Here is a 253165-nt window from a genome sequence, read left to right on the forward strand (position 1 = left end):
GCTGAGGACTCATGTTTGCCTCCAATGAAAGTCCTTTCCCCTCAGTGGCAGAGCAAAGCGGTGTGGGCAGACCCAGCTCTTCCTCAAGGCCCACGCGGGCCTAACAGCAGGTCCTGCCGGGAAGAGGGAGCTGGTGCCCTGGCCTGGGCTCAGCCGTGCAGTTTGCCTTCATTTGATGATGTGACTCGTACCCATATCCCGGTGTTTCTGCGGGAAGCATGTTGGAGGGCGGTGGAAAACATTCCACAGCTCCCAAATAGTGGTGGAAGCTACTGAACTGGGCATTGTGTTCCTTAGAACAAACAAAGCGATTATGTAGGGTGCAAACCAAACCAAACAGAAGACGTGAGCGGTGTGACAATGTGGCGCCAGTGGCTCCCAAACCGCGCCTGTGTGAATTGGCCTCTTTGACTTCAGAGCAACTGATCATAAGTACCTCCTCCTGGAACTCTGCAGCGTCCTGACTGCCCTGATCATCCCTCACATCTTGTTTACGTCTACAGGCTTTCAGAATCTGGGTACCAAACGGCAGGAGGAGTTGCCATGGCACTTTATAAGGCACATAGATCGATTTAAGAAAAGCAAATTACCTGGGGGTAGTGAGCAATAAGACAATAATAAGGTTACCCTTGTAATAGGGCATTTTACCAGTGGATGCTAGTAAATCAAAAGTCTTTCCTTAACTATGCCCTTCTGCTGCCATACCCCCATCTATGTCCATTCACATCCACAGACACTTGTTTTTAAACTAGAAGAGGGGAAAGGAGTTTGATCAGAGAAAGAGGCCAGAGAAAGGAAGTGGATGGAGGGAATAGAAGTCCCCTGTTCAAGGTCAGGGGTCAGTTGAGGGGGTGTTAGAGCTGTGGGATGACATTGCCTGAGACTCTAGACTCAAGCATGTTTTCTCTAAGTCCTCAGGTCAAAGTCTTCCCAGAATTGGGAAGATCCCAGAATCCTGGGTTTTGGTGACTTTAGAAACATTCAAAGACAGTATGCTTGGCATGGACATTTTCATGGTGGGTTGGCATGGGGGAAAACTCTTCAAGCATCTCTGTAGACATCAGATGTGGACAGGTGGGCACTGAGAAGGGAGACAGAGGACAGCAGATCTGCCTGGTGGCTGCAGCTGATGGTCTGGTGGGTGAGTCTCACTGGGGACTTTCAGAGAAAAATGGCAAGTGAATGAAGTCCTGCATATCAGGATGGGGATCGTGAGCCAACACTCAGTACTCTAGCCAGACTGAATCTTGACTGGTTTCATCATCTCTGTACAAGGAAACTGAGGCCCAAGATCAGGTAAGAAGATTGAAGTTCATCCCTGTGGGGCCAGGTAGAGTTGCTTAATAAGAGTTTGGGGTTTGGTTTGTGTAGGGTCCCAGTCACCTGAATCTTGCTTGTAGGACCTGAATCTACCAGAGTGCCTCCCTCCTCCAATGGGGAGGAGTTACAAAGACCTGATGTTTATAAAATGTGCTGTGCATACCTCTTGGGCTGTCCTTTCTGGATTGATCGAGATCACTGATTCTGACCTCAGCAGCTGTGTTCCTACCCAGTGATTCTGACCCCCTCCTAGCAATAGCTGGCAGGTCCAGGGGTGGATGCTTGACCCAAGCTAGCCCATTTGGCTTCTTCCTCTGGGAGCGGGGCATTTTGTATGGACAGGAGTCAAAGGTTACACCATAGCACAGGTAGTGCTAGAAAGCAGCACTTCTCACACCTGCACACTGGTCAGCTGGAGTCTAGTTAAAATGCAGGTTCTGGTTCAGTGGGTCTGGAATGAGGCCTGAGGCCCTGCATTCCAATTCCCCCGGTGCTGCCTCTGCTGTTTGTTCTTAGACCACATTTTGAATGGCAAGGATTTAGTGCATACTCCTTTTCCTAATAGAAATTTTTCACTCATATACCCCAAAAGTGTACATGTATTTATGTCTAAATTCCAAAAATATAATACTTACTATTATGCATATAATAAACCATACCAAAATAGGAAAAAAGATTAGATAAAACTGAGGAGAAACAGAAATTTGAGTATTGTCTTCCTGTATCTCAGTGAATGGTCTTATCCCGCCCAAGGGTGTGTGTATACCACTTTAGGGTCCACCACTCTGGCAGGAAGGTGCACAAACCCTCTGCTGGGAGCCCTGAAATTTTTCTGGCTTCTGTCATTGCTGAGGCCTGGGTATCTGAAACCTGTTGATTCCTGAGGTCCCAGAAGCTTTCCAGCGGTTTGTCTAGTGTGTTTCTGTCACTCGCAGCCAAGGAAACTGCAACAAGCTGAATGCTTATGTCCTTTCCAAATTCATATGTTGAAACTCTAATCCCCATGTAATGGTATTTGGAGGTCAGGGTCAGGTCTAAGAGGAGAGGTGAGGCTCCCGCCACCTGAGAAATTGAGTCAGGGAGCAAAATGGACTCAGGAGTATGGTTTAGTGCTAGAGCCCTGGACGATGCCGGACGTCGGAGGCCTCTTTTCATGCTTCATGCTGCTTACAGTGGGCAGCAACAGCAGCTGACAAGGGAATCGGCCTCCGTTCTGCAGGGAACTGGTCAGAGAGAACCTCAGAGCCAGCTCACCCCTCCTTAGCCCTCCTAGTCACAGGGGAGGTATGGGAAGACTCACGCTCTAACAGAATCCTCTGAAACGATGCCTGGCAGGAAGGTGAATCCATTTGGTACTAATTCACAGGAGGTGGTATAAAAGAAAATTTGCGATCTGAAAAGTGAACAAGCACATGAAGAGATTCTCAAATCCACTTAATAATAAGAGAAATGCAAATAACAACAATAATAAGGTGCCACTTTACACCTGTAGACTGGCAGAATTATAAAGTTAGATTTGCCAAGTTTGGGTGGAGAAGGTTGGTTCTAGGAGGCTGACGTCCTGGGGAAGGAAATGCAGACTCCGCCAGCTGTTCTGCAGAGCACCCTGGCCTTACCATCAGATCGGGTCATCGTGTCCTCTAAACCAGCAAGCCTGCACCCAAAGGAGGGGATGAACATGAGAATGTCTCCTACAGCATTAGCTGTGGCAGTCCTGGTGTCCATCACTGGGAGGGTGGAGAGGCAAAGGCTGGAGCGACATGGTGGATCCTGGAAACACACAGGGCTGCGCTGTCCATGTGTGGGAAAGCGGGTGGGGCTAATGGGGTGGGAGGTGGGGGGGTCCAGGAGAACAAGGGAGTGCCCTGCACTGATCAGTGGTGATAGCATAGGCTGCAAAGGAAAAAAAAAAAGACAAGGAAGAATTCTTCTAGCTAGCGAGGGACTCTTTCTTGTTTCTTCCATGATGGTGGGATTCAACAACTTGCCTGTTGGTTCAAGGTAGAGCCAGGGAGTGACATGGTGGCTGAGGGCTTTCCCTGTCCCTACCCTACCTGCACAATACACACACCTACACACACATATTCACACATATACATATATACATACACACATACACATGCATTTGTACACATACTCATACATGTGGCATTCCCCCCTCTACTTCTGGAATTATGCTGCTTCCTTGCCTCCCATCTCTTTGTCTTCATATGCGATATGGACTTGTCTTCCTGGGAGAGAATTCTAACTTGGGACAAATAATCAGTGGTGCCCCTGGAGATTGTAACTTGTTCTATTAGTCCCAGGGCCCTCGCCAGACCTGTCTCAACAGCATCTTTCCGTGTGGAAGGCTGTGAATCTGCATTTTGATCAGTCTAGACAGTAAAACTGGCATCTTAGCATCCCGGGTCATTCTGATCAATGGATAGGTTTGGAAACCAAGGAAGTAGCCAGGAGTTCTCAACGTGGGTCACCAGGAGAACTAAAAACAACCACCCAACCAAACAAACAATAACAATAAACCCCGGTGCCCAGGCCTCCTCCCAGACCAATAAACTAGAGTCTTTCTGGGTGGGGGTCAGGGGGTTTTGAAGTTTCACAGGGGATTCTGCTGTGCAGCCAGCATTAAACATCATCCCCCAGCAGCCCTTCCCTTAGGTCCCTGCTGATGTGACTCACCCTGGGTGCTTGCCCGGCACAGAGCTCTCTGGGCCCCTCCCCAGAGACTCTAATGCCCATGGCTCCGGGTTAAAACCCAGGAATTTGTGTACATGGCCTGAGCTTGCCTACAGTAGTGGGGTAAAAAGAATCCTTCTTGTTCTCAGTGTGGAAAGGGCTTCCCATCACTGTTGCTGTCCCCTTCGACCCATTTTCAACTCTGGGTAGCCCTCCTCCCTTGGAGGAAAGAGGCTTCTGTTTGGACACGTTTTGTCATCTTCTTACCAGTGTTCATCCCTGAGTTCTAAAACACCTTAGTCTTCAGAGATGTGCCTCTTTCTGCAGCTGTAGCTTTGGCCAGTGTCCCTAGGGCTGCCCCCTACATTTGTCTCCCACACTTGGGCTGCACTGCCTGGAGCTGCTGGGGCAGATGCTCCTCATCTGTACACCTCCCAGGTGTGGAGGTTAGGGAGGCAGTGTGACCCGCAGGTACTACTGCTGCATGCTAGAATGAGCCCAAAGGGCTCTTTGTCTCACCCGCCTGGTTTGCATGCTGCTCACCAGCTCTTCCTAAAGACCATCAGGTGAGGGCTCCTGATGGTCTTTAGGACAATCTCAGCAACCAAAGAACCGCATCTGAGAGATCTCTGTAATCTCTTTGGACCAGAAACTCTATCTGAGGTTCCTTTTGCCACCATTTGCAGTAATTCTTGACCTCATCTCCATGCAGATTTTCAATATATGTGATACATACAGGGCACCTCCCCTCTCCCAAATGGGCAAAAGACTCGAATAGTCAAATTATAGGAGACAAAACACAAGTGTCCAATAAACAATTAATAATTATAACAATAAATGCAAATAAAATTACAATAAAATAACAAATTTTTATGTGGTTTGACAAAGATGAAAGATTGGTAATAGTATGTATTACTGGCGAGGTCACTGTGAAACAGACATTCCCATGGGTGGGGACTGTGAATCGGTCCAACAAATTTGGAAGAAAATATGGCAGTAGCTATATATTCAAAATTTAAAATCTGCATATCTTTGAGAAAGCAATTTCAGTTCCAGTAATTTATAGAGCAATTCACAAAAGTATGCAAAGATATCTGTATACATTTCTATTTCTAGCTATAGATCTACCTATATGTATGTAGATATGGATATTTATTGCAGTACTTACTACAGTAGTGAAACATTGGGAAACAACCTAAACATCCGCCAGCAGGGGAGCAGTTGAATCATCTACGTTCCTCCAGATATCCTGTTGTTAATGAGAAGGAGGTGGATCTGTATGTCCTGATGCAGAAAGATCACTATATCATTATCTAAAGAAAGCAACGCTTATATTAAATAATGAGGAATACCCAGCTTGCTTATAACTTTTCTCAACCTTCATTCTGAAGTAATAAGAAATAAAGAGGTAAAAGCAAAGACTTGACTCTCATCCCCATCACTTATGAGCTGTACAATTTTGGCCAAGTTCCATAACTTCTTTGATCCTCATTTTCTTTCTATTTAAAATAGGACTCATTATTACCACTTCATAGAATTCTTATGTTTAAAAGAGACAGTATATTAAAATGTGGTGAATGTTAGTTCCCATTTCCTGAAAGGTAAAAATTACAGGGATATCAATGAAGGTCTCTATATAAAGTAAAACTAGATTAATTCCCTGTCGATCATAGTTCTATCTTCTGTAAACTGTAACTTTTCTAGAATTGGCCTAAACTTTTTTCTTGTGGTCTGTGTTTCAGGGAGGCTATAGTTTGGGGGTGGGAGAAAGAAAAGATGTGGGATATAGATGTACTCATTCTTAAACCCACCTAGCCCACCTTGGCTTAATTCAGTCCTATTTCATTTATTTTCTCTCTCATTCTGAACTTTCATTTAATGCCATTAAGACAGAGATTTACCTAATGCTATATTTCAAAGCCAACAAATGCTTTCTTCAGTTTGGAAAGTAATAAAAATGAGTGAAGTAGGCAGGGGATTCAATATCAAAATGTAGGAATAGTCTTCCTTTCTATAAAGATATTTGCTCATGCCCTACCCCCTACCTATCCTGGTCTAGCTTTTATTTTCCCACTTTTTTCTAGACATAGGAACAGAAAAGATTTCATTTGCCTCTGAATTCTAAGAAAAACAAGGCAAATACAATAAAAATGGCAGCTGGTGTGCAATCTCAATATCAAAGAGACAATAGGGAATGGTGGAGACTGTGACAGATGGGAAACTATGTTCTGCTCTGTTTTATGTTCAGTGGGCAGCTAACACATGGCTCTAGACCTTAATGCCATGCAGAACCATAGGCTTAGTGTTACCAGAAATCTAACTTTTCAAGAGAAGCTGGAAATTTTGTTTTTTATGTGAAATACCTTGATTTTTTAGTGATGGCAACTGTTCTTCCAAGTATAAAAAAGCATACAAGGTTCCAACAGAGTACAGGCCTGTGAAGACAGATCTGTGAGGCATATGTGGCCCTGAAAAACTGACTTTGCAACCTTGATTTTAGTCTCTTCACACCGAGAAATTGAGAGAAAAGTGAGGAAAAGGAGAGTATCAGGTTCCACTCAGAAAACAGGTGGTACATTCAAAGTAGCACAATTTGAGGTGGAAACTTACAATTAAGAAGGTAACTGATTGCAAAGTGTGGGTAGGATGATGGAATACTTCAGGGCCTGGGACTGGCAGCAGTGATGTTGTCACCAACCACTTCCTGAAGAGATGAGAGAAGGGACAGTGTAGACAGCAAGCCTCTCTGAGAGGTACCCTCTGCTGAGGGACACAGCCAACCCAAGCTTGACCTCCTGTTCTGGGTACCTCCCATTGGCCAAACCCATCTGGAAGCAGAGGACATGGAAGCTCATGGATGTAATGCATACCGCTCAGTCTCTGGGCCAGAGAGCAGGGTGTGGGGGGAGTGCAGAGGAGATTTGGAGTGACAAATAGAGACATCTGGCATAGGGAATGGAGCAACAGATGATTGAAGATTTCTAATACTTCCTTTAGGTCAGGGCCAAATTCTCAGAGTCGCTTTCCACCCAGTCAGGTCACTAGCCCTACCTGCATCTGAACTAAGGATGAAGAGAGCCTGGGGAGGAGGTATCCTGAGGGCGGCCCGAGGAGGCTGCAAGAGCACTGGGCGGGGTGAGCAGTTCAGGCCCCTAGGGAGGATCCATCTCTGTTCCAGCAACAGAGACCTGGGGGTGCAGGAGGCCTGTTGGCAGCTCCACACAGACAGGGATCTGAGTCTGCTTTGTTCCTTCATGTGTCCCAAGCAACTTGAGCCGTGCCTGGCAGACAGTGGGTGCTCATTAAATACCACTGAGTGAATGAGATGTTTGGGTAGAGTATCGCAGTCTGATTACATTCTCAGCGTAGAACCAACCCGTCACGTTCCTCAGCACCTAAACCTTCAGAACTATTAAAGTGCTCTGATCTTTCTAAGAACTGCCCTTGAAGGAGCCCCAACACCAGAAGGGCCTGAATGGGGAAACCACATCCCAGTAGCACTCTGGGATTTCACAGAACAAAACCTAAAGCCACTTCCCAGCTGCTTCCTTCTCACCAGCAGGAAATGACTCTGGGAACAAGCGGCTTGTGTCTCTACATGTTTCTCACTTGGCAACTCAACAAGCACTTGGACTAGAGGATTAGGCACTAAATGAATGGCTAGTGGCTTCTGTGAGATGCACAGAGAACACAAGGCAGGTGGCGGGGAACATGCTGACCTTCAAGAGTGTACTGAGGCAGGCCTCAGGCTTGCTCCTGGAGAAGCCCAGAGAAGAGGAAGGAGAGCTGCTCCTCTTCTTCCTTAAGGTCCAACTTGGATGATCCTGGAACCCCATAAGTCCTGTGGATGGGGAAATCAAAACAAAGGCCCAGAGGTTTGTTATTCAGTAAACCAGTATCTACTGAACATTGACCATGTGCCAGGCCTGTGACAGACACTGAAGACAGGGTAATGAATGACACTGGTACCCTCCCCAGAGCTTCCAGTTGAGAGTGTATATCAGAAGCATGTGGCATTGGTTATAACGCAGTTTCTGGGGCCACATGTCTAGATATTCAGACATAATAGGTCTGGAGTGGGGAGCCAGGAATCTGAATCTTTGAAAACAAGCATCCTGGGTGGTTCTACAGCAGCTGGTCCCAGCCATGTCTGGAGAACCAGCTGGTCTACCAACAATCTTACGCATTGAGATAAAGAGTTCCTGGGTCAGGCAGTTAACATCCCACTTCCCCAAGATGGAATTCCACCTCATCTTAAGGACTTTAGGTTCTAAAGGAGGCAGACAAGCAGAAAAATCTCACGTCAAAACTGCTATTGAAATAGTTTAGGAAGGCGCCATGTTGGAGGTTGTTATATGACCTTTTCAAAAGAACAGCCCAGCCAGTTTTCCTCCACTGTTGGGAGAAATCTCTGTTTCTTCAGTGGGCATCAAATGAATGGCTGGCTTGGGGGTCCTTCTGTTTAAAAAGTACCAATCTTTAAATATTTCATGTAGTGTGATATTCTCTTCATAAAATGCACACAGGAACAGCAGATTCAAGGCCCATTTCAGACTTGCTCTGGGGTATGTACTTACTGAAAGAAGTGGCAGGAAGAACTGCCTATACTATTTAATTTATTATTTCTTTATCTTAATGTTTTTTTCAAATCCAAGGAGTTAGATTTGCAGAGATTACAGGTACACGTGATATAACTCCACCATTCTAGACAGACATTTAAAGGTGCCTGCTACTTGCATTTCCCCATTTTGAGAAAGCTCAGATGCCCACCACTCCATTTGAAGGAATTCTTTATGATTAAGTCCCTAGACATTACACCACAGGACTTACAGGTTATTGCCCTTAGGTCATGTACTGCACAACCTTTCGGGTGTTAGTCACACAGACTGCAATGTGAATGGCTACCTGGAGTTGTGCAGTACACAACCTGCACAACCTGGTGTGATGGGCCTAATTGTGCCCAGAGGCAGTTAGGCAACTTGAAGAACCTGCTCTAGGCCTTTGATTGGATGGGTGGGGAGTAGACTTATTTTACTGCTTTCAAATAATACAGTAGTGAAAACCTGGACAAATGAAACACCCAAAAGAATCTGAGTATCTGTATTTCCAATTACACTGAACAGGCATTCTTCACCTGCGTGAGTGCCAAATTGTATTATTCTGAGTTCCACTGAAATTGGCCCAAGCCCTAGGGGCACTTCTTGCCTAGTTTCACTTGTTACCCTGGGATAATTGGTTTAAAACTGATTACTGGGTCACTAATTATGGGGCCTATTGACATTGTATTTCAGCTTAGGGAAGCAATTAAAAAGTTCACCCTAATTAATCAGGGGTAATTAACAGGTCTTAAATTTTGTCAAGAGATTAATTATCAAGAAATCAATGTGCATTCCAGGAGAGAAAGAAATGACTCCGTCATTGGAAATGGAGATTGTTGGCCATTCATTCATTCATTCAACAAATGTTTACTGAGCACCTACATGGTGCCAAGCACCCAGCCCAGGGACTCCAATGGCTTTGCTGATGTAGCTGCCCTCTGGACAGGCATGTGACCAGGCTCTTTTTCAGATGGTTGCAGAGAGCATTTCTGAAGGCATAATCATAGTAATACTCTTAGCTAATTGTTTTGGGTACTTATTATATGCTACATGCCATACCCATAAGATAAATATTACTGGTTATTTAACAAATAAGGAAACTGAGGCCCAGATAGGTTAAGAAACTACTCTGAGAAAGGAGCAAATTAGTCTTCTCCTGAGGGTAGCTACTAGGAAGGCAGAATAATGTAGTGAAGTCCAGGAACTCTGGAACCAGACTGCCTGGGTCAAATCCTGGTATGACTGACTAATCTTATGAGCTCGGGCAAGTTCAGCCTGTCTCTCTCAAACTCCACTTTTCTCTTCTGTGAAATGGGCATGTAGTAGTATCAATCTCACTACACAAAGATGATGCATGTTAAATATTTTAAATAGTTCTTGGCACATGGTGAGTGCTCAGTAAGTGTTAGCTGTTGATACTATTTATTGTTGCCATCTTACAGAGCCAGGAGTTTATTGCCTTAGTGCTTATTCTACCAGCTTGCATTATTCTGCCATAGGGTTTTAGGAATGAGTTTCTATTTATTCAGGGTGTGTGCTGTGGATGGACTTGTGTCCCTCCCTCTGAGTTCATATGTGGAAGTCCTAACCCCCAGTGTGGTGGTTTTCTGGAGGTGGGGCCTTTAGGAGGCCCTAGGTTAGATGAGGTCAGGAGGTTGGGAGCCTCACGATGGGATTTAGTGCCCTTATAAGAAGAGAAAGAAGACAGAGCTTTCATTTTCTCTCTCTCTCTGCCCCTCCATGCCATGTGAGAAAACACCACAGGACAGCGGCCATCTGCAAGCCAGGAAAAGAGTTCTCACCAGAATCCAATGATCAGCTCACCCTGATCTCACAGAAAATAAATGCCTACTGCTTAGGCCACCCAGTCAGTGGCATTTGTTATGGCAGCTGAGCTAATTAATACAGTGTGTTTACTATTTTTCTGGAATTGATTGCTTGGGGCCACTTGGGGGTTAGGTGCTATATAGTAAGTGTCAAAACCCATTTCTCTGATATAAAAGTGCTCCACTGCCTACAAGACAGCTATGATAACAGCAAGGATGGCACTCCAGAGAGTGCGGGTCCCATAATAAATTTTAGAGTTGCATCTTTTCTGGGACTGAAAAATCATAGATCAGAAACTTAAGAGAGGGAGGCATCAGGCTGGGCCTGATGCAATGGTGATGTCCAGGGTCTACCACAGGTGAGAAGTCCTGGTGCCAGGAGATTTGTGGTGAGGAAACGTGGGCTACAAATAGAACCCAGATGTCACCCTGCATCTCACCTCAGCCACCAGCCTAAAACTACAAAAGTAAGAATGCATTTCCTTTTATGTCCAGCTAATAGCCACAGGAAGCCATGTGAAGTATAGGGGTTAGGAGTGTGGAAGCTGGAGTCGGAGGGCCTGTGCTCAAATCCTGTCCCTGGCATGAACCAGCTGGCTGATTTGGGGTAGACTGCTTAATATCCCTGATGTAGCTTCCTCCTTTTTTAAAAGGGATAACAGTATGTTGTTGTGAGGATTCAATGGCAGTGAGTATACAAAGTATATAACTCAGTGCCTGGCATAGAGTGAGCGCTCCCAAATGACCTCTATTGTTACATGACAACTCCACGCACCTGCCAGGATGAGGAGAAAGTTCAGTGTGTTCCTGGCATTTTCCCAAAACATTCCCAAAGACCCTTCCTGCTGTTCTTATCAGGGAACAGTCAGAAAAATACTTGTGGAAAGAAGAGGTCAAGACCCATGGACTACTGTAACTTCTGTCTCTGAGCCTTTGCTTTGCTGTGGTAAGGGACAGCGCCCCAGCTTCTCCTTACTCTCTGGGAAGGTGTTGTCTATCAATATGGGTACTATGTTAAATTAAGGCATTATTATAGCGCTGAGTTTGGGTGGGAGACAAAACTCCCCCCTTTCTATAGGAGCAGGGGGTCCAGTTGTAGGGTTTTCCTGGTGCTACACACTCAGGAAAGAGGTGTGTCCTGCAGACCAGAAGGAGCTGGGGGGGAGCTGGCAGGGCCACTCAGGGTTGGGCTCAGGCTCTCTTGTTACTCACAGTGAGAATGTTTATCAGGAAGCTCCTTAGTAGGACCAACTGAACGGACAGTCCAAGTTGCACCAACTTTGGGGGCTGGAGCATTGTGTCAAGATAGAATGAGAAATAAGATAAGACTGAGAGCTCTGAATGCAAGCCAACTGTGGCAGGATGATGAACTTTGCTTGGTTAGCTGGAATGTTTTTTGAATTTGTTGTTTCCTCTCATGCTTTCTCCTCATTGTTGTTTCTTAGCAGTTAGTAATTTGAAATCCCAGCTCTGCTACAGGGTGGAATGGAAATATTCATGTTGGAACAAAGGTGTACAAGGAGGCATATTTCTTTTGATTAGTGGTGAAATTCGTCCATCCATCCATCCATCCATCCATCCATTAAACTATTCATCTTTGCATTAATCTATCCATTTATCCATCCTTTTACCTATCCATCCATCCATCCAACAAATACTTATTTAGCATCTGCTATGTGCCAGGCACTGTTCTAGGCACTGGAGATACAGCATGAACGAGGCAGAGAATAGCCCTCACAGAGCTTGCTTCCTAGTGGCAAAAGATAATTGATAAATAAGCAAAATATATAGCATATCAGTGCTAATAAGAGCTTTTGATACTATAAATCAGAGAAGGGGCAAAGGGGATGCTGAGGAGTGAGCAATCTGAAAGGGAATTTGGGAAGACAAAACCAGGGCCATGGGTACCAGCAGGCTTCCCTATCAAGAAAATGGGACAGCACCCTAGAAACCTCCCAAGGCTTCTTGCATTGCAGCAACTGAGGCAACTCAATCATAGGCAACTGCCCACTTGTGGAGTCATTTGGGGTGTGCATATACACTTGAAGAGGGCACCTGTTGTTTGTGTCTGGGTAGCGTCAATCTCTTTATTCTTGTAACTGCATCCTTTGTTTCCCTTGGGGGGCCCACCCTTCTCCCCTTCTCATAGCCCTTGGTTTAGATGGGGCTGATCTCCCTCAAGGTCCACGTGAACATGTGATCAGTATATTCATTTTTCCTGGTCACACTGATTGATTCAGACATAGACACCTGACTACGTAGATCTAATGAGAGCCATACCCTGGCCTTTGCCTGGTGCCATGGGGGAGGAGACACCCTCTATCTTGATGGCCCATAAGGATACAATGTGATGTGATATGATTTCAAAGTCTACAACTACCAGTGATCACCTTTGCCATCTAGGGAAGTCAACACGGAGGAGACCTGGGAGATGGAGCAAGATTAAGTACTAATGACATGGCTGAGCCTGATCCACCAAGCCCCAGATCACCAGCTTTGCGAGCTAATCATTTTTCAAAACCCTTAAGTCATTTTGATTTGGGATTCTGTCACATGTAACCCAAGAATTCTGATTAACATGTGCTCAGTGAGTATTTGCAGAATGGATAAAAACATCAGAACTTTGCTGGAAGGAACTTTAATAAATCTGAATCTTGTTCACTGTTTCTTGATTTTCAAATCAAGAAGTTTAACGTGACATCCAGTGCGATGTTTATTAGCTCTTCATACTTACCCTTGCAGCTGCAAAAATGAATTTTATGTATGTTCAGAGTCATGAAGCAGAGGAAGACGTGCCTTCCAAGTTGTTTAGATATTGATTTTAGTATGTTTAGTCAAGTGAACACATGTTCACTTTAGAGAATACAGAAAAGTACAAAGAAGAAAATAAAAATTACTGAACTACCCACAAACAAATAACTTGGGATGCCAGTTTTTTCTTTGCATCCATGTTTTTGAAATAAAATTGGGATTATAATCAAACGCTCTTGTGACCTATGTCTATTTTCATTAATATATTTGATGATTTCTCCATGCCAACAATTATTCACCTAAACAACGCATTTGGCTACCATCTGGAAAGAATTTAAAGTTACAGAAAAGTATAAAGAACAACATAATAGACACCTACACTCCAACCATATACAATTAAGAACTGCTAATATTTTGTTACATTGGCTCTCAGTCATTTTTTTTTAAAGGAAAAGCATTACATACGTAGCCAAATTCTCCCTAGAGTGAGTCCTTACTTATTTTTCACCATTGTGAAAAGCATTATGAAGAATATCACTATTGAACTATAACTTTGTATACATCCATTATTCTCTCAGGGTAAAGTCTTAGAAATAGCACAACTGCTGGATCAATGGGTCAATTTATATTCCTGCCTGCAGTAAATGATAATGTCCCATCCCTATATCCTAGCCAACACTGAATTGTAATTCTCATTATTTCTAACAATTACATTGAAGAAAGGTGACATGTTGTTACTGTCTTAATTTGTGTTTCTTTGATTCCTACTGATGTGAAATATGCTTTTTATATGTACCGGTCAGTTTGTAATTTTTCTAGTGTGAATTATATTTTCAGGTCCTGTATCCTTTACTCTGTTGGGGTATTGATCATTTCTTTTTGAGTTGAAGGACCTGTTCCCATATGAAGGATATTTTTTAAATTACAGTATCATTGATGAGGATATTTTCATACATAGCAAATATATTCTATTCTGCTGTGCACCAGTTGCCCTTCAATTTTATTCATGTTAGGTTTTGACATAGCTAAGTGTTTACCTTTTATTTGGTATTAAAATTCAGCCTTTTCCTTTGTTTTCTGCCTTTATGTCATGCTTAAAAAATCCTCCCCATCCCAAATTCTACAGTTATTCACCCAAAATGTTTTCAAGTGCCTTTATGGTTTTATGTTTACATAAAACATTTAAAACTACCTGTAATTAATTTTGGTGTAAGGCATGAGGTAGGGATATTATGAATTCTTTTCTAAATGACTATCATGTGTCTTCCCATCATTTATTAAATAATCCCTTGGATGGAAAAATGCCAATTTTACCACACATTTCATTGCTTTCTATATATTTATATCATTTTCTGGAGATCTTATTCTGTTGCTTTAATTTATATTTCTTAGCTCTATTACTACTGCTCCATTAATATTTTAATTATTGTGTTTTATCTATAATTTCCTACATATTCCAATGGGTGTCCCCTCTTCTTAAACATTTTGATTATTCTGTGTTTTGATGAGTGCTAACCAGGGATGAGCATGAGAACAAACCGTGGAGGTTTTTTTATTTTAACCCTGCCAGGGATCTCATCCTAGGAAATCTGATTCAGTGGGCCTGGAGCAGGATCTGGGCATCTTTAAAAACAGATAAATCACACCTACACATACACTTGTAATATATGCATTTATATAAAGGGCTTCTTAGTTGATGGTGAGCCCCACACCCTCATCCCCAGATTAAGAACCACTGCTCCAGCTCTTAAGGATTAAAAAATATTTTTGAAGACATATTGTAAATTTTTACAAAATGAGTTTTACAGTTTCATAACACTATGTTATGTGAGTTCCTCCTGTCTCAGTTCTAGCCTGTTTCCAAGTGCAAAATGCTCTCTTGAGACCACCCGGGGTTGCTGTCATGTCACTGGTCTAGGGGATTTAACTCAGGCTTTGGGATTTTTAAAGCTCCTCCAGGTCATTTTAATGTGCAGAGTTGGTAGCCATGGTTTAGAAACTCCTTTTTAGTCTTGACCACTAAATCCCCACTCTGCTGCTCACACAGAATTCTGTAAGTTGGTGGGGCTATCGATCTTGGCTAGGTATCAAACTGAGCTGAATCTGTGTTAAATATTGGCAATTGGCATGGAAAAATAAATACAATTTCACTGGTGATTCTGGTACCCAGCCAGGGCCAAATACCCATTCCCCATTAATTCTCCTTTTTTCATGGCCAATCTTACTTTTCAGGTGAGAGCCCACCTGTTTAAACACATGATCCTAGTGCACCTATGCACCTGATGGTCTGCATTTTAGCATCTCAACAGGTTCCTTCCTCAAGTGATGCTGCTCTTGCTGGTCCGGGGACCACACTTCGAGAACCACTGATCTGAAGTATTCATACAAGCATTAGACTTGTTCCACGATGGAGGGGTTACTCCGCTGCAATAAGCCTAAGCATGGTCCGCAAGTTGTGAGCTACGGAATCCTGAGGAGTGATGGCAAGGGGTACACAACAGCCTTTGTGCACCTATCATCACTGAGAAGCCCTACAAAAGCATTTTATTAAATCCCAAGACTATAATATTCAGTCTAACTTCTTACATATCCTCTCACTTCCAGTCCTGGGCGTGGATCATTGTGGGTGTGAAACTCTTGGTGCATGACAGACTGCCTTGCTTGTAGTGTTGTATTCAGACACCATTACACTGCAATGACAAGGTGTTCCCTGAAGGGTAAGACCTAGTGACAATTATTTAGGGAAGGACGCACCTCAGAGTGGAGTGGGGCACATGGTAGGACACTTAGATGGCTAGGAGACCACAACTCATCATCCAACCCATTGGAAACATCATCTTCCAACCCATTATCTGTGATGGAGCCAATTGATCTTCCTGAAATGCAATTCTGATCATGTCACTGCCTGTGGAAACACTTCAGTGGCTCCCATGGCCCTTAGGATGAAATCCAAAATTCTTAACACAGTGTTGCAGGTTAAGTTCCCCAGAAAGCAACTTCTAAGGTGGAGTTTAGCATGAACCCCTTTTATTAAGGGATCAACACCTGTTGAAGGGGGCTGGAAACATGAGTGGGCAGAAAGAGGTGAGCCATGATATGGGCCAAATGACAGCCTCAAGCTGACCCACAGGGAGCCTTGGAGTTAGATCAGTCCACGAGGTTGTCCTGAGTTGGCCCAAGATCACTTTTCATACCCTCATTGGAGGCTGCCTCATGAAGGGTGTGACATGGGCAAGGCAGCTCTCTGCAGCAGGTGCAGTCCCTGAAGAGCCTAACAGCAGGACAGTGGCCATCAACAGCATGCCCAGCACCTGGTGCAACCAGTTCTTCCTTGAGAGGAGGCCTGAGGGGTGCAGCAGTGTTCACCACACATGGATGCTTTGCAACTGGGCTGTTGCCTACCTCTCTAAGTTTCATTTTTTATTTTCTCCCATATGGTCTATTTTTCTGGTACACTGTTTCCGCTTTCAGGCTCTTACATTCACCATGCTCCTTTCTGCCTCAGGACCTTTGCATGTGCTCTCTCCTCTGCCTGGAATGTTCTCTTTGCATTCCTGACCTCTCCTCTCATCCCTCGTCCAGACATTCCAACTCATTCTTCAGGTCTCTCTGCCCAATTGTTGCTTTCTCTGGGAACTTTCCTGACCCTTCACCTAGGACAGGATGTCAAAGCTTAAGTAGTCACCTGACTCAGAGCTAGGAAGTGAGGGACTCACCTCTGCCCCATCTTTGGGGCTCCTTGTGGAAGGAGATGGGCCTGGAAGCCTTGGTGAGCTGGCTAGATGCAGTAGTCAGATTTTTTATGTGGTGTGCTCATTTCTCTTAAAATTTACCCAGACTTTTTGAAATTTCTGCCATTGTCTTTCAGCTCTGTTGGGGCTGGAATTTAAAAGCAGAAGCAAGAGACAGAATCAGAGTAAGGGCCTCAAGTGGAAAGTGAAGTTTAGGAGGACTCACCCAAATTCATCCAATTTAGGAGGAGTCATTAGAGAAATGTCATGAGACACCCCTCTTAACCAGAGGATCTTCCTTCTTGTATTAAATCACAGAAATTCAGAGTTTCATACTACTGAATGATAATATAATGATAGCAGTAACTCCACCCTTTATTGAACATTTACTGTGTCACACTATGCAATATTATTTACTTGCCTTAACTCACTAATCCTCCGATCAGCTCTGGGAGGAGGAATAATCATTTCTCTCCATTGGAGACCGAGGCACACAGAGATTAAGCAATTTGCCAGATCATACTTGCAATTAGTGATGGCGCTGGGCTTTGAAGCAGGGCCGTCTGATGACAGGACTACCAGGCCAAAGCCATCTGCATCCAGCTTTTTTGATGTTGGAAGCTCCCCAAACCTCTCTGAGGGGCTGGAGTCTCTGGCCTAAGCCCCTGGTTCTCAGCGGCTCTCAGAGACCCAGCCTCTGCTGCCCCCTCTGTGTCCCCACCGCCCATGGTGGTGACCCTTCCCACCAGCCCTGGCTGCTCAGGTCCCAGCATGCCTCAGGCTGCAGCTGGCCTGAGTTATGACATAACTCCCCTGAAAATTCTCCTGTAAAAGGAAAGGGCCAATCAAATGTGAGTTATTCTTATTGTAAGCTCCCCAAAGCCAGGGACCTTGTATGATTTATCTTGGTATAACCCACAGCACTGGGAACAGGGCCTGGCACGTAGCACACAATAAATGTTTGTGGAATTGCCTAGTGTTTTCAGAGATGTGGGGGACCAAACACCCCGCCCACCCCTCACACAAGGACACTGATACATTACACCTGTACATCCTCCACATACACATAGCCACCCTCTCTACCCACCCAGACATTCTCTGCACGTGCGCGCACACACACACACAAGCACTCTACACACATGTGCATGTACACATACTGATTTTTTTCTGTGGGGGTAAGTTTGCATCTGTGATCTTTGTCTCCCTGTGACATGTATGTGGATAGCACCATCACTCATTTTAATTACGTTACCATCTGCTCTCTGTGGCCTTTGGCTATTTTGGAAACCAAATTAGAAAATTTAAAAACAGCCATCTTTCTTCCCCAGGAAACTTATTGCCGTGGCGTGGGGAATGGGGACATGGGTGGGGGTGGTGGGCTGACTTTGCATGGGAATCCCTTTTGTTCTGTTTGGATGTGTTTTGTTATGTTTTGTTTTGTTTTTTTAAACCATGTGCATTATATTTTCAAAGCATAAAATAGAGCCATTTAGAAAAGAAAAGAAAATAGCCACCTTGCTTCAATAACAACCACTGACTTGCATAAAAGCTTTTATAACTAGGTTAGTTAGAGATTAAAGTTGAGTCCTGTTCTGGATGGGTTCACAGGCGCCCGGGGACGTGGGGACACATTGCCACCACCCGAAGGGGGAAGGCAGGTAGCGCTGACATGGCTGACAGCTCCCTGGGGCCTGGGCTCAGGCTGTCCTCCTGGCTGAGTCCCCGGGGTATTTCCTCCTGCGCTGCCCTCCCAGGGGCCTCTCTGTGCAGACCCCACATTTTCATTTACTTACTCTCTTTGCTAGGTCAGTGGCAGATCTGCAAGGATTAGGTGAGGTAAGCTCTGAAATCTACTCAGTAAGATGAAAATCTATCCCTTCATTCTCAAGCTCAAGTGGAAATGACATCTGAAGAGTCAGGCTCGGGGTAGGGGGGCGCAGGGGGGTGCGGGGGGTGGGCTATCATCTTTGAGTTCTAAGTTCTGCTGCATCCTTTCCTCTGATCTGAGGATCACTGGCGTCTGGGCCCCAGACGCTATGGCAGCTGTTGGGAGTCAAACCCAGGGAGGACTGGGGCCTCCAAGGTGGACTGAGTACTTACAGCCAGCTAATGAGAGAGCTGGGGCTTTCTTCTGAGGCCAGGATATTCCTGGAGGGATTAATTTTTATCAAATGACTTCTTAATGAGAGTCTGCTTACTTCCAAATTTGGAGACTTTAAAGCTCCTGAAATTTAAAACTAATCAGCAAGCTGGTCTGCTTTAAATGTGAGGAGTTCATACAACCAGAAGCTCAAAAGAGGACAGAGCCAGTTGGTAACAACCAGGAATTAGCAGAGTGGAAAATATTAGCTTGAAATTCAGCAAATGGCCTTCCTCTGTATCGCTGCAAGAGGCACAGAGGTGCCTGGCCAGGGTCTGAAACTGGGGCCCTGGAGGCTGGCTCTGACTTGCAGATGTGTTTTGTTGAGACCACAAACAAGTTTAAATTTGGGGAAATTTCATATACAAATGTGGCTTGGGGGCTTCTTTGTAAAATAAGAATCTCTGGCAAGAGCAGGCCTGTGTTCCTGTACAGGTGATGATCTCCTTAAGCTGCCTGGCAGCTATCCATTTGCAGTGGGCTATGTATGTTCATTTGCCACAGTCCCCTGCATTCCCTATTATACCTTCAGCTGTTTTTATTATGTTACCTGCATGGCACTTGTGGATATTTGAGTTTGAGTTTCCTGCCCCAGATAAACCACAGTCATGCTTAGAAAGAGCCATGGGCTGGAGCATTTTGCAAATTTGGGAACCATGTGGCAGGCAGATGAGGCCAAGACTGTCCTAGTGGGCTCAGTTTGGGGATTCCATTATTCTAACCCACATGCTGTTCTGATCTGGCTGCCTGCATGACTCAACTTCAGTGATCCAATGTTTCTCCTCTTGCCTACTACGGAGGTCCCAAATTATCCCCACATTCACACCACTGTGTAATCTTCTCCCCTTGACTGTGGACAGGGTCTGCGACTTACTTCTAATCAAGAGAATACAGAAAAGGTAACAGGCTGTCACTCCTGTGATTGCATTACATAAAACTATAGTGTCTGTCTTGCTAGTTGCCTGTCTTCCTTTGCTGGCATTGATGAATCAAGTGGCCATATTGGGGAGGTCCACGTACAAGGATCTGAGAGCAGCTGCTAGCCAAGAAACTGCTAGGAATAGAGGGTGACTTCTGGCCAACAGCCAGCGAGAAACTGAGGCCTTCGATCCGATAGCACATAAGGACCTGAATGCTGCCAACAACCACATGAGGTTGAAAGCTGATGCTACCCCAGTTGAACCTCCACATGAAATCACAAACCTGGTTGACACCTTATTAGTTGTAGCCTTGTGAGACCTTGAAGCAGAAGATCCAGCTCCACCAGACCCAAACTCCTAAGCCAGAGAAACTGTGAGATATTAAACGGGAGTTGTTTTAAGCTGCTAAATTAGTGGTAATATTGTTTGTTACGCAGCAATAGAAAATGAATACACACTCCCTTTGGGTTTGGAGTTTCAATAACCACATTCCTTCTCAGTTTGATCCCATCTCTATTTCTAGTAATTTTACCAATGGTATAGAACTGTGACATGCTGCTATTGATGCTCTCAAATCTGGATCGCTTGCCAGAGCATATTTCTTTGAGGGGGACAGCAAAGAGTATAGCCACACTCAATTCACAGATCTTTTGTGTCATTCACCAAACGTATTCCATAATGAAATGTGTGTTCCTTGATGGGAGGGCCTCTGTTTTGTTCATTTTGACATCAGTGGTGCTAAATATAATATATGCTCAGTAAGCAGATATTGAATGAATGGACATAACTGAGCATCTGAATCCATTGCAGGCACTTTTCCCCTCCAGTTTCATTCTGAATGACTAGATCACCCTCTGTTGTTTGAAGGTACCATAACTTAGAGGATTAACTTCTTCTTGGCATTCATCTTGTTTCCAGGTTTTTTGATAATATAACAATGCTTCATTTAAGCATTCTAATAGCCAAATGTTTATGCCAAGTCTAATTTGTGATTATATGCACAATAATATAGGTTTTAACACTTACTGGAAAGCTATCTTTCCTAAATATATAGTATATGGGAATGTTAACTTTCCTGCACACTTGCCAATACTAGGTAGTATTTTTCAGGCTAATCTTTGCCAGTTTAATAGCCAGGCATGCTATCTTGTTTTTGTTTGTATTTATTTATTATGAATGAGGTAGGATATTTTTACTAGCTCTTTCTATTTCTTTTATAAATTTGTATTTCATATCCATTTACTATTTTTTTCCCATTGGAACAGTGATCTTTATCTTACTGGTTAATCAGAGCTCTTTATAAATTATGTGTAAATGATTCACACCAGTTTTTAAATATTTGTCTTTTTAAAAATACGTTTTAGAACCTATTAATATGTTTTTATTTGCTGAAATTTATCAGTCTTTTATTTTGTAGCTTCCGTCATTGTTATCACACTTAGAAAGTCCTTTTCCACTTTGAACAGTATATATTCATTCTCCAACCTTTTTTCTAGGGAAGTGGTTGATCTTCATAGGATTTTTAATTCAATCTGCCATCTGATATGTGAACTTTCTCTGTATTAGTAATGTTTTGGTGAAACATAATTGAAATCAAATCATTTAGAATCAGACTTGATCCTTGAGCAGTATCAGGCTTGGTCCCCATGCAGATTCACACTGATAGACTTTTGAACTAAAACCTGCATTTTCTCCATCCAAGACTCAAGGGACATTCTTCCTTTTCCAACGGTGGAAGCCACTTCATATCTTGAGCTAAACCCTGGGAGTAAATGGGTTTCCTGAAAGACAGACTCAGCCAAGGGTCTTAAGAGGCAAACTGGGCCAGTGACAACATTAGATATCATTAGACAACAGGTGAATGACTGGACAAGTAATTGATATTGAGGGTCCTGTAGAAAATGGGAGTGTCCTTACAGGTGATCAGAACATAAAAGATGGGATCTAGCATTGGCTGAGTACTGACTCATGCCTGGCACTGTTAGAGTCTCAGCATCCACTATGTAACTTATCCTCTTAAGAACTCCATGGTATAGATATTATTACCCACATTTTGAAAACGAGGGAACTAAGGTTTGGGTTCTTGATTCAGGTTTGTCTGACTTTGAAGCTCTTTCCAGACTGTTGCCTCATGTTTCTCCACATGAGTATAGTAATATTCAAGGATGCAGGATGGCTGCAGCATCAGGTGTAGAATGGCCAAGCTGTGGGGCTGGGTTTCTGGTGAGATGCTGGGTGTGCATTAACTGGCTATCAAAGTAGACCTATAAAAAGGAGGAATTTATGTGAATCTCACAAACCAGCCTGTGGCAGAGATGGGCAGTCAGCTCCTCTGAGCTGTAACTACTCATTGAGATTCCTGCTGGAGCTTTCCAACACTGTATTTTCTTATGTAGGGGGGGACCATCCTGTGTTAACCTGCAGACTTTGTGGCAACTTTGTTTATACCTTCCTCCTCTTTTGTCTGTAGCATTTATGTAACTTGTCTCGTCCCTTGAGGATGACCCCTAAATGGACCTAATGTTCTCTGTAGTGTTAGGTGTTAGAAATGCTCTGATATATCTGCCACTTTTCTGGTGCTTACGAGTAGGTATTTCACATCCCAAAAAAGATTGTAGAGGATAAGATAAGTTCACGACATGGAACCACTGAGAACAAATGTCTCTGAAACTATATTTCATTAATTTATTGCACAAATATGTACTGAATACTTATTATATGCCGAGAACCATTGTAGTTCATTAGAATGCATCAAGGGAGTAGATGCTTGTAATACATCAAATGATTTTGCTGAGAAAAAACTTGCTCTCAAGAAGTTTACTTTCTAATGGGGCAGGGGAGAAACAATAAAGAGGAGATGAGGAAGGTAATGAGGTGGGAAGACGTGCAGCACATTGTGAGCCACTGTAAGGATTTTGGCTTTTCCTTTGAATGACACGGAGATAGATTTGTAGGGCTTTGAGTGGAGCAGAAACATGACCTGACATATCTTTTGGTGGGATCTGATGGCTGCTGTATTGGAAATAGATGTAGTTAAGCAAGAGCAGAGGCAGTGAGATCAGCAAGGAATCTAATAGAAAAATCCTGAGATGATGGTGGCTCAGACAAGGGTGATAGGAATAAAATCGGTGAGTAGTTTGATTTAGGGTGTATTTTGAAGGTAAAGCCAATGGGATTTCTTGATATACTGGATGTGAGATGTAGAAGACAGAGCAGTCGAGGTTGGCATGAGCAAGTGAAAGGAGGAGTCACCTTTAACTGAGGTGAGAAAGCCTGTGGGCAAGTGAGGAGGAAAATGAGCTCAGTTTTGGGCATTTGAAGGCTTATTTCTTATGCTTCTCCTAATATCCTTTGATTAATCATGGAATGTTGCTTGAGGTGATGGAGCTGAGACAACTCAAGATGGAACTGGGGAAAGGTGCAAAGAAAGAGATGTGCTTTGCTCATAGAATCCTCTGGAATTACTTATGAGGACATTGCAAAGAATCCCACTGCACAGCTGCCATAACACTGATGGGTTTCGTGAAGTCAACAGGTTTCCTGAGACTCGTAAAGCCACTCTGATCCCCTGGGCAGCACTCTAGGGACCCACTGCTGCTAAGCCATGATGTGGGAAGGCCATCACTGATGGAGCAAGAGAGGATTGAGTGGGATTTGGGACAAATGACCAAGGCGGGGTCTCAGACACAGGGACACCGCCTGAGATCAGGTATAACAATGGGCGTCTCCTCCTGCTGGGGGGACTTCCAGTGCCCACTGTCTTCTCCTGGGCACAAAGGAGGATGATGCAGTCTTACCCCTGTGACGTTGGCCATGGGACTAGGTCTAAACAGTGTGGGGGGTGGGGGAAGGGAAGCGTCACATATCACTTCTGGGCCAAACAATTGTCACGATGACCCTGTCACAGTGGCCAAGTAGGCTTCATACTCCGGACAGTGCATCAAGATGTCAGAGCTTCTAGACGACTAAATGGGTCATAGACCCCAGTGACCTTGCTGCCTAAGCACCACAGAAGGGAATAGAAGCTGTGTTAAGCCACTGAGATTCCAGGGTTAATATGCCACCACAGCAAAGCCTAGACTATTTTGACTGAAACAACCTCTTAAAGACAGAAGCAAATTACATCTCAGTCTATTACCTCTCTCATCTTTTATCCTTTTCAGAAGTATAAAAGCTGCTAACACTCTTCTGATGCTCCTGATTATATATAGTTATATCAAAACTCCCACCCATCCTTAGAGATGCAGCTCAGTATGGAGACTTCCACACCCTCCACCTCTAAACAGGGTTAGTCGATTCCTTTCTGCTCCCATGCGCTCTCATCATATGTCTATTGGAGCACTTACCACATTGCATTGAAATGATCTGTGTACATCTGTTCTCCTGCTAGACTGTAAGTGTCAGCAGTTTCTTCTATTTCCCTCTTAAGAATCAGGAGAAAATATGCTGAAGGAAGGACAAATACAGATAAAAGGTAGTTACACTGAGTCTCTCCTTTACCTTTATCTGGTAGTGTTTTAGTTAAGGCTCTTTTCCTTGCAGGTAACAGAAATCTAATCTTCCTAGTTTAATTGGAAAAGGAAATTTATTAGAAGGATATAGTTCTTGGACTCCAAAGGGAAGATGAACAAGCAACTCACGGAATTTCAGGTGCCAGGACAGCTCTAGGGACCACAGCGACAGGACTTTATCAACTGTCCCACTAAAGCTCTTCATGACCTGACAGAGCTTCCAACTCCCTGACTCTGAGCACATCAGTTAAATTTTTCAGGAGACAGAATCTGATTGGCCTGCTTTGGGTGAAATGTCCACCACTGACCCAATCATCCATAGCCAGGAAAAATATCATGCAGTAGAAATACAGAACTGTGGCTTTGAGCAATCAATATGGGCAACTCTCAGAGATAAGGGGCTGGCAAATCATCTAATAGATGCGGGTGTCAGATGGTATCTCATCCAACCTTTGGAAAAAGTATTTACTTGTCTCACAGTTCTGTAGACTATCTCTCAATTTGACATTCTTGATAAATTCTAACCAAGCCTGCCTTAAATGTCCCAAATCGCCTGAACTTCTGCAGAAATACCTGAACACACAATCTCTTTCTAGAATATGCCCAGAAGTCTGGGCAATCTGACTGGCCCTCAGCTGGCTACTCTGTTGCCCGCAATTGCTTTTTCTCCTTAATGGTTCCCAACATCGGGGGCACTGGGCTCCGTTCAGATGCTTTATCAGCCTAAGATAAGGCTGATCATTCAGCCAGGCTTGACTGTTACGAGGGAACTGACAAAGACTTTCCCACAATAGGCTCATAGAAAGTGTTTGTTGAATTAAACTAAAATGGATTACTAAAAGCTAGACTGAGTCTCCTCTTACCACCCTTTTCTGGAGTGAAAAACCAGAAGCTAACTGGAGTCCTGCAGGGAAAGAGGTTGTACAGCATCAATTTTAGAAACAGATCACCTCTCCCTGCCAAGTCTTGACCATTCATTCACATTTATTCAATCAACAAACACTTCTGGGTACCTATTATGTCAAGCATTTTTTTAGGTCTGGGATATTAAAATGAAAAAAATCTTGTCAGTAACTCAAGCCTAGTGGAGGGATGTATATTTAAACAGATACCTGAGATTCTGAGGAATGAAACAGGCAGTGAAGTCTTATTTTAAAAGTGTGCGCTATAGGGAAACCTGGATATGAATCCTGTCTCCACTTTCTAGCTGCATGACTTTGGACATGTTATTTGACCTTTATGGATCTTAATTAATTGTCTTATGACAAAAGAAGGCAAAAATAATGTCAGCTTTGCAGTGTTGTTGTATTAGACATAATACAAAAAGCATCTAACATATAATAGATTGGCAATAAATGATAACTATTAATATCATTACAAAATCCATGGTTTGTACATACTTAGGCTTTTGTGTAATTTCTGGGCCCTACTACATTGTAGGTATATAGTAAGTCTTTAATAAATATTTTCTGTATACTTCTTGTGCACTTACCTCATATTAGGTATTTGTGTGTATATCTAAGAGTAAAATAATTTTCAATTTTGAGACAGTACAATAGAGAAGTTCAGACCTTCATCTTTGGTGTTACAAATATTTGTTGTTCTAAGCCTTACTATGAATTTGAGTTTTGTCTTAAGTGTGGTTCCTAGAAGTAGACCTTTAAAGGAGCTTTTTGTGGGAAAGGGAGACTGTTCTTGGGAGAAGTTTCCACAAAAGTGGGAGAGGCAGGATAAAGCAGAATAAGAAGCTAGACAAAGATGGGGTGGTCTCAGAGCCCATCTGGCCTCAGTCCAGTGGCTCCTGATGACTTCAAGAATGTGTGTGTGAGGCCCTTGCAGTCAACACTAGGAGCTGGGTGCTGCAGAGGGGACCAGATGGTGACCCAAGAGCATATGTTAGAGGCTTTTAAGTACTCTCGTTAGCAATGACACCCCTGCGATTTATGACATGAGAGGGAACTGAGAGGTCAGGAGTTTAAATAACTCATCTCAGGTTATCTAGCTCTAAGTAAAAAGTGAATCCTAACAGCTACTAAGTGTTCATAAAAATAATGACCAGTTGTTAATTCAATTACCATGTGCAGGGTAGTGAAATAAATGCTTTACGTGCACCATCTCATTGACTGCTCATAACAAACCTACAGGATAACTAATCTTATTATTTATTCACCAATTAAAAAGAGGAAATGCATTTTAGGGCCAGGAGGGGATATGTACCTAGCCCCAAATCGCATCCCTAGCAGGGGCATGGACAGGATTTGAATCAGGTATGTCAGACTCCAAAACCAAAAAGTCTTAACCACAACTCCAGGAAAATATTATGAGGCATTAACATTTTTTTCTCCCCCACAAATTTCCTTTCCCCTTATCCTGTTTCCTTCCTTGTATTCAAGCAAGGAGCAGTCTGTGAGACCCCTTCCTCATGGGACATTTATAGTGGAGTGGAAATCAGAAAAAGAGGGTTTCCTTTTGTGTCCCCCCACAAAGCTTAAGCCTTTAGGAAAAAGGGATCTACGAACACAGACAAAGTGTGTTGGCTTGAGGAAATGGGAAGGTTTATTAATTTAAATATTTATTTACCATTAAAATTAGGGTCTGCTAGACTGGAGGGAGAGGGAAAGAATGAGCAGTCTAAGACAGCGGGAAGAGAAAGGGAGAGAGAGACAAAGAGACACAGAAAGACAGAGACTGCTCTTTGGATCCCTGAGCAGCAGAAGTGAACCTCACCTCCCAGCAGCACCTCTGGGAGAAAGCACAAAGCTCCGAGAAGAAAAGCTGTTTGATGCTTCTGGGGGACCACTGGAAGCCTCACATAAGACTTACTCTCCTAGCATTATGAGGAAGCTCAGAGAGGGAGTGGATGAAAGGAAGCTATATAGTCAGCGACCATGGATGCATCAGTGGCATCCTGTGCAGACGGATGACCAAACACAGCCACTCTTGAGATGCAAAAGACATGGGTGTGACTGACCCTGGGAAGGACTGAAGTCAACTTTTTCTATAGACCAGAGGGATTAGAGAGCATACAGTCAGATGATCAAGTTGAGCTGGATAAAAAGGGCATATTTATTGTTTATCTGAGTTTGAAGTTTGAGACGTGTACCTATGGCCAGTGGAAAATCAATTGGCCATGGGGAATGTGGAGACAGTGATCTGTGTTATGGTGAGTAGACAGAACTTGCCTTACTGAAGTCAGCATTGCTGGTCCTTGAAAGGCAAACACTTACGTATCTGTTTGAGTTGCTCTTCCCACTGTCCCAGCAAGGTGGGAGGTAAGTAAACTAAAGCTAGAGCCCTGATGGGGTTACTGCCTCAGTAAAGGGGGTTTAGAAAAATTGTGCCCATCAGTCCAGGAAGCAAACTGGAGAATTTGTTGTTAACCAAGGCTCTGGGTTGGAAAATCACAAAACCAACTCACCCATGAGAAACTGAGATGCCAAATCTATATATATATGTATCATGGTGATGTTGAAAATCAAATTTACATACTGGTAAATGCTGGGTTTCTAAAGTGATAAACGTGCACAAAAAAAGTTGTTTTAGACTAGTGAAGGCTCCAGGGCTCCTGCAGACACAAATGTAAAACCACTCAGTAATACCGTTATCATAACTCTAGGTTCCATGGGACCCTCATGGTATAAAACAATCTCCCTTGGATTTAGTTCTCATTAAAAAACTACAAACCATTGGAGGACACTTCCAACCATGAGGAAGAGTCAGCAGACATCACAAACAGTAAAACGAGCAACCCCAGGAACTTTAGGCAACAGAACATCAATTTGAAAGACACTATAAGGGAAGTCTGTTTAAAATTTTTAAAGAGATAAAAGAAAAAAATAGAAATCATCCTGAAAGAACAAGCTAATATGAAAATAACAAGCAGATTTAAAAGAAATAAAGATTGTCTGCCAATAAAAAAAGCGGGCATAGAAAATAAAACCTGAACAAATGTGTTGAACAGCAGATTGGATGGTGCTAATAATAGAATCGTTGAAGTATAAGACAGAGCTGAGAATACTATCCAGAATAAAGGTCACAGAGAAGAAGAGATGGAAAAGATGGATTAAAGACACAGAGAGGAGAGTATGAGAAAAGTCCTAGAAGGAAAGAATAGAAAGAATGGGAAATAGGCAATATTCAGTGAGAATCTTCAGAATTTGGGAAGCATGCTGAGTTATGACCAAGGTAAACAAACACATAGCTAGATATAGATACATCAAGTTGAAACTGAAAAATAACAAAGACAAAGAAATATTAAAGACAATGAAATTAACTGCAAAGGAAAAACAGTGAAGCCACAAGAGAAGCCCAGAACAATGGACTAGCCCCTTCAAACTCCTGAAAAATAAAACTTTCAATCTAGAATTCTATACTCAGTTTAAATATCAATAATGAAGGCAATAAAAAGACATCTCTAGACAGAAATGATGGAGTTTAATGATCCCAGGAATGTACAGTTGACCCTTGAACAACGTGGGTTTGAACTTCATGGCTCCACTTCTGTGCAGTTTTTTTTAATATAGGGGAAAAACTTTTTTTGGATTTGTGACAACTTGAAAAAAACATGTTCTTTTCTCTAATTCACTGTATAGTAAGAATACAAGCAAATAGCCCATATAACATACAAAATATGTGTGAATCTACTGTTTATGTAATCAGTAAGGTGATTAGTAGTTACCTTTTTGGAGAATCCAAAGTTATATGTGGGTTTTAATTGTGAGTGGGTTGGTGCTGCTAACCCCCACATAGTTCAAGGGCCAACTGTATTTCAGCAAAAGGATACTGACCACAGAACAGAGTAGGGTGTTAGCAGCATTACTGAGCAAACTGCTGACATCTGTGAGTAACTCTAAGAAAGGATTTCTCTTAAAAAAAGTAACTAATATTTGGAAAAAGGGGAAATTTTTTTTTTTGGAAATAAAATAACCAGATAACAAAAATGAATCAGATGAAAGGAAAGCCATGAGAGTTACAGTTTTCTAAGGTCTTTGCATTGTTCTGGAGCAGCATAGAAAGAGTAAAAAATAATTTAAAAGACACTGCCCAAAGAAACTCTTACATTTGTCCACAAGGAGGTAAAGATAAGAGTGTTCACAGTGGTGGTGTTTGTTAATAATGAAAATTGAAAACAGCCTGAACTGCAGGAAACTGCAGGAAAATTCATATTTGCCTACTTAGTGGAATACTATCTACTTTTTTCAATGTTGAGAAATCTCAAAACCATAATGTTGAAGATATGGAGAGCTTGGCATAATTTCTCCAAATTTTAAAGATGCATCCCCAGGTAGTAAAGATCCTGACACATTCATGGGGAGGATACATACCAGCTTCAGGATGTGCTTCCATCTGAGGAGAAAGGTTGGCAGGACACTTGGCTGGCCTGTGCCTTTGGTGGGGGTGGGAGGGTCTTTTCTTTTCCCTGTGACATTCTATATGTAAACAAATCTGGGGCAAATCTTGGCAAATATGTGAACACCTGTACAACGGGGTGCTGGGTACACAGATGTCTGTTATTTACTGGATGCTTGACATCGTTCATAAATAAAGATTTAAAAGTTAATAGGATCACAAGAAAAATACCTTCAGAATATTGTTCACCCAGCAGAGGCTCCCTAACCACAGGGCCCACTGAATGGCTAGTGTACTTGGCTGTTTGCAAAGGAACTCTTGCTGGCATTTAGCTTGAGAACAGGAAGACAGAATGTAAATTTGTATCACACACTCTGACAAAATCAATAGAGGTAATTTCCTGATTCAAACCCATAGATGTGCACAAACCCACCCCGATCTACAAAGAAGTATGCACACAGAGAGGGAGCTCAGGGGGTAATTTGGGGCCTGAATAATTCAGTGTCTGTCACATGTGCCTGTCACTCTGGGCTTCAGTTGGGGCGTGGTGGAGAAGCATGAGCTAGGCTGCTGGACTGGCCTCAGCTCAGCCGCTCTGACAATAGCAGACCCGTGATGAATGATAATTGTGTTTTCTACATCAGAGTATGGAAATCTGTTTATAGATTTGGATTACAAATTCTGGAAGCTTTATATATTTAATGATTTTTGCTGACCTTAAAGGAGCTCTGTAGTATTTCATCCATGACTCTGCCTAAATTCTGGGCATGGTCGAACTGACTCCGATTTTGCCTTGTGAAATGAGCTTTTATGATTAAGAAACACTTGAAATGCCACTTCTGCCACCCCCAAGTTCCTTGTTTTCTTCAGAAAAAAAAAGTGGGAAAGGTGAAAAGTAGGCATTTGGGAAAAGATTTTAGGAAATGGCTGTTTTTCTCTTCTAGGCTTATAGGAGACCAGTGATCCCAAATTTTGCAATTGAAATCCATAGGGTCTCATTTGTGCCCAAGACTGTAGCAACTGGCCATGAAGTTCAGTTCTAACAGGATTAAAAAATACAGTGGCAGGAGGATGGCTACAAAATCAAAAGATGCTGAGTGGCATACACATTAGAAAAAGAAAATTGAATTAGTAGTGACATTTTTTTTGGCCTGAGGCCTTTTTTGGGGGACTGTGGAAATAAAGACAAACTTTGATCTGTTCTACTCAGAACCTGACAAAGACATCAAGGCCAGAATATTGCTTCTAATCTTATTTGTTATTTCCAGACTGTATCCTCTTGGCACCTCTGCTTCTTAAGGATGGGACGGTGTGTACCTTGAATAGACATTTCATGCTTCTGCTACAACTCCATAAGTGAGGTCATGTCAGGCACTCAAAAGGGGTCCCTGTGATTGCTGGGTAAGGGAACCATTGGTCTGGCCAAGGCTCTTGATTCATGAGATTTATGTGTTCCTCCTCAGTATAGAAGAACCATAACTATTGGAAGTAAAATACAAAAGTGGACAGAGAAATAGCAATGCAGTGAGTATAGCATTATAAAAAATACAACAAGCAAAAACTTTCCTGTTCTTAAATGAAATTTTTCATTATTTTTTCAGGAGAAAAAATTAATAAGAGGAGATGCCACTAGACACAGTCTAAAAATGTCTCTTATGTTTTGAAGATAAAGGAAGCATTCAGCGAGCATCCAAGCAGGAAAATAGTTATCTTCAAAAACAAACACATCTTCAATGAACTAGAGCAAATCATTCTAAAATTCGTATGGAACCACAAAAGACCCCAAACAGCCAAAGCAATTCTGAGAAGGAAGAATAAAGCTGGGCGGATTACGCTCCCCAACTTCAAACTCTACTACAAAGCCACAGTAATCAAGACAACTTGGTACTGGCACAAGAACAGACCCATAGACCAATGGAACAGACTAGAGAGCCCTGATATAAACCCAACCATATATGGTCAATTAATATCTGATAAAGGAGCCATGGACATACAATGGAGAAATGACAGCCTCTTCAACAACTGGTGTTGGCAAAACTGGACAGCTACAAGCAAGAGAATGAAACTGGATTATTGTTTAACCCCATACACAAAAGTAAACTCAAAATGGATCAAAGACCTGAATGTAAGTCATGAAACCATAAAACTCTTAGAAGACAACAGAGGCAAAAATCTCCTGAATATAAACATGAGCAACTTCTTCCTGAATGTATCTCCTCGAGCAAGGGAAAGAAAAGCAAAAATCAACACATGGACTACATCAAACTAAAAAGCTTCTGTACAGCAAATGACACTATCGACTGAACAAAAAGGCATCCTATAGTATGGGAGAATATATTTGAAATGACATATCAGACAAGGGGTTAACATGCAAAATATATAAATAATTCAAACATCTCAACACCCAAAAAGCAAATAACCTGATTAAAAAATGGATGGAGGATATGAAGAGACAATTCTCCAAAGAAGAAATTCAGATGGCTAACAGACACATGAAAAGATGCTCCACATCACTAATTACCAGGGAAATGCAAATTAAAACCACAATGAGATATCACCTCACACCAATAAGGATGGCTAGCATGAAAAAGACTAAGAACAACAAATGCTGGTGAGCATGCAGAGAAAGGGGAACCCTCCTACACTACTGGTGGGAATGTAAGCTAGTTCAACCATTGTGGAAAGCAATATGGAGGTTTCTCTAAAAACTAAAAATAGAAATACCATTTGAACCAGGAATCCCACTCCTTGGAATTTACCCAAATAATACAAGTACTCAGATTCAAAAAGACATATGCACCCCTATGTTTATCACAGCACTATTTACAATAGCCAAGAAATGGAAGCAACCTAAGTGTCCATCAGTAGATGAATGGATAAAGAAGATATGGTACATATACACAATGGAATACTATTCAGCCATAAGAAAGAAGCAAATCCTACCATTTGCAACAACATAGTTGGAACTGGACAATATTATGCTCAGTTAAATAAGCCAGGTGGAGAAAGACAAGTGCCAAATGATTTCCCTCATTTGTGGAGTATAACAATGAAGCAAAACTGAAGGAGCTAAACAGCGGCAGATTCACAGACTCCAAGAAGGGACTACCGATTACCAAAGGTGAGGGGTGGGGGAGGGAGGAAGATGGGGATTGAGGGGTATTTTGATTAGTACACATGGTGTGAGGGGTCATGGGGAAAACAGTAGCACAGAGAAGGCAAATAGTGAATCTATGGCATTTTCCTACACTGATGGACAGTGACTGCAATGGGGTATGAGTTGGGACTTGATAATATGGGTAAATGTAGTAACCACATTGGTTTTTCATGTGAAACCTTCATAAGAGTGTATATCAATGATACCTTGATAAAAAATAAAAAAAACACAAAAGGAAAACAAAATAAATATATATTTTTAAAAGGGTGTGAGTGGCTCAGACCCTTCCAATTCAGAAATAAATGTCATGGTAAACTTGAATGGTGCCCGTACCACTTTACTGTGACTGTAACTCATTATGCACCCAAGTTTGTGTTCAGGTTTAAAGACAGCAGAAAAGCATGTTGGAGATCCTAGCAGAGGGAACAGTGTTGCAAAGATCTCCAAATGAAAAGACCTGGGCACATAAAACTTTGAAACTTGAATAAGGGTCTGGACTTTTTTCTAAGGGTTTTAAACAATGGAGTGATGTGATTCAATGGATGTTTAAAAATATTTTAATCTAGCTCACTGTGTGAAGAACAGGTCAGGGGGCTGAGGGTGTGGGAGGGATGTGAATGAGGATGTTTTTGCATAAACCAGGCAGGAAGTGATGAAGGCCTGGACTGCCACCTAATAGGTGGGGAGTGATGGATGGATTTGAGATCTCTTATTGGAGGCTGACATAATAGGGCTTGTTGACATATTTGCACTGGGGAGCTGGTATAGGAGGAGAGGGTTCAAAGAAGGCCTCCAGATTTCAGAGTTGAGCACTGGGAAGATGGTTGCAATTTGCAAACGTGGGTAGTGGCACAAATTTGGGGCTAAAGATCAATGGACTGGTTTTGAACCTATTAAGTTGGAGAGACTAAGACTTCCAAATGGCATGGCCAAGGGAGCAATTGGGTATGTAAGCCTGGAAGCATGTTCTTAGCCTCAAACTCCTCTACATCTCTGATACCATTCTCTCAGACCTTCTGGAACTCCTATAGTATGATCAATAAATGCTCCTATACCCTCATCCTCTTCTGCCCCCAACCCCACTTGCTCCTCCCTTGGTCCTCCTCCTTCCCATGAACAGCAGGTCTACAGTGAGCTCTCTATCCCCATTCTCACCAACTTGCTTCCTCTACAATCTTTCCCATTTTAATGAATCTCCAAACTTGCCATTGTTGAATTTCAAAGCCTTGAAGTTATCACTGACTCCTCTTTTTCTCTAATACCCCACCATCCAACTCTCCAGGCAGGAAATCCAGTGGCTTTCCATATGAATCTGAACAAAAGCCAAAGATCTTACAAGCCACACGTCCTACATGATCTGGACCTCTGATATCTCTTGCTCTTCTCTCCCTCATTCACTTTGGTCCAACCACGTTTGAACTCCTTGCTGTCGCCCAGCACTCCAAATACACTCTCACCTCAGGGCCTCTGCAGTGGCTCTTCCTTCTGTCTGAAACCCTCTTTCCCCAAAGGGCTCCCTCATTTCCTTCATGCTCTTAAAATATCGCCTCATCAGTGAGGCATGCCCTAATCTGTTACAAAACATCCTTCTCCTTCTTATCACCACCTGGCCTGCTCTCTCTATTTATTTGTTTGCTTCTTTATTGTATTTCCTCTGCTAGCATGCAAGTCCCATGAGACCATTGTCTTTGTTCTGTGCGTTACTTTATCCCCACAGTCAAGGACAGTGCCCAGTCCATGGTAGATGCCCAATCAATACTTCTGTATGTTGTTCCTGGTGACAGGAAATCAAATAACCTGGACTCTAGTGTCAATCATAACCCCATGCATCCTTCCAGAGATTGATATTTCTTAGCTGTGGGGTGGGAACACTAATATCTTCCCTGCCTAGTTCATGGGGCTGCTGTGGAGACTTTACTGTACCCAATGGCTTAACTATTAGAAAGACTTAGACATTTTCATAGGCCATGGTCCCATCGCCCCAAATCATGCAAAAAATATGTGGAACTCAATAAAGGGATGTTTGATAACTTCCTATATAATTCCTATGGGGGGAAAAATAGTGAAAGTCCTAAAAACACCAGTGCATTCTCATAGGGAATTCTCTGGCAAGGTCTGATCTTAAAAAATGATCAGTACATAAAAGATAGAAAGATGGGCACAAACCAAAGATGAGTACAAAAAAATGTTAAGCATGGACAAGAGTGGTTTCAGGGAGGCTGTGGCAAAAAGATTTAAAAAAAAAGAGCTAAGGTTTGCAGAAATGTGAAAGGATGAGAAAAATTGATTTGAGGCCACGTTTGAAGGAAGAAGATAAATGACAAGATTGTGCCAGTGGAGGACAGATCAAAAGCAGAACTCGGATCTTAGTTTGTTTCCAAGAAAGAAAATGGTCTTCAGATTTGAAATAAGAAATCCTTAAAAATGAAATTTAAAGAGCCACGGAGGTACAGAAAGAGGCAGGTAGAATTCTGCTTCATTAAATGAAGGTTGAGGCTCCAGACGCAATCCCTACTTCATTTCATGGGCCTTTTTCTGTTTCCTCCACCAAGCTTGGCAACCAGGTTACTTATCTAGTTTTGGGAGTATTGCCTTTGAGTCACAGTCCAGTCTGATGAAAGAGATTATTAAGAAGTCATATCAGGTGGGTAGAGAATTCTCTCCCCATTCACAACTGGACTAGAAGGGCCACGAACAGGTGGGCACCCACGTGCTTAGTTGTGTATGTGGATGTGCACAAGTGTATTTCTTTACCAGGGAGGTCAAGGGGGTGTCTTCTGGTGACAGTGAACTAGGCTTTATTGTCACCAAACATCTTCTACCCCAGAGGAAGGAGAGTTTTGAAAGCATAAGGGCTATTGTTCTCCTGCTGCTAGTAAGTACAACACAGACTTACTTTTGGATCTTCCAGCTTCCTATTAAACACTTTAAGAACATCTTACAAGACCTTACATTCTTTTCTGGGAGCCCCACAAAACGTTCCTGAGATACAGGAGACCATGAGCAGGTTGTTGGAGAGATGCCCCAAGTAACAATTGCTGGTCTTCTTCAGAGTGATGCCCGCTGCACCACTGTGGCTGGATAGCAATATTCCCCATCTCAGATCATCATTCTGGCCTGACAACATAGCAAGCTTAGCCATTTGCTATACATCCTAATCCTGCACCAAGATCTTCTGATGCCGTCTTCTCCCATTCTTTGTATTGCCACTAGTGGAAAATATTTTTCATTTGTTATGGCTTGAATGTGATTCCCTGGAATTTGGTAATATCTCATTCTCATACTAACCTGCTTTAAATCCACTTACAGATTCTTCTAGAGCCTGCTACCTCCTTCCCCACCAATCTGTTCCTAACATGTTCTCCTTGACCTCTCCTTTTTATAGGCCAAACTCTTAATTTATCCATTGCCTCTCTGACAGACTGATCACTGGGTTTCCAATGGTCATCTGATCATTGGCATCCAACTCTGTCCCCCAGGGTGTACCTCATGTTCCACTTCACAGGAATGGCTCTTATTCTGAAGCCTACTCTTTGTTCTTATCCTTACAAATTCCATTATTCTTACACCTCCCATGGGGATACCATCCTCACTCCAGCTGGGGACTGGGACCTGCTACCCATGAGGAGACTTCTCAGATACTGCCTTTCTGTCTCTGAGCCTGTCTTTGGGGCCCTTGCCCTGCCTCTTGTCATCACTCTTCAGAGAAGCCATCATGCCAGCCAGCCATGAACTTAAACCATGACCGCATGTGGCCACACTCCTTGCAAACCATGCCTTGCTAACTGAACCTGGGAGGTCACTTTTTCCTTTGACCTTTTCCTTGACCATAAGGTCACACTCTTACACCTTTTTCTTTTCAGAAGAGAATCTAGTCTAGGTTTGTCTGGCTTACCTACCCTGTCTTGCTATGAATTCCGTCCTTCCTGACTCACTTTGAAGTATAATAGGTTAAAAATATATAAAGAATGCATTCCCAAACAACTGCTAGTAACCATTTGAACTTTGTAAGGGGCAGAAAGTGAGCCTCATTCATCTTTGTTACCTGGGACAGTGAGCAGCCACAAATACTTTTTTCAGAGTATGAATGTGTATGAACTTTATGATATCTCAGAGTCATATCCTAAGATCATACATAAGTTTAGGTTAGCATTTTTTTGTGTGTGGACTTGTTTTTTTTTTTATTAAGGTATCATTGATATACACTCTTATGAAGGTTTCACATGAAAAACGATGTGGTTACTACATTTACCCTTATTATCAAGCCCCTCCCATGTCCCACTGCAGTCACTGTCCATCAGTGTAGTAAGATGCCACAGTCACCACTTGTCATCTCTGTGCTACACTGTCTTCCCCATGACCCCCCACACCATGTGTACTAATCATAATACCCCTCAATCCCCTTCTCCCTCCCTCCCCACCTGCCCTCTCACACCCCTCCCCTTTGGTAACCACTAGTCCCTCCTTGGAGTCTGTGAGTCTGCTGCTGTTTTGCTCCCTCAGTTTTGCTTCGTTGTTATACTCCACAAATGAGGGAAATCATTTGGTATTTGTCTTTCTCTGCTTGACCTATTTCACTGAGCAGAATACCCTCTAGCTCCATCCATGTTGTTGCAAATGGTAGTAATTGTTTCTTATGGCTGAATAGTATTCCATTGTGTACATGTACCACATCTTTATCTGTTCATCTACTGATGGACACTTAGGTTGCTTCCATATCTTGGCTATTGTAAGTAGTGCGAGCAGCCACAAATTTTATAGGAAGAAAATCCAGAGACTAGAAAAAGATGCTAATCTCTGTTTCCAAAAAAGGCAAATTTCAAGATGTTATATGGCTAAATCCTTACAGTTCTGCTTTGTGAGCACTTGGAAAAGACTGCCATGGTCATCAAGGAAGTCATTTGAACTTGACCTAATTCCCTGATGCTGGAGGGGATTAGTAACAGGATATATATAAAACATAGAAGTTGTGTATCTCAATTCTTTTGTTTATTGTATATCTTCATTTTTAGTATTGTGGTAAGATACATGTAACATAAAATTTACAATTTTAACGATTTTTAGGTATAAATGTCACTGTCATAAAGTACATTACTTTGCTGTGTCACCATCATAACCAGCTATGTCTAGAACTTTTTCTCTTCCCCAACTGAAACTGTACCCATTAAGCACTAACTTGAGGTCCCTTCTTCCTCCACCCCTGGCAATAATCATTCTACTTTCTGTAAATTTGCTCCATGATTCTAATAGCAATCATACAATATTTGTCCTTCCATGTCTGGCTTCTTTCACTTAGCATAATGTCCTCAGGGTTCGTCCATGTTGTTGCATGTGTCAGAATTTCCTTCCCTTTTTAGGTTGAATGATAGTGTATCTCAATTTTAATGGGATCGATTTTCTCCTGTTATACTGTGGGTAAGTGGCAGGAATGCAGACCGAGGGGTGAGATACTGAAGCACAAGGGAGCCCATGTCACCTGGGGGACGCTGTCTCGAGCAGTGCCACAGTACTCTCATCCAGAGGGCCCTGGACAATGTTTCTAACAATGACTCAAATGAGCACCCAGGAGGACTGCCAAGCTAATAACTTGTGAATGACACAAAATTGGGCCTAACGGCACTGCTGTTGAATGATGACTATGGATTCAAAATATTTAGTATACTGGAATGATATACTGAAACCAAGGAGATGAAATTTAACAAAAGTAAATGCAATATACTAAAATTAGGTTAAGGTGCATATGTGCAGACACACACACACACACACACACACACACACACACACACACACACACACACAAAAGCAGCAATACAGGATGGAGTAAAACCGGCCTAAGAGTAGCATGACCAAGAGTTGTGGGTTTTAATTGACCACAAGCTCAGTCTGAGTCAACAGTGGGTTGTGGTGGCCAAAAAAACACAACTAATATGATGCAAAAGTGCATTAATAGAAGCACAATGTTCAGAACAAGGCAGGAAATAGCTCCTCTGCTGGCCTTGCTGGTTAGACCGCACCTGGGATGTTGTGTTCAACTTGGCACCACAGTTTGTGAGGGAGAGCAAAAACCTAGTGGGCATTGAGCGGAGGGCAAATGGCCTGGAAGACATGTCTTGTGAGGCATGGGAAACAAATCAGGGAACTTAGCAGGTGGAAGATAAGACTTTGCAGGGTGACACAGGAGGGGACTTTAAAATTTAGAAGGCTTGCTGATGGAAATATAACTCCTGGATGGAAGTTATGGCAAGGGTAAGTTCTACTTAGAAACATGAACAGCTTCCTTATTGTTGCACCTAGCAAACAACAGAATAAACCGCTTCCGGAGTGACTTCCTCATCACTGGAGGCAGTTAATGAGAGTTGTTTCAGAAAGGTGGTTTTTGGGGGCAATTTTGTCCCCTGAGAGAGAGAGAGACATTGTTGATCATCATCTCTGGGAAGAGGCAGGGTTGCTACTGGCATCTAGTGAGTAGAGGCTAGGATGCTTCTAAATATCCTCGAGGCACAGGACACCCCTTACAAGGAAGAATTATCCAGTCCCAAATGTTCATCATGCTGAGCTTGAGAAACCTGGTTTAGAAGGAATTCCTACTGTAAAGGTTTTTTACAGGGCTTAGATGCCTAAGCCCTTGGCTGGAGCTGGCCTGCAAGTTTTTTCTTCTTGTCTCTGTTGCTACCATTTAAGAATCCTGAGGTTTCACATAAAGATCTGGAATTCCAGCCTTCCTTTAAAAACCAAAAACATAAACCACCCTTCACTTGACAGTGCTGGGCCCACCTTCCTGCATAACAGCGGCTGCCTTGAGCTGAGGAGCTGAGATCCCTTCTGGATGGACCTCAAGCTCTTGAGTCCATCACAGCCCCCGTCTCAGGACCTGTTGGACCGCTGCAGGCATTTGAGTTTGTGCCTGTGTGTGCCTGTAGTCCAGCGGTTCTCAACTTTCTCTTTGCAGTCCAATCACCTGGGGAGCATTAAAAACTAAGGCTGCATCCCAGACCAGTACATCAGACTCCCTGGGAATGGGACCCAGGTGGCAGTGTTCCTTACAGCTCCCCAAAGGGTTCCAAGGTGTGGTCAAGGGCCAGGGCCACAGCTTTCTAATGGAATGATGACCCATGGGAGGAAGTTCTGGGGCAAATAAACTCATACCCAGGAGATAGAACTGGGTCAAAGAGTTTAAACAAGAGAATGGGCTGCTTCTGAAGTAAGCCCTGCATTTCTGGAGGTAATCAATCAAGAGAATTTTCAAGAAGAAATCTCTACTTGGAATACCTGAAAGGGAGAGAGACTGGACCACAGCAGGGGCTCTTTATTCTCAGTGTGGGTGGGCATGGCATCCCGGACGAGCTCCCCCAAGCACACAGGTCAGGTGCCATCCTGGAAGATTATCTAGAAAAGTCAGGCAAGGGCTGGGCAGGTACCAGCTGAAAAAGTGGCCCAGATGATGCCGGCAAGGAAGAATCTAGGGAAGAACGACTGGGCGATAGATGGCCTCCAAAGCCCCAACCTCCATCTTGACAATGACTCGGGTCCTTAAAAAGAAACCTATGTAAACCTCCAAATACACACTGAGATAGAAACATGAATAACATGACTGCCATGGGGTAGAGCCTATTTTAACACACACACAGATGAGGTTAAACTTGAAGCTGCAAGATTCTCTGATTCAGTCTAACACTGAGGCCTAAAGGATTCAAGGAAAGAACTGTTTCCTGGGTTCCGGAACATTTCCTGACATAATGTCATCTGTGATGACTGCTCAAATAAACTTTCAGAAAGCAACCTACCTACTTGTTTGAGAGTTCTTAGCTTCAAGCAACAGATACCAATGCTGCCTGCTTTAAGCTAAAAAGAATTACATTAACTAGATACTGGACCAGCATAAGAAGGCTTTAAAACATGCCTGATGAATTAAGTATGATGCATCAACACAATGGCTTATTGTACAGCCATTAGAAACTATCATACAGATGAAAATGTCTGGGCTTGTAAAGATGTCCACAATATGGGGTGCTGTGAGAAAATTACATTATAGAACAGGATGTAAGATATGATAAAACTTATTTTCACAATAGCTTATATTTATATTAATTCTTATATATATAATCTGGGGGAAAATCTGAACCTAAACCCAAGCCTCACAGATTATACAATAATTAACTAAAGGTGGATCATGAATTTAAATATAAGATATAAACCTATACAACATTTAGTAAAAAACATAAGAGAAAGACTTCAGGATCTCATATTCAAGAGTTCTTAGACTTGAAACGAAAAGCAGTCTGTAAAAGGAAAGACTGTTAAATTTGACCTCATCAAATTAAAAACTTTTGCTCTGTCAAAGTACTGTTAAAAGAATGAAAAGTCAAGCTGCAGACTGGGAGAAAATATTTGCAAACCACATATCCAATTAGGACTAGTATCTAGAATATATAAAACACTCTCAAGACTCAACAGTTTAAAAAAAAATCAAATTAGAAAATGCACAAAAATGTAAAAAGAGAATCTCTTGGACATAAACGTGAGCGACTTCTTCATGAACATATCTCCCCGGGCAAGGGAAACAAAAGCAAAAATGAACAAGCGGGACTATATCAAACTGAAAAGCTTCTGTACAGCAAAGGACACCATCAATAGAACAAAAAGGTATCCTACAGTATGGGAGAATATATTCCTAAATGACAGATCCGATAAAGGCTTGACATCCAAAATATATAAAGAGCTCATGCACCTCAACAAATAAAAAGCAAATAATCCAATTAAAAAATGGGCAGAGGAGCTGGACAGACAGTTCTCTAAAGAAGAAATTCAGATGGCCAACAGACACATGAAAAGATGCTCCACATCGCTAGTCATCAGAGAAATGCAAATTAAAACCACAATGAGATATCACCTCACACCAGTAAGGATCGCGACCACCCAAAAGACAAACAACAACAAATGTTGGTGAGGATGTGGGGAAAGGGGAACCCTCCTACACTGCCGGAGGGAATGTAAATTAGTTCAACCACTGTGGAAAGCAGTATGGAGGTTCCTCAAAAAGCTCAAAATAGACATACCATTTGACCCAGGAATTCCACTTCTAGGAATTTGCCCTAAGAATGCAGCAGCCCAGTTTCAAAAAGACATATGCACCCCTATGTTTATCGCAGCACTATTTACGATAGCCAAGATATGGAAGCAACCTAAGTGTCCATCAGTAGATGAATGGATAAAGAAGATGTGGTATATATACACAATGGAATATTATTCAGCCATAAGAAGAAAAGAAATCCTACCATTTGCAACAACATGGATGGAGCTAGAGGGTATTATGTTCAGTGAAATAAGCCAGGCGGAGAAAGATAAGTATCAAATGATTTCACTCATCTATGGAGTATAAGAACAAAGAAAAACTGAAGGAACAAAACAGCAGCAGAATCACAGAACCCAAGAATAGATTAACAGTTACCAAAGGGAAAGGGACTAGGGACGATGGGTGGGAAGGGAGGGATAAGGGCAGGAAAAAGAAAGGGGGCATTACGATTAGCATGTATAATGTAGGGGTGTGCATGGGGAGGGCTGTGCAACACAGTGAAGACAAGTAGTGATTTTACAGCATCTTACTACACTGAGGGACAGTGACTGTAATGAGGTGTGGGGGGGGGACTTGGTGAAGGGGGGAGCCTAGTAAACATAATGTTCTTCATGTAATTGTAGATTAATGATAACAAAATTAAAAACAAACAAACAAAAAACATGATGATATTGGTTTCAGATGAACAACAAAATGATCCATCAATTGTTTATGGTACCAAAGCCTCACCATGATAAGTGTAGTTATTATGTCACCATAAATATATTGCAATATTATTAGCTCTATTACCTGTGCTATACTTCCATCCCTGTGACTAAATTATTTAATAAAGTGAAGTTTGTAACTCTAAAAAAAAATGTGAAAAGACTTTCCCCCAAAAGGACATGCAGATGGAAAATAAGCACAGGAAAAGGTGTTCATCATTGTTAGCTATCAGAGAAACAAGTTAAAATCACAGTATCACTATATACCTCAGGATGGCTAAAATAAAAAATAGTGACAACATCAAATGCTGGTGAGGATGCAAAGAAACTGGCTCACTCATGTTTCAAAAACTGGTAAAACTACTCTGGAAAACAGTTTGGCAGTTTCTTATAAACATGTGATTACCATTTGATCCAGCATTTCAGCTCTTGGGAATTTATCCCAGAAAAATGGAAACTTATGTCCACATAAAAATCTGTGCATGAATCTTCATAGCAGCTATATTTATAACATGCAAAAATGGGAAATAGCCTAAATGTTCTTCAATGGGCGAATGATTTAAAAAACTGTGCTACATCCATACCATGAAATTCTTCTCAGACTCACTTTAAAAAATATGTAAGTATAGAAGGTGAGATGATATAAGGATATTTTACAGAAGTAATCTTACTGTTGGTATATGGGTAGAGCAGAAATCATGAAGGTGCAATGTAAATGATTCAGGACTCACTGTTCTGGAATATACCCACACCCTGGCTTTTCTCTCTCTTAGGAATCTGACCATGGTAGGAAGGGCCCAGAAAATTAAAGAATCCCCATAAATGTTATCCACATCTTTCCCCCTTCCCTTTTAGTTTTTCATCTATACTTAGAAGGGGGGAATTCTAGACATTAATGCATCACTTCCTTTAGTATGTTAATAAGCTATCTGACATAAGCTATGGTCCTTGCAGTTTACAATATCATCAGACAGGGGTTGGGTGTGAGTGGGCGGTAGAGACAGAGTGGTGAGAGGGATCAGAGAAGACGGCAGTTGCTGATGAAAATAAAGAAGCATTTTCAAGGTCTGCAGCTAAGCCTTGAGCCATCACTGTATGAGCAAGGAAGTGCTAGAAAGTTGTTTATGTGAAATGGAGTGTAAACTGCAAACGTGTTACTGAGGTGGAGAAGAAGGCAGCAGAGACTGAGGGGGTAGAGACGGAATGTGTGGACAGAAGGAGGGACACACTTAGGAAGCATTAGCGCCCACCGCAAGTGGGAGACTCTGTAGGAGTTTGGCTGTCCTTATTTATACAATACCAGATAAGGCTGTGGCTCATACTCCTAGTGTTTGCTGCTGAATCTCCATCAACAGATGGAGGTAATAAAGAGGCTAAAAATGGAAAGCTGAACTGGTGTGTTGCTTTGTTGTGGTAGTTTTTCACAGAATAGTCAAGAATCCCTTGCCAGTAAGTGTGCTTGTCAAGGTCACCTGTGACCTCTTTGGTATTAAATCTAACAGACACTTGGCTGGCTGGGCTGTAGCAAGGCCAGGGAGGCCAGTCTCTTGGGACGTGGGGTTGGCCACTGCCCACTTGCAATCAGCTGTGCTCAACCAATGGTTTGGCTTCCCTGGGGTTTCTGGAGGCTGTTAGTTCCAGCTTTGGTCAATAGCCTATGTAATTAATCAACTTAAAGGGAGTGCTGGTTAGCAATGGTTCTTGAACCTGGCTGCACACTAGAATCACCAAGGGAGCTTTAAAAATAATACCAGTCCTAGACCTCACCCAGGACCAATTGGTGGGGCCTCAGAGATCAGCATTTTTTTAAAGTACCCTGGGTGATTCTAATGTGCAGCCAGAACTGAGAACCACTAGACTAGATCATTAAGGGGCCAAGTTCAGATACACATGTGAGATGCCAATCTTGTTCCTTCTCTAATCTCTGACTTCTACCTCTGAATGACTGGCAATCAATTGATGAAGTTTTAAGATTGCTTCCAATTTTATATAAATAATGCTATAATGAACCAATCACCATATGCACAAAACTTTGTATGTTTCCATAACCTATTTTCTTGGAAAAAACTTCTACCCAAGTAAAAAGATATGAGTACTTTTCTAAAGTTCCTAATACACATTGCCAGATTGTCTTCCAGAATAACTGTCTAATTGACATACTCACATACTTATGAGTGTGTCCATTCTCCATGTGTTTGATGGCCTGGAGTTTTTAATTTAAAAACTATTTGTGAGCTTTCTCTTTTGCCCTGTTAATCAATGTGTCTGTTATTACTACACTGTTTTAATACTGTAACTTTATTATTTATTTTAAGGTCTCACAAAATTACATAATTCTTGTTTTTATTTTTGAAGCATTTTATCTATCAGTTATGATTCTTGGATATTATTTTGGAAAAGTTATGCAAAACTTACAAAACTAATGCATGTTAACACAATATTGTTCATAAATATTGATGGATAGGTCCATGAAACCAAAGAGAGAGCCCAGGGATGAAAAACGTAGTAATTTTTTATCTGTAAGAGAAGAGAAGACTATTCAGTAATTGATTTTGGACAATTGCCTATCCAACTGGAAAATGTTAGAGAACTGACTCAGGTTATATACAAAAATAAATTCCAGGAAAATTGGCAAAGTCTGTGAGCAGGCAATTTACAGAGAAGGAATCCTAAATGGCCAAGTAACATATAGAAAGGCTCTTACCCACAGTGATAATCAGGGAAATGCAAATAAAAAGACTCTTACCCATAGTGATAATCAGGGAAATGCAAATAAAAACAGTAGATACCATTTTTTCTTCCAATTAATGGCAAAATTATTTTTAAAATGTTACTTAATAGAGTTGATTAGGTTTGGGGGAATTGCTGGGAGAGTATGGAGTAGCATAGCCATATTGGAGGGAAATTTGGATCTATTAAAATTTAAAACGTACACATCCTAGGACCCAGTGAATTGCCTCAGAAAAACACTAGCACGTGAATACAGGGGACAAGTATGAGCGGGGCTCTAACAGTTTTTAAAATACCGAAACACTTCTCTTTCAGTTGGTAGATAGACCCCTACCTCACACCCTAACAGTGCCCTTGACCCCCACTGCACCCAGGCCATTTAAACCTTCCAGACCTGGATCTAGGGTCCATTCTAGTTGGCTGGGTATATTTGACTGTGATCCCTGTGTTAAGAGATGTTCATCTAAGCAATGTTGCAAGAACGACAGATTGGAAACACCTTGAAGCATAGACTTCTAACTGGTGCCAAATACCCACTTTCTCTTTCAAAACAACAGAACCTACTAACATTACTGCCCGTCAAAAGAGTCCATCCCAGCTTTCCTCGCAGTCAGGGCTGGCTGTGTGATTAAATTCCAGCCAATGAGTGGTGAGCAGACCATAGTGTGGGACTTCTGGGAAGTCTTAAGGAGGAGGGTGGGCACTTTTCTTCCCTTCCTCCATTCAGTTACCCGGATTGAGGGTGCAACTGTAGGACACATCCAAGGTTACCCACAGCTGGATGTTTGGATGCCTGGTAACTTCATGGAGTCACCATACAGACCCAGACTGCCTCTTTCTAGACTTCCTTGAAATAGAACAGACACACTGACCTCCTATTCAAATTGCTATTGCTCTGGGTTTCTTGGTTATAGTCAGGAAAGCTTTTTCACAGTGGCTACAAAGCTAACTGCCTATTAATAGGGAAATGGCTATTAATGACATGATAAATGACATGATATATACAAAATATAAACTGGAAACAACTTGAAGCATCATACAGATGATGAAATCTTTTGCAAAGACTGAGTTAAATCCATAAGCATTAACATGTTGAGTGAAAAAAAGCAACTTGCAGAATATCATAATCATAATACACACACACACACAGACACACACACACATTTCTCTCAAAACCCCCAGTAAAGTATGGTGGTTTACTATTTTTCAATACATGAAAGCAAAGAAGAAAGACAGAAAGCATATTACCTAAACTGTGATAATGTTAGTAACTTTTAGGGAGGGGACAGAAATTGCTGGGCAGCAGTCAAAGAGGGCCTTATCTTTGGCTGCTCTATTCTTTGCTTTTACAAGTGGAATGATTCATGTACTACTTGTATGGTACAAATTAATTAGGTTTCCCACCTACTCACCAGCTGACCTTCTTAAACTGTTTACTTGCCCACTGCTCACCGCCTGCAGGGCCCACATTTGAGAACTGTCAGAGCTGAAGACTCAGACCTGGAGGAGCAGCCTCTCTGGCATACGGAGCTTAGCTTGAGAGCCACCATCTGAGTGCTTTTTGTTGGAAAAGTTCAAGGTTCTTTCAGAATCCCTCTGGCACACAGATTATATTTCTTACAATACCACTGTGTCTGAAGGAAGGAAATAAAGGTACTAATGTACAAGGACAAAGAAAGGGAGAAGACACAACAGCAAATGAGAAATTACAATAAAAAATTGGAAGCAGTATCTGGCACAGCACAGCTGAGGAAGTTGCACTAAACACCTAAAATAGGCAATACTGCCACGAGAATACTTGGAGGCGTCAGGTGCTGTGGAAAGCAGGAAAGAAGTGCAAGGCAGAGACCCCTCGGTATCCCTGGCCATACACACAACCGGGAAACTGCACTGCCCTCTATCTAGTCACTTATTCTATAGAAAAATTGACTAAGTTAGCTTCAGGCAAGGAGGCCTCAAACAGAGTGGCAAGAAGTGGGAGGAACTGAGGGGAATTTGATTAAAATCACCCTCTTATCAGCTATTTATTCATGGGTCCCAGGCTAGAGCCTTCTGATTATTCCTCATTTTTGAATGAGACCAGTTCTGAGTCTGCTAGTTACTTGAAATAGTGTGGCGGCAGGGTGGAGTGACCCAGGCAGTTGGCAGTTTTATTTTGGACTTTTTTGTCTCAAAACTATTCTTACCAGGTTGACAAGTCTACCCCTGGGGTGGATCTTCCCTCTGAGTGAGATTAGAAGCCACAGAGGGCTTTAAACAGAAGGATCTCTCTCCCTGTTGACAGGACTTTAGGAAGACCTGTTGGGGACTGTATCTCAGGAAAAGAGAAACACTCTAGGTACTTCAAGCAGAAAGAATTTAATACGGGAGATTGGTTCTAAAAGTGCTGGAAAGGTGGGAGGAGTACAAAGGGGAGGATAAAGTTACTTAGAAATTAGTAGCTGCAGGAACCACCCCAGGCAGTAGGAAAAAAAGGGAAAAGGATGTTACTAAGCTGGTGATGACCACATCACTGTGATTCCTGGAGCATCTGCTACTGTTACTGCTGCTTTAGGAACCACAGCCACGTCCACCATGCATGAAATCCTCGTAATAAAATTGTTGTCCTCTAGGCAAAGGGGTCTTTGTGGATATTACCTCTCTATCCAATGAGCATTTGGTGAACACCTGCCATGAACTATGTCCAGAGAGGATATTTGGTTACTTCCATACAAACACTTAAAGTATCAGGGAGATAAGGTGGACCCCGAGCAAGGAGGGGTCTTAGATGATCCCTGAGAACAGAGATTGATTTTGTTTTATTATCAATAAAATTTTGAAGTAGGTTGAAAGGTGTATATCTCATTGAAATGTACATATCTCTATCAATCAAAGTAGCTTACATCAAAAAAGAATTTATTGATGGATGTTTTGAAAAGTTTGTGGCATAATGATGGATTGTTTATTGAGGGCTTATTGTTAGCCAGGCTCTGTTCTAAGTGCCCTGCATTAAAAATCTTGTTTAATCTAAGTAGCAAAGCCAGGATTTAAACCCTGGCAGCCTGCTTTCAGACACTGCATTCCTAACCACGACACTTAATTGTCTCTTGAAGAGACCACTTCAGGCAAAGCACTTCAGGGATTCAAACATTATTACAGGACTCAGTCTTTACTCTCACTCCGCTTACTTCTGCACTGCACCGAATCAATTCACATGTTAGGTTCTCTCCAATCATGGAAGCTGCAGACTTTCACCACCCCTCTATCTAGCATTTCCAGAAGAGTTATTTTCTCTTTCTGAAAGTACTAGACCTACAGAGGTCTGCATTTAATGATATAAAGTAGATTCCATGATATTGTTAAGTAAAAATCATTTTACAGTACAGTGGATATGGGCTGACCCATAAACAAGCAAACAAATACATTTATAATCGGAAGGATTATAAAAAAATTAATGATAGCTATTTCTGAGTGTTATGATCTGGGAGACTTTTTTCTTTTTTCTTTGTGTATTTCAATTTGTTTCTACATTGAGGATATATTACCTGTATAATAAAAATGTTGAAGGGAACAAAAACACAAGTCAACATATTTATCTCCCTATATTGTTCTCAGTAGCCAGGTACTCTCCCATTCCTATACCGTTAAGATCTGTATCTCAGGACATGATAAATTGGGAGCCACCACAAGCAGTGACATTCTTATTTGCTTCTATTTGGTTAAAGACAAGGAGGTGAGAGGGAGCGTCACTAGGTCAGCTTTGCCATATCCTTGCACAAGTGAACAGGCTTTATCTTCCCTGACATTACTAATGCTCTTTGGATAAATTTTGAAATGAAGTATTAGTTCTCTCTTGGAAACCTGATGCGGTGATGTTAAGTGGCTCATCAAGGAGAAAGGAGATAAAGAATCCAAGGGAATCCCAACAGGAATATGCAGCCCATGTTCTGAGTACCTGGCTGATTTGAAACTAGCGGGTTAGTCCCTGTCTCCAAGGAGTTTACAGTTTCATTAGTAAGACCAGATGGTAAGCCAGGGTGAGTAGAAGACAGTGTGGTTTATATAATGCAGAGTGGGAGATGGAGGCACTAAGCAGGAGTGACCCAAGAGAAGGTCATGAGTAAAGCTGATTGCCAGTTCCCCCCACTTGCGTTTTCTCCCACTGTTCCCCCTTCTGCAGCCTGCAGCACCTGTGAGAACATGGAAAATTCAACCTACTTGAGGCTCTTTCCCTGTTTATAAAATAGGGGCAGTAATAATCCCTGTCTTCCTGGTTTATTGAGAGGTTTAAATTAGGTAATGCATCTAAATGCTTAGCCCAGTGCCTGGTGCTGGGTGAATCTCAATACAGGCAGCCTGGTGTTATTATGATTATTATTGCCCAAAACAGAAGTAAACCAACATGGAAATGACAAAAAGGTTGGAATCTTGCAAAGTATTTAAAATCAACCCTCTATTGGCAATATCTAGTCCCTTGAACTTTGGCCCTCTGGTTTTATCCGGAGTGTGGAGCATGTGTAAAATCTTCTCTCGTTCTCACTCTCAACCTCTTTCCTATTCATTTACACCCTCTGGGCTCAGATGTGAACTTTGCACCTCACACAACCTGCATACCACACAATTCCATCTCCCAATCCTTAGCCTCAGAGTATCTACCTTCTTTGGAATATTTTCTCACATTTTACAAAACTCAGCTCGAGGGAGAAAATTGGACACTTATACTGAAATAAAACTGAATAATATGGCTTGATTGGGCCCAAAGACTTAAAGGAAAGAAAATTTCCTTGGTTTATAATTTTAAATTGAAGGTCTGAAATGCAGGGCATAAGAGTGGGAAGGAAGACTCAAGATGATATTGAGTCAAAAGAGAAAACCAAGACTCAGAAAGAAAGGGAAGGAAGAGAAATGTGTTCTGGGGATGCTCTTCTGTTTCGGAGCCCAGTTCCCTGGTCTTAACTCTGTGAGTTGCCTCAAAGCTATTCTGGAATGTGTGAGCTCTGGCAAATTCCACTTTTTGCTGATATTAGCCAAAGTCAGTTTCTGTTGCTTGCAACTCAGTAACCATTTACTGATTCATAAGCAAAGGGGGTAAAGACAGTAAAGAGGGAGATGAAAATAAGTAAGATACAAGGAGGAGTAGAGAAGATGGAGAGAGTAGTTGGATCCTCTGTCTCAGATTTTGGAGCATTCTAGTCTAAGTCTGTGCATAGCCTTGAAAATGAGCCCCCACCCCACCTCCACCATTTTTTATTAAATGGTCCCTGTTCCTTGTAACTGAGGTGGCAATTGTTTTTTCTATGAGTCACAACTCTTCCAGTTCTAAGTATTAACAGAAAGATAATCAGTTGGAGCAAAAAAATCTAGGGACTGTGTTTCTGGCATGGCTAGATTCAGAGGCTTAAAGGACACCATCAGGCATCTGATTCTCCATCTCTGAGTCCTTTCCTCTGTGTTTGCTTCATTCTCCAGAGTTTCCCCTCTTGATGGAAGAGATGACCATTATAAGCTTCAGGCTGATTTTTTACTAGTTCATCATCTCAGGAGAAAGAGAGTTGCTCTTTTCCAACAGTTTGAGTGAAGGTTCTGTGTTTGATGCTCACTGAAAAGATCTGAGTTGCTTTGAAACACTGAAGTATGATTAGAAAATTATGATTGTCTGGGGTTGGCCATACACCTGCCTTTGAACAGCCACACAGCCACCTAGGAAAAGAAAGAGGGAAAATTCTCCAAGGCTGGTAGAGGTTACTAGTTGCTTCCATTAATTTTTTTCTGTTCTTTCTTGGTACCAAAATACCCAAATGTAAGCCAGGCATAGAGCAAGGCAAAGTCAAGACGACATTTCAAAGGATCTCTTGAAGCTAGAAAGCCATGTGATAAGGTTCTGACCAATTGGATGTAAGTGGAAGTGATGCAGGCAACTTTCAGGAAATGTCCTCAGAGGGGTATGGCATGTTCTTCTCTGTCATTTCTTCCTCTCTGATAGCCAGAATGTGGGCATGATGGCTGGAGATGAATAAGTTATCTTGTACTACATGGCGAGGAAACACGTGGTAGAGCCTGAATCCCTAACAATGTCCCTAACACACACCAGCCCTGAATCACCTTCATCTTCTTTCATGTGATAGGAAAATTAACATGCGTCTTGTGTAAGTGAGTGTTATTTAACAAACCACACATCCCAATATAATCCTACGCTATCCCCTCAAAGGAGAATCACTTCTGAAAAGATGGGGTGGGGAGTGGCGCAAAGATGAGCAGGCATGTCCACTGTCTCACTCCTGAAAAATTCTATCCAAATCATGGTCATTACTCTGGTTGGAAATTTGAAGAGACAAATCTTCTTGGCTCTGATATATCTGAATACCCAGGAACTTCAGATATGAATTCAAAGATAAAAATAATTTTTAAATTGAGCCAAGTACAGAATTCTGAGAAATAACCATATTCAATTTTTTCCTAAGAAAAAAAGTGCTTGTCAGAGTGGATTAATCCACATTTAATCTTGTAATTTTAACAGTGAAGTGCAGAAATAGCAAGTTCATAATGTGAAAAACTGTTGAAAGTATGTATTAGAACTCCTTTCAACATATTTGTTTTGACATTATTATTAACAATTTGAGGAATTAACAATTTGAGGTTGTAATCAAACATGGAGATGACACAATGCCAATAGTGGTTCATGCTTTGAATAATGGAATCACAAATGCCACAACATTAGAACCCCAGGTGTTCAAAGTTAATCATAACTCCCCATTTTACAGCTGAGAAACCTGAGGCTCACGGAGGTCAATCCACTTGCCCGAGGTACACCTGGAATCAAGAGTAAAGCTGTTGGATTTAGTCTTTCTACTTCTTTTCGAATAAATCAGAGATATATCATGATTCATGACTCAAGAAGACATTCTAAAAAAACTGGAGCAGTGAGCTGATGAGACAAGAGAAAATTTAATCAGGTCAAATGTGTAAGGAACTACATGTTGGGTTCCAAAAAGCCCACTGTACAAGCACAGTGCGGGGTAGATATGCCTCAATCAGCAGCACTTGTAAGAAACACTTAGAGATGTTACTTGGCTACAAGCTTGAGCTACCAGCAGTGTGATGTAGCTGCAAGAAAAAGATAATGGAGTTGAAGGTGGCATCACTCGAAATAGAATTTACAGATGGGAAGTGAGAGTCTTGTTGAACGTTTCAACTTAGACCTAGAACTCCTCATTCAGTCCCAAGTCAGATTTTAGAAGTGATAGCGACAGATTGGTTCACATCTGGGAGAGGAGCCCAGGATGAAATTCTGTGAAAATGGTGGAAGGGAGTTAGGGAACTCCAAACCACTGTCATTAAGAGCTCGAACCTGGAGTTGGACCACCTGGGTTTAATCTGTCAGTTATTGAGTCCATTAAGCCTTAATTTTACTATCTGTAAATTAGGAATTTTAACAAGTACCTATCTCCAAAGATAATGGAGGCAGTGCGTGCCAAGTGATACGCACATTACTGACACAAAACAAGCGCTCAGTCAATGTTAGCCACTATTAGAATTAAGGAAGTGAGACATTGTGCGGATAATCGTAAAATCTCATAGGTTGTGGTGAATATTAAGTGAACCAACAGGCAGAAGGCTTGAAACAAAGTTGGTAGTTATTATTATCTATGCAGAGGGATTGGCCTAAAGTTTCTAGGGATGGGTCTGATGTGGGGACAAAATATTCCCTGGCTTGGGCTAAGGCCCACGGAGCCTGACCAGGTGATTCCCTGAAGAGCCTGAATAAGTCTGAATGAGGACGTTCAGTTTGTGGGGGTGGGGGTGGTCACTCTGTGGTCATTCTGTGGGGGCATCCACTTGGTGAACACAAGGGCACAGTGATTTGGCATTATTGTGGGGCGAGTATTTAGCTGTGTTCTTGGCCACAGCCATTTAGACCTGTTCTGATGCACGGTTCTGATCCACTGGTGTGGTCACTCAGAGCAGCACTGGGGTTGGTCACTCGTGCCTGTTCTAGGCACGGTCACTAAGAATTGTCCTATGGGCAGTCACTTAGGAATCATTCGAAGTGGAATTCGAATAATTTGTCAATAAGTGCATAAGTCTTTCCCGCCCTGTTTCCTCCTAGTGCCAAACGTGTGGGAGGCCCACAGGGACCGGGTCCGGAGGGACGCGGCGGGAACCCGAAGAGCTCCCCGGGGAGCTGTCCGCCGCTAGAGGGCGGCAGCACAGAGAGGAGCTCGCCCGGCTCGGAGTCCGCTCTTTTGGGGCTCGCTCTCCCGCCAGGCCCAGGGAGAGAGACAGTGCGGTGGGGGCGCCTGCTTCTTGGGTGCCAGACAGAGCTAGCCGCCCGGGTGTGAGTCAGCGCGCGGAGGGCTAACAGCTCCACGAATAGTCACGGAATCTCACTCACGCTCGGCTCCTCCGCCCATCCGCGTCTAGAGCGTGTGTCCCCGTCCCGCGCGCGCGTGTGCGCACAGGGCACGATGTCCGATTCCAGGCCACGTGTGTCTGGTGAGATAGGGGTCGGAGAAGAGGGGAGTGTCCCTGTCGGTGCTTCTCTTCCCAGGTCAGGAGATTTCTCCCTCCCCCACCTCATGTGGGATGGGTCTGTTCCCTGCTCAGGGTACGTGTGCACCTGTATGGCGTGCATGTGCGTGTCAATGTGGTGGCACCGCGTATCAGGGTAGAGTGCTTGTGTCTCCGCCCAGGTCTGGGTCTGGATGTTGGCGAGGTCTGCCCCCGGGTTCCCATCCCTGGGGGTCGGAGGCCAGCGTGGTGGGGGGGTGTTCCAGCCTCCTGGAAGAGTAAATGCCTCGACACCCTCCCCTCCCCACCCCAGCTGGCCAGGTCTTCTTAGGGAGGCGCCTGCGGGGGAAGGCCTGGGGTGCTGTGTCCCTGGGAGCAGTAAGAGAATGGGGGCGCAAGGGGCGAGCCAGGTCCCAGGGCGGGGCACGGGCTCGGGGGACCCGCGCGGCTGACGTCAGGCGACTCCTTAAATAGCGCCGGCAGCGCGCCCGGCCCGGCATTTCGCTAAGAGCCGGAACGGGGCCGGCGCCAGCGCCACCGTCCGGCCTGCCCGGCAGCCCGCATGCAGCGCCGCGCTCGGAGGATAGGGAATGGGGCTTCGGGCGCTGGGCGCGCTCCGAACCCGGCGCACCTAGGAACCGAAGAGCGCCAGGAGCCGCCCCGCTGCCCGGAGCCCCGTCGCCCCGTCGCCCGTCGCCCCGTCGCCCAGGACCAGGACATGCTGGAAGCGCGGCCCCCTGTTCCCCGAGGAGCCTCCGCCCCCGGGATCCCCGGGCATGGTGCGCGCCCCGGCCAGCAGCGCCTGGAGAAGACGGCGCCCCCCACGCCCGACCTGCGCGGCCGGGGCAGTACCGCGCGAGCTCTCTAGGCGGCCGCAGGGCCCCAGCAGCACCGCCGCCGGCGCCCCCTCGGAAACCATGACCCCCGGCGCGGGCCCATGGAGCCATGGCCTATAGGGTCCTGGGCCGCGCGGGGCCACCTCAGCCGCGGAGGGCGCGCAGGCTGCTCTTCGCCTTCACGCTCTCGCTCTCCTGCACTTACCTGTGTTACAGCCTCCTGTGCTGCTGCGACGACCTGGGCCAGAGCCGCCTCCTGGGCGCCCCCCGCTGTCTCCGCGGCCCCAGCGCGGGCGGCCCGAAACTTCTCCAGAAGTCCCGCCCTTGTGAACCCCCGGGGCCCACGCCCAGCCCGCCAGCCGCCGCCGTGCCCGCCCCTCGCCTCTCCGGTTCCAACCACTCGGGCTCCGCGAAGCTGGGGACCAAGCGGCTGCCCCAAGCGCTCATTGTGGGCGTGAAGAAGGGGGGCACCCGGGCCGTGCTGGAGTTTATCCGCGTGCACCCCGACGTACGGGCCTTGGGCACCGAGCCCCACTTCTTCGACCGGAACTACGGCCGCGGGCTGGACTGGTACAGGTAAGGAGGTGGAGGGCCCTCAGGGCGCCAGGTCCCTTTCGGCTCCATCCTTGGAGCCATCGCCTGCGTCTTCTCTTCCCCGGATCGTCGTGTGGGTTCAGGCAGACTCGTGGGGGGACTTTGGCGGAAGGATGTATCTACAACTTCCCAGTGATTGAGTGGACCAGCACACAATTTCTTAAACTGCAAAGCGCAGTTGTCTCCGGAGTCGCCGGAAGGGAAGGGAGGTCTCTAGCCAAACCTCAGAACGAGTTGGGGGGCTGGCTTCAGGTCTCGCCTTTGTGCTGGAGCAGGGAGCCCAGGGAAGGAGAAAGGCCAGGAGACCACCTGCCTGAACACAGCCCTCTCCTGACCCTGGGCAGATCTTGCCTGGCATCTGAAGGCCCCTGAGAGGGGAGCGGGCCCCGTTGCCAGCAGGGCTCTGCGCTGGGCTAGGTCCCAGTGGGCCCAAAGAGAGGGCATCCCCTGAGGGGTCGGGATGAGTGAGGAACGACCCTTCTGCAGTCTCGCTCCCGGCTCCAGGTATTTGCTGCTGCGGCCCCCCTCCCCTCCCCCAGTCACCCTGACCCTGAGTTGCTGGTCTTACAGCAGTGGAAAGCAACCCTGGCTCTGTCACTTGGTTTGAGCAATGCCTAAAACTCTTTGAGTCTTGATTTTTCTCATCCATCACAATAGGTAGGAACAGTTCCTGCCCTGTCTGCCTCCCAAAGCCTTTCTAAAGTATCTTAAAAGTGTAAAAAAGACATCTCCCCATGAGTGATGTTTCTAAACCAGCTCCAGTGAGGAATTAGGGACACTGGTGGGCACCTCTGATGAAGGCTGGCCAGGGTTCTGGGCAGCCAGTTCTACGGACACTGTGGGGGAGGTTGGGGGGAGGGGGCGTGTGTGTGAGAGTCACCCAGGTTGGTGGTGTGTGGAAATAGCCTGAATCTTCTGGAAGGTGGCAGCCTCCACTGTTCAATGACCCCTGCCTCCCTAGCCCTGTGAGCAGCTGAGGTGTAAGACTGGCCCATGTGTGGGCTGAGTCAAGGCACCCCTGGGGTGGGGGTGTTGGTATGGGTCCCCATAACACAGGGCTCACAGAATTCCCATCATTCACCTGATCCCTTAAAGACTGTCTAGAAATGTCTGCATAGTAATGGAACTGGGGAGGGGTTACATGATAGCTGACATAGTTAGTAGCTGAGGCTAATTTTAAAAATGAGGCTAATTTTAATTAGGAGGACCCCACTAGGCTCATAACTGGAGTCCCTGGACTTGCAAGAGGAGGGAGGCAACAGGGCCAGCTTGTCACCTTTGCCAGATAGTCCTGGCCTGCAGTTGTCATGATTGTGGGGCCAAAGTGTGAGATACGGAGCCCAGCAGGGGATAGCTGGCCTGTTGGTGGCCTCAGCGCTGTGATGTTGGCTTAATGGAATAGGGTGGCACAGAATGGCAGGTCTGGTGCTTTCAAGCTGCTACCCGTCTGGGCATATGAGGTGCATGAGGACAGTGTTGGAGCCAGACCCCAAGGTGGTGGGGAGGCAAATGCATGGAATGGCAGAGCTCTGTGTGGGTCAGCCATGTCACACCCTAACTCGAGGCAGGGTTTCCTCGATGGAAAATCCGAAGATCTTTGTGGAACCCTTTCCTAAGGTGAAGTGCCTTTTAAGTGCAAAACAGCAAAATCCTGAGCATCTGGCTTTTAGGTATGTGCCCTCTAAATACCTATTGTCTTCACCCATTATCTGCGCCCCCCCTCCTCCTCGCTCCACCACCAAACACCATACCTCAGGCTTCCTTCCCGGAGCCCATGCCATTCAGGGATGGCTGCTTTTTATTTTTAACCTTGGCATGTGTGATTCTAAGCCAGCTTAGCTGTGAACCTTAGAGATGGGAGCTGAGCCTTTTTTTTTTATAGCACATTTGGATTCTGCTAAAATTCTCAGCCGAGTCTTAGTAGGTTTTATTTAACATCAAGCACACTGACAGCTCCACTTCCCTCTACTCCACCCCACTTCCCAAGGTCTGAGTTACCCTCCCTTTGCCCCTTTATATTTCTAAAAGAGCAATTAGCCCAGAGGTCTGGCACTAATAGCCCCATCCCCACCCCTTCCTCAGGAAGGCTAGAGCCTACGGTGTCGGAAAAGGGCTGTGTGGGGTGTGCGTCCTTCAATCCCAAATCCGCACCCCCAGAATCAAGGGTTTTGGTTGTAGAATGCCATTTCTGCTTAAGGTAATACTGCCCCATTTGCATGCTGCTCTCATAATTTCCAGAACATTTCTCTGTATGTGTTTTAGCCTTTATTATCATTTAAGTAATATGCTCTAGTTGCAGAAATGGTGGGGATTTCTGAGATCCTTTAAAACCCATGTTCTCACTTTATTCCGGAATCCCACGAGTTAGGACAGCAGGTGACATCATCTTCCCCCTGCACCACCCGTGGCCCTTATCATTTTGCAGATGTGAAAACTGCAGCCCCCAAAAAGAGCACATCTGGAATGGGTCACAAAGCACGTTGAAGAAACAGAAGTCACTGGCCTACAGTGTCCGACAAAGACACGTGTGTGGGGGTGCATTTCCTATTACATTCTCTAACCACTGCTTTGCACAACTTGCCACCAAAAAGTCAGTGTCCCCTGGGAGACATAGCGAAAGAGCCCTTGCACACACTTCTGGGCTGTATTTTCCAAAGGTGAAATGGCAGAAAGGCAGAGTTGCAGGCAGTGGACCTCATGATGGTCTGCCCATGGCTAAGTCCCTGTGTCCAGAGACCCCAATTCAGATAGACAATTGAAAAATCAAAAGCTTTACCCTCAACCCAAAGGAGAGACTTCTTTCTGTGATCAACCAGCAGGCAACAAATAGTTCCCGAAGGTCGACTGATACAGTCAGACAGACACCATCCGCTACAGAGAGGGTGAAGCAGAGTCTGCACCTTCCGTGCCCGCAGCCTGAGCCTCCTCTTGGGACCCAGCCTCTCCAATGGGATCCCTCCTTTTAGATAATTTTCTGAGTTTCCATCACTGAAGCTTACCTCACCTATGTATCTGGCCTGGTTCCCCCTCTCAAATTCCTCCCCAGGGCTGCCACTCGGCCTGCAGAGTGGGGTCAGCTCTCTGCTTGGACAAGTAGGCAGAGTGACAACAGGCTGGTGAGTGGACCAGGATAGGGTTTGCTCTCAGAAAGCCAGAGATTGTCTCCTAGATGCTGTGGGATTGGGAGCAGAGTGACCTTCCTGAGGCTCAGCTTCCTCATGGAATGGAGCATAGTGACTGTCTCAGAAGGTTGTATTGAAGAATGAATGAAACACCGTATATAAACGTGCCCTGGAAAATTCTATGATATCTAAAGAGAAGTAAATCACACTAGTAGTATTGCTACTACTATTTCACCACCAATACTTCTTATCACCATCAGTACTATTAGTATTAAAACTCTTGGTTCTGCCCCTGCTGCTGTTACCAGATGGGGCTAAGGAATTAATTGCTGGAAAAGTAATTCCTCGATAGACTAGGAAGGGACCTGGTCTTAAATTCTACTTTCAGCTGTGTTCCAATTTCCATTTTCAATTTTCCTCCCTCCTTTTCTCCCTTTCTTCTGTGCTGATAAAAAGTCCCTTCACATTTCTGGGTGTCAGTTTGCTCAGCTTTAAAATGGTACTGATGTCTGCCTGCTTTACACTGTGAAAATCAAGTAACACAGTGATGTGAAAATTCTTCTCCCAATAAGAGTATATTTGGGATGCTACCATTTACCAAGGGTTGGGTGTGAGAGAGAATATTCAGGGTGTTTGTCTCATGAAAGGAGATATAAACTGTGCATGATCTAGTAGTTTTAAGAGTCTTGGGGGAAGTTTTATCTAAAGTGTTCCCGATTTTGCCATTTTTCAGGGATGGCAGGGGATGGGAGTGTGAAGAGGAAGGGAGTCTTCTCTAAATGTATTGAAATGCCAACAGGAGCAACTTAATATGTGATAATTGACTCTATGCTCTGGTGTCAACATTTTGATAGATGAGTCTGTTCTGTAAATTTTAGACTCCACTTCACAACTTATTTGTTCAGCCTCAGTGGTGTTCTTGGGATGATGTACGGCAAAGACGACAGGGCATTTGCCCCAGAGGCAGCGGTCTACATAAGAAAGAGAATAAACAGCACAGGTCTGTCATCTAATCCAGCTCATTTCAATCAAGAAATCAAATTATAATAGCAAAGCCAAACTCAAGAAAGGCAAACTTTAGGAAGAAATAAAACCAGAGTCATTAAGGCAGAAGGCTGACCACCTTTAACAAATTGATCAACACATGACACAAACTGATCCATGCTTGTCGAGCATGCATAGACGCGCACACACACACACTCGCATGCACAATTGCAGTGTGCAGACACATGTCTTCATAAGGAGTTCACCGGCCTTGGTCCAAGAGGGTCACACATGCTGTTTAAATGAAACCATTGAGTCCATAAATCCCCTATGTGTCTGTGGATGTCTGTCAGCCTTGCAGCATGCGGGAGATATAAAAGTTAGTTCCAGCACATGGGCAGTTCTTGTCGGGCACCAAGGAACATTCAGAATGGGCAAGCAGAACTGTCACTGCTGGAGAAGGCTTTTTGGAGAGATGGCTTCACTTCCCTCTGGAGCTGAGAGGGACCACAGGAGAGCTGGCAGTGACGAGCAGGCTGTGCCCCAGGGGCTTTGGCAGGTGGCTATTTAGAGGTGAAAGACCCTGACAGCCCCTATGTTTTTGACCTGGCACATGCTATTAAGGCTGTTTTGGATGTTAAGATGTGGAAATAGATTTATTATAGATTCTAAGAAACACTTTTTTTTCACATTTAAACATCTCTGAAAATAGGATATATTCTGAAAATTGATGGGGTCTTAGATTCAGTGAGATATGATACTTCTGTATCGAGTGGAAACTCTCTCCCAGAGGTGCCACTGGACCTGCTGAAGAGCTGGTGACTAGGTGGTGAATGCCTGGGACAGCAGGGACTGCCTTCAACCCACCCATCGAAGACCCTGCTTGTCTCTGCAACCAGCAGGGGTCTCTTCTGATTGGTTAAGGAGTTGTACTCATTTGAGGTTTCTGATTGTTACCCATGCTGTCTCCCTGAAGGCGTGTCCTGAGGGAAAGTCGGGTTGCTATCCAGCAGGAGAAAACAAGATGCTATGATGGAGGTGTTCTTCATGGGCTGCTGCATCACCCACATATCTGGGAGCACATTGGAGTTCCTAACAGGATCAGGGCAGTGTCAGGGGCCAGTAGGTGCTGTGCCCTATGTGCTCACCAATGTTCCATGCATCTGGCACCCACGACTGTGGAATAAGTTTCTTCTCTTTGGGTAGACCTCTATGAACCATTCCTGAGCGATTGAGTGACAGAGTGGATGGGGAGCGGGCGGCCGCATGCAGCTCCCTATTGATCAGGGTCTATAGGAGGACTCAGGGGAGGCCATCTCCTGCAGGAGGAGTGGGTAGGTAAGCAGGTGGGCCGCGAGTCAGGCTGGAGGGGTCCTAAAGGTCACACAGCCAACCCCGACCAGTAGACTCACTCTGTCCTCCAGAGCTAACCCCGGGGTGCTTTAATCCATTGCTTTGTCAGACGCCTACCATTTGCCAGGCTCAGTGCCAGGCTGCTGTGGGTGGGCTCTGCTGCCACTTTGTTCTCCTAATGGGCTGCACTGTTAGGCTGAAGTGCTTTGGAGCTCATGGGCAGTTTGACGAGGTGGGTAAAAGCCACCAGTGAGTCGAAATAACTTAGCATTTCAGAGGTAATTGCTGTCTGTCAAGTTAACAGCTGGGCTGTTGGCCCATTGCTGCACTCACAGGGGCTCTCTCAGCAGGATAATGGCATAGGGAAAGGGGCAACGAGTTATTACTGGGCATGTTCTATCAAGAAACCTGGGCCAGAGGCACTGGTTGGGTTGTCTGGGGCTTGAGTATCACATAGATCTGGGCACCAGCCCGTTGGGAGTGTCTTCCCAAGCTTCTGAATCAGAGGCACTCACAGCAGGTCCATTCATTGCCCGTGGCCACCAGCGCCCATGAATGCTCCACAAGTAAGAAAACTAGGGGTGTCTGCTCCAGGTGGAGGCCTGAGGACCCCTTGCTGCCATCTTTTGAGAGGTAGCATCACTCCCACATTCTCTGGGGGCAGCATTTGCCAGGCCTCAGACATTCTTGTACCATTTTCATGATATTTGCCAGAACCTAGCAGAGCCTCTGTAATTTTCTTCATAAAGAATTGAGCTGATTTTTTCCCTTCAATGTGTATATTTTAGAATAGGTAATATGCTCACATAATGCAAACTAAAAAAGTGAAACTTATTCTCTCTCTTCCCATCCCTGTCTCCTGCCACAAAATTCCTCTTCCCCAAAGCAATTCCAGGTGTGGATCTTTGTGTATGTATCCTTCCAGAGATGTGTTGTGCCTCTGCAAACCTAACATGCATTATGCAAATACAGTTAAAATACATAGTCTAAAAAAAAAAACCCTAAGTGGAAAACCAGCATCACTTGCCATAATTAGAAAGTAATCATAAAAATAAATAGATTGAAAACAAAACAGTGCTATTGAATTTTTACTACCTAAGGTGGCTAGAATGTTTCAAGCCTGCAGCCTACTCTTTGTTTAAAAGCAGTATTAGCAGATACTAGTAAGAACAGTTAAAGAAACATGAACATCAGTGTGAGACTTTTCTCCTTGATGCATTCAGAAGGAATGGAAGTCAAATGGAAAAGATGGTACATTTTCTCACTGTGAGAAATAATCAGTGATATTCATTAAGCAACAAATATTCGGTGATACTTAGTAGGTCCATGTGGTACCTAAAATTACCAAGATGGGGGTATACAACTGACATCAGGAGAAACACCATTAGAATTTCAGGAAATCCAGTTTAAGTATTTTGACTTCCAGTATTTACAAGGTAGTCTGGTAAGAAGAGCAGGGTTCCCTGAATAAAGCGTATAGCGGGAATTAGAAGGAAAAGACTCAAACCCCAGAAGGTTACCATTGGTTTCCTCACTGTCCCCACTGGTGGGAAATCAGCACTTTCCCCCATGATTATCAGGTCAACTGAGGTCCTTGCATACCTGCAGGGATCAGTCTTGCAAAAGTCAGACATCAAATTTTTTCCACTAGAGACTCAGCAGTGTCATGGGAAAGGGGCTTGAGCCTTTTTAAAAAATGAAGTTTCAAGGCTCTCATAAGACGGGGGTGCCTTTTTAAAGTCTCAGGTTGCAGAGTTCCTTTTCTTCCACTGTGTGATGCATGATGCAAGAATTAAACATAGTGGTCAGGCAGGGTGTCATTTTTGCTGTCTTGGACCATTTAATCTTAACTGGATAAAGAAGAGAAAATGATGTCATTTCTTTGTATGTACATTTTTAGCTGCATAAGAAGAGCTGCACTGGGGGAAATTGTCCCTGGGATTTCCCTGGTATTGTCAAGAGAAACAATTTAGGAGTGTCTACAGTAGCAGAGCTCCCCACAGTTGCTTTTAGTTGGGTAGATAGTCATCAACACTGATGACTCCGGTCTCAGGACTCACCCCTGGTCTCAGGAGACCCCCCAGTCTCAGGACTCGCCCCTGGGTGAAGGAGTCCCAGTTCCACCCTGAGGTTGGTGGAGAGGTGAGCTGGCCTTGAAGCAGTTCCTCTTGGCGGAGTCAGGGAGAATGACAAGAGAGATCTTACTGGAGGGAGGCAGAGCAGCCCAGAGTCAAAGCACACCAATGAGGTGACCTCAGAATGGAGATAAGGAGACAGAAGCAACTAAGAGAGGCCATCTCTGCAGTGATGAAAAGCTTGGGCTCTTGAATCAGAATGAACAAGTTGGAATCTCAGTTGCACCACCTGCCGTGTGTGTGTGTCCACCAATCAGTGGCTTCTCTGTTCCTGGGTTCCATCCACACACTGGGGGAGAGGGGGTCGTGTTGCTTACCATGTGGGGTGACTGTGAGGATAGAATGAATGATGATGTGCAGAAGTGCTCATAACATTTCTGACATATGACAGGCGTCTGGAACCTGTTACCTGTTATTAGGCATTTATTTATTTGTTTGTTTGTTTGTTTAAGTGTGTCTTCATTGAGCTAAGTGTTTAGGGGACTAGGACAAAAGTCCTGTTATTGGGCTTGTCACACTTTGATGGGGGTAGGAGATGTTCGTGGAAAATGTTTAAGCAAGTCAGATGGTGGTAGATACCATAATAAAGGTACGAGCACAGCTATAGTCACATGGAAAGGACATAGAATGCAATTGGGGGATTTTGGAAGGCTCCTGGAAGGAGGTAGTATGTTATTTGGGCCTCAATGGGCAGATAACATTTTCATGGGGGTGGCCCATGGGAATGCTCTTTCTCAGTACATTGGTTTCCCATTTTCACCTCCAGTTACAGTCAAATCTCAAAAGAAAGTTGTTTCCAATCACTTTCATTCTGTACGCATTTATTGACCACCTACTGTTTGCCAAGCACTGTGCCAAGCCCTGGAAAAATGAAGATGAGGAAGAGGAGTCCTACTTTAAAGAGCTTAAGGGTAAGATTTGCAATAGCAAGACTTGCAGGAAGAGAGAGTGCTCCTGGCACTCGACCAGAGTGGGTCGGAAGCTGGTGAGGGAGCTGATACCTAAGCTTTAGGGGATTTGCCTGATCTGTGTTCTGGGTCTGGCTGCTTCTCATCATGCAGGTTCTGGCTCAGATGTCACTTACTCAGAGCTGTCTTTTCAGATGCTGGATACATCCCAAAGGTAGCTTTGCATGATTTGCTGAGGAAAGGTGCGAGAGAGAAGAGTCGAGGAAGATGGTGGTGATGGCAGTGCGGCTACTGATGAAATGTATTAAGGGCTTGCTATCCTTCAGGCCCTTGCAAGTGACAGCTGGGGTTTGATCCTTGCATGCTTCCCAGTACAGCCCCTGGCTTGACAGGCCCAGTGTCCTTGGACTAGCCAAAGAAGGCAGAGCCATGTTCTACTGTAGCTTTGAGGCTGCAGGGTCTCGCCTCTACATAGGTGAAAGATGGCATAGTCTCTCTTTCTAGGGGTCTTTGGGGCCCTTTGTATAAATGCCGTGTTCCTAAGTAACCTCTTGAGATCCGTTGAAAATGGAATGAACTGTGCTCCAGCCCAGAAAAAGTACATGTCACTCAGTGTGTGTGTCACCTGGTTTCTCACTCTTGTTCTAGCTTCATCACCATGCATGGCAAGGGAGCTACCTTGGTGGCTTTGCTAGATTTAGGGGACTGATGTATGTGGTTTCCTTCAAACAGAATTGAACACCATAATGCCTTCCTGTAGGAAAATCAGGATCTGACTCTCCCTGACTTCCCCCAACCTGCTGGAGCGTGGGGGGATGTTCTCTGCTTTGGCAGCCTCTTTTCAGTGTGTTTCTGCTTTGATGGTTTTAATGAAGATATGAAATCATCTAACAGCTTTCATTTTGCTCAAGTGACATGGCTTAAAGTGGAGGTAGCATTTCCCAGGATCAATCCCCATTTTCAGAAGTGGTTGGTTAAACTCTGCAGTTTATGGCCACTTCTGGCTGGAGACTGTGTGGGATCTGAATTATTAATTCTGTGAAAAATGAGTTAAGTCATTGCAAAGCTCTGTGGTGGTAAAACCCCTACGTTAAGCCCCCTCTCTCATTTTCTCTAGCACAAACATCTCCATTAACCAGACAGCCTCAGGCAACTTGGCCAAACCTCTGTCAGTCATTTTGCCAGGAGGGAAAGAATTTGACTTTATTCCATTGTTCTTTCTTGCCTAGGATGAAGAGGAGGAAATAGGTGTAAATGACTTGAGGAGGTACTTATGTCAAAGCCATTTTTGTAGATACTTGAATTTGGACATCATTCAAATGACATCTGTACAAGCAAGGTCATCTCTCAAACAGAAATCTCTGAGGACCTCTACCCTATCCAGGTGGCTGGTGCCCAGGGAGATGTATTTATGGCACTGTGGGCTAGGGGCAGTGACCCACCTACAGAGAGCTTCTATTCCATGGGGAGCAGTTTGGAGCCACTATAGCATCACCAACTCAACGTCCTACAGGGACTCTGTGGCCACAAACATGAATGGATGAAGTTGGCTGTGGGACAATATAGAGAAGGGGTGACTTGTGTCCCATTTAGAGGGGCACACCACTAGTCAATCCCAACAGATTTTTGCCACCCTTTTTTGCCAGATCTGAGGCTTTTCCTTTTTTAGAAAAAAAGCTTGAATATGGAATCTTTTAACAAAAAGGGTGAGCTCTCCATTTATAATTGTGCCTAACTGATTCACAGCTTTTATAGAACACTTGTGGACCAACCTGGACATGTTTGTGGGCTGGATGTGGCCTGTAAGCTGTCCTTCCATGACTCTGAGGGGGTGGGCCTCAGCAATAGCCTCTGCTGTTTCTAATTCTGCCTCTGCCATTTATTAGCTATGGGCTACGTCCCTTCTCCTTTCTAAGCTTTGCTTTGTCCTGTATAAGATGAGGATATCAAACATTCCTATCTCCTAGGTTGTCATGGTGATTCAGTTTCATCATTACTGTTCCTGGGTTGTGCTTGGAGTGGGTATGACCGTCACTAAGCTGATGATCATGCCTGGAAGACAAGAGGCCAAATTTGGACTAAGGTGAGGAAAGCTGAGGACTTAACATTTGGACCAGTGGGAAAAGAATCCAGAGCCAGGATGACCCACGGTTGGAGAAACCCGTTTGGTTATGGAACTGGTCCCCAGGGAGGGAGCCAGTATCCCCACTGCTCCTTACAGTCATTCGAAATCCCTGTACCCACAGAGTCCCCATAGGATATTGAGTTAGTGATGCTATCATCAACAACTGCTTCTCCACAAGATAGAAGCTCCAGCCCATATGCCGAATTCAGAACAGCACAGAGCTCTCCATCCCCCTGTACACTTGTAGGTTTGGATAGAATAGAGATGCTCTGATGTTTTAAAGATGGCCTTGCTTGCCCAGAGGGTGGCTGTGTCTCAGGTTCAGTGGTTTGGTATAGATAGAAACCCAACCTGGAGAATGATGAGATCTTACCAGCAAGGAGAGGCTAAGGGACAAGCAGGGGCGGACCATAAAGATGCAGAGGTCAACCTGGAAGAATTACTGTTCAGCCTTAATCAGTAGTTGGCACCTGCAAGGTAACAGAGCACTGGGATGGTGGAGCAGAGGAGGCTGGAGGGAGAAGAGTATGATGGAGCAGAGAAGCAGCTACCCCTCAGGAAAAGGAATTGTGTCAGAGATGACACAGTTCCCGTTACAGCGAAGCTAAGCTTTGATGTGAAGGGAAGTCTTTTGGGATTGATTACTTGATCAGTATTGAGAGTCTGCAGTCATGAACCATTGGTGGATGAGCTGGCAGATCATCCAAGCTTTGTCTTGCCTCTGGTGTCGCCTTCTCCATCCTAGGGTCATTAGCCTTCTATCTACAGTCTGACACATTAGTTCCCAACCTTCAATCCATTTGGTACCAACTTCATGACTTATTTTGGGACATTATCTCCAAAGATTTTAATTTACTTTACATGGTATTAAAATCTACTTGTAACTTTTGCTTTAACATAGTTACTTAAACATGAAACTTTATATCACCATCCTAAATGAGAACCATCACTTGCCAGAAATAGAAAGTAGTCATAAAAGCAAATGCAGTAAAAACCAAACAATGTAATGAAAGCCCAGCTGGATACTGTTGCCTGGGCCATGCTTTGCCTGAGGCAGTCCTTTTTTTCTGATAAAGAGAAAGATCAGAAATGGTTACAGAGGTGTTGACAGCATTTTAGCACCTGAGACTTTCTCCATGAATCAAATCAGAAGATTTGAGTGGAATGAAATGAAAAAGGAAAGATAATTATTTTCTAATGATGTGATTAGGTGGAATTTAAAGTCGTGTCCATGTGCCACCTAAATTTTTTTTTTTAACTAGTGGCACTTATTCTAGACTTTGGGAAATGGTGACTGATCCACCTAGATCCCTCTTGCTTTGATGTCACTGTATCATTTCATCATACATGTTTGTCATCATCCATCAACAGCTTGGGAGGGACTGGCTGACATTACAAAGTCTGAGTAGTTTTAAAAGCTGTGATTCTAATTTAAATTGCAAATTGATGAGGCATAATGGGAAAAGCAAATACAGACATGAAGAACTGGAGGAAAAGATCCAGCTATGCAGTATTTTTAGATTTTTTTTTCCCCTGGATCAGTTTTATCTAATTTTATCTGGACTCTGGATGTGGTAAGTTCCAATATCTTCCTTCTAATATATGACCTGTGGGTTAACCTGAAGTTTCTTTGTATTTCCAATTTAAATGACATATGTAAAACCTTTATGTATTGTTCCTTAAAATAACTGTGACTTGGATGAATTTTAAAGGCCTTATGCTGAGTGAAAGGTTATGTACTCTATACGCCTGTTCATATGACACTCTCAAACAGAGAATACTAAAATGATGGGGAACCAATCAGTGAACGAACCAGGGTTCCGGGCAGGGGGAGGAAGTGACCAGAAAGCACAGACAGGGGAGTTTTTTGGAGGTGATGGAACCGTTCTGTATCCTGAGTATGGCAGTGGTCACATGACTCCATAAGTGTATTAAAATTCATACAGCTGAACACCAATACAAGTCTCTTTAACTATATAATACTTTTAAGGATTAAAAAAAACTTTAAAAGTCCATGATTATAGAACTCTGATCCAGATGGGCATCCCATTCTCCTAATTCCTAATTATCAAAGAGACCCAGCTCCCAAATTTTTGGAGTTCACAGGTCTTATTCCTGTGAACTTCCATCCTTATAAGTTAGAATCAAAGATGTGGGTGGTATCCTTTAAACCCTCCTCACCCTATATGCCCACATACCTGAATGATGCTAGGATCTGAAGCAAAAAGGTTGGGGATTTTCCTTGGTGGTCTGGGGCCACGGTGGCCAATGCAGACATCCAGCCAGGCTCTCACCTAACAGTCTGTGGTCAGGACCGTGGGCGGCAGCAGTGAGAAATGCATCTGATCATCATTGGTGGATAAGGAGGTCTGTGTGAGGTTCTGGGGAGAGTTGGTTCTGGGGAAATGCATCTGATCATCATTGGTGATAAGAAGGTCTGTCTGAGGTTCTGGGGAGAGTTGGAAGGGATGTGGCATTGTGGCATGGGGAAAAATCGGTTACGAACTATGGTTGGAAGGGTCATACAAGGATTTTTCCCCCAAACAAAACAATTTACAATTTAGTGACAACGTGCCTGACCACCAGACAGCCTAAAGACTGGGCCCGAAGCATCCCCTCACTCATTGGACCCTCCATGCTGGCACCGAGCTACCTCAGCAGGGATGACAAGCTCCCAAATGCACCCTGCCCAGCCAGAGCACCCCCAGAGCTGGGGAAGAACTCCCTCCTGGGACTGGAGATGGTCGTACTTCCCTCTTCCCAGTACTTGATGTAGAGCCTGTGCTTCCCAGAGTCCCACATGCCACAGGCTCCACTCCCCAGCCACCACTAAAGAGGGCCCACCGATGATGTTCTCCCTTCCCGTGGCATCTGAAGTTGGACACAGAGACCATGCATAGACCAGGGAGTAGCCATGAAAACCTGATGGTACTGCTTGTTCTTCATGCCCATAAGGCACTCCTGCCTCCTTTCAGAAATACCGTCTTTACTGAGGCTCTTTTGAGTGGGTTTATTTTTCTTATGTGACTAAGATATTACTTGGACAATTTTGCTAAAGCCACGTGGACTGGAGGCAAAAATGTGTGTTGCCAACCTGTGGGTGGTAATTGAATTCATGGAAGTGGCTGCAATAACTCAGGAGCCTGTATAGCTGGAGGAGCAGGTCACAAGGTGGGGCGTGACCAGGAAGTAAATCAACACAGGGATGGGGAGGGATTGAGGGCGGCTAGTGCATAAGCAGACAGTATGTGCACCAGGCCTGCGGTTTCCACCCCTCCAACATCTTACTCTGTGCCAGCCTCTGGGGAAAAGATGGTCTATATTTCCTAACTTTCCTATTTTTCCATAATGATTGGTCTGTTTGGACTCTTCCCACAGTCGGCTTTGGTGATTCATATTCACCTATGTCAAAAATGATGATAATTGTACTACATATCAAAACATCTGACATCTGTTTCTGTGAACATTGTCCCCAACTTTCCATACTTGCACCTTTTCTGATCATAATTTATCAATTAGTAAATAAGGAAGCAAACAAGCAAATGAAAGATACATCCTCATAATGGAACTTAGCTTAGCAGATAATGAAAAATATATACTAATAGGGAAAGTTCTCAAGATATATTGTTCAATTAAAAAAATAGCAAGGTTGAAGACATACATTATCTTTTGTGTAAAAGGGGGGAAAGGATATATTCAAATTCCCTTATTTGTGCATAAATAAGTTCTGAAAGGATACACAAGAAGCTAATAATGCCACTTGCCTGATGGTGAAATTGGGAAGGGTAGAGGGAAGGGAGGCTTTTCACTACATACTGACTGTTTTTTTGAGCCATGTGAGTCTATTCTTAGAAAAATTAAAGTAGAAATTGTGTATTGTGGACAAATTAGGAAACTGATAAAATAATTGAAAAGTCACACAAAATTATACTTCTGGTTTTAACCATTATTAGAATTTCGCTTTTATCACACCAAACAAATCATATGTATACTGTATATACTATTTTATATGTATATATACATATATATGTATAAATATGTATGTGTGTATATATATTATATATCATGTTTTACATGTCATTTTATAACTTGCAATTTCATTTAACAATATGATATGGGTATCTTTCCATGACAATATGTGTGGATCTACAGAATCACTTTAAAGGCCTACATAGCTTTTAGTTAATACCATTATCTGTTTAGCAAATCTATTAATGGACATTTAGATGTCCCCCCATTTTATTTTAAAAATATAAGTGTCAACAGCAAGCATTTTGTCTGTTTTCCCCCCTCAGGATAAATGTCATGCAGGAGACTTTTGGGGTTTAAGAATAAGTAGGCTTAACATAAAAAAGAAAGAAAAGTTTCTGATACAAATTGCCAGCTCTCCTTTACCCCTACAACAATATGGCTGGAGCATTTCTACTCCACTGGCAGACCCTTAAAAGGGCTTTTCTCTCACAACTTTGTCAGCACTGACTATTAATGATCTATTTGATCTTTGGCAGTCTAACTATGATTTTAACTTGAAAATTTTTAATTCTCATTTTAATTTGACAAATTTTGATCACTGTTTACAAATGTTTACTACCCATTTGTCTTTATTTTCTGAAGTGTTGGTTGTTTTCCCTTTTAGAGATTTTTCTTTTTAAAAAAGACTGCTTACTGATTAATGATACCTACTCTGGGCTGACTTCAGACTTACCATCATATTATTTCAGATATGTTTCTAGTAGGTGAGTAGAACTTGGCTGGCTTTTATATTTTTATCTAGTCTGATAATCACCTTTCAATAGGAAGAGTGTACATTTTTATTTGTGTTCTGATTATCAACATACATGGTCTTTTTTCTTCTGTTTATTGTGTTCGTATTCATTGTTTCTTTTTCCTCCTCTCCTAGCTCTCCTCTGTTGGATTGGTGGAGCTTTTTTAATCTCCCCATTTCTTCCTTCTACGGGGCTGGAAATTATGCAAGCTAATGTGTGCTTTCAATAGTTAACCTTTCTATCTGACCCTACAGAGCCTTAGCAAAGAATAACCAAGAGGGCCTGGATTCCTGCTGTCCCTACAGTGTCCGTGTTATGGTTGCCCAGTATTTTACTCCACTTGCTTTTGTGATTTTCATGTTTATCAAAATAGTATGTCTACATATTTAAACAGTTAAATAGTATCATGAGGCTTATCACAAAAACAGTGGCGCACTGCTTGACTACCCCCATTCAGATTCCCATATAATGGACGTGGCCAGTTTTTATTCTTTTGCCTTCCTCTGCTTCTGTATTCTTCCATATTACTAAATGGCATGTTTATATTGCTGTGTCTTATAGATCGCAAAGAGCCTAACCTTGGGAATTAAAATTGCAACTCTCGATTTCTCAGGTGTTGAATGAAGAATTTCAGCACCACAATTGTGTTGTATGTAGAAAAAAATAATCTGTACAATATTTACTGAAACTAGTCAGATGTAGCCAAAGCTATACTCTATAGCAACTCAGTTTCTTTATTAGATAAAGAAAACGAATTGCCTAGGGATTCCACCCAAAAAATTAGAAAAATTGTAAAACAAGCATAAGGAAACAGGGAAGAAGTCATTTGGAAAGAGGCAAACAGAAAACAAATTCAGGAAAATAGCCATAGTGATTTTTTAAAAATTCAAAAACTGATTCTTAGAAAACGCAGTAAAACAGAACACAACTGTGATATCTTGTCAAGAAAAAAAAAAGACAGGCAAACAGGAATGAGAAAGAGATAAAACCTAATGTTTTCCTAGTAAGACATTTAGTGCATCTTAGAGATATTTTCTTAGTATGATTTAAAAAATAATTTTTAAGCTAATTTTCAACACGGTATCCTGAGCTGCTTTGGGGGAACCATTTCCCCCAAACTCTATCTGCTGACAAATTAAAGAAGTGCTAGATAAAGCGTAGCTCTAGATAGAAGAGTCTTAATAAAGTGTAACAGCTAAAAACAAACGTCTTAGCTGAGAACCAAAGAAAAGAACATCCCCGGGGCCACAGAAGATGAGAACAGAATGGTAAGTGGCAACTGCTGTTGCTGAGGACTTTATTTCCAAGTCGTTATTATCAAGTCATCTCATATAACGTAGCTTCTATTTCAGATATTACATTTGATGTACTTTAATCTCTGTAACCATGTTAACAACATAAGCCTGTGTTTGCTGGTTCTGATCCTCACCTTCATTTCTCTGTTAATTTATACCTTTCTTTGTTTTTATTTCTCTCTCAACCAGTGAACAAATTTTATGAATGCCTCTTTTTTTCAGTTAGTGTTTTAATTTGGGTCTTTTGCAGATTTCAGAATATCTTTCTGCTTTTCTCACACATGAGCAGTAATTTGGCTGAATTTAAATTTTTAGGATGAAATCTTTAAAAAAAAAAAACCACCTCTGAAAACGTGGTCCTATTGGTTTTGGACACACGTGTGTTGGGGGGTGGGGAGGGCAGAGGAGAAGTCTGATGTCCCCTGGATTCATTTTTTTCCTTTGCGAACAGACTCTATTTTATTTTGGCTTTCTGTCCCCTGCCTGGCTGCTTATATCATTTTTCTCTATTATTTAAATTAAGACATTTAATCAAGATATGTTTAGGTGTGGTTCATAAATTTCCCTCACTACTTGCTAGCACTTTTATCCTGGTCAACAACACCCACCTTGTCTCTTCATCTGAATTTTCCCTTACATTTTTATTAAACTTTACAGATTTGTCCTCTATGGTTCTTATCTCTTCTATCACTTTTTTCTTTGCTTCTGAATGCTATAAGTGTCTCTTGAGTTGTGTTATTCACTGATATGTAGTTTGAAATGTGGAATCTGCGGTTCCATCTCTGTTTTTGGCTTTTATTTTGCCAATCAGTCATTCTTTTCCTTGCAGCCATTATGATTTTAGATTAATCCCTCTCCGGAGATGCATACATATAATGTTTTCTTGTGTCTTGTTGCAAATGCAGCTGGTGATTTTCTAACATTACCCTTCTTTCTTGCAGGAACTCTACTGCTTTGATAACATTTACTCCTATTCCTCACACTGGTTTTTTTAAATGACCTTATCCTTCCATACATCTGGTGATCTTACACTTTGCTCTATAGGAATAAACAGGTGACCCATCTCCTTCTTTCTCATGGCTGAATAACATTCCATTTTGTATAGGTATGCTTTATCTTCTTTATCCATTCATCTGTCAGTGGACACTTAAGTCGTTTTCATATCTTGGCTATTGTGGTTTCATCTTTTCTTACATCATAAAAAAAGAATCCTTGAAATTCCAGACAGATCATGTAAATGCTCTGCACCAACACAGACGTCTATTTCTGTCATTAACAGAAGGGACCCAGGGAAGTGGCGTGGGGGTACTTGAAGGTGCAAGGAGTCCTTTTTACCTGAAACCTGCATTGTAATCATGTTTGACCTCCTGGAACTACTGAATTTCTTTGCTTGTTTCTCACTGGGACCTGGGTTTTAACTCTAGGCCACCTGTTTACTGACAGCTGGCCTCTGTCACATCCTTGCTCCTTCAGCACACTCTCTCTCCGAGGAATAGTGCCCCTGTTGAGCAGGATCAGAGTTGGTCTCTATCCTGAGTTCCTGAGGGTCATAACCTCTCCCCAGCAAGACACACACTGGTGCCTTATCTGTTGCATGAGATACTGGCATTCTTGACCATATATCTGAGTTGTCATTTCTCTAAACACAGAGCTAGAGACAAGCACATGAATGCAAGTAGTTTATTTAAGGGGGTGATTCCTGAGAGCATGAGCAACAGAGTAGGACAGGGATACAGGGACGAGGGAAAGTTGAATACAGATCGTTGGTTGGCACTGTGTGACTGGAACTCAACTGCCGGGGAATCTAAGAAACTCTATGGTGTCATCTAGAAAATGCCTCAGAACTGTGCCTCCAAATGGCCTGTTGGCTGAGAGTATCTCCAAGGGCTGTTTCCCTCCCCATGCTTCTGGCCTGCCCTGTGTGAGTGGAAAGCCAGCACCCACAGCGTCGGGTAAAGCCCCAGGGTAGAATATCAAAGAGACACAATAGCTACTGAGGAAGGGGTGCTGTCTGGGCTTCCAGGACCTGTCCACCACAGCTGCCACTGAGGTCCAGGTGGTCTAGGGGAGGTGCAGTGGGCACAGGGGGTGTCTGCTACATAATACCTCGCTGCACTCTCGTTCACAAGCTCAGAAAGAAGTCAAGCTTGCTAGCTGCTCTCTTTTCCTGGAAGCAGACACCAAGAACTCCCAAGGACCATGAGCTAATATCCCACCAGGGATCTAGTATGCTGCTCAATATTGATAACTCAGCAATGACTTTCAAGTTGCCCAAATTTTTCAGGTTGAATTTGGTCCAGACAGAGTGTCAGGTTCACAGTTCTACTTGGGTTTCTTGCTAAAAAGGGCCTTCAGGCCTTTGTTTGGTCTTGATTCCTTCAGACCAGGCCTCCTCAAGGTACCTTGAGACACAGGGCCAGAGAAGCCAGCAATTTCTTGGGCTCTGCCACCTGCTGTGTCCAGCCAGTGCTGACCTCTCGTGACAGGGAGATAGCCGAGGCTTCATAGACTAACGACACCAGCCTGGTTCTCCCGACGGGAAGTTAGTGCTGCTCAGTGGTCCTGCACATGAGGGACAGAAACCCTAGTCCAATAGTGGTGCCCAAAGAACCTTGGCCTCGGGTCCAAAACCCCATGTTCTAGGGCCAGTAGATTCATCAGCTTGCCTTGGACCTTGGGTAATGACTTGTGTGCTCTTAGTGTCCATGTTTTCACCTGTAGAATTATTAGACCGGGTTTGTGTATCCTGAGTGGAGAAGATGCCATAAACCAGGTGGTCTGGGGGGGCACTTGAGGTAATTTGGGGTGGTATGCACCTACAATTACATACATCAAAGCATAATTCTCTTCCGCTTTCGTCCTCACTCCAGTTGAGTCAAGGAAGTCTGTTTGGTGCCCATGGTGTTTTAACACCTTCCTAATACTGCAATGCTACCTGGTTAGAGTTAATCTTTATTTCTTCTGTATTGATATTTTAAATTGCCTACTGCTTGTGGCAAGAGATATGGGTTTTGCATTTATGGCTCTAACAAGTTTTAGAAAAAAACACACAAAAAAATAGATTTATCTATGCAAAGAAAAAGTGAGTGGATTTTAAAGAGAAATATAAACAATGGTGCAAGAATATGGCCAGAAATGTGGGGGTTGCATGTGAATGACTGAATTTAGAGAAAATGGGCTTAATGATCCTCTGTCTAACTCTAGTCTCTTTGAGCAAAAATCCACCCACCATGCCACTGGAACTCACAATGCAACATTCCACACCCGGATTTTTGCATGATCTGTTTTGGACTCCTTTGGAACATTTTCCCAGCAGACCCACCAAGCACCACCCTTCAGATGCAATATGTCTGCAACTTTGGATCAAAGAGGCTTTTCTGACAGTTGTGGAGGCTTCTCCTACAGCAGCCACAGAATGAGTCCTTAAAAATCATAAACGACAAATTGCCTTTTGGCCACTTTGACATCCTTGTTTAGTTCAGTCCAGGTATGTTGGAGCTGAGTAGTTTGGACCAGAGCCCTTGCTGGGGAGAAAATCGTTATGAAAAGCTATTGATTAGGTGTCCACAGCTGCTGAAACCCAGCAGCGGAAGCTCCTGGAGCTGCATTTATGAAAGGGCCAGGGTCATAGAGAAGGGCAAGAATATGATTGAGGGAGGAGACAGTTTGTTTAAAGGACATGGCGTGTGAAGGCAGCAGCTACTGAAAAGTCCATTCTTCCTCAGTCCAGGTCCTAGGGTGGTTGGTACAGGTGTCCTGCTAGGGTCTGTTTGCAGCCTGGAAAAGAGCCCAGGGGGTGCTGTTTCTTTCCAGGAAATCCTGCCTTAGTCTCATGACCCTAGGACTTAGATATGGTGATGCTGACCTTCTGGTTTCTCCACCCAGCCCAAGGCTGCTCCTCACAGCACATCTACAAACACCTAGCCCCACCCTTCACTGCACAGCACCAGCCAACATTGTCGCCCTATCTGTTAATGGCATGCACTGCACTCCTGCACCACACCGAGTGTCCTTACCATGGGTGCATTACTGTAAAATGAAGCACAGCCTTGTACCTGGCTGACTCCTCTGTGCCCACGCAAATGCCTGGCACCTAATAACACTGGTAACTGTTGAATGAACGAACAAATGTTTGTAGGCCCGAGGCAGGGCAGGGCTCGGCACAGCTCCCAGGCACCCACGGAGAGCATGTTGCCCCATTGACTCTCAGTTGCCAAAGGCATGAAAGCATGAAAAGCTGCTCAGGAAATCTGGAAAGAACTGAAAAGAACAAAATTAGATATGATGAAGGAGGAGTACAACAATATTCCTTCCTGCCTATAGCTTTAGAGTAGTTATAATCTTGAATGGTCTGTCAATCACATTGGGTAAATTAAATCATATCTTACCGCAGCATTTTTCAATGTTGTTTTCTTCTTGACACAAAAGCTGCTGCATAGGTAACTGAAGAGTTATGTGAAATTTTCTTTTCCAGGTAGCAGCCACTCCACTCTTTTTCAACTCAAGGCAGTATATATTGTATGCTGTTTTTTAGATGATGTGCAGCTTTTCCCAAAAAAAATCTGATGTGCACCCCTCCTCTCCTCTGTCACTCCTGCTAGTTAGAATTAATGTCTTAGAGACTTCTAACTGCATTTTGCTCATACATTTCTCTGAGAACATGATGAAAGCTATATTCCCATCCCCTCTAATTTACAAAGATGTACACACAATATTTTGCAGCAAATTCATGTTATTGCAGTGGAAATGGACTGCCTTCAAATCCATGCAATAGAAACGTAATGTTTGCCAACAGCTATGTCTTCTTACCTCAACTTTTTAACTGTAAATGGTCGTTTTCTGGAGAAAAAAAAGCCAACCCTCAAAGTTGTACACAAAGACAAAAAGTAGCCTTTAACTTTCCTCCTAAGGAAGTTTCAGTGGTAATGCTGATAAGGTTTAGTGTGCAGAAGAGGCTGAAATCTTGGTGCAGTGCGCATGTCAGCTTTGACATCAAATCGATTCTGACTTTCAGGTTTGATGGCAGTGGACACCAACCTTACAAAGGTGAGTAGAAACAAATGGAATCAGAGATTCCCTGAGTAGATCTGCCCAGTGAGAGTGGCCTTGTGTCAAAGAGCACAAGATTCCCCCAGGACTTTGTAAGTTGAATTCATGCCGTGTCATTTCCTTTGTGCCCTTGTCAGGGATCAGGGAGGTCACCTCCAGCCCCATCTACATATTCTTTACTTGGCAAAGAAACTTCATTATTTCAAGAGGTCCCCTGCTTTTGCAGTTACCCAAAGGAGCTCAGAAAACAGGAATTCCCTGGTGGTGTCAGGGTGCACATAAGAGGTGAAAATGAGCTTCTGGCTGCCCTGGGAGGTAGTAGCAATTTTATCCAGCTGTATGCCAGAGAGGAGACTGTAGTTATCATTTCCTCCATAACCTGCCTGATGCTGTTAAGAGAAATATCAGTGATTCTGGAGTAGATGATGACATTTTACAAAGGCACGCCTTGCATTTATTCCTCGGCTGCAAGCCATAAGCAGCACAAAAGCCTTGCTGACTGCTCTCCTACGACTGCTTGGGAGGTTGTCTATTCTTATATGGTTATCTTTACAATTTAACAGTCTACAATTCATCAATATTTTACCTTCTTCCCAACTAATATAAAATTTTAACATACTAATCCTTATCAACACCCCTATCGTCCATGTTATCATCTAGGATTTTAGTTATAATCCAAATCCTATTATCATTATCACTCCCTTTTAAAAAATAATTAACATCTATGTAGATTTATCCAGACATTTCCTAATTCCTTGGCCCATCAATGCTTTGTTTATTCACTTCCTTCTGGGTTCAATTGCTTTCTACTAAAGAATGCCCTTCCCTAGTTTTTTTTTACTGGTACATTCTGCCAATATCCTTTTTTTTCTGAAAATGTCTCTACTGTGGCTTCACTCTTTGATTAATCATCAGCTCAGTATAGAATTCTAGGCTGGCAGTTACTCTCCTCAGATCCTAGAAGACATCACTCTAGCATCTTCTGAAATTTCTTACTGTTGTTGAAAAATCTGCCTTGAAACCAGTTTTCCTTTATAGGCAATATGTCTTTTATCTCTGGTTGCTTTTTTTTTGGTGTTCTGTAGTTCTGCTGCAATGTACCTAGTACAGATTTGTTTTGTTTTATTTTGGTCAGAACACATTTTGCTTCCTAAATCTGAGGATTTATGCCTTTTATCAATTCTGGAAAATTCTCAGCCATCATCTCTCTGAGTATTTTCTTTTCCACATTTTCTATGTCCTCCTTTTAGGACCTCCCATTAGATGTGTGTTGCAATTAATTTTTCCTAGCTCTTAACGTTCCCCCATTTTCTGTCCTTTAATCTCTCTGTGTTGAACTGTAGCAAGTTTCCTTATTATTGTTCCTTTGAGAGTATTTTTTTTTAATAAGAAAAGAGCCCAATCTAGAAAGGCTTGAACTTCTGCCACACCTGGATTTGCCTGTTTTTTTTCCCCATCATATGTTCCCCTTTCATTTGTTTCTATTTTTTCAGATCTCTTCAATTATGTTAAACATACTTATTTATATATTTTTCTTCTTTTGTGCTTCTCTTTCCAAGAGATGTTTATTTTTAAAAAATTTTTGATATTACCTGGATTTTACAATTTATTTATTTTATAGTTTCTTTTAAATTGCTTTCTTATCTCAAGTTCTTAGAAAGACCCATTCCCTTTTCTTCCATGTCTTCTTACTCGCCATTAGGATTACCTGGGGTTGTTCTGTGCCACGTGAGTGCCACGTGTCTTGGGTAAGGAAGTGTTTCTAGTGAGTGGCTCTGCATTTGCTTCTGCTGCCCTGGGACCAACTTTTATATTAATTTCTTTGGGTTTCCTGCACCATGCTGGCCACAAGCTCAGGGTTTCAGTTTCTTGAGACTTAGCTTTTCCTCCCAGAGCCTGAGTAAAGACAAAGTTCCTTACAGTTGTCCTGGGTCAGTCTAAACAGTTTTTTATCCTAAAGATGGCAATTCCTCTAAGATTCCCAGCTCTGTGCAGGAGTCTTGATTCCAGGACTTAGTTAGATCTAAGCATTTATGTGAGTATTTATCCAGCATTTCTGTTGATAGGAAGATTCATGTTGGCTCAGGCTACTTTGCTGCAGGACCTTATGATGTTTCTGTAATCATGGCTACATTTGCTCACAATAAGCAGCTTAGTAGGATGCTGAAGACAAGACACTGGTGTTAAAGCAAAGTTCAACTTTTTGGTAGAGTTACAGTCTTTTGAAATCGAGTTTTCATTTCATTAACAAAAGACCCTGATGTCTCTTCAGGATGGACAGACATGAGTTGGCCCTTCAGATTGCTGCACTGGGCCAGGAGGCCTAGTTAACACTTGCTAACACTGTTTGTGGCTTTGGACAGTGATGTCCCCTATAGATCTCACTATAAACCATTTCTGTCCTCCCACCCTTAATGCCTCTTTTGTTCCACGCTTGGCCTTACTTCATTCAGCTTAGTGAGACCCTGGACCATGCCACTGTTCTCTTCATATCTTCCACAGTGCCAACCACATAGTATAGTAGGCAGTTAAAAAAAATCTGTATGCTTTATATGAACTCATTTGTCATTGGAGATAGTAAAATTAAAATAATTTCAGATGTCATTTCACACTTATTAGACCAGCAAAAATTAGAAAAATGCCACATTGGAGTGGATATGCGGACATAAGAACTCTCATCCCCTGCTGATGGGAAGGGAGCCTGGTATAATTTTGAAGAACAATCTGACACTACTGTCAAATTAAACACATCAAACTCCAGAACTCCACTCGTGGGCAGAGAGCCCAAGGCATTCTCACAAAGCTCCATTAAAAGGCATGTGCAGGGGAACAAACCACAGTGCAGTTATGGTGGGAGGGAGCTGTACCCAGTCTCCATGTCCATCCCTGGGAAAGTGGGGGGCAAAGGCAGAGATATACAGCACGGAACCCTCTGCAGCACTTAGTCAGCAGATTAGCTGAACACAGAGCAACACGGATAGACCTTGAAAGTACAGTGCTAATTGAAAAAATGCAAGAAAGGGAGTGAGATATTCACAACACTGCCATTTATGTAAATTTTTAAAAACCCACATGCAAAACACTATACATTTTGCAAGAACATACTCAAGCAAAAAGATACACATTAAATATATAAGAATGGCTTGCCTTTGGGCTAGGGGTCTGAGATAAAAGTGGATACATCAATTAATAAACACATAAGAAAGGGTCCATGCATGGACCAATGATGGTGATAAGCCATAGAGCAAGGAGTTTGATTAACTCTCAGCACATGATGAAAGAAAGAAGGATTTGTTCACTTGGGAGTCTCATTTTTTCCTTGACTTTTTGCCTGATCAGGCCAGCCTTGTGTGTTTTCTGGAATCCTATAATTATTTCTTTATTTAATATGTAACCTTTCCATCTACTTCCTATAAACTCTTTAATTGCAGGAGTTGTACTTAAATCGTTGTTAGATGGTTGCAACAAGATGCAGTTGAAAAGAGAATGGATTTGGGAGTCAGGTGAGCCCCTGCCACTGACTGACCTTGGGCAAGGTCGTGTCATCTTGCTGAGTCTCCGTTTCCTCATTTGGAAAACGTGGACAGAAAGACTTCTGACGGTTGTTCCAAGGACTAAATGAAGAAATATAAACTAGCCTTCCCAGTATAGTACCCATAGTAGACATTCAATAAATGTTGGCATCCCCTCCTTGATCAGGTCTCACAGTCCTCAACTCAGTATAGGTGTTCGATCAAGATTTTTGAGCAGAGGTGAATTAATGTTCATCATACCCTGGAGCAAAAGACAGTGGGGGGGCTTAGGTCTAGCTGAAACAGAGTCCTGGGCAGTGTTTTTTAAAACGCATCAGGATTGCTTCTAGTGTACTTGTGAAATAGTGTCTTCTGAGTACCTTTTGGAAAGGAATTCTCTACTTTCATATACGCCTCCACCATCCCACTTCCCAGCTCGGTTTCTCTGTGTTCAGTCTTGGGGACTCTGGCTTCTGACTCACCTTCCTCCCTGCTGGTGTCAGGGAGAAGTACTCCGTGTATTCAAGCCGATTGCTGTCTCCCTTTTGTTCTTTGCTGTCTGATAAAGACCATAACTTAACGTGATGCTGGGTGATTATTCCCGTGCCTGCCACAGACTGAGGAAACCTTGACAGCGCATGGTGAACTGTGGTGATTTTCTGAGGCCTCTAGATTGATTGTATTCATCTTAGCAGCGGGTTATACACGCTATAAAATTATCCAGCTGTGTTCTCAATCTTGCATTCAATCTGGGAATCTTTAAAAGCTTTCACATTTTGAACGTTTTAAATCCAGCAGATTTGGAGAATGCAACTCCCTCACGGAGATGTGGGCAGGTGTTTTCACCTCTCTATACCTTGTTCTACTCATCTAGGAAACGGGAATGATCTTTGGCATGGTGTATTTAAACACCTAAAGGGACACCAAGTGTGCAATGGGCCCTAAAGAGCAGGTTTAGCAGAGTCTCACTGTCTGGCAGTTCAGACTCCCCTCTCTGTGCTAGTTCACCACTGTCCGTGGGAGCTCATGGTTGTATACAGTCTCCTCTTTAAAATAATCCAGTCCACTCAGAGACTAAGAGTATAAATTAAGGAGAAAAAAATCCCTTCTACCAAAATGTTTGCCATACAGAAATGGTGTAGCTCATCTTCTATATGAGGGAATACCACCTGTTGTATTGTCTAGTTCTCATACTAACTCAGTTTAGACAAACTGAATAGGCTAGGTTGTGCTCCAGTAATGAACAATCCCAACGTATCAGTGGCTCAGCACAGCAAGGTTTATTTCTTGCTTGTGCTGTGTGACCCTCAAGTGTCGTCAGGGGGCCTCTGTTCATTGTGGTCACTCAGGGGCCCAGCTCATGAAGGCTTTATCTAGACATATGCTTCCAAGGTCACCATGTAAAGAGAAAGCAAATGTTGTAAATAGTGTGGAAACTGGCTCTTAATGTTTCTGCCCAGCATCAGCTTCAGGAAAGGCTTGATTCAGGGCACATTACGCTCCATTGTTTGGATCTGCATCCTCTGGGTTATCTCTATTCTCAGGTTCTGGCTGGTCCAGGCTTCACATTCAGCAGAAGAGATAGGGCCCCCCGAAATAGTTCCCACAAAAATCCCTGGAGTCCCTCTCACGTGGCTGTGGATTGAGTACTATGCCATCCTGCAGGGATGACCCTGGCCAGGACAATACAGTGGGATACTGTCAGCTCAGTGGAGGGCACCTCCACTCCTGGGCTGTGTCTGGGAGTAAGAGACCCCACAAAATAAAATACAGGATGCCCAGTTACATTTGAATTTCAGATAAACAACAAAATAATTTTTAATATAAACATAAGTCCCAAATATCATAAAGGACATACTTACACTAAAAATTTTCAGTGTTTATCTGAAATTCAAATTTGACTGGATATCCTGTGTTTTTATTTGCTAAAACAGGCCAACCTCAAATGGGACCCCCTTCTCAGACCACATGAAGGGACAGGGTGGTTCCTCCAAAGAAAACTGGGAAACTGCATTATCAGAATAAGAGACAGTGTCTACTGAATGGCATAAAGCAAAGTTGTTCACTACAGTAACTCTTCTAGGACTGAATGGGTATGGTGCTCCCTAGGTGCATATGTGCGATACAGCCCTAAAATACTAACCTTACCCCATGGCATGACACTGTTCCAGTTATCTATTGCTGTGTAACAGATGACCCCAGTACGTATTATCTCTCCTGGTTCTACGGAGCTGGGTACTGGGATGAATGTCCAAGACAGCTCACTGATGGGGCTGGCGGTTGATGCTAGCTGTGGGCTGTGAGCTTGGCTGGGGCTCTAAACCAGAGTGACAGCACGTGGCCTCTCCACCTGGCTTGGGCAGCTGGGGTCTGAGAAGAAGCATCTCAAGAGCAGGCATTCCACAAGATCCACACAGAAGTTGAGGACTTCTTTTGACTTACCCTCCAGTGTCCCAGAATCTCACTTTTGCTGCTTTCTATTAATCAAGAAAGTTACTGAGGCTGGTCTAGATTTAAGGGCAGGAGAATTAGACCTCATCTCTTATGAGGGGAGCAGCATGTGTGCACAGGAAGGGAAGGAATGACTTGGAGACTACCAGCCACGTGCATTTTATGTACATTATGTAATTTAACTCTCATATCAACTCTATTGGGTTGAAATTTATGTAGCCCCATTTTATGGATGAGGAAACCAAAGGCCTAGTAAAGTCAAGGGACTTGCCCCAAATCAAGCAACTAGTAAGTGACAGCACAAGAAGTGGAACTCAGGTCTTCCAATTCCAAGTCAGTTTATTTTTGTCATCGCAATCCAGCTGTCTCCCCTTGGAGCAGCTCAGCTGTGTATGTGGATTTAAGAATAAAGATGAAAATTCATCCTCCTAAAGGAAGAAGCTCTCAGTTATAATCCATATTCTCCTGACTCTCAGGGAGTTTCCTACTTCCTCCTTGTTGTGTCATATTCCCTTGGTCTCCTCTAGGATAAATTAAGATAAATTAACTTCTTAGACTCATGAAATTTTAAGCCAGTTGCAGTGTTGATGGCTGAGATAGTTTGATTATTATTCCATAAATATTCACACACCTCTGCCCTCCACAGAGGATCCTTACTGCAGCCATGTTGGGCTTGGCCATGTGACATACTTTACTCAAAGGGATGTTAGCTGATGTAATGTGATCAAAGGATGGTTTGAAATGTGCTTATGTCATTGGACTGGCTGCTTTGTGCTTCTGCAGTCACCATAAGAATATGCCCCAGGTAACCAGCTGGTCCTAGAAGGATAGGAGACTCATGAAACAGGCCTGCACCCAACCTGAAGCTTAGACCCAAGCCCGGTTGAGACCAGCCCAAGCTCAACGGGGACCAGTGGCTCTCCACTGAAAGCAGTTCTGCCTGCCATGGAACACTGAGCAGTGTCTGGAGACATTTTTGACTGTCACAACTAGGAGGAGGCTGCTACTGGTATCCAGTGGGTAGAGGTCAAGGCTGCTGCCAAACATCCTACAGTTCCCAGGACGCCCTCCCCCCCCCATGACAAAGAATTATCTGGCGCAAAATGTCAGCAATGCTGAGGCTGAGAAACCTTGGGCTAGATTAGCAGCCCTGAGGCCTGCCTGTAGACATGTGAGCAGAAATAAGTGATAGTTAGTAGAAACCTCTGAGTTTGGGAGGAGGTTTTTAATGCAGCATTATTGGTAATAAACGGCAGGTATAGTGGCAAATGAGAGAATGTTTCATGAGGCAAACTCATAAATGGTTCCTCTCAGCAATACCTGTAATCTCCTTGCTGGCTCTAGTCACCAGTCACTTCTTCTTGCAATGCGCAGCCCAGCAGCCCAGCATGGGTATTTATTAGTCCTTAGACACCTCCTCCCCCCACCCCACCGCATCCTCCGCCCCACCCCGACCTATCTCCAGGGAAGGCAGGCACCACCTCAGGCCCCAAAGATTCCTCGCTCAAGCCTCATGTCAGCCTCTTTCTTGCTTTCTGAAGCCCTTAATGACTCCTTGCCTGGCAAGGCCTGCCCCTTCTCCTCTCTGTCACATTCAATTTGTCTGAAGAATTTTCTCCAGCTGCTTACTAATGCTTGTTTTCTACTGCAGAAAAGCTCAGCCTTTTTGTTTTCCTCGTCATCCCTAGGCTAGGCTTTCCAGCTCTGAGGACTACGTGCATTCATTCTATGGCAACTCATGTCTCCAAGGATCCTAATGCATTCTGTACTTTTTCAGAAAAGATGAAAAGTGTTCCTTTTGGTCCTTTATAAAATCCCCACATCCCTTAGGATCTTTTTATGTAGGCTTGATTCTCAAACTGAGACAAGGATCAGGTACTGACTAATCTGTGCAAAAGAAATTACAGAAGCAATTTTTTACCTACTGAACGTGCAATTCTGTTTTATATCAGCTTCCTTTTGCACCCACTTTGAAGGATTGTTTTTAAAGTTGAGGTATAATTTGCAAACAGTGAAAAAAATGCACATATCTGAAGAATACAGCTTGATCAGTTTTTGCATCTGTATACACCTGGGCAACCACTACCCAGATCAAGATCTAGAACATTCCATCACTTCAGAAAGTCCCCTTGCACCCCTTTCCAGGTAATCACTACCCCCACAGAAGGCAGAGCTATTCTGCCTTCTATCACAAAAGATTAATTTTGCCTGTTCTCCAACTTCCTATGAGTAGAAGCATACAGAGACTATCATATAGTATTTACTCATTTGTATCTGGCTTCTTTCTATCCACATGATGTTTTTTTTTTTAATTAATTATTTTTTAATTTTTGCTATCATTAATCTACAATTACATGAAGAACACTATGTTTACCAGGCTCCCCCCCTCACTAAGTCCCCCCCCACACCCCACTACAGTCACTGCCCATCAGCGTAATAAGGTGCTGTATAATCACCACCTGTCTTCTCTGTGTTGCACAGCCCACCCCGTGCCCCCCCACAACACTATACATGCTAATCGTAATGCCCCCTTTCTTTTTCCCTGCCCTTATCCCTCCCTTCCCACCCATCATCCTCAGTCCCTTTCCCTTTGGTAACTGTTAGTCTATTCTTGGGTTCTGTGATTCTGCTGCTGCTTTGTTCCTTCAGTTTTTATTTGTTCTTATACTCCACATAAGAGTGAAATCATTTGGTACTTGTCTTTCTCCACCTGGCTTATTTCACTGAGCATAATACCCTCTAGCTCCATCCATGTTGTTGCAAATGGTAGGATCTGTTTTCTTCTTATGGCTGAATAATATTCCATTGTGTATATGTACCTCATCTTCTTTATCCATTCATCTACTGATGGACATTTAGGTTGCTTCTATTTCTTGGCTATTGTAAATAGTGCTGTGATAAACATAGGGGTGCATCTGTCTTTTTCAAACTGGGCTGCTGCATTCTTAGGGTAAATTCCTAGAAGTGGAATTCTTGGGTCAAATGGTATTTCTATTTTGAGCATTTTGAGGAACCTCCATACTGCTTTCCACAATGGTTGAACTAATTTACATTCCCACCAGCAGTGTAGGAGGGTTCCCCTTTCTCCACAGCCTTGCCAACATTTGTTGTTGTTTGTCTTTTGGATGGTAGCCATCCTTACTGGTGTGAGGTGATATCTCATTGTGGTTTTAATTTGCATTTCTCTGATGACAAGCTATGTGGAGCATCTTTTCATGTGTCTGTTGGCCATCTCAATTTCTTCTTTAGAGAACTGTCTATTCAGCTCCTCTGCCCATTTTTTAATTGGATTATTTGCTTTTTGTTTGTTGAGGTGTGTAAGATCTTTATATATTTTGGATGTCAAGCCTTTATTGGATCTGTCATTTATGAATATATTCTCCCATACTGTAGGATACCTTTTTGTTCTATTGATGGTGTGCTTTGCTGTACAGAAGCTTTTCAGCTTGATATAGTCCCACTTGTTCATTTTTGCTCTTGTCTCCCTTGCCCAGGGAGACATGTTCAAGAAGAGGTCACTCATGTTTATGTCTAAGAGATCTTCACCTATGCTTTCCTCCAAGAGTTCTATGGCTTCATGACTTACGTTCAAGTCTCCATTCCATTTTGAATTTACTTTTGTGTACGGGGTTAGACAGTGATCCAGTTTCACTCTCTCACATGTAGCTGCCCAGTTTTGCCAGCACCATCTGCCGAAGAGACCGTCATTTCCCCATTGCTTGTCCATGGTCCCCTATCAAATATTAATTTACCATATATGTTTGGGTTAATGTTTGGAGTCTCTATTCTGTTCCATTGGTCTGCGACTCTGTTCTTGTGCCAGTACCAAATTGTCTTGATTACTATGGCTTTGTAGTAGAGCTTGACGTTGGGGAGTGAGATCCCCCCCACTTTATTCTTGCTTCTCAGGATTGCTTTAGCTATTTGGGGTCTTTGGTGTTTCCATATGAATTTTTGGATTATTTGTTCCAGTTCATTGAAGAATGTTGTTGGTCATTTGATATGGATTGCATCAAATCTGTATATTGTTTTGGGCAGGATGGCCATTTTGACAATATTAATTCTTCCTAGCCAGGAGCATGGGATGAGTTTCCATTTGGTAGTGACCTCTTTAATTTCTCTTAAAAGTGTCTTATAGTTTTCAGGGTATAGGTCTTTCACTTCCTTGGTTAGGTTTATTCCTAGGTATTTTATTCATTGTGAATGGAATTGTTTTCCTGATTTCTCTTTCTATTAGTTCATTGTTAGTGTATAGGATAGCCACAGATTTTGGTGTGTTAATTTTGTATCCTGCAACTTTGCTGAATTCTGATATTAGTTCTAGTAGTTTTGGAGTAAAAATATGGAACGTTTCATGAATTTGCATGTCATCCCTGTGCAGGGGCCATGCTAATCTTCTCTGTATTGTTCCAATTTTAGTATATGTGCTGCCGAAGCGAGCACCACATGATGTTTTGAAACTCATCCATGCTGTTGAGTGTATCATTTAGAGGATTCTAAATGGCCTCTTCCATAAGGAAAAGGAAGGATTTGTTCAACTTGCTACCACTGCTATTTTGGGAGTCCATGAATTGGTAAAAGAGAGAATTAAGGACTTCTTGAGAAGATGGGTATCTGAGTCTTCCTCTTCACCCACACTCTCATTTCTGTGATCAATAAAATAAAAGGCAACTGCACTGCTTCTAGATACTAGGAATAACTTCACCTGTTTGGTGGAAATTTTGAGGAAATTCCGCTAGACAGGTACAGATGAGGTTGGTCTGAAGGTACCATGGAATTCAGCCTTGCTTTCCCCGTCCTGAGAGGGCTGTGGGCAGGCAGAGAGACCCTATAGCAGAAGCCAGCATGGAGTTGGGCCTTTTCCAAGACTGGAAGGCTGCCATGGGCAGCAAAGCTCCATGGCAGGCTTCTTCCCAGCACAGGCAGCCAAAGCAAATAAAAACCCACTGGGACAGGGCATCCTCTGAGTCTGGTTGTCTGGTCTAGCAAGAAACCCGGCATGCTTGTTGGTCTAAGCACATTGACTCTTCTTGGGTCAATTTTGGTGACTTATCATTTCCTAGAAAAAAACATCCATGTCATCCAGCTTTTCAGTTTACAAGCATAGACACACATGGTCTCACAGGTGTATTTTGAATCAGCTGACGGTTGGCTGTAGTATTACTTCAATAAAGCAGAGTGTGAATATTGAACTTTCTGAGCCTTGAATAGCTAAAAATACCCTGCTTGTGGACAAGCAGCTTGGCTGTGTGTATAAAGCCTGGGGTTACAGGCTTCCAGAACCATCAAAACTTGACATTGTCTTCTGTCTGATGCTGCAGAGGTAAAGTCTGAGGCCAGGATGACTGTTTTCCTTTATAGGAAAGCTTTCCCCCTGATTATTTACAGAGTTCTTTTCCTTAAAGTTAGAACTTTGAATACATTTCTAGATTTTGATGTTTGTGTGTATTTCTTTTCTGATAGGATTTGTACTCTTTTGAAACAGATTTGGTTTTTCTTTAATTCAGGAAACTTTCTTATATCGAATATTTCTTCTGCTGTACTTGTTTTGGTATCTTGTTGACAGATATAAATTTTCTATGTGCTACATCAGACTGCCTGTCTTTAATCTCTCCCATCTCACCATTTTCTCCTCCATCCTTTTCCTCTGAAACGTGATAAACTTTCTCAAGCTTGTCATCATCGCTGAACTGCTTTTCTACATTGTTAATTTAGCTGTTACTGCATCAAATGCATTTTTAACACAGTTTCATTTTTTCTGCCTCTGAACTATAATCGTTTTCATCTCTTTTTCTTTTTATCTCATCCATGTTTTTGTTTCATGATGTCTGCATTTTAATTTTATTGAAAGTACAGAGTAAATGCTATTGGAATTTGCTTCTATTTCCTACAGAAAATCATTTTCAAAAGCATATTTTTCCTCTGTCCATTACATGATGCTGACAGTTCTTACAAGCTTCACATTTTTTTCCCTTTTTAAATTTTTAATTGGTTACAGTTCTACTCAGATCTGGCATTTCCTCCCAAGTACAGGGTAGTGGATTATTTTAGCATTTCCTCTCAGATGGATCCTGAGCAGGATGATTTTCCCAATTCAGGGATTGGGCATCCTGGGGGACAGAGAAGGAAGTGGAAGACACAGAGCACAGACAATCCCAGCACTGGGTTGTGACTTCTCCATGTTTGACAAGGTCACTGTGATAGGTTGCAAACACCCCAGGTGTCTGGAATCCTCAAAGTGGGACTTTTCTGTGAGGCTCAGGCCTCTTGTGTGCAGGTGACATAAAAAGTAGCCCAGACTGGCTTAAGCAAAAGAGAATTTACTGTCTCACATAACTGAAAAAAGACTTCAGGAGTCATTCTGGCTTCGGGTGTGGCTGGATTCAGGGGTATCAGAAACAATTCATCAACTCTCTCTTTTTCTTTTCTCCACTTCATGTGTGGACTTCATTCTCAGGCTCCTTACAGGGGTTTGATGTCCACTATATCTTCAGCCCTCACATCCTCACAATTCCAAATACAACAGAAGGAATATTTTCTTCTCTCCCAGCATTTCCGGGAAATGTCTAGGTGCAGATTCATTGGCTCTGATTGGATCACATGCTCATCTTTGAACCCTCATCAAATTTCCAGGGATTGGATATTCTTCCTGGTTTAGGGATGGGTCCTGTGCCGCTTCTGAAGCAGGATTTGGAGTCTGCTGCATCCAAATATTAATAAAAAGAAATATTTGGCGTACTATTAATAATAATGAAGAATGGATGGCGTAGGACTAAAGTTGGCAGTGTGAGAGGTGAGACAGAGGCTTCCTCCTAAAACTGCATATAATACAAAAATATAATTAATACAACTAACCCTGAGAGAGCAACAGGAAAGAGGACTGCGCCAGACTGCATACATCTGGAGAAAAGAGCAGACCTCACGGAACAGGGTAATGTATCAAAGCTGTGGCCCGGTGGGACCCAAGCCCTTCCCCCACCCCAGCTCACTGGTGGGAAGAAGAGAAACTGAGCAGGGAGGGAGTGGAAGCCTGGGACTGCTGAATACCTAGCTCCAGACATCTGCTCTGGGAGCACAAACCTACATTTCATGGTGCTTTCATCATACTCTTGTGATCACGGGGTTGGAAAGCTGGGACAGGCAGAGTTCCTGGGGAGACTGGGATTCTGGCTGCTTGTGGAAAGCAGGGATCCATATCTGGCTGCTCTGGGACAAAAGCTTATACCTGTGTGCTCCGCCCACTGGTTCAGGCAATGGAGGCAGGCATAGCAGCTGGGAAACAGGAAACAGCTCTTTCCTCCCCCAAGGCACCAATGACGTTCCCCTGTGACCCCCAACATTGCTTCAGGGGCTGAGCAGCTCCAGAGAGTAGAGCTTCTGGGCACTAGAGGGCGCCATATACAAAAACGAAGCACCAAAGGAACCTGGTCCAGAGTAAAATTATTAATACAACTCCCGAGAAAGATTTAAATGACATACACCTCATGACTCTTCCTGAAAGAGAGTTCAAAATAAATCTTCAAGATGCTAATGAGGTACAGAAAGATATTCAAGAACTCAAGAACTCTGAATTACGGTCAGAGATCCAATCATTGAAGAACACAATGGAGGGTATTAAAAGCAGGTTGGATACAGTGGAGGAGAAAATAAATGAAATAGAAACTAGAGAAGAGGAATACAAAGAAGCTGAGGCACAGAGAGAAAAAAGGATCTCCAAAAATGAAAGAATATTGAGAGAATTGTGTGACCAATCAAAACGGAACAACATTCGCATTATAGGGATACCAGAAGAAGAAGAAGAAGAAGAGTGAGAAAGGGATAGAAAGTGTCTTTGAGGAGTTAATTGCTAAAAATTTCCCAATCTGAGGGAGGAGATAGTCTCTCAGGCCATGGAGATCCACAGATCTCCCAACACAAGGGACCCAAGGAAGACAACACCAAGACATATAGTAATTAAAATGGCAAAGATCAAGGATAAAGACAGACTATTAAAAGCAGCCAGAGAGAGAAATAAGATCACATACAAAGGAAAGCCCATCAGGCTAACATCAGACTTCTCAGCAGAAACCTTAGAAGCCAGAAAGGAGTGGCATGATATATTTAATGCAATGAAGCAGAAGGGCCTGGAACCAAAATTACTTTACCTGGCAAGATTGTCATTTAAATTTGAAGGAGGGATTAAACAACTTCCAGATAAGCAAAAGCTGAGAGAATTTACCTCCCACAAACCATCTCTACAGTCTATTTTGGTGGGACTGCTATAGATGGAAGTGTTTCTAAGGTTTAATAGCTGTCACCAGAGGTAATAAAACCACAGTAAAGAAAGTAGAACAGCTAATTATTAAGTAAATGCAAAATGAAATTAACTATCCCCAAAGTCAATCAAGGGATAGACAAAGAGCACAGAATATGATACCTAATATATAAAGGATGGAGGAGGAAGAAAAAGGAAGAAAAAAGAAAAGAACCTTTAGATTGTGTTTGTAATAGCATATTAAGTGAGTTAAGTTTGACTCTTAGATAGTAAGGAAGTTAACCTTGAACCTTTGGTAACCACGAATCTGAAGCCTGAAATGCAATAAGTACATACCTATCGCTAATCACCCTAAATGTAAATGGACTGAATGCACCAATCAAAAGACATAGAGTCACTGAATGGATAAAAAAACAAGACCCATCTATATGCTGCCTACAAGAGACTCACTTTAAACCCAAAGACATACACAGACTAAAAGTGAAGGGATAGAAAAAGATATTTCATGCAACTAACAGAGAGAAAAAAGTAGGAGTTGCGGTACTTGTATCAGACAAAATAGACTTTAAAACAAAGAAAGTCACAAGAGACAAAGAACGACATTACATAATGATAAAGGGGTCAATACAACAAGAAAATATAACCATTATAAATATCTATTCTCCCAACACAGGAGCACCTACATATGTGAAACAAATACTAGCTGAATAAAAAGGAGAAATAGAATGCAATGCATTCGTTCTAGGACACTTCAACACTCCACTCATTCTGAAGGATAGATCCACCAGACAGAAAATAAATAAGGACACAGAGGCAGTGAACAACACATTAGAAGAGATGGACCTAACAGACATCTACATAACTCTATGCTCAAATGTAGCAGAATACACATTCTTCTCAAGTGCACATGGAACATTTTCAAGAATAGATCATACACTTGGCCACAAAAAGAGCCTCAGTAAATTGAAAAAGATTGAAATTGTACCAACCAGTTTCTCAGACCACGAAAGTATGAAACTAGAAATAAATTATACAAAGAAAATGAAAAATCCCACAAACACATGGAGGCTTCACAACATGCTCCTAAATAACCAATGGATCAATGACCAATACAAACAGAGATCAAGCAATATATGGAGACAAATGACAACAGTAATTCAACACCACAAAATCTGTGGGATGCAGCCAAGGCCATGCTAAGAGGAAAATATATTGCAATACAGGCTTACCTCAGGAAAGAAGAACAATCCCATATAAGCCATCTAAACTCATAATTAATGAAACTAGAAAAAGAAGAACAAATGAGGCCCAAAGTCAGTAGAAGGGGGGACATAATAAATATTAGAGCAGAAATAAATAAAATCAAGAAGAATAAAACAATAGAAAGAATCAATGAAAGCAAGAGCTGGTTCTTTGAGAAAATAAACAAAATAGATAAACCCCTAGCCAAACTTACCAAGAAAAAAAGAGAGTCTACACACATAAACAGAATCAGAAATGAGAAAGGAAAAATCACTACAGACCCCACAGAAATACAAAGAATTATTAGAGAATACTATGAACAATTGTATGCTAACAAACTGGATAACCTAGAAGAAATGGACAACTTTCTAGAAAAATACAACCTTCCAAGGCTGACCAAGGAAGAAACAGAAAATCTGAACAGACCAATTACCAGCAACGAAATCAAACTGGTGATCAAAAAAATACCCAAGAACAAAATCCCTGGACCAGACGGCTTCACTGCTGAATTTTATCAAACATTTAGTGAAGATCTAATACCCATCCTCCTTAAAGTTTTCCAGAGAGTAGAAGAACAGGGAATACTTCCAAACTCATTCTATGAAGCCAGCATCTCTCTAATACCAAAACCAGGTAAAGACCCCACAAAAAAAGAAATTTGCAGGCCAATATCCCTGATGAACATAGATTCAAAAATACTCAACAAAATATTAGCAAACTGAATTCAAAAATACATTAAAAAATCATCCATCATGATAAAGTAGGATTTATGCCAGGGATGCAACATTAAAAAATCCATCAACATAATCCACCACATCAACAAAACAAAGGACAAAAATCACATGATCATCTCCATAGATGCTGAAAAAGCATTTGACAAAATTCAACATCCATTCATAATAAAAGCTCTCAACAAAATGGGTATAGAGGGCAAGTACCTCAACATAATAAAGGCCAATATGACAAACCCACAGCCAACATCATACTTAACATCAAGAAGCTGAAAGCTTTTCCTTTAAGATCGGGAACAAGACAAGGATGCCCACTTTCCCCACTTCTATTCAACATAGTTATGGAGGTCCTATCCACAGCAATCAGACAACACAAAGAAATAAAAGGCATCCAGATTGGCAAGGAAGAAGTTAAACTGTCCCTGTTTGCAGATGACATAATATTGTACATAAAAAACCCTAAAGAATCCACTCCAGAACTACTAGATCTAATATCTGAATTCAGCAAAGTTGCAGGATACAAATTAATACACAGAAATCTGTGGCATTCCTATACACTAACAATGATCTAACAGAGAGAGAAATCAGGAAAACAATTCCATTCACAATTGCATCAAAAAGAATAAAATACCTAGGAATAAACCTAATCAAGGAAGTGAAAGACCTATACCCTGAAAACTACAAGACACTCTTAAGAGAAATTAAAGAAGATAACAACAAATGGAAACACATCCCGTGTTCATGGATAGGAAGAATTAATATTGTCAGAATGGCCATCCTGTCTAAAGCAATCTATAGATTCAGTGCGATTCCTTTCAAAATATGAACAGCATTCTTCAATGAACTAGAGAAAATTGTTCTAAAATTCATAGGGAACCACAAAAGACCCCGAATAGTCAAAGCAATTCTGAGAAGGAAGAGTAAAGTGGGGGGGAGGATCTCACTCCCCAACTTCAAACTCTACTACAAAGCCATAGTAATCAAGACAATTTGGTACTGGCACAGGAACAGACCCATAGACCAATGGAACAGACTAGAGAGCCCTGATATAAACCCAACCATATACAGTCAGTTAATATACAATAAAGGAGCAACGGATATACAATGGGGAAATGACAGCCTCTTCAACAGCTGGTGTTGGTAAAACTGGACAGCTACATGCAAGAGAATGAAACTGGATTGTTGTTTAACCCCATACACAAAAGTAAACTCGAAATGGATCAAAGACCTGAATGTAAGTCATGAAACCATAAAACTCTTAGAGGACAACATAGGCAAACATCTCCTGAATATAAGCATGAGCAAATTCTTCCTGAACACATCTCCTCGACCAAGGAAAACAAAAGCAAAAATCAACTCATGGGATTACATCAAACTAAAAAGTTTCTGTACAGCAAAGGACACCATCAGCAAAACAAAAAGGCATCCTACAGTATGGGAGAATATATTTGTAAATGACATATCTAACAAGGGGTTAACATCCAAAATATATAAAGAACTTACATGCCTCAACACCCAAAAAGCAAATAACCCAATTAAAAAATGGACAGAGGATATAAAAGACAGTTCTCCAAAAAAGAAATTCAGATGGCCAACAGATACATGAAAAGATGCTCATCATCTAATCATCAGGGAAATGCAAATTAAAACCACAATGAGAAATCACCTCACACCAGTAATGATGGCCAGCATCGAAAAGACTAAGAACAACAAATGCTGGTGAGGATGTGGAAAAAGGGGAACCCTCCTACATTGCTGGTGGGAATGTAAGCTAGTTCAACCATTGTGGAAAGCAATATGGAGGTTCCTCAAAAAACTAAAAATAGAAATACCATTTTATCCAGGAATCCCACTCCTTTGAATTTACCCAAAGAATACTACTTCTCAGATTCAAAAAGACATATGCACCCCTATGTTTAGTGCAGCACTTTTTACAATAGCCAAGATATGGAAACAACCTATGTGTCCATCAGTAGATGAATGGATAAAAGATGTGGTATATATACGCAATGGAATACTGCTCATCCATAAGAAAGAAACAAATTCTACCATTTGTATGCTCAGTGAAATAAGCCAGGTGGAGAAAAACAAATGCCCAATGATTTCCCTCATTAGTGGAGTACAACAATGAAGCAAAACTGAAGGAACAAAATAGCAGCAAACTGGGAGACTCCAAGAATGAACTAGTGGTTACCAAAGGGGAGGGGTGTGGAAGGGCAAGTGGGGAGGGAGGGAGAAGGGGATTGAGGGGTATTATGTTTAGTACACATGGTGTGGGGGTTCATGGGGAGAACAGTGTAGCACAGAGAAGGCACATAGTGGATCTGTGGCATCTTGCTACACTGATGGACAGTGACTGCATTGGGGTATGGGTGGGGAGCTGATAACGTGGGTAAATATAGTAACCACATTGTTTTTTCATGTGAAAAAAAAAGAATGGATGATACTGACACAAACAGTTGTTGTCCACTTAATTCTGTAGAACTACTTTATTTCCTGAGTGGTAAGTTAGGAGCTGGCCCAGCAGGGCTGCAATGTACAGTTGGGCAGGTTGCACACTGCACAACCATGCCACATCTAAGGGAGCCCAATCACATCACAGACATTATAGATGAGTGTAACTTTTACAGTTGTCTGAAAGATGGAAGTATCAGATGGGACATCTTCTGCTAATTGCATAAAGATCCCTTATAGGTCGATATCAAGTGTCAGGCCTCCTGACATGTCATTCCTCTGTGGTTCTGTCTGCAGGCTGCAGTTCCTCTCCCAGAGCTGCCAGTCCTGATGCAATTTCTTCAGCTTATTTTGGCATGGTTAAATATGTAAGTCCTCAATCTTGTGTCATTTCCCAGAAATAGAAACCCTATTGCTAAGAAGGATTATTCTTCCTCCTTACCCCATTGCTGAGCCCCAAAACATATACCATCACTAAGAAACCAAGCCTTCCCCCTCTGTTACCTCTCGGATTTTGAGCATTTCTGGGGGTAAAGAGTGGTGGGAAGTACATTCAGAGGTTGGCGGGCTTGGCTCTGGAAGGCAGGAGAGGTCTGCATCTGCTTCTGTTTGGGAGCTGGCGTCGCCAGGTTGGCGTTTCCTCACGGTGCCCCAGGAGCAGCAGTCTTGATTTTTCTCTGCCTTAGGCATGTCATGCCTCCTTTGGGCCTTTATTTGAGGGAACACGGCTGGGAATTTCCAAAGGTTTTCCAGCTCTCAGATCTGATGCCTGGAGATATTGTTCAGTTTTAGGAAGAAAATCACTTCAACAGATGCTACCTAATTTCTATAACCCTTTATTCAGTGCTAACATATAATCTATCAGGCCCCGCCCTAGGTGATTTATACACACTGTCTTATTTGATCCTTATGACAACTCCACAGGTGTTTAGAGCACTGTCACCCCCATTTTACCAACAAGGAAAGTGAGGCTCAGAGAGGCTACCTGACACCTGTTTGTTTAAAAAAAACCTTCAGTTAGATTTTTTGCAAGATTTACTGATGCTAAGGAAAGTGAGAAAATGATGTTAATTTTAATGACTCACATTTTTGAGCAAATGTGGGTGAGTGTGGTATGGTTCAGACTTTTCCTTTGTTACTTTGTTACCTCTTTGACCTCAAACCCTTATTTTCTCTTCTGTAAAGCAGTAATAATAGTACTTGCTTAATAAGATGGTCAGGAGAATGAAATGAGTTCATATGACCACTTGGCAATGGTATAGGCTCATAATAAATGCTCCTCCATGATTATTTACATGTATTTACTTGTTAACCTTGGGTTTCCACAGTCTTACAGTCACAATTTTTGCCCATGAGATAATATGAACTCTGATGTTTTGAGAGACACTTTTTGCATCTTTCTGCATGTATGTTATCCAACTGCCTTTTTTCTTCAAGCTCTGGGTGATTTCCTTTTAAAAGAAAGCCCCTCCTGGTTATTTCCATCATAGCCTCTTGATGAGTATTTGAGATGATTTTAACACATAAACAGTTGAAAATGCGTTCATATCATTTCCTTTCCAGCCCCATTTCAAAACTAAAGGGAAATGTGTTTGGGGAAAAATTCACTTACAACTTTGGCCAAATGCCTGAACTCTCAAAAGAGCCTGACAAACAAAACAAAGTTTAACTCTCTCTAAATAAAATCCCCATGTCTCTGATTCTTTACTGGGGTGGGCTCTTACAGTGACCCACTTGCTAATGAGAGCCCGGACATCAATAATGGAATGTGAAAAACAATCATCTAATCAATTTGGGGGGAGGGGAGCTAGTTTAGATTAAAGCACTGGAAATGCCCGAATGTTCCATCTGCTTCCTCTAAGATTTCTGGTAGGCTGGAGCCCAATTATGGCTGCCTTATCCATTTTTAATAATCTACTTATGATCATGCAAACACTGGGTGTGATTATACCCGCATCAGCTTCTGTTTCAGAGCTTCCATTTCCATCCATAATTAATAAGCCACTTGGTGCACTGGAGAGGAGCCGAAGGCAAGATGTGAGAGATTCTTAAGGAGGATGGCTTTTTCTATTGTTGTTCATTCATTCATTTTACAAACCTCCCCTGATGTCTGCAACATGCAGGGCACAACGCTAGACATCAAAGTAAAAGAATAGCACATGCTTTGGCCCTCGAGCAGCTCCCAGGCTATCAAGGAAGATACATAAACACATTGGTTTATGCTATGGACTGTGCTTGTTTTCAAACCAGAAAATTCAGCTGCTTAGACAACCAAGATGTTTTATGTTCTCCAATTATGAAGTATAGGATAATTAGATTACCATATTATTACAAATACAATTCTAGGAAGGCGTATTTTGGAACCAATTTCCTCTGTTTCAGAGGGAGTAAGATATTTGGGGGAGGTAGTCAATTCTGTAAGGAGACTAGAGGGGTAAGAGCATTACAGGTACAGTCAGACAGCCTAGGTTCAAGTCCCTGCTTTGTACTGTGTGACCTTAGGCAAGTCCCTTTACCTCTCTGATCCTCTTTCTGTATTATTAAAGTAGGGAAATGCCTACCTTGCTGGGCTACTCTGAGATAATGTGCATGAATTCGTCTTATCGATACAAAGTGCTGCATTGATATACTAAAGAAAATTCAAAAGTCTTGCTGTTCAGAAATAGGATAAAATCACTCTGTCCTTGTTTCTGATTCTGTCTTCCCACCCAGTTCTCCCAGTCAAATGTTAATGCTCTGGCCTGACCCAAGCGTTCACCTTAGAGACTATATGACATATTTTGCAACTCTCATGGTTCTTATTCTTGTTTGCAAACAGTGCACACTGCCTCTAATAATTTTGGGAAAGATATCAGGGAAATTTGCAGAAGGCTGGATAACTGAATTTAGTCCCTGTTCTGTTATTATTTGCTGAAAATGTAATTGAATCAATGATTTACTACTCATTCTCATTTTCAGTGTTACAGCTGCCAGGCTGGCTTCCATCCTTTCCGGGGCTGTGTGAGGTATATCCAGTATGCTTACCCTCTTGTCCTCATCTTCCTTGCAGGGCCAGAGTGGTCCTCTACTGCCAGAGTGGGCTTAGAGGACTTCTCTACCTCTGCCTCCAAAACTCCCACTGCCAGTCTTGATGGAAAATTCCAGCAATCTATAACCTGTGATTTACAGCTGAATTAAACCTGCAAACATTAAGCTTTGGCAGTCACTGAGCAGTACCAGATAACGGTGGCAAGAAACAAATGCCATCTTTCCCAAGAGGGAGAGTCATTTCCATCTGGTCTGACCCCAGAGGGCTTCTCAGGGGAGATGGCGTTTGAACTGAGACTCCACAGAGAGGTAGGATTTGGGCAGATGGTGAGTGAGTGGGAATGAGGTAGCTGTGGAGTGGGAGGGTACTGATGAGGTACCATCAGACCTCCTGCCACCCTGCCATCCAGCCGTACCGCCCTGCCCTTCCATGCAATGCCAAGTACCCGCTGCCTTGAAGCCTTCCGCTCGCTCTTCTCACTGGAGCCACATGGCTTGCTCCCGTTTCACTCAAATCTCTGCCTTGGGGTGAATGGGACTCTCCCTAACCTCTCTATTTAAAATTGCAACAACGCCCTCCGGGACGGCACATCAGGACTCCCAAACTGCTTCTGTGTTTTATTTTTCTTCTTAGCCATTATCACCTCAGGCTATATAATTTCCTTCGGGGAAGGGGTCTCTCTGCTTCTCATCGCAGGAATGGCCCTCTCCTTTATTCACTGCTGCCATCCCCAGCACCATGACTGACACATCATAGGTTCCCAGTAGGTATTTGTAGAAAGAATGAATGAAACAGCCAGTCTTACACATCACGGGCTTTGAACATAGAAGTTGCTTTTCTGGCCTCCAGAACCCCAGCCCACTCTGGGGGTCCATCAGGGACTCTAGGCTGGGGACCCCTGTCCTACACTCTTGTCTCTGCTTGTGGCCTGGGTGGGTGGCTGTCCCAGCTGAATCTGAATGGAGCTGCACCCTATGGCTGCTGGTGTAAACAGCCCTGACACCTGTACCTGCTGGGGAGGTGCTTCCCGGGTCAGGGAGACCTGGAGGTGGGCTGTGCCCTGGATCGTCTGTGCAGAGGAGTGACAGGGCTGCTGGACATGCTGCTGTCTTTACAACCAGCGTTGGCATCTGCACCACCTGAATGCTAATGAATTTTTAATCCAGAGTTGGGGAGGGAACCTCCTTCCAGGAGCCATGGGCCGATGGAACTTAAAGAAATACAATACGAACCTCTTACCTGGGCACATCTTGGTGCCTGCCAAACTCTGTGGCCTGGCCTCCTACTTGCCCCTTGCTCACTGCACTCCAGCCTCAGGGCCTCTCTGTTCCTTGAACCCTCAGGGTCCAAGACCTGCTTTCCTGCCTCAGAGCCTTCACACTTGCTCTAGAGTGCTCTGCTCCTGGCTTCCTCATTCCAACCCAAGCCCAGCACATCCCATTGGGGAGAACTTTCCTGTCTAAAGCAGCTTCTCCCATCCTGTTCATTTTCTTCATAACATGTTTCATTTACTTGTTTAATTCCACTGCTTGTCTCTGTGCTTGCACCTTGGGCATGTGAGCTGGGGAGAGTGGGGGTTCCCTGACTGCAGTGGCCCTGATGCCTGCACAGCACCCCACACTTACCAGGTGCTCAGTAAACATTTGTAGAATAAGTAGATGAATGAATGCACTCACAAGCCAATGAGCCGTTCTTGTCTTAGGATCTAAAGGCAACTGGTGTGGGTGTCTCCTTCACAAGGCAGACTTCTCAGTTTCCTTGAAGAGAACTGGCAGCAGAGGTTGCAAACTGGTAGACTGTGGAGCTAGATGGGGCCTGTGGATTTGTTGAAATGGTTTGACTGGCCTCCCACTGTGTTTTAAAGGCAAACTAACCAGGTGCCTGCTTTTCCTGCAGCCTCAGTCACTTGGCATCAATTGTCTTAAACTCTTCCCATCTCACGCATTTCTGCCACCCGGCTGGCTCCCGCAGTGTTTGAGCTCACCTACCCAGGACTGTTGGATCACTTGGACTCAGAATATGCAGATGCCTTCTGTGGCTTCTACTACGTCCTCAAGGTTCCTAGTCCCAGGAAGCCGGCTGGAAAACCAGCCTTCTCATTTGTCTGTGAGGTTCTCAGGCTCAGGATAGCATGGTGTGGCTGATGGCTCTCATCTTTCCAGAGAAGGTAAGCAAGGTTGACAAGCCAAGAGGAAATGACAATGGGGTGGACAGTAAAGGTTTGGAACATCTTCTGTGGGGCTGTAGGAGGCAGCCCTGGAGCAGGAACCAGGTCTGTTTTGCTCACTGCTAGTCTCCTAACACCTAACACAGCTTGGAAAAGAGCAGATGCTAGGGAAATACTTGAGTTAAATGTGTGAAAGGTCCATGGCTAATATGACCATGTTTGTTTTTGAACTTACAGCATCCTCCTTGGTTAGGTTTTACTACTTTCCCTGTCAACCTGGTTAACAAGAGCAGAGTGTGGATAAAATGAGAGTTTCTGTGGCCAGGATTCTCACCTGGCTGTGGTTGACTAGCTCACTGCACACCTGTGGGCAATACATGGCTGTTGACTCTATTTAAAGAGCTCCACCCAGTGCTCTGGGCACAACACGGTGGCAGGGCTGCAAGGCTGCAGGAGAGCAGGGCAGAGGCTGGAGTGGTGGCAGCACTGAGGACAGAGGCCCAGAGGATAGCTGTGTGGGATGACTGTGCAGAGAGGCCCAGAGGACGGCTGTGCGGACAGAGGGGTCCAGAGGCAGAGACCAGCTTGCTGCATGTGGACTTGCTCTGAGTGAACGGGATTTTAGTGACTGACCTGACACCTGGAAATAAAGTTGGGTATAACCCTTTCACCCCAAGAATGTTTTGCTGTCATTTTCTTCGGTCACACTGAATCCATAGTGAACTTGCCTGGGGCTGAAACCTATTGGCAAGACACAGAGAAAGCAGAGAATGGTGAATTTCAGTGTCCTGTGATGCTTTTAAGGTGCAGTGGGGCAAAAGTGACAGCATGTGTGGGTAGTCCAGTAAAAAAATTTAGCATACCTGCCAGTGCCACTGTATCCTAGGAATTCCCTGGCACAAGCTTCCTACTCCCACAAACTTGAACTTAATAGGAAACAATTCTTTTGGGGCAAAAAAATCTTTGGCCCTCAAGATGAAGCATGTGGTTGAAACTTCTGTGATGTATTAACCACCCATATGTATGAATGCATCCCCTGGGCTGAAATCCAATACCTCTTCCCCACCATCCAGTGGGCACAGGTGTGCTGTATGCTCCTCTGTCATCGATCCATCTCCAAATCTCACATGTCCTTGAATGGCCATGATGACAGCTCATGGTACAAGGTGAACCACAGTGTCTGCTGTGGGACTTTCTTGACACAGTCATGAGGATGACTTCATTTTTCCGAGGGATCCCTGGGCGGATAGGGCACCTGATCCTGCCACGTGGATGAATCAACAAGGGGATCAGGAATGAGAGGAACAGAGAGACTTCGCTCTGAGGACATCCTCTGAAGCCCTGGATCCAGCTGCGTCTGCACCTTCCCATTTCTTGGCAAAAATCTTCTCCCCACCTCAGCCCTTTTTGTTTGGGTTTCTGTTTGCCACCCAGAGAGTCCCCCCAACCTGCCAATAGTGAGATGCCCACCAGCTCCTGCAAGCGGTTTCCTGCACTGAGGTCTCTCCAGCTTGCCACCTGAAGCCAGCATGGCAGTCATGAATGGCTTTCTGCCTGCCAACTCCCAGGGGTCCTGAGAACAGCCTTCCTCAGGGACAGTCCATGAATGTGCACACTGGCCACAGGTGCTCTCAGGAAAGCCACAAGTACGGAATATTCATTTCCTAGGGCTGCTGTAACAAATCCCCACAAAGTCTGTGGCCTAACCCAATGAGAGTTTAGTTTCTCACATAGCTGGAGGCCAGAAGTCTGACGTCAGGAGCAGTGGGAAATGTGTCAGCAGGTGTCAACAGGGCCACGCTCCTTCTGGAGGTGTGCTCTTCCACCTTCTGGGGGTTATGACATTCTGTGGCTCACGGCCACACCACTCCCATCTTCAAGGTCAGCATCTTCACATCTCCTGTGCTGCAGCTTCATGTCACCTTCCCCTCTGCAGGTGTCAGATCTATCTTCCTTCTTCTTAGAAAGACCCAGTGATTGCATTTAGGGCCCACCAGATAACCCAGGAAAATTCCCCCAACCTGAGGTCCTCACTGTCATCACATCGGCAAAGACTGCTTTTCTACCTGCAGTCACGTTTATAGGTCTCTGGGGTTAGGCCCTGCTATCTAGGTGGCTATTATTCTGCCAGCCCCACACAGTCTTCCCCGTCATTCCATGCTGCCAGGGAGACTCTAGAAACTTCCACAGACCTTCTATGAGATCTTCCAGGATTCCTGATAGTCCCATGAGTGCCCCCAAAAGAATAGGACTCACAGGACATGTTTGAGGGTGACGCACCTCCTGCCTCCTGCCTCCTGGGATGTCATGTCAGTCCATGTTATTGCTGATTTGTTCCCACCTAGAAGCCACAAGGTGGTTCTTATTCTCATGGATGTGCTCATGAAAATGGCCATGTTACTCCCTGGTGTCAGTACACATATGGGTCCCCTGACTCAATGCCCCTCTTCCTCTGAGAAGCCCTCAAAAATCTCTGATCCCCCAGGCCAGGAGTCTTCTGAAGGACCCATCTTTGGAATGCCCTTACCATCACCACCTACTACCACAGTAACTCGGATCCAACAAGCCACCTTTGTTCACAAGACACACACAGGGAGTGCCTAGAAGTCCCTAAGAAATCAACGAAACAACCATTCTGGGTCTTCTAGCAAAATTCATAGTTTTCCAGTCCATGCAGGAAGCTCAATGGCAAATACCCACCACACTCTTCTAATCTTCTGTAGCTCCCAACACCCATGACAGGGCTCCACTGCCCCTTCTTATGTTGAGTGTGGCAGGGCTCCTCATTTCACCTGAAAGCCCCTAATGAGGGCACTCGGGTGACCACATGACAAAACTTTGTTAAATTAACATTTGTTAAGTGGAGCATAGAGTGCCAGATAGTGAGGGGTTCAGCAAGAGACCACAAGAGAAACTGAAACAGAGAAGTACTCACAGGTCCTGGAGGAAGTACATGGCTCATCTCAAGGGGCCACATGGGAAGACCAGGGCAGGGTACAGGGAGAGGGAGAGGCACAACCTGGGGCACATGCCTTTAGTAGGATCTGTGTGTGGAGTGCTTTGGGGCTAAGGCCAGATGGGTCAATTCAAACCAAAAAGAGAAGGGTTTTGGTAAGCTTGATGGGGGTCTTATCTAACATGTGCACAAAGGGAAGGCCGTGGGAGGCGGGGGACTCTTGTTCACAAGGGCTATTGGGGGAGTCATATCAGGAGCTTACATTTGCATGTGACTCTGTGGGCTGCATGCCTGAGGGGTCTCGTGTCAGTTTAAGGCCTCCACAAGCCACTTGGCAAACGAAATGGTTGCCAAGGCAGCAGTACCATGGAGTAGCTTAGCTGAACTCTCAATACCAGAGTAACCCCACATTTATAGGACAAATGTTCCTTAGTAAGTAGGGTGGAAATTGAAGTGTCTAGGTAATATATATCAACTTAAAAATTAAGAATATAGAGGGACTGGCAGTCATAGTATCACTTTACTCACACAAGATCACACCAACACTGTCTGCATGTAATTTCTCTACTTCTGAAGGCATTGATGTGATGGATTTCTGAACCTTGGTGACTGTCTTAGTCAAGAGTATCTGGTTATGATTAGCAGAAATTTATTCAAATTAGCTAAGCAGAAAATGGGGATTTATTATAAAGTTACAGGGATATTTCATGGAACCAAGTATGGGAAATATGGCAGGATCTCATGAAGAACTATAGCCAGGAACCAAGGTTGGAATTATCTGCTTGAGCAAATAGCAAACATTAACTAGCATCTCTGATTCTCAGTTCCAAGTTCCCAGGAGAGATTGTTTGACTGCCATAGTTTGAGCCAAATGGCTACAGCAGATCCAGCCCAGATCAGGAGGGGCAGGCTCTTCAGTCCAAACATGGCTGCAGGGAACCAGTCCTGTGGGTAAAGGGGCCACACACAGAAAGGGAGCTGTAGACTGAGCAGATAGCCCAGAATATACCTGTCATAGTGATTGAGTTCATACAAAGCACACTTTTACTACTTCTAGGAACATGGCCCTCAAGGCATTGCAATTAATAAATAAACCCAAGTGTTGCTTTTAAAAAAAGGCAAAATAGATCTATGGATAGGTAAATCAAGGGGAAAAAAAAAAGAAACTCAACACACAACATTAGAAAGAACAGCCAATTTTTAAAAAATCACTTATGAATAGGTAAAATTTCATTTAAGCAGATGGTTTTCTAGGGGAAAAATTGACTCAAGAAGATGTAGAAAAACTGAAAATACACTGACAACCATGGGAGTATTTGAAAATAATGTCCTCAAAAAAGCTGCTAGCCCGAAAATATTCTTTGTATGAATTCAATAAAATCTTTAAGGAACTAGATTATTTATGTTATTCCAGACATGTAAAAAATGTACTTCCCTGTTTATTTTATTAGCAATTAACTGGGTTACCCTGACGCCAAACTCTGAATACAGATGCTGAACACCTGAATGATATAGGAATAAACAGTATCCAGCTAAGTTAGCAAAACAAAATATGGAGAATTTAGCAGGGGGGAAATGTGTTGTAGTCAAGTAGAATTTCCTCCAAGAATGCTAAGAACAGTTTGTTATTAGGATGCCTAATAATACAGTTGAAGTACTATAGTGAGTCAAAAGAAGGAAAACTGCACAATCAATGGATGGCTTTTAAAGTAGGGATTGATACAAGTCAATGGTCATTTCTGAAAACAAAATACTAAATTAGGACTACAAGATCTAATTTTTCATTTATATGACTAGCTCCCTACATTATGTTTAAGCAGCATTGAAAGCCCAAAAGAACCCTAGAATGATTACATTTATTTACTATTCTGGAAGGTGTAGCCAATGCAATAAGACAAGAAAAAAGAGAAAATAGACACAAATCCTAAAAAGAAGTCACCTTTTTTCATAATTAGCAGACAATGGTATTGTCTGCACACAAAACCACAGAGAATCAACTGACAGTCTATCAGAGCTAATAGAGCTTAGCAAAGTTTGGCAGAGGGGAAAATACACACACACACACACACACAAACACACACTAACCAATCTGATAATATTGTGTGTGTTGGTGTTGGGGGAGGATTGTTTACAACAGAAAACAAAATGTTAAATACTTAAATGCACAGAAATAATCTGTATGAAGGAAACTATAAAACTTTACTAGATAGTATAAATAAAAAACCTGAATAAGTGGAGGACATGGCATGTACTCAGATGTCAGTTCTCTCCAAATTAATCTATTCCTCCCATTCAATTAAATGGAAACTCCAATGAAAAGAAAAAACCTTGACTTTTAAAGTTCATCTGGAGATTGATGAGAATACTGGGGAAACTTTTGAACATAGAGAATAAGATTATTATATTAAAAGATAATATGAGTTTATAGTACCTGTAAGTCCTGCTATAAGAAAGATCAGTGGAATAGAAAAGAAAATCCATTAAAAATATTTGAATTTAATATATGATAAGGTGGCATTTGAACTGGTGGGAAAGACTGGTGGGATTATTTGGAAAATAATTCTTCACATATGTAAAAATGTCTTAGCATGGTTATAGATTTACATGTTATAAGTACAACTACTTTATAGTTATGGAATGTGAAAAAAATTTAAGCATGATAACCAAGGCAGAAAACATAAAGGAGAAGGAAGGCTAAGGAATTGGACTATATAAAAAGGTAAAAACATTCTTATACAAAAAATAATAAGGCAGAAGTTAAAATGGGTAATGATATATGCAACATGTAATGTGTAAAAGTTGAAATTCGAATGGACAATTTACAAATAAAAGGAAAATGCTCAACTCAGTAGTCGTGAAAAAATGAGGTAAAATAATGATAGCATTTTTTTCACCTGTGAAGTTGGGAAATGTGAAAATTTGTTATATCTTATAGTGTTATTTGGAAGTCAATTAATACAACTGTTCTAGAAGGAAATTTGAGCTGTATGCTGAAAAGCCTTAGACTCACTCACAGCCATTCTGCTTTTAGAAAACAATTTCCAGGAAATAAAGAACAGATACATATTTAATCTCAAGGATGTTTCATAAGATTTGTTTTAATATTTAAAAATGCAAACAAATACCCAATAGAGGAAATTGGTATAGACTACTATACAACTGTTTAAAGAGATGAAGTACATGAATGTAAACTATTAACATGGAATATTATCCATTTTGTATTAGCAAGCTTTAAAAAGCTACAGAACACCATATTTGTTTAGTGCAATTCTGTTTACTTTTTGAAAATGCTACACATGCACAAAATCATACAAATAGAAACAAAAAAGGTCTGGAAGAATATGCAACAAACTGTTAATAGTGTTTGTCTCTGCATGGTGGTATTATACAGAACCTTTAGTTTTTTCCTTTTTACTTATCTGATGTGTTATTTCCATGTAAATCAGCCAGAGAAGGCAAAGCCAGGAAATATTTTAAAGTCAGCAGCAGTTAAGTTTCAGATCCATTTCTGAGCCTGGGCCCTGCCCAAGACTGTTGTTAATCTAAAGATGAATTTCATCCACCACTGTGCTCCATCTTGCAATTCCAGGCATTGATTTGTTTCTTTTTGGAGTTAATTTTGCTGCTGCAGCATTCTGAGGTCTCCTGAGCTGGGGGTGCCTATATAACTACCGGTTCTTTGTGTCCCTTGCCAGATTTATTCAGCAGTTTATCTAGTGCTTTTCCTAATTGAATAAAACCCATAATTTCATTTTTAAAATACATGGGCCCATTAGTGTCAGTAATTAGACATTAACAAGTATGAAGATGGCCCATTAATGAAGCAGCAGCTTTAGGAGGCTCCACAAGTAGAGTCTACAGGGGGAATCACTTATAAATGCTGTCCCTTGAGGATTTTTGATGGACCTGTTTGTGATCATCTGAACAGCAGTGGGACCTACAATGAAATTAGCATTTTCCTGACAGGTATTAAACAATGAGTCCTACAGCTGGGATTTGTGTTTCTGGAAGAACAGAAGGAAGTCAGTGTAACTGGAGAAGGGGGTCTTTGTAAAACTAGCCCCCCAAGGCCGGGTTGATTCACATAGAGGCCTCCCTCATCAGCCCTGCTGGAAAAATCTTTGAGCAGATGTCTCCCATCACATTTGGGAGAGAGTATGGTATTGTAAAGACGTGGCTTTGGCATCAGACAGCTGTGGGTTCAAACCCAGCTCTGCATTTTCTAGCTCTGTAATCTTGGGTAGGTTATTGCAAATTATTTAGCTCACTCAAGACTCAATTTCCTGATTTCAGATTATAGAGGGGGCCTGAGCAAAAACCCCAAGTCTTAACCTCCTTTGAATTTAGGCCAGAGTAGCAAAAGGAGCCCTTTTATATCATGTGTGGTCCAGCTTGGGTTGAAGACAAGCCTTAGACTCTCAACCTTTTTTGGGTCTCTGATGCCTTGAGAAAATTCGATAACAATAGCTAATGTATGTTGAACACATTATGAAGTGTTTTACAAACATATTCTTAAATTCTCACATTAAACTTACAGGGCAGGTACAGTTATAATTAACCCTGAGTTTACAGGTGAAGATACTCAGGTTTAGAGAGAGGTTTTGAAACTTACCTAGGGTTATGGAAAGGGGAAGTGGCTCACATGGAATTTGAACTCCAGCCTTTTGAGGGCAGAGGGCAGTTTACAATCCCTGGGATGAACGGATGACCTTACGCTGACCTTCCCAATATATACCCTACACAAAACAGCATTTTGCAGATAATGTCGGGATCAGTAGGCCCTCCTGAATTCAGAAAAGCCCAAGGAAGCTGTGGTGGCAGTCATCACCAAGGATGTGGGGATTTAGATGTATCCACAATCTAACCATTTCTCACCCACTCTCGACCAACCACCACCATCTCTTCCATGGATGACTGTCCACAGCCTCCTAACTGACTCTTGCTTCTGCCCTTTTCTGCCCACCATCTTTGCCCAGCACTGTGGCCCTGACATCGGCCTTGACGTGAGTTGGGTCATGTCACTCTTCAGCTTCTCGTTCCATTCAGACTGAAAGCCAAAGTCCTTCTGTGACCTCCGAGGTCTCCTGCCTCTTCCACTTTGTCTCTCTGACCTCCTCCCTTGCTGTTCCGCCCCATGTCCATTCTGTTCCAGTGACACTGGTTCCTGGCTATCCCTACTTGCATCCAACCTTGGGGATCATGCGCCCATGTTTGCCCGGCCTGGAACCCTGGCTCCTCCAAGAGCCTCGTGCCCTGCTCCCTCACATCTCTGCTCAAACATCCCTTCTGAGTGAAGCCTTCCCCTTTGTAGGACACCTTTTATAAAATTTTAACCTCCCTGACCCTTCATCATCCCTGTTCCTGCTTCATTTGGTCTCCTTAGTACTTAAAATCGTCTAAGATGCTATCTCTTTTGTTTATTCATCTTGTTCATTGTCTGTCTCCCCACAACAGCAGGGATTCTTGTCTCTTGTTCAGTCTTACCTCTGGGCTCTGGAGCAGTGCCTAGCACCTAGTAGATGTGCAATAAATATTTGATGAATAAATGAACCTGGCCCAATATCCTTTTACCCACGGGAGTCTGGAATTTGGAGACAGAGTTGCAGGGAAGCCAGCAAGGCCCCTACGTTGAGAGCAGCCACTATCAGGAACACTTCACAGGCTGGAAACTTGTGTGGCTCATACTCCGAGGTTGGCAGGGACCAAGCCCCTTTTGCAGGGCAGAGCAGACTCACCTGGGAAGAGCTAACAGCCTGGAAGAGCCTGGTGGGGGCCTGACCAGGCATACAAAACATTTCGTTGGTTACCAGAGGAATGATTACAGATGGTGCCTGTGCTTCTCCAGACAGTCTGTTTATTGTTGATGGAAATGAGGTCTGTATACTGTGGATACCCAAAGAGCCAGTAACACAGAAGACATCTGAGATGAAAATTTCAGGACTTGGCTTGTAAATCTGCTCTCTACACAGAAGTGGGACCATCTTGTGATTTGTCAGCTGAGTATTAGGATGTCAAATGGCGGCCCTGGAGATAAACCCATGTGAAAGACTATTTAATAATCCACCCTTCACTTCTCATATCGACCCTAAAGATGATTATTCCAGACTTATTTGCCAGGAGATAAGTTCCTCCTTAAACTCGTTCTGATTTTTATTGTCATTTACCCTGAGTTTTATCTCCTGCCAAATATAGCAAATGCTGCTCTTGGGCAATATTTGGCCCAGAGAAGTTTTGTTTGACTCACATGGTATTTTGAGAGAAAAAAATTTTTAATTGGGTGCCAACTAAAAAATAAAAACATGTGAAAAAATTAAATTTCTGGCTTTTCTTGACAAATGAGAAAATTGGACAACAGTGGCCCCATATTGCTGCTTGCTAATAATCAGCTGGAAAGAAATGATTCCTCTTGAGATTAGGCATGCAGGCCAGGGTTTCCCACCTGCCCTACCCACCCCGTCCACTCACCTGTTACCTGCCTGACCACGTAATTGTCTGAACCAGCCCCTCTACCATCCACCACTGAGTGGTGGGCTGCTCTGTTGAGAGTGGAGGAGGGGGCTGCTCTGAACCCCCAAATATAAGATTTTCCCAAACTTCATCCAACAGAGCCCAAAACATGGACTTATTAGGCAGTCTACTTCCCTGAATCAGGCCCTAATGTTGGTTTATAAGAAGCAGACAGGAAGGAGCTATTTATATAATGACTTCCAGACTTTTGGCCATTAATACTGAACAATCAGGCTAACATGGGCTCTCGAGGCATCAGGCCTGATATAAATCCTGGATTGACCACTCATCAGGCACATGACCATACACGAGTTTCTTAACCACTCCATGCCTCAGCTTCCTCATCTATAAAGTGATGATAACAATAGTTCCTACTCCACTAGGTTAGAGTTGAGGATCAAATTATTCATGTAAAGCCCTCAGAAAAGGACCTGGTACCTAAGTAGTGGTCGGCAAGTGTTGACCAGAATAGGGACCCTGTGGGTCATGAAAATGCTTGAGCTTTGAGTTCACAGAGCAGATTCCAAACCCTGGCTCGTCCCCTCCTGGGGAAAACAACCCACTTCTCTCAGCCTGGACCTCAGAATGCATGGATGCAGAATTCACCCCATAGGTTATTAAATGGGGGTGGTGGAGGCAAATGAAACCAAGAATGTTTAAAACACCAGGCTCAAAGCCTGGCACATCGTAGACACTTAAATGTCAATTAAATCCTACATCCACCAGCCTTCCTTTTTTAACGGCAAGTCTCTTGGACTATTTTCCCTTGTCTTCTACTAATACCCAGCTAAAATTTTTGGGTGATCAATTACCTAAGCTGGAAGAGAGAGATAGGAGGTTGCTTTTTGTCCCTGGTGCAGGTAATTTTGAATACATCATCACTCCCTTTGTTCTTCAAATTGTATAAAGAGCCATTCTGGGATGTTCTGAACAGATATGTCAGTCTAGCTGGATTAAGGTATGTCTACTCTGCCAATCTCTTGTAATATAAAATCCGTGTGTTTCAGTTTGTTTTGTTGTGCGACAAACCACTCCAAAATTTAGTGACTTAAAACAATGGCCATTTATTAAGCTCGGCAACTGCAGGTTGGCAGTTTGGCCTGAGTTCACCAGGGGGCAGTTCCTCTAGTCTGGGTCAGGCTCACCTGAATTTGGTCGGTCTCACGCACACATCTGTGGCCAGCTAATAGGGCTGTAAGGTGTATGGTGTATGGTGGCTTGGTCCAGGATGCCTGAGATGATGGGGGCCCCAATCTCCAGACAATCTCACGTCCTCCAGCAGGTTAGCCTGGGCGTGCTCCATGGTGGCCATGTGGCTCCAAAAGCAGCAAGAGGGCAAGCCTCCATCTACAAGAGCCTTTCAAGTGTTTACATGCATGTCATATTTGCTACTGTCCTTTTGGCCAAAGGACGTCACACAGCCAAGTTAGGAGGCCTTTTGGTAGGGTTCTACCAAAGGGCGTTAAATATAAGAAGGGGAGTTATTGCAGCCATTTTTGCAAACACTCAACCTGACCAAGACCTTAAGGCAAGCTGCCAACTACTCCCTCAACTTCTGTTAAGGGGAAAATCCACAGGATGAGTATTCCTCGCCCACATCCCATCTTCATGTTCTAGGACTTGGTGGGGTTTATTCCTTGGCAGCACTGCTCCACCCAGCCTTCCTATGGGGCCCAGACTCCGGCTGTCCTCCAGCGTGGTTCACAGAGCTTCCAACTCAAATCTCCCAATGCTGTGCTTCCCTGCGGGGCCCAACTTGGCCAGAGATGCATAGGCACTGGGCCCATAGGGCTGGGAGTCTGTGCCTTGTGACTGCCAAACTCTGCCAACACCATATGCTGTCTGGGAAGAGGCATTATTCACCGTGAACATCATTGCTGAGAACTGGCAGAGGGAGCTGCTGGGGCCAGAACTGGTCACCGTCAGGACAAGTACCGACCCCAGGAAGCTGAGCCAGCTGGACCAGCGACAGGTCTCCCGGTTCTCGTCAAAGCTTTGGACTCTACATCCCTAAGCCTTGCACACCAGCGGGGGTAGTGTTCTGAATCCCTGAGATACCCAGAAGAGGCCGGGATGTACACCTCAAGTGTCTGGACAGTCTGGGACCTGCCTGGTCCTTCCACCCCATGGGGAGGCAACATGGATTTCACCCCCCATGTGGCTCCCCAGGGCCAGGGGGATGCAGTGGGCAGCAGAATGAGGGGCGGTAGCAAATCACAAACAAAAAACGGTGTCAGAGGCCACAGCTACAGAAACATGCGCCGGTGGGACAATCATGGCAGCCACCAACACTGTCTGAGCATTACTGTGTGTCAGGCTCTGTGCTGGGTGTGTGCCCTGCAAGTTTGGGGGCCCTGGTACTGCCATTCTAAAGAAAAGGGAACTGAGGTATCAGATGAGGTCATGGCTGCTAGCTCAGCCAGCAGGAAGTGGAGGGGATGACGATCAAGCCCCAGCCTGTCTGTCTAACTCAGGACCCTTCATCACTGATCTGGATGCCAGAGTCAGGCGGATGCGGTGGCCGGGATATTGGAGAGGGAGCTAGCAAACATGAAACCAGGAAGCATGGACTTGTGCCGTGGTAGGTTTCTCACACAAGCCCCTTCAAGGGGCTTAACTCTGGAGCTCCGGTGCAGGGCACAGAGTCATCCAACAGCCCCCACTTGGGTCCTGGGGGCACCTCAAGCCCAGGGTCTCTGCCTAAGCCTATGGCTTTTGATCTCCAGAGACCTCCAAGACTTTCCACCTATTGAAAGTTATGGTGGGGAGAAGGGACGTGCATAAGTTTGCGTTCCTCAATTCCTTGCCCAAGCTCAGACCAACTGAGTCAGGAGTCAGACAAATGGCGATCCACGTGTCAGCTCTGGCACTGGTGAGAGTGGCTGGAGAATGGCACTCAGGACAGCCTGCTCAGGTAGACTTGTCCACCCAGTCACCTACATAACTGGGTGGCTGCAGCGTACCCCACAGGCTCCCCTCAGCATTGATAATGCCCTTGTTTGGGGACAGCTCCAGGAGGGCTCAGGGAGGGTTGCTGACCACAGAGTGCTTGGTTACTTCTCCCAGACTTGCCAGCTAGTTCTGTCAACATGAGGGGTGACTGAAGGGTGGGGAGAGAGACCAGAAATACTAAGTTTAGCTAAGTCTTTCCACATGGTTATAAGCAGGTAGGGAAATGGAGGTCCCTTCTGACATGCCTGGTTGGCCAGGTGACTCAGTGTATAGAGGGAGATGCATGTCCCTTTGTGCCAGCCTGGGAGATGATCATTTGGGCAGCAGAAAGGATCTGAAAATCTGAGGGAGTGTAGGGTCATGACTTACCCTAAGAAGGGTGCAAGTCAGTATCAGATTGGATTTCATCCCAGACCTATCCCTAACCCCAAAGTACCAGCCATCAGATTGTCCTACCAAATGCCCATGAGATAGCATTGCACTCAATATTTATTTAGCATCTGATATGTGCCAGGCACTGTGCTGGGATAGTACATATGAAGAGGAATAGAACAGTCTGCCCTCAAGAAACTGCTATCTAAACAAGTAAGGCAGCACCATGTAATTCATGCAACAGCACAGGTGTAAACAATGCATACAGGTGGCAGACAGAAGCAAAGGATGAACTCTATCTTGCACAGAGAGATAGCAAGGGACTTCTCAGAGGAAGTGAGACTACCTAATACTGACCTCTGAATCATGAGCAGTTCACCCAGAAGACAAGTTGGGATGCCCATTCTCGGCAGGGATGTGTGATGCTGCGCAGTCTTGGAGGGACCTTAAATATTCCTGTATCTCCAGAGTCAAGGGTGCATGAAGGAGAGTATCTAAGAAATTGCAGCCAGATCATGAAGAGCCAAGTTCACCATTTAAGTATATTTAGAATCGTGTATACATTACAATTCCTTAAATTTCTAGCATTCGTGTATCCCCTTCGTGATTTTCTTTGTATCAGGTGACTTAGGTTTTCTACTTAAATTATTTAGAAAGTAATTTTTATATCACTGTGATAAATGGAAAACCAGTATCTTTTGTCAAAGAAATAAATACAATATCAAATGATGTTATTCAGTTCTGATTAGACATTATTGCCTTCCAAAGGCTCGGAGCCTAAGACCTGCTCTCTCTTTGTTAAAAATGTAGAATAACATGTTAGAAACACACTAACACCAAACTGAGACTTTGTTCTTGACTAAGCAGGAGAGACTGGGAAGGGATTAGCCTTTTTTGGTCTGCAATGCAGTGTTAATTAATTGGTATGAGCCCAAACACCACCCAGATCACCCTACCCCCTGGAGACCCCTAAGCCCTGGTGAACCACTGAGGCATATTAAGCAGGGGCATAACATGGTCCAAACAACAAAAGTAAATTATAGAATATACTAGAAGGTGGTACGTGGATGCAGAGAAAAATGAAACAAGAAATGAGGATAAGGAGTATGGGGGAAGGCTGTTGCAATTTTAAGTATGGTGGCCAGAGATGTTTTCCTAAGAAGGTGCATTTGAGCAAGACTTCAAGGAGGGGCAGGAGGCGTGGAGATCTGAGGGAAGAGCTTTCCATGCAGAGTGAACAGCAAGTGCAAAGGCCTTGAGGTAGGAGTGTGCCTGGCATATTCAACTGCAGAATAGCCAGCCGGTGAGGCCAGAGTGGAGAGAGGCAGGGGAAAATGGTTAAAGATGAAGTCAGAGAAAGGAGAGGGTACAGACAGTCTCCTGGCAAAGCCCTGTCTACATATTCCTACAACAACCTTGGGGGTAAAAATGAAAAATTCGGTGAGCCAGTTTGTACTCCATTTTCATGAGTTGAACATCAGCCTTGTTCAGCCAGAGCCAGGACCCTGTACACAGATTGGGCTCTGGGTGCATGCTCAACATCAGTACCATGTCACTGCACCCAGCATCTGTGTCTAGACAGCTCCAAACTCAATCTCTGCTTTCTGGGCAAATAACCAGTTTAACTGATAATATCTTGGGATTCCAACAGAATCCACCAAGCATTTCAGTGTCTTGGAATCCAACCCAGGAGCCTTCAATGCCTGATGCCCTGCAGGGTGGGCCTGTGATGTCAGGAGCTCTCCTACCCTGCCAATGGTTACTGAGCTCCCCAGGAGGAAGGTAATTGAGCTCCTCTTGTGTCTCCTGGCATCCTGCATGTCCTGCACCATGCCCTTGGCAGGATGATGGCAGATGGTGGGTGGAAGCAGGGGGTTGAGCACCCTTTGCTGTCTTGTAGCCTAGTTGGGTACCTACCCCAGGGATCTGCCATTGAATGCACATGACTCTAATGAGCTGACCCCATTTTACAGAGATGAAGTGTCTGAGGTATGGCTATGGAAGGAGAGGAACTAGGAGCTAATGAGCTAAGTATGTGGCAGCATTAATGTGGCTGCACACTTAGCAGGCATTACCATCCATCAGTCTGTCAGCATCTCTGGGGTCAGTGGAGTGTAAATTAATCTGGAAGTAACTCCACTGCCATATTCTTCCTCCAAATATGTTTGAGTCTAAAATTTCTTCTTGGGCTCCCAGAGTGGGTGAGACAGTCACTTTCATCTTCTACCACCAAAGCACAGGGATTTTCCATGGCCAAGGACCCAGGCAGAGCTCAGAAGCCATTGGCATGGGAGGGAGACCATGACTGCCAATGATGGATGGACTGGGTGAGTCAGGGCAAGAGGGAAGTAAGAGCTTGAAGAGCCCCACAAAGCTCCATGCAGCACAGAGCCCTGCTTCTGGGACTAGGAAAGGACATTCCGCCAAGGTATGTATTAGAGGGTGATCAAATGAATGAGGACAGGCTTAAGTTTGCTAAGTCTCTTATCTCAATTTGTCTTCTTTCCAATAAAGGTGTGGGCAAAGCTTTGATGCAGAAAGTGTGGACACTATCTCTTGGTTTTGCTTGCCTACCATCCATGCCCCTCTGTGGCTGTTACCAGACCTTGATTTTCCTTTGGGGAACCTTCTTTATGCATGTGGTCCTGGTTGAGGCATATATAAGATTGCACCCCATGTACTGGGGTGTGCATATGATGTAGGCTGTCCAGTCAGGGCACTCCATCCCTTGGCCATTGTGATTGTTCAGAATGGCATGTGACTCAAATGGGGCCAATAAAAACTTCCCTAAGATAAGATATACAAACCCTGGTAGAAATAAGTTTGTTCCTCTGGGATCTCAAGCTGTGCAATGGACATCCTTGCCAGTCCCAATCAGGGAGTGGTCTGCAACAGGGCCAAGTGACAGAGACAGAGAACCCTGATGGCACTATTTAAGCCCCTAGATTCAGATGGCCTGAGAAATCACTGGGCTTCCAAAGTATGTGCGGCAGTCAATTCCCTTGTTGTCTGGGCTGAGTTTTTGTCTGCCATGCACTTTCAAGTACTGATCGGTACCTTTCAAGTACTGATTAAGTACCTTTCAACACAGGTATTGATCTGTCACTTGCAAACAAGGAACAGACCTCAGTTCAAATCCTAGCTCTGTCATCTACTGTCTGCGATCTTGGGAAGAAACTCAGGTCATGTAAACTCGCTTTGCTCATCTGTAACATGGTAATAATACCTGCACATGCCCTGTAGGACTGTTGGGAGGGGTAACTGTGAATATGCCTGACCATTTCTTGCCATGAACTGGTGCTCAGTACGGCGCAGCTTCCTTTCCTTCCCTGATGCAGAGGGAGACCTGCGACGACACCACCACTGGGTAGGCAGTGCAGACCTCAGCGCTGTTGGGATAACTTGGTGGGTCCGCATGAACACTGCAGGTTTGCACTGTCTGTACCCCCTTTCTCTGTTTTCCCATCTCTCCTCAGGCACCAGCTCTCTCTGTGCTCTAAGGAGGGTACCAGCATGCATGTCCACCCATGTCAGAATGGTAAAAATCAAAGGAAACCAGATAGAAACAAAGTAGAGCTTGCAGTAAGCCGACAGGCAAACGGGCAAAGGTTTACATAGAAATAATTGACTTCTGTGGCAGAATCCTAAGTTCTCACCAAAATGAGGACAGAAAGGTTTACAGTGACCTTGGGAAGCTGGAGAAGACACTTCATGGCATCTTAGAGTCTTAGGCCATAGATTCTTAGCTTGGTTTAATTGTTTGCAAGATTCCACAGTGGCAATATCTGTGGGCCTTTTGCTCACTTCTCTGCTCATCTTCTCAAGTTCTTGGCATTTAATTGATCCTTAATAAACATCTGGTAGAAGGAAGAAGGAAATGCCAGTGGTAGGCACACAGGTTGGAAACTGGCAGTCAGTAGGCTGTAGCAGCAAGGGACACATTTGATTTGGTCCTTACCATGTTTTTGAATTGCTGTTAATGTTTTAAAAACACTTGCCAAAATTTTATAATTAAGGAATTTCACATGAAATCCTTATTTCTGCTTCACTTTATAAAAAAGCATATGTGGGATTTCCAAAGAGAGTCTTGGGGATCATCAAGGGAGGTGAACTTAGCTGCGTTAAGGTTCTTACATCATAGCAACATCCCTGCTAACCATATGCTACATTTGGGGCAAAATCAGATCACTTTATAGTGCTTGCAGAATATTAGAAACTGTAAGCAGATGCCAGTTCCTGAACACATTGACCATTTATGCTTCCTTCTCTGAGAGTCACGGGATGAAAGAAAGTGATAGTAAAGGAGCTCAGGGAATGTTTCACAGCCTTTTGCCATTTCAAGCAAGTACTACCCAGAATATCAGTCCAGCAACTCAGAGCATTTCACACCATATAAAAGAGGCCAGGGGAAACTGAAAAAAAAAACCCAAAACCTGGTCCAATGGACAAGAGCAAAAGGAATAGGAACAATTTTGCCAGGACAAGAGAGTTCTAACATAAAAGACTTTGAAAAGCTGTTACCTGGAAGACCTGGTCATGGAAGGCTCACAGATGAATGGGAAGGTCAAGGAATCACAGTTAGCATTATAAAAAAAAAAAAGAAGAAGAAGTGAGAAGTTCCTAGAGTGACTGGAATAACTGCTTAACTGGTTTTTTAGTTGTTGTTTTTGGCTCAAGGATAAAATGTGAGATGCGAGTTAAACTGTATACTTCCCTTCTGTTGAAGTTTGAAGTTAGCAATTTATCACACCCCTCTTCACTTTCACAGTTCTAAACTCAGTTTTAAAAAATAGATGCAACAATGACAAGCAAACTAGGTGAAGAGGATAAAGAGGTGCAAACTTCTCATTATAGCATACATTAATCCCAGGGATGAAAGTACAGCATAGAGAATATAGTCAATAAAGGAATGATGGGTAAGGCAGATGTCTAGATGGGATTAGATCGTGCCTAACTTTTGAGGGGATAAAAATAGGCATTCTACAGCTACCCACTATGCCTTAGCTCTGACCCTGGGGCCAGCCTGCAGGAAAAGTTGAGGCACCTACCCAGCCAGACACAGAAGGGATTTGGTCTAGAGACCTGCCGCACTCTCTTTTGGGTCGAGTAGAGAAAAGCCAGACGGGTGGGTGGCTTCCAGACCTGGCTGTAGAAACCAAAACAGGTGGGTTCTGGTCCAAGTGCAATAGGGTTCCATCTCTAGACAAGTCACAGCAACAGAGGAAGAGGAAGAACTACAGAGTCAAGAGAGAAGCTGAGCCACACTTGCCTCAAATGTCACCATATAAATGTTAATTCTGATATCTAATGTAGCGTGCTTATGTGTCAGGGACCATTCTAAGGTCTTCACATGATCTGATTTATTTCATTGTATTACTTCATTTAATCCTTGCAAAAAGTATATTACTATTATTGTCTCTCTTTTATAGATAAGAAATCCAAGGAACAGAGAAGTTAAGTAACTTGCCTAAGGACACACCAGTAAAAGGTTGAGCTGAACTTCAAACCCAGGTCCATCTGACTACAAATAGGAGCTCCTACCAGACTGAAAGCTTCATTCACAATATTTTTCCATGAGGCTGCAAGTTTTAGCAAGAATCTCCATGGCCTTTGTCCTGGGACTTCAAAACAGAGGGAGCTTCACATCCTGTATCTTCTCCCAGAATCCTAGGGACAGGTCCCACAGTGTCACCCTCCATGGCAGGCTCTGGGGCAGACAGAGCTGATTCAAACACCTGCCACTTTTGAGCTGGCCTTGGGTAACTTCCTTCACCTCAGTTTTTCCATCTGTAAAGTGGAGAAAAATATCCACTGTCAATTTTATCCCCTGTGAAAAGTTAGGCAAGATCTGACCCCATCTAGACATCCACCTGACCCATCATTCCTTTTTGCCAGACACAGCTTCAGACCTAAACCATTGCAGTTTTCACTTTTCCAGGACACACGGCCCCCCAACCCCGCATTTTTGCCTCTTTGACTACTGGTTCCAGGACAGGTAGTTTGGAAGAAGAAAGTCTTCCCTTCTGGTTCCCCTAAGTCTCCAATTCAGGAGAAGCCCCCAGAGGCCAACTCAATCCACAGTCTTCAGAGAAGGAAACAAAATCCCAGGAAGAACAGAACATTTGAACTTGGGGCCTTCAAATTACTTCCTATGAGGGTGGCCCCACTCCATCCCTGTGGGTTCCATTTTGTCCTAGAATTTTATCACAGATGTTCCTCTTCTGGAGATAAAGTGGGGACCCTTCTCTAGAGGAACATCGCCTACCTCACCACGGTATAGCAGGGAGGAATGAGGTCTTAGGTACAACACGGGCCGAAGTTCTGGCCCAAGTTGCTGGGTCACATCCCCTCTGGCCACTGGGTGCCAGAAGGCAGCGAGTACGAGATTGTGATGGCCTCTCTCTGATCCAGCCCCCTTTCTCTGTGAATCAGGTCATCAGAAATCAGCCTTTCGCCTGTGGCTCATGTGGGGGCCCATGCTGCCTGACACCCCGAGACTGAGAGCTAAATGTGCACCACTTCAGGGGTGGGTGCAGTTAACACACAGATTATCTTCTGAGGAAAGTAGCTCTGGAGGCTCATTTGCTCCTTCCTCAAAAACCTTTCCAGGCTGCCACAGATCCCATGTAATGGCGCAAGTTAGCTTCACAGTTAAACCCAAAGCAGCCCATTTATGAGATGCCACATTTCCCTACAAAACATAGCAAAGTAACAGGTGCTTTAGAGCAATAAACAAACTGAAATACAGCTTTTCTTTTCTCTCTCTGATATTAATAGGCAGAACATTGGGAAGTAGGACTTGGGGGTGGGGGTGCTATAAGGTAAGGATGTGTTCACACCGCTCCGCTGGGCACAGGGCCTGGATGGCCCACCTCTGGGGATCCACGTTTGGCCCAGACCTCAGGGAATGGGGTTCCTTGCATGAAGCCCAGGGCCACTACCAGCCTGTTGCAAAATAGAGGCAGTGCTCCCAGTAAACCCAGCTGCATGAGCGACAGCCTGGCAAACCAGATGGAGCCTGGATTGCACCCCCTTCTCCCTTGGCCGGGCACGTCTGGGCAGAAAGCAACTTGCACAATGTGAAGGAGTGGGCCTGATGCTGCTGCTGCCCAGAAAGCCACCTCTGCTTCCTCGGTTTAAACAAAACAGCAAAACCTCAGGAACCCGAGGGGACATTTGCCCCACTCTCCTCGGCTGCTTTATACCTCACATTTTAAAGATGTCACTGTGGCAATGATTCCACATTTGGATAGCAAGTCACCATCATCAGAATCGCTAGCATTTCCGAACAGTTTCTTTCATGGGTGCCTCGTGACCTCCCACATCTATTACCCCAGTGGTCGTTTCAGACTTTTTGTTCCAGCTGGGCTTCTGCCTCGCTGTTACCAGGCATTCGCCGGGTGACCTTGCTCCCTCCAGTCCTTCCTTTTCCCACCCACCTGTTCACACCTTTGCACACGCCGGGAGAGACACTGTCAGTGGTCTGCCCAGATCCATTTGATCGTCACCTGCATAAATACTCCAGCTTTCTTGTTCTTCAGCTGGAACCACTCTGGGGTATGTTCAACACCACCTTCTGGAGTTTCCAGCAGGGTCATGCCCCAGTTGCCCAAAGTGGTGACTGCCTGACTTTCTGTCCCCGCCTCCTTTCCCTATCCTCTCGCGTATCTTAATCTCACCATCCAAATACATTTCTTGCCTTCAAATCCTTGTCTCAGTGTCTGCTTCAGGGAAAACTAAACCTAGACACCACCTAAACCCACCTCTGGCCTTCTTTCCTATCGAAGGCTGGCTAACTGACCCACGTCCTTACCCCTTTTCTTGCTAAGGCTGCCCATGATCTCGTAAGTACAGGGGCTACTTCTCAAGATCTTCTCTTGCTGGTCTACAGCATTAGATACCACTAACCATTTGCTCCTTCTGGAAATTATTATCCCTTGCCTTTGGCTTTATCATAGTGTTAGTAGGATATAGATTTTAGCTAATGAATAGTGTTAGTTAGGATATAGATTTAATTAATACGGCCCCAATCAAGACAGAAGTTTATGCATCTCTTTCTTAACAGTCTGGGGATAGTCCAGGGCTGGTGACTGTTTTTCCACAGCATCAGCCAGGGACCCACACCGGTTCTGTCTTGTTGCTCCACCATCCCTGGAGTCATTCTTGTTCTTATCTCCTTAGTCCAAGGTGGCTCATGAGGATCAGGGTGGAGGCATGGAGGTGGGGGTGGGGTGAGGGCACATGTAGATGTTGCACGCAACCCATCTGTGCACATATAATTGGTTTAGACATATTGGCCACACTTTCCTGCAAGGGAGGCTATAAAATGTAGTCCATCTCAGTGCGCAAGTACCCAGCTAGAATGAGAGGTTCTAGTACTATAGCAGAAGGGGGTGACAGGCTTTGGGGGACAACCTGTAGTTACATGTTTTCTAGTTCTCATCCTTTCTCACCCTGTTTCTTCAATGACTTCTGCCTGGACCTCTTTCTTTCCTTTGCCGCCCATTAAGCTTTAATGTTTACCAGGATTCTCTCATCACTCATACTCTATTTCTGGAGGAGCTCCTCCATACCCACAGCTTCAGTTTCCTCCTCCATGCAGCAACTCCCAAATTCAACTTTGCAGATCTCTTCTGATCTCTTCACTTGGATCTCCCAAGGCCTACTGTGAATTATCTCCTTGACATCCCAACTCGGTCATCAAAACCTGAACTGACTGTCTCCTATTGCCCCTTACGCTGTTTATCCTCTCATGCTCCCTAACTTGGTGAATGAATTTTCTTCCCGTAGCCATTTGAACCAGAAACCAGAGAGTAACTAGACTTGCCACACACACATCTAATCCTCCCTCTCGAACTACATGGTAACTTCAAACTTTCTTCATTCCTATTGCATTAAAAAAGCTTCCAAACATGTTCCTGCCCTCCCACATCTGTCCTTTCCACGTTGCCACCAGGCAGTTCATTTTGGAAGTCTCAGGCCATATTCATACTTCAAGTATTTTTTTTTGTTAGTGTCTATGTGGTGTTTTTTTCTTTAAAGTCATTAGATGTCAATAGTTAAAAATTGAGCTATCAAATGAAAACTCACACTGCCATCCTCAAATCTGCCTGTCAGTAAGCCCTGGAGCTGAGGAATAGCTGCTTGTTAAGGCAGGATATATGCTCTCCAGTTCCCCAAGAACCCACTCAGTGGGCTTTACTCACTTAAGTCATCTGTCGGCCCCCTGTAGGCATTTGAGTTTATGGCCCCTGTTCTAAAATGTAAATCTGATCATAGTACCATCATGGTATAAATCTTACAATGGCTACCCATCAACTACCAGATAAAGGTCAGAGTCCAAAGGATGCCATGAAAGTCTCCTCCATATTTGACCCCTTCCTGGGTTCTTAGCCTTGTCTCCCACCCGCTTGCCTTTCATTCTTACCACCCTGAGCATGTCCCTAAAATGCCACATGCTGTCTCACATACTATGCTTGCATCTAATGCTCTTCCTTCCCTGGCCCTTTGGGCAAGCTCTTCAAGTTCTACACCTTCTCCATGAGAAGGCTTCTTACTCTTTACTCTCTGGATTGGAATTAGGTGTCACCTCCTCACTGGCTCTCACTGCACCTTAAATGCATTTCACTTACATCATTTCTCATTGTCCTGTAGCTATTTGTCTACTTGGCTAGATTATGAGCCCCTTAATTAAGGCAAAAAAATTGCTTTCAGCACCAAAGACAGCACATAGCATAAAGCACTTAGCTTCTCAATAAATTTTGAATGAGTGATTGAAGAGACTGGGCAATACACATCGCATCATGAAAATTGAGATCAACCCATCTTCCTTTATGCTCTAGGCACACACACATGTATCTACCTGAAAATTCACATGCAAAAACTTGGACACACACACACACTCATTTCCTGAAAACAGACAAAGGAAGAAGCACTGAGAACAATGAAAGCTTTGGACTCTGAAGAATTTGGGTGGTAGACTTACAATAAAAACAAACCATAGCAGCAGTGATAATGAGTAGACAGTCTGGCTGAGCAGAGCATCATTACCCTGCTCACATGCAGGGCACTGTACTAACATTTTATATACATTTTACTTAATCTTCACAGAAGCCCTGTAAGAATTGTATTTGTCAGGGTTCTCCAGAGAGACAGAACAAAGGATATATAGATGCATATAAGAGGAGTTGTACTATAGGAATTGGCTCGCATGGTTATGGGGCCACAATCTGCCATCTGCAAATTGGGGAACCAGGAGCCCAAATGTCTGCACGCAAGAACAGCTGGCCATCCCAGCTCAAGAACGGGGAAGAAATTCACCCTTCCTTCTCCTTTTTTCCCATCCAGGCCCTCAAGGGATTGGATAATACCCCCCACACACATTGGGGAGGGCCATCTCTTTCCTCAATCTATTGATTCAAATGCTAATCTCTTCCGGAAACACCCCAGTAATAGTGCTTTCTCAGCTGTCTCTGCATTCCTTAGCCCAGTCAAATTGACACACAAAATTATCGAAGGCAGAAATATATTACTTTCTCCATTTCAGAGAGTTGAAGGGACTTACCCAGCATGTCTCAGCTTCACAGTGGCAGAGACTGGATCACCTCTCAGGCCTGAGTTTTTCACTACATTGAAACAGTTTCCTGTGTTTGAATACTTCCCTCATTCAACAGGTTTTTTTTTTTTACCGTAACTAGGAGGCTGGATAAGATCTGAGATTTGGGGGAATTGCCTATAACCTTTTTCTGGGAGATAAGGGGTTTATGACCAAAACATTTCTTTCAAAGTAAAACTAAAACAGATTAAAGAACTGCCTTTGGAGCAATGACTATTCATAGATTTGATTCCAGAATATAGCAATGAAATAGTGACTACCTCCTTCCAATTCAAGATTCTTGGTATTACAGAAAACCTATGTCTTCCCCTTCTTTTTTTTAAGGAGAACCAGGGAGAGGCTTTTATTTAGAAATAAAGTGAGAGAAAAGAGCTCCTGGCTCATGCCAGGAGGGGACAAGAGAGCCCCTCCCCCGACAGTCTTGTACAACCAGAAAGAAAAAAAGCTTCTGACATCTCTCCTTTGACCTCCTTGCTAATCAGAAACTTACTTTTCTAATAAGTGTGTTGAGTCAAATAATAATTAGTTACCTTTATGTGCCAGCCCACCCCTTAAAAAAATGTTGACATTTGAGAGATCCACTAGATAATCACAGAGCTAACCAGACTTTGGGACTTTCTAAAGGGATTTTCTTCTTATAAGCATTACTTCCCCCCCCCACTTTGGAACGATTGAAATGTTTATTATTATTGTTATTATAATGGAATGATACTTTTAAACAGTTTGCCTCACATTTTCCTTTTGGGGATATTTAATAAGGAGATTATTTATAATCTTAACACAGAGGACAATGTGAATGTTCTTAGCAACTAATTTTTTTCTAGTCATTACCTTAAAGGGAGAGCTCAGCTACCGCCCTCTTTCTGCAATGGGCAATGTCTCCATTGCTTTCATGAGGACAGCATCCTCCCTTTGGATAGTCTAACACAAAAGCACTTATGTTTTTGTTTTATTAACATTTTTTTGAGGCCTTGCAGAGCACCAGACCCTGTGTAAATTACATGTAATTTTCATCCATCCTTACCTTTAATTATTACAATAATTCTATCAGGCAGGCACCATAGTTGGCCCCACTTAACAGATAAGAAAACTGAGGTTTACAGAGGTTGAATAACTTAGCAGCAACTTCTCAGTTAAGAGGTGACTGATTAGAATTAGAAGTCATGTCGGACAGATTCCAGAGTCTGTGAGTTCAGCCACTGAGATATTGTGCCTTCCTAATTTTAAAGAGCTACAAAACTGCCCTACCACATGAGAAATGCCTTCCAGTGGGTTAAGTAAAAATTAGACTTTGCTGTTCAACTCCCCAGGCACTCAACATTTTGCTGGAGGCACGAGTGGGTAGAAGCAATTGCCTGTGTTTAACAGAAAAGAGCCAGGGTTTGCTGACATGTTTAGTTAATCCACATGGAGATTGCTGATGAGGATTCTGGTTAATTAGTTGTGGAATTTTAAAAAACAAGCAGATGTGCCATGGTAAAATGTATTTTACTTCCCAAGCCCTGGGGGAAAGCACTGGGTATGTTCGGCGGCTGTGTGCACTTACATATCTTGATTGAACATTCAACAGCATGTTTTGCAATACCCAGGTATCCTGGCTTTGTTCCAACGTGGATAATTACATTCTGCTTCAGCTCCCACTCTAGTCTCAGGCAGGTACAAGATTGATCATAAAAACTATAGCTAACGAGCGCCTACTATGCACCAGCCACACACTGGGAAGTTTCCGTGCATCATCTCCAGTCCTTTCCACAATCCTGCAGAGGAAAGTTTATTTTCTCCTTTAATGGGGAAACAGAGGCTCAGAGAGAGGTTAGTGACTTGCCCAAGGATGCACACGAGTTAAGTGGCAAAACAAGGATTCAAACCTAAATACATCTGGCTCCAAAACCTGAGTTTTCTTCCCCTTCTTCACTTTTCATTTGAAAAAAATACACTTGGCCAAAAAAGTCAAAGATACAAAAAGAATAGGCAATGAAAAATGAGTTTTCTCCCAGCCTTGCTTAGCCCTCCTGTTTGTCTTCCCAGAGGCCCACCCTACCATGTTCTGCATCACCCACTATATTCTATGCTTCTACACCTTATTTTCTTTTTGAAGTTACTGTTTTAAGTTGTTTGGCTGGAATGCACTATAGCTCTGTATTGAAGTTTCCTATTTAAAATTCATAAATGCTTCGGGAGCAAAGTGGGAAAGGTTTTGTATGAATATCAAACAAAGAACAGGCTGTTCTACACATCTTTCAGGGAAAGTCATCAAGAACAGCAGGTTGTATATTTTTATGTATAATTGGGAGAGGTAGAGCATAGCAAAATATCACTGGGTAATTTCCTTTTGATACCCGAGTATACACACACTTGTATACACACACAGACCAGTTATCATGTGAATGCAGTATATCGTACACGGTATTTTCTTTCTTTTACCTACCAATACCCACATTTCCCCTGTGCCTTAAACATTTTTCAAAACATTATTATAATCACAGCACAGCATTTCATTAAATACGTATGTCATCATTTCATCAATATAGTATTGTGTGCATTTAGGTTGTTTCTATTATTCCACCAGTTTAAATAAAGAACACCTTTCTGCAAATATCTTCATAGTTTGACATAAATTCTGATGAGTGCCTTTCATTAAATTTAAACTTATTTGCAGTCCTCGCATTGTATCAGTGTATGTTTCTATGCATCATGGGTAACACTAAGGAATTCTTCACTTTGTGATAGGTCAAAATTCTATCTTCTTTGGATTTAATTTGTATTTCTTTTATATCTAATGAATTTGAATATCTTGTCAGTTTTATATCTTCTCTCAGGAATTGTTTATGTGTTTTCCTCAGTTTTCTGCTGGGGTGTTATAAAAATTCTATTTATTCAAGATATTAAATATTTATCTATCAGATTTAGAACACAGTTTGCTTTTTTGCATTTTATTTCCCCCCTGTGATTTTTTTTATCTTCCAGAAGTTTAAAATTTTTATGTGGTCACATGTAAAGAGTCTTTGCTTCTTTATCATGGTTGTAAAGTCTTCCTAATTCTCAAGACTATGTACATATTTACTGACATTTTAACCTTTTACTCCATTGTTTTCATTTTAACATTTAATCATTTCATCCATCTTGAATTAATACTGGTGTAGGTGTGAATGAGGAAATCTACCTCCTTTTTTTTCTAGGTGATTAGCTTATTGTCTCAACAAAGTGCAAACGATCCATAATTTCCCACCTGATTTCAAATGCCATCTTTATCATGTGCTTTTTATAGAACTGTGTTACTTCTGATTTCGTATTCTGTTCTATCAATTCTATTCCTGAGCCAGAGCCACACTGTTTTAATTACTACAGCTTTATAATATATACTGTGTGACACTGCGGTTTCCTCCCAGGATTTTTCCAGCACAGTGCTTCGGCTCTCATCTTTAATTTATTCATCCAGAAGAAACCTTATAATTGTAATATCACATCCAATTTTTTAAAATCCTCTTGGGGTTTGGATTGGTGTTACATGTGATTTATAGATTAATTTGAGAAGAATGGATATTTCTAAAGTTACAATTTCCCATCTTGCCATTTATTCAAGTTTTAATTGGACTGTCTATAAATTATGGAATAATATTAAATGTTAATGATGTTAGCAGGCATCTTTGTCTTGCTTAACTAAATGAGACTCACGGCCTGGAAGTTGCCAGCCCAGGTACTAGAGTCCAAATGCTTTGGTTTATATCCTGGCTTTCTGCAGCTTCTCTCCACCAAATTTCCATATGTGAATAATAAGGTGAATACAGATTCAACCTAGTGATGTTATGGTGAGATTTAAATGAACTAATGCAAGTGAAAGTACTTAGAACTGGACCTGCCACGTGGCTCTCAATAAACATTAGTCACTGATATTATTCTATCCTTCAAGTGCCCTTCAAGTGGATTTGAGATGGGTGTTCTTTTTCATGGTAAAGACGCAGCCTTCCTGGTTTCTTAAGGTTATTTTTTTCTTAATTAGTAATGGGTGTTGAATTTACTAAGCCTTTTTGGAATCTGTTGAGATGATCATTTTTTCTTTTGACCCATTTCTGCACTGAATTATGATTCTGTATTAGAGGTAATGATATGGATCTCAATGGGACATGGCAGCTTCTTTTAATAAATTGTGCCTTGGTAGATATGACTTGAAATCTTGACTGGTCATTTGCTCATGAGGGGATCTTTCATCCGTCGGCCTGGGGTAGATAAGCCTGCTCGACAGCCTTCTGGCAGGTGTCTCGGCCTTCTCCTCAGTGCCCAGTGTCTGGGCGCAAAGCCCTAATCTCCCCTCCTCTGCCCTCACAGCAGCAGGGCAGTGGCCTGGCTGTAGGGTTGGGAGAAAGCTCTGCAGATCCAGCTGCTCCTTCTAGAAACTCTAAGATCACTGACTGAGCTTCTCCCTGCCCCTCTCACCCCACCAGGCTCCCTGGTGCCTCTGATTCCAGAGCCATTCGAAGAGTCTGTGGCCAGAATCTGCCTTCTTCTCATTACCGACACCCTCCTTCAACCCGCAGCCACTCACATTCCAGCTTTCTCTTCTCCTCCAATACCCCTCTTCCGGCAACCTCTCTTCCTCCAGAAATGGGTCTCTATTCATTGTCTGCCACTAAGTCTTCGCCCTTTCTCGCGGTATTTTGACTTGATATGTTTCATCCACTTACTTCCAATTTCGTGGTGACCCCAGAGGAAGTAAGCACATGTTTGATCCACATGTTATGTGAAAGTTCTACTATGACTTGGGCCCTTTGTCAACGTTAAATGATCCACTTTGTTTCATTTCAGATCCTTTGCCTTGGAGTTACCCTCTCCGGTATTAATATCTTCAGACCAGCATCTGCCTGTGATGTATCTGAACGTCTTCATTTTCATATAAAATGTTTCTGTCGCTGTGTTCTGGGGTGGCCTTGCAAACACGAATAGGACTAGGTCTTATTTGAGAATGAGAAATCTTTATCGTAGTCATTTTTTAAAATTACAGTGTCTAGCCTCTTTCCAGTGATTTTCAATAGTAACACAGTCAGTCCTACTTCCATGCTTCTGTCACCTTGCTCTACAATTTTGGTGATTTTCTTCCTGCTTTTCCTTTCCCATCCCTTTTGTTGTAGGAGCTGCATTTTCTTTGCTTTTTTATTTTCTGCATTTTGAAAGCTATCTGTCCTGTTTTTAATTCTTCATTTTGCTTTTCTCTAGTAGAGTAAATGAGTAGGCAGTTCCCTGTGGGAAAGAATTTCCTGTGCTTTTACTATGCTCCTTCCCACCCCTTCTTCCTCTATATTACCAACTCCTCTGTCTTTGTTAATTTAATCTGGGATTTTGGATTTAATTTATCAAATTATTCATTTTTTAAAACTTTATTGAAGTATACATTATTAATTGTTATATCTTCATAAAGAAAAATGTGGATGTTTGAAGCTAATTTATTAGTTATCTGGACTCAGCCCTTTGTTCAATCCCAGTCACTGTCCTTTTCGGCACAATTTCTCCCTCCCTGAGGTCTTTCACACCGTCTCTTAGGTCCTTGCTATCATTTCCAAGGAACTTTTTAAAGAGGGAGGTGGAATCCCTTTCAGTCTGTTGCACGTCTTTTAATCCTTCACATAGATTGGCTAAATACTAAGTATTGGGAGTCCCAAATTTTTTCCTGCAGAATTCTGGATGATGACCTGTGGTTTTCTAGCACTTCATGCTGCTACAAAGTCCTTGTTTGGCTTGAATTGGTAGAAAAGGCTGCTTTATTCATCCTGGGTATCTATAATATGGAACTTTTGCATTTTCTGCATAATTTTAAATGATTCATGTTTGTATAAATAGATGATGGGTGGATGGATGGGTGAATTCCTGATGTGGGCTTTATTTTGTAAGGACTAAGCTAGCCTTTGATCTGCCCACATAGCCATCTTTCATCTCTGGAAATGTCTCTTTAATGAGAGCTTGGCCTATAGCTCTGTCCACTTTGTTTCGGGTCCCTTCTTCAGTAGCATCACCAACTGAACACTGACTCTGGCTTCCAGGCACCTTCTTACTCATCAGCTCAATCTCATGGACATTTACTTGAGATGCCCAAGACCCGGCTCAAGTTTTTTCTGATTTTTAATTTCTACATCCCTAATTCTACTCTTTCTTGCTGTCAGTGTAACTTACAGATGTATTCTTAAGAGTCTCTGCAGTACCATCCTGCCTCATCCATACCCAGTTTTTTCTTATCCTGTTATCTTCCCATGTCATCCTGTGGTCTTGGCATGCAAGCCTGTGCTCACTTCTTGATCTTCTGCTCAGGTGCCCCCTCAATTCCCTCACTACACTTGTTCTCCTTTCCCCTCACCCCACCCTGTAATGATGTATTTATTTGTCCATTATCTCCTTCACCAGATCAGAGGTTCCAGGAGGGCAAGTGCTGTATCTATTTAGAGCCATGACCTTAGTGCCTAGCACAATGGCTGGAAAACAGTAGATGCTTAATAACTATTCATTGAATAAGTATATGCCTACATTATGGACTGGATTCCCTTTGGCCATACCAACATTGTTTTGAACCAGAGGCTCCCAAACTTCAGTCACTGAAGAATCACCTTTTTTCCATACTCATGTACTATTTGTGCTATTACCTACTAAGCAGTTGTCTTTAGATCAATTCACATTTTCTATGCTCAGTACATATCTAAGCTTCATCTTAAGCAATAAAATCTGATAAATAAAGGTGATTTCTTAGTTCCAATTTTCTAAAATATGTTAAAATAAACAGATAACTGTAAAAAAGTGTAAGTTCCACCCATGGTTCACTTGCACACCACAGGTGATATGTGACTGCACCTCGGGAAACCCTTTCTAAAGAGCTCAGGCTGCTGCATTTCCTCCAGGAAACTGGGTCTTCTGGATTTATTCCCATATTATTCATTTGACAAACATGAGTCATTCTTTTTTGGCTGCCTGTGATGGAATGACACAGTGACAAGGACTGAAAATACCTCAGTCAGCAAGGACATACCATCCTTCCTGATGAGGTTTGCGGACTAACTGGGGGAAAGGCAATAGATAAACAGATATGCAAGATCATTACAGATTGTGCTTAGAGCTTTGAGGGAAATAAACCAGGCAGTACAGAGAGTGACATTTGAGAGTGATGGCATTGGAACAGAGACCTGAGGATGAGAAGGACTGAGCCATGGAGAGAGCCAGGGGAAAGTGCTCCAGGCAGAAAGAACAGCAGAGACCTGGCAACAAGAACGGGTGGGCCTAAGGGGTTTAAGAGTGTCCACTAGCTCATCCTGCTGGGCATCCTGAGTGCCTTCCAGAAGTGACTTGCAGAGCTGGGCCATTCTACAGCATAGCCTGGACAAGAATCCAGAATTGTAGAGCTTGGGCAGACCTTGGACCCTACAGAAGTATCGTTGACTCAACCATACATTCGGCTATGGATATTGGAGGCCTGGATGATACTTGAGCAGCTGGTTTCCCAGCATCACTGTCCACCTCTCTTCTTGCCTCTGGCATGATCAGAAAGCCAATCCCTGCTAGCCCTTTGCTGCCATGGAGTTTAATACACCTGCATGTGGAGACAAAATGGGAACGACACCTGTAAGTGGCTAATTTCTCTCAGGAAGGCAACAGGGAATTAAGGAGGCACAGGCAGGAGGTGCTCACTCCAACAGCTGCAGTCCGACCACCTCCCACTAGGGGGCACTGTTATGCTGCAGGAAGTGGGGCAGGCTTGTGGAACTCAGCCCTGCAAAACTTAGTACCCCTGGTGACTCCCGACTGTGCGATTGTAAAGCTTGCGTTAAAAAATAAAATTAACTCCCTGACTCATCCAGTCATTGTCTTAGGAGTTTGCAGATGCCTGGGAAGCATTCAGAACTAGTGGAGACACACAGGTCCTTAGAACGGATCTGGGCACCGGTGGGAGGTGGGGCCACTGTGAGCACTACAGGCAGGGAACCCAGGGAGGGGTACGCAGAGGTCCCCGGGTTGGAGAAGCTGGCATGAGAAGGCTATGGGGGTGACCAGTTCCATCCTCAGCCTGGCGTTGGTCAGTGTGGAAATCTTGATGAGTTTGGCAGCTGGATACCGCAGATGTTACATTCTAACAGTTTCTGTACTTCTGTGGCATATGCGGCAAGCTCACCTGCTGGAAGGAGCAGGAAAGGGCAGGCTTTGATCATTGGCAGAGTAGAAAAGATCTGGAATAGCTGTTCTGCAAAGCGGGAGAGTGAGTTGGCTAAAGGAACATGGCGGAGTGGCTGGCTGAGCGGAGGCCCCGGCCCCGTTTGTGTTGGTGATCAGGTATTTGTAGCGGAGCCAACCTGCCAATTTCAGAAGTTCTGAACACTGTCCTTCCACCCCTTTTTGTGTTTCACTTGAATTGACTTGGGAGATGGTAAGCGGGATGCAGACTCCCTGAGCCCCCACTTTGTACCATCACTGGTGGTCTTGGTACTACTTGGTAGCCCCCAGGTACCATCTTGCTTCCTGGATGTTGATGTCACTGGGGAGTGTCACCCAAGGGCAAGCTGGCTTGGAGTGGATGCTAGAAACTAGAGCCTCATTCGAGAAAAGCACTGAGCTTTCCCTGCAGCTCTGACTACAGGTGAGGAAGCTGTGAGGGGTCCTGACCTGGCTGGGACGGATGTCAGAAGAGACCGGTTAGGAGGGTATCAGTTGGGTTTGGCTACAGATCGGATGTGGGTGTTGCTCGGGCAACTGGTGGAAGGTGGGACCATTAACTGAGACATATAGAGATAAGGGCCAAGTCAAGGAAAAGTAACTGAAATATGTGTGGAGCAGGACTTACTAGAATGGTAAAACAGAGACCAAGAATGTTCATTCCCAAAGCCAAGAAAAATCACATTTCTAGCAAAGTGGGGAGTAGGGATATGCAAGGGCCTCAGATGCCACAGAAGGTGTGATGTTACTGGGACCAAAACTGGGACTGGCATTTGGGGGTATGCCGTGTCAGAGGGTGATGGGGTGGGAGGCAGATGCGACAAGTTGAGGATGAATGTGAGGAGAGGAAGTGGAGACCCTGTGCTTTATTTCAAGACCTTTGTGAAGAAAAGGAGATACATAGGGCAGGAGCCAGAAAGAGTAGGGATGCATGACTGGCTTTTTGAAAATGAAAAAGACTTGAACCGTACAGCATGGAGACTAGAGTTAATAACCCTGTGCAGCATAGTTGAAAGTTGCTAAGAGAGTAAATCTTTAAAGTTCTCATCACAAGAAAAAAAAAATTTATAACTGTGCAGTGATGGACGTTAACTAGACTTATCATGGTGGTCATTTTGCAATATATACACATAACGAATCATGTTGTACACCTTTAAACTAATGTAATATTATATGTCAATTATATCTCAATAAATAAATAAACTAAGGAGAAAAAGACTTAAACTAAAAGGGGGGAAATTAATTGGAGAAAGATTAATGCACTGATGGTGGGCACAGTGCTTTTGAGTTACATGGGATTCTCACATGTGCATCCGACTTGGGCCACACAACAGCCAGGTGAAGTCCGCATCATCACCATCTACGTGTTGTGATGACCAAGGTACTAGGAATGGCACAAGGCCAGGAAATGGAAACGCCGGGCCTTAAAATTGGGTTTTTGGAATTCAAATCATCCACAGTTCCCCACCCACCCAATGAGTCAGCTCCACCCGAATCCAGTAAACATTCACTGAGTATGCAGTTGTGCCAGTATCACCAGGATTTCAGCTGAAAGACCTTGCTACTCAAAGGGTGGTCCATGGACCAGCAGGTCAGCCTTAACCAGAGCCTGTTGGAAATGCAGACTCTTGGGCCCCCCTCCCTAGACTTACCCAATCAGAAGCAGCATTTCAACAAGACCCCCAGGTGGTTGGAAGGCACATTGGAGGGTGAGAAACACTGAGTGCAGTGGCTCGCTCCCAGGGAACAGGCTGGGTAGGCTCGGCTGTGGTGAAAGAGCTCAGCCCAGAAAGACCCAGAAAGCCAGGAGAGATCTGGAGTTACCCCCAGAAGGCGCCCTGACAGTGTCCCCATGGTCGGGCCAGGCTAGCTGAAGACGGCACCCGAGGAATTGATGTCCAGTTGCCTGGAAACTCACAGGAGCTGTGCATACAGCAGGAAAAACATTCCTTCAGCCCCCACGGTCCCCCTGCCTCCTTTGTGACAAGCTGCTTGAGAGCAAGCTAGCTGAACATTCTTGGCCTCCCATATCCTGGCTTCCCACCCACACTTTGCTCCCGCAAACACACTTCTCCCCCTCGCTCCACAGCACTGCTTCTGTATAGGCTACCTTCTTCCTCAACAGTACCAGTGGAGACTTTTTCACATAGTTTTTTATTAACTAGGTTTTTAAACTAACTACAGAGGATACATGCTCGTGGCAAAGAGAAAAAGAAGTCCAGTGAGTGCAGAAAGGTAAAGGTGGAAATAAAATGCCATTCTACAATCCATCCTAGGTCCTCCATAGTTATTCTCCAGAGGTAACCACTGGTAACAGCTTACAATGTATCCTTTTACAGGTGGTTTATGCATATCCATACTAACACATGTGTGCATATTTTGTATGTAAAAAGGTGCATATTGAACTTGCTGTTCTGCAGCTTGCTTTTTTCACTTAGTAAAATATCTTGGACTCTTTTCTGTGTCAATATCTATAGATCCACCTTATTTTTTAACAGACATGTAATAATCTATTATATAGCCTCACTAGAGTTTGTTTAACCAGCCTTCCACTAATGAACATGTAGGTTGCTTCTAGCCTCCTTCTATTACAAACACTGTTACAGCCATTAGGTTAATGCCAGCTGCTATAACAAACCCCAAGCTAATAGTGTTTTTCTTGCTTACAATATTCCAAAGGGGTTGTTTTCATACTTGTCACCGGCCTATCCATGTTCCCTCTACCTTTTGGACCTGCTCCCTGGTGGGGCCTTGTGATATAATGAGTTATAAGAAATATATATTTGGTCATTTTAGTTCCTGAAAACACTTCAGAGCCTTCAATGTGAAATGGGAGTCTTGTCATGTTAATGAGAGACTTTTGGACCCCAACTAGCATCAGAGCTCAGTTCTTGAACACCTCCTGGTGTTCGAGGATCGCTTGGCGTTGTGTGTCGGAAGAACCCATATCCACCCACCACACACACATTGGAACTGGGTCCAGGAGCCTGAAATGAGTTACACTACCACTGTGTATAGTATTGCTGCTCAAGAGGAAACACATGCCCCCCCATTTTCTGCACTCAGCTAGTATACAGAACAGACAGTGAAGATGGCCCACACCTGATGTATAAGTACCTTGGCCTGGAGGTAACGCTCTGCGCTTCTACTCACTGGCCATGGCAGGAACCAGGCACAGAACCCCACCTGGATGCCAGAGGGTGCTGGGAAATGTGGTCCTTGGTCAGGCGGCTGCTCTTCAGATGCAGCTGTACTGTAGGGGGAGGAGCAGGTACCTTTGCTCAGTGCCTCCCCATCTCTGCCGCCAATGCTGCAGTAAACATCCTTGCACAGAGGGCTTTACAAGCTTGTACAAATAAATTTCCAGAAGTGGAATTGCTGGGTTAAAGGGCAGGTACATTTTACATTTGGGTAGATACTACCTATCTAACTGTCCTCCTGCAGACTGCACTGATTTACACTCCTCCCACTATTGGAAAGCACTCAGTTCTACACACTCTCGCCAGCAGTTACTGTTGTAATTTTTTAAAATATTTTTTCCAGTCTTACAGGTGAATGATATTATCTCATTAGGGTTTTAAGTTGCATTTCTTTAATTTTGAGAGAGAGGGAGTATTTTTTCATATATTTGAATTCATAGCTCTTTTACTCTTTACTCTTTTCATGGCCTGTATTCGACTGGCTGATTATCTTTTCCTTATTGATTTGCAAGAGCTTTGAAAAAAAAAAAACCTATACACATATATATATATCCAAAAATGTATATGAGGTAAACCCTTTGTTTCTTGAACTTACATGTTGCAAACATTCTTCCAGCTAGTCATTTTCCTTCTGTTTTCTTTATGGTATTTTTCCAGCCCAGAAACATACATTTTTTTTTATATACTCTAACTTTTCAGTCATTTCCTTCATGATTTTGTCTCATGCTTAGAAAGGCTGTTCTTGTGCCAAGATTTTATATTCTCATGTTTTCTTCAAGTGCTAGAGTCACACTTGAATCCGGATTCTGCAACTTGCTGCATTGCTTGGGTGATTGGTCCTGGAGTCCCAGTTTCCTAAGCACACAGACAGGAAGAGTGAGGGTGCCGGCTTTATCAACTTAACATGAAGCCTGAGGGAGGCAGTTCACACACGGCACCAAGAACCACAGACGATGCCCAGTCACGGTCCAACAAATGTTAGCTGCTAGCCTGCTTCCGTCCAGGGCGTCCGTGGCCATGTCTCAGTCAGCTCAGGCTGCTATAACAAAAATTCCATGGACTGGGCAGCTTATACAATACACATTCCTTTCTCACAGTCTGGAGGCTGAGCGTTGAGATCAAGGTGCTGGTCTATGTAGTTACTGTTGAGAACTCTTTTCCTGGTGTGCAGATGGGAACTTCTGTTGTGTCCTTGTGTGCTGGAGAGGGAGGGATCACCTCTCTCATTTCTCTTCTTATACACTAAGCCCATATGTGAGGGCTTCACCCTCATAATCTAATCACTTCCCACAGGCCCTACCTCCAGGTACCATTGCACAGGGGATTAGGGCCTCAATGTATGAATTTGGGGGGGATACATTCGGTCTGTAATAGATCACATGTATGGCTGATGTATGCTGTGTGTCCATTTATTTCTTTAAAAATACATGTATTTATATATTTATGTATACATTATAAAATGATTACCACAATCAAGTTAACATATCCATCACCTCCTATAGTTATGGTGTGTGTGGGGGGCAAACATGTGAGAGCACCTAAGATCTACTCTCACAGCACATTTCAGGTAATACAGTATTGCTAACTACAGTCACCATGCTGTGCATTACATCCCCAGAACTTGTTCATCTGTTAAGTGGAAGCTTATACTCTTTGACCAACATCACCCCAATTCCCCTACCCAGAAGCACCTAGCAACCACCATCCTACTGTCTGGTTCCATGAGTTCAACAGTCCTAGCAGGTTTACTGCTAAACCTTGAGGGACCTCTGGTGAGCAGAACAAAGAAGGTGTCTCTTACAGGCTAAGAGGCTTTTTATGGCCGGGTTTTTTGGCTTCCAGAAGTTTATTGTAGCCTAAGTAAGATGAAACCTAGGTTTCTCTGAGATGGTGGGTGGGCTTAGTAAAAAAGGCAGTACTCCTGTCCAGGCTCTATCATTCCTGGTTCTAAAGGGGTGTAGGAAGAGGGGTTGCTATTCTTTTCTCAGATACTTCCTGCTGAGAGGGGATGATGAAGGGGATTTTCTGATATTTTGAGAAATCTGAGAAGGTTATCTGTAGCCATAGGTCCTTATTGTATCTAAGGAGATGGAAGGCAAGTAATGGGAGAGTTCTTCTATTCGGATGGTCAAGAAACAGACAAAGTTATGAAGAAAGAGACTCATGGGATTGTTTAGCCATGTCTTCAGTCTCTTCAGCCACAGGAGGCAGCTTGGTGATCTTCAGGGATGTGGGTCTGGTTAGCATTCACTGGAAAAGGGGGGTCTTTTTTAGAGAGGAACAGTGGACCCAGGAGGAATGACCTTTTAATTTGGCCGCGGTTGGGGTAGTCAGGATTACTTGGAAGGGCCCCATCCATTTTGGTTTTAACCTCCGGAGGCAGCCAAGGAGCTTCATATATACCCAGTCTCCAGGATGCAGGGCTGCAGGAGTGAGGGTGTGTAGGTTGTCGGAGGATTTGGGGAGGATGGAGTCAGCATAGTTCCAGATGAGATGTCTAAGGGTATTCGAGAGAGGGAGGGGTAGGTTTGAGTTGGAGGTGGAAAAAGTGAAGGCAGTAAGGGGCCTTCCATATAGAACCTCAAAGGGGCTGAGCATAAGAGGTTTGCATGAGAAAGGCCTGAGTTTTAAAAGGGTTAAGGGTAGGAGCTGAGTCCAATCCAAATGAAACTGGAGGGAAAACTTGGTTAGGCTCTGTTTGAGAAGGTGATTCACCTTCTCTACCTTACCTGAGGATTGGGGTCAATATGGGATGTGGAACTTCCAGGTTATATTTAGGGAAGAAGCCACCTATTGGGTGATCTGTGAGGGGAATTCAGGTCAATTGTCGGTTTGGATAGAGGTTGAGAGACTGAAGTGGGGGATGATTTTGGTGAGTAGGATATGTGCTACTGTGGAGGATCTTTTATTTGTTGTAGGAAAGGCCTCTATCCATCTGGAGAAGATGTCAACCAGGATAAGGAGGTATCTTTGTTTCTTTACTGGAGGCATATTGGTAAAATCTATTTTCCAGCCAGTGCTGAGGAGGGATCCCCGGAACTGTTGGGCAGGGAAGGGAGGAGGTATGAGGTTGGTTTGAGGGTTGATGGTTTGGCATATGGAGCATTGGGCGATTATATTTTGTAGGGAGGTCCTAAGACCAGGAGTCAGATGTATGTGGGTCTGTAGGAATTGGAGCAGAGGGAATGATCCAGCATGGAACTGGTCATGGAAAGCCGAAAAGAATTTATTTTGTAAGCCTTCAGGAAGGACCAGTTTTCCATGGAGGAACCACATTGTCCTTCCTGTAGTGCCCCCTGTGCTTTGAGTAGAGCTAATTCTTGGGGTGAATAGGAGGGCATAAGAGGGAACAGGAAGCGGGGAACAGAGAGAGGGTTGGCAGCTGTTTGGTTTCCTACTCTGTCAGCCTGGTTATTTCCATGAATGATGTGTCTGAGATTTTTGTCCTGTGAGTTAGGTCTCTGATGGCCCTTGCAGTGAATGACAGCAGCTCTACGGGGTAGAAGTGCTGCTTCTAGGAGATCTTGAATTAGGGGTCCATTTTGTATAGGGGTGCTTTTTGCTGTTAGGAATCTTCTCTTGTGCCAGATCTGAGCATTTGAATGCAGGATATTATATGTGTATTTGGAGTCCATATAGATGTTGATAGTTTTATCTTTTGCCAGAGTAAGAGCCCCAGTGAGTGCAGTAAGTTCTGCTGCTGTGAGGTCGTCCCCGCAGGGAGAGCTACGGCCTCAATTCCCTCTCAGGAAGGCTGGGAGGATTGGCTACCATGAGAGCCCTCAATGATGGTGTACCCTGCCGGGAGGGGGTGACCTTTGAAGTGCTTCCATCAGTAAACCAGTCAGGGAACCCCGGAATATGTTCTGAGGTTATGTGATGGAAGCTGGTGAGAGTGAAGTCAAGGAGCTCAGTGCAGTCCCGTTGGGGGTGGAGTCTGGGCAGTTAGGTACTGGGAGGAGGGTGGCGGGGTTTAGAACAGAAGAGCAGCAGAAGGTAACCGAGGCTTGTAGAGGCTGAGAGTGTAAGGCTTGGACTCTGGAGGGACAGAGAAGGGTAAGAGCCGAGTGGCTGAGGTCGGAGAGGTTGTGTGAGGAGTGTACCTGTAGGGGCTGGTGGAGGGCAATATTTTGGGGCTGCGGGGATAAGGAGTGCAGCTGATGCTAGGTCCTGTAAGCAGAGAGGCCAGCCTTTTATCCCAAGGTCGAGTTGTTTGGACAAATAAGCAACAGGCTGGAGGGAGTCCCCAGCTGACTGTGCAAGTAGCACTAATGCTTGTCCCTTTTTGCTGGTTAAGAACAGAAATAAAGGTCTATTAGGGTTAGGTGGAGTCAAAGCAGGTGTCTTGAGGAGTGCTCGCTTAAGGGCCCAGAAAGAAGCAGGAATCAAGTCTGTCTCTGGCATCCTTTTTTCGGGATCTCCGTGGGAGGCCTCATAAAGGGGTTCGCAATGAGTGAGAAATTTGGGTTCCTAAGTTGAAAATAGCTAAGAAGCCCCAGGAGGAAAGAAGATCTCACTTTGTGGTGGGGAAGGGGAGATTGTTAATAGCCTGTTTTGGGGAGTTGGGGTAGGGCTGAGGTCAAAGCCAAGGTAGGTGACTTTTTGCTATATCAGTTGAGCTTTGCGTTCTAAGACACAATATCCCCTTTTCCCCAGGAATCTAAGAAGGGAGATAGCATGGAATATAGAGTCATTCCTTGAGGGGCTGCAAAGTTCCCTAATATTCAGTAAGCACAGAGAGGCTGGCCCCATGTGACCCAGAAAAGAAACCTGCCTTCCGGCCACAACCGTTGTTACCTGTGGATCCGCTGGTGTCGTGGTGGAGGGGGCCTTGGGATCTGGGCCACATCACTCAGTTGTTGAAGACAAGGCCATGAGGGCTGCCAAGTCCACTCTAGATGTGTCCGGCCGTCTGGAGGGGAGAGAACTCAAGGGAGGGGCTGACGTCCCTAGAGGGCAATCCATTTCCAGGGACCCCACTGTGCGCAGTTTGGACACAGCTTTGTAGGAGGCCTGGGATTAGGGGAAGCTCTCGCCCAGTGGCCCAGATTTCCAAAGCAAAAACGGTTGCTGGGCCGGTGTGGGGTGGAGCCTTTTGCAGGCTTGTCAGCAGGGGGTTGAACTAGGGAGGCCAGAGTCTCCTATTCGGCTTTAGCCTATTTTTCTTTCTGATTTTTTTGTTCCACATCCCAGTTGTTGAAAACTTTAAAGGCAAGGTCTACAAGCTCTTTTTGGGGTGTTTGGGGTCCACTTTCTAATTTTTGGAGCTTTTCAAGAATATCTGGGTAAGACTGGGAAATGAAGCGGAGGTGTAGGAGAATAAGGCCCTCAGGGGAGTTCGGGCTGGTGTTTGTATTTCTGATCATGGCCTCTGAAAGGGGTTCATAAAGGGGGCTGGGTTTTCACCCGACCCCTGGGTAATTTCTCTGAGGTGCTCATAGTTGACCTGTTTATTTTCATTTCTTTCCGTGTGATCACAACTTGACCTACCAGGGTCACCGAGTTGGTATGTCCACTCGGCGTTTTGGGGCTCAGCCCTGGGGACCACATGAGCTGCCAGAGCATGATTAGCAGGGTGCTGGCAGTGCAGCTCGTCAGCATGAATTTCGGCCACACGCCAAATGCATTCCCTCTCGTCACCCTTGAGGGTGGACAAGAGGATGAGGTGAATGTCCCCCCAAGCGAGGTCATACATTTGAGTAACCCAGAGCAACTCTTCCCTGAAGTTATCAGGATTTTCTGAGGACTCTGTCTTTTGTTCAATATGCTCCAGATCATTAATTGAAAAGAAGATGTGAACATGAACGGGCCTTTCAATGCTGCTCCCTCACGGAGGGGCGGGATAGGGCGAGAGGCGGTTGGGGAGGTATTGGCCGGGAAGGGAGAGTGTGAGCTGCCTGAGGGGAGGAGAGGGGCGGGTTTGGAGAGGGGGTTGGGGTACAAGAGGCAGATGGGCCTCCGGATACGGGAAAGGAGGGGGGAAGGGTCTTGGGGGGGGCTGCCGGTGGGGAGGGGTTTGAGCTTTGCTGAGGCTGCTGGGGAGGAGAAGGAGGAGAAGGGCTGTGTCCTCAGCCAGGCTGAACGGGCCAGCAGAGGCGGGAAGAGGCGGGAACGGCGCGATGCTGTCAGGGTAGGGGCAGGGCGCTTTTGTTCGGTGAGGAGAACTTTAGAGGGTTTTCGTTCAGCGAGAAGGATTTCAGGAGAGGAGAGGAACAAAGGGGGCGCTTCTCGTGGAGGGTGAAGGAGGCTTGGACACAGGGGACCTCTGACCATCTGCCAGCCCTTTGGAGGACATTATCAAGATTTCAGAGAATTTGGAAATAGAAAGTGTCTTCAAATGGCCAGCATGACCTGTTATTGAGTTCATATTGGGGCCACATGGAAGTGGAATTGGGAAAGACTATGTAGGAGACATTTGGGGGAGGTTGTCTCCCAATGTTTTTGAGGGAGAACTGCCCATCACGGGAGGGTGAGAAGGTGGCCAAGGTCGGGAAACAGGCCACTGGGACGTCTCCCTGCAATCGGCTTCCCAGCCAGAGTCTGTGGGTTCCCAGAGCCGGAAGAGATTGTCCTGCACGCTGGAAGGAAGCGTCCCCCAAGTCAGAGGGCAGGAGGTCCCCTTTTGTTATGGTGTTCGCAAGTGGAGAACAGAGAGGAAGGGAAAGGATGAAAGGGGGAAGAGAAAGGGGACGGCAGATCGATTTTCTCTGTGCCAAGAGAAAAAACCAAGGAGGCCAGAATCTGACCCTCCTGGGAATGGCAATGGGTTAGTGGCCAGTGGTGGATGTGTAGATTGAGGTCTGGCAAGACAGTCTCCAGACTGGAGTTTGCAAGGGGGGTGTTTGGTGAGGGAGGGAAGGGAAATGGGGTGAGACACAGGAGGCTCTCAGGATCTAGGCGTTAGCCCAGGAAGAGCTCCCACTGCCCACTGCTTCCCAGGTTGCAAAAGGGCTCCTGCTCTCAGCTCTCGCTCCCGGGTTTCAGCACCAGGTAAAAGGAAAAGAAGGGATGGGAACTCAACAATCAAAGCAGGTTTATTGCTAACCTGCAAGGGACCCCCCTGTTCTGGCCAGCAGAACAAAGAAGGCATCTCTTAGAGATTAAGAGGCTTTATATGGCCGGGTTTTTTGGCGGGCTTTTGAGGGGACGGGTCAGGGAAAAGGTGGGCTTGTGGCTGGCTGGCATGTCCTCCGGAAAATGCTTGTGGCCTCAGTAAAATGAAACCTAGGTCTCTCTGGGATGGCGGGTGAACTTATTCAGAAAGGCGGTACTCCTGTCTAGGTGCTATCACTTTGTCTGGCTTATTTCACTCCAGCCATTAGAAGAAAGAGAATCCTGCCATTTGTGGCAGCATGGATGAACCTGGAGGCCATTATGCTAAGCAAAATAAGTCATGTACCCATTTCTTATGGTGAGCAAGTGACAGAACTCACACCTCAGGTCTCTTTGATTCCAAATCCTATACTCACAAGCAGCCACTAAAGCAGCCTGCTGCCCCCTGAACATCTCTGTAATGCATATATCATGCAAGGAGGGGCCCTTTCTAGCCTCCTTCTGCCAAATTCACAATGCATAAAGTATGGGAGAAAGACTAGGCTTTACTGGGAAAATTTGTAAGCCAAGGGTTTCAATAGAAGAGGCAGGCATGGGGTTACTGGGGTTCTGACTGTTAGCCTGATGGACAGGCCAGGGCCTAGACAGATTGGGTACATGCTCCAGGGAAGGGACTTTGCTACCACGCCTCCACCAACTTCCCTTCTTACAGGGCAGAGGGGAGAACAGCCTTGCCATTTGGGAGATAATCAAATGGGACACCAGGAGGGCTTAGGTGCCAGCTGTTTACAGGAATTATATAGAAAGCCAGCTGTCCAACACCTGGAGACCTTGATGACCTATGAGAAACTGGATTCAGGCACAGCCCCCTCATGCCAGAGAGAAGAAGCCACCAGTCCTTGTGGAAGCCAGATTCAGGTGCCAGCCATCACACTGGAGAAAGGGTGTCCCCTACCCCTGTGGTCCACAATGCTGTTAACTTATGGAGAATAGAGTCTACACTATGTTTATCTTTGTATTCCTAGCATACAGTAGGTGCTCAAGAAATGCTTGTCTAATGAATGAATGCCTGGTTGCATACCAGGCTCAGGACAGGCATGGTCAATATAGAGATGTGACAGTCATGATCCCTGCCTTCTGTAACCTTACCCTCTAGGACAATGATAGACACAGATAATGTATAAAATATGGGATATGTCTCTAGTAGGTACCATAGTCTCACAAAATGGCTAACTCTTCCAGGAAAAGGGAAATAATAAGGGCACAGTCAGGGAAGGCTCCCTGGTGGAGGTGATGATGATCAAAGAGCTGGGAAGAGTTTTGCCTGACTGGCTACAGAGGGCCTCACACATGAAAGGTCCCTTCATGGGAAAAACACAATCTTGAGGGGAGAATTTGGAATAGTCCAGTCCAGTCACAGCCCTCGGGTGGCCATGGGCCAAATTAAAAAGAACCACATAAATCCTGTTGAGGCCTTTCTCCTGTGAGCAATGAAGAATTATTGATGGGGTTTAAGCTGGGGCTTAGTGTTTTGCTCCTGGGGGCTGTGGACCTGAAGGAAGGGGTCCTCATTGCTATTCTCAACCAGTTGAAGCTAAATGGCCACAGGTGCTGTGCCCACACTGAGCGCAGCACGTGGGGCTTCAGCAGGTTCCCTTTTAAGAACCAGTTTCTTGCAATAAAGCCTCCTCTTCAACTCCTAATTATCCCTCTGGAGACTGCAGCAATTTTCAAGGAGTCTCGTTGCCCAGTTAGAAGCTAATAAATCACCAAAGTCCCCCAGGCAGCCAGGCCTTCCAGAACACATAGACAGTGTACAGATTTAGTAGAAAATGAAAGCTTCTACAGAGAGTCCTATTGCTCATAATCAGAGGTATGCCAGCTCCTAAGTTCCCAATGACGCCCTTCTCAGACTGGCCCCCAAGTGCTGACATGCACACAGGATGTCCCTTGCATGGAGCATGGGAGCCAAAAGAGCTACCTCTGTCCTACTGGGTGGGTCAAAATATATCATTTCCAGAAAGCCTCAAGCCAAGAAGAGTTTTTGGGGTTTTTTTTCCTTTTTTTAGAAGGGTTTGCAGGAAGTCTGTGATTTTTCCCTCTGGAAGAAGACAGAATACAAACTTTTGTGGCATGGGGAAGACGCACATGTCTCCACAGGATCGCATATGCTTCTTCCTCTCTGTTCCCAGATTAAAGCCTTGTCTTTGTGTTTTTCCTGTCAACAAATACTGCACCCCTACTAAGTGTGAGTCACCTCCTTGGTGCTGAGAATACTGCCCTGTGCAAGACAGACACCTACTCTGTTCTCATGGAAATTACAGTTTATGGTTGGGGTTGGGGTGGGCAGAGACATAAACACACAAATACATTAGTAATGAGAGCAACCTTGTACTGATGAGAATACATTTCATTAAGATTGTGCTTCCCAAGCTTCTCTGATCATAAGAATCATGGGGAAGCTTGTTAAAAATGTAGATTCCTGGACTGCACCCCAAACCCATTGAATCTCAGTGCACCAGGGAGAATCCTAGAATCTTTTTTTCTAAGGCTCGCCCCCCATTGATACTCATGAATGACTGCATTAGAGGCTAAGTGGCTGAAGGAAGATGGTCTGCAACAGTGGCTTTTAGCCCTGGGGACCATCTGGAGAGCTGTAAAATTGCAGGCCTCCCAGCCGCACTCCCAGCATTTCTGTCCAGCAAGGGGCCCGGCCATGTGCATATCTCCAAAAGCCCATCAGGGAGTCCCAGTGTGCAGTTTGACTTCACCACCCAAACCACTTCCAGCCACACTGCAGAGTGACCACAGCCCTGTTCTCTCTCAACACCAGGAGGCAGCCTTGCGCGAAGGATAGTGTGCAGATGGCAAAACAGGAACGGCACAAGACGTGTTCCTTTAAATTTCATTTTACCTTTTTACATTTGGAGGTTTTGGTGGGAGCAGAGCTCAGACTTCCCTCATTCTGTGAACCTGGGCCCCTGTGGCCATGATGAAATCTTAGAAATGACACAGTGATACCCCCTCCCCAGGACTATCTGTTGAAACCTTCCTCTGTCCAAGACCAGAATGCCAAGAAAAGGTGAGGCTTCATAAACTAACACTAGTAACTTCTGGACACTCAAGGTAACTTCTCAATAGGCATTAACCTTTGAGATGGGATCTTTGATCAATTTCTTGAGCATTCATGGTGCACCAGGCATTGTGTTCAGAAGGCAAAATGGCAAGAAACTGACCCAAGCTGCTGACGATTGGTTGATATAAATGGATGCCTATCTACTAAGTTCCCATGCAATGGGATACAGGTCCCAGCATGCACAGAGTGCCATGAAGCTACAGGGTTTCACAGAGAGTGATTTTTGGTTTGGACTTGGAAAGGTGAGTAAACTTTCACCAGAAGAGACAAGAAAGGTTATCCAGAGTCTTAAAAAATAAAGACAAAAATATTAGCAAGTGCAAAACACAAGAAAGAGCAGGATGTGTTCAGAAAGTGGATTTTGTGTTCAGCATGGCATGGGCATCGGGTTACAGGAAGTGGCGAGAGATTAGTTCTGGAGAGGTAGGCCATGGCCTTGAGTACCATGTCAAGGAACATGGGCCTTATTCAAAAGCATAATTGATGATTGATAAGATTAGATTTGCTTTACAATGATTTCCCTGGTGGACACAGGAAGCAGAATGGATTGAAAGGAAGAAGAGGGTCGAAGCATGGAGGTCAAAGAGAAATCTGTTGTCAGAGGAACAAATGACAAGAGCCTGAGGATGTATGAGTGGGCTGGGGGAGAAATGGGGGGGAGACTAGAGAACTTACTAAAACAAAAGGCATTAGCTGTGAGAAGGAGTCAAGAATGACTCTGAGGTTTTTCTGCTTTGTGAGGAGACTCATGGTCATATCATCTGCAAAAACAGGCAAAAGAGAGAAGTAAGTTTGGGAAGGAAAATAGTGAGCTCAGTTGTTGATGCAAAATATTTGGTCCACAGATGGTAGGACATTACAGTCTCGAGCATGGCAGAGTTGGAACTGCAGTTACAGGCTTGTGAGTCAACAGCTCCTAGGTGCTGGTTAAGGGCTGGGGAAGGAATGTGGTCATCCAGAAAGATCACATAGAATAAGAGAAGTTGGAGATAGATCCATGGGAAGATCCAGAATGGTTTCGAAAGAATGGAGAATTTGGAAAGGGGCTGAGAGCCTCAGAACATAACTGGATTAAACAGGTTGTTGGCTTCATTTAAACCTCTCCTCCATTAATGGAGACCTTACTTGTGCCATCCACCATGGTAGAATCTGGAGATACAGATGCAAATAAGGTGCACCACACCCTGCATGGAATTTATAATCAAACTGGGTGAGCATAGCTTCTACAGAGAGGAAGCCAGGTTGTAAAAGATAGACTTGAGTTCTTGGGTTGTAAGCAACAGAAACAGATTCTGACTAACTTAAAACAGCAATAATTTATTGAAGGAGATAGTAACTCACAGAGTACGGAGTAAAGTGGAGGTACCAGGTTTCAGAAAAGGCAAGAACCAAGACAGCCAAAGGGATTTGGTAAGAGACACTGATGAAGGGGCTCATCTAGGCTCCTATGACTGGTTGGAGGATTCAGTTCAACCATTTTCAGTCTTTAAGATCCATTTTTAGTCTTTATGACACAACTGGCATCGATTGGCCTGCCTTTGGTCATGCACCCACCCCTTGGCCCACCAAGATTTTATCCAAAGCAGGAGTGGTGGTAGTTCCTCAAAGAAAAATCTGGGGGTTGCTACCAGATGTAGATAAAGCTCTTGCTGAGCAGGTTAAAATAACAGATGGGAGTTAAGTTCAAGCTGGGAGTGCTTGACTATTCTTTCAGTAATTATTGCTGAGATGTATAGTAAGAAAAGGATCCTGAAGCGTGGAAGGCTACCGGGTGAGAGAAAAGTTCAGCTGTTTGTTAGCAGCTGGAGGTGAAGAAGCAAAATTTAAGCAGTGACATGAAGAGGACAAATGAGCCTGGAGGAAAAGCCTAATGACAACCCCTCCCCGCCCCCTGCCATTGCCCACCCACATGTACACAGAGCAGGGAGATGTGTGTCCAGCCTCCTTGTATGCTGTCATCACACAGACCTCTAGTACTCTACCCAGTGACCTAAGGAGAAATAACTATGGAAGGGCGTTCTCAGGCAGGAGAGAGAAAATCTGAAGTGCCAGGAGCCACCTGACCTGCAGTATGTGATGTTGTTTACAGTCTAGCCTTCGTATTCATATCCTCCTTGGTCTTTATAACTGAGTTACAAGTCAATTTCTTTGTGTTGGAGAAGACCTTTGTATTGATCACCCCCACAGAGTTTGAGTTAATTAAATTTAAATGCAACTGTCACACTTCTGTAATCTACTCTTGTCCTAAAGGCCAATGTGTGCCAGGGTCAAAATATAACATATCCAGATTTCTAAGAAAAATCCAGCCAAAGAGTTCTATTCAAGTACACTTGTAATTGTTTGCTGATAATGATATCCTATTACAAAATAATAATGGCTTACTCAATATTAATAAATACTATTATAATGTTCAGCTCATAAAGGTTCATTATAGATCTTTGGTCTAGAAACAAAATATCCATTGTGTCAGCCTCTTGGTTGCACAGTGAATTTAAAGATTCCAGGGGATAGTGGGCAAGTTCACAGGGAAGGCAGTAGGGGAGGAAGGGATCTGAGAGCTCAGGTGGCAGCTGAGCCCCTGCCTGTCTTGACCTCTGAGACTAGAGGGAAGGGCCCAGGATGGGTGCAGGCAACAGTTTCGGGATGGAGGAGGGGAAGGTTGCCGGAGCTGAGGTGTGACAGCTAACACCTCCCTAGAGGAGGGGGAGACTAGCTGTATGCGGAGGGTGGATGGCAGGAGTAGTGGTGGGAGTTTATGGTGAAAATTTGGAACACGTACCATGAAGAACGATAGGTGCTTGGCTGGCCCCGTGCTTTCAGGTCCCTGTAAAGACAAATAGAAAAGATTACTGAGCAATGCTGAAGGCTCAATGGAGCTAGAATCAATAAATATATAAAGGACCCAGCAGTCAGGGTCAGCAGTTTTCTCTACTGCTGTTTGGCAACCAGGCACAGAATTAGAAAGGATGTAAGGCTGGAAGGCTGTATTGTTAGAGACTGGGAGCGCAAGTGGTAAAAGGAAGTCAGGAACTACCGCAGCAAAGGTGATGCCATTGAAATGATTATTCACTGCATCCAGAGAAAAGTATGGAAGAAAGTGAAATCAAGAGGATCAAGGATGAATTTGAAGATCAAGTATAATAAGTTTGTGAGAAAGGTGGAAAGAAATAAGGTTGTAGTCTGTATTAGTTTCCTGTGGCTGCCACAGGAAAAGGCCACAAACAGGGTGACTTAAAATAACAGAAATTAGTTCTCTCACAGTTTTGGGGGCCAGAGGTCTGAAAGCAAATTGTCAGCAGAGTTGGTTCCTTCTGGAGGCCCTGAGGAAGCATCTTCCCCATGCTTCCCTCCTAGGTTCTGGTGGGTGCCAGCAATCCTTGGAACTGCTTGGCCTGTGAATATCACTTCCTGCTCCCTCATCATCTTCACACCACCTTCTTCTCTTGTGTGTTTCTTCTCCCTTCTTGTCTCTCTCATAAAGATAAAATACTCTTCATTGGATTTAGGCCTACCCTACTCCAAGATGATCTCCTCTTGAAATTCTTTACTTACTTACATCTGCAAAGACCCTTTTTCCAAATAAGGTCACATCGATAGGTTCTGGGTAGAAATACCTTTTGGAGGATTGCCATTCAACCCATTCCATGGTCCCAGAGTGCAATTTCAGAGTGAACCCTTTCAGAATTAGGACAATTCCAATGGCAAGACCCAAGGTCTGGCCATAAGGAAGAGCTGCTAAAAGAGAAGAGAACATGAAGATTTTGGTGAAAGAACTGTGCAGCCAGGTTCTTGGGTGGAGATGATGATAAGAACTCGGAAGAAGAGTAGGAACCATGAGTCTGTGTTCCAGAGGAATGGGAAGATGAATGCTTTCAGAGTTAGTAAATCGGTTTTAGGAATGGGGAAAGGAGGATCTGGTGGTCTTTCTCAACTCTGCCTTCACTTTGGAATTATCTCAGAAACTTTAAAAAAGGGTCCACTCCAAATCTATTTAATCATTCAGTCTAGGATGGGGCCTAGACATCTATATATTTTTTTAATTCCTCGGGCAGGTGGTCTCATGTGCAGCAGGACTAAGAAAAAACTAGTTTAAAGGTAAAACATAATCTTCAGAAAGTAAGTAGCTGTGGGGAGCCAGGAGTGTTCCTCTCCATCAAGGCCTGAAAGAGACCTCAGCATTTCCCACAATCATCCTTTAAAGTCTCAGGCAGAATGAAGAAATTAAAAAGGAGCAAGAAGTTGCATTACCTGGCCTCTAACTGAGGTCCAGATTGGCCTGGAGTTCTGTGTTTCTTCAGGCTTAATTACCAAGGATGTATTTTAGACGTGTTTCAGTAGGAAAAGATGGCACTTCCCAAACACCTGCTATTCCTATAAAACAATACTTTTCTCCTCAAAAGATTTTCTTAATGTATCTAGGGAACTATCTGTCAACAGAACAGGGTGGCTTCCTTTGTGTAGTAAACTCAAAATTGAAAGAAATTTCAAGCGAAATAAAAGGTTATGGAATAAAAAATAATGCTCATTTATTTCTGACTTCCTCACTCCGCTCCCTCTCAAACCCCTCCCCAGAAACAACCACTTTTAACGGTTTCTTGTGTATCTTTTCCCAGATGACCATGCTGTATCTTGCCATTGAACACTGTACCTTGGAAATCATTCCTTATTAGTACAGACAGATCTACCTAACTCTGTTAATTGGCTGTTCCATCATTTATTTAACCCAGACTGATGGACACACGTAGGTTGTTTCCTCTCTAAAAGAAAACTTGTTAAAGACTGTGGGTAAAATTGCAATATTTCCAGAATCTCTTGCCTGGCCTTGGGCATCTCCATATCAATAGGTGTTTCCAAAGGTGGAGAGTAGTCCATCTCTGTATCAATAGGTGATTACAAGGGTGGGGGAAGCGAGGGTATAACCGGACCGGAGAAGTTTGGTGGGGTCTCTTCTTTGCAGCCTTTGGTGAGAGACACCAGCAGAAGTGGATAACGGCTTGTAAGCAATAAACGGGTTTCTCCCACTTCATTTCTCCCTTTGACTGATTTCGGTTTCAAAGGAAATTTGCTCCAGGCTGAAAGAAAGATTTTCCCACCCAGAGTTACAAAGACTTGAAAAAAAAAAAAATCAGTAAGAGTTGAAGTGGGTTCCTCTCTAGGTGAGAGCAGGTGGGTCTCAAAGGTCACAGAGGAGGGCAGGGGGAGTCAGGGAGCTGGGCGCAGGGGACCCTGTCTGACCAGTGCTGCTTCCACCCCACAGGAGCCTGATGCCCCGGACCCTCGAGCGCCAGATCACGCTGGAGAAAACCCCCAGCTACTTCGTCACTCAGGAGGCCCCTCGACGTATCTTCAACATGTCCCGAGACACCAAGCTGATCGTGGTGGTGAGGAACCCGGTGACCCGCGCCATCTCCGATTACACCCAGACGCTGTCCAAGAAGCCGGACATCCCTACGTTCGAGGGCCTCTCCTTCCGCAACCGCACGCTGGGCCAGGTGGACGTGTCCTGGAACGCCATCCGCATCGGCATGTACGCGCTGCACCTGGAGAGCTGGCTGCGCTACTTCCCCCTGGCTCAGATCCACTTCGTCAGCGGCGAGCGGCTCATCACGGACCCGGCCGGCGAGATGGGGCGCGTCCAGGACTTCCTGGGCATTAAGAGGTTCATCACGGACAAGCACTTCTACTTCAACAAGACCAAAGGATTCCCTTGCTTGAAAAAAACAGAATCGAGCCTCCTGCCTCGATGCCTGGGCAAATCGAAAGGCAGAACTCATGTACAGATCGATCCGGAAGTGATAGACCAGCTCCGGGAATTTTATAGACCTTATAATATTAAATTTTATGAAACTGTTGGGCAGGACTTCAGGTGGGAGTAAGCACAAAGAGGAAGGCCCTTCCGCCGTCTCCTCCGGGGGGTTGGCTCTTAGAGCCTGTGATCCTCTTCTCCCAGCCACCCCTGCTCCAGCCTCCCGGAACCCGAAGCCCAGGGAAGGGCCCCCTCCACTAGATCTCCCCGTTCTGTCCAGGCAAAGTTGATGTGCTGCTGGCATGTCTGGTCAATTGTGAATCATTTCCCTTCAGCCCATAAGAAGCCTTGGGAAATTACTTTAAGAGGAGTGGATCTTCTGATAATGATAGATATTATAAGTGGTGATGGTTCTGTTGCTATGAACACAGCAGTCTGTCCCTGTCACTGTCCACCCCGGAGCGGGCTTGTTAATTCCGGGTAGCATGTACCTCTCCTCAGAGCTTAACTCTCCAGAGCCGCCCCAGGTGGTGGGATGGGAGTCCGTTCTTGGCCTCCCGACCTTAGCAGGTCATGGAGAGATTGCAGAGCAGGAAGCACCCCCTGGCTACATCCAGGAGACAGACCCTTTGATGATGAAATAAACCAGAGATTTCAAAGCCAGTGGTCTCCATTCTGCTTGGAGGGTAACTGTCTTTGAAAACTACTTTGTGACTCTCCCTGCTCCCTATGGACAAAAGCACATAATTCTGCTGTTACGGGTACTTTCCTCACGCGAGCTTTCATGTTCAGCATGCGACAGAATCATGCTTGTCCATGTGAAATAAATATGGCTCTCTTGTGTCCTTAATGTTGGGCTCCTCTCTGTAAGCCCAGCCTAGGGCATGGCTCATTCATTCAGCTCCTCCGGGGCAAGGTAGGGGTTGTTGCTGGGGATGGCCTGGGGTGGGGGGCAGGAGGAGTGGGAATGGCCTGGAAGTGCAGGCAGGGGTGGGGAGGGCCTGGGAAGGCAGGCAGGGATGGGGACGACCTGGGAGGGTAGGCAGGGGTGGAGATGATCTGGTACAAAAACTGCATGGGCAAGAAACAAGGGGGTAAAATGGGGAAATGAGGTTCTTGCTGACAGAGGCTGGAGGACAAACATCTCATGGAGATCGGGTCATCCTCTTTCTGAAACATAAGTCTGATTGTGTCAGTTCTCTGCTAAAGCTTTATATCCAATGTGCCAAACTAGAAGCCCAGGGACTGACAGGATAGCAGGTATGTTTTTGCTTGGCCAGCATGATGTTTTGAAATAATTTCCAATGTTTAAATTTGGCTATGTTCATATAAGAATATGAATTAACAACTCTTTTTTTGTTGCGCCACCCTTCCTACTCCCAGCTTCTTCGTACTGTGAATGGCGCCCCCTAGGGTTGTCCAAAGGTAGTAGTACTTTCACTCATGTCCTCTTGGGTAGATGTCAGTTGGCCACACTTAGATGCAAAGGAGGCTGAGAAATGGAATCTTTCATTTAGGTGGTACAGTGCCCAGCTTAAACTGGATTATTCTATAGGAGAAGGAGAGAACAGACACTGGGGACACCTAGCTGTCTTGGTCACAGAACAGCACCTACATAGCAAAGCTCCCGGCTGTGTCTGGGTCTCTCGGTGGCTCTATGAGGGTCGATGCGTGAGTAGGCTTCTCTGCACATAATGGAATGTGCTGTGTGTCGAGCTTGGCTTGGCTTTTCCTGCCTCTGTCTGAAGACAACTATCATGCAGGAAAGGCACAACTCTGGGGGCCCAATAGGTCTGAGTTTGAAGTCTACCTCTGCTGCCTCCTAGCTGACTGTCCTTGGTCACACTGACTTCTCTGAGCAAGTTTTATTATCATGAAATGGTGACATAATTGTACCCACGATAAGGGTTTTGCTATGAGGACTAAGTGAGAAAGTACATGGGGTTCACTTTGTGTTCCCTTTATTCTCACTTATCTGGTTCCTGGCAGTGGAACCTGCCACAGCTCCTCTACCCCTGTTAGCTATGATCAGCTGCAGCTGTAATAAACCAAGCTCATAACAATTTCCCCCACCCTCTCTCTCCTGACGTGTCTGGTAATTAAGTCACTGTTGCAAGCCCGGATCAAGTGGTTGAGTCTAACCCACTGAGCTCAGAGTTTCTGGCCCCAAACACCCAATACCCACTAACCCTCTGGTTTTCTCAGGACAGATCCGGTTTCTGCCTGCTATCTTGGAGTCATTATTTACATTGTCACTTTCTACAGTGCCCCAGTTTGGATGGTAAATCCCCAGGTGTCCTTATTGCTTCCCTCCCAAAATTGCCCCATGCCCTGCTCCTGCTGGCTTAGATTCCCATCCAGTCTTCCTCGGTTGCCTTCTTTGGTTGACCGTTTGTCATACCTATTACTTGGGTCTTACTCTGCACTCCAACACCAGCTTATTCCTCCTAAAGGGCTGCTCCTCATCATCCAGTTCTCAGCTCAGATATCTCCCTGGAGGTCCCCTCCCCATCCCTGTCATTCTCAGTCTTGTAATTCTGTTTTCCTTCCATTATAGCACTAACCATACTGACATATATTAGTTTCCTTGTTGGATGTCTGTCTCCTCCATGGTCTGTAAGTTCCATGAAAGTGGAGACCATGTCCATCCTCAGCACAGCACCCAGCATATAGTAGGTGCTTCATAATTATTGGAGTAAATGAACTACTAGGGCCATGTACCCTAAACACAAACCTCTTTGACCACTGCTTAACCCCAAGAGTGGACGCTGTCTGGGATCTCTTAACACTCTGGAGCTCTTTATCATCACTATTAGCCTGTACACCACATTGTTGGGTTAGAAAAAGGCACTTCTTGTGGGTGGATAAATGAGAAAAGGGTGACCCTTTGGGATGCACACAGCCTTTTGCATACAGAGTATAGCAAAGGGGGTACCGATTGGGCCCCAGCCCCCACTCTCCCCTTGCCCCAGCTGACATGGTTGTGTGGGGCACAGACTGAACATTCATGCATGGCAGCCCTGACTGAAATTCCTCCTCCTACCCCTGGCCCTGAATGCTTCCGAAATTAGCCCTGGGACCACCAAACTGCTTTCTATTCTAGCTGCCCGACCTGTATTTGAGGAGCTCCCCATCCCTGCTGGCATCATGATATGCTCAGTGATTTCCCACACCTCACCTTCAATCCTTCTGGTGTGTGCATGCAGGTCTCTCTGAGGACACATACTTATATATGTGTTTGTGTCTTCTTATATACATGTGTCTGTCTCTTTCCCATAGCCTCATACACACTTACTAACACTTAAACTATTCAAACATTTACTGAGTGTTTGCAAAAGGAAAGTAAGGAGGTAAGGACAGGTAACATATATTGAATGTTTTGGGAAGTCCACTATTGTGCTATCCGTATCTTATCAACCCTATGAAGCAAGTACTATTTCAAAGCATAGTCGACATGAGACAGTCGGGTATGGTGGTTAAGTACGTGGGCTGCCCAGGTTCTAACTCTAGCTCACTGCTTCCTAACTCTGGGACCTTGGGCAAGTCATCCTATGCTCCCTGTGTCTCAGTTTCCCCTGCTATAAAATGGGGGTGCTACTAATAGTACGAATATGGTGGTTTTCAGGACTAGATAAGTTAATTCATGTGAAGTGTGAAGGACCACAGTGAGAAGTGATAGCTGATATTCATATTATCCCATTTTTGAGGTGAGGAAACTAAGGCTGAAAATAATGAAGAAAATGTCTCAAGGTCACACTGTGGTAGAGCCAGGAGCCAAACCAGGCACTACCTTCAAGGCCACACCCTTGATTATGGCTGTGTGGACACCATCCTGGAGTCGTTCACACAAGAGGCATATAAGAGAGTGAGTCAGGTGTAATAATTAAAGCAAATGCAAGAATCAAAGATGCTAAAAAGGAGGACAAATAACTGTCTGCAAACTTCATGAATACATGGAGCTCCCTCCTGCTTCTCTTCTACCTTCAGTGAATCTCATGAGCTCTATGATAAAGTTCAGCTTGTATACTAGACACCACAGGTGGAATAATGTTCCATCTCCCAGTAGCAAGAACGACGTAATGTGGTCTGTTCCTCAAACTTAGTGAAGATCCTACTAGATAAAATACAAAAAAAAAAAAAAAAAGAGGAATGGATGGAATTCCATTCATTCCACCTATACTAACTGTGCACTTGAAATGGACTAGCCAGGCACCAGAGAATACACACCACCCTGGGCAATTTCAAGCAATCACGTGACATCACTGAATGCAGAATCAACACCTTCAGAGTCTTGAATCCTCTCTCCAGAAGCTGCATGATCGGTGCTCAGGAAGCAGTGCAAGCCAGCTCCAGCACACCATGGTACGATCTCTCATCTCCCTGCTGCCCCAGCCAGGAAACACAAGAGACTCAGAGGTCCTGCAGTCTTGTAATGCACTTGTGCATCTAGTGCCTGGACTGACCCTGAGCTCTGGACTGAGCATATTACTAACACCTCTATGATGAGTCAGACTGCATTTCATCTGAGGATGCAAAGGCATCACGTTGTATAAACATGTAGTTCACCCAAATTCAATTACATTCTGCCAATGAGAGAAGGAGGGGTAACTTAAACTGTGAGCAGTTTTATCTGCCATTTTGCTCCATGAACAAATATAGGGACCATGAAAAGCTAAAGCTACCATGGATCTTTTATCCTTTCCAGCCCCATATGGCCTCACGGATTGTGATTCTAAGGTTGATTATCACTTATTTCCCCTACTCCGTGGCCCAAGAATTCAAGCCAACTACTTCCTCAGATGCCTGACAGGATAAATAGGCAGAAATCTGTAGCAATGATGGAGGTAAAGCTGGTAGTGCTGGATTGGGTGATTTCTCAAGGGGATCTTGTCTTTGTCATGTGGCCTGTTGACTTCAGAGCACATTATCTGAGTAAGGGGCAAATTCTACTTTTTTCTGCCCTGCACTTGACATCAGCACCCACTGCATACACACACAGTCAGACTCTGGAAGAAGGGTCCAGAACATGAATGAAAGGCAGCAAGAGAAAAGCAGAGGAGACAGAAAGGCTTCCAGCTGTTTCTTTATTCCAGCATCAACCTCCCTCCTGCCTGCTGCAGGAGGCACATGGTTTGTGCACCTTCCTCACACAGCAGAGCATTTAGGAGAAATGCACCAGGGGTGTGGCTGACGTTTATTTTACTCCCGTGTGCCTTGAAGGACAGGAGATGAGTCTGTGACTAACACATGTCTGGCTGATCCATGTCCGACTGGAACATGATTGACTACACGTGACTGATTGGATCACGGATGACTGACGCATGCTTGTGGGCATGGCCCACCCAGCACACCTCAGCCTGGAGCTTGACTAAGGGTACCAGTCTGACTCTTGTATGCTCAGCTTTGCAGTGGGGCCAGCACCTTGCCACATACTGATGGGCCTGCACCCTGCCCTCAGGCTTCTAAAAAGTACTCTCTCCTCTCCAGGCCTGGAGCAAAGGATGCATGTAAACTTGGCATAGCTGCTCCTCAGCCACTAACCTGTTCCTTCTTCCATGCTGGGCATTTGGCTTCTTCAGAGCCCAGCATGGACCCTCCAGATCACTCTACAGAGATAAACCTAGACCTGACTGGGTGCAGTTCTGGGCTCCTCAAAGTGGCTTTTAAAGGCATCTCATGCCACTTTCAGAGTCCTGATCCCTCTCTCCCGAGACTGCAGTTGTTCAGAGCCCTTGGACAGAGGCAGACCAAAGAGACTATGAGTAACATGGAAATGTGGAGATAAAACAGCAAGGTATCCAGGAAGTATAGGACTTCTATCTTTCTCCTAACTTTGAATCATGACTATATTTGCAAACTCTTTAAAGGAATACAGTCCTTTCTCATACTTTCCATCATTTGCTCTTTGTAATAACTAAGATATTTATTCCTATTTTGCAGAGGGAAGATATGGAGGCCCAGAGATATTTTTAAAGCAACTTGTCTAAGGTCACATAGCCGGGACTCAAATCTGTAACTTCTTGCTCCAAATTCCTTACCTTTAGGAGGAAGAGATTGGCAGTGTATCACTACAGCTTAAATTGTCTCTTGGGAAAAATCTGACATTAACAAAGGAGAGTAGACCTGGGAATGGAGAATAGATACACCTTGTCTGATAGCTAGTGTTCTTTAAGTCCAGTATATTAGTATCTGAGAAATGGAAGTAAAAGGAAATTGGGTATAAATCCTGGTGTTTTGTTTGTGACAAAAAGGGCAAGCAGAGAGGGGTGTGGATTTGACCCACTCCTGCCCTCAGGAACTCAACTGACTTTTGGAGAGCACAGCTGCTGCAGGGATCAACATAGAATTCCAGATACAAGTTAAATCATCAGAAAGAAGATAGAATCATATCAGGAAATGTATATGCTGAATGTTCCACGTTGACTGAGTTCAAACACAGCTCTGAGTTTCCTAGGAGTCAAAGCAAAGAGGAGAATTGGTGGATAATGTGCCTCATGAGATCTAATGATGTGAGCTTGATGGAGAGAGCACCAATTTCTGGAGGGAGAGCTTTACGTTAAGTGCTGACCATCAACACAGTGTATCCTGGACAATTACTTTCATAGAAATCCTGTGATAATCTACATGTGTCTTTCTTACATAAAATAATGATAAATAAACAAAAAAGTGATAAACATGAAATAAGAATATGGAATGAATCTATTGAAGGGGATTCTATGGGAGACTGAGGTGATATGGTGCAGAACTGCAAATGATGGCTGGTCCAAGTTGACAGGGGATAAAAACTGGACAATTCTGGGAGGGAATAATTGTGATCTCACCCTTCTGTTGCTCTGAGAGGATAGGGTTCCCCACTCCCGGCAAGTTCACTATGAATTCGGTGAGACTAAATAAAGTCAACAGAAAGTTGGGGGTTAAAAGGGGCGCGTACCAACTTTATTCTCACAGTGGTCACCTGGCAATGTCCAAGCGCCTCAGTCTCTCCTGGCTATGGTGCTGTTCCCTCCTGTTCCCCAGCACGTGGCTCTCTTCTTCCTTCCTAGGCATGAGCTGTGCAGCTTCCCCTTCCTCTCTCCCCTCCCTAAGCTCTTTGCTTCTCTGCTTCCTGCCCCTAGCACCGCCCCTAATACCGGTAGGAACTCTGTGGGTGGGTCTCCATGGTGACTGGCAGATGCCTGACCAATTCCGTCCAGGCACTTGTGCGTTTTCTCTCCACCCCTCCCCTGGGTGGGTACTTCCATGACTGACTTCTCTCTAGGTGGCTCTGTCCACCTACACTCCTGCAGCCCAAGGTATGCAAACAGGCTTACATAGTATACAATAAGTGATATTAAAAAGGAGGTGCTCACTGGTCATAAATTTCCATTTTCTCCACACCTTCCTAGAACATCAGCCGCCTGATTTTGGCATTAGCTGTAAGCAAATTATTCACCACTGAGGTTAACTAGCCAGCATAGGAAAACATTCTGTGACTTCATATGAAAGACGATCTTATAACAAAACCAGGCAAATAGTGAACAAAAATTATAATTTGTAAAGAAAACAACTAAAAGCTTGATTACTCTAAAAAGAGGAGGGTCACTGCAGTAATTACAGACAGAGCCAAGAGTTTGTCTCCCCAAATGGTCCTCATTTAAAGAATCAACAAGTGCTCCATCAAGTCTCTGAAGTATCATAATGACCCTAACTTTGAAGCCTCTGCCATTAGGAAGTTCCAAGGTCCCACTTTCTCCTTGAAGGTGCATATAAGGTGACCCCACAGCTGGGGTGATCCACCATTTCCCAGTGATTTTTTTTTTTTTAATGTTTGCCAACAGGAGTGTATGAAGTTAAATCTACCTGAAATTGCTGTTTTGACCTGCAAAAATGGTAAGTTCATTCAGTTCACCTAATATAAACTTTTAGGAATTTAGGGGAAATATCTACTTGTAACATCTCATTTATTTTAGTTAAGCAGATGTATTTAAAATCATTTTAGTCAGGCAAATATATGGAAAATACTGCTTTTCCCCTTCTCATATCTCATGAAATGATATTATTCAAATTCTTCTCATGGATCTTGTTTTGAGTTAATCTAGCAGGGTCTTTGTTTTGAGTTAATCTAGCAGTTTTCTGCCCCACCTTTTGAATCTGTATATGGTGACATCAGGGGGGTTTTCTCCTTGTTCTATTCCCAGGAAATTAGGACAGTTGACTTTTCTGATCATTGGTTGCAAAGGGGTGGACTCATGATGCCATCAACATAATCACTTAAGATCTCACTTGTTGAGATGACCTTCCAATGGCTTGTTTACATCGCACACTCACACTGTGAGTTTACATCATGAAGAACAATGAGTAATCTGTGTTAAATTTCTTTGTCTTCTCTGTTACCAAATCCATTCAGTGACCTATATAAACATCCCAAATTAGCACTGAGTCAGCTCGTTTCAGGTTGTACAACTAATACTTCATGGTTCAAAATAAAGTAATTTAGGGACTGTCCTTCAATACAGAAACTTTATGAGGCCTCAAATGCAAGATGACTCCATCTTTTCTGTGGGAATATTTTAGTGGGGGACTGTCACCTCTTACATAAGTGTATCTGGAGACGACTCTCAATTTTGAGTACAAGTGTATAGCAATTAACCTTCCTGGAAAATTCAGCAGCAAAATGGCCCCCAGGAAACAGAGCAAATAAACCTTTTAAGTAGGATAATAATTTAATGTTTCCAATTTGGATGCCAAACAACAACAACAAAAAAATATATATATATAGGTTTTCTTTTTGGCATAATTCAAAGGTAGCTAATTCTACCTGGCACCACTAACTGGCTTGGCTGTTCATTTTGTGTCCTAGAATCTGTGAATTTAACCTTGACATCCAATAGATAACAGAATACTGGTCTCCTGGTTGCTCTGACTGCAGACATGTTTCTAGTTCACTTAGAAACTGCATCAAATGTTGAAGGACATAGTCTCCTTTTATGCCATTAAAAAAATAGAATTTGTTATCCTACCCCTTCTGATTCTCACAGTGAACTTAGAAAAATGAGAGAGAAAGGGAGAAATATAGATGAGGGTGGGGTTGGAGAGAAAGAGAATTAAAAGCCTTGGATCGATACTGTTAAGATCATATGACTTGACCCATAAATGATTTATATACATGAAATCAAAGCTAATAATATATCAAGGATCTTAGTTTATTCATTCTAACCCCTTTGTATTGAGTGAAACAGAATCAAACCATGATCAATGGTCAAATAATGAACTAAAGTTTCCTGACCCTCACAGAAAACATTAGAAGAGTCCCAGATCTGCAGTTGGTGAACATGAAATGTGGCGTTGAGATTCCAAGGAATATTAACTGGATCAGTGTTTCCCAAACTTCAGACATTTGAGCATCATCATGATTTTTGCCATATCCACATACTACCTGTACTATCATTACCTTAATTTTTTCCTTTTAATCAGCTCTTTTTTGTCGACTTACATTTATCTTAAAAGGAAACCTCATGTCTCTATCATACAAGGAAAATCAGTTCCACTAACCCCAATTAATGAAAATACAAAAGCATAACTGTTGCTCTGAGGGATATAACACACCCTTTTGCCTCATTCATTTGGTCTCAAGGAGATGGAATTTTCATGAAACACTCCTAGGTTCTTTCCTACCCTTTCTTCTCTTTCCAGAGGTGGAGAGAATCTACCTGGCTGGTGGGTGCAGTCATTGGTTCACATTCCCTGAACAGTGGAGCCAATTTATCAAAAAGCCTAGTTTTTGTCTCTTCTCCTTCCCTCTACACCCTGCTGCCTAAGTGGGTCTGTTGCTCACTCACCTCACTGTGCTTCCCAAGGCGCCAGCCAGGGGCCGGTGGGGTTGGTTCCGAATTCAGATGGAAAGAATAGGGTTGGAATTTCTTAGGTTCTTCAAATTCCAACAAGGATTAAAAATTTTTTAAAATTATCCATGTGCTATTTAAAGTCCTCTCATGTAGCAGCAATGACACATTCATCCCATTTGGGGATATGCCACACGTGGACAATGATTTAGGAAGTTGTAGAAATGTGGCCTTTTCTTCAAGCTAGAAAAGAATGTATGTTGAGTTTAGCCTAATGGAATCTGTTCAGAGAGTTAATGATATTTGTTTGTAATAACTGGGGCCTCCAAAACTGAGAGCAAAATCCAAAGCTTTCTAGTGGCCAAATGTTTTCTCCAAGAGCAAGGGATATTCAAAGCATTTAAAAACTGGCCCAGTATTGACTGGAACCAATGAGATATTGGTTGGATATATTGATTCTGGATATCTGCGACCAGAGTGGCCTCCTTCAGCCTGGGGCAGTGCAGAATTCTCTGAGACGTTGTTGCCCAGTGTGTCCCAGGGGCCAGCATCATAAGCACCTCCTCGGAGCTCATGAGAAATGCTGACTCTCAGGCCCCACCCCAGACCTGCCAGATTAGACGCCACTTCACCAAGCCCCCCAGGTGAGCCATGCACACACTGATTGTGTGAAAAGCAGCACATTTCTGTATTTCTAAGATGCCGTCACTGGGTAGGGGGCAATGGGAGATGTTGCTCAATGGGTAGAAAGTTTCATCTATGAGAGATGAGTAATTCTGGAGCTCTGCTGTGCAACTCCTGCCCATAGTTAACAAATACCGTAGCATGCACTTAAAATTTTGTTAAGAGGGTGGCTGTCATGTTAAGTGTTCTTACCACAATAATTATTTTTAATAAATCACAGAGGGACACAAGGAACCTCTGGGAGGTGTTGGATATGTTTGGTACCTTGACAGCAGCCATGATGTTGCCAGCATATACATAAGTGCAAACTCATCAAATTGTGCACACTGAGCAGTGCAGGGCTTCTGCCTACCATTACACCTCAACAAAGCTGTTTTAAGAAAAGACAGTAGTCAAGGATTCCCCCGCACCACATTTAAAAGCTGCAAAGGGATATTAGTCAGTGGACCCCACTCTGAGAGTCTGAAAGTCAGGGAATGGATGTCATTAGGCTCTGGAATTAGAAGCTTCCAGCATCCAAGCTGTGTACATATGCCCCACCTTCCCTCCAAAGGGCTACGGTAATGGCAGCAGTGTCCCCAAATCTGCTTTGGGCCCCAGACAGCCAGTTACCAGGCTTCCCGTCAACAGTGTTAGCTTCCTGTTTCACTGTCAAGAAATGGGTTATGTCCAGAAGGACTTTAGAGAGTCCCTGGATTAACTTCCTCTGAGTATTGTAGCCTTTGATTATCAAAGAATTAGATGCCCTAAAAAAATCTGCAACAAATAGGGCAAATGTTAACATTTGTTAAACTTCTGTGGTGGGCACCTGGATGTCTGTTATAGTATTTTCTATATTTTTTAAAGTTTGAAATTAAAAGATAAAAGAATCTATTAAGTAACGGGAATAGATACCCAACTGTGATAAGAAAAATTGCAAAGAAAAGGATAAAAATCATCCATAATTCCACTCCTCAGATATACCTTTGGGTATTTCTCCTTTCAGTGCCTTCTCTTATTAAAAAATAATTTTAAAATTTGCATTTGTATATAATTGTTTAAGCATATGCCTTTAATTTCTCTCCTTCATAAATCCCAGTTGAAATGGTCACAGAAAAAATAAATAAAAATGGGTGGGTGAGGGGAAGAACTTCATCAGTACTTAGGAAAAGGAATTCTACAAAGACCCTCCGGCTCAGAGTAGGGGGACAGGGCGGGACGCAGGACATGAGACGCGGGGCCACGGGGCTGCTGGCCCTGGCGAGTCCCCAGGACAGCATGCCAGGACACGAGGAGGCATGTCCACAGCGAGCTGCTAATGAGGGCACGAGAGGAGAAGGCTGTGCCCTACTGACATCTACTGCCAAAATAAACTCAGAAAGGAAACTGCTTTGCCCAGCAGGAAACTTCTCTTCTGCAGTGCTGACTCCCCAGGAGGCTCACTTCCTACTCACCACAGGCACCCCAAACCCCAGGCCAGCAAAAGAAAATTACAAAACTACAAGCGGCCCCCTCGCCTCTGCCTGAGACAAAAAGATTGAAGAAGGACTCGTGGGTTCTCTGACAGAAACTATTTCTTAAAACCCAGGAATGGAATAGAATATCTCTCTCTGAAAAGATGCCCAAGGACAGAAAAATTACCAGGGGGTGGAGGGCCTAAGAGGAGGTTCAGGTGTTTAAATCAGGATGTGCTTCAACATAAGCCAAGAAAAATGAGAAAGTTTTTTAAATAAATATTCCTACCTCACATTTTCTTGAGATTTCACAAGACATTACATTTTATAAAAGAGAATAATTAAGAAATACTCTTTCTAGCCAAAAGAAGGCATAGGTTAGGTTAAAAGGACAGGCTTTGGATTTAGACAACCTGGGTTCAAATTTTGGCTTTGCTGTTCACTAGCTTTGTGAACTCAACCTCTCTGTGCCTTAGTATCTCCATCTGTAAAAAGGGCTGGTAAGGACAGACCCTATCTCATAGAATTCTCAAGAAGATAAATGTGATGATACATGTCAAATGTTTGGCAAAGCAGTCCCTAATGCTACATATTCTTCTCCCTGTTTAAAAAGAAAAAAAGCTTACAAATTTTAAAATGCAATGGGCAGTTTCTGGTTTCTAGAGGATGAATTTAGTATACATGTCTCTCCCAAAATACCACTGAAATGATAAAAAAGCATAAATCTTAGTAACCCTGGAAAAGAGGAAGCTACTACAATAGACAAGAAACTCTGGGGAATTCCTGGAAGATGTGAAATGGATGCAGACAGACTGACAGAAAACTCCATAAACTCTGCTGGGGATGTGAAGAATCCTTGGCAACTGGCCCTCCCCTCCCAGGAAGTAGTGTTGCCAGAAGACAAGGAATGGAGAGAGCAGAAGTGGCCCACTCAGGGATTGACAAAGAATGGAAGAAGCTCTTAAAGAATTTTTAAAAGTGTTTTCTTGAATCTATAGTGTATTTGATTTTTCCTTCAGGAGTGGTCGGATGAGTTACATAATGTAAGTGTGTGTGTGTTTATATTCCAAGTCCTCAGGTACAGCCACGTAGGCTCCTTTCTAAGGAAAGTGACCAACCAGATGGTAAACTGAGGAGCAGTAGAGAAAGCAGCCCTCTCTCCACCAAACACAAAGTCAGCTGTATGTTGGGGCACAGAGCGTAGGTCCCAGCTCCTGGGCAGCAGTCTTCTCTCCTCCACAGTGCATACATCTTCCCCCCAGCAAGAGGACTCAAAGAAACATTGCTGCTTGTTAATCATTTCCAAAATCCTCAGTATCAGCTACTAAACCAGCCTCCTACTCCACTTAAGCAATAATAATTTATAGTTGCAGTTAATGGGCTGTTTTATAGGAACCCACAATTATAATTGGATGTCAAGTGTTGTGAATCTCAGTGGATGAAAAGAGACAACCACTGGGGCCTGGTGTTTAATTTTTTAATGTGATTATTAAATTTTCCATCTCCTTGCTCCTCTGTCTTCGCCCGGTGCAGCTCCCAGCTGCGGCCCCATCTCCGTCAGTGCTGTCCAGAATCTTGAAGTTGGAAACAAACCTGTTCCTGGTCCTATGGCTTTTTACTGAGCACAGGCAGCCAGCTGCCCACTGGCCTGGTTGCAAAATAGAGCAGCTACCAACTTTTCTGATTGAGAACCCCCCCAAAAAAACACCCCAGCTAAGAAAGCATCCCAGGTCCCCAGGTTTGTTCAGCTCACTTTACACAAACTGAGCCCCACTGCACCCAGCCTGGCATCCCCAGCGCACTCAGCAGGTGACCCCAGGAAGTGTGGGGCTCCTTCCATCCACTGGCCACAGGGCCTTGTAAAGGACTGCTTTGACATTTTTCAGTCGGAATCTGTCCTTAAAGTTCTCCTGCTCTGGATTCTAGGGTGTAGATTAACACAAGATTCGCCAATAGCAAGTGCCAGGGAAGTGGTATACTTGTTTGGGGAAGCATGTTTTTACATGTACAATCCTGGAGGAAAGAGAAAGTACAGCCTTCTGCTAATGAGGGTGAGGAAGCCCTTCCAGGAGATGAGATATTAGGGCCAGGTTGAGCAAGAGAAGGAAAGGACAGTAAAGGAGATGCCACTACCTGCTGGTGGCCTGAACCCACCTGCCTTATCCATCTCAGATCCCAACTCAGCCAAGACTCTGGTGTCCAAAGCCAAGTACATAACCTAATGGAGCACAAAACTGGGTTCAATCCTAGCCAAATCAAAGCTAGGCAAGGCCCCAACAGCTCCCAGGGCAACTCAGACACAAGCCAATGTCTAATCTAAGTATAACCTTAGGGACCTCTCCATAACTCATTCTAGAACACTGCCAAATCCAGAACCCAGTGGAATAGCTGCCCAGATGTCAGTCTTGTCTTAACCCCGTAACCAGGATCCATATCCCAAGCTCATGTCAAGACAAGGAATAGGGTGGGGAATCAAAGGCATCAAGTTATGGAAATCATCATCCATTAATCATTACTCGAATCCAAACCCTTCTGATCCAGCATTTATCTACTGGGAGGGAAAAGTACTCTGAGTAGACTTGCCTGATTGCACCCCAAACACCTCATTCCACATGGAATTCCAGAGCTCTAGGGACAGAGACTATCTCCCATCCAACTAGGAAATTTCATGCTCAGCACAGACCCCGTGTAATGATTGCATCCTCCAGGACTAGATGGAAAACACAGAGTTGATTAGGAAGAAGGTGATCTTTGGGGTCCTTCAGACCTGGATGGAAATCCCTACCCTGCCATGTCTTCCCCGAGTGACCTTGCACATGTCTCTTCCCCATTTCCCATGAAATGGTGTCCATGGGGATGGCGATGAAGGACAAATGGAACAGTTGACTCTACACGGCCTGGTGCAGAATGTTGGTTTTCTTTTTCTATCTCCAAGGGCAATGTCTCCGAGGATGGTATTAGATAATATCTATTTTCTCTTTCCATCAATGAGTGCAACATCCTCAGAGGGTTTCAGATTCCTAGAGTCCTCGTGACCTGCTGAATCTGCTTCACCATCCTGCTACCCACTATTCTATTATACATCTTTCCATGGTGGAGTCTCCATGGCTCTCTGTATCAGTTACCTATTGCCACAATAGGGCTGGGTAACAAACAATCGCAGAACTTCAGAGCAGGGGCATATAGCAACGAACACTTACTGTCACTCATGAGTCCCTGGGCTGGCTGTGCTGTTCTGGGCCATCACCGGCTGCTCTTGTGTTATCTGCAGTCACTGGGGTCTTCAGCTCTACTCCATGGGGTTTCTCATTGTCCAGCAGGCCAGCCTGGGCTACTTCACATGGCCATGGCAGGGTTCCAAGGGGTGGAGGAAAGCTTCCAAGAGCTCCTGAGGCCTGGGCTCAGAGCTGATACATCATCACTTCCGTAGCAGGAAGGCCAGCCCCGTTTCCAGAGTGAAGTGCCCCTTGATAAGAGGAACTTCAGAGTCATCTTGCCAAGGAAAAAGATTTAGAGAAGGAAGGATTTTGACCAATTTTTAAATAATCAATTATTATACCTTCTTTGTACCCTTTCAGTCTCTTCGGTTTTAAGAAGCACAGAAGAGGCTAGAAGGAATGGTATGCTTGAAGTAGAGTCACAAGCATTTGGGTTCTAACCCCTGCTTTACATATGTATGATTTAGCCTTTCTGAACCTCAGCTTCCTCCTCTACACAGTCATCTCAGTAGTAAGAACTCTGACCCCCTGGTCTATCCCCATTACTCTTTCAGTGCATGCCCAACCCAGGGGGTAAGGACAGGAAGAGAAATCTAAGCGACAGATTGTCAAAATCACTGTCTGCTTACAGAGACAAGGACTGACTTTCTGCTGCCCGTCTCAGGTCCCGGGTCAGCCAGGGCCACAGTGTCCGAGGCCAAGGACAGAGCCACATGTCACCATGTCACCAGGAAGATGGTCTTTCACCACCAGGAAGACATTTCTCCAGGCAGCTCTGCCAATGGTAGAAAAGAAAGTCAACGTGGATAAGCAACTGTATGATTTATTCTCCTTTGTTTTTTATCAAAGTCTGTGGGAGAAAGCAAAGACACTGGCCGTGCCTAGCTCTCTCAAGGAAACATCTGTACATAACACAGAGGTGTTCCCTCCTACCCCCCTCTACTGTCTACCTGCCCCCAGGTGGTGCTAACTGGGCCACTCACAGCTCTTTCTCTAATTAGTGTTTATTTCATTCACATTTCCTCATTATAATGTTACTATCCTAGAGTGAGAGTCCTATTAACAGGGCAACCAGATCTAAATTCTACTTGATTAAAATCCACTCATGGGGACAAAAGATGCAAAACATCCCACAGTTTGTTAGTTCCTTATTTTTACTTTCTGCAGACGAGACTTAGCCGACCTCCAGGGGTTCTCACGAATGTGCCCACATAATTCATTTTACTTCTGCTCACCAGCCACAATACCTTATCTCCTCCTGTAGGTGGATTCCCCTCTGATCAATACTCAAGACTTACCTCCTGGGGTTGGGATGAGGTTAAATGGATAATGTATTTAAGTTCTTAGTACTGTGCTCGTACGCAGCAAACAACTCAGTAAAGACAAACGACCTGTGTTACTTTTAGTATCAGTGTCTGTATTAGTCTGTCGCCATCCTCCTTAGAAGTCACTGCAGGCTCTCCGTTAGCTGGCACTTCCACACCCTACGTCCTCTTTTCAAGACAAAAAACCTCCTCCCACCCATGTTTATTAAAAATCTCCTCGCGGGATACGCCGCTCACCTCTACAAGGTTCTACACCAGCAGATAAACCCAGGTCAAGGAACTGTTACTGTCTCAGCTGATAAAAAAAAGCTTCTGGGCCAAGTCCAGAGAGGAAGCCAGACAAGACCACACACTGCATTTTCTCTGTCGACTCCTGAACCAAGCAGAGGCTAGTGCCACGGCAACTGGGTGGTGCTGGGGAGGCACCTCTGTGTTTCCCTAAGATGAGGAAACTAGCAGCTGGCAGGAAATGAATATGACAGGAACTGCTTGGCTGGAATAGCTATAAATAGGGAAAGTCAATGGAGTGGAAAGGAAAGCATTTAACAGCTAAGTGTTCTTTGCAGCAGCAGGCTCACACCTCATTTTATCAGACATTATTTACACAAAAGAAGGTGTGATGGTGTTTATGGCATCATTAGGCATGGATTACTTCTTTAACTGTGAATACAGAAGCCTGGCGGAATCAAGTGCTCTAGACCTCCTCAAGGACACCTGGGAACCAAGGACAGGCTCAAGGCCGCCCCCTTGGTCAGCCGGAACGCTGTCCTGTCCTCGTGCTCACCAACCACTTCCTCTTTCTCTGGGTTCTCAGCCCACCAACGCTAAATATAGAGTGTCTCAAAAGTCAGGGGCGCAAGAAAGGTTATGCCTCTCCACTTTCAATAACCAACCCCATTTCCCATTTGGAACTTCACAGAACTACAGGACCTTCCACCTCATTTTGTCAGGGCCTCCCTCGGCGCAACCCAGGCTATATAGTCAAGGATCTGGGGTCTTAGGCGGCACCCAGGCATGGGGACAGAATCTTCTGTCATGGATCGCCCCTGAGAGTTCCACTGGTTTCTTTCTTCTCAGCTCTGAGTTCTCCCTGCAGCTTCCACCCAGAGCTGGGACACAGGACTGTGCAGCAGGCTGGGAACCCAGTGCCTACAGTCTATGCCCACGGATGCACTGCCATACCTATTTCCTCCGTGGGTGGCCTCTGCCTTCCCACTACTCCAGGGACCCACTGGCCTCCCTCTCCTACCCCAGCCCAGGGATAATCAATTTTTCTTAGAGAGAAGCCCCTCTCTTTCTTTCCAGAGTCTTCCAAGCCACTCGCTCTTCTCCCACAAACCTATCCTCAACCAGTTTAGGTTCTCAGAACAGAAATCTTGGGGGATACTTCTGTCTTCAGCCCTGACACATTCCTTCCCTGAGGCAATCAAACACCAGACTTGCCACCCACCTGCATGGAAGGAAAAGGGAAAAAACAAAATTAATGTCTCCCAGTATTTTCTGAACACTAGTATTCAAGAAACTCTGACTACATGTTCTATCCACCAAGCCTGTCCTTTCAGAAACATACCTGCACACTCAGAGCGGTGGTGATCTGTTTTAACCAAGCCTTGAAGATCCAGCTTCTTGCTGGATCAGATGCTCCCGCTGGAGGGTGTGAGTCGGTCTAGGGAGGAGGTAGATGGAAGAGACTTTGGAAGCTCAGAATGGAGCTGGGCAGTATCCCTGTGGGCTGACCCCATCCTGCAAATTCCCACATCATTCTCTCTTGGATTTCAGAGACCCTTCTGACGAATAAAATCACCATGCTGCAGGTACCTACACCCAGAATCATGACATTAGTGACAACATGAAGCCATAGCCAATCTCAGTGTTCATTCAGTTGCTCAGCAAAGTCGGAGGTCGCCTGCTGTGCTCTAGGGGCTGGGGGAGCTCCAAATATCCATTCATTTCCCATTTGGCTATAGGTCATTTTGAATACTAGCTTGATTTCCCTAATAAAAGCTGTTCTTTGAACCAAATATGAGTCCGTATATCTCTTGCTTGAACTTCTTTTCCTTTAGCACCAAAGGAGTTGGAAGGTCACAAAAATTAGGTCTTTACAAGGACCAGAGACGTCTCCTTGTACAGTGTCCTCCATCCTCCCTCAGCTCTGCTTCTTTACTAGATCACTGATAGTTCTTGAATGCTTACTCTGTTCAGACCCTGTTCTGGGCTCTAGCAGTACAACAGGGAACATGAGATAGTCAAGGCATCTTGTGGAAATAACATTTTATGGGGGAAGACATAAGATAAAAAACAAATAAGCAAATAAACTGATGACAGAAAGAAAATGAAGCAGAGTAGGGGGGTGGAGAATAATGGGTCTCTAATTTACATACTGATCAGGAAAAGTCCCCTGATGAGGTGACTTTGAGCAGAGATAAGGATGACAAGAAGATGTTGGGGGAAAATAGCATTCCATGCAGAGGGAGAAGCAAGTGGAACTGTTCTGCGTGTGTGTGAGTAACTGGAAGAAAGCCATTGTGGCTGAACATAAGCTGTGAGGTTAAAAGGGTAAGAGATGAAGTCACTGAGACATGAAAAGGCCAAAACTTGTAGAGTGTCCAGTCATAGCAGAGATTCTGACTCTAAGTGCCATGAGAGACCGTTGGGAGTTTTAATCAGGCCAACCCATGATTCATGTCAAAACCATTTCTAAGGCTCAAGTGTGCAGAATGGATTGTCATAGTTGAGGATGGGGGGAACAGGAGGAGATGAGCAGGTGGCCCCGCCCGTTAGGTGACTGGTGTGGTACTACAGGCAGGAAATGATGGCCAATTAGACCATTGGAGGCAGCAGAGATGGAAGGAAATGGACACATACAGGGTATATTTTAGAGAGAGAGATGGCAGGTCATGCTGAAGCATTGGGTGTTGGGGATGAGAAGCAGAAAGGAAGAAGCAGGCGTAAGACTTGATTTCTATTTTAGAGAAATTCACAGTAGATCACAAAAGACTTTCATAAAATATGTTACTCCTATTAAATGCCAAGGACCAATTTCTTATTACTTGACCTTGGAACTTCCTAGAAAGATGACTGCTCATGCTCCCTGTTCAGTGTGATCTAGAGTTTAGATTTCTAACCAGGGATGGAAAAGTTCCCCACCAAACTAGGATCTCATTGGGTTTGAATAAAACTAGTCTTGGGGATGGAAGTGATAAGGACTGGGTTCCTCCCCCAGGGACACAGTCTCTGCTCAAACACCTCATTCTTTCCAACACAGTCCATTTGGCTAGAGATCATTTTGGCTACTAGCTTTATTTTCCTAATAAAAGCTGTTTTTTGAATCAGATAGGAGTCCGTATATCTCTTGCTTGAACTTATTTTCCCTTAATGCCAAAGGAGTTGGAAGTTCAGAAGAATGAGGTCCTTACAAGAAGCAGAGATTTCTCCTTGTACAGTGTCTTCTATTCTTTCTCAGTTTTGCTTCTTTACCAGATGTTCCCTGTAGAAAGGGATTCCTTTCCGAAGCAAGATGTGAATGAGTCCTTCAATTTGAGTTACAATATTAGTCAGCCTAGGACAGCTGCTATAACAAACAATCCCCACATCCTCACAGCTTAACAACTAAGCTTTGTATCTTGCTTATGTCATAGACTGTGGCAGAGTAAATCCTTGGCCACTCCTCTAGCTGAAAGGTGGGGTCCTTTTCCCTTCCCCTTCAAGCTGGTTGGTCCCTATGACTGGCTTGACCAGTGGAATTTGGCAGACATGACACAGTCCGTTGTAGGCCTGGCCTTTAAGAGGCTGCACAGCCTCTGTTTGCATTCTTGGGTGGAAGCCTGCCACCCCGAAAGAAGTCAGAGGACCCTGACACATCCATGCTGTGAGGAAGCCCAAGCCAGGAGGAGAGGTTACATGAAAAGAGAGACAGGGACAGAGAAACAGAGTGAGGTCCTGGCCAGCATCCAACTCCTAGCCATCCTAGCCGACACACCAGCATGTGAATGAAGAAACTGTCTTGACCGCCCTGGTCCTTGCCTTATATTCTGTGCCTTTCTCCATCACTTTGACTCCTGCTCACGGTAACCTCCCCAACACCATCCCCCTTGGCCGTCACCTAGAGGAGATGAAGCTTTGCCATCACCAGCTTCTGGGAGGAGGAATCTAGGCAACAGAAGCCTCATGGGAGCAGCTTGGGCTTCCTTAGCTTTCTAAAGATGCCACCTCCTACTGTGTGTGTGTGTGTGTGTGTGTGTGTGTGTGTGTGTCCATGTGCACTCACCTGTCACCTGGATCTTGGGCAGGAGGCCCTAACAGGAACTATTTCTCTGGGTAACAGGATCCCAGACCCAGGATGTCCAGGATGTCAGAGGTGCCCCGAGTCAAGGGTGAGCAAGGCCCCAGGAAAACATTATACACAAACTCATGGTATTTTTTTTTTTAATCACTCTGTTTTTTTTTTCTTAACCTCATTCAAATTTCTTCTCATAGACATTTGGGTTGCTTTTCTAACCCAATTAGTTTATTGGCCATGGATAATTCACTTCCCAACTGTTCTGTTGCTCACGTTAACTCCCGCCATTCAGTTACTGAGCTCTCCTGCATGCCTCAGGGTGACAGCTCCAGGGGCACTTTGAGACCCAAACTCTAAGAGCCAAACTGCTCCATTTAAATTCAGCCTCTACCACTTACTAACTGTGGGACCTTGTGCAGGTCACTTCACTTCTCTGGTTCTCAGATTCTTCATCTGGAAATGTGGATAATAAGAGTGTCTACCTCAGAGAGTTACTGTGAGGACTGACTCAATTAATATATGCCAAGCCATTGTGTAGTACCTGGCATGAGCCTTAGGTACTATTGGTGTGAGTGTGGCCAGCAGGGATGAGGGTGCTGCTGGGTTCTTATTGGTTGAACTGGCTCAGACTCTGACTGGTCCCAGTATCAGTGACGGATGGTGGTTGTCCTAGATTGTGTTCCCCAGAAGCAGGCCTTGAAATGAGGATTCACATGAAAGTTACTTATTAGATATGTTCTTAGGAAAAGCTTGTTTGGGATGGGGGGTGGTTCTGGGAAGGGAAGTGGGTAAGGATTGGGTGTGGCATTGAACAGTGTACTTTCCGTTTATGCAGCAGAACCTAATCCATCCTAACAAGGATGCATGCTTGCACCCTCAGGATGGCAGTCACTGATATCTTAATATTAGCAATAGCTAACTTCTATTGAGCAAATGCCATGTTCTAAGTACTGTGCCAAGTATTTTACGTGCATTATTTCTTCTAATTTTCAAAACCTGATGAGCTATTACATCATCATGATAGGTCCTAATAGGCAAATGACACACCAAAGTTTCCATTTATGTGAATACCTGATGATGTTTAGTTCATTAGATTCTACAAATGAAATGTCTTCAGACACATTATCTTCCTCTGAGTAATGGCTGTGAGAAGATATGCACATTTACTCATAAACATACTGGCTGACACAAACTTCTCTAGTGCAACAAAGGCTGGAATACATTTCTGTACAATAATTGCAGGGTCATTCATTCTTAGGTGAAGCTAAAAGGGTATAATTGTGATTCAAGGTAGCTTGAAGCCCTTGCTCTGGCCAGGCCCAAGTCAGTGATGGTCTGTAGAGTTCCATCCTGAGCTCCAACTCTTAACTGATCAGCTGGCACTTGAAGCAACAGCTGCCTCTATCTAGGCTTAGCAGGACAGGCTGTGGTGATGGATTAGTCATGTCTGCATGGCTGTAGGACTGTGTGTCGGTCCCTCTGGCCTCTACAACAAGAACTGGGTGGCTTACAAAAACAACAGAAATGTATTTCTCACTGTTCAGGAGACTGGGAAGTTGAAGGCACTAGCAGACTCAGCATCTGGTGAGGGCCCTCTACCTGGTTCATGGGCAGCCCTCTTGCTGAATCCTTCCCTGGTAGAAGGGATGAGGCAGTTCTCTGGGGTCCCTTTTATAAAGGCACTGATGCCACTCACGGGGGCTCCATCCTCATAACTGTTTCATTGTCAAAGGCTCCTCATCCTAACATCATCACCCTTGGTATGAGGTTTCAACATTTGAATTTGGGGTGGAGGGGCACAAGCATTCAGACCATAGCAGACTGGGAGTGACCTGTTTGTGCCAAACCTTCCAGAGCATATCAACTTGAGGAAGCTCCTTTAAAAAATCCCTTTTTGCAGATAAGGAAAATGAGGCCCAAAGAAGTAATTTCCCCAGAGGCATAGTAAGAGGCAAAGCTTGAATCACACACCTGAGCTTGTTGAGTCCCGCGTTCATGCGGGCAACCACTACCCTATTATGATAGCCACCTAATTTGGCAGGAGCACCAAACCTAGCCTTTAGGCAGAAAGGAGATAAGGGGGCTTCTCCCGGCCTGGGCTACAGCCTCCCTGCAGACCTAGGATCCAGTTCCTTCTCTGCCAACCCACTGCCCCCCAGCACATTCCCTTCAACCACCAGGATTCCTAGGGCGCAGGAGCCCAGCGCCCCAGGGGAGGACGTAGCTTCTTAGCGGCCTGGCTTTCAACCCTGCCTGCCGGGTCCAGAGCACGTCTCGGCCGTGACCGAGCCTCCGCCCCGCCGCGGAGCCCGCAATCAGGCCAAGCTGCGCCGCCCCGCGCCAGCGCTCCCCTCCGCAGGCCGAGAGCTCAGCTATTGATCCGGCGCTCCCCGCAGCCGCCGCTGCCGGGAGAGGCAATTTACCACCACCTCGGGCCCGCAGGCGCTTTTATGCCGCTATAAAAACCATTTAAAGTCCAGTTTGTGAGCCGCATCGCTGCTTTCGGCAGAGGAGGAGGGGAGAAGAGGAAGCCCGCAAGCCGCAGAGCCTCGTGCTGAGCCGTTGGGCTGGAAAGACCGGAACCTCTCCTGCCCCCTCCCCACCTTGGGGAGAAGCTCGGAGCCGCGCTCGGGTGCATCCTGCCTGGAGAGCCGCCCCACGTGTGGGCGCGCAGAGGGCGCCAGATGCCCGCGAACCCCGCTCAGGCAGATCCCAAAGCCCAACCCTACCTCATACTGATCGTGGCCAAGGGCCTGCGCCCTGCTCTGTGCCAGGCTCCGTTCCACCCTTGCAAGCAGCTCCACGAGGGGTAGGCGCTATTATCACAATGCCGATTTACCCGAAGGAAAAGCCGGGGCTCGGGGGAAGTTAAGTGACTTCCTCCAGATTTTGCTATAGCTGGAAAGTAGCAAAGCCTGGATTCAACTCTGAAGCCAGTGGTATTGATTTACCCATCAGATGACTACAGCCCCCACGTTTTGATGAAGGCCGTCACCTCAGCCTCCAAAGCCAGCTGCCTACTATAACCTGGCTTAACAGCAAAGGTGAGAGAACCTCTGAGCCGTGAAGAGCCCTCCTTCCACTGCGTTTTGGGACGTTTCTTCTCCTGTGTCCGTGGGCGCCTAAATGCCCTTCCTGCGCTGGTCTGCCCACTCAGCTCCCTCCACCTGCAGACAGTTGGTCACCATTTCTTTTCGGCCACCGTTGAATTCATTCATTTATTCTTTCATTCTGAGCATCATTACACAGACATTTATTGATTTCTGCTCTGTGCCAGGAGCAGGGGAACTGGGCTGGAGGCTGGGGGACACAGGGGTCCTGCAGTCTAGCAGAGGACAGACATTTAAACAGGCAATGTGATATGCATAGCGAAAGGGTGGGAAGCAAAGGAGGACTGGGGGTGTAGGGGCATTTAAGGTACCATCCTAGGGATGAGTAGAAATCAGCCAGGCGAAGAAGGGTCAGGCAACGTGTTCCAGGCAGAGGGAACGGTATGGCTGAAGATGCAGGTTGAACACTGGCACAGCATGGGATCTCTAACATGAGGTGTGTGGTCTGGCCAAGTTCCATATATGACTGAAGCAGCAAGGGAGAGATACCCATGGGCAGCTTCTCTATTTCCTGGGCCCACTGCCTCCATTCTTGGAGATGGACCATTGAGGTTGCCTCAGGCTTAGGCAAAGTGTTCTAGGCTTTTATGTTGCTCTAGCTTCGAGATGAGTACCCTGCTTTCTACACAGGAAAATCCGAGGCACCTGTCGGGAGAGGCTGGCGACATACCCAGGCAAGGGAAGCAGGGCCGGGTCAGCAAGCGCCTTGCAAGCAGGCTACCCATTTGGCCCTTCTCAAGCAAAGGGCAAACGGCAGGCCGTCAAAGGACTCAGCGAAGGGGGCCCGCCCTGGCTCTCTTCCCATGTGGCCCCTCTGGGGAAAGAGCAACAGCCTGGCGGCTCTAGGAAGCCCAGGAAAAACAAACAACAATAAAAAACAACCACGCTTCTTAGATTCAAAATCACGTAAGTTCTTTTAAATAAAAGTTTTAGGAGAACATTTAGGTCAGGGAAAGCAGTCTCTAGGAAAGCCAGGGAAGATGTTTCTGCCCGACGTCATCCCGTTGGTCTCTCAGCAGTGGCTCACCGGAGGAGGGGATCGGCTGCCTTACTTTGCCAACCCTTCTCGATGGGCAGGCTGCCCCATCAGTGGGCTCCGCCTTATCAAGACCAAGGGCCCCTGCTGCCGAGCACCCTCAGGGCTTTGTCCCACCGCCACTGGCGCTGTGCCCTGCACTCCGTGCCAGCCAGCGCTTTCTAAGGCTCAGTTTCACCAGCTGTCTCATCTCTCCAGAGTCATCAGTACTGTTCCTGCTCCCTCTGCCAGGAAGGATACTTGAGTGTCCCAAGCTTTTCTGTTGGCCCTGCCACCATCTTTCTTTCTCCAATGTGACACTTTCCTCCAACAAAGCAACTCTGCTCATGGTGCCCACTGCCTCACTCTGGACATTGTCTAATGTCAACAAGGCTGCCACTCCTTCAGCCCACTGCCTCCATTCTTGGAGATGGACCATTGAGGTTACCTGTCAGTTCTGTGTCATGAGCTCATCCATTTCTCATACATCCACAGGAATTAGGATCATCCTCATTTCACAGATAGGGAAACTGAGGCTCTGGCAAGGCAAGATGAAGTAAATTTCTCAGTCATACTACTGGCCCTCAATCCTGCCTCTAACCATTTAGTCTTAATGAACCTTCCATGAGGCAGCCATCTATTTCACTCCCTGCTGTACCTCTGGTAGATTGGAGGCACTGAGTAAATATTTGTTGAATGAATAAATGTTCAAGTACTTTACTGACTTTTGCCAGCTTGTCTAGAGACCGTTTCTGTGGAGTTTTATACTTTAGTAATAAATACATTGGTAGTAATGTTATATGTATCATTGTGTCTTGTTATCCCAGAATTCCTTTATGAATTAAGTATCTTAAAAAATAAAATAGACTGCAATTCAGTACAATTCTGAGCCCATCTATCTCATGTCTTCATCCTTGCTGTCAAAATGCCAATGCTTTCTTAAACAGGAGAGAATGCTGGCTTCATACTAATTTGGTTTAACTCATGAAGTATACTCAGGCATGCACAGCACAAAACAAAGAAAAAACAAGGAGACAAAAATAATCAAATCAAAAGGGATGAATTTGGCAAATCCTGTAGAAAATGCTACGGGTCTAAAAAACATTTACCGGGAGAAACGCACATTAAAGAAAGGTTATTCAGCAGACAAAAAGACATCCACACAAATAAAAGTACAAACATAGACAATGTTTCAAAGAAACAAAAAATTAAGTTTAGAACTCCTTAGGCAAATTGAAGAAAATATCCTTATATTTATATGTACATGCAATTAAATGAATTGTCCTTAGATAAATTAGCTGCTACCAATCAGAGTAAGTTAGGTTCTGCTGCAGTAACAACCCTCAAATCTAAGTGCAACCCAAAACTCAGTAACTTGAGCAATATAGATATTTATTTTTTCTTGCAATAATAAGCCCTGAGATAGGTAGTCCAGGACTGCTTTTGTAACTCCATGGTTATCAAGGACCCAGGCTCCCGATGTTTCATTATCTTTAGCCCATCACCTCACGGTCTAAGATGGCTGCTTGTACATAGCCATTACATTCATATTCCAGGCAGCCAGAGGAGGGAAAGGAAGAAAGAAGGATGTGCGCCTTACCTTTTAAGGAGATTTCCTAAAAATGCTGCACACTTCCTCTTGCATCTCAATGGCCACTGCTTAATTACATGGCCATACTTACCTACAAGAGAGAATAGAAGACAGTCTTATTCCAAGTGTCAATGAGCCCCACTAAGTATCAGCATTTCATTACTAGGGAGAAGGAGTGGGCCTCTGGCAGTCACTGCCTCACTGCCTTTCTGCAGCATTTGCCAACGGCGCCATCCCGACCTCCTCCTGCCCCCTCCCCACCCTTGACCTTTGGGATGCTTCCCAGAGCTGCTGTGTCAGCTGTGAGGTCAAGACTTCTGGGTCTAGGGGCTGGCTTCTCTCCTCCTTCACCACCTCAAAGATCATTTCTTGACTTTCTGTTCTCCTTGCCCACAGGTAATATATGGACCTCCAGCAAAAAGACATGTTTTGACTGCCTATATAAAGTTTCTCCTATTATTTTGAAATTAATTCATTTCTAACATTTACAGCAAACTCAAAAGCTTCTGCACAACAAAAGAAACAATCAACAGAATAAAGAGGCAACCTATGGAATGGGAGAAAATATTGGCAAACCACATATACCATATAACAGATTAATATCCACAATATGTGAGGAACTCATACAACTCAAAGCAGCAACAAGAAAAAAAAACAATGGGCAGAGGATTTGAATAGACCCTGTTCCAAAGAAGACATACTAATGGCCAACAGGTACATGAAAAGATGTTCAACATCACTGATCATCAGGAAAATGCACAACAAAACCATAATGAGCTATCACCTCACACCTGTTAGAATGGCTGTTATCAAAGACAAGAGACAGCAAGTGGTGGTGTGGAGGTGGAGAGAAGGGACTTTGGTGCGCTGTTGGTGGGAATGTAAAGTGGTGCAATCATTGCTGAAAGCAGTATGGAGGTTCCTCAAAAAGTTAAAAACAGAGCTTCTGTACAACCCAGCAGTCCACTTCTGGTCTATATCCAAAGGAAACAAAATCACTATCTTGAGGAAATATCTGCACTTCCATGTTCACTGTGGCATTATTTACAATAGCCAAGACATGGAAACAGCATAAGTGTCTGTGAACAGATGAGTGAATAAGGAAATGCAGTACACACACACACACACACACACACACACACACACACACACTAGAATATCATTCAGCCATTAAAAGAGGAAGGAAATCCTTCTTTTATGACAAGATGGATGGACCTTGAGGGGATTATGCTCAGTAAAACAAATCCAATGGAAAAAGACCAGTACTGTTTGATCTCACTTACATGTGGAATCTGAAATAAAAGCCAAACTCATAGAAACAGGGTAGAATGGTGTTCACCAGGGGCTGAGTGTGGAGGGGGATGGAAAGGTACTGGTCAAAGGGTATAAACTTTCAGTTAGATGAGTAAGTTCTGCATGTAATCTAATATTCAGTATGGTGACTATAGTTAACAACAAGGCACTATATACTTGAAAGTTGCTAAAGAGAATAGATCTTAAATGTTCTTACCACACACACAAAATTGTAATTATGTGATGGTTTGAAGGTGTCAACTAACATTACTGTGGTCATTTTGCAATATATACATATATCAAGTCATCATACTGTACACCTTAAACTTATACAATGTTCTATGTGAATTACAGCAGTTAAAATTGGGGGAAAATAATTAACATCAAACTATTTCAGGTAGGAAACCAGATCACTGGATGCTCTGAAAAAATTGAGATCTGGCCATCCTGGGCCCATGTTCCTTTGTGGCCACAGCCAGCTCAGCTGAGTAGACCTGCCCTGAGTAGAAAAAATCAGCTTGAGCAACAGACTACAGAACAACTGTCCAGTGCTCATCAAAAGTGTCAGGATTACAGAAGACAAGAAAATATGAGCCTGGAGGAAACGCCACAGAAACGCAACTACATGCAGTGTGGGACCCTGACAACTCTAACAGATCCCAGAACAGAGGAAGGGCATTAGGGGAAATACTAGCAAAATTCGAGTAGGTCTGTTTCCTTAGCAGAACTGGACCACTGCTAATTTCCTGGTTTTGAAAACTGGTCTATGATTACACAGAATGTTAACATTTGGGGAGCGGGATGAAGAGTACATAGGGACTGTACAGTTTCTTCAACTTCACTGTGAGTATAAAATTATTTCAAAATGAGAAGTTTACAATGAAGTTATTATAAGAATATTATCTCATGGGATCATGGTGACATTAAAAGAGATTTTATATATATGTATAAAGAATATAGTGCTTTTACCCTCTGTCTCCTGCTCCCCACAGAGCCTTGCGCAGTGGTCTGCCTTCTGCAGGTGTTCAGTACCTACTTGACATGTTGAATTAGCTTGAGAAGAAGAAAAGGGAAACTTTACAATAGCCCTATAAGGAAGGTATCATTATCCACATTTTAGAGATGAGGATTGAAGTACAAAAAGGTTTACAGCTTAGGCATTTGAATGTAATTTATTCCTGCTGAGGCTGCAGTGAAACCTTTTGCCCACACACTGCCAGCCCAGGGGAGCACCAAGCTGCTCCCCCCAGCACTCGCAAGCCCACCCTTTCCAGATTCCTGCTTGTGTTGTCAGAAAATAGGGCTGCTTCTGCCTGTTTCCTGCTCCAGCACTTGGATTTCATTAACAAGCACAATTCTAATTGAACTTTTATTCACTATCCACAGCTTGGCAATTAATCAAGCTTCTTCCAGGCTTGGAGCCTGTTTACATCCTTTCCCAGAGAGACAGAAGAGCAAACCTCAATCCTCATTCCTAGGGCAATGTACCCTGCTTCTGTGCTGGTTTCCAAGTCTTCCTGTGTTCCCAGGACACTGTGCATTTAGTAATTTCTAAAGAAAGCTGTTAGATTCAGATGGTAATCACAGCCCTCTTCTGGTGCATTCCCTGGACTCCTGGCCTCATTAGAAATCCTCGCGCTGCCTGCTTCCAGCCTCTTGACTGCAAGTAAATGCTGGCTGGCCTCTGCTCTCCTTCCTGCCAGAATCTCAAGACACCTCATTTACTTTTTTCTTAATGTAACATTAATTGTCATTTCCCCCATTCTCTGATTAAAGAAGGAATACATGTTCATTGCATAAAAATTGGAAAATGTGAAAAGTCACAAAGAGAACAAAACCCAACCATAATGCCACCAGCCAGAAATAAACTCTGCTAATACATAAAGATGCAAGTGATCCTTGACTTTCTTAGATATGGCTTTTATACAAATTGTATGTTGTACATCAAAATCCCTAATTCAGAGATCCAGAGTGCACGTAAAAACGGGGACAGAGTCACCACATTGCACAATTCCAGAGGGCACCATTCATATTGGTTTATGGGAATGATGCCCTCTGAAGTTATTCAGTACACAACCTCTGCAGCTGTACTTGGCAGCAGTATACAGGGCCCAGGAAGATGGCACAAAGCAAGCTGCTGGTAAACTAAGAGAGCACTTGAGAATTGTTATGACATAGGGATATGGGACCAGTGGTACCAGAGTCTTATGGTTTTTCAAAAGGGGCTAGAAATCCAGATTTTTAAATAAAGTCACCCAACCTTCAAGTGCTGGCAACTTTCAACTGCGCCAAACAAAGAGGAGGCCTAATCTGGACTGTGGAATATCTGGTGACGAAAAATGATTTGGGGTCATTCCAGGACCTTCTCCTCTCCTAGCACAGCTCCTACCCCTCCTTACTCTTATAGCCACTGTCCTTGCTTTCTCCATGGCTTGGCCTCAAAAATGCTCTTGCTAGGAAGGGAACAACACTCTGATTGTCCTGTGCTTGGGCAGTGGGGGTTGGGGGGAGGTGGTCAGCAAGAACACCACTTATGCACTGCTACTGAGACAATGAAGGAAGTTTTCTCTTCCCCTTCTCTGGAATTTCTTCCCCCTGCACACAAGTATCATATTATATATATGTAATATTTATTATAGATATGTGATAGTATATATATGATATATAATATACATATATATTAATCAGCATATTCCTTCCAACCCCATAAGAACCTCCTTGAGAGGAATTTTGTTGAATACAATGTTCAGCAACATTTGAGCCCCTGGCCATGCTTTGATTGATGCCAGATGAATAGGTGGACGATTTAAGATTGGGGTCTGCCAATCACCAGCCCAGGATCCCAGGGAGAGGAGGGAGGGGCCAGCAGGTCCTGGGTAAGGGTTGCTGCTCAAATTTGGGAACATCTTCCCAAATCATCACTGATAAGTGGGACAGTTGATGTATTCTTTTCTTTGAGGGCACATTCATGCATGTGATTATTTCATTAAGATATGTCCCACCCACTGGACTGCGAACTACATGGGAATAAGAAGTGAGTATGGTTTAATTCCCTCGTATGTCTCTGGTGCCCAGCAGGTGCCCAGCAGAGACACTAGCACACAGTAGGTACTCAGAGAACACCAATGAGTGAATGGAGAAGAGTCAGTATCCATTCTGTCAACACCCTCCTGCCCTTAGATCAGGCAGAGCACCCCTGAAGAATCTCTCCCTCTATATGAAATTTGTAGCAACCATAAGTCAGAATTGTGATCGTTTTTAGCTCTCTAGGAATAGAAGTCCTTTGTAATATGTAAGCTACTGTTTCGCATTCAGAGAGCCAACTTTGAAAGATACTTTAAGCAGAAACTGTAAATACTCTTCAATACCATTATCTATGTGTGTGTGTATATAATACATAATATTTCAAAATCATGTCTTTCATACAGACACATGTAACAATTTTCCTGGGACAATAAATATTTTTCTGAAACATTTTTTTAATAACCACATGTGAATTCCATTGCACAAATATACCATAATTATATTTCCCATTGATGAGCATTAAGATTATTTCTAATTTTTGATATTATAAATACATTGGTGGTAAACTTCCTTGTCCAGAAAAGCTTGTTCATAGCTCTGATTATTTTATTTATGTTATAAGTTTATTTACTTATATCATTTACCTGCTCAAACAGTATGCCAGTTTTGAGGCACAGTTGCCCTATATAAATATTGTACCAAATTTCCACATGCTGCATATGAGTGCTCACTTCTCCACTCTATCTGCAGGATATTTAGAGCTAGATTATAGGCCAGACACCTAAACATTCATCTAGGCATCAATGAAAGCATTGCTGGGGTACTCAAATGTTACTGAACATTGTATTCACCAAAATTCCTCTCAAAGAGAGGTCCTTACAGGGTTGGAAGAAATATGCTAACTAGCCATTTATAAAGGAGGGGTGAGGGCCCTAAAGAGGCTTACTTAAGGAACAAACAGATGATAATTAAACTATAGTTTAAGGAGGGTGGGTCCAAATAACTGCAGGGATATCATTTTGCTCAATAGAGCATGCAAGTTCAGGGCCAGAGCTGAATTGTTGGAGCTTGGACAGAGAAGCTGAAGATTACTGTAAATTATCCTCCTTTTCCTTCCTTACACAGCACTTGGCCACTCCGCTTTTTAAGTCAGAACAAATGTCTAATGAATATCAGTTTTAATTATGTAGAGGAATTTGCATTACCTGGAAAGATATCCATGGTAAACTGGTAACTGATAAAAGCAAGCTGAAGGACAATATCTTTTGTATTTCCCACTCTTTAAAGAGAACCTATGTAAGCACTCATATGTTTCCATCTTTTTATATAAGCAAAGGAAAATATGGGAGATAATACACAGCATTTTAAACAGTGCCTATTTGGGATATTAGGTCGTAGAAGGGAACAAAGTTTAGTAATTTTACAGTGGATACTTGAATTGCATAAATTGTTTGAATTGTTTCAACAATTATATACAATTGGTATAATTCAAATGTTTAATTTTTTAATTAGGTATGAACCAGTACCAAATTGCAGCATGCCCAGAAAAGGCCACCTCTCAGACCATGTCTGATTAGATATCTATTATCTTTGAAAATCTTTCTTAAAAACTGGTGATGTTAAATATTGATGATACAGGAGTCATAATAGGCATCTCTTTTTGCCTTAGAACAAATGGGATTATCTCTGGTATTTTTGCTTTGAAGTTAATTTGGATGTTGTTTTAAGACAGGAAATTTTCATTGCATTAAGGAACTACACCTTTATTGTAGCTTTACCTAGGGTTGTTAAGAATGAATGAATGGACTCACAGACTCCAAGAAGGGACTAGCAGTTACCAAAGGGGAGAGGTGTGGGAGGGCGGGTTGGGAGGGAGGAAGATGGGGATTGATGGGTATTATGTTTAGTACACATGGTGTGGGGGATCATGGGGAGAACAGTGTAGCACAGAGAAGGCACATAGTGGATCTGTGGCATCTTACTACACTGATGGACAGTGACTGCACTGGGGTATGGGTGCGGACTTGATAATATGGGTAAATGTAGTAACCACATTGTTTTTTCATGTGAAACCTTCATAAGAGTGTATATAAATAATACCTTAATAAGAAATTTTTAAAAAAAGAATGAATGAGTGAATATTAAGGATTATCAATTTTTTTTTTTTTACAAAATCAAGAGTTGATCATTTAGCTTCCCTCTGTGTACTTATTAATGCAGTCAGATCTGTTAATTACTCTCCTAATAGTAAGCCATCCTTGCACTACAAGATTAAGCTTGATCAGGTCATACTTTATTGTACTTTTAGCATAGTGTTAGAATTGATTTGATTAGAATTGATTTGATGATACTTTATTTAGGCTTTTTACATCAATATTCATGAGGAAATTTGGTTGGTAATATTCTTTTACGATGTTTTTTATCAAATCTTGCTTCAGTTATGCTATCTTCATAGAATAATTTGAGGACCTTTTTTTCTTTTATTTACCTATTCAAGTAACCTGGAAATGACTTATTCTTTGCATGTCTAAAAGAATTCATCCATAAAACTGTCTGTGCAAGGAATCTTTTTGGAGAAGTGTATGCTGTTTGCTTACAACTTTTACTATTTCTTTATGGCTACTGCCTATCTACATTTCCCACTTCTTTCTTTAGTCAATTTTATTCATTTGTCTATTCCTTGAAAAGAATCCATTTGTATTGTATTGTAGTATCCTTATATAATATTTTTTTAAATCCTCTAATCCCATACTTTTCATTCCTTTTCCATTCTGAACTTTGCTTACATTTTTAGATCTATTTCATTGGTCTTTTTAAAGAACCAGGTTTTGGATGTAGCTATCAATTTTTATTGGGCTTAGATTTCTAGTTAACATGATTGTCCTTTTTTTTTTTTGAAGTGCTCTCTCTTGCTTTCCTTGTGTTTATTTGGTTGACCTTCTCTTCCTAAATTCTTAAGGTCTATGCTCATTTATTTTCCCTTTGTACTTGTTTAATGACTAAAGCATTTAAGACAATTATTTTTCCTGTATCGAGCTTTAGCTTAACGCATAAAATCAAAGATGTTGCATCTCATTTTCACTTTCTTTGAAATGATTTATATCCACAGCTGAGTTTTTAGGAGAGAGATTTTATGTTTTTTTGTTAAATAACTGCCTCAGAGATAATTTTACATTAAAAATAGCTTCATTATACAAAACAAAAAGAAGGGGGAAATCATCCAAAATTCTACCACTCAGATGGTTATATGCATCCTTCCTATCATTGATATGGTTGCTTCTTTCTTTTCCTTTTAAAAAATCATATTTTGCCTTAAAAGCCACTTTCTTCCCTAGATATTGTGTGTGATTATTAAGACCTCTTGTTACTCTTGGGGCCGTAAACTTTTGGGGCCCTACAGTAACTTACATGAACATGGAAATTGTTTGTCAAGAAGATTTTAAGAGATTTTATTCGTGTCTTTTATAAGTGATAGAACAAGGCCCTGTGACAAATTTTTAATGTATGAAAATAGTGCTTCGCATCCATCTCCTTTAAATAGCTACCCCACAAATGAAGCTTGAAAACAAAGGGAACAAGCAAAGCTCCTCATGCCCTCCTGTCCACGACCCCAGCTCCCCGCTATCATCCCCAAATTTACCACCAGATCCAGCCTTTCCCAACCGGGCAATTCACATCACTTCTTTGGGGTGCCATTTCTTCATCTGGAAAATGGGGACAATAGTAGTTCCTAGCTTCTAAGGTGGTGGTGAGTTTTAAATAAAATAATGCATAGAAAGCACTTAACACAGAGCCTGGCACACAATAAACATGCCCTAAGCAGTAGCTGTTGTTGTGACTAATCCCACTCCTTTCAGATAAACCAGATAAAGACCTCACTTCTCAACTGAGACTCAGGGGACCTCAATGCCTGCTACTCATCTGCAGTTTTACAAAAGCAATTAAAGTTTGCCTGTGATCGGGAGTCTCCACCGTCCTTGAGGCCCGAGTTCCCCTATTGAGGGAGGAAGCCGGTGCCCTTGTGCGGTTCGGAGCTGTTTATTATGCCAGAGAGGCCGCTCAGACTCGTTACCGCTGCACAATACAGGCCCCCAGGGGCTGAAGTGGAGCCGGGTAATTACCAACAGATCCCTAATAGGTTTGGACTCAGTGGAAACAAGTCAATCAGGAACGTGGCATTTATGTCTAAACTATTCCAATCCACACTTGGGGGCATGAGCCTCTAATGAGGGTGGCAGCCCCGAGGCCAAGGGTGCTGACTGCCAGCTCCACCCGAGAACCCTGTGCCAATGAGAGGACCAACCCCCGCCCCTCCCTGCACCACCCAGTAGCTCACTGTCCAGGGCGCTGGGAGGTGAACTGGTTTGGGCTGATAGGGGCATCTTCTCTGCCTTGACCCACCTGGTCCTGCCCTCTCCAGTAAAAGACCTGGCTTGCTCAGAAATCCCACCTCTAAGAGAAATCTCTTGAAGCCAGCCTCCCTCTCTGCTCTTCTCTCTCTCCAGGTGCACTTCTCCCATTCTTATCACAGGTAGCATAGTTTTGAAAGTCAGCAGTGACTTCTGAAAGCCGGCTCCCCTCTGCTCACCAGTTCACTCAGAGCCACGCTGTCTGGAGGTAACACGGCTTCACTTCTCACGTGTGCTGTCAGTACAGCATGCACACAGGCCATTTCATCTAAGTGTGACTGAGAAGAATTCCCGATGGAATTCAATCCCATTCCCTTTGGGTGGTAGAAACACAATCTCGGCAATTCAGAGGGGCTCTCTGACTTGCTCCCTGGATGGGTGGGGCACCTACATTCTGGGAACAAGAGGGCCAAGTGCCAGAGGGTGACTCTGATCCTTGGTCACATTCCACTGCCTGTGGTGGCCTCCTCCAAGACACCCTGCTCCTTGCCCATCTTGGCCATCGTCTATTGTCCCCATGGCGTCCATGATGAGACCTGCTGATTGCTATGGCAGCGTCACACTGGTCAGTCACTCAGCTATTTCCAAACACTTCTCCCAAACAGCACTCGCGCACCTGCTTTTCTACTGTACCATTCCTCCTCTGAAGTTCTAAAAGCCACTGACTTAATGGACAAGGAGGGACAGAAAAATCCTTAGTTAGTAATTATTTAAAATTATTTCCCCACAAGTGTTACAAAGGAAAAATGGTAGATAGTTAGGACTGGGCCAGGGGTCCAAAAGGAAGACCCTTATTTACCCTTTGGGCAGCATCTGTAATACAAGAACAATTTTGGTTACAGCTGATGCTCCTGGAAGAAATTAGGGCAGGTAAATACAGATGTTAGTGGTGGAAATGATCTCTGGAAGGCAGCTTCCTCTGGGTTCAGTGGCCATTAGTGGCTTTCTTCACTCCAAAATTCCATAGAAACACAAAAGGACTGGAGGTGGGGAGGGGGGACAGTTTGCACATGATTGCAAGGAATGAAAGAAGCAGGAAGGATTTGTTGTCCCCAAAGGCTGTGGAGTCCTGTGTGATCATGGGTCATCCAGGTAAAAGTTGGGGCTACCATGGTGGCTTCCCAACCCCTCTTCTCATTTCCTTTTGGAACAAATTGTTTGTCAAGACCCACAAACTATGTGAAGCCTTGGGCCAAAATGAAAAGCAGCCAATACCTCTTGGACTGCTGGCAAAGTATTATTAGCCTGTGCCAGAAACCTGAGAGCAGTTCACGCCACCAGACAGCGCTACCCTTCTTGGCCACCATACAAAATGCAGATGACTTGGATCATGTACACTCTAGATCTTTCCCACTGCCACACTATCCTGAGCCTCACCCTCAGCAACTCTTCCAACCCTAAGCCAAAAGAAGCTCATCCCTCTAGCCTCATCACTGACTTCTACAACCTCCTGGACACTCCCCACAGCTTGGGTTTCTGAATTTCTACCTGCCATGTAAGAGAGACCCCAAGCAAAGGACCACCCAGCTGAGTCTTGTCAACCCATAGAGCCAGGAGACATAAAAATAAATTTTTGTTTCAAGCCATGAAGCTTTGGGGTTCATTAAGCAGAAATACCAAGAGCATTGTACAACCTGGAAGAGGTTGTCAGTGTTCTTGGTCATCCTCCCACCTGTCCTTAGACCATGCCTTCCTCCTTCTACACTGTCACCCTTTACCACCTGCCCCTCACTTTGCAGTAGTTCATCTCATGTTTACCTGTTGTGGAATTTAGACTACAGAAAAGGTAGAGGGAGGTGTATTTAGAGTGCCTGAGGGGCATTAAGCATTGTGAGTCTCCCAGAAATCCACAAGCAGGAGTCAGAGAGTCAAGCTGGGCCTTAGTGAGGCTGCAAAGCAGGCAGTGACTACAACCTGAGGAAGTTCCAGGTGTTTCCACGCCTGCAGCATTCCACAAACATCTGCTGTGCACCCACTCTGAACCACATTTGCTTTCCCCTCAGCTGCTTGCTGATGTCTGCTTTTCTCTGGGTTGTCTGTATCTCCTAATGCTTCCCACCGGCATCCTCATCATCTATACTTTGTCTTTTCTCTACATGATAAATCCTGTTGCTTCACAACTGTCTGTTGTTCTTGGAAGGCTGGTGCCGTGTTGGTGTGGGGAGATTCCTAATAGGTGGGGCAACCAGGCAACATGTCAAGGGCCAGGACATCGGGGAGTTGCACCCAGGAATGGCTCTGTCAGTAACCTGTGTGATGCCCCGGGCAACCAATACTTCCACCTTAGCCCTTCTTGCCTCCTCCTTCTCAACTAGAGAATGAAGTAGTTCCGTCAGGTGGGAGGTGGAAAGGACTGTACCTTATAGGTGTTCCAGAGTCTCAGAGTAGAGAAACATGTGAAGCTTGGGAAAGGACGCCTGCCTCACTCTTTTAATCCTCAAACACCTCTATCCAATACCAACTAAGATCATCCTCATTTTACAGCTGGGGCCTTGAGGCGTGGAGTATCCCATGGGCTGCTCAAGCTCACACAGCCAGGAAGTAACTCAGCTGGAACCCGGACACAAATCTGATCGCCGTCAAAGCCTGTGTTCCGAGTCATTCCTTGTACCCCTTATCTGTGCCACAGTCTGTGCTCAGGAGGAAAACAATACAAAATAGAAAGGGTTGAGAAATGCTAGAGCAGTCCATAGTATTTCCTGCATCCTTTTCTATGCTCTCATATTTTGTTCTCGTAAGCATTTCAGGATGTTGGGGGCTCGATGAGTAATAATGAGCTGGATGTAAACCAAAGGCCGCAAGGAGAGTTGCCTGCTCACAAGGACATCTCGCCTTCACCAAGGGATGATTTCATATCATATAATACGAGGGTGGGGAGGTGGATCCACCTCTTTCTATTAATACCATTCAGTGGAACTTTGTTAAAGAGACAGACCTGCCTCAGCTTCTGCAGCTGGAGAAGTGGGCAAAGCCTTGGTCTCTGCCACCCTTTGGACCCTCCAAGGCTGTGCGTGCAAAGCATGTGTAGGGTCCTGGCCCAGCTGATGAGCACCCCCATTAACTGAGCTCTCCCTCTAATAAGCATGGCCCCTAAGGAAGGAGGGCAGAGGTTCGGGTCAGCGGGAAGAGCTCTGCCCTCCTGATAGCTCATGGTCTGGAGAACAGGCTACACAGGGTCTCAAATGTGCATTTGAATTTCTTGCTCTGCTGTGGCTCCCCGGCTTGAATACAGATGAAGCCTGCTGAAAAATGGTGGCTGCTGCAGGGAGGGGCCCGGCTCCAGCCTTTTAAATGTCTGCCAGGAGACAAGGGAGGATCTTTCCACCCAGGGGTTCTCAGCTGGGGCTCCCCCAGACAAAACACACTTGGGCATCAGCCATCAGGGTTACGCACAGGAAATGAGGGGGGGGGGAATTCTGATGGCGCTCTGCATTCCTAGTTCCAAAACAAGCTTTGTAGAAATCCTGACAGATATTAATCTTTTAAAGTTTTTGTTTTGATTCCATATGGGATGAGTGGTGCAAACCATAACTTTTTACAATAGCTATGCTTTTTTTTTTTATAATAGCTATGCTTTACAAACCTATACAGCATTTACTGTATTCTATGCCCCATTCTGAGATTTTTAAGAATATTAACTCCTTTAATGCTTTGACATTTTAAATTTAAATACATTTACATTTAAAGACATGTAATTATGTGATCTATTTTTACCGTCATTTTACAGGTGAGGAAACTAAAGGGCAGGGAGGCCAAGGAACTCCTCTCAGGTTAAACAGTTAAATGGTGAGGCTGTGATTTTAACCTAAATAAACGTGCGCCAGACTCATACCAGTTAGTTTTGGCTACAGAACACATCATCCCCAAAGCTAACGCATGTGTTATTTCTCACCACTAGGCGAGCTGGCAGGCTGGTACTTCGGGTCTGGGCCAGCTCGCTGATCTCTGTGGTCAGCTGGCAGCTTGGCTGGGGATGGATGGTCTAGGACGGCCTCGCCCACGTGCCCGGTGCTTGCATCCAAGCCAGCTGGGGTGATGAGGGTGGCCTGGCTGTGCATATCTTGTCATCCAGTAGGCTACCCTGGACTTATTCAAGTAGAGGCGGTCACAGGGATCCCAAGATGGATGAGAAAGGGGAGATGACAATGAGCAAGTGCTTTCTGAGCCTCTGCTCATGTCATGTTTGCCAAAGTCCCACTGGGCAAAGCAAGTGACAAGGCCAGCCGGGAGCCAGTGTGGTGGTGGTGGGGGCGACTTCCCAAGGCCATGACTGAGGGAGGGGAATAACTAGGGGCTATCTCTATAATCTCCACAACAGTCTTAGCTCTGAACCTCTCACTAAACTGCCTCTTCAGATAGTCTCAACCCAACTGTGGCTCTCAATAGAGCCCAGAGCAAGAACAGCCAGGAGGTATCTGACAGGCAAAGGGACCAGACACATCTCATGGAAGCCCAGGTCATCCTTTCTTTCTCAATGCCCAGCTGATCAGCACCCCACCATTCCATGGAGACAGAATCTAAGCATCCGTGGAAGGAAAAGAAAATGGATTGGGAATCTAGAAGTTTGAGTCCAGTTCCCTGACACTGGCTGTGGGACCTTCTGCAGATCACCTCTCTCTCTGGGCCTTGGCGACTTTATTGTGTTCAGTTCAAAAGCCCCATTCACGTAGACTCTGAGAAGGGGGAATGAAGGAAGGCCTCTTTCAACAGAAGGACAGTTGAGAGGAAGTTGAGCGGAAGGACTAGGGGGAAATGACATGGGACCCAGAGTGACTGGGAGATGACTCTCCATAGATCTCATGCATTTCTGCACCTCTTGAAAGCAGAGGTCCTGACTGCTTCTGTCCTGGGCTAGTTTTTTTCAAGGGTATTTGTACAGCAAACAGCTTTTGAAGATAGACACACTATCCCTCTGGAGCAATGCATGGGGACGCTTACTGCCTAGTGCAAAAGAGCCAGGTTTCCCGAGCTCTGGTTCCTCTCCTGTAAAGCAGCCCACTGCGTGCAAAGGTGTCACTTGGCTCTTCACATTGCCCTATGGGACTTGGGGCTCAGAAAACCAAAGCAAAATGAGGATACTCTGGACGCTGCAATTGCTGTGAGTAATAAACTATTTTCTTTCTCTGACCCAGGTGCCTTGTGTCTTCCCCCAGTGTCCATGAAGCTGTGGAAAAGCTAACAGTTTAGCCTGCAAGGAAGGCAAAGTTCAGACTTCTCACAGATCTTGATACTGGCACGTTCCTAAGCAAGGTAACACAAACTGAAGCTGGAGAATGAATTAATCAGGGGAGAGGAAGGGAACGGAGTTCCAGGCAGATAACAACATGTGCCAAGGCTTAGAGCTGGAGAGAAAGGGAATGGAGAACAAAATTTGCTCAACATAATGAGAGCAGAGAACTTCATGAAGAAATGGAGGGAGATAAAGCCAGAGGGGTGGGGAGGGGTGGTCAGCCATGTTAAGCAAGGAGACTTTATCCTAAAGCCACTGAAAGGCAGTCAGACTCAAAATCCTTTAAGGGAAATTCTAAATACAATCCCATCTTAGCTTCCAGAACCTTTACTACCTCAACACCCCCCAGAGGTTGGCATAGCAACCAATGATGTGGCTGTTTTTGCCATAGCTTTATTTTTCCCACCACTAGATTGTTGAGCTGGCACTAGGTGTGTCCAATTACAGGGCGCTGCACAGGGGGAAGAGAGCTATACCTGGGGCTTCAGAAGGAGTTATTCCTCTTACTTGAGTGTGTACAGTATATGCAATGTAGCTGAGTGTATGCAGTATACACTCAAACTGCCTGAATTAAAATCTTGGCTTCTCCAACCTACTGGCTTTATGACTTCAGGAAAATTAATTAGTTGCTCTGTGCCTTTTTCCCTGTCAGAAAGGACCTAACTCATAAGGTTGTCATGAAGATTACATGAGGATTAAATATGTAAAATATTTGGAATGGCATGTAACACATCATGTACATTCAATAAATACTAGCTATGGTTATTACTTATTTGAAATGTACCTTCTAATAGCTCTGCCATTCAAAAACCTAAACATTTACATCATTCCCACCAGAGCAGGCTTCATGCAGCAAGTTAAACACCTGTAGTCACTACATCATATTAAAAGAAACCCCTCTTGGAATAAATTGGAGCCACTACACTTTGATATTTAAAACTTCCCAAAATACAACTGGGGGCTCACTTCAACCTAATTTGTTGATGACTCTCTAGTACTTGCAAAATTTCCTGCCTAAAGGACACATATAAAACCTGGTGGGAATGATTAGCACACATAATGTAGGGGGGTCGTGGGGAAGGCAGTACAGCACAGAGAAGACAAGTAGTGACTCTACAGTATCTTACTACACTAATGGACAGTGGCTGCAGTGGGGTGTGTGGGGGGGACTTGATAATATGGGTGAATGCAATAACCACATGTTGCTCATGTGAAACCTTCATATGATTGTGTATCAATGATACCTTAATAAAATTAATCAATTAATTAATTAATTTAAAAACCTGCTGGGATATCCTACAATTGCCCCCAGGCTTTGGGGTCTCTGAACTGGGGAGCTCCCATAGACCTCCCATAGTCCCATAGTTCCATAGACCATGAGAAATAATAAATTGTTATTGTTTTAAGCCAGTAGGTTTTGAGATGCTACAAGGCCAGGTAATTGATAAACAAAACACACAGATTCCACCCCACATTCCCAGGTGTTCTGACTCAGTGAGTCTGGGCTAAGGACCAGGAGCTGCTGTTGACTTGTGTCCCTGGATGTCGCCAGGTCACATGGTTTCCCTCAGTGTCCCCCTTCCTGATGATAAGAATCACCTGGATATTCCTGGGCTCCAGCCTAGAACTTCTGAATCAGAAAGTCTAGGAAAGAGTCCCAAGAACTGAGAAATATACAAATGGACATCAGCCAGACCATCTGTAAAAATCAACTCTGACCATTAGCGGCAGCAACCAGCCCAGGCGACTAAACAAAGGGCTCTGTAGCCATCATCCCCAAGCAACCAGGACCTAATCGATGGCTTCCCTAATTTTTGCCCCACTTCCAGTTTAGGACCAGGCAGAGAAAGCCAAGTTTTCTCCCCTAACAGTCACAGAGGACGCCCACCTCTAGTTAGCTGCCTCCAGCTTACCCCTGCTCCAGCAGGGGCAACCCACACCTCCCCCCTCTACCACTGTAAAGCTTTCTCACTCCTCAGCCTGCCTTTGAGTCTCTGCCAAAACTCAGGCGAGGGTGGCTGGCTCCCTTGCTAGGGTGAGCACTGAATAAACAGCCTTTGCTTGTTCTCATTTGGGTGGTCTTCATTTATTTCCATAGAATTTATATGTTTAATAAAAATCAGTGATTCTCACCATCAGGGAAGTTTGGAAAACACAATCCCAGACCTTTGCTACTCAAAGTGTGGTCCCCAGAGGGGCAGAGCAGCACCTGGGAGCTTGTTTGAAATGCAGAATCTTAGTCCTCAGCCCAGACCAACTGATTCAGAACCTGCATTTTCAATACAAGCCCAGAGATGACCCTCCAGCACACTGAAACGTGAAAAGCATTGACCAAGAGCATTGATCCAGGTCAGTGGGTCCCAGCCCTGGGTACACATTAGAGTCCTCTGGAGGCTGCTTAAAATACCAAAGCCTGTCCTCTATACTCAAAGTGTCTGATTTAATTGGCCCTGGGTAGGGCTTGTGCATAAGCGGTCTTAAAAGCTCCCCAGGGAATTTTCACATGGGGCTATGACCAACCAACCTAAGACAAAGTTTGAGAACCACTGTGAGGGGGAGGAGTTCCACGGAAGCCTCCCAAACAGTTCTCTGTTCTTCCTTATTTCTTCTTCCTTAATTCTACTTGTCTGGCATTATCACCCTTAAATCTCAAGGATCAAGAGAACCTCAGAACTGGAAGAAACCATAGGCATTTTTGAGCACAGCACATACGGGCCTGCCAGCCAAACCCAGCTTAGCATGCGCATGCATGCACACGAGAGAGAGAGAGAGAGAGAGAGTGCGCGCGCACACGCATGTGTGTTTCATCTATACAGGATTCTTTTTTAAGCTTTGAATCTATGCCAACATTTTTAAAGGAGATTTTTTACATAAAAATCTAGATTTTTGGTTCTCCTGGAGAATAGATTGTCTAGCAGCAATCAACCCGTATTCCTGCAAGCAACAAGTGTCTGGAAGGGCCCCTCAAAAATGAGGCATGTGCTCATCAGCTTCCCACAGCCCCTGTCTGACCCATGTTGAGACAGGGACCTTTGGTGTAGTCAGAGTAGGGTGAGGGCCTTTGGAAAAAGCAAGGCAAGATATTTACAGTCAAAGCAATGTAACGACGTAAAGAAGTCCCTATCGAAACTCTGTATTAAGCATTAAGCAAAGTCAAGGTCACACTAATTCTCTAGGGTAAAGATACCAGACTAGGAATATAGACATCTTCATTGAGATCAGTTAAAGGTCAAAGGCCAGGAGCAGCTTGGCCTGGAATGTTTGAGTTTTCTGCAAATAAAGAAGGGTATCTCAGCATAACCCGTGACTTCATTGTAAACAGCCCTAGCAAACAGACAACAACCCCACGTTAGGGGCAGGCAGGTGGTACAAGTCCACACCCTAAGCCCTCAGTTCCCAAAAATCCTCAACTGCCTATAAATTCCCTAGAAACGCACCACCCTAGGCTCTTTTGTCCCCTCCTGGCATGAGCCAGGAGCTCTGCCCTCTCACTTTATCTCTAAATAAAAGCCTCTCCTTGGCTCTCCTACCTTGGGTGTTTGCTGAGTTCATTCTTCAACTCCACAAACAAGAACCCCAGCATCAATGTCACTCATTTTTGTCACCTGCCTGGTCTTGCAAGCATTTGAGTTTGGAACCTTTATAGAGTCCAAGCCTTGCTTGTGTAGATGAGAACCCCACGCGCTACCTGGCAGCGGAAGTGTAAAGTCCCTGAGTCATGTCCAGTGCTGGGACATGGGGCAAAACTCTGACTTCATCCTGCTTGTGCAAGGCTGGGGATTCTGCCTTTCTGTGAGCCAACTTCTCCACTGGAGGACAGTGACTTAGATTCCCCCCAGTTCCCACTAAGAATTTGAAGCACCTTAGAGTGTGAGCAATCTCTGCTTTTGGCCTTGGGGCCATCACTTACACCAACACAACAATTTACTTAACCTCTCTGAGCCTCACCAAGCTCATCTGCACAATGAGAATGACAACAGTGTCTGATCTATACAGTTATAGAGGGTTAACTTAAATTGTGTTTGTAAAACATTATTCTGGCACCTAAGACATGGGATGGGCTCCATGGTGACCACTAAATGTTGGCATCTCTGCCTTCATATTGTGTCTGTCTCCTAAACTGCCTTAATCTTTGGGTCAAAAAGCTTCTGCTCAGCCCTGAGGCCCTTCCTGTAGACTCATCAGTCATCAAAAGGAATGTTGCTCATGACTTAAGACTGATGCAACCAGGCCCATCCCTGAAACTCACCTCCCCTGAGGAGCTAAAGGCTTATGTACAAAATGACAAATGTGCTGTCAAGGACTTACAGGAACATCATGGCCCCATCCATGTCACTAAGATGGCTGGATCCAACTAACCAGGGCCAAGGAGTTTCACAACCCGTCTCAGACCCCTGCTGACGTCCAGATGTCTGGGGTTGATTGTCCCCTCCTGACCTCAACCCCCTCCTGCCCCTCTTCCCTGATATAGAGGAAGCGGGCAATCAACCCTGAGTTAGGATGGTGCTTAAGGACAGGAGTCCACCATGTCTCGGTCTGCTGGCTTTCAGAAAAAAAGTCGCTTTTATTGCCCCAACACCTGTGTCCAGACTTATTGGCAGGTTGTGTGTGCAACTAGTGGCACAAGCTTGGACTCAGTAACATAAATACTACTGATGAGTTTTTCAATGTGTTTTTTCCTATGGAGCACGGCCACTGTCCAGCCTTCAAAATGGTCATTGTTCAGTTTTTGCCAATTCCAAACTTACTCAGAAAGCAGTGCGTTATGAGAGCTTCCTAGTGAATGAGTGGCGTTAGGCAAAAGCTCTTAAAGCTTGCTAAGCCTCAGTGTTTTCCATCTGTAAAATAGGGATGATAACAACATTTACTCCTCAGACTTGTCCAGTGTAAATGAGATAGATCTGCATGTAACCTGCTTGCCTACCGCGGCACCCGGCTTCCAATAATCTTAGGTTTTGACTCCCCGAAGCAGGGACACCACCTAGTGGTGTACGAGAGTAACTGCAGGCTCTGCAGGATTAAGGGAAAACAATGGCAAAATTACGGCCCCCATGGGTAGGTAGAAAGTCAGGATCTGACCACGGAAAGCGAATTTAGAAAGAGGTGGCTGTCCATTCAGTGAGTTTAGGAATGGACCACTCTCTGCCACTGCATTCCACTCCCCACGACAACCCTGGCTTTCCAGCTTGTTTAGGCAGTCTCCTGTTGACATTGGCCCACTGGGCGCTGGACTGAGCTCCTTGGCCCCTGGTTGTTCATGGTTATTTGACTTGGTGCCTGACCACTGCGTTGGTTGTGTTCAGTTCCTGCTCTCAGCTATTTCGCTGTGTGTGTGTGGACTCTACTTTGTGCAGCACCATCCCGGCTCACCAGCTGGCCTTTGCCCCATGGATAAGAGCTGCTCTCCTCTGCCTGGAAATGTGGCCAGCTAGAGGGGCAGACCCTTCCCCTTCCATAACAGACCTGGAAACTGACCCTGCCCTTCCCAGAGGAAACCCAAACCACAGCAAGATGGCATCATGCGCTCACTGCCATCATATGGGGCCACTAATCAGTCTACAAAATCAGCATCTCAAATGTAGCCTGAGGTTCCTGTTCTCTGCCATTGTCCTCCGCTAGCTTCTCACTCCTCCCAGGCAGGGGCCAGGGTCAAGAGCAAGACGTTCCTCCATTAAGGAGGTTTTAGTTGAGTTTAAGGATGTCTTATGTTTTCCACCAGAAATAGGAGGGGAAAGGGGCCTCTTTCCACACTTTCTCTTTTCCCCAGTTTCCTTATTACAACAGAATAGATGAGACTGGCCTGATTAAGAGGGAATCACCTAAGAAGATTGAGACTAAAGAGTCATTCATTTTTTTTCTTTCAGCAAATATTTAATGAACATGTACTATGTGCCGGACACTGTTCTAGGCACTTGAGATACAGCTGAGAACAAAACAGATAAATGTGTGTGCTCTCCTAGACCTGAATTCCAAAGCAGAGAGATGGACAATCAATAGGATAAATAAGTAAAACACAGAGTTTGTTAGTGATAAGCACTAAAGAAAAATAAATCAGGGAAATGAGGTGATGAAAAGGTGACATTTGGAATGAAGACCTGAAGGTGGAGAGGGACAGAACCATGGACATGTGAGAAAAGAACATTCCAGGCAGAGGGAAGAACAAGTGCAAAAGCCTGTGGTGTGCACCAAGAGCTGCAAGGAGGCTGATGTGGCTGGGGCAGTAGAGGGAGGTGAGATGGGGTCTTGAAAGCCACTGGGGAGTTTTGAGCAGAGAAGTGACAAGATCTGAATTATGCTTAATCCCCAGTCACTCTGGCTGCTCTGTGGAGAATGGACTGTAGGAGGCACGGATGTTGAGGGGCCAGCGCAGAGACGAGGCATCCACTCAGGAAGCAAGACATGGTGGTTTGGACCAGGGGGGTTGCCGTGGAGGTTAGAAGTGGTGGGGATCTGAAAATGACTGTCTGGTGACAAGTCTTACAGGGGAGTCAACACATCTCATGTGCAACAGGTACAATTTATTTACAGGTACGATTAATTCCATAGTCACTTGAGTTCCATCCATCTCACCTGACAAGGTGTGAGCTCTCTGCTGTTGGAAATCAGATCTTTTTAATTCTGTTTCCAGGAGCCCAGCACAGTGCCTGACACTGAATGAGTACTCCAGTGGACAGATGGATGGTAGATGGATGGCAGGGGTGGAAAGTTGCATTTCCCTGACTTCCCTTAGTTTCAACTATAGAGTTGTGATTGATCCATTTTAGAATAGCTTGTGGAGCTGACCACCCAGCTAAGGACATTCCAGTGATGCCTCCACCTAAAAAAGAAGTTGTAGACACCTGGGAGAGCCAGAACTAGAGACTCTTTAGTCATCCCAACTGAGGTGAGAGACATTCTAAAACCTGGACGTTGTTTGGACACTGCAGGGAATTTTCTGTTTGTGTGAAACACTGCTGACTTACAGCTTGCTGTGTGGCTCATTTTGTAAGCACTGTCTATATAACCTTGCCTACAGAGCACTCTAGAGACCCCGCCTGTCCCATGGAGTCCATCTCCCAAGAGTATAATCCTAGAGGGACCACAGTCTGGATGATGAGGGAAATTTGTGCTTCATGTGGGGATTAGATCCAAATAATTATCCACCACCCCATCCCCATGGCTCCAGGAAGAAACCTTTTTGTTGCTAAATACCCAGGCTCTCAAGGGCCCCCAGCCCTGCCCAGACTACTATGCCAGCTGTATTTCACTTGTAGCCACAGGGAGACAGGAGACAAAGTTCACTGAAAACAAAGCCCACTTTGACTACCTCAGCAGGTGATGTCTAAGAACGGTTGGTCATGCAGTTCTCAGTCTGGATTCAGTCTGGCCACAAAAGCCTCTTCTATTCCACATGGTCATTCACACCCCTGAAATCAATAGCTAGTCCATGCCAGCCCCAAGAAATGCAAAAACAGTCATTACCACAGTTATAGCACAGCCAGTAAGTACATATATTTGTGTTTTCAATCTCTCTACCTCTCTCTGTCTCTCTCTCTCTCTCCGTATCTGTCTCTGTCTCTTTTTCTATCTGTCTGTCTCTCTCTCTCTTACACACACACTCTGGATTTCATTTTTTCTTTTTTTTTCTTGGCTTTAAAAATAGCATTGGCAAGCATGTACAATGATAATGATGTCTGAGAAAGTTAGCCAAGGGGGTAAAAAATGTCTGCATGAGAAAAAAACAAAAGACCCACATCTGGGACTAAAGTTCAAGAGAATGTCTTAAGTTATCGTTAAGGTGCAGCAACAATAAGGATGCAATTGCTTGTTTGACATTCCAGAAAAAAAAGGGCTAACTTTCAAAATGGAGAAATCAAGCCATATATTTAAATTTGTCTATGAAAATATATTTTAATGAAATAAAAACCTCTTACAGAAATGTGCAAAGAAATATGTACATAGTCAATGTTTTCATTTCTAAAAATGATGTTTAAAATGAATATTTATTGTCACCAATATGTTCATTATGTAGTTAAGGGAAAAAATGAAATAAAACCACATAGGATTTTCATTTCTAATAATCTATTAGACTAGACACCCTGAAAAAATCCCAGACACAAAACATGTAGAAATCCTTTGAAACTAATAGATGAGCTAGGATGCAAATAACAGAAATCCCAGATGCTGATACATGAAGCAAGAGCTGAAAATCAGAGAAGCAAATTGACATTGAGTCTCAGTGACCAAGAGGCTTATACAGTTTTGCAAATTTTAACAGTTACATGGGGACAAATGACCAAAGTTCTAGACCTCCCCATGGTGGGAAAATAAGGCCAGAGCTCTCAAAGCACTATGTCCTTGGTGAAAGTTGGAATAGAAAAGAATTCCCCCACTGGCAAAGAGAGAAGACTAAGGGAGCCTGTTGGATTCAGTCTGGGATCTGATAAGGAAAAAAAACGTTTCCCTGAGAATTCAATAACCACAAAATTATTCTCACATGCTTTGGGGATTTAAATTGCATGGTTTAGAAAAGCCCAATGTGAAAAATTGACAGTGTGATTCCAGGTTGGTTGCATTCCAGAGTGCCCAGAAGAAGAAAATGCAAATTCTCTCTACCCTCAATCAAAGCCCCCTAAGAATCCATGGAATATGCCCCTGTAAACATTAGTCCACCAACCCAAACTGAAAACACACAAAAATAAGTAAGCCACCATGAATGAAAATAAGCAGAAACACAAACAGCAGAAAAAGACCCCAAGAACTTCATTACATAGAATTGTCAGAGTCAGCATATAAAAATGTATTTTTTTAAAGAAGAGAGAAATAAAATACTATCCAAAAAGAGCAGAGGCAAGAGTGAAAAATAACCAAATATCACTTTAGGAAATAAAAAATAATAACTTAAATGAAAAATCCAATGGACAGGTAAATCAGCAGATCAGAAACAAAGAGAAAATAATGACCTAGAAAATGGACCTTAAAAAACTATACCGAATACTGCACGGAGAGAAAAAGAGATATAAAATTATGAGTGGTTAGGAGACACTGATTATAGAACATATATGCAATCATATTTCCAAAAGAAGGGAATGGAAATCTACAAGTTGGTGTAAGCATGATGGTAGGATAGGAGATTCAGCCCTTACACTGACAAATACTGATTCTGACAATCATCCATGGACAGAAACACTTCTGTGAGAACCCAAGAATGCAGAGAAGAGATTACAGTACCCCATTCAAAATCCCTTAAATTGAAAAAGGTAAAAAGAATAGCTTCACTTTACCCATGTCACCCTTCCCCACGGTAGTATGACTCAGTACCAAGAGAGGCTCCTGGCACACAATTTCTCCCATGGGGGAAAGTGAGAGCAGAGTGAGTGCTTGATTTCCCCAGCCTGGAGACATGTTGCCCAAGGGCCAACTTCTGCCTTGCCCCAGCCAGGACACTGAAGGGGCTAGCACATCTAAATAGTCTGGGGGGAGCTAGGATCAGGGAAAAGGTACAGAATCTCACAGCAGCCACCCCATATGGGTCTCAAAAACAAGCCCCAGATCCTCTTAACTGGTGCTCAGACTCCACCAACAGGCCTACCCACAGATCCCTTGGAACTCCTCACCTATATTTCCCCAAAATGGCCAATGCAGCCCTCACACTCTATGTGCAAGCCCAAGACAGTGCACTTGGGCCTCCACAAATGATGTGCATATGCATATGGGCATGAGCAAACACTCGAGAAAGCACACATATATCAGCTGCTGGCTTGACTCTGCAAGGCTTGGGGGAGGCACACAACCTTGAACACTTTTCCCAAGCAGTGCCCTGGGGAAAATAAATAGGAGGTTTTCAGCCCCTGGCCAGACTTTTCAGGATGGAGAGAAGGCACACAATCCTAAAATAATCCTAAGACTTCTCTTCCAAAGAGATAACAAAGGAAGGGGATAGAAAGAATGAAGAAAAGCAATCTTGGAAGAAAGAATGACCAAGAATTTTCCAAAACTGATGAAGAAATTAATCCTGAGTCTCAGAGAGCATACAAATCCAGAAAGTTCTTTAAATTCACACATTTGCGCATCACACCAAAACTGAATAATATGCAAATTATTCCTCTCCCCATTCCACCCACCAAGGAAAAAGATTGTAAAAGCAGCCAGAAACAAAAGACAAAGGAACAGAAATGTGAGTATCAGAATACTTCTCAATGGCAGCAATGATAAGCTGTAGATAATGGGATGAGATAATCAATGTGCTGAAAGAAAATCACTGTCAACTTAGAATTGTATACCCAGCTAAATTATCATTCTCTAACAAAAACTAAATAATGCCATTTAAGACAAATAGAATGAAATAACATCTTCACTAAGGAGTTAATAAAGGAAGTATTTCAGGAAGAAAGAAAGTGAATCCCTAAAAAAGTTCTAAAATGCACAAAGAAATGAGCATACAATGAGGTATGTGGATTTGGTGGTCTGTCTGATATAAGTCTGGTCAGAATCATAACAGCATAGGGCATTTCAATGGTATCCTAAAGCAGGGATGGGCAAGTGTTCCTTTTGAGGATGCTGAAGTGTATAGAAGCTCCCACTCTGAAACATGCTGGTCCAGAAAACCATTTGCCACCAGAACTTCAGAAAGCCTTTTTTGGTGGATGCTCCACGTTCCCTCCCTTGCCCCCAGAGTACTCTCCTCTCTGGGTGAACTCAACCTGTAACTTTATCCTCCCCCAAAGCTACTGAGCTGTTCATTTTCCATAAAATCTTTCAAAATTGTATACCAGCTTTCTACTCAACTGACAGCAATTCTAGGTAATTCAGTTTGATGCCACAAATAAGCATCAAACTTATTTAAGCCACTTCTTTATATTAATCACAAATTTCCTTTGCCTCATGAAGACATTTGCCAAGAGAAAAATAAGGCTGTTGGAAGCTTTTGATTTTTCTCATTGGTCTTTGACTACATGGATAGCTTCCCAAGATCTAGGAATTTGAGATAAATCATCAGGCATGAAGTTATCTAAAAGGTCTGTGTCTTTATTTTACTACAAGAACCAGAGAAAATAAGACTAGTCTGGGGGCAGATCAAAAATCTCCATTTTAAAAATCAAGTTTCCACTATAGCCAAGTCCTCTAATTTAGACCTTGGTTACCTTATATATTGCTTCCATGAACAGAGTCTTTGCCATTCTTTCATAGCAGTTAGGAAAAGAAGTATATGCTCATGTACTGAAGACACAGTTTTATTATCCTGAACCAAGATTTATTACCATGGACCTCATGAAACAAGTAACTCTGGTACTTAACTGCAATCATAAAAAGAGCTCAATATCAGTCTTGTAAAACTGAAAATTGTCTTTGGTAGACATTCCTAAATTCATCTGATCAATAATAAATGACTCTCTCTACCTAGGTAACACTTGAACGTATCTGTGTATATTTTGCTGCTAACTCAAAGACTCAGAGAGAGACTGTCATATCAAATGCCCTTTGGAAGTATGACAGGTTTTCCTAGTACAAACAAAAGTAAAAGTATGCACAACTTCATGAGTGTGAGAAACAATGTGGTTTCTTCAGGAACTAAGAATATTGCTACTGCATGAGTCCTGGGGGGAAAAGTAGAATGTAAAATTGAAGAAATAAGCAATGGTCAGCTCACAAAGATGGTACTATGCCATGCTGATGAACAGGAAGTTCATCTTATAACTGGATTTCTACCCAATGGGGATTGATCTGAGAAGTAACATAAAAACAGTTCATGTCAAATATATTCAAAGTAGTGTACAAAGGTAAATTTATAGCTTTAAATCATACTACTACCTAAAAAGAAAAAAGTATTTCATTTTAGATTTTTGAAAGGAGAAAAATTATACTCAAAGGAAATAAAAGGAAGGAAATACCTGGGCTTTTATTTCTCAGTTTACATCTCATGCTTTATGTATGTTCCATGTCTTAAAATGTCCCTGCCTCTTTGCACTATATGGAAACTCCTACTGAGCCCTCAAGACCCAAATCAGACACAAGTTCTGTGAAATACTTCCTGATTATCTCTATTCTAACACTATATCTTGCACATAATATTTCTGTTTCTGTCCTTACTTCTATGTCTGTCCCCATTGCTAGACTATGAACTTCCTAAGGACAAGAACAAGAGTTTTCTTTATCTTTTTATTCCCAATTCCCAGAGCAGCATCTGACATATAGCAGATATTTGTTCACACATATTTATTGAATAAATGAATGGCCCTCATGGCTCTGGATTTGCAATTAAATGTATTCAACAGATACAGGTTATTCAGTCACTAGGTAATCAGGTCCCACATCAGTATTCTGGATTCTGGAGAAGTTTAGCTCACAAAATGTAAAAGCCCCTAATAAGTACCTTCTAAAGAACTAAGAGTTTGTGGCTCACTAGAAAGTAAGAAACTAAGCCTCAGCAATATGATTATATTAAGTCCCCATAGGATCTGGGAGCAAAGATCTTTGGCGTGGAAGTAATGCAAAACTGAGCCCTAGGATTGCAAGAAATACCAGAGGCTCTTCGACCTTATCAACCACCGTGGTCCTAGGGACATTTATTGAAAATTTTACTTATTGGGGTTGGTGACCTCTAGACTTGGATTTGTCTGCCTACTCTCTAAGCCACTCATTAATCTGCAGGAAGTTCTCTGAGTCTTCATCATTTCTGCCTTATTAGCATATCATTAATTTCTATGTAGAGCAGGGGTCACAGACCATCACTGTGACACAATAATTCCCAAAATGTAGGGAATTGAATCATTAAAAATTTCTGAACAGAAATAAGAATATATATCTCAAATAATGCTACAGTGATAACAGAACAAGAAGAATCCTTAAGTAAAAAGTGGCATTTTGTAGAGTAGGAAAGAGAATGTCAAACATTCCAGGCAAGGACACTGGTTAAAAAGATAAATGTCCAGAAAAGGCAAATCTATAGAGACAGAAAGTAGACTAGTGATTGCCTGGGGCTGAGGGTGGGAAAGGAGGTTAAATCGTTTCAAGGGGTCTTTTTGGGTGGTACAGATTTCTAAAACTAGATTATGGTGCTGGATACACAACTCTGTCAAGTTACTAAAAATCACTGGATTACACTCTTAAGACAAGTGAATTTTATGTATGATATGTAAGTAATACCTCAATAAAGTTATTTTTTTCAACAGTTTTGGTGTATTGAGGCAAAAACAAAGTTTGGTCAGTCATCAATCAGAGTGGCTTTGGAACTAGCCACATCAAGAATTCAGGAGACTGAGACCAGGGAAGACTCAAGAAGAGGTTTGTAACTGAGTGCAATTGTTTAATCTTCCAGTATAGAAAATGTGGAGCCTCTCCAGTAGAGAGAATGGTATAACAAGCCTCCGTGTGCCCATCACCCAGCTTTAACAATTATCCAACATGTGGACAATTTTATTTAATCTAAAGCCCCACCCACTCCATCCCACCCCATACAGTAGATTAAATAGCACTGTATTCTTTTTTTATTATGCAAAATGTCAAACATTTACTAATACAGACAAACCAGTACAATAAATCCCCATAAACCCACCTCCCAGCTCCAACAATTATCAGTACATGGCCAGTTTTATTTCATCTCTGTCTTTCTTGCTTCCCCCATCCCACTGTTACTGACAAGCATACCTCAGACATCAAATCATTTCATCTGCAAATATTTCATTAAGTACCTCAAAAGGTGAGGACTTAATTTTTTTAATATAGCTACAATGCCATTATCATATCCCAGCAAAATTAACAATTTCACCAAATATCCAGTGTTCAGATTTCCAATTGTATTGTAAATGTCAAAAACATTTTTTTTAACAGTTTGAATTATGATGCAATGAAAGTTTACACATTGCTATTTATTGGTATGTCTCTCAAATTTCTTTTAATCTGTAGATCCCTGGTCCCCCCCGACCACCACCCACCATTTCTCTCATTTTCCTTGCAATTTATTTGCTGAAGAAACCAGGTCATTTGTCTGTAGAGTTTTTCAGAGTCTAAATTTTGCAGCACTATTCTTAATAACAAAACATTAGAACCTTTTGATGGACAGCATCAAAAGGAAGTCAGTTAAATAAGTGAGGATATAACCACATAATGGAATTCATAAGAACTGTGTGATGAATCTAAATCAAACAGAAAGATGCAACAAATATTTTTCAAATATATACTATGTGCCAGGTTCTACTCTTGGTGTTAGAGATAGAGCAGTGAATAAAACAAAATCTCTGCCTTCTCAGAGTCTTTATGTTAATGGAGGAGAGCAGACAATAAACACATACATATAATGCATAGAATGTCAGTCAGATGGTGACCCCTGTGATGGAGAACAATAAAACAGGAAAAATGAATGGTGTGGGAGGGGGGGTTACAATTTCAAGTAAGATGGCCAGAGAAGGCTTTGATGAGAAAATGCCACATGAGTAAAGACCTGACAGAGGTGATGAGCAAGCAAGTTATGCAGATAAATGGAGGGAAAGAATCTAAGGCAGAGGCAACAGTCAATGCAAAGGTCCTGGGGTGTGAGTATGCCTGGTGTGTTCAAGGAACCACAAGGTCAGTGTGATGGGGGAACACAGGGAGACAGGGGGTAGATGTGGTCCAAGAGGAATCCAGGGCCCAGATCGTGCAGGGCTTTGCAGATCACTACAGGATGTTAGCTCACTCTGGATAGCATGGAGCCACAGGAATTTCCAGCTGATCAGTAAGAAGACAATGCAGCACAAATAAACAAAGATGATGCAGCTTGAATAAACACTACCTGTGTGCTTGATCCACTTTTGTTTTGTATAAAACTCTATCCACGGGGAAGGAATTTGGGCCTTGCTGGACTATTTCTCCATTACCATGACAGGTCCTGCACACGAGCCCACATGCTGATGACCTATCACCTTTCATTTGTCAGAGATGGTAAGCGTCAGGGTCCCTTCCTCTGATGCTTGGGACACAGAGGTCTGGGTGTGGGAGAAGGATCAATTTTGTGGCAAGATCCCACTTCCTACAGTCAGTCCTGGGCACCAGCAGTCAGTCTGTCCCTCCAAATGCTCCTAAAGGGAACACAGCCTGTTTAGGACTGTTTTTTGTAAATAAAGTTTTACTGGCACACAGTCATTCACTTGCATAATGTCCGTGACTGCTTTCAGCTAAGCAGAGTTGACTTGGTGCCCCAAAGCCTACAATATTTATAATATGGCCCTTTATGCTAAAAGTTTGCCCAGCCTGGCCTAAAGAAACAAAGCTCCCCAAAGCCAGTGTCCCACCCAGCAAGGCAGCTCTGGGTCTATGGGGGGCCACAGTCTGGCTTGTCGCCACCATTCTCAGGGGCTTCTTCCACTGGTTTGGGTGGATTTCCTGAGGTGGGTTGTGGGTGCTGGGAACCCTCTGCTACTGCTTACCCTTCTCTTCTGGGAACCCCGATGAGTGGGCCCTGCCTTACTTACCGCCCTACCCCCACACCCAGCATGAGCCCCTGCACAGTGCACGGTGTCCTCAGCAATCCAGACCTAAAACACATAGCTCTGGGCCTAGATCTCTGCTCCAAAGCCACTTACTCGGACACAGGTGTAACTTCTCTGGGCCTTGGGCTCCTCAACTCTAAAACCAGGCTAAGAGTGTCTCCTTCCAAAGACTCCTAAGAGAATTACATGGGCTGGTGGGCACAGAGGCTGAGCCAACCACCTAGCGTCCAGGTGAACACATGCTAGCTGTCACCGCTTATGCGAGCCTCTTACTCCATTTGCTTAGGCAAAGCACGCTTCCACCTGGATACAGTTGCTGACCTAAACAAAGAGGTAAACCAAGGCAAGCCCAAAAAGATGAGTTTATTTGGGGATAGCAGAGGAATTGCACTTTGGGACAAGCAAAGTGTAGCAAGCTATAGGCAAGCCCATTGAGGGTTTGGGGTAGGTTATATTATGGGCAGGCAATGTAAAGAGGGGAGAGTTCAGTTAGAGTTATTAACATAAAAGACTAACAGAGACCAGCCTTGAAAATTACCCGAGCAGACACAGTCGGTCCAGCACACAAACAAAGCTCAATTCAGCTCGCTGTGTGGGACCAGTCTGAGCCGGGTACTCCTGTTCTGGTCTCTGGCAGAACTTCCCAAGGCTGATATGAAACAGCTTCTGATGAACCACCCCGCCCCGCCCCATCATCCAAGAAAATTCTCACACTATCAGTTTTCTGTAAATCTGGCATTTATTGAAATCAGTCTCTTAGTCCTCACATTTTCTCTTCTTGGGGGCATATGCATGAGATTCTCCATTTTATATCCTACAGCTCTATTTTAGACCGAAATTCTCTCACACTATTATGGCACTTTATCCCTGACTGGCCCTAGGAGTCATGAGGTTTTTCTGATCTCTCCTCATTTGCTCCATTGTTATCTTTATACAGAGCCCACCTGTCATGGAGAAGCCCTTGCTCTGAAGCACAGCGGACACCTCATGCTCTCCAGGTAACCCTTCTCCCCTCTCTGGGTAAATCCACTGCCCTCCTCCACTCAGGCCACGTGGCTTGACAGTGGGGGCTGACAGGAGTGTGTGGACAAACGAGATAACCCAGCATACCCTCAAGGCTAGCCAGAGAGTCTCCTCTTCCGCAGGCCGAGAGACCCCGGGCACCTCCCAGGAATCAAGCCCATATTCCCCAAAAGAGACTTTGCACTTCATTGGCCTATATTGAAAATGCCCATTCCCCTGCTGGCACAGGCCAGAAGCAGGCCCCTACTTCTGGCTCCTGTGCAGTTAGGCTCACAGAGTCTCTTGGCCACCACGTGCATGTCACTCCTCTGATGTTTTTCCTTACCTCTACCTTGGGTACTCATGTTCACATTCACATTGCATTTCCAGTTTTGCATAATCAGAGAGGTTTCTGGAGCCAGCAGTATCACTGTGGGACCCAGCACAGCTCCTCGGCGGCTCCAACTGCATTACACTCCAAGGTGCGGACAGAGGCTGCCTTTTGTGTCTCCTCAAAAAGGGGAGAAAAACCTGTTTGGCTGTGCCGATGACGAGATGGGGGTGCACTGACTGGACTGGGGTCTCCTGGGCCAGCAGACTAATAGGTGTGTTCCAAAGCTACCACTCTTTGAGGCAGTTGTGCCTCTGTGGGTTATAAAGTAACAGGAGGAATCAAATGGAAGGAGGGTGATCAGAAACATCTGGGAAGATGGGGGAGTTCATCCACGGTTATATCTAGAATTGAAGCGGAAGGAAAGAAATTGTCCAGGAACAACAATGACCAAGAAAGTCTCAGGGTTGGCTGAAGCCCCAACTTGGACAACCTGCCATGTGACCAAGAAATGATATTCTGAGTCTTATTGGTGGTTTGTAGAAATATTGTGATGGGCATATTTTTCTGTCTTGCATTCCATCACTTCTGTTTAGACAGAAGCACTATGGTTTTCTTTGGTGGGGACACTTTCTCTCCCTGCCCACCCGTCTCCCCATCAACCCGTAAGTCCTAATGTTTAGGTGGAGCAGATCCCACTCTTTGCTCCAGAAATAGGCAAGTAAGCCAGACCTGGCCCATGAGGGCACCGCATGTCCTTGGCCACAGGGAGGGGCTCAGAGGTGAGCAGATGGCCCCAAGCTGCACCGAACCGAGCCAAGTGGCATCCCTTGAGCTTTCCCTACAACTATTAGACCGAAGGTTCTCTCTTTCTCCTATGCACACAAGCAAGTTGATGCACCCTGGAGAGGTCATCCTTGCCACAACTTGAGGAGGGTCTGCCTGAGAATGAAACCTAGACCGTCGTCCAGCAGAGCCGAGAGACAGTCAAGTCCTGATAATATTGTGTGAGCCCCAGAGTCCAGCCATGTCTACAGCTAACTGGACCCCAGATCTTTCCAGTTCACAAGATGATAAATTCTTTCTCTATCACTTAAACCAAGAGTTCAGCCTGATGTAAATATCTGCCAGCCACCAGGAAGTTAGCAAGGGGTGTTATAAGCATCTTTTCCATCTAACCTCTTTTTGAGTACTGAGGTATCCTTGCCTTTTTTTTTTGGCCACTGGAAAGTCAATATGCTATTTTTTTTCTCCTTTGGCATTCTCTAATAAAAAAATGGACTAGGGAGAAACATTCTTTGACATGGCACAAATGAAGGCTGTATAATCTAAATCACTCATTTGGTTTGGTGAAAAAACACTCATCAAAATCCCAACAGAGACATGGGGAAAAGGCAAAGACAAAACAATTTATGCAATTGCTGGGCAGAGGCGAGGGAACATTCGAGCCCAGGCATCTCCACGGTGCCCGGATTAGCCTAACCCCCCAGCAGCACTTCCTGTACAGCAGAGGGTCCTTGGGGCCCACAGAGCGGATAAGGTGCTAAGGTGAGGTGCTAAGGAGGAACATTGCCAACTCGGGGAGGTTTCCTTCGTAGTTTTGCTTTCATGTCTCTCCTGATAGTGTCCTTGTCACCGCTCGTGGGACATGGATTGTATGGAGCTGCGGGGAGTGCTGGAGAAGGGACTGAGGGTGGTGTGATCCATTCTGGTCTCTGGATTTTCTGTGTTTAACCCTGGAGTCCCAAGGGACACAGTCACAGCATTTTGTCACAATCCAAGCAGACTGTTTCCTCTCTCCATTCCAGCTGCTCCTCCAATTCCTAAATCAATGAATGGGACCCTTTCTGCCCCTGCCCTGGCACCTCTCACTGTCTTCCTCCAGCTAGGCTAGGGCTGGTAAAACCCCAACAGCTGTGAGTCTAAGAAATGAAGAGTGAGAGAGACATAAGCCATTCCAGCTGGGTGGGGAGTCTGGCACCAGCATAGATTTGAAATGGTTCAGCCCTAATTTGATCATCCTTGTCAAGAGCCTTCTGTTTGGCACCCCTTGTCTTATTCTGTTCAATTATTCATCCTTTAGAAAGACCCATCAATTTTTTTTTACTAACTATGGTTGAACTCTAGTTTGAAATGCATTATTTTTCTCAATTATTCCTCTTCCTTCCAGTTCCTTCCTCCAGCCTGTATATTCTAGGAATTGCATCTGGAAGGAATGCAGGAAAATACATGGAATTTCTCAACAACTTTCCATCAAATAAAAATACTCCCACCGTGGAGTATTATGTGCCAAGAGTCCAGATCTTTGATGATCAGAGCTCACCTGTGCTCTGGTTTTCAGGTAGAGGAAGGCACCCAATGGCTAAGAATCTTTGAAATGTCCTCATTAAATAGAATATTACTCATTCAGTTCCTGGGCCTACATTTCTGGGAGCCTGGCTGTGACCTCCTATCTCCAAACCAAAGAGGGTTTCCATGAACCCCTTTGTGGTGTCTACATGGAGAATTTCCCAAATGTAAAGGAAATCCTTGGCTACATTTTTTCCTGCTAGTTTAAATTCAAATAACATAATATGTGACAAGCATTTTGAGGGACACAAAAAAACAGGAAAATCTTAGTTCCTGCTCTCTAGGGGCTGATAAATTGAGAGGGAGATATGGAAATAGATAAGTAGCTGGTAAACAGCAGATTCAGCTAGATGCTGTGCGAGAGGCAGGCAGGTGGTGGGCACCATGTGAGCTGCCCTGGATGACTTTATTCCCCCAGCTGCTGGGAGGGCTGTCTGCCACAGCTGGACTCCTCTGCAGGACTGGGGGAATCTGCATTGCTCAAGGTTGTGCCTCCTGCCTAGAGGCAGCCTCATGCAATGACTCACTGATGTGGGCCTCAGTGAAGGACACATCTGAAGTGCTACAGAGGGCCCCCTGGATTAACCGAGGTCTCTCTTGCAACTCCTTGTGGCTCAGTTTCTCCCTCCGTCCACTCCTGCTTCTCTAGCTCCCACACTGGTGGTGTATCCAAGAGCACTCTGAGATGTTCCCTACTTGCAGATTTCTGCCTCAGAGTCTGTTTCCTTAGAATCCAAGCCCAGCTTCCCCAGGGAGCAACACCTTCCTCCCCCACCCTCATCGCTTCTGCTTTATCTCCTTTCTTCCTACCGTTTCTCACCAGAGCAAGGCCAGGGCTTGGAAACATTGCCATCTGGAGCGAGGCTTATCGCAGAGACACTTCAAGGCAGTGGTTCCCAACCTTTTGTGCGTAATAAATCACCAGAGAAACTGCAGCCCCAGCCCCAGAGTTTCTGATTCAGAAGGTGTGAGGGAGGCACCAAGCTGTACTTCCAACAAGCTCCCAGATTTTGCCTGCTGCCAAGCTGTGAACCACTTTGAGTTGCACTGCCTTAGGGCATCCTAAATTGAAATGTTGACTTCTTGTAAGCAAGCCTGTGGAGTTGTACTAAGATAATAAAAATGACAGCGAATATTTATTGAGCTCTTATTATGTGCTACTCTTTGCTAAGTGCTTCCTATGGATTATTTTATTTAATCCTAAAACAGTGCTGTGAAGGAGGCATAATTATTAGTCTCATTTATTCTCAGAGAGACTGAGTAACTTGCCCAAGGTCACACAGTTTTGCAGCCCTAAGCTTTCAACAACTGTCCTCTCTCCAAGCCTGCAGCCTTAAACAATACTTGCATCAATTGCCCAAGTGGGTGCTATTTGCCAAGAACCCAGCATGCTGGCTGAGGACTGTGCCAGCCCTGCTGGGTGGCCCTGAGACACCTTGTTATAGAGAAGTCCACCTGTCCACTGCAATGATGGTTCTCACCCATTCCCCACTATTGGCACACATGCCAGGTGGAATTCACCATACACCTCCATAGATACAGCAAAATTTCTACTTTGTGCATGGGTAAAAAGTAAAAGAAACTTGAAGCAGCTATAAATCACAGCTCATAAGCAGTCCCATAATTCTCAACTATCACAGCTCGGAAAACAACATCACGGCAATAATCCATCACTATGAACTATGGCCAAGACAAGAAAGTCTGCAGGTTATGTGTGAATCTTAACACACTAACTATGATGCAAGGGAGTGATGTGCTATGAGCACCACCTGAAATCTAATCTAATTTGGGGAGTTGGAAAGTAAATTACTTGAAACTCTCCCCATCCCCCATCTGGTTGACAGCTGTGTTCTTGCCTGCCTGCTATCCAACCCACCTCTGAAAAAACAAGCCGTCCCCCTCTCTGGTGTGGCTTGGGTAGAACTGGCTCTAATCATGGGGCCCGGGGTGGACATGTGGCCCAGCCCAGGCTGATGACAGCACGACGTCCCCCATCCAGGCTATTGCTCCATGTCTGTCACTCAACTCAATCAGAGCCCCTCAGACTCAGTGCGGGGACTTCCGCCAGAACTGCTGAGAAACAGGAGCCCATCCTGCCTCTTGGCCCTAAAGCTGGGAGGATGTAGGCCTGCAGTCACCCAACACAGAAAGTTGGGTGACCACATGATTAATCATCCAAATCAGGAGACTTCTGAGAGTAAAAGGGGATGCTGCTAATGACTTTCCTGGTCCACAAGCAAACATTGGGGCGGTCTTGGGCAAACTGGAGCAATGGGCCATTCTACCTGCGAGAAGACCCAACAGCAAAGAAAGCAGGAGTCAGAGAAAGCCTGGGTCCTGCTGATGGTTTTTGTTTCCTTAATAAAAAATTTTTTAAATAAGCTTTATTTTTTGGAGCAGTTTCAGGTTCAACAGAAAAGTTGATTGGAAAATAGGCAGAATTCCCTACACCCCCGCCTCCACACACCCACAGCCTCCCCCACTATCAACATCCCCCGCCAGAGTGGTATGTTTGTAACAACTGACAGCGCTACACTGACACCATGATCACCGAAGTCCCTAGTTTACATTAATGTTCGTTCTTGGTGTCCTACATTCTATGGGCTTGGACAAATGTATAATGACATGTATCCACCATTATAGCACCAAACAGAGCACTTGCAATGCCGTAAAATCCTCTCTGGTCTGCCTGTCCCTCCCTCTCTCCGTCCAAACCCCTGGCAACCACTGATCTGTTAACTGTCTCTGTAGTTTTGCCTTTGCCGCAGTGTCATAGTTGGAATCATACAGTAGGTAGCCTATCTGGGTTGGCTTCTTTTACTTAGTAATGTGCGTTTAACTTTCCTCCGTGCCTTTCCATAGCTTCGTAGCTCACTTCCTTTTAGTGCAGAATAACATTCCATTGTGTGGATGGACCAGTTTATTTATCCATTCACCTCCTGAGGGACATCTTCACAGCTTACAACTTTTAGCAATACAAATAAAGCTGTTATAAACATCCATGTGCTCATTTTTGTGTGGACATACGTTCGTGACAAATGAGGGTAAATACCAAGGATTTAATAAACCTTTTATGTTGGAAGAACTTCGGGCTTACAGAAAAGTTGCAAAGATACTAGTGAGAGTTCCCAAGGCCCTCACTCAGTCTCCCCTAATGTTGACCTCTTCCGTCGCCATGGTACCTGTATCACAGCTAAGACACCAGCCTTTTTAGCTGAAGTCCATACTTTACTCAGATTTCACTAGCTTTTCCACTAATAATATTTTCAGTTCCAGGATCCAATCCTGGAGAACACATTCCGTTTAGGTGTCACATTTGTGTGGGCTCCTGGGGTCTGTGATAGTATCTCAGGCTTTCCTTATTTTTCACGGCATTGAGAGTTTTGTAGAATACAGGTCAGGTATTTTGTAGAATGTCCCTTAATTTGGGTTTGTCTGGTTTTCTCATGATTGGATTGAAGTTATGGGTTTGGTGGGGAAAAACACCCCAGAAGTGAAGGGCCCTCTGTGGTCATGTCATAGCAAAGGGTACATATTATCAAAGGGTCTTATCACCTGCACTGTTAACCTGGATCACCTGGCCAACACAATCTTTACCAGACTTCTCCATGTCAAGTTACCTTGTTTTTTAGCCCCTTTCTATACTCTGCTCCTTGAAAGCAAGCCATTAAGTCCAGCCATGCTCAAGAGACAGGAGGTAATTAAGCTCTGCATTCTGGCTAGTGGTACTTTTGAGGCCCTGGATTCACCTATATCTGAAGCCATATACCCCCAGCCTTCTTAGTTATATGATTCAATATGTTCTCTTATTGCTGGAACCAATTCAAGTTGAAATTCTGTCACTTGCAAGGAAAGAGCACTACAGATGCCCATCCGCTTTCTTGCCTCCTTCCAATCCATCCTCCACACAGAAGCCAGCATGCCTTTCTAAGTGAATATATGAGAAGTTCCCAGAACTACCCCTAGGTCACACCCTATTTGTACAGCTTGGATGATGAACATCCCTTGAACTCCCAAACTGATATAGCCCTGAAGCTTCAACCCCATCTTTCTCTCTGGGATAATATATTTTGCTGACCCATCCCTGTCAGGGAAGCAGTCTATTTAGACTTGCTGTTTTAGCACATTTAAAGAGCTCAGACACCCAGAAGCACTTATAGACTTGATCTCTATCAGGATGGGGGGAGAGGGGCACTTCGTCAATCTCAGTGACCCAGATCGGAGGCTAATGATCTTGCTGGGGCTGTTAAGTTCAATCTTGTGAGTCTGTGCATTTCACAGCAATGAGAGGAGCCCTGAGATACTGGAACATCCAGTTCCTTGACTCATTCATTCATTCTTTCAGTGAATATTCATTGAACTTGTTATGCGCTGGGTACTGTGTCAGGCTCAGGGAATGCAATGGCAAAGAAGCCAACATCCTTACCATCATGGAGCTTATTTCTAGTGGGTAAACAGATGATAAAGAACTAAATGAGGAAATAAAGCAGGTAATTTTACATAATGGGTGCCATGAGGGAAATAACAGAGACCTGCTGAGACACTAAATGATAGTGGAGGAGGGAAGAGGGCCCTTACAGAGGACTTTTAAGAGAAGATGTCTCTCAAAACCAAAAGGGGTAAAGGAACCAGTCATGAGAAATACTAGGGGAAGATCTTTCCAGACAGAGGGAAGAGCAGGGCAAAAGCCAGAAGGCAAAAAGCTTGGTGCATTCCAGAAATGAAAGAGAAGCCAGTAAGAATATAGTGTGGGGAGTGGAAAGAAGGGCAATGAAATATTACATCAAGGAAGTAAGCAAGGGCCATCATATAGGGTCTTTGTAGCCATGGAAATGAGGACGGGTAAGAAAGGGAGCAACATGCTCTGGTTTATGGTTTTTAAAGACTGCTCTGGCTGCTGAGTAGAAAATGAATTTCAAGGTGGCAGAGCAGAAACAAGGAAGACTGGTCAGCTGTCACTCAAGTCCAGGCAAGAGATGGTGACTAGGATCCAAGGTGGTGGTTATAGATTCCAAGGGAAGGGAACACATTTTAGATTCATTTTGGACAAGAGGACATGCTGGTGAATTAGAAGTGAGGAGACAATTCAACCCAACTCCTAGATCTGGGGCTTGATGATGGCCCCATCCTCTGAGCTGACATGCCGGGCGTGTAGAGTTCCGTTCTGGACATATTATATTTGTGACATCTGATAGTGAATAATGAAGCAGGGTGTCAGCTGAGAGGGAGGGTCAAGGGGGAGGGGAGAAGGGAGATTTGAGAAGAGATGGAAATATTTGAAATGTTAGTCTCAGCACTTAAGCAAATTCAATGAGGGATGTGTGATGAGGTTTCTGGGGAGCATTATGTGCCCATTTGAAATTTGTAGTCATGAAGCTACAGTGAACCAAGCAGCCCAGGCTTGTGGTTTTCTCCTGTAGTATTCACTTGCCTGAGGATAGACTGATGATTTGGTCCAACCAATAATAAGCTTTTTCAAGGAGAGTGGAAGATATTTGAAACAGTGTGATGATAACAATGGTACATGAAGTCTATGTTGGATGACACATAATGGGAAGACAGTCAAGAGGCTGGATGAAAACATGACAATATTTTGCATCTTCAAGTTAAATAAAAAGTATTAAAATTAATTATAACTGTTTATTTTAATTTCTTAAGGCAGCTACTTAGAAAAATTTAAGTGACCTACGTGGCTTGCATTACACTTCTGTGGGACAGGGCTGCACAAAAGGTCTCACTGAGTTGGGAAGATGTTTGGAGTGGAGGTATTAGAGGAAGAGGGGCCATACTGGTCAGAGAATAGGAGACTTGAAATTCAGGTTTAAGGTTGCATAGTTACAGAGAGTTTTAAGGGAAGATGTCTCTCAAGACCAAAAGGGGAAAAGGAGTCAGTCATGAGAAGCACTGGGGGAAGATCTTTCCAGGCAGAGGTAAAGTCTTCAGATTTAAGGTTGCAAGACTTTAGGAAAGGTGAGGAGTGATGGGGAAAGATGATGGGTGGGTGGGAAGGCCTAAGAATGAAGTCAAGGGTTGGATGAATCATCTGTGTAAATGTTGAAATCACCAAGAATGACAATAACAGGGTGGAAATAAAGATAGTGGCTAATTAGATTGTACAGTCTTTAGTGATTGAAAGGGATAGTAAATGACCACTTTGAGGATGAGCAGCCAGCACTATAACCTAGGATTTCACTCAAAAGGTGAAGTTGTTTTTTTTTTAAGGGAAAATGTCTTGGAAGTGGCAGAGGAGACACCTGAGGTACATGAGAGAGAAAAGCAATCTACCCTTGGGAACATTGACCAGGAGGCTAGGGGAACCTTTGGATTAAAGCTAAGGCAAGAAATGAAAGAAAATGTCTGGAAAGAGGTGGAACATATAGGGATGTCTGCTGGTTATAAAACGGGAATTCCAGAGGGCACAGAGGAAGTGTTTAGGGAGAGAAGTCAGGGGAGAGAAAGGCAACTGGCCCAAGCAGAATGTAGAAAGCACTATGGATCTAAGATTCTGGGTCATGACAGATGCCCTAGAAAACCTGGACTTTGAGGGTCAATGATGCAGTCAGGTATGTGCTGCCCGGAGGCGCTGGCCCTGATAGTCTCCTAGAATCAAGTGGATGACCAGCTGAAACCGTGGTCCTGAATACTTAGCTCGATAGTTTGGAAGTAATATGACAATCTTCAGGCACCTGACATTCTCATTGGTTCTGGAGATGTTTTCAAGTAACAGTAATTAGTGGTGATAAAAAAAAGAATAATTATTACAGTAATAATAATAAAAACAATAATTATAATAAGAGGGGTGCCAGGAATGATTAGAACTTGCAGTGCTGCTGCTGTGAAGACAAGTTAGAAAGGGCTTCTGATCAAACTAGATCAATGAGGAAAGTTATTGGAAACAATGAGTGAGAATGTTTGCAAATGTGTCAGCAGAGATGTCGGGGGAAAATGTTGCTGATGGAGAACTGAAGAACGCTTACCTAGGAAAATTTGCTGCAATAGGGATTTATTTCTTTTTTAGTATTATTTTAATGATATGTGTAGAATGAGTTTATGCACTGAAAGGTATCAGGAGGGATCTATATTAACTAATTAACTGAAGTAACCAATAGGAATTGAGTTTAAAAAGGGATGGTTAGTATCATCATTACGTATTTCTGTGATGTTAACATTTTTATGAGCTTATATTACATTTGTATGTATATATATATGTGTGTGTGTGTGTATATATAGTAAATAAATATATACATATTTTTGAAACTGTATTTTGGAACAAAAAGTATACATATATATGTAAAATTTGAAATTCTATATAATTTCTTTCAAAATGATTTGAAGTGTGATGTACTGCAGGGGTTGGCAAACTTCACAGATAGTAAATATTTTAGGTTTTGCGGGAGACATGGTATTTGTCCCAGCTACTCAAGTCTGTCTCTGCAACATGAAAACAGCCAGATAATACATAAGTTAGTAAGCATCGCTATATTCCAATAAAAGGTTATTTGCAAAAAGAGGCAGCAGTCCCAGACTTAGTCCACAGAGCATAGCTTGCCAACTTCTGAAATAATACCTACATGAAATGAAATAGTAGCCAACTGAGGAGAAGCAAAAAGACAAAAGATGGGCATTCTCTGATGCTTGCTTGGTAAAACTAACTTAATAAATTCTGGGTGCAATCTGCACCACGTATTAAAATTTCTAAGGAGGAAAAAAGAAAATAAAAAGCAAGGCAGAGGCAATAAATATTTCAGACACCCTAGACTGACAGATGCTGTGGACATTATCCAGAGAACTTACCTTGCAGTGTTTCATAAGAAAGACAAAGAGGGGAACAAGAGCTCTCAAACCTCGCATCAGGTAAAAGAAAACATCCTGGTTTAACAGAATAAACAGTTTCCATTATGAGCCTCAAGAGCACCCTATTTTCCTTTGGGTCTCTACTCAGGGGACTGTGACAAACTTTTTCTAGGACTTCCCCTGTCTTAGCACTGAAAGTTTCATGTCTTGAGAAACTTCTCCGCCCCAGTTTAAGGGATGAGTTCTCAATAAGAGTATTTGCAAAAAATACAGAGATCTTTTTACACATCTGTTTCTTGTATTAACCAAAACTAATGGCCAGCCCATCATCTGTCCAACACACAAATATTTATTGAGTGCCCACCATGGGCAGGCATTGTAGATACAGAGATAGGTAAAGTACTTACCTCCCCTACCTACATGCAGATAGTAAGTACCAGGAAATGGACTAGAAGCCTGTATAGCTGCTGCCTGACTTGATGAGACCATGAGGAGGAAGAGAGAGACAAAATAATAGATTCCAGAGGAAGGAAAAGCTGAATTGAGCTGTGAATATAATGCAAAATTATGCCTGGATCACATTACCTTTTATTGCAAAAGGGATTTTTGTAGATGTAGTTAAGGTTACTTATCAGTTGACTTTGAGTTCCCCAAAAGGGAGGCTATCTGGTGAGCCTAATATAATTGTGTGAGCCCTTTAAAAGCTGTGGGTTTTTTCAAGCTGACTAGCAGAGGAGTAAGTCAGAGAGATTCAAAGGACAAGAAAGATTTGATGTACCATTGCTGGCTTTGCATATGAAGGGGACCACAAGTAAGGACCGGAGAGCAGCCACTAGCTAACAAGGAAACTGGCACCTCAGTCCTACAACCACAACGAACTGAATTCTACCACCACTCTGACCTTGGAAGTGTTGCTTTTTTCCCCCCATAGCCTCCAGATGAGAGCCCAGCCTGGCTGACATCTTGGTTTCAGCTTTTAGAGACCTAAAGGAGAGAACTCAGCTGAGCCCACACTGACTCCTGATCCACAGAACTGTGAGATAATAAATGGGTGCTGTTTTAAGCCACCAAGTTTGTATTAATTAGTTACACAGCAATGGAAAGCTAATACCACAGGTTATCACCACTGGCTCTGTTCAGTAGATAAGGAGATACAGCATGACCAAGAGGTAAAATATTGCCCACACATGGAGAACAAAGATGAGAAGACACAAGCCAGGGCATGCTTCCTCCAGAACTGCTGCCTGATTACTGGGAGGCCCACTTCCCCAAAGTTGACTGAAGCTCTGTCCACACAAGGTAGCCCAAGCCCCAGTGTACAACCAAGCCTGGAAGGAGAAGAACTGGAAGAACATGGGAGCAGACAGCATTACAGGAAAGCTGATATAAGCTAAGAGAGCCTCTGAGGACTGTGACAAGTCAGAGAGGACCCTGGGTCCTACATAACCCCCAGGTGCTCTGTTGTGCTTAGCACACCACACAGGAGAGTTATGTAACCTGAATGCCCCCAGGCCTCACCAGCCTTGGGGCACAAATAGGGTCAGATCAGCATTTATATTCATAATCTGCTTGCTCAGACCCCTTCATTAGGACACAGGGTAAGTTGCTGGAACCGAGACTGAAATACATGGTACTTCAAGCAAGAGAAGTTTATTTCTCATGTAACATCCCAGAGATGGAGAGTGGTCCTGGACAGGGAGGCGACTCTGCTCCACAGTGTCACTCAGGGACCCTTGTTGATTCCCGAGGTGTTGATCCTACCCAAGTCAGAGCTCATGCACCACCACCAAGTCCACATTCCAGCTCCAGGGAGAAGAGAGGAAGTAGAAGCCAAGCAATTTCCTTTCAAGACGTGATGTATCACTTCCTCGCACCTTTCTTTGGCAAGAACATGGCCATGCCTAGCCACAAGGAGGGCTAGGAAATGTACTTTCTGCTGGGCATGCTATGGTGTCCTATTACTGAAAGAAGGGAAGGGTGCATTCTGGGGGGCAATGAGGAGCCAATGCTGCAGCACCAGTCTAAGTTTTGCTGGGAGCCTTGGAGGGTCTTTTACATGTATCTGAACAGCACCCAAGTACCACACTTGCCCTGTACATGAACATGTCTGTCAGCACTCTGGGAAACAGCAGGGAAAGCGCTGCCCTGACAGGGGCTGGTCCCCTTGGGCAACCAGGTCTGTGTGACTCACTTAGCTTGAGATCCCTCAAAGCAGAGCCAGAGGTGAGGATTTGGGTACTGCTTGTTAATTTGCGAGGTGATCCCAAGAAGTAGGAATGAAGAAACAGAGAAGAGGTGGGCACATGAGGCGGTACACTGTCGCTGGGTATGAGAACTGCCCACCAGGGCTGCTGCTGAAATATGACAAAGGCCAAGAGGGGGTGGTGTTGGCAAGGCCTGGCTGAGGACCTGCTGTCTTGTCTTTTCCAAGCCTGGAAATGAACCATTCCAATGTCCTCATGACACTTTCCTTGCCCTCAAGCAACCCACCCATGCAAATTATGTCAGCAGGTCCAGACTTCTGGGTCCCACCTCAGCTGAGGCACAGCTCTAATCACCTACAAAAGTTATCAGTTAAAAGTCTGTCTTTTGGAGGCTAAGTCAATTAATCAAAGCCCGGGTCTCCATAAATATTAGCTCTTCTTATTATTAGCTGGAGGGTTTGTGTACAATGCCAGGCTCACATGAAGCAGACTGCATATAATATAAATGCTAACATTATTTGGGGCCAAAATCACAGTTATTGAATGGTGGAGCCAGGATTCAATCCACACAACCTGATCCCCGAGTCTGTGCTCTAAGCCCCTCTGGGCTGCCAGCCCCCCAGGGGTAATCATGGCTGCATTTATTATTTCACAGTGTAATTGTGACTCTAATGTATGTGCTTCACCCAAGAAAGATGCTCAGGGGGTGAGAAGGGACACTGCAGGCATTCACAGCTGGAGCAGGCCCTCCAGGGTGGCCTCATCTGTCCTCCGCACCCCAGGCAGGGCCAGGCACTTGGCACTGAAGTGGCCAACTCAGCAGTTACCATTGCTGAGTCCTTCAGCTGCTCCCAACAGATGGACAGGGTCCGGGAGTCAGGGACGAGACTGGGGGCTTGAAGAACACTGAATAATGGTGCAGGAATTATAGAGCCTTGTTCTACGCTATTTCACCTTGGTTAGCTTTTTAGGACACCGAAGAAATTGGATGTGGAGGGGGCAGGTGCAGGGAGTACCCTGCGGGGCCTGGAAGCCTGCCATGCCACCTGCAGTGGGAGAGAGCAGAGCAGGAAGCTCATTAACCACCCCCAGATCATTAACTCTTGGTGCCCTGGGGCACAATCACTGAGTTTGGTCTTTCAGTTCTGCTGGTCTCTCTGCAGGGGCCTCCTGGGGCTCCAGCCTAGGCCAGGCTCTCATCTCCTGCAGAAGGTGTGTACAAGCCACCCTGCCGGCAGAGGAGTCCAGTAATAACAAAAGCTGCTGTTTACTGAAAGTCTCCTCTGCTCAGGTGGGGAAACTGAGGTTCAGAGAGGTTTAATTCACTTGCCCAGGGTGCACAGATTGAAAGTGGCAGAGCCAGAGGTGAAAGTGAGCCCATCTGGATCCCCAGTCCATGTTCTTAACCATTACATTGCCCTGAGTCTTACAGGATGGGTTACAACAGTTCTGGCCAGTGGGAGCATCCGAGAATGTGCCATCTGAACCTGAGCAGGAGGCAGAGGTGTAGGTAGGAGAAGAGCTGGGCAGAGGGCGTGGGCTGTTCAAGTACACATCACTGGTCTCTTTGCAGTAAGTAAATTCATTGGTTGATATTTATTGAGCAGCTCCTATGCGTCAGGTCCTGGTGATGGAGGAGCGAGTGAACTGGGTCCCAGCTGCCACAGGTCAGGGAGGGAGATACCAACATGGATCATTTCAGTGGCGGCAGTGATAGGAAGGAAATAAAAGATGGGACACAGACTGATGGGGATGCAGGCCACAGGGTGAGCCCGGACAGCCTTTCTGAGGAGGAGAGATTTGTCTGAAACCACCCTTGAAAGGACTGGGAGATAGAATCTAGGGGAAAGAAGCAGCAAAGTCCTCAAGTGAGTACAGACTTGATAACTTTGAGACCTAGACTGAAACCTGTGTGTCAGCTCAGGAATGAGGACATCGGAGGGCTGGGCGGCCCGAGTCCACCCTGCAGGCTGGGCTCCAGGCCCCTGCTCTGTCATTCACACTTAGATTCTAATTTTATGTGTCAGGTTTGCTGACCAGTTTCAGAACTTGAGGTGCCTGGCACAGGTTGGGGCACAGAACGGTGCTTTATTAGTGTTTACTGAACGGATCTGACCTGACCCCACAGGAGAAGGTGGGAACTGTCGGTAGGGCTTGGGCAACACCTCCCAGATGAAACTTCACTGCTACAATGAAATGGGGGTGACGGTCTTGTGTTGCTTCCCTCTGGATTAGGGGCTATTCTGGGTTTTCTACCTTATGTCCAGGGGTCCTGCATCTGAGCTACTCCAGAATCAGGCAAGGTGCTGTCTCCTCCACCTGGTCTGCTTCTCAGAAGGCCACACAACTCACTCGCTCACCTTTTTCTTAAGCCTTTCCTTCCGAGAAGCCTTCTCTGATTACACCTCCTCCAACTTCCAGAATTTCTATCCCTCTTCCCTGCCTTATTTTTCTCTAGAGCACTTACTACTCTTAACATGCCATGTATTTACATATTGGCTTTGTTTCTTGCCTGTCTCCCCAGCACTAAAATGTAAGTTCTGTAGAAGCAAAGATGTTTGCCTTTTCATTAACTGCCGAGCTCAATAAATATTTGTTGCATGAATGAGTGAATGACTGAATGAATGCTACCAGAACAGATGGCTCCAGAGACAGGACAAGAATTGTCATGGGCCACCAGTTAAGTGGCAGTAAATTGTTTCCATCTCAATAAATAAATTCAATCTTTGCCAATCAGCACACCTAGTAAGGAAACTATTTCAACATGTACGCTTTGTATTGCATGCTTTAGTATTGTTCTCATTTTGAATTAATAATAGAGGATCTGGGGAACCCCAAAATATTTTCAATGATGAAAGCCTTTAAACTCAGACTTAAATACTGCCACTCTCCAACCTGCCAAACCTTACCTATAAAACAAAGCCACCTGGTGAAAAACTCAGCTTATATTGCCTGTTTGTATTTTAACCTTTCATCTAAAATTTAGAGTCTCTATTAGTTAAATCTCAAACTCTCATTTGAGTGAGTTTTATCTAGCTAGGATATGGCTTAGTAAAATGCAAATTCCTGGCCCCAGTGGCCTGGGGCAGAGACTAGCTGGTCTCACTGCTATGGATCAACTCAGTATCAATATCCATCGGGACCTCAGGTCAGAGCAGGCGACCAACCACCACGGTGGTTAGTAAAAAAGCCCACATCCCCCAAACATTCTAGGTTGGCATTAAAAATTCTAAAGTGGTAAAGATTTCATGATGAGAAGGGGGGACCCACCCAAGAGAGCAGCTAGCTTTCTGCCTTGTCTCCCGGAGCAACCCTTCCCCACCCTGCATCCTGCCCGGTTACACAGTGTGGCGAGTTATAATGCTGCACAGGAGCAGACCAAAAATTGGAAAAGATTTTTGTGCTTCCCTCTCCCTCACCCTGTAGAACATCTCCCAGAACCAGGTTATGACCTTAAATTAAACATTCTGTGAGGACTTCAGTGAATTGCTGTGACCTTCCTGCCAGGACTTCATCCAAGGCTCTGATTCAGAAACTAGTCAGAGAAGCCGCTGGACTCCCAGGTGAGCCTTCGCAGCGGGGGTCAAACCCCATGCCCAGAGGGCAGCTAGTCTCACCTCTTTTGAAACTGGTGGCACTTAGGGGACTTGCCCCAAGTCCCACAGCTAATGCCAGAATCTTGATGTGAATCTACATTCACAGAGTCCCAGTTTAAATCATCGTGGTGACGGACTGACAACCGAAGTGGAGAAGAGATGCCAAGGTGTAGCCTCCAAGGAAAACCCCCTGTAAACTGGAGCTTGCCGCCCTCCCCCACGAGGAGCCGCTCCCCTCTCGGGACACAGCCTCCCCGACCCCCCTCAGCCCCCGTCAGGCTCAGGACACCCCGCGGAAGGAAGCTTAGATTAGAACCCTCAGAGGCCTGGGAACTGGCTGTGTCTCAGTACACGCACGGCTGTGAGCTCACTGACAACTCCTGTGGTTGCAAAGGGCTGGGATGGTGGGCAAAGTGCCAGGAGGCACATAGCAAGTGAGATGGTGATATGCTGGGTCTCTGGGTTGCAAGGAACAGAAATATTCAAACTTACTTAAGCACTGAAAAATGAATATGTTGCTTCACATGCCTAAGAAATCAATGAGTTTTGTGGCTTCAGATGTGAATATAGGGAGATGAGATCTAGAGACAGAGTCAGTATCAGTATACATATACAATGCTCAACTTTTCTCATCAGGTTTCTGCCTCTCTTCCTCCATCCCTTGCCTCTCATTCCTTCTGTATTTACTTTATTCTCAAGCACACTGTTGCTACGTGGTGGGAAAATGGCACTGAGGAATTTCTGTTTCAATAGTCCTTTCAGAGCTCAAGAGTTTCTCTCTGAGCATCCATGTTCATGTCTCTGAAAGGATCCTCACCCTATGTGGCTCACAGCTCTCCTGCAGCCCTCCCTCTGTGTTGTGGGAGCAGTGGGTATGGAACTTACACGCCATCCTTGAGTTTGGGTGAGAGCATGGGCCTTGTGATCATAGGCTCAAGGCCTCTTTATTGATCACATCACTAGAGTCTGATGGAGAGAGGAAGAGGAAATGCCCATAAGTAAAGGTCAGAACAGTTTCCTATCAGCTGGGGTGGCAGCCCAGAGCGAGGATATGAGCCCCAGGCATGAACTTGGGCATGTGCCTTTGCCTTTTCCTCTGTGCTCTCTCCTTCCATTTCTCTATTGACACTAAAAAGAAAACCTTTTTATTTTAAGATATTGTAGAGTCACATACAGTTTTAAGGAAAAACAGAGAAAGATCATAGATCTTTTTAACAAATTTTTCCCAATGGTAATATCTCATGTAAATATGCAATATCACAGCCAGGAAGTTGACACTGCTACAATCCACAGATCTTATTCAGATCTCACCAGTTTTACATTCACTCTGTGTGTAGGTGTGTGTGTGTGTGTGTGTGTGTGTGTGTGTGTTTAGTGCTATGGTTTTATCACACGTGTAGATTTGCGTGACTACCACCATTTGAGATCCATTACCATAAGAAGTCCTTGTGCTGCCCTTTTATAGCCACGGCCACCTCCCTCCCTCCCCTACTCTCTAATCCATCGCATTAACCTGTTCTCCATTTCTAGAATTTTGTCATTTCAAGAATGTTATATAAATGGAATCATATGTAATCTTTTGGGATTGACTTTTTTTCCCCCTCAGCCTAATTCCCTTGAGATCCATCCAACTTGTTCCTTTGTATCAATAGCTTGTTCCTTTTTATTGCTGACTGGTAATTCATAGTATAGATTGTCCACAGTTTAACCATTCACCCATTGATGGACATTTGGATTGTTTCCAATAATTGGCGATTATGAATAAAGCTGCTGTGAACATTCATGTACAGGCTTTTGTGTGAATGTAGGTCTTCATTTCTCTGGGACAAATGCCCAAGAGTACAATTGCTGGGGTGTATGGTAAGCACATGTTTACTTTCATAGGAAACTGTCATACTCTTTCTGAGAGTGGCTGTATCATTTTATACTCCCACCAGCAATGAATAAGTGATCCAGGCCCTCCTCATTTTCACCAGCATTTGGCATTAACACTATTTTTAAAAATTGTAACCACCCTGATAGCTGCATAGAGGTATCTCAGTGTGGTTTTAATTTGCATTTTCCTAACAGCTATGATGGGATCTTTTCACGTGACTCTCACTGACTTTTGCAAGATCAATGTTAAGAAAATTTTCTCATCTGATAAATGGAGCTAAAATGATGATCGCACTTACCAACAGAGATACTATGAAAATTCTCACAAAGCACCTGGAAAGTGACTGGTACATAAGTATTCAAGAAATGTTAGCTGTTGCAATTCTTGTAAAAGGGGTTAATAGTATGAACTTCAGTCAAATAGAACCTCATTCTACTATAGCTGAGAATTCCATCCCTAAACCTTACTTAATTCCTCTATAAAGTGGGAATAATATTTTTTCCTTATAGGGTTGCCATGAAACTCAAACACATAAGACATACAAGGCATTTAATACAGTGCCTAGCAAGTACTTAACTCAGCTCTTCCCTCCAGAACTTAGTTTTTCAGAGGCCCCAATTAAGCCTTCTCTCCCTGACTTCAAGCCTTTCCCCCATTGCTTCTCCTAGGATCACTCTGCTGGGGCTGCTGGTTGGGGGATCCTGAATACAAGCTCTTGCTTTGAGGATCATTACTCCACCAGGCCTTCCACTGTTTCAGGAGAAGAAACAACAGATTTAGCTGGGGAGCTGGGTGAGATCACATTTATCTAAGAAGCTTCCAAATGAAAACTAGCATTTATACTTATTGCATTTTACCTCCAAATTTGATTACATTTCTCTCCTGCTGTAAATCTGCCTTCCCTTCTGCCAACTTATTATTAAAGCCGGGACAGAATTGGTGGAGTAATATGTAAAATTTCCATCTTGGCTTTGACATTCCAGGAAGTTACAAACCAATTACAGCTGCTGAGCCTCAGGCCCTGATGAATCACGGAGCACAGTGAGGGATGGAAGAGGCCAGAGGAGGGGCGAGAGGGAGATAGTGAGTTGGGAATCAAAGGTCAATTAAAATAAAACAGTCAATTTTAATTTGAATGCCTAATTTGAATGCCTTGCTTATATTCACATCTTTTCCCATAAATGGGAAAGCAAATGAAGCTTATTCGTTTGTGTGGGTGTGGTATGTGTTTTTGGAGGACAATGAGGGCTTTGGAAATGGTTTCACAGTTTCACAGATCTGATATTCAAAATGTCCCAGGGAGGAAACAGGCAACCTGGTGACCTACCCAAATGTCAGCAGCCCCTGGGCAGCTGCCCAACAAAGAGCCAGCAGCACTAGCCTCAGCGGCTCCTGGGTCTGATGCCACCAGCTCTGGGAATGGGCACTTAGGTGTTTGAGCCCTGCCTCCACCACTGAATAGCTGTATGAGCTTGGCCAAAGTGTTAGCAACTTTTCTGTGCCTCTATTTCCTCATCAGTAAAATGAAGATAATAGTACCCACCCTGGCTCTTTATTTTAAAGATTAAAATAAATAAGGTAGCCAAGGTGTCAAGCATAATGCCTGGAGGGGTATTCAACATTATTTCCTTTCTCCTTGGTCAGGGTACATGAAGCCCAGCCAGTTGACCTCAAAGAACTACAGTTTAACTAGACCTGAATTTGGCGGCATGTGCCTTCCTGACTAGGGCTTAGGTTAAAGTGCAGTTGGTGTTGACTCCCGTCGTGTGAGCTTCTTGGTCCTGTTTCTCTCCTTGAGGCACACGGTCGGCAGGTTCAGCACCATGGACAGCAGAAAGCCTGCTCGCCAGGTTGTCTTGGACAGGCGCTTTGGCCTCCTCCGGTCAGCTCATGGCTCAGAGACTTCCCGTGAAGTTGAGTTGGTGTTAGGCTGGACTCTTAGGGCTCTGGCCTTTATCAGAGAGGAACATTTGCTTCCAAGTTCATGTTTCTTTTTCTCCAGTTCAGGGCAGGGAGTCCTCCAGAAGAAATTCCCAGTCTTTTCTTTTGGGGCTACTCTATCTGCAGACATGGTGCTGGAATGGGAAGGATGAGACAAAGGCTGCTAGGGAAAACCAAGTGTGGGAACTACCCATGGTAACCTAGGACAGTATAACTAAGAGAACTAAGAGAATTTTTGAGAATAGTCGAGGTGGTATGAATCTGAAGCGTTAGGAAGAGAGATAAATGGGAGAATGGGTAGCAAATTCAACAGCCAGAGAATCGAGTCCAGAATGAAACAAAGTCCAATGAATGGATCAAAATGGTTCAAGAAGAAGACCACGAATAATGAGTATACACCAGAATGCCCTTCCTAGGTGATGCATAGAACATGCAGAAGAAGTTATGGCATTTTAAAGGAGTTGGGTCAGCCCCGTGAGAACAAAAGAGAGAGCACGGAGATCAGAAATGAACAAAGCTCAGACTGGTGGGTGAGGAGCAGTGTAGGAGTAATGATTTATTTTCCTTTTCCCTCCCTCCATGGACCTTTCCTAGGACATTGAGGCAAATTCTAGCAAAGGTGGTGGTGGTGATGGGGATTATGCAGGTTTTTAAGAAAGAGGCAAGAAAGCAGGTATTTCCTCTCTGATATACCTCATCATGCCACAGACCATTGCCCTAGCCAGGGAAGACAGTGAAAAGCTGCGTACCTAAGGAAAAGTCTCAAAGTAGTCACAGTCTGCACATGGGGAGAGTTCCAGATCTGCTGTAGCTGAGGAAGGTGAGGTGGTGGTATTAGCATAGGATTGAAGGCAGAAGAGGGAAAAACAATATCCACATACAACACACATCTGTCTGGCAGCAATCAACACCTGTTAATTCATTTGCAAGGTTTGGTTCCTGAGAACACCTGCTCCTCTATTCCCTCAGCATCTGATGTTGTCCTTGAAACCAGAATGCCAGCTTCCCAGGGAGGAGCAGAGATACCAACAAACACAGCTGGTGGAGGTCACCCAGGTGGCCCTCCCTCCTCCTCCCAGCCCTGGACCTTTGCTAGCAAGGCCAACCCACAAGCTGCTCCCTCCCTTTGCCCACAGCTGAGGCCCACTTTGTAGGAATCTCAGGTGTTTACATTTGCCAAGGAATCCAGCTATATTTTACCCGGCCCATGCTCTGAGTCATCAGGATGGGGCTCCAGGCCAGTAGAGGGAAAATCAGAGGGTGCCTTCCATCTCTCTCCTGGCTCCTGACTATGCCTCTCTGTCTCTGACAGTGCTAAACCCAGGTCTGAACTAAGTCACACCTGAAGATGGGTGTCTCTTTTCTCTTCATATCAGTGGTTCTCAAAGTGTGGTCCTGGGACCAACAGCATTGCTTGGGAGTTTATTAGAATTGCAAATTCTCAGACTCTACCCCAGACCTACTAAAACAGAAACTCTGGGAAGGAGATCCAGCAATCTGTTTAAACAGGCCCTTCAAGAGATTCTGATACACACAGACATTAAGAACCCCTGTCTACAGGAAGCATAGGAAGAGGATGCCTAAAATTCTACCACATACATATGTTCTATTGTTCACCCCAGTTGGTGAACTCCTGGTTTACCTCCAAGTTTTTCTTACAACAAAAAGTCTGTATTGAACATTCTTTCATATAAATCTTCATGGACCTACGTATGTATTTCTGTAGGACACATTCCTAAAAATGGATAATGGATTTGCTAGGACAAAGGATGTACACCTTCAGACACTGATAGATATGCCAAATAGACCTTTTAAAGGTTGCACCGATTTGCATTCCCACCACAGAAAATGAAAGGTCACATGTCCTCTGAGTCCTTCCAGCTTAAAACTAAGTGATCTCAATGTTTTCATTTTCTTTTCCAATTTGAGAGGTGAAAATGATATCTTGTTTTGATTTGCATTTCTTTAAGAATGATTTTTGAGTATCTATTCTTATGTTTATTAGCCATTTTAACATGGTCTTTTTTTGGTTACCTCTATTTTCAGCAATCAACATGCATGACTTGCATGATAAAAAAATAAAACAAATGAAAAAAGCCAGTCCTTTTTCTACAAAGTGCTTTGCAGTCTCATGAAGGAGTCAGACAGAAGTTTCAAGGTTGAGTGTAGGGTGACCAACTGTGGTAGTCTGCCCAGGGAGCCAGAGAGGGGTGGGGGTAGGACGGTCAGTACTAAAACTAGGGAAATCCCAAGCAAACTGGATGGAATACGTCGGCCACCTACTTGAGTGATTTGCTCAGGGCAGCACGCAGCCAATCAGCACACAGTTAGCCTGAGGGGAGGCTCCCTGGCCCCTGATCCCCTGGTCCAGGGGTCCTTCTCCTCCTCCAGGAACCTCTCATAGAGAAACACATGGACACAAGGGAGTTGGATGCCAGAACTTGTTGATTTCTCCCAACTGGACAGGAAGCTTCTTTTGCTGAATTACCCCTTAAATCCAGCATGGATCACAAAGCCTGGCAGAGTCAGTAGTTAAAGTTAGACTGGGGGCATAATCACAGCTCTGAGGATAGGCAGAGAGCCAACATCGCAGTATCCTGATCACACAAAACCAGAACCCCTCTGAAGATTTTTACAAGGAAATGCAGCTGAAACACTACAGGCTTTGGGATGAATGGACCTGCGTTCTAATCATCCCAGACCAGTCACTGACAAAGCTCATAGCCTTGGAAAATTGCTCTGATTCTCAGTTTTCTCAGTTCTAAAATGAGACCAAATAACACCTACATCATAAAGAATGGTTAGGACATGAGGACATGAGGAAGAGAAGAAGGCAAAGCAGACAGATTACTCTTTCTCTTGTTAAAAAACAAAATTTAACTGACTAATGTTTAAAGATCTTATTGGCTTTATCAACAATTCAGCAGTACTGAATCTGGCAGATAGAAAGGAGCTCAGAAGGGCCGTACAAGGCAAGAGATTTTATAGCAGAGGAAGCAGGAACAGGGAGTTTTACTAGGCAAAAAAGTGGGTTGGCTATTGCATCCATTTAGGGGATGGCCAAGGTTTATCAGACAGAACTACCTACCTATCTAAGGCTGATCAGGCAGGTCCTGATTTAATGGTTTAAGACTCAGTTTCTGGGAGAGCCAAAACTTTAGTTAAGTCCTGGTTCAGTGACGTGGACCTTAGCATAAGCAGCTCCATTTGGGGCCTGTTGTCTTGTTTTTAACACTATCAAGGAGGGAAGAACCAGCTACCTGAGAGAGACTCTCCCAGTTGCCACAAGAGAATGAGCAGCATCTGCTTCAGGGCTCTGCCAAAGGGGTCAAGGGGGGCCTGAAATACAGTCCATGCTGTCCTCTCCAAGGTGTGCTCCCTGGCACAAGCCTGAATCTGCCAGGAGAAAGAGGCATGTTTCCTTCCTAGGAGCCCTGCCCTTGCCTGACTGTGGCTGTGGGGCTGTCTACCGAGAGGGGGCGCCCTTTGCGAATCCGCACAGAGGCACTCTACTGCCCGCAGCAAGCCCTACCCTACATTCCCCATGCTGCGGTGGCCCCTCTGATCTCTCCTACCCTCCACAACATGGAGGAAAGGTTCCTAACCCCAGCCCGAGTTAGGCTTAACCTTGACAGGTCATCTGAAGAGCAATATTTTGTTCATTATGAATCACAAATCATTTGCAAAATAGGAAGCTGCCTAAATGCTGGCATGGGGTCCCTGTGAATTACTATATGAGGCAGATGGCTGCCAATTAAGGAAGGACGCAGCCACCACAGATTCACAGGGCCTCAAACGAGGTACCTCAATCCACCTTTGTTCACAAGCAGAACTCTGGCTCTAAATGCTGAAGCATCTTCACCTCAGCCTGGCCTTGTGAATTTGCAGACCCGATAGGAGCCCAGCTATGGATGTTCAGGGATGTCTTTGGGCAAAATACCTATCTTCCCAGCAGCCAGCCACTGTTCAATTACAAGAAGAAAAGATGACTGCTAAATGTTTGGGTTACTTCCATCCCTGCAAATATCCAACCCAAGGGAGAGGGTAATCTAGTATATTCTGAGATTATTTAAATTTATTTAAATTAGGAAGAAGAAGAAGAAGAATTTTGTAACAATGAGCTGGAGAGAGAACAGGGGTTTGATGAATCCAGAGAACAAGCCAAACATGTGGCTCAGAAAGGAGGGGAAACCCACAGAGGTGACTCAAAGTATGACCACTCAACTAGCTAGCTAACCAACTAACCAGGACCAGGAGATAAGCCCCGACACTTTGTGAAGCAGGATGAATGGTTCTTAGTTCTGTTTTCAATGTTAAATCCAATTGCATTAACCCAGAGGAGGGAGACCTGCTATTAAACAAATCTATGCTGAGAAAAGAGCTGTGTGGTGATAGCAGTCAAGCACATGCGTTCAGATGCTGCACACACATCACACCATCTGCGCAAGGTGAGGCTCTTCACCTGCCACATTCGTATGTGTGTGCACTCCCTCTGAGGCCATCAGGTGCAAAACCCTGTCCTTCAGCATGCACACCCTCACCTGCAGATCTCCACATTCACCCACCTCAGAGCCACATGGGTATAGTGAACAGCCACCCCATGCCTAACAAAATGACAGGAAACTGCAGCTCTGGGGAATTACACTCCCTCAGGAGGCTGCCACCCCACTGTGGCCTCCTGTGGCCCCTGGCTCAGGCCATGCACCACAAGCTCTGCTCCCCCTGTGGGTGTAAGGACACTGTCAGCCTGGGGCTCCAGGCTGGTCATCCACAAGTCAGTACCTGTGACCTGTCCTACACTGTGGGGACCTGGAAGACACATAACGCCTCTGTCCTCTGGAATTCCTGCTCTCTCTGTTTCCTAAAACAGAAGGTGACAAACACCGAAGGAACTGAGAGCCAGACTGGTGATAGAAACAAGGGCATTTGGCCGGCTGGACTTCGGTGAGGAGAGATTCAGGCCCCATTTAAAGAACAGATGCTGCTCAAGCCCTAGATGATAAGAGAACCTAAAATGCTATCAAATGCTTTGAATCTTCCCTTCTCCAGAGCAAAACAAAACAAAATCTATTTGCAACTTGGTCTGTTCTCTCACATTTCTGGTGAATTGTGGTTTTGCCTGCACTTTGGGACACCGATGTGGTCAATCTTTATCACCAGCCAACCCTCTGGCTATTGCACATATGCAAAAATTTATTGTCACAACAGTGCTTCTGATGGGGATTTTCCACACATGACAATTGTCTTGGGCCTAAGCACGGAAGTCCATTCCATGCTAACCCATACTTCCAGATTCTTCTTTTCCTCTACCTGCAGTGGACCCACCTGTGCCCTGGATGGTTTCGGCCTCCCTGCTGCTTGTAGACACAGATCTCCTGAAGAGATCTTTAATGCTAATTCAAGGAAACATTTTATACTTGTTTGAATAACACTGATCCATATGCAAACACTGTTTCTCTGACTGTATAAGCAAAAAAAAAACTTGGTACTCCTAAAAGAGATGATCTCCAAGCAGAGGAAAGAGCCAGACCTTTGCAACCTTGTGCAAGACCCACCTGCACAACCTTGAGCAAGCTACTTAACATCTCTGAAACTTACTTTCCTTACAGGCTAAAATCAGGCTATTACTACTGCTTTCATTGAATTAGTGTGGGATGACTTATTTATTCATTCCACAAATATTTATTGAGGGCCTACAATGAGCCAGGCATTATTCTAAGCACTAGGAATGTAGTAGTGAGCCACAGTTAAAGATCTTACTTTCCTGGGACTTATCAGTCAGTGGGGTGGTTAATATATAAAGGGCTAGTACAGTACCTGGAACACAGCAAACACTCAACAGTTTTCTCTTCTGTTCCCTGATCTCTCTTTCTTCCCCAGACCTCGGCAAGACTTTGGCACTGGGGCCAGAGTGCTCCATCCCCTTAACTAGCCTTTGGCCACCACTCCTTAACCCTCAGCTCACAGCCCCTTTGGCTACACTGCACTCCATGCAATACCCCTAGACATTTGTCAAGAGCTTGCAACCTTCTATTGATCCTCTCTCACACATACAGGAGGAATAAAAGGACTGTATTAATTAGGATTTCAATTTAGCTATTACAAGAAGTGGACCCAAAATAATGGTGGCTTTAAAAGTTAGAAATTAATTTCTGTCATAAAAAGCCCAGACAGGCAGTTGGTATGGTATCTGCATAATCATCCAGATACATGGCTCTTTCTCTCCTGTTGCTCTGCCAGCCTTATCACAAAGCTTCTATCTTGCAGTCCAAGATGGCTGCTCCAGGCCCCATCCTCACATCCATATCTCAGCCAGTAGAAAAAGGAAAAATGTAAGTGGGGAAGATATGCCCTTTTTCTGTAAGGGCATAACTCAGAAGATGCGCCCCTGGCTTATCCCTGCATCCCACTGGCTAGAACTTAGACATGTGACTATGCCCAGATAGCTGCGAGGGAGTCAGACTACAGACATGTGGGCTTTTGCTGGGAGCCAAGCACCCTTCAGACCCATTGCAGGGGGGTTTGAAATCTGCTTACAGTTGTTAGCCTCTGCATCACCATCATGATAAAACAGATGCTGGTGAATAATAGGTCCTATCACATCTTATAAGACTTGGTGGTTGTCATCCACCCAAACAACCTTCTCAAATATTTGTAATGTAGGAGGTCCAAAGAAGAACTTGATAAAGTAGGGGAGTTTATAAGGAAGGTGGCCTTCTTGCTCTGGTGCATTTCAGAGGTTTAGAGTCCAATTCTGTTTATTAGGCTAAAATGTTGTCCAGGCTCTGACAGTTGACCAATTTCTCTGAGGTGGGCTTACTCTCTGTATGTGAGCCATAATTTCAAAGTAGTCTTTTACAATGAGAAATACAATTGTTCACTCAAGCCATGGCCAGGGCGGGCATTATTTACTATAGAGAAGGCTGCAGGGGAAGCCAAATTATAATCAAAACTTTGCCAACTGAAAAATGAAACTGAAAAAAATGAGTTTGATCAACCTCAAATGTGGTGGCCATATGACTTCTCGTTCATCTGCTGAGTGCCACCACAGGTCCTCAAGAGAAAGAATGCTCCAGGCAAAAATCACACTTTGTGCTGAAGGGCTTTTGTCCCAAATCTGCCTTTTGGCCCATTCTAGAGGCAGGCCAAAGTCCTACCCCAATGCAAGAAAGTCTTCCTCCCTTGCCCTTTCCCCCTGTGTTTACTGCTTGATCTTGGGGCTCAGGGAAGACCCAGGGATGCACCACCAAGTCCCCCTTCAAGACAAACACACTTCCCAGAGGCAAGGAGTGTGACTAACACACAGCTTCTATGTGGCGGCTCCTGCAGTGTCCTCAGCTTTTTAACTTGAGCTGGACCCAGGCCAATGACTGAGCAGGGCAGTGGCATTAGGGCCTGGCCATTTCTGCCCAATGCAGGACTCCTCTATGGGCAATCTGTGCTCCCAAGCTCCCCACTGCACTGGCAGAGACCTTACAAGGCCTGCAGTGTGTCTCATGGCTCCTCTGGCCCCACCCTGCCCTCTCCCATTTTCTTTACACAGGTGTTACTCCTCGAAAAACCTTTTGTACCCTAACTCCATTGCAGCATACAAGGATACCAGCCTGCAACCGTACTATCAATCAGAGGTCAGCAGATTGCAGCTGGTGGCCCAATCCTGGCCTGCAGTATGTTTTTGCAAGTAAAGTTTTTGGCCCATTGCCAAGCCTGTTGGTTTCCTTACTGTCTGTGACAGCTCTTGCACTACATTGGCAGCGTTGAGTAGTTGCAACAGAGACCTGCAAAGCCTAAAATATTTAATGCCTGGACCTCTACAGAAAAAAGATTGCCAACTTCTGCTCTAGTCTTTGGCAACCAAAGATTAATGCAATGAAGAAGAAGGGTCTCTTCCCAAATCCTGGCCCCATGAGCCTGAGATACCCACTCTGTGCCTTGTTTTATGTTACTCCCTGGCTCATAACTAGAACAACAACTGAAGCAGATAAGGGAACTGCAAGACCAGAATTCACAGCCCCAAAGATATTGGAAGATCAAAGGTAGGATCTGCACCATCTCACTGAGTCCAGACTGGCTCCTCCCAGGGACCACTGCCTCCACAGGGAGGCTACCATGGCATTCCTAATGTGCCCAGTGTGTGTCTGAACTTACAGGGAATTTCAAGCTTTTCACCATGTCTGTGAAAATCAGGAGGGAAAGATGTGGGATAACCTATTCTTGTTACCCAGAAAACATCTACTACTTTTGGGAACAGAACTCTGATTTTCCTTTGGGAAACCACCCTTCTTCCACTCATAATCATGTGTTTTCTGGAGGGACTAATTCCGCTCCTGGATCCTGGGATGGGCATGTGACCTTAGTCTGGCCAATCTGAATGTTCCACTCCTCTAGGCAGTGTAATTGGATTGGAGATGGGCACATAACCCACACTGGTCTTTGAGTAGAGCCACAGGGGAAGCAGTTTCTCTATTACCATTGCTGTCATACCGAAAGGCTGATGCATAAATATGGTCCTTCCAGGAGCCATCTTGCCACCACACAAGGAGAACTTGCCTGAGATTAATGCCAACAACCAGGAGAGTAGAGTCAAGGATGAGAGGGATGGATTCCTCTGGACATCATTTCAGCACCTGGATCCAGTCATGCCTGACGCTAGTGCTAGCCGTGAACTGTTCCATTACGTGAGCCAACAGGTTCCCCTATTTGGCTTTAACCAATCTGAGTGGGATTTTCTGTCACTTGTAACCCCAAAGACCTGACTTATACTAGGATTACATCCAGACCATATCCTCATGGCACACTGGGTATTCCAGAGAAGAGACTGGAACTCCTTGAGATGGGGAGGGAGATGCTGAGAGGATCCAAGGAAGAGGCGACCTGGGCTTGTGTCTCTGCATCCCCAGAAGCATGGGCAGGGGTCCTGGCTGCACACTCAGACTCCCACCCAAAAGCCCTCTGCTGTCACTGTGGTGTCCAGAGCAGGTATTTTTCCAGTTGCAGTGAAGTAATTCCTTCATGAAACTGTCTGAAGTTATTTCTAAATCCTTGAAGCTGAGTAACCGGGGGGATTTTATTAGACATATTTATTCTATAATCCAGCATCTCACAAGATATCCAGGAGTTTCTTTTAAGCTGCCTCTCCTCCCTCCCAAGCAGAATTCTCATGTTGCTTCTCAGACATTAAAAATAAGACGAAGAAGCCCCTGTTGTGCAGGGTCCAAACCAGCTTAGCTGAAAGGCTCCTGCTCCTGCCCTCGCTGGCTGATGGACTTGCCGGCCTTCCACCTCCTCTGGCCTGGGCTTAATCCCCTTGCGGCTGAGAGCCTTCATCCACCATGGTCAAACCGACTTAAGATCTGCAAAGCTGAGGAATGGTTGCAATGCAACACAAAACTACACTATTTATATTTTCATTTCTATTAGACCTTTATAATGATTTCTTACTGAACTGAAGTTTAAATGGCTCAAGACTGATCATAATAGAACACTTAATTGTTTGCTTGTCTAACTCTCTCAGCCCTAATTAAATATTGTTTTTCACTGAGCAGCTTACACAGTGATTTTTTTCCTGTCGCTGAAGAGAACAAGGGGGCTGAGGCAGAATTCAGATAAGCCCAGATCCACTTCAGGCTCTCAGCCTATTCATTTTTTGGCCAACAAAGGAGAGGAGAGCCCTCTGGAGGGAGAATGAGAGCTCTAGGAACAGCTTTTGGAGATGAGTTTCAGGTCCCTGGAGATCACATACCCCATAGGGTTTCCTATAGAAGGTACAGGCTCTGGGCATTAAAAGCTGCTGTTGGAGCCATCGCTGGCACCTTCCTTTCCCCCACCCTCCCTTCAGCAGTACTACCTTCAGTATCATCTGCATCCGGGCATTTCTCACCATCTCGGCACCATCACCCAGGTCCAAGCCACCACCACCTCTCACCAAATTATTGTACAAACCTCCTCGCTGGCCCCTTGCATCTATTCCAGCTTCACTACAGTCTGTTCCCAGCACAGCAGTCATAGCCCGTCTCCTCCCTCCCATCTCAGAACCTTCCAGGGGCTCCCAGCATCCTTGGAAGAAGCCAGGGTTCTGACAACGGCCTCCACCCTGCTGTTCCTGCTGACCTCACCTCCCTGGACCCACCTCTCTGCTCATTCAGATCCCTTTGCTGACTGACCTCCCTGCTATCTCCTTGAATACTCTTCACGTGCTTCCTGTGTAGGGCTTTATGCTTACAGGGTACATCTCTCCCTGAAATCAGCTCCCTCACTCCTTCATGCCTTTATCCAAATGTCACCTCTCAGTGGGGCCTCTAACCACCCAGTTTAAAACTGCAAAACTACCCCACACTTCCTGCCCTCCAACTAATTTTTCTCTGTGGATTTTACTACTGACATACATTTCAGTCCACCCATTTATTTTGTTAATTGGTTGTCCGCCTTACTAGAATGCTAGGTCCAGGAGAGCAAGAATTTTTCTCTGCTGGTTTCACTCCTGAGTCCCCAGTGCCTACAGAAATGCCCAGCACTAAGTATATGTGCAAATAAATACTTTTTTTTTTTAGTGAATGGAGTAAATGAATGGATATAACTTGCAAAGATGAGTGAATAGTCTGTCATTCGTTTCTAGTCATCAGTTCTAATGGCCAGGGTCTACTCCAGGCCAGGAGCCTGGATGCCTCTGTACTTTGCATTCTAGGATTCTGGGCATTAATGAAAGCTCATGGGAGATGGAGATGTTAAGGGCAGGGTAAGATCCAGAGCTCGGAATGAGCCCCAGCCTTCCAGCTCTAAGTACTGATTTAAGCCCAGGGCAAAATGGTAAAAGAGGAGGGAGCTCAAACCTGAGTTCAGAAAGGGCTGTGTGGTTCATAGAATGAGAAGGGCCACACTGACACAAGAAGCTTCCATTGAGGCATCAGACACAAGACAGCTCAATGAATGGATAAGGCATCCCTGTGGACACCCATAGAGTTTGAGGGTGCACTGGCAGCCTGGGAATGATATTGTCTGCCAGAGCAACAGGACAACCCAGGAGGAACTTCTGGAAGGGGAAAAGGGATGGGAGGTGGGAGAGCCAGGACCATCCATCCCTTTGCACAGGACTCATATGATCATGGGGCTGAACTCATGTGGCCCATCTCCAGGACCAAAATGGTTGGGACACATCCTTCTCCAAGGGCTGATGGACAGGGGGTTTCACTTTACCCCTGTTCACCAGGTCTGGGGGCCCAAACTTCTCACAAAAAAAGTAACACGTTTTCATGAGCCTTCAAATTTGAGAACCTCATTCCATTCAATCTAATATTTATTTAGTCATCAAATTTTCAAAGTATGCACATTTTACATGGAAAGTTGTGTCAACCTGCCCACCAGGAACACCACCCATTTATATCTTCCTTTTCTTGTGCCTTACACTGAGTATCTATGTTTTTACCTGCTTTGAGGGCAGTCAGACTTCCCAGAGATTGTCTGTCTGATTTATCTTTTCAGAGTTCTGGTTCTTGGTTTGATTAATCAATGTCACTGACTTTTGCTTTGTGATTAATGTTGGCTCTTACCTTTATTAATTTCTTCCTCTCAGTTTTATTTTGCTGTTCATTTTCTAGCTTATTTTTAATTCTTAATTGAATTGTTCTCAATCTTTCAACATTTAAGGACATTTATTTTAGTAATGCAGCTTCAGATTATGGATTTTACTAAGAATAACTTTAGTTATGCCCTCATATGTATTGTTATATGGTGGTCTCATCATCTCAAATGTCTAAATAGTCTATCTTTTCATTATTGATTTCCACTTTGACAACAGTTATCTTTTATTTTGTTTAATTTCCAAATATCTACCATTCATCTTAATTTAGGCATACTCTTGCCAATAATGTGACAAGGAAACACAGTTTAAAACTTTTAATTTGGGAATTTGTTGAGGATTTCTTCACCTGGTACACAGATTTTCATCAGTCAGAATAGGTTGGATTAAGCTGCAGTAACAAAGAACCCGAAAAATCTTGGTGACCTAAGTAACATGGATAAGCTTGGAGTTCTCATCAGTTATTCAGGGACCGAAGCTCATGGATGCTCCACTTGGACACATGCTTCCATGATCACAGAGGCAGGGGAAAGAGCTTGGCTCTCAAAGTCACTTCTGTGTCCATTTCATTGGTCAAAGAAAATTCAAATGCCTGAGTTCAACAGAGCATGGATATCTTATCCTCTAAAGGGAGGAGCCCTGAATATTTGTAAATAAACATTCTACCATATGCATTCAAAAGATATTATAAGGGACTAATGGAGATACTTCTTACTACATTCCAAAGATTGTTACGAACAGTGGGATCCTGGCAGTTACTGTTAGGTGGTGTCCCACCTCCCATTCCTATCCTAGACCCTCCTTTTCTTGTCCACTTTCCAGACAGAGGTGGTCATGTGACCCAGACATAGGTGGAAGTCGGTGAAGTTCCTGCAAAAGCTTTTGCTTTTCTGATAATGGTCCTTCTTCCTTCATCCTGTCTTGACTGCTAATGTTGAGCAAGGCCAGGAGAATCCTAGAAATACTTGCCTTGATATTGTTGAGCATCCGAACCAGTATCAGCAGCTGCCTTCTTCCATATTTCTCATATGAAGAAAAAAATTGACTCATGTTTGCATAGACCACTGTAGTTGGGTTTCTCATTACTTGCATCTGAAAGCACTTTTGGGTCATAAAAGAATTCAGCATGTAAACAAGATAGACATTTCCCATCTTCAGTGAATAATAAGCCTTTGGAAGTATTCTGTTGTGAGATAACAGAAATTATATATATATTTGTATCTGACCCTGGTTCCTACACAGGGCTCCTGAAACCCTTAGAATCACTAGTTCTGTTATTTGATATTTGACCCCAGTTCCTGACACAGAATTCCTAAATACCTTGGCATTTCTGAGATGATAGCAGTGTTTTTTGTTCAAATGAGGTGACTCTGGGTGGGCTTCTAGATGGGGACCAAGCCATGCTTAGAAGCTTAGAATTTTCAGCTCCACTCCCCATTCTGCAGGGAGGGAAGAGGGGCTGGGAATGAAATTTATAAATGATCATGCCTACATGATGAAGCCTCCTTAAAAATCCAATAGTATGAAGTCTGAAGAACTTCCAGGTCGGTGAATATATCCATGTACCAGGAGCGTGATGTACCCCAACTCCACAGAGACAGAAGCTCTTGGGCTCAGGAACCCCCAGACCTATGTATCTCTTCATGTGACTATTCATCTCTATCCTTTAGTGTCCTGGTAAATATGTGTTTCCCTTAATTCTGTGAGCTGTTCTAGCAAATAACTGAATTCAAAGTCGGGGTGAGGGTAGAGGCAGGGGTTGTGGGAACTGCCAATTTGTAGCCAAGTCAGATGGAAGTTGTGGGTAACATGGGGACCTTCTATTTTTGATTGGCAACTGAAGTGGGGGGCAGTCTCAAGGGACTGAGCTCTTAACCTGCAGGGTCTGCGCTAACTCCAGTTAGTGTCAGAATTGAATTGAATTGCAGGAGAGTCATCCAGTATCACAGAGAATTGCTTAGTGTGGGGAAAAACACCACACATTTGGCATCAGAAGTGTTGAATGTGGTAGGAGCATGAGCATAAAGAACAAAGACACAAAGGGAGTGAGTTTTTCCTGAGTTTTCTGTGGACAGCTGAAAAGAACGCTAAATATGCATTCTAAGTGTGCCAAAGAGTTTACATGGTTCCAGATTATCGCTGATATTTAAAAACATGCTGCGAGATGAAATAAGATTGGCAAAATGTGGATAACTGTTATACAAAGCACCTATTTTTTCCCAATAAAACATGTTTTTTAAGAATTATAATAGGCTTAACAACCATACTAACAATTACTTAGCCAACTCACTGATATTGATTCACCACTGCTTTTTTTTCTAATTGCTTTATTAAAATATAATTCACATACCATAAAATTGACCAATTTAATGTGTATAATTCTGTGTCTTTTCATATATTCACAGAGTTGAGCCATCATCACCCCAATCTATGTTAGAATATTTTTATCACTCCAACAAGAAATTGTACCCATTAGAATTAGTCTCTTATTTAACCCCAACTTCCCTCCACTCCTCAGCCCTCCCCAATCCCACTCCCACCCACAGCCCTAGGCAACTGCTAATCTCTTTGCTGTCTCTATGGATTTGCCTATTGTGGACATTTAGTATAAGCGGAACAATACATCAATTAGGTGGTCTTTTATGACTAGCTTCTGCCACTAGACATGTTTTCACAGTTCGTCCATGTTGTGGCATGTATCAATACTTCATTTCTTTTTATTCCTGAATATTATTCCATTGTATGAATATACCTATTTTTTTTATCCACTCACTGGTAGATGGACATGTAAGTTGTTTTCATTTTTTTTGCTATTATGAGTAGTGCTTCTGTGAATATTCATATACATACAAGTTTTTGTTTGAACATCAGTTTTTTATTCTTTTGGGTATACATCTGGGGATGGAATTGCTGGATTATATGTAAACTCTATGTTTAACCTTTTGAGGAATTTCCAAGCTCCTTTTCAAAGTTGCTTTACCATTTTACATTCCTTCGAACAGTATATGAGGGTTCCAGTTCCTCCATGTCCTCTCCAACACTTATTATATCTGTCTTTTTTATTTTTGTCCTTCTAGTGGGTGTAAATTGGTATCTCCTTGTGGGTTTGAGTTGCATTTTCCTAATGGCTAATGATGTTGACATCTTTTTGTATGTTTATTGGTCAGGTACATAACCTCTTTGGGGGAACTATTTAGTAGATTTTTTTTGTCCACTTTTAAAATGGGTTATTTTTCGTTGTATTGTTGAATTGCAAATATTCCTTATATATAGTAGTACAAGTTCCTTATCAGATAATATAATTGGAAAAAATGCTCTTCCATTCTATGGGCTGTCTTTCACTTTTTGATGGTGTCCTTTAACACACAAAAGTTTCTAATTTTGATGATGTCGATTATCTATTTTTTGTCTCCTATTTGTGCTTCTGGTGTCAAGGTAACAAAGATTTCTTCTAAGAATGTAATGGTTTCAGCACTTACATCTAGGTTTTTGATCCGTTTTGAGTTAATTTTTGTATATGTTATGGGGCACAAGTCCAACTTCATTCTTTTTCATGTGATGTCCAGTTGTCCCAGCACCACTTGCTGAAAAGACTATTTTTTTCTCTCATTAGTTATCTTGAAACTCTTGTTGAAAATCAATTGACTATAAATATGAAGGTGTATTTTTGTAGTTTCAATTCTATTTCATTGATCAATATGTCTGTCCTATGCCAGTACCACATTGTTTTGATTATCATAGCTTTCTAGTAAGTTTTGAAATCAGGAAGTATGAGTCCTCCAACTTTGTCTTTCTTTTTCAAAACTTCTTTTTAGCTATTCTGGGTCATTTAAACCTCCACATGAATTTTAGCATCAGCCTGTCAATTTTTGCAAAGAAGTCAGCTTGTTTTTGATAAGGATTTCTTTGAATCTGTAGATCAGTTTGGGAAGTATTGCCATCTTAACAATATTGTTTTCCAACCCATTAGTATGGATGTCTATTTACTTAAATCTTTTGTTACTTTCAATACTTTTTTGTAGTTTTAGTGTACAAGTCTTGCATCTCTTAAGTTTATTCCTGATTAATTTTTTGATGATGTAGTTTTAACTTCATTTCCATATTGTCCATTACAAATGTGTAGAAATGCAATTGATTTTTGTATATTGATCTTGTATCCTGAAACCTTACTGAATTAATTTACTAGTTCTAGTTCTTTTTTAGTGGATTCTTTAGATTTTCTACATACAAGACCCTGCCATCTAAAAATAGAGATAATCTGACTTCTTCCTTGCCAATCTGGATGCCTTTTACTTCACTTTCTAGCCTAATTGCCCTAGCTAGACTCTCCAATACCATGTTGAATAGAAGTAGTGAGAGCAGACATCTTTCTTGTTCCTGATCTTGGGAAAATATCCAATCTTTCACCACTAAGTATGATGTTAGCTGTGAGTTTTACATAGCTGTCCTTTATCAATTTGAGGAAGTTTGCTTTTATTCCTAGTTTGTTGAGAATTTTTATAGTGAAGGGATGTTGAATAGTGTCAAATACCTTTGTTGCATGTATTGAGATGATCATATGGCTTTTGTCCTTTATTCTATTCGTGGTGTATTAAATTGACTTTGAGATGTTAAACCAACCTTGCTTTATGAGAATAAATCCTACTTGGTCATGGTGTGTAATTTATTGCTGGATTTGGTTTACCAGTTTTTGTTGAGGATTTTTGACTCATAAGATATATTAGTCTGTAGTTTCCTTTTCTTGTGATGTCTTTATCTTGTCTGGATTATCAAGGTCATATTAGCCTCATAGAATGAATTGCAAAGTGTTCCCTCCTATTCTGTTTTTTTGGAAGAGTTTGGTATTAATTCTTTAAATGTTTGGTAGAATTCACCAATGAAACCATCTGGCCCACGGATTGTCTTTGTGGGTAATTTTTTTATTTTGGGTTCCTAACTCAATCTCTTTACTTGTTAAAAGTCTATTCAGATGTCCTACAACTTCTGGAGTCTGGTTTAATAGTTTGTGTCTTATCCATTTTCTCTAAGTTACCTAATATGTTGGCTCCAGTGTTCATAATATTCTCTTATAATCCTTATTATTTCTGAAAGGTCATCAGGAATGTTGTAAGGAGAAAAAAAAACACTGTTTCTCCTCTCAGTCTCTACTACTATTCCCAATAGTTCACTTCTGACACACACAAATGTGGTTTTTCCCGCACCAAGCAATTCTCCAATTCTCTGCAGACACCAACTGGATGCCCTACAATTCAATAGTTCAGTTGAACAGTTCAACTGAATAGTTCAATAGTACAATTCTGACACTGTCCACCTGGAGCTTGTGCAAACCCCACAGGTTAAGGGCTCAACCCCACAACACTGCCACCCCCAATTTCAGACAACCATTGTAGGTCCAGGTTGTCACCTGTGCTTCTGGACAATTGGATATAATTCAGAGGTTCCACAACCTCCTCTTCAGGTCTAACAATTTGCTAGACTGGCTCACAGAACTCAGGAAATAGTCTACTTACTAGACGATCAGTTTATTATAAAAGGACACAACTCAGGAATGGCCAAATGGCAGAGATACATAGGGCAAGCTATGTGGGAAGGGGTGAGGCTTCCATGCCCTATCCAAGCACATCACCTCTGATTTTACCCACCAGGAAGCTCTCCAAACCCTGTACTTGAAGGATTTTTATGGAGGCCATGACATAGGCATGACTGATCAAGTCATTGACCACTGGTGATTAGTTCAGCCTCCAGACCCACTCTCTTCTCTGGAAACTGGAAAGTGAGACTGAAAGTTCCAACCCTCTAATCCCAGGGTTGGCTCCCCTGGCAACCAGTGATCCTCAGGGCCTATCCCCAGCCCTGGAGTGGCCTCATTAACATAAACTCAGGCGTGGTTGAAAGGGACTTGTCATGAATTTTTAAAAGGCACATCTTTCACCTTTATCACTTTAACCACTTAAGAAATTCCAGAGGTTTTAGGAGCTCTGTACCAGGAACCTGAGGAAGACCAGATATGTATTTATTACAAATCACAATATCACAAATGTCCTTTTTCATTCTTGATTTTAGTAGTTTGAGTCTTCTTTTTTCTTCATCAGTAGAGCTAAAAGATTTGCCAATTTTGATGACCTATTCAAAGTACCAACTTATGGTTTTGTTGACTTTTCTCTATTGTTTTCCTAGTCTCTGTTTTGCTAGTTTCTGCTCTAACCCTTATTATTTCCCTCTGCTTGTTTTGGGCTAAGTTTGTTCTTCTTTTTCCCTATCTGATTTTAATACTTTCTTTCTGTACTTAATTTATTAAAATCCACAAGATGTGTCCAAATGCAGCTCTTTTTCAATTAATCCTGAGCACAAATCAAGAGGCTCTTTTGAAACAAAGATTTAAGTATTCGGGTTAAGTACATTTTCTTCCTTTCTTTGATTATTTCTTCTCTTCCATCTACTTCTATTTTTAGAACTCCTTTTACATAAATATTGAATAATTTGATCTAGTTTCACATCTTATTTTCTCTTTTGTGATTTTTGTCTTTTTTAAGCATGTTCTAGGGGACTTTCTTGATAAAACCTCTTAATTTATTCATTTGATTATGTTATTCCATTTGTTTGATCATGCTTTTTATCTCCAAAAATTCCTTTTGCTTCTCTGATAATACTTCTTCATGGGATCCTGCTTTTGCTCTATCACTGCCGTGTTCTCCTCAACCTCACTGCAGTAATGTGGCTTCGCAATGTGTCACTTGTTCTCAATCCTCAGGGTGGTGCCCCTTTCACTCAGATGAATTTCTTCATGTGTCTAGAGTTTTTTCTCAGAAATAACATGAAGATAGTTCAATGCCAGTAGCTGAGAGTGAACTTCACTAACAATTGCTCATGGTGATGCATTGTGAGGCCAAAGGAGAAGGAAATTCTTCATTGTTTGATCATTAGATTGTTTATCTAACTGACCTCAGTTGAGGTGAACATACTCCTCAGTTTAAAGCAGATTATCATCTTCAGTCTGTAAAAAGCCTCCTCTTATTTGTGCTCTGACTTAGTTTTTCTCCACCCTTACTGATCCCTGTACAGTTGGCAGGTGCTGATCACAGCAGGGTTCCCAGTCTCTAGCCCTACAGGTTATAAATGCAGGCTCCAGGCAGCACCATAGAATTCCCACTCCCTGGAACCTCTGTTCATGGCTGGAAGCTCAGGCCTTGTCCTCTTGATTGTTGTGTACTCGCTGCTCCATGTCCCTATCCCCTCACTGATCCTATAGATGCTATGGGAGTTAGGGAGTTTGAGGTACCACTTTTTTGGCAAGCATTTTCCCAAGGCCTGGGGTTCAGTGGGCTACTCCTCCCCACTACACTGAGCTCTCCACTGTCACCTTTTGAGGTTTCGGGGTGAAGTTTCTCAGAGTGGCTTAGAGCTTTCCCTTTGGTTTAAACTAGGACATATCAACAATACCTTGGAAGAGTGAGTCAGACACACGGCTTTAAATTGTCATCTGGTCTGTAAAGTTCCTTTTCCCCAGCTTGCTTCTTCGCTGTCTCATCATAAGGAAAAACCTAAATCACAAGAATTAAAATGATACAGGTTCTTCCCCATTTCCAAGAGAAAAATCTACTGATGACGAATACTGCCCTCTTATTTTTGTGATAGACCTGAACAAAGTAGAAAAATTCAAACGTTTCTCTGTGAATAATGTGGGTCAATGAGGTTATTCAATTAATCTTTCTCCCCACTTGACTATAAGCTACATAAAAGCAAAGAGCATGTCATGTTCACTCAACACTCTATCCCCAGTGTCTAGCATGCTGTAGCTGATACACAGTAGGCATTCGATACTCGTTGAATGAATGAGAAAGTCTTCAGCAAAACATTGAGAAGCCCAATAGGATCTACAGTGAAAATGTAGGGCTTCATCTGGAACTGAAGTTCCACATTTCAAGCCCAAGAACAGGGCATGGAGTCTGGCTGCAATCACTGCTTCCTAACAATAGTGGGACAAGAGGGCCAAGGAATAATGTCCACCTGCCCTGGGAGGCTTTAGACAACACACCTAGAACCTGAGCCAGTTGAGAGCAAAATTGAAGGTGAAACAGGAGCCAAAGGAGTGTGTAAAATCACAATCGCGGTAAATGCTGTGAATAATGGGTACACGGAACTTAAGAGTATTTCATAGTGTGCCAGAGGAGCGGGACCTAGTCATGGAGCCAGGGAAGACTTTTCTGGTACTTGAGAAGAGATTAATATTAATCAACTAGGTGACAGAAGGAGGGGAAAACCCTCCTACTCTTTCCTTCTTCCCTTCCTTATCCCATTCCTCTTTCTACTCTCCTCTGTCTCCCTCCTAGAATTCTGGAGTGTGCCAAATGAACCATATGTTAGTTAGGGTACAGGCTCTGCTGCTGAGACAAAGACCTAACAATGTTGTAGAACAACAGGCTTTTATCTTCTCTCACACAATAGTGCAGAGCTGCAGAGTTGCATTGCCCTCCCCGACATGTGGTTCCCTTTCTGCTCCAGGTGTTACCATTTCCCAGCAAGCAAGAAGGCAGAGAGGAGGTGGAGGGCAACCTGCTTCCTTATGAAAGATGTAATCTGCAAGTTGCATGCATCCCTTCCCGTTACATTCTCCTGGCCAGAACTTGGTCATGTGGCCACACCTACCTGTAGGAAGGCTGGTAAATGCAACCTCCAGCAGGGCAGAGGATGGAAAACAGAGGACAATGGCCAGTTCCTACTGCAGAGGACAAGATCATTAACCCAGAGAAATAAATTCATTTCTCAAAACCTCTTAACATTTTTGCCCAAGTGTTGATAGTAGTTCCTATTTCATGCACTAGAGCAAGGAACGTGGTGGCTCACCCAGCCACAAACCACAGTGAATGATCTACCCCAGGGTTTCCAAACTATTTTAGAACCACCTTCACGACTTCTGCCTCAGTTATCATTCATGTCACACGTGAAGTCACGTTTCAGCTCTTATACCAGAGGCGCACACACCTCCCTGATCTTGTTATCATAGTCCTACCCATCTCCTGCAGATCATCTTGATTCATTCATCGCCTCCTCCCTTGTCTGACAGGGAAAGAATTAACACATGGGGAGCCATACATTGTTTTCCAGGCCTCACCTTGGACCCAGTGGATCAGAATCTCTAGGTGAGGGTTCTAGACTTGAGTAATTGTTTAAACTCTCCAGGGGATTCTAATGTGCAATGAGGGAAGAGATCCAGTGCCTTAATTCAGAAATACTACCAAGTTTCCATAGAGGGCAAAAAAGCACCGTTCCTTTCTACTTTGTAAGAAGAGAATGCCCTGCTTGGCCCTGGCTTGGGTGGGAGCGGTTCATCGCATAAACCAACATCACCTTTATGCTCATCCTTGCTAGGAAAGGGAGGCAAGAGGGGTTTCTTTTGTTCTGTGGGTCCACCAGACAGAAGACAATGTATATTTCCCCAAGGCCATTCAGCAGGTAAACAAGTTCCTAACTCTGTCCAAAGCTCGAGCCACGTGTGATCTTTTCAGGGGGTCACTGAGTTGCATGCCTTCCCATTCGCTCACCTCGGATGAAGATCAGGGAAATCATAATCACTAATTTAGCTAACACCAAGCACCAGACATTTTTCTAAGCACTTTACATATATGATACTGAAGCACAAAAATGTTGAACAAATTTGCCCAAGGCTACAGTGTTAGGAAGCAGCACACCTGGGATTTGAACCACACAGTCCAGCTTTAGATGTATGATCTTAAAGCAGCTACATTAGACCCTCCCTGCTGCAGGAAGGGGGTGGCTGTTCCCACACTACGACCAGAGACCAGGAAGGAGCCAACCTGACATTCAGGCTGAACAAACATTTGTTGAGTCTAAACGTGAGGGGGAACTTCCACTCTACTCTCATGGGGATTCTGAGGTAACACACACTCAAATCTCCCCTCCTCCCCCGCCTGTCCCCCACCCACCCACTCCCCAGAGAATCCCACACTGGAGCTGCTTGGGAACATCTCCACGTTAGCCTGATGAGAACCCTTGGGGGCTGCCTTCCTTCTCCTATAGCCCAGGATGGCTCGGCAAAGATTGGCCAACTGGCCCCACAGCTCCAACCACAGCCATTTCTGCTCCCACAGGGGCGGGGAGGCAGGTCAGCACATTCTGACATGGCCTGCCTGCTGTGCACAGAAGACAGGCCCTCTGCCCTCAGCCTGCAGGGAGGGTCTGGCTGCAGAAGCCCCATTAGTCCGACACGCAGGCTTAGGAGAAGGCATTCTGGGGACATGACAGTGGTTGTTAAGTAGAACCACATGTGTCGTCCCTTTGTTATTCCCTTTCTGCACCGTCACTCTGACAAGCTCTGCTTGACACGGGGGCATTAATTTTTCATGCCACCCTGCTGCAGACACACAGATTTTTTGGAGGGATGATAAATGAAATGCAAATGTGGCTGGAAGCCCAGTGCTGAGATGCTGAGACTACAGGTCACATCATGCTCCCGCCTCATCCTCCTGTCTCCATGACACCTTCAGCCCCTGCTTTGCATCAGCTACATCCCATAGCTCTGTGGAGCAAAGGGTGGCCACTGTGGAACAGTAATACAGTATTCTCAGAGGGCCGCAGGGAAGTTGATTAAGAAAAATTCACTCCCGCTTCTGATCTCATGTTTATCTTCATTTGAACCATCCTGGGTAGATGTGTTTTAATTGCAAGCTACTTCCATTCTTTCTCCAGAGCAGGCAGGGCATATATTATAAAATAAATAAATGATTAAGAAACAGCTCATTATTGTTATTAGTTTCTTACTTGAAGGTACTTCCAAGCTGCTTCTTATTAAAGTCATTCATCAAGGAGCCACCGTGCCCTTTCTGGAGGCGCTTGCTCCCGGGGCCAGTGCAGGACTCGCTGTCTCTCACCACGCGCGGTGCTTAATAAACGCAGCGAATATCGATGGCTGTGAATTCCTCCCTCAGCCTAAACTCCAGCATGATGGATCGATGCTTCCTAAACATGGCGAGTATTTCTCTGGCCATTCATCAGCCCCACCACAAATACAGGTGTCAGCCTGAGCAGATGCCAGCCTCTAACTGCCTCCTCCAGAGCATACGTAGAGAAAAGCCCGCATTTCCCACACAGGGACCTCATCAATTTTTCATGCGCTGCAGTCCCTTGACTTATTATATATTTATAACAATGCCATTATTTACAAAACAAGCCACCATGCTGCGTCTGGAGCCCCGCGAGCCAGATGCCTGAGCATACAGAACAGGGCTGCCCTTCCGCACCCTCTGCCTCCGGAGAACATTTTTAGTGGAGGCAGCTGGGTGTAGCAGGCAAGTTTCTCTGCCTTCCTTCAGAAATGCCTGAGGTCTCTCTAGGCTTTGGTAGAGGAACAGCAGGGCCAGAGGCGCACCATCCTGCTAGAGACCAAGGCACGATGGAGTTAATGGGGTGGGGCACCGAGCCAGGGATCCTGACCAGGGACCCTCCCTTGCGATCCTGCCATCCTCTCCATGCTGACCTCACCGTTCCCCTAATTCACTCTCCCAGTCACCCTTTTCTCTCTGATTCCACAGTCAAGAGCTCCAGTGCTTCCAGGTGATGGCAGATTATGTCTCAAGGCAAGAGCCAAGAGCTTCACTGACTGGGAGATTTACTGAACACCCGTGGTTGCAGGGCACAAGGTGGCAGACACCAGGCGCTGCCTCCACAGCACTCACTCCCCCAGTTTCTTCTCTGCCAGAACCCACCCTCCTACCCCCAAAACACTAGCTAGAAATGCCAGGTGCTCACTGCTTTCGTCTTCCTTGCAACTCGGTCATTGGCAGTGACATGATCCTGGTCAATGAGAGGGAAGGTTTGCAGAGGGGGGTGGGACCTGGGGAATATTCTCCTTACTGATCAAGAGACCTGGGCAGAGAAAGGTCCTACATCCTTCAACTGGATGTTGTCAAGTGTACAGAACTGTGGCGGCCACCGAAGGCCCAGTCTGAGGACAGAGGCTAACAGGCTGAGAACAGAGGAGAGGAGAGCTGTGGTCGCTGATGACACTGCTGACGCCCTGATCCAGCCCCCTCACCTGCCCTGTGCCTGGGCTTGTTAGGTCAGGTTCTTAAATTTTCGTTCTCAGCATTTCATAATACATATAAATGTCAAATCACTATGTTGAACAACAGAAACAAACACAATATTATGTCAATTGTACCTCAATAAAATCTCTAAAAAATAAAATAAATAAAATGTCATTCTCTCACCATTAGAACACCACAATAATAAAACCTGTTGCAGGCAAGATCCCCTGATGGATGCTAAAATGAGTGGGCCAAAGTTTGAAGAGAAACAGGATGTTTGTATGGTCTTACTGTATCTCCCTCAGGACACTTATTAAGTAAGGAAACAGTAATTTGACAGTGGGGAAACCCAGAAAACATCCCTTTAACCAGTGACTGAGGTTTTAACATCACCACCAAGGATAAGACCGTATCAATGTCATATTCTCCTCATGACACACTGAAAAGGACACACTGCTTTTGTGATATTCTTGTCCCCCAAAAATGCAAAACCTCAATCAATCTAATGGCATTGCACAAGACAAATCTGTATCATTCTATATGATAACTGGCCAGCACCCTTCAAAATTGCCAAGGTCATGAAAGACCATCACAGATTGGAGGAAGTAAGGAGACATGACAGTTAAGTGCATGTGGGGTCTGGGGTTGGACATGAGTGGAAAAACTGGTGAAATCCAGAAAAAGGCTGTAGTTTAGTTAATAGCATTATACCAATGTTAACTTCTGGTTTTCAACGTTGTATGATGGTGAGGCTCATACTGGGGGAAGCAGGGGTAAGAGCATATGGGAATTCTCTGAAGCATTTTTTGAAACTTTTCTGTGAATCTAAAGAATTTTGTAAGTTAGGTTCAAAAAAAATCAGCCAAGGAGGTTCTCCA

At 44.0% G+C, this 253165-nt stretch overlaps 1 protein-coding gene, 2 long non-coding RNA genes and 1 other non-coding gene across 8 annotated transcripts; 1 reads left to right on the forward strand and 3 right to left on the reverse strand.

The window, feature by feature from the left end:
* Positions 1–49636: 49636 nt before the first annotated feature.
* LOC130679143 (uncharacterized) lies at positions 49637–55131 on the reverse strand. Of its 2 annotated transcripts, XR_008992140.1 has the most exons (4): positions 55015–55087; positions 54083–54200; positions 53858–53955; positions 49637–53482 (listed from the first exon to the last, which is right to left on the reverse strand). It is a non-coding gene; the product is annotated as an uncharacterized LOC130679143 (long non-coding RNA). The 2 variants fall into 2 exon arrangements; XR_008992141.1 differs by lacking the exon at positions 54083–54200 and having other exon boundaries at positions 55015–55131.
* On the forward strand, positions 54919–152547 carry HS3ST2 (heparan sulfate-glucosamine 3-sulfotransferase 2). The gene is made up of 2 exons (XM_036916971.2): positions 54919–55385; positions 151209–152547. Exons 1-2 carry the CDS (start codon positions 54919–54921, stop codon positions 151825–151827), a joined length of 1086 nt encoding a protein of 361 aa, XP_036772866.1. The 3' UTR covers positions 151828–152547.
* LOC118928193 (U6 spliceosomal RNA) lies at positions 87440–87546 on the reverse strand. The gene has a single exon (XR_005031140.2). It is a non-coding gene; the product is annotated as a U6 spliceosomal RNA (small nuclear RNA).
* Positions 129163–170354, reverse strand: LOC118928094 (uncharacterized). 4 transcript variants are annotated; one of them, XR_008992143.1, is made up of 5 exons: positions 168416–170354; positions 167483–167628; positions 166836–167127; positions 148731–148775; positions 129163–131945 (listed from the first exon to the last, which is right to left on the reverse strand). It is a non-coding gene; the product is annotated as an uncharacterized LOC118928094 (long non-coding RNA). The 4 variants fall into 4 exon arrangements; XR_008992142.1 differs by lacking the exon at positions 148731–148775 and having other exon boundaries at positions 166830–167127; positions 168416–170350; XR_008992144.1 differs by lacking the exon at positions 168416–170354 and having other exon boundaries at positions 167483–167976.
* Between the last annotated feature and the right edge of the window lie 82811 nt (positions 170355–253165).

This window comes from Manis pentadactyla, chromosome 10, assembly GCF_030020395.1.
Source record: "Manis pentadactyla isolate mManPen7 chromosome 10, mManPen7.hap1, whole genome shotgun sequence".
Lineage (NCBI taxonomy): Eukaryota > Metazoa > Chordata > Mammalia > Pholidota > Manidae > Manis > Manis pentadactyla.

Coding starts and splice junctions, on each gene's coding strand:
- HS3ST2 (XM_036916971.2), top strand. CDS start 54,919: ATGGCCTATAGGGTCCTGGGCCGCGCGGGGCCACCTCAGCCGCGGAGG. Junction 55,386..151,208: donor CGCGGGCTGGACTGGTACAG/GTAAGGAGGTGG, acceptor TCCACCCCACAG/GAGCCTGATGCCCCGGACCC.